The sequence below is a fragment of the Erythrolamprus reginae genome, chromosome 4 (assembly GCF_031021105.1).
Source record: "Erythrolamprus reginae isolate rEryReg1 chromosome 4, rEryReg1.hap1, whole genome shotgun sequence".
NCBI lineage: Eukaryota > Metazoa > Chordata > Lepidosauria > Squamata > Dipsadidae > Erythrolamprus > Erythrolamprus reginae.
Genome location: NC_091953.1, coordinates 62,433,046 through 62,667,112, shown reverse-complemented (window position 1 = coordinate 62,667,112; position 234,067 = coordinate 62,433,046). Strand labels below are relative to the sequence as shown.

General features: G+C 41.1%; 6 protein-coding genes and 1 long non-coding RNA gene across 10 annotated transcripts; 1 reads left to right on the top strand and 6 right to left on the bottom strand.

The window, feature by feature from the left end:
- Positions 1 to 19,160: 19,160 nt before the first annotated feature.
- LOC139167138 (tigger transposable element-derived protein 1-like) lies at positions 19,161 to 19,592 on the bottom strand. The gene has a single exon (XM_070751560.1). The coding sequence runs from the start codon at positions 19,590 to 19,592 to the stop codon at positions 19,161 to 19,163; it is 432 nt and encodes a 143-aa protein (XP_070607661.1).
- Positions 19,593 to 21,599: 2,007 nt separating this feature from the next.
- Positions 21,600 to 26,159, bottom strand: HMGN1 (high mobility group nucleosome binding domain 1). 2 transcript variants are annotated; one of them, XM_070750438.1, is made up of 6 exons: positions 25,737 to 25,942; positions 25,209 to 25,229; positions 25,071 to 25,100; positions 24,939 to 24,989; positions 24,107 to 24,238; positions 21,600 to 22,692 (listed from the first exon to the last, which is right to left on the bottom strand). In XM_070750438.1, exons 1-6 carry the CDS (start codon positions 25,749 to 25,751, stop codon positions 22,645 to 22,647), a joined length of 297 nt encoding a protein of 98 aa, XP_070606539.1. In that variant the 5' UTR covers positions 25,752 to 25,942; the 3' UTR covers positions 21,600 to 22,644. The 2 variants fall into 2 exon arrangements, with proteins under 2 accessions (XP_070606539.1, XP_070606540.1); XM_070750439.1 differs by lacking the exon at positions 25,209 to 25,229 and having other exon boundaries at positions 25,071 to 25,121; positions 25,737 to 26,159.
- A 140-nt stretch (positions 26,160 to 26,299) lies between these two features.
- Positions 26,300 to 33,270, top strand: GET1 (guided entry of tail-anchored proteins factor 1). 2 transcript variants are annotated; one of them, XM_070750436.1, is made up of 5 exons: positions 26,300 to 26,532; positions 28,145 to 28,310; positions 30,199 to 30,266; positions 30,906 to 31,020; positions 31,992 to 33,270. In XM_070750436.1, exons 1-5 carry the CDS (start codon positions 26,410 to 26,412, stop codon positions 32,063 to 32,065), a joined length of 546 nt encoding a protein of 181 aa, XP_070606537.1. In that variant the 5' UTR covers positions 26,300 to 26,409; the 3' UTR covers positions 32,066 to 33,270. The 2 variants fall into 2 exon arrangements, with proteins under 2 accessions (XP_070606537.1, XP_070606538.1); XM_070750437.1 differs by lacking the exon at positions 30,906 to 31,020 and having other exon boundaries at positions 26,319 to 26,532; positions 31,992 to 32,319.
- A 15,988-nt stretch (positions 33,271 to 49,258) lies between these two features.
- LOC139167137 (lebercilin-like protein) lies at positions 49,259 to 99,049 on the bottom strand. Its single transcript, XM_070751558.1, is given in 8 exon segments — positions 49,259 to 49,289; positions 50,089 to 50,182; positions 50,592 to 50,729; positions 51,643 to 51,707; positions 51,710 to 52,147; positions 89,914 to 89,981; positions 94,466 to 94,509; positions 98,981 to 99,049. Coding segments are annotated over 8 exon segments (936 nt in total). The 3' UTR covers positions 49,259 to 49,269.
- An 849-nt stretch (positions 99,050 to 99,898) lies between these two features.
- On the bottom strand, positions 99,899 to 124,427 carry LOC139166628 (uncharacterized). 2 transcript variants are annotated; one of them, XR_011558999.1, is made up of 5 exons: positions 124,326 to 124,427; positions 124,104 to 124,176; positions 119,065 to 119,133; positions 118,725 to 118,946; positions 99,899 to 100,093 (listed from the first exon to the last, which is right to left on the bottom strand). It is a non-coding gene; the product is annotated as an uncharacterized lncRNA (long non-coding RNA). The 2 variants fall into 2 exon arrangements; XR_011559000.1 differs by having other exon boundaries at positions 124,335 to 124,427.
- A 4,808-nt stretch (positions 124,428 to 129,235) lies between these two features.
- On the bottom strand, positions 129,236 to 141,611 carry LOC139167136 (lebercilin-like protein). The gene is made up of 5 exons (XM_070751557.1): positions 141,215 to 141,611; positions 139,211 to 139,719; positions 138,214 to 138,351; positions 137,720 to 137,813; positions 129,236 to 129,456 (listed from the first exon to the last, which is right to left on the bottom strand). The coding sequence occupies exons 1-5, from the start codon at positions 141,609 to 141,611 to the stop codon at positions 129,236 to 129,238; spliced, it is 1,359 nt and encodes a 452-aa protein (XP_070607658.1).
- Positions 141,612 to 197,560: 55,949 nt separating this feature from the next.
- LOC139167135 (lebercilin-like protein) lies at positions 197,561 to 201,094 on the bottom strand. The gene is made up of 3 exons (XM_070751556.1): positions 200,695 to 201,094; positions 198,662 to 199,170; positions 197,561 to 197,761 (listed from the first exon to the last, which is right to left on the bottom strand). Exons 1-3 carry the CDS (start codon positions 201,092 to 201,094, stop codon positions 197,561 to 197,563), a joined length of 1,110 nt encoding a protein of 369 aa, XP_070607657.1.
- Between the last annotated feature and the right edge of the window lie 32,973 nt (positions 201,095 to 234,067).

Here is a 234,067-nt window from a genome sequence, read left to right as displayed (position 1 = left end):
GGGCCATATATACCGTGTTTCCCCGATAGTAAGACCCCCCCCGATTGTAAGACATATGGGGGGTTTCAGGGGGGTCGGCTAATATAAGCCATACCCCGAAAGTAAGACATATGTCTTACTTTCGGGGAAACACGGTACTAAAAGCGAGGGAGGAGTTGGAGCAGTTCGCGGCGCCCTGGCGGCGGTTCCCTCCGCTTTGACGGCGCTGGTCCGCTCGCTCGTCCCCGCAACCGACCCGTTTCCCCGACACGCGTCTGGAGGGGAGGAGCCGCTCTGCGCAGTTGGGCAGCCCTGCCTGCCGGAAAGGAGGTGGGCGAAGGAGGGCGCAGCTCCGGCCGCCCGCTCGGCTCGCTTCTACAACTTCGGACCAGCGCCATCCTTCGCCTCGCATTTCCGGGTTGGCGAGCCTGGATTGTTTTTCCTGCGAGCGCTGGTCCCCGCTAAGCCTGCGCCTGACTCGGCGAGGCGAGAGGGAAGAAAGAGAAGCGCAAGTGGATGTGGAGCGAAGGACGGATAAATGCCTCCCGGGCGCTCCGCATCCACTTGCGCTTCTCCTTCTTCCCTCTCGCCTCGCCGAGTCAGGTGCAGAAGGCTTAGTGGGGACCAGCGCTCGCAGGAAAAACAATCCAGGCTCGCCAACCCGGAAATGCGAGGCGAAGGACGGCGCTGGTCCGAAGTTGTAGAAGCGAGCCGAGTGGGCGGCCGGAGCTGCGCCCTCCTTCGCCCGCGTCCTTTCCGGCAGGCAGGGCTGCCCAACTGCGCAGAGCGGCTCCTCCCCTCCAGACGCGTGTCGGGGAAGCGGGTCGGTTGCGGGGACAAGCGAGCGGACCAGCGCCGTCAAAGCGGAGGGACCCGCCGCCAGGGCTGCTGCCGCGCTGCCGAGCAGATCAGCTGCTGGGCGGCTGAAGAAATCTTCCCTGGGTCTTCCCGACTTCACCCTGTCAATTTGGTGAGTGGAGGCGGGAAACGGTGGGGGGGAGGTATGTAAGACATACCCCGAAAGTAAGACCTAGTGGGGCTTTTGGGGGTAAAAAGAAAGTAAGACACTGTCTTACTATCAGGGAAACACGGTATATATATATGTTAAATGTTTTTTTAGCTGGAATTTTAAAATTAAGGGAGACTAGGATGGTCCCATACATACATACATACATACATACACACACATATATATATACATATATATATACCTACACATATATATACATATACACATATATATACAGTGATCCCTCGAGTATCGCGAGGGTTACGTTCCAAGACCCCTTGCGATACTCGATTTTTCGCAATGTAGTGGTGCGGAAGTAAAAACATCATCTGCGCATGCGCGCCCCTTTTTCCATGGCTGCGCATGCGCAGATGGTGTTTTTACTTCCGCACCTGGGAAGACCCAGGGAAGGTTCCTTCTGCCGCCCAGCAGCTGAGGAGCCGCCTGCCTGCCCGCCGCTTTTCCGCCCGCCGCTTTTCCGCCCGCCGCTTGTCCGCCCGCCGCTTGTCCGCCCGCCGCTTGTCCGCCCGCCGCTTGTCCGCCCGCCGCTTGTCCGCCCGCCGCTTGTCCGCTGCCCGCCCGGCCGCCCAGCAGCTGATCTGCTCAGCAGCGCAGTAGTAGCGAGGAGCCGAAGATGGGGTTTCCCCGTTGCCCACGCAAAGGGGAAACCCCATCTTCGGCTCCTCGCTGCTACTGCGCTGCCGAGCAGATCAGCTGCTGGGCGGCCGAAGGAACCTTCCCTGGGTGCCGCCCGCTGCTCGAGAGCAAGAGGGGGAGAGATAGAGAAAGAGAGAGAAGGAAAGAAAGAGATGAGAGAGGGAGGAAGAGAGTGTGAGAGAGGAAGAAGCAAGAGAGAGAAAGAGAGAGAAGGAAAGAGATAAGAGAGGGAGGAAGAGAGTGTGAGAGAGGAAGAAGCAAGATAGAGAAAGAGAGAGAGAAAGAAAGATGAGAAAGGGAGTGACGTCATCGGGTGGAAAAATCGCGATATAGCGTTTCACAAAGATCGAGATCGCGAAACTCGAGGGATCACTGTATACATATATATACATATACACTGCAGCCTATAGTTACGCGAAAGTGTGAGAGCTTGTTTAGAGGATTTTTTTTTTTCAAAAATGCAAATCTATCTACTGGGTGCAACTTGTTTCTATTACAATCATCCCTTTACCGTTGATAAGAAAATGGCCATTTAATGGTCACTTTAAACTCTCATAGAAATATACTGCTCACAAAAATAAGGGGAACACTTAAACAACACAATATAACTCCTAGTAAATCAAACTTCTGTGAAAGTGTCCACTTAGGAAGCAACACTGATCGACAATCAGCTTAACATGTTGTCAGCACATTCAACTTTGTACAGAACAAAGTATTAAATGAGAATATTTCATTCATTCAAATCTTGTATGTGTTCTTTGAGTGTTCCCTTTATTTTTTTGAGCAGTGTATTTTTTTCAGGTTGAAAATAGTGCTTGAAAATCAGGGCATCCTCTCAAACAGAATAGTTTCATTGGCATCCTTGGAAATACTATGGTATCATGCTCTAGAAAGGTTTCCTAAAATGCCTTATGCAAAGCTGGAGTAACCTCTCCAGAGCAGGAAGCCTGGATAGGTTAGTATGGAGGATAGACTATTACCCAAGCCGTAGATCCCCCCACTTCCCCACATCTCTGAAATAATCCAATGAAATGGCAAAGCCAATAGGATTGGTTGAAGCTATGTTGCAGGAGTTATCAGAAGATGGCTGTACATAGTCATGAACTGCTTCCAGGACTCCAGCTCTGGATTTTGGATATTTTGGATATTTATTTTATTTTGTCAAGTACATGTTGGTGGTATACAAAGATATAACAATATATACCTGCAGCGGTGGGCTACTAGCTGGAGCGCTAAATTGTGCTTGTGGCCGCGGCTCATAAGAGCTTGCGGGGTCAGCACAATTTTGCTTCTGCACCTGTGGAGGTAGCAAAATGACGCATGGAGCCACAAGTGTGCCCATGTTTTGGCATGCGTAGAAGCAAAGAAACCTCACCAAAACACGGGTGCACCTGCTGCTCCATGCGTGATTTTGCTACCTCCACAGGTACAGAAGCAAAATCGCGCTGACCCTGCAAGCACTTATGAGCCGCAGTGCAAGGGCAATTTAGCATTCTGGCTAGTAGCCCACTGCTGTATATCTGATACTAGTAAAATAGAAACATTAGGACAGGGAACGGAAGGCACGGTGGTGCACTTATGCACGCCCCTTACTGACCTCTTGGGAATCGGGAGAGGTCAACAGTGGAAATTCTAAGGGTAAAGTTTTGCGGGGTTAGGTGACGAAACTAAAGTAAGATAGTAAGTTCCATGCATCAACTACTTGGTTACTAAAGTCATATTTCCTGCAGTCGGTTTTAGAGCTGTTTACTTTAAATTTGTATCTGTTGTGTGCCCATGTGTTGCTGTGGTTGAAGTATAAGTAGTCATTGACAGGAAGGACATTGTAATATGATTTTATGGGCTAGGCTTAAGTCGTGTTTCAGGCGACATAGTTCTAAGCTTTCTATTCCTAGGATTGTAAATCTAGTTGTGTAGGTTATTCTGTTGTGAGCAGAGGAGTGGAGGGCTGTTCTAGTAAAGTATTTTCTAGAGTGTTTATGTCTAAAATGCAGTGTGGGTTCCAGACAGATGAGCTGTATTCAATGATTGGTCTGGCGAAAGATTTGTATGCTCTGGTTAGTAGCGTGAGATTACCACAGCAGAAGGTACATAGGATTATGTTAACAATTCTTGAAGCTATTTTGGCGATGTTGCAGTTGGCTTTCAAACCTGGCAAGTTTAATGTTTGTGGGCTTAAATTCCCATTTCTGAGCTAGCATGACTGGTGGAGGAATTCTGGGAGTTGAAGTCCACAAATCTTGAAGCTGTCAAGTTTGAAGTTTGTAAAAAGTGTACATGGTTTTTAAAAGTATACATGGTTGTAAAAAGTATTCTGCTACACTGGTATTTTATTAAACAACATAATACTACACCATATGGTTCAGAATACTTTTTTCCTTGTTTTCCTCCTCTAAAATCTAGGTGCATCTAATACACCAGTGCGTCTTATACACTGAAAAATACAGTAAGTCATTTGATGTGAGTATTCCAAGGTCTTTCATGGAGTGAGGGTTGTCTGTAAGGTCTTGTTTGTTCAGCTTGTATTTGGTGTTCTGATTCTTTTTGCCAACGTGTAGGACAGAGCATTTCTTGATTGAGATTTGGAGTTGCCAAATGTTTGACCATTCAGACACAAAGTCAAGGTATTTTTGGAGAGTAGTGTGTTATCGGTTGTTTGAAAAGTTTTAAATCATTGGTGAAGAGAACGCAGTTGCTTGTAATGTGATCGGAAAGATCACATTACAAGTATGAAGTATGTTGGTCCAAGAACACAGCCTGGGGTACACTGCTCTTAACCGGAATAGGATTAGATATGGCACTCCCTATTTTGCCAACTTGTTTTATTTTTTTTCAATAAATTTTATTAGTTTTCATAAAATAGACAAACAGACATACCGGTCTGGCTCGGGACCGCAGCGGAGTTTCTCGGGCAGGGCTCTGCCCCGAGACTCCTTTCACCCCTCCAGAGGTCGCCGATTGCGATCGGGTCGAGTCCGGATGGCTCGATCCTAGAACAGGGGGCTTCCCTCTGTCCGAGGAGCTCTCGCCGAAGCTTCGGAGACAGCGGTCTGCCCTACAGCTCTGGATCAGGGAGAACCGATCCTCTGCTTCTAAGAGGATACGGCCATTGCGATCCCCCAAACCAACGGGAAGCAAGAAAAGAGCAGCAAAAGTAAAGATTTTCAAATCGTTATAGTGTGAAAGAAGAATACAAAGAAAAAGAAAAAATCAAGGTAAAAAACTTTTCCTATTTGTTCCATGCTAAAATAGAAGATCGGAGTAAAAAGAAAGTTGAAAGTAAAAGTATTTCTAACAAGGCGAAGGAGAAAGTTATTTGAAAACTTGTATCCAAGCACGAATTGGCAGCCGGATCTAATTTTTTTCCACTTTCACTTCCCATATTAAATTTGAACTTGAACTTTTGAACGTTTAAAATCAGAGAAAATCAACCATAAAACATTCGATATGAGATTATGAATGATCTAACTTGCAAAGTGAAATAAAACCTAATAAATTTTGGAATTCCTGAACCCTTGGCAAACTTCAAACATCGAATCCCGGGCTCTACTTTTAACAGCGGGGGGATTAAGAATGTTTCTGCTCTAATTCTTAATTTGTAAGAACGAAATGAAATAAATCAGCAATTTTAAAACAAATGAAAAGTGAATTGAACTGACAGATCACAGCTAAGAAGAACCCTTTTTTTCCTGGACTGTTTGTGTTTGGATCGTTATATTTGGATTACTTGCTGTTTCGTCGGATTTGCAGTGGAGAGACAGTTTGCATCGTCTTGGGCTGTGAAATAAGATCTACTCCAATTTAAAACTACAATTTAGACTGGACTTTGATGGAATAAACTGTGACGGTACAAATTATAACAAGACTTAAATTTTACTGGTACTGTTGGATTAACGAGACTTTGTCAAACCCTTAACAAAATTACTTTGAAAACCGATTAGACCTTCAATCAACAAGGACTGTTTTTCTTGAAAGACCAATATAAGTATATTACATTTGTATTTTGTTCTCTAATTTCCACTGTATTAAATCTTTTTTGTAAAAGAAAAATAGTTTATAACAAATGCATTGCTAATAATCCTTGGTTCCCTGCTCTCCTCTAGTGACACTCCTTCTTTTCCGTTTGAGATTGCTTTCTATACTTTCTTCCTCCTTCCCTTCTCCTTTTCTTTTATATTGTTACTTCTGCATTCTTTTTTTTCCTTTTTCCCTTTATTTCTTTTTTTCTCTCACTCTGAAAAATAGTTGCAATAGAAATTTTGCTTAAATAATATTGAAACAGTATATTATATATTGAATTTAGAGTATTAGGACAAATTGTATCATGATATTTGGTTCTAAATTTATTGACACTCTTGCCATATTAACAGTGATTTTTTCTTTTTTTTCTTTTTTGAGATATTCTAGTGAAAAATTGGTTAAAATCAATTGAACAGGTTTGGAATTTATAGTTATTCTTTTCTTTTCACTAACACAAAACGTAAATAAATAAAATAAATAATCAGAGAGCCAAGAATGTCGAGCACATCAACTCATACTAAAACGCTAAAAAAACAAACGGCAACTCCTGCTCCATCACCCCAGGGGTCACCTCATCCCTCTCCCGCACAACAAACTCTCACTGTAACTATGTTCACTAAGGAGAAGGAGAAAGAGAAACCACAGCAGCCTACCCTTGTAACAATACAAGAGACTTTAAATGCAATGAAAGACTTTATGCTTAAATCACAATCAGATTCAAATCAACAAAGAGAAGCTATAAAATCAGAAGTGGCTGAATTAAAAGTAGACACAGGAGAGATGAAGGATCAGATGAAGGAAATCCAGCAAACTTTGAAAGAAAGTGAAGACAGAGTGAAAGCAGTAGAGGAAAAGACTGACAAAATGGAGAAGAGAATGGATTACTTTGACTCACAATACAGAAGATATGATGAATCAATCACACATCTCGAAATGCAACGTGCTTCGTATGGGCTAAGATTTCAAAACATAATAGAAGAAAAAGATGAAGATTTACAGACAACTATGGCTGAAACTATTGGAGGAATCCTTCAGGCGGATCCCATAGAAATAAAGAAAGAAATCGATGAAGTTTTCAGAATTTCAAATAGCTACATACGTCGCCACAATCTTCCGAGAGAAATTCATATCAAATTTGTGAGAAAAACTCTGAGAGATGATATACTACACTGGGCAAGAACTGGAAAATTACAACATAAAGGAAAAGAAGTAAAAATACTAAAACAAGTTCCAAGAAGTGTCAGAGAAACTAGAAGAGATTATCATTTCCTGACCAGAATCTTGACTAAAGAAAACATAACTTTCCGTTGGCTAATTCCACAAGGACTATCATTAACTTGGCAATCTCAAAGATACAAATTAGAAAACTTGGATCAAGCAAGAGACTTTTTGGAAAACAGTGGAATACGCCAACCAGAACAACCAACAAAGGAACTGATAGAAACACAGGAAGAAGCCATGGGAGCTGTCGCCCAAGGAGAAGAGCGGGACCAAGGTGCTAGAAGAAAACAACCTCAGCGCGAAACTAAAGAGACCAGAAAATACTACAAATGACAACGTGGAAAGATCTGAAAATCTTTTCAGTAAACGTAAATGGTTTAAATGAACCGAAAAAAAGAAAACAAATGTTCTCTAAAATCAAAAACCAAAAGGCTCAAATTGTAATATTACAAGAAGTACATATAAAAAAGAATAATCGGAAATTATTATCAAATTCTAAAATTGGAAATATGTATGCTGCATTGGCAGACCAAAAAAAAAGAGGAGTAGTGATGTATGTTGAGAATTCTATAAATTCCAAACAATTATTTGCAGATGATGAAGGTAGAATCTTGATAGTACAAGTTAATATTGATTCGAAACCTCGTTATTGTTTCTATTTATGCCCCAAATGACAACCAAATGACATTTTATAAAAAATTACATCAAAAAATAATGGAATTAAATATTGAAAATATGTTGATAATTGGAGATTTTAACGCCATTGCAAATAGACAATTAGATCACTCCGGGGGAAATAAAAATAGTAAAAAGAAAAAGAAAAATTTATTACCTACTACCTTTCAAAAAATGAAAACAGAATTATTATTAAATGACATTTGGAGGGAAAGATACCCTCAAGAGACAGTATACCTTTAAGGGCTTCCGGTTTGGTGGAGATCGCGGCGGGACGTGTCTGGCAGGGCTCTGCCAGGCGAATCCTTTCTACCCCCTCCGAAGGTCGCATTTGCGATCGGATCGGGCCCGGATGGCCCGATCCATGAACAGGGGGCTCTCCTCTGCCCGAGGACCCATCGCCAGGACTCCAGAGGCAGCGGTTCGCCCCGCAGCTTCGGAGACGGGAGAACCGCTCCTCCTCGACTAGGAGGACCGGCCAGCGCTTTCTCCCCTCACTCAGCGGGAAGAACAGAATCAAAGAAGCGAAAGTATAAATATTTACATCTACATTGAAAAAGAATATAGCAGAGAAAGGACCTAAGGTAAAAATCTCCTTGTGTTTCGTGTTTAAAGCCAGAAGATCGCAAAAGTTCCAAGTAAAAGTTTTTTTTTCTCTAGGGCGAAAGTGAAAGTTTTTTCTTGTTTAAACCCATCCGCAAATAATAGCCGGATCTAATTCTTTTTTCACTTTTACTTTTCCATCTTGAACGTGAATTTTGGAACCTATAAAATAATTTTCTGACTTTATGGTTTAACAAAATAGTTTAAATTTGACATGACTATTTAGAAAACTTTAACTGCTAAAGGAAATTTCTAGTGATGACCAGAATCTGTTGCTGATAGATTTTTAAAATCATAATGTTCTGGACTTAATTTCTGAAGCGGAGGAATATAGTCTTGCTGCCTTTTTTTTTTTTTTCCTGCTGCTCTTTTTTACAATATGAAATAACTTAATAACTATGAATTAAATGGAATCTAGAAGAGATTGAAAGCACTTCTTTTTTGGATTACTTATTGTTGGATTAACCTATTTGGAATACTTGCTGAGCCTTTTGGATTATTTGCTGACACCTTTTGGATTATTTGTTGAGAACTCTTTGGTTTAACATCTGCCTGCTGCACTGAAATTAACTTGACTCCATCTTGGGATCTGTTTCTTTGTTCTTTGTTCCTGTCTTGAACTTGGAAAATAAACTGACTTCATTTTGAACACAAGCAAGCTTTGGATTTGTTTTACTCTTTGAATTTTGAATTGACATCAAATATAACTTTATCCTTTGAGATTTGGATTTTCATCTTTACTTCCTAGCAAAACTACAGGATTTATAAGAAGAACTTAAGTATACAACACTGTTATTGTGTCTTTGAATAATTATTTGTTTCTTTTTTTCCCCCCTGATTTCTCTTTGACTTTCTTCCCTATTTTTGGATATTTTTATTACTAGAAGAAGCTTGGTTTGAACTATATGCATTGTTAAAAAACCTTGGGTTCCTGCTCTATTCTAAATAGTTGAATTAAAATACTACCCCCCTTCCTTTTCTTTTTGAACAACTCTTTTTACTTCATTTTTTTCCCTTCCCTTTTTTCTTCCCTCCTCCTAAAGTTTCCTTTCCAATTCTTTTTCTTCTGTTTTTTATATATAGTTGACATTTCTTCCCTTTTTTTTACTTTTTGTCTTCCTTTTACTTGAAAAGGCACCTGTTCTTCTGTTCTGTGGCACTAAATAATAATATTTCTTTTTCCTTCTCTTTCTTCTCCTTTCTTTTTTTTTTTTGAATTCTCTTATTAATTGAATTGTTATTGAATTGGTATAGTCATATTATAAGGGAAACAAAATATATTGAACAGATTTGGAATTTATAGTAATTTCTTTTCCTTTTCACTACATATAAAATTGAAACTAACCTTAAAATTTGAAATAGTGGATTCTAATTTGATAATGTCCCACACCTCAACCCTTGTTAAAACAACCAAAAAACAAACTACACCAACTACTCTATCTCCACAAGTCTCACCGCATTCTTCTCCTTCGCATCAAGTGTTAACCATGTCTACTAAAGACAAAGACAAAGACAAAACAATGCAGTCCAATCTTGCAACTATACATGAGACTTTGAACACTTTGAAGGACTTCATGGTCAAATCACAAGAAGACGCTACTCAACAAAGAGAGGCCATAAAGGAGGAGGCAACACAACAAAGAGAAGCCATAAAGGAGGAGGCAACACAACAAAGAGAAGCTATAAAAGCTGACTTGGCAGAATTTAAAGTGGAGATGGCCCAAATGAAAGCTGATATGGGTGAGATGAAAGACCAGATAAAGCAGATCCAACAAACACTTCAAGAAAGTGACGACCGAGTTAAAAAAGTTGAAGAACAATCTGATAAAAATGAGAAAAGAATGGAATATCTTGAAGGGAGAGCCGATGAGAGATACAGAAGATATGATGAATCTATTATCCAACTGGAGATGCAACGAGCTTCGTACGGACTTCGATTTCAGAATATAAAAGAGGAAAAAGATGAAGACTTAAAAGTGACTATGGCGGAAATTATTGGAGCTATACTTCAAGAGGACCCCATAGCTTTACAGAGAGAAATCGATGAAGTTTACAGAATCTCGAATAGCTATATCCGTCGGCACAACCTTCCAAGAGAGATACATATTAAATTTACAAGAAAGGCGTTGCGAGATGAGATACTTCACTATTCAAGAAACTCCCCGCCCCAACGCCAGGGAGTAGAAATAAAGATACTAAAGCAAGTTCCAAGAAGTGTCAGAGAAAACAGAAGAGATTATCACTTTCTAACAAAATTTTTGATCAAAGAAAACATTACTTACCGTTGGCTTATTCCACAAGGACTTTCTCTGACATGGCGTTCTACAAGGTACAAACTGGAAAATGTAGAACAAGCCATGTACTTTCTTGAACAGAGTGGTTTGGGCCACTCCGACTACGCAAGTAAGCAACAAGTGGTTCAACTACAACTAGTTCAACAGCAACCAGGGGAAAAATTACCAACTCAGCAAGAAGAAAACCTGGGGGCAACTGCCCAAGTAATAGAGCAGGACCAAGGTGCTAGAAGAGTTCAACCTCAGCGAGAAACCAAAAAACCCATTAAATGACAACGAATAAAGACTTAAAAATCTTTTCCGTAAATGTTAATGGACTTAACGAACCAAGAAAAAGGAAGCAAATTTTTTCTAAAATTAGAAACCAAAATGCCCAGATTGCAATACTACAAGAAGTTCATATTAAAAAAGATAACCAAAAATTACTGTTGAATCCCAAAATTGGAAAAATGTATGCTGCATTAGCAGACCAAAAAAAAAGAGGTGTAGTGATGTATGTCAAGAATTCTATAAATTCCAAACAAATATATAAGGATAAAGAGGGTAGGATATTGATTGTACAAGTAGATATTGAACCTAGACCTCTAGTGGTTGTTTCTATTTATGCTCCCAATGAAGACCAAATGACATTTTATAAAAATTTACACCAAACAATAATAGATTTAGCTATTGATAATTTATTGATAATAGGTGATTTCAATGCTATCGCGAATAGACAATTAGACCACTCAGGAGGGGGAGGTAATAAAAAAAGGGGAAAAGGTAAAAAAACAAGAAGAAATTTGTTACCTAGTACTTTTCAAAAAATGAAAGCGGAATTACTACTAAGCGACATTTGGAGGGAAAGACACCCCCACAAAAGGCAATTTACCTTTTACTCCAATCCTCACAAAATTTGGATGAGAATTGACATGTTATGGGCACCAAAAACGGTGGTAGAACAAATAAAAGAGGTTGAGATAGACGTTAATACATGGGCTGATCATAACCCAATAGTGGTCTATATGACGATGAATAACAAACAGAACAACTGGCGGATGAATAGGTATATATTAAATGATAAGAAATATAAGGATTGGATTGAAAAGGAATTAAAAATATTTTTTGAAATTAATAAAACATCAGACACTACTCCACAGAACTTATGGGATACAGTTAAAGCGTATATAAGAGGTTTAACAATATCTTACACAGCAAAACACAATAAGGAAAAGAAATTAGAGTACTTACAATTAACAAATGAACTAAAACAATTAGAATCCTTATCGCAGCAACATATTAAGAACAGAGATTTAAAGACAGAAATAAATGTAATTAAACATAAAATTAGAGTTATAGAACAAAACCAACTAACTGAAAAGATCAAAAGAGCAAAGCAACATTATTTTGAACATGCAAATAAACCTGGCAGATGGCTAGCGTATAAACTTAGAAAACAGAGTCAATCAAAATTAATCCAAAAATTAGAAGATAAAGATGGTAAAATAAAATATGACACAGAAGGTAAGGCAGACATTGTGTATAATTTTTATAAAGAATTATATGCTAAAGATCATGTTATCGAAGATGAAGTTTTTAACTATTTAGAGGCTTCAAATTTACCACAAATAACAGAAGATCAACAGGCCACCATGGACGGACCAATAACAATGGAGGAACTCTTAATAACAATTAAAAAACAGAAAAGCAACAAGGCTACAGGTCCAGATGCCATACCTGCAGAATGGTACAAGATAGACAACGAAACAATAAGAAACCATATGTTAGAAACTTTTAATTTATGTAGACTTGAGGGAAAAATTCCCAAATCTTGGTCAGAATCACTGACAACCTTAATACATAAACAGGGTACAGAACCAGAAAAGATTAAAAACTATAGGCCTATATCACTATTAAATGTAGATTATAAGATCTTTATTGCCATTTATGCAGAGAGACTTAAAAGAGTTATAAATGGAATAATACACCAAGACCAAAATGGATTTCTTCCAGGGAGACAAATTAAAAACAATATTAGAACTGTAATAAATATACTAGAGTACTATGAACAACACCCAGACAAGACGGCATCTTTAATGTTTTTGGACGCTCAAAAAGCCTTCGACAACGTTAATTGGATATTTATAAAAATGCAATTAAATAAAATGAGATTTGGCCCAAAATTTGTTAACCTAATAGATACCATATATTCAAAACAAACAACGAATATAATATTGAATAACAGTCAATTACCAATACTTGACATAAATAAGGGAGTTCGCCAAGGATGTCCTATATCACCATTGCTATTTATTATGACCCTTGAAACCTTATTAATCAAAATAAGAGCGGACCCCAAAATAAAAGGTTTAACCGTAGGAGATGAAACCTATAAACTCCAGGCCTTTGCAGACGATCTAATGTTTATAATTGAAGAGCCGATTACAACAGTTCCTACCTTACTACAAACCATTGAACAATATGGAAACGTAGCAGGTTTAAAGATAAACAAAAGCAAAACACATTACGTGACTAAAAATATGAATAAAACACTAGAAACGAAATTAGAAAGTATTTCTGGAATAAAGATTGTAAAAAAGGTAAAATATTTAGGAATAAATTTAACAGCGAAAACAATAACATTAAAAAATGATAATTATATGAAATTACTAGCAGAAATTAAAAATGACTTAGCAATGTGGAATAATTTGAAAATATCTTTCTTAGGAAGAATTGCAACAATCAAAATGAACATTTTACCCAAGGTCTTATTTCTTTTTCAGACAATACCAATAAACCCAGGGGGTATCTTTTTAAAAACTTTAACAAACTTAGTTAAAAAATTTATATGGCAAGGTAAAAAAGCAAGGATAAAAATGAATTGTTTAGAAGATATTAAAGAAAGAGGCGGATTTGGCCTTCCAAATTGGAAACTATATTATCAGGCCGCTGCATTAACATGGCTTAGAGATTGGATAATTTTAGATAACAAAAGAATACTTGACCTAGAAGGACATGATTTAATGCTTGGATGGCACGCATTTTTATGGTATGATAAGGACAAAAACCATTCATATTTTAAAAGACATACGTTGAGGAAATACTTATTAGAAGTATGGAAAGACATAAAGAAAAACCATTTTTTAAGTATCCCAGACTGGCTAGCTCCTTTAGAAGCAATAATACATCCAAAGTCTATAAAGGATAAGAAAATAACTTATAGATATAAAGAACTATTAAATGATCAGATGAAGCTTAAATCTAGAATTGAATTACAAGAAGAAGGGATAATAATAGATTGGTGGCACTACGCCCAGATCCGATCTAGATATCAGAAGGATAAAACTCTTTACATTTTTAATAAAAGTAAGAATCCTTTAACTACCTTAATTACCACTAATTCAACAAAAATGATAGGGAAAATATATAAACTACTTATCGCTCATAAAAACATAGAGTTGACTTTAAAAGATACTATGATAAGATGGTGTAGAAATATTGGCAAGGAAATAGATATAGACACTTGGGAGAAAGTATGGATTAACAATTGGAAAATGACTAAATCAGTTTCTCTAAAAGAAAATCAAATCAAAATGTTTTATAGATGGCATCTCCCACCAAATAGGATAGCAAAAATGTTTCCCAAAACATCCCCAATATGCTGGAAATGTAAGAAGGATATAGGAACCTACTATCATCAATGGTGGACATGTGGTAAAGCAAAAATATATTGGAAAATGATTGAAAAAATATTAAAAGAAATAATAAAGCAAGATATAGATAATACCCCGGAATTTTATTTACTAGGTGTTACAAATCAGACCTATAAGAAAGAAATCTTTTATTTAATTATACACATATTAACTGCGGCTAGAATAATATATGCGCAAAATTGGAAAATGGGAGGAAACCCCCAAGGAAGAAGAGGTCATAGCTAAAATATTAGATTGCGCTGAAATGGATATGATGACAAGAAGATTAAACGATCAAGAGGATACTAAATTTTATGAAACATGGAACAATGTCTATAAATGGATAGATAAGAAAAAATAAGATATATCTTTAGTTGTTTTTCTTTGTATTAGTTTTTACCTAGGTGATAACAATATTAATATTAGTTTAAAAGGACTTTTTGACGATTATGATATAGTAGTGTATGTATGTATAAGTATAAGTAATATACCAAGATGCATAATAGTTGAATTTATCTTTATTGTTTGAACTGAAGGTTTGACACTATTTTACTATAGTAATTAAGATTATATTAAAGGTATTTTTTGGTAATTATGTTATATTAACCCTACCTAACACTCACATCAAGATCTGTAAAACTTTAACCCAAATTTATTAACTTTTTTTACTATAATAGTTAATATATATTTAACTATGTATTCTTTTTCTATATTTGAATGTATACTTTCATAAGAAGCGGGGGAAATATACCCCCACTTTATGTTTATTGTTTGTATGTATTTGTCTGTTTTTATGAAAAAAATAATAAAAAAATTGGAAAAAAAAAAAGAGACAGTATACCTTTGGCGGGGCCCAGGGGAAGAGCCTTCTCTGTGGCGGCCCCGACCCTTTGGAACCAACTCCCCCCAGATATCAGAGTTGCCCCCACCCTCCTAGCCTTTCGTAAGCTCCTTAAAACCCACCTCTGTTGTCAGGCATGGGGGAATTGACATGTTCCTTCTCCCTAGGCTTATAAAATTTATGTATGGTACGCTAGTGTGTATGATTGGTTTTAACTTGTGGGGTTTTTTAAATTAATTTAAATATTGGATTTGTTTTACATTGTATTGCTATTGCTGTGAGCCGCCCCGAGTCTGCGGAGAGGGGCGGCATACAAATCTGATTAAACTTAAACTTAAACTTAAACTTATTCTAACCCCCATAAAATCTGGACAAGAATAGACATGGTATGGGCTCCAAAAATAACTGCAGAACAAATAAAAGAAGTAGAAATCGATGTAAACACATGGGCAGACCACAACCCTGTAGTAGTTTATATGAGAAATTAAAAAAAATTAAATTGGCAGATGAATAGAAATATTTTGAAAGAAAAAAAATACAAGGATTGGATCGAGAAAGAATTAAAGATATTTTTTGAAATTAATAAAAATTCAGACACTACCCCACAAAATTTGTGGGATACAACCAAAGCATACATAAGAGGACTAACGATTTCTTACACTGCAAAACAAAATAAGGAGAAAAAAATTAAATATGAACAATTAATAAATGAATTAAAACAATTAGAAATCTTATCACAACAAAATACAAAGAATAGAGAATTAAAAAGGAAAATTGATGTAGTTAAACATAAAATCAGATTAATAGAACAGAATCAAATAGTGGAGAAAATAAAAAGAGCCAAACAAAATTATTTTGAACATGCTAATAAGCCAGGAAATGGCTCTCATATAAACTTAGGAAACAGCGACAATCAAAAATAATTAAAAAACTAGAAGATAAAGATGGAAAAATAAAACATGATACAGAAAGAAAAGCAGATATAGTACAAAATTTATTTAAAGAATTATATAAAGAAAATATTAGTGAGGACGAAGTCTTTAAATATTTAGAACATACTGAATTACCACAACTAACGGAAGAGCAACAGGCAAGTATGGAAGGACCAATAACAGCTATTTTGACAACTTCTTGTGTGTTTGATAGGAACACAGTTATCCAGCTATGGAGGAATCCTGAGATGCGGTAGGATTTGAGTTTTAGAAGTAGTTTGTCATGAAACACTGAGTTGAAGGCTTTACAGAAGTCAATGTAAATTGCATTTATTGATTTGCCCTGATTGAGGTGTGGAGTCCACGTTTTTGTAGTGGAGGAGTTGCAGGTTACAAGGTAATTTTTTTCTGAAACCAAATTGTTTGTTAGAGAGTAGATTGTTAGTTTCTAGGTGGAGGATAATTGATTGGTTACTGATTGATTCCATGACTTTGCATGTGACGCAGCAGAGATTGGGCTATAGCTTTCTACTAGACTAGGATCTCCTTTTTTGAAGATGGGGATAACCGTTGCTTGCTACCATAGCTTTGGTAGTGAGCTGGTCCTGAATGATTTTTTAAAGATTATGCTTAGTGGTTTGGCTATGGCTGTTGAGAGTTTTTTATGAAGTATGCACATAGACCACCAGGTTTGCAGTCAGTTTTCCTTCTCCTAGAAGATGGTTTTGCCGCTTTATCTACCATTGGGACGTAATGTAGACAGTTTCTGTGGATTTACCAATCATGTCAACAAACTTCCAGCAAACATGGTTTGTAAATCCACAGTAACTGAATTTAAACATGCCTGGGATAAACATATATCCATGCTAAGATAATATACAGGAAACAGTATAAGGGCAGACTAGATGGACCATGAGGTCTTTTTCTGCCGTCAATCTTCTGTTTCTATAACAAGCAAACTCAGAGAGCACCCAGGACACCATAAAATTGCTGCATTATTGCACCCATATATACAGTGGTACCTCGACATACGAGTTTAATTTGTTCCGGACCTGAGCTCGTAAGTCGATCAACTCGTATCTCGAACGACTTTTCCCCATAGGAATTAATGTAAATAATTCTAATTGGTTTGAGCCCTCAAAAAAGTCCCAAAATTAGTCTAAATTATGAAAAAAGACATGTTTTTAATTAAGAAATGTACATGTACATATAAATGAACAATAAAGTTTCTTACACTTAACTTGTAAAGTTTCTTAAACTTTAAACTTTACATATGTACACACAGTAGCCTAATAATCTGTTTTTGCCCTTTTGGCTGCACTTTCACTTGGAGCAGCTCTTTTCATAAGAAATTTATCCAATGACATCTGCTTTTGCCTGCTTTTCAAAATGTTGCGAAAGTGAGCCAACGAGGTGTCATTGAAAAGTGCTGCTGAACAACTCGTAGCTACTTTCTCCGGATTATTCTTTTCGATGAAACGAACAACGTTCTCCCACTGCGCTAGCATCGCTTTTATTTCACTGAGAGGAATGACTTCCTGCGGCTCCTGTACTTCTTCCTCACTACCGTTCATCTCTTGGCTCATCTCCGTCTGTTGCATCTCATGGAGCGCCTTCAGGTCCTCTGTAGAGAGGGGTTCTTCATGCTCCTCGACAAGCTCATTGATGTCACCCTCGTCTACCTCCAGACCCATACACTTACCGAGTGACACAATCTCCTCCAACGGGACGTCAGTCTCGGTGACATCCTCGGTCTCGCCCTCGGTCTCAGCAAAGTCCCTTGGTGCAACAGCAGCAGGCCACAACTTCTTCCACGCTGAGTTCAAGTTTCGCCTTGACACTTCTTGCCAAGCAAGGTCAATGATGCTAAGGCAAGAAACGATATTAAAACGATCCTTCCAAAACTCGTGCAGTGTCAATTTGGTGTTCTCTGTTATGTCGAAACATCGGCGGAACAGATGCTTCGTGTACAGCCTCTTGAAGTTAGCTATGACCTGCTGATCCATTGGTTGCAGGATTGAAGTCGTGTTGGGTGGGAGGAAGAAAACCTTTACAAACTGAAGTTCTTGAAGGATGTACTCTTGAAGAGCGGGCGGGTGGCCTGGAGCATTGTCGAGGAGCAGTAAGGCATGAAGGGGGAATTTATTACTCAAAAGATATTTCTTCACCATAGGACCAAAAGCCAGATTTACCCAGTCCACGAAGAACTGCCTCGTTACCCATGCCCTTGCATTGGAGCGCCACATGACATGGAGTTTTTCCTTTAGGATTTTGTGCATCTTGAACGCGCGAGGATTTTCAGAATGGTACATGAGAAGTGGCTTTACAGTCACCCGACGCGTTTGCAATGCAAGGGTTAGACCAGGGGTCCCCAAACTTTTTACACAGGGGGCCAGTTCACTGTCCCTCAGACTGTTGGAGGGCCGGACTATAAAAACTATGAACAAATTCCTATGCACACTGCACATACCTTGTTTTAAAGTAAAAAACAAAATGGGAACGTACTATTTAGAGGGGTGAGAAGGTCTGAAATTCATATACTGTATGTTTATGTTTCGTTTTTAATTTTCTTTTGTTGACATCTGATTGGCTATACAAGGTTTTCTTGGCTTATGAAAAATGTATAAAGAAAGAAGGAAGCACTTTGGCATAATGGTTAATAAGTTAGAAATATAATTGGTGTTGTACTTTTTGAAGGAACATTAAGGAGGAAATTTAATTAAAAGAAAGTGAATGTAACTGGATGACAAAATTAGAAAAAAACCCTTTTGCAACGTTTTTGATGATTGATATTAGTTACTAACAAAATACTGCATTTTAATTCATGGAAATTAGATGGTACACTGTGTTGTTTGAATGTATGTTGAGAGAAAAAATTAAAACAATTACACCCCCTCCCCAAAACAGTCCTTCCTTCCTCTGTCCCTCCATTCATTTCATTCTTCCTTCCTTCCTTTTCTTCCTTGTTCCCTACATTTCACTTCCTTCCTTCCTTCCCTCCTTCATTCCTCTCCACTTCTCCTTCCCTCCCTCTCTTTCCATTTTCTTTCTTTCTCTCTCTTTTCCCTGTGCTCTTGTAACTCACCAGTGGGCCGGATAAATGGCCTCAGTGGGCCGCATGTGGCCCACGGGCCGTAGTTTGGGGACCACTGGGTTAGACGGTCCTTCATGGGCTTATGTCCTGGCATGTGCTTTTCCTCGGCAGTAATGAAAGTCCTACGGGGCATTTTATTCCAGAACAGGCCAGTCTCATCGCAGTTAAATATCTGCTGCGAGACATAGCCCTTTTTCAACCAGGCTAGCGAAACGCGTAATAAACTCGTCCGCTGCCTTGATGTCTGCACTCGCTGCCTCCCCATGCCTAACTACCAAGTGAATGCCACTTTTTCTGAACTTGTCAAACCACCCATGACTTGCCTTGAACTCGTCTGGATCTCCCAACAAGGATGCTTCATTTTTCTTTAGGTCAGAGAATATCGCACGAGCCTTCTCGCTGATTATCGACTTTGTTATTGTATCTCCTGCCAGCTCCTTTTCTTTTATCCAAATTAACAATAACCTCTCCATATCTTCATGAACAGACGTCCTAAGTTGGGAAAATATTGTCGCACCTTTTGCTGCTTTAACACCTTTAAGGATGTCCGTCTGCTTAAGGATCGTACAAATGGTGGACGTACTGCGTTTGAACATCCTCGCAAGTTCAATAACACAAGTTCCTTTATCATGTAAATTAATTATCTCCTGCTTTGTTTCTATGGATATCATCCTCTTCTTCTTCTCAGCGGCCTTTCCACTAGCGGACACTTTTGGGACCCATGATGCACACAAATATACACTCGCTCTAAACACTGACACCACCGAGACGAGACTTTTTTTTTCACGCCGAGATAACCGGAAGCCAACTAGCGGAAGTTCGGCTCGTATCCCGAATTTGAGCTTGGGTGTCGAACAGAAATTTTGCTCTCATCGCGGCTCGTATCTTGGAATACTTGCATGTGGGGCAGCTCGTATCTAGAGGTACTACTGTATTCTGTTTTCAATTCGAAATGCTTAGAAATCTAAATTCTGCAGATGATTTAACAACTACCAAAAGGAAAAGAATGCAGAACAATTGAACAGGATTTTGCTAGCTGCTAAAGCCCATCACTACTGCAGCCCTTCACCTGATGCAATTGGGAAACACAATCTCCAACCAATCAATATTGAATGAACATTAGCAAATATTATCAGGGAATATATATATACCTTCATTTCTTTTCAATTTTAATTTTTATCAATAAAATCAATACATTAAATTGAAAAATAACAATGCATTTTATAAGTTTGGCCTAGTGGGTCCTGCCTTAACCATTAAAGCCAGTTGGGTGACTTTGGGCCAGTCACTTTCTCAACCTAACTCACCTCACAGGGTTGTTATGGGGAAAACAGAAGGAAAAATGTATATTTGATATGTTCTCCACTTTGAATTATTTGTAAATAAAGGCACCATACAAATAAATGTGCTAAAAGTAAAAAAAATACTGATACAGTAGTATCTTAAGATCAATGTATTTATCCAAGAAATCCCACTATTTTGTATAGATTTCTCATCAGACTTTTTTAAGAGAACCGTGACTGTATCAATTATTCAGGAATAACCAATGAGGTCAATTGTAAAAAAAAAAAAAACCATTTTAAGTGATTTTGACAAACTAATCACAATCAGAGAATACTTCTGCAGCTTTGTAAAGGCAATGATTGTGAGGAGAAAAAAAATGGAATACCAATACTACTTGTCAGGTCTGGAAGTTATTTCTGTCGTTGGGCCTTTAGGCCCGCTAAAATTTCCTAGCGTGGAAAACTGGGAGGGAGGGTTGTATGGAGCTTGAGTGACATGTATTCATAACATTCCTTTCTCAGAAAGTCAAGGCCATCCTGCTCTGTATGTGGGAGGCTGGAACTGGTGAAGCCTGTCCAGTTGGAACTGTGGTGTAATTACACCATATGAGGGACTTGGGTGTTGGATGGGGAAATCCTGGAAGCTTTCAAATTTAGGTTTCCCCAGATGTGCCAAAATGACATTTATAATAAAATGTACTCTGAGGAAATCCAAGCCTCAGAGTTTTCTTTCTTGGAGATATTACTTAGAACCCTGACATTAACCCAAATCTGCCTTAAAAACAATTATCCAGCTCCCGGATGCTCTCCAGGGTCCTGAGCCCTGGACAACTCAGGGAAGACAGAAGGCAGGAGAGAACAGAGCAAGGGAGATGGGGCGTGCCTGACAAAATGGCAAACCCCCAAAATGTTTGGCAACCGGGTGAATTGGGAGTAGGGAGAGCCTGGCTGAGACACGTTCAGAAATGTGTTACTTGGAACCCTGATGTTTGGTTTTCTAATTGTTAATTCAAAACTGAGAACTGGTGAGTTCTCTTCCAAGGACAGAGGATGAGATCTTTGCCCTGGTCTTTCTCTTAGAACAGGGCTGTGAAACTCCCATGCCCGGTTTAGCAAAGGGTGAAAGTCTCAATACATCATGTGATACCACTGTGACATCAGTTTGACACCCCTGCCTAGAAGTTAAAGCTTTTCTGATGACTCTATTTCTTGGGAACAGAGGTTTTACTACCATTCCTCTTGCTAGATTGCAGATGTCAAAATAATTGGTATAATTCACTAGAAAGAATACTAAAAGTAGTAACAACAAGTAATGTGATCTCGCATTAACAGAAATAAACTTTAATAGTAGCAATTTACAGACTTTGGGGGAAAACAATTACTATTTAATTTTCCAATTATTGAATAAAAACAAGACAATTTAATTTTGTAAACTATTAAATAAAAGCTGATTTATAGTCAAGTTGAAACTAAAATTATTGTCAATATTTTATTAGATCATAGGATGTATCACATAAAGTATTCAATTTTTTTTGCAATAATTGAATGTAAAACTCCATCTTATCACAATTTCTTTAATAACCTATTCAAATTAAAAAAGTACCAGTGTCTCAAATACTGCCATGCCGTTGTATCGTAAAACAGAAAATTTATACAGCACACACACTACACACCCAGATCCCCAATCTTTCACGTGTTAGAAAACTTGAAAAAATAAACTACAGCTGTACTACAAAAAATAATTCTGTCATAGATTAACTTGGAAGTGAAATCAACCATCAAGGAATCAAAAATGAGAGCTGTAAATCCCCCACACTTTTTTCCTTGAGGCAATGCTTCTCTTAATAGTTTATTGAACTATCTTTCAATCTAGAGAAGAAATAAGCAACTTATTTTCTACTAGCATATACTTAAACATTTTTTTCAATTAAGAGCTAGAAATTTAAAGAAGCAATCCTGTATTCATTAAAACTAAAGTCCTACATAGAAGATATATTGTTAAGTTGCCCATCCTGGGCTTCTGGAATGTTAAACCTACAATCCTATGTATGTTTATTGAATTGAGTGCCTCTAAATGAACATCCAAGAGATTGCACTGTAAAGTAGTAGAAATTTGAAAATATTCCTTCATCTAACATTCCATTTAATTACTGGTTGTACAGAGAACATATAACCAGTAGTACATGATTTTAATTTCATTAAAACAAGGCATATACATTCAATGACATTAAGAGATATGGGGAAAGATCCTATTTTGAAAATGTATTTGCTAAAATCACTAAAAAAACTTGCATTTAAAAATAGTTGATAAAAATATTCCTCTGGATTGTACAAGGCAGCGGTGAGAACCACTGATTAAAGACTGTTACTCAGATTTTTCTTCTTTTTCCCCTGGTGTATCAGAAACTGGGTCCTGAAAAGAGAAAACTTAGCAGTAATAATACTGTATTTCCAATTCAAACTTAAAAGTACTTGAAACATGTCAAATTTGATATATAGGCCAAATAATATTTTATATCATGAGCCAAGATGTATTAAATCATTTCAATCAGTTTAAAATTTCTGTTTCAATGTAGCCATCATAGATTAATATGTTCAATTGACAAGAGGAAAATATTTGGAACAAACTATGAAACATAATGAACTAAACAATTAGCATGCATTCTGAATTTAGATTTAAGGGATACAATACTGTTCCAAAACTAAGAGCTACAGTGAGTGTTATACACATCTGCATTTTCTGCAATTCTATTCTACGAAGGAAACCTAGCAATTACTGAATAATTAAGCTACAGAATGTTACTTCATTATAGTAAAACATTACATAAAAATGATACATGGTTGAAATTTAATGATGATTTTATATGCTCTGTATATTCTGCACTAGTTGCCAATTAGTTTCCGGACACAATTCAAAGTGTTAGTAATGACCTGCAAAGCCCTACATGGCATCGGACCAGATTATTTATGGGATTGCCTTCTGCCGCATAAATCGCAGCGGCCGGTTAGGTCCCACAGAGTTGGCCTTCTCCAGGTCCCTTCAACCAGACAATGTAGTTTGTTGGGGCCTAGGGGAAGAGCCTTCTCTGTGGGGGGGAGGGGAGGGGAGGCTATGGAATCAGCTCCCCCCAGAGATTCGTACTGCCCCCACCCTCCTCACCTTCTACAAGAGTCTTAAGACTCCCCTATGTCGACAGATCTGGGGCAATTAGATCTTGCCCCCCAACCAATAAATGTGATGCATGGTGTGATTGGGTTGTCTGATTGAGTAATATATAGTTTTTAGCTATAATTTTTAATGTATTAGATTTGTTTTGTACGCTTTGTTTCTATATTTATTGTAAGCTGCCCCGGGTTTTTGGAGAAGGGCGGCATACAAATCTAATAAATAATAATAATGATGATTCAGATTGAAAACTGTTTTGTTCTCTATCTTCTCAATGTCCACTCTAAATATTTCTATTTAAGTTAAATCTATTTTTTCCATTAGATATTTTATGGAAAGGAAACAGCAAATAGAGGACTTAACTTACGAATCTGGGAACAAGACTCCACTTTTCAAATCCAAAATGAAAGTTGAACTCCAGTGTAATTTTCAACCCTTGAATCCTGTTCTATCTCTCTACTACTGCCCTTTCACCCCATAAATAAGTATTATGATGCTAAATTTTTAAAGTGTCACGTAAATCCAAACAGGAAGCTGCAAGGGTAAGGTAGGAGGCATTTACATTCAGTTCCCTACTGGGGTAAAATGAAATGTATCTTTTCAAACAGACAAATTAACTTAAAACAAACTCCAGATATATATGAATGTTTGATAGAATTACCTCCTCACTTTTTGCTTCTCCATTTTCTGCCGGCAAGCTATCCTTTATTTCTTTTTTGTTATTATCTTCAGTTTGTTTATCTTTCAATCCTTTTTTCCCTTTTGTTGAAGCTCTCTTTTCCTCATACTTAACCTATAGTAATTCAGAATCGGTAATTCATAAAGGCAATTGCCAACCATTGATTGGTAACTTTATTTCTAAACCACTGGCCTAAGCTTAAAATAAGTTATCCCTATAAAGCTATTCTTATAAGTAATTTACAAACAAATAATCCTTGATTCAGGATAAGAATTGAGCCCCAAATTTCCATTGCTAAGTAAGGCAGTTTTTAGTGAGTTTTGCCAGTTTACATTTTTTTTGCTAGTTATTAAGTGAATCACTCTAGATGTTAAGTGAATCACACGGTCATTAAGCAAATCTGGTTTCCCCCATTGATTTTGCTTGTCAGAAGCCCTCTGGGAAGATTACAAATGATGATATTACCCAAGGGCAGTGCAACAGACAAAAATACATTCCAAGTAGCCAAATTTTGATTATGTGACTATGGAGTTACTCTTATATGTGTGAATATGTGTCATGTCACTTTTTTCAGTTCCACTGTAAGAATGGAACTGAATGATTGTAAGTCAAAGACAATCTGTATCCTACAGTATTACATTTCTGTTGAAAATAGTTTTGCAACTTGAAAAGCTTTATAAAGCTAAGTCATGGGGTTATTGAATTATAACAGAGAGACCATGGTAGTTAAAGTGCCTATTTTTAAATCATCAGCCAGCTTCCAAAGCAGAGTTCAAATAAGTGAATACACTTCCTACAAAACATAAATTCTTACCTTCGAAGTGGGCTTTTTTGGTTTTGTCTCGACTTTAGCAATGGCAGGTTTCTGAAAGGAACACAAATGCGTGTTTATTATGCCTCTCTTTCTACAGATCACAGTAATAAGTCAACCGAAACTTCTACTCACAGCCGATAGTCGTGCGGATCGCCTCTTCGGCTGTTTCAAAAGGACAAAATCCTGAAGTTAATAGCCTGTTCAGTATTACCTACATAACTTCTTTCCCTCCGTTTCTGTTACTATTCCAGCCACGCAACAGACACTTACCTCTCCTTCAGCTGGATTCACCTGTAACGAAAGTTTAAGAGTTATTAAAAACCGCGGGAGGTGACACCGCATGCGCAGAACAGGCTGAAATTATACCAGGAGCCGTGACGTCACGGCGCGCACGCCCCCTTTCCCACCGCGGTATCGGGAGCTCTAGGTTGAGGCCGAATTGCGCCAAAGGCCACGCAAAATTGAAAAGCCGGAGTGCGGTCGGAGCTCTCGGAATGATCAGACCTCCGAATGACTTCGACCGGGGGGGGGGGCACTCGCGGCCAGTAATAATCGCCACGTCCCCTCACCCTCTCTTGGCTCGCTCGGTGGGCACCCAATACTGGGCCTCGTGCCGAAGTAGCTACCGATAACCATTGCAATTTTTTTTAAAAAAAAAAACCGCCCTCCCCGGTTCTATATTTTTTTTAAAAAAAATAAACATTTATCAATCATAAAACAGCAAGCTGAGGTAACGATGAGAAAAAGATTGTGCGTCCTTGACACACGTTATAGTGTGCGCGCGCGCCTGTCGCCAACCTTTCTCTTCGGCATGGCTGAGTAAGCTGCCCTCGCCTTTTCTTGTGCTTTGTATTTTATTTTATTTTATTTTTGCCCTTGCGTCAGGCCGCGCGGGCGCCTGTTCTTACAACCGGAGCGGTGACGACTGCTAGTTGTTACTCCAACCTACGGGAGCCGGATTCTCACTGCTGCGCACAAACTCTCTTGCCTACTGATTCTCCCCACCCCCAACCCCCATCCCAGCAGCGCCAGCGGCATTGCAACAAGATCCAGCCGGATTGAAGGAAAGGGAGGGCGTGCGCGCTTTCCTCAGCGCCGCCCTCTCCCGACTGGGCGCGCTCCTTCCTATTGGCCGCCTGAGTTGTGGGACAGCTTAATACACCTCATCGGGCGGCCCCATCTGCAAGGCCGAATTTTTCCCCTTTGAATTTGGTCTGCCTCGGAGATGCGGATGCCTGCTAGGCGGATCTAACCGCGAGGTTCCGACTACTTCGAACACGTCACAGAAGAAGCGTGACAGATGGCCTTCGCGGCTGCGCAGTATTGCTGAAAGGCTTCTGTGAGGCAGTCGTCTCGCCGCAAAGATGCGCGCTTGCGCATTTTTGACAAGGGCGCCCGCCTCAAGTGTTTGTTGAAAGACAACAGCGTTTCTCTTTCTCCCTTATTACTTTGCACATCTCTAACCCAAGACATGGCTGAACTACGTGTTGAGGCGAAACCTTTCACGACGGATGGTGGCGCATGGCTTCTCGTCCTTAGCTCCGTGTTCTTGTGCAACCTCCTCAAAATCCTTCTACCCTCCTCTTCTTCCATTGTAAGTGTCAGCGGTCCATTGGGTTTCCATGGCGACCCCATCTGATGCACTCTTTGACCTTTTATTTCTCAGTAGAAGGGGAACTATTGAATTGGCCCTTGGGGATAAAAGACAAATGTAGGAGATAAAATATTGTAAGGTCGCTTCCTACTCCCATTTTTAATTTCTCCTTATATTTAGTGTGGCAACGCTTCCCAACCTAGTATTCTGCTGCAAATCCAAGATGTGCTAGCTTGCAGGGATATAGGAAGTTTTAGTCCCAACACATGTTTTTATCAGATTTTTCCTGCCAGATTTCTCAATGCCTTCAACAGTGACAATTTCTAATGTATTGTCTTCATTCATCTCTAGAATTCTGGAAGACATTTGGAGGTGTCTCTTGAAAGTAACCTGTTGAACTGTACAATACAGTTAAAAATGGAAATGATTTGTGACACTTTGTATTATATTAAAATAGTTTAGGATCATTTGATGTCATTAAATGCTTTATAACATTTGCCAGATCTCAGTTCCATGGGAATCATGGGTTCCATGTTTTGGACATATATAAGTTAGCTCATTTGAGGTATATTGGTTCAAAAATAGTTGTCCTATGATGCACGGCTTTGCCTAGGTAAAAGATACACACAGTTTTTATTATTTAGATTGAAAAGGAAATATCCCTTGGATCATGGTGTCAAAGCTGAATAATCATTTGAGGTTTTTAAATGTACCTTCAGTAGTTAGAGAAAACTAGTTTTGCTATGAAGTCCATCCTCATGTAAAAATAGCATTAAGGCATTCCTCAAAACTAGCTTGTCTAGCTTTTGCATTTGATAAAAAAAATATTTCCAAAAAAGAATCATGATTCCTAATTAGAGCCACATGTGAATTTCTCTTAGTGTTAGAAAGTTGTCTTTCTAACATTTCATTGGATACTTTCTGTAATTTTTAAAAGCTCCAACCAGCTTATAAAATATTTTACAAAATAGGATTAAAACTGTTAGAAAAGCAACAACTGACTACCTGATGTACCAACATTTGGGATAGTATGTTTTCTGTTCTTCTGGAGTGTTTCCCTGAAGAATCATGGAAACAGCAGCTCTCCAAAAATGAAATGGGTAGAATGTGGTCCCGCAGCAAGCTTTCGTTCCCAGATTTCACCAGAAAAGCTGATTGAGCTTGGAAGAGGAGTCTTACAGTTCAAGCAGGAGTAAAAGGCTCCCCGTTCGCTTGTCCCTGTGGATCGTCAGAGAGCTGGTTGTGAAGGGAGCGCGAGGCTCCACCCACCTGCCCAGCCGCTGCTATGTGGGTTCTTTTACCCTCTGCACATGTGCAAAGTGTTCTGTGCATGCACAGAGGGTAAAAGAACCCAAATGGTGGCAGATGGGCGGAGTCTCACGCTCCCTTCACAATCAGTTCTCCAATGACCAACAGGTACAAGCAAACTGGGAGCATTTCACTCCTGAGTTCAAGTATGATGAAATTCTAATTCTGGAAATAACTATTTTTTCCAAATATTGCAGACAAAGAACAGAATATTTATTATGAATGTTGTGGTTATTTTAGACACTCATTTAAAATTATGAAATAACACCAAATAGACTTTTAGACTTCCTTTTCTCTTTATCAGATATCTAAGTTGCTACAAAAGGATGCTGAGCAGGAATCTGAAATGCGATCTGATATTCAGAGCATGAAGCAAGAACTTTCTACCATTAGTATGATGGATGAATTTGCCAGATATGCTCGATTAGAAAGGAAAATTAATAAAATGACTGATAAACTTAAGACATATGGTACTGATTTATTAACTATATTTGTACAACGTCAGTTTATTTTTGTCAGCTTTTTAAATAATTATTGCTAATCTTATGACTTCATAAGACAAAATGTGGCAATATTGAAATGCATTTTGTTTGGGGAATAAGCTACATGCTAGCTCATCTTATATTCTTATGTAGGTACTTTAGCATTTTTAATTAATTGGAATTGCTTAAAGTGTTTTTATGCGTATATACGTTCACTCAAAGATTCAATCTATTTCGCATGTAATATTCTTCAATACAGGTTATCTAAACTCAGCATAGATTTTTGAAAGAATCTGATTTTGGTATGACATTTCTAGAATTGCTGAATTAATGGAAAAATCTATTTATAACAATATGTATGTATGGCTCTCCTGTATGCATACATACATATATATATGCACACATATACAGACATACAGATATAGATGTTTACATGTGTGTATAAACAGATGAATTATATGTATGTATGTATGTATGTATGTATGTATGTATGTATGTATGTAAAACCAAGCATCTCTTCAATGGGGGTTTTACACTCTGGTGAAGTCAGTAGTGGGCTGACGAAAGCTTAGTAGTTTTTTAGTAGTTTTAAATACATTTTAAACATTCTGGAGATTGTGATGGCTACTGCCTTTTCATTTATAACTATACCTGGAACATTTTTAGCACAATTTTTAATACGTATGTATGTATGTATAACATATTTTTGCTGATAATTAAAGGGAAGGGAGACTACTATAGATCTAGTTCAAGCTATTTTGCTCTCATCAGCTAGCCATACCCTTATTGGGATTTGAATCTGGGGAGTTTGCCTGTAAGGCAGTGGCTTTAACCTCTAGACCACAGGTTCTCCTCTCAGCTGGTACCAGGGAAGAGTCATATGGGTTTTTTTCTGTTGAATCGTCCTGTTATATCCAAATATGGGAGGGAGCACACTACTTCATTTTTTGCCTCTTGGCCCCTCCAGTAGCCATATCCAAGGCAGTTAAATTTTTATAGCTGACAATATATATTCTATACGTGTAACATATTTTTGTTACATGTATTATATAAATATAAATGTATATCTCTCTGTGTGTGTGTGTGTGTGCGTGTGTGTGTGTGCATCTCTCTGTATGTGTATAACTATCTATCTATCTATCTATCTATCTATCTATCTATCTATCTATCTATCTATCTATCTATCTATCTTCAAATATATATCAGCCGTGTGTTGCTCATGGTTTGGCCTGGTTCTGCAAACTGGTAACAGCACAGGAAGCTCTGCCAACCCAGGACACTTCTGCAAATATATATAGTATGTATGTATATAGGTAGTCTTTGACTTACAGCCACCATTTAGTCTAAAATTTATGTTGGTTAGTAAGGTTGTTGGTAGGTGAGTTTTGCCCCATTTCATGGCCTTTCATAGGTCAGTTGTTCAATGAATCACTGCTGCTGTTAGTAACATGGTTGTTAAGTGTATCTGGTTTCCCCATTGACTTTGGTTGTCAGAAGGTTGCTAAAGGTGACTATGTGTCCCAGAACACTGCAACTGTCATAAACGAGTCACTTGCTAAGCATCCAAATTTTGATCATATGATCTTGAGGAGTGCTACAACAGTCGTAAGTGTGAAAAATGGTCATAAGTCACTATTTTCAGTGCTATTGTAACTTCAAACAATCAGTAAACAAATGGTTTTAAGTCAAGGATTACCTATCTGTACACACAATATTCTATGTTCTTTTAGAAATTTCTGTTTTGATTTTAAAAAAGTAAAGTGAAATAAAATGGATATAAATACGTAAAAACAAGTAAATAGGGATGAAGTAAAATTTGGCATAAAAATATAACTTCTGTATATATAAATCACACATTATTGTTTTCTATTGACAGTGAAAACACGAACTGCTCAACTAGCCAAAATAAAGTGGGTAATAAATATTGTGTTCTACATTTTGCAAGTAAGTACATTTGAATTATGTACACTCAAGTTCCACCATGGATATAGATTATAGGTCAAAGTTTTTGAAGAAAACTCACATAGAGTAATTTATTTAAAATCATTAAAAAGACACATGTTGTAAAAATAAATTCTCTATATAGTAGCTTAAAATTATTAATAAAAACTACATAGAAAGTAAGATTAGAACTTATTTACATATTTGTTTCTTTGTTAGTGTTGGCTTTATATATGAATAATACTATTTCACACAAAGAGCCATTCATTTATCTGAAATAATTGCAATTTACAATCAAATCAGACAAATTTGTGATTTAAGCCATATGATTTTTCCTTTTTCTTTTGAGCAATTAATCGTATAATGTTGGGTCCAGTGAAGCGCACTTTGATGTGGCTGGAAAATAACACCTCAGTCCCTTTTCTTGAAATGCAGAGCTAAATTAAGAGTGAGGCAAAATGATTTTTTACATAAAAGCTTCATGTGAAGTAGAGAGACCTGGATTCATGCAAGTGTCATTTTCACAAAATGGTTGTTATATCACAGTAAGCTTCAAAAATATATACTGTAATAAAAATGCAATGGCTTTGTTTGCCCTTTTCACACATATCTGAATATATATATATATATATTTATTTTCAGGGTGCCTTAATGATAACATTAATTTGGAAATATTACTCTGAACCAGTTACTGTGCTTCCAAACAAATGGCTTGCCCCTTTGGAACGTTTAGTAGCTTTTCCAACAGGAGTGGCAGGTAAGACATGCAAAAATACTTCCTTCTCTTTCTTTCTTGATTTTAAATACATTACTCTATGTGGATTTTCTTCAGAAAGTTTGACATATAATCTATATCCATGGTGGAACTTGAATAACTTACCAACCAGTTCTCTGACTGGGTAGGCATGGCCGGTTGGTAATATGACAGGATGGGTGACATCACTGATCACACTCCCGCCGCCCAGCCACTGGCCTCAAAAGCAGAAGTAGGATTCAGCCAGTTGGGGCTAATCCCACCACTTGCTGATACCATCCCTGCCCGTTTCTCTGCCTGTTTGGGGACTGTTTTCAGAGCCGTTTTTCAAGCCAAAAATGGCTCAGATAAAAGGCTGGAAAACAGGCTGAAAAATGAGCAGGGGTGGGGCCAGCCAGTAATGGGATTTGCCAGTTTGCCAAACTGCACAGAATCTTAACTACTGGTTCTCCTGAACTGATGCAAACTGGCAACAGCCCACTCCTGTCTATATCCTAGTATCTGTATTCTATGGATGTATATTTGACAAACAAGCACACAAGTTAACACATTTTTTAGGATTAATTTTTCATAGAATAGAATAGAATAGAATAGAATAGCATATTAATGAGCCATAATTGTGGCTAAACATTTAAGATTAGGAGTGTACCTTCATATTATATTTGATATATTACTTTAATGCATTTGAATAGTTTTCATTGAGGGCTATATTTCTTTAAAATGAAAAATGAATATGCTAAAAGCAGTTTATTGAACAATTCCCATTCATTCTAATGAAAATTACAGTAAAGCAGATAATTCTGGACTATGGCCAAAATGTAAAATCTCCTGATTTTATATATTACTTGTACCATACAATCACCTGAATCAATAATTACTCTTTTTTCCTAAACTCCTATTCATTTTTGTTATGCAAATTTTTATACATATGCATGAGCTACTGACACTACAGCATACCTTTTTATCTTTTTTAGGTGGTGTTGGAATTACATGTTGGTTGGTGGTTTGCAACAAAGTTGTTGCCATTATGCTACACCCATTCAGTTGAGAAAGAAACAAGTCTCAATTTCAACAATTTAGAACTCCTTATCATTTTTTCATTATTCTGCTATGATAGGAGATAAATCACAAGAACATGAAAGACTAGAAGGGTACAATGATTAAAAAATAAAAAAACAAATATTTAAAATTCTCTTCACTCTTATGGAAGTAATAGTATTTGCAAATGTGCATCTCCTTCATTCTTGTTCATTTCGTAGTTGAATATTCAATAATTGAAATATAATTTACTACAAACAATGACTTATTTGTTATATAGTTATTTCTCTTCATTGTTAGATGTGTAGGATATATGCTGAATATGAAATATTACTATGCTTGATGTTATATTTTTATTTCAATTCTCATCTGTTCTTGTACAGATGCAAAAGAAAAAGAAAAATAGTCATAAGCATTTCAGGAAATAAAGAGTACTTCAAAATAATCATAGAATAACAGAGTTGGGATGAATCTTGGAGGTCTTTTAGTCCAACCCCTCCAGGAAATCCTATAGCATATCAAGCCAAATTGCTGTCCAATCTCTTAGAAAACCTTAAGTGATGGAGCACTCATAGTTTCTCCTTAATTCTAGGCTGGATCTCTTTTTAGTAATTTTACATCTGTTACTTCTTGTCCTTCCCTTAGGTGTTTTGGAGATTAGGTAAATCCAATCTTCTTTGTGATGACCCTCAAATATTGGGAAATTGCTATTATGTCACCTCTTTGCTAAACTAGACATGTCTGGTTCCCTCAACATTCATCATATGCTTTACCACCAGTCATCCAATCCTCTCTGCCACTCCTCTGCACTCTTTCTAGAATCTCAACATCTTTTTTGTATTGGGCAAAAGGGCAGTTATATTGTATGAAATAACCCATCATAACTTCTTTAATATCATCCCAGACAGTCATTGAATTTGTCCCTTTACCTTGATTATTATCAAAACATTCATTTTAATTTCTTTTTACAATCCTTTATAATCATCTCCTTTTGTAAAATAGATTCATTTAATATCTCCCCGTACTTCAAATTCTTAAATGGAGCATGTGCCAAATGATAATAAAAATAAATTAAGACTTCAGTGAAATCTTATTTAGAGGCAGAAATTGATAGGCATAAGTCATAAAATATTTTTCAAAATTCCTTTAATATTTACATTTAAACAAAATGTGCAAAAATTAAACAATAAAAGTTTTTGTGATGCTTATAATAATTAGAAACCAATATCTCTTGGTTCTAATACTATCTCCTGTCTCCTAATTCTAATACTATCTAACAGAGTGGGTTTGATAAGGAAGCTATGTCAGAGGCAGATAATGGTTTGCCTAACACCTCTGCTAAAAGAATGTTGGAGGCTGGAGAGGGGTCTACTATGGGAACTGGCAAAGGGGAGCGACTTAAAGCATCAGTGTGAGCAAGAGCTTTGCCTGGGCGATAACAAAGAGTGTATGAATAAGTGGCCAAAAATTCAGTCCACCTTGACATTCGTGGAGAAATGAATGGGGATGGGGGTTGCTTATTACCTGACAATAGGCCCAACAAAGGTTTATTGTCAGTAAACATGGTGAATCTCCTTCCATAAAGATAAGCATGAAAATGTTTCACTGCTGCAACCAAGGCCAGGGCCTCCTTATCTTTTTCACTCTAATTTCTCTCGGTTGATGTTAAAGTGCGAGATAAATATGCAATTGGAACCTCAGTTCCATCTTGCAGTTGATGGCTTAAAACTGCCCCAATGCCATAAGGTGAGGCATCCGCAGCCAATGTTCCCTCTAATTTTTTTTCACGCTGGGCGGAAAAGTATAGTGTCTGAGCGCCATCCCCTTGGGACTGGGCGGCGTAGAAGTACAAATAAATAAATAAATAAATAAATAAAATAAATCCCTTCTTTTTTATTAAAAGAAATTAATAATAAAACAAAACAAACTCTATTACTATTAAAACTAAAACAACCAGAAAATCCAAAAACATAACTATTAATAAAAACAGGTGAGGGCTGGAGTTTTTTTCTCTGTTATTATTTAAGTGCTTTTACCATATGCTTTAAATCAAGAGTCACTTCTCTCTCTCTTTCTCTCTCTTTCCTGTCATTCTCTGCCTCAATCATTTTCTCATTTCCCTTTTTCCCCTTTTTTCTATCATTTCTCTCTCCCTCTCTCTTCCTTCCACTCCTCTCTCTCTCTTGCTTTCTTCCTCTCACTCTCTCTTCCTTCCTATCTTCTCTCTTTCTCTTTCCCTCTCTCTCCCTTTCTTTCCTTCTCTCTTCCTTCCACTTTTTTCTCTTTGTCTCTCTCTTTTCCTTCCTTCCCCTCTTCCCCTCCCTCTCTCTCTCTTTCTCCCTCTCTCCCTTTATATTTATCTCTTCCTTCCTCTCTTCCTCCCTTTCTCTCTCCCTCTCGTTCACTTTTCTCTCCCTTCCTTCCCTCCCTCCCTCCTTCTTTCCTCTCCTCTTTCCCTCCCTCTCTTTCCCTTCTTTCTCTCCACGTCTCCAGTGAGCAGCTGGCTTTGCTGACTGGCACAAGGCTCAAGCCAGCTGCCTGGGAGCGGCAGGAAAGCCCTGTGCCGGCCAGGGCTTTTCAAATGCGTTGCTTTCTTGCAACTCTTTCCTGGGCAGGGGGGAGGGAGGAGGCCACTCCCCCCCCCAGGAAAGAGGTGCAGGAAAGCAGCGTGTTTAAAAGGCGCGCTGCTTTCCTGGAAAGCTGGCTTTCCTGGCCGGCACAGGGCTTTCCTGCCGCTCCCCCCCGAAAACACAATGGAGAATGACAGGCAGGGCAAAACGGGGTAGAGCTACGGGAGGCTCAAGCAGGCAGCCTCCGCGCTTTTCTTTCGGCGGAAGAGGAGGAGAGGGGGCGGATCGGGCGGGCAGGGGGCAGCGCCTTCTACTGTCGGCGCCTCCACGCCCCACCGCGGGCTGGCAGGGGAATGGGGACTGCGCGCCCGTGGCAAAGGGTGCACGGGGGGTATTTTGGGGCGCGCACATGCTCATGCGTGCAGCTTATGGGGAACGGTGTCCGCAGCCAATGTAACTGGCAGAGAGACTATACTGTACGAAAACTGCCTCAGATAAGAGGATATATTTGACCTTCTGGAAAGAGGCCTGGGCCTCTGGACCCCATGACCATGATCTTTGAGCATCTAGAAGGCAATGCAGAGGTTCAGCAATTGTGGCCTTGTGTAGAAGGAAAGAACTGTAAAAACTAAGGAATCCCAGATAAGCCTGTAACTTGGGTTTCAATGTTGGGAATAGGAGCTTTTTTTAACTGCAGAAACCTTAGAAGGCGTTCCATCAATTAAGAATCACAGAAATTTTACCCTAGGGACCCCAATATGACACTTACTGTGCTTGAGTTTGAGCCCAGCGAGACCGAATCTGGAGAGAACTGCTCACAGGCTTTGTATAAGCTCTTGATGTGTTGACGCTGAAATTAACACATCAAAATATGGTGTGACCCCTGGTAACCCGGATAGGACTCTCTCCATTATGTTTTGATGCAGCTGCATCCTCTTCGCCAATAACAAAATTATTTAATACCACTGACAATACTGCAAGTGACCTTGAGTCTGAGTCAGAATGTTTGCACAATTGGCAACTTCAAATTTCAAGTGATAAATGTTCTGTCCTACACATTGGCAATAAAAATCAGAACACAAAATACAAGTTGGTGATCTCACAGGCAACCCTCACTCTGTCAAGGATCTAGGAGTACTCATTTGAAACGATCCCAGAGCTCACTGAAACAGCATTGCGAAAAAGGCATTAAGAATTGTTAACCTAATTTTGCGAAGCTTCTTCTCCAGTAACATGTATTGTTAACTAGTGCATACAAAATTTTTGCCAGACCAGTTCTAGAAAACAGCTCGTCCGCCTGGTACCTATACTGTATATCGAACAGTAACACAATTGTGAACAATAGGGATTAGATGCTCAATAGGGATTAGGTCTGGAGACAAGCTTGGCCAGTCCATCACAACATCCAGAAATAACAGAACAGAGGCTAGCAGATCAACGTTGATTTATAATATGAAATAAAGTATTCACAGAAGCAGAATTAGAAGAACTGCAAAGGCTCACCCAGGGCAAAGAAGTAATTCAGAATGTAGTGGCAAATCAAGGAAAGTTGGTAGTAGAGGAATCCAACAGAGATATACAATTTATTTAGAAACCAGGCACCCATTCCTGTGGCACAGGAAAAACAAAACCCTGTAATGAAAGAAGTGAAAGAACTGAAACAAAGAATAACTGAGCATCTAGAACAATACAAAAACATCAGAATAAGATTCCTTGCATTGAACCTTTTTTCAATCCCAACACCCCCACACCTCTTGGAATTCTTTAAATTGGGGTTTTTTAAGATTATTTTTAATATTAGATTTGTTTTCATTGTCTTTTCATTGTTGTTAGCCGCCCCGAGTCTTCGGAGAGGGGCGGCATACAAATCTAATAGATAGATAGATAGATAGATAGATAGATAGATAGATAGATAGATAGATAGATAGATAGATAGATAGATAGATAGATAGATAGATAGATAAAATAAAATAAAATAAAATAAATAAAAATATGAGTGTGCTTTCTTTCTTTCTGCAAAAAACCCCCAAGTGATATAGTTAAGATTAATTGCTGGACTCTTTAAGGTAGTGCAAATCTCATCTGCCTTTGAAATTGTATTTGAGTAGGAAAGGGATGTCTGGGGGTTTCTTTGTTCCTTTTAACCATTTTTTCCCTGCTTACAACTTCCACCTGAGTAGGGGAGCGTAACTTTTAGCTGTTGAAGCAATCCATAAGATGTTAAATACATTATTGTGTAGCTTTCCATTTTGTAGGATCTTATTTTCTGAATTATGAAGAAATTGGAAAATATTAAATAATTTTGCAGATCAAGTCTTGCCTTAGCTATAAATGGCTGCATCTACTCTTATCACAATATGGGAACTTGCCCTGCAGATATGTTGATGTGCCAATCTCTCCTGATTTGCCTTCCTAAGAGGAGAGACAACCCTCATTCCATAAAGGACCTTGGATTATTTACGGTATATCAAATGACCTAAGTGGCAAAGCCCACTGCAACATCGCCAAAATGGCTTCAAGAGTTGTTAACATAATCCTATGTAGCTTCTGCTCTGGTAATCTCACACTACTAACCAGAGCATACAAAACTTTGATCAGACCAATCCTTGAATACACCTCATCTGTCTGGAACCCACACTGCATTTTGGACATAAACACTCTAGAAAATGTCCAGAGATACTTTACTAGAAGAGCCCTCCTCTCCTCCACTCGCAACAGAATACCCCACACAACTAGACTTACAATCCTATATTTAGAAAGCTTAGAACTATGTCGGCTTAAAAACGACCTAAGCATAATTCATAAAATCATCTGCTACAATGTCCTTCCTGTCAACAACTACTTCATCTTCAACCACAACAATACATGAGCACACAACAGATACAAACTTAAAGTCAACCACTCTAAACTTGATTGCAGGAAATACGACTTTAGTAACCAAGTAGTTGATGCATGGAACTCACTATCAGACTCTGTAGTATCATCATCTAACCCCCCAAATTTTACCCTTAGATTAGTCACTGTTGACCTCTCCCGATTCCTAAGAGGTCAGTAAGGGGCATGCATATTGTGTTCAGTTCTGGAGACCTCACCTACAAAAAGTATCATGTATATAAATATTGTTATATCTTTGTATACCACCAATGTGTACTTGACAAAACAAATGAATAAATAAAAATAAAATAAAATTCTGCTTGGCAGCTTTGTCTTTCATTGCATGACTAAGTCTAACAAGATTCAAGAGCCAGCTATGGCTAGTTAAGTTCAATTAAGTTTGGGATTTTTTTTTCATCCCTGTGAATTAATCTGTTTGGACTTTGACCCATTTACTCTGACATTTTACCAAAAAGGTAAAAGGAATATGTGGAATCATGGCAAAAGGAAGTTGGACACTTCAGGTTCTGGTGAGCTGTGGCTTGAACTCACTGTACCTGGCACTTCTGTAGCCTCTGTGGCAATAGACTGATGACTAGGTGAGTTTCAAGATTAAGAGGCTGGAAAGAGCCCAAGTCAGTTATGGCATTTATTATTTTTTGTAATTTTTTTTAACCTCTGCTTTCTCTTTTGCCTAACCATGGATCATTCAACCAAGGGAAGCCGTGCATCTCGCCTAGTCTATGCAAGGGAAACTCCTAGGGGAGAAGTTTACATATCCCATGTGTGGAAGGAAGAACCTGTTTTCCTGCAGGTGGACATAAAACTGATAGCTACAGCCACAGAACAGAAATTGCCCGATATCATCAATATAGAACCAGAGTGGAAATACCAATAGATGTGTGATGAGTGCTAATAGACCCAACAGCCACTAGTGCCACTTTGGAAGGAGTTCTCCACATTACTGAAAACAATACAAGGTTAGTAACCTATGGGATAATTGTTCTTTCTAGAAAAGAATTTCTTGCTCCATAGCACAGAGGAGTAGTGTGGAATAGGGTCCACTAGACAGCCGATATTACACCAAGGTCATCTATTGACTTTCAAGGTTAATTATTTTTATTCAAATGCCCTCCAACCTCATTTGGCAGATTTCTGAATGTACACTGCTCAAAAATATAAAGGGAACACTCAAATAACACATCCTAGATCTGAATGAATGAAATATTCTCATTGAATACTTTGTTCTGTGCAAAGTTGAATGTGCTAACAACAAAATCACACAAAAATCATCAATGGAAATCAAATTTATTATCCAATGGAAGCCTGGATTTGGAGTCACACACAAAATTAAAGTGGAAAAACACACTACAGACTGATCCAACTTTGATGTAGAAACATAGAAGATTGATGGCAGAAAAAGACCTCATGGTCCATCTAGTCTGCCCTTATACTATTTCCTGTATTTTATCTTAGGATGGCTATATGTTTATCCCAGGCATATTTAAACTCGGTTACTGTGGATTTACCAACCAGGTCTGCTAGAAGTTTGTTCCAAGCATCTACTACTCTTTCAGTAAAATAATATTTTCTCACGTTGCTTCTGATTTTCCCCCCAACCTCAGATTGTGCCCCCTTGTTCTTGTGTTCACTTTCCTATTAAAAACACTTCCCTCCTGAACCTTATTTAACCCTTTAACATATTTAAATGTTTCAATCATGTCCCCCCTTTCCCTTCTGTCCCTCAGACTATACAGATTGAATTCATTAAGTCTTTCCTGATAAGTTTTGTGCTTAAGACCTTCCACCATTCTTGTAGCCCGTCTTTGCATCCATTGAATTTTATCAATATCTTTTTGTTGGTGAGGTCCCCAGAACAACACAGGATTCCAAATGTGATCTCGCTTGTGCTCTATACAGCGGGATCACAATCTCCCTCTTCCTGCTTGTTATACCTCTAGCTATGCAGCCAAGCATTCTACTTGCTTTCCCTACTGCCTGACCGCACTGTTCACCCATTTTGAGACTGTCAGAAATCACTACCCCGAAATGCTTCTCTTCTGAAGTTTTTGTAATGTCCTTAAAACAAATCAAAATGAAGCTCAGGATTGTGTGTGGCCTCCACGTGCCTGTATGACCTCCCTACAATGCTCCTGATGAGGTTGCAGATGGTCTCCTGAGGGATCTCCTCCCAGACCTGGACTAAAGCATCCGCCAACTTCCAGACAGTCTGTGATGCAATGTGACATTGGTGGATGAAGCGAGACATGATATCCCAGATGTGCTCAGTTGGATTCAGGTCTGGGAAATGGATGGGCCAGTCTATAGCTACAATACCTTCATCTTGCAGGAATTGCTCCCACACTCCAGCCACATAAGGTCTGGCATTGTCCTGTATTAGGAGGAACCCAGCATATGGGCTCACAAGGGGTCTGAGGATCTCATCTTGGTACCTAATGGCAGTCAGGCTACCTCTGGTTGAGCACATGGAGGGCTGTGTGGCCCTCCAAAGAAATGCCACCCCACACCATTACTGACCCACCGCCAAACCGGTCATGCTGAAAGATGTTGCAGGCAGCAGATCACTCTCCATGGCATCTCCAGACTCTGTCACATGTGCTCAGTGTGAACCTGCTTTCATCTGTGAAGAGCACAGGGCACCAGTGGCGAATTTGCCAATCCTGGTGTTCTGTGGCAAATGCCAAGCATCCTGCACAGTGTTGGGCTGTGAGCACAACCCCCATCTGTGGACATCGGGCCTTCAGACACAGCAAACCTTCTCACCACAGTTCGCATTGAACTGCACTACCTGAGCCACTTGTATGGGTTGTAGAGTCTGTCTCATGCTAACACGAGTGTGAAAGCTCAACCAACATTCAAAAGTGACCAAAACATCAGTCAGAAATCATTGACCCTGAGATGTGGTCTGTGGTCCCCACCTGCAGAACCACTCCTTTATTGAGTGTGTCTTGATAATTGCCAATAATTTCCATCAGTTGTCTATTCCATTTGCACAACAGCATGTGAAATTGATTGTCAATCAATGTTGCTTCCTAAGTGGACAGTTTGATTTCATAGAAGTTTGATTTACTTAAAGTTATATTCTGTTAAGAGTTCACTTTATTTTTTTGAGTAGTATATATACCACCTATGGAGGGCATCCTTTTTTGTTGGGAGTTCCTTAAGTTTTCATGGTCCCATTTTTTTCTTAGATGCTTCTTATTTCTTAGTCACTGGGATGACTCAGAAAGATGTATACTTCTTGTCCCCACGTAATGATCATTTTTATTGGACGTGCATATTGACATTGGACTTTAACATCTCTGCTGCATTACAGCTGTGAAGGATGGTTAATTTTGGAAGTTTGGGCCTGCTGCTTATATAGTGCTACCTCAATCATAGTATTTGCCTGGTTTGAGGTTGCTAAATTGCCATTGCCCTTCTCCTTATTTTTCCACTGCTTGTATTTTATGCCCATGCAATTCTTAATGTCATTAGGATACTACCAAGTGAAGTCTCCTCTGTGTCTTTAATTGCTATTTGGAATCACATGCCCCTAGATTTTTTATGGGCACCTTTTGGTGGTGTTTCTGCACTGAATAGAACAGAATTATATAGAATAGAATTCTTTATTGGCCAAGTGTGATTGGACACACAAGGAATTTGTCTTTGGTGCATATGCTCTCAGTGTACATAAAAGAAAATATACTTTTGTCAAGAATCATGAGGTACAACGCATAACAATTGTCAGCCTGTACAAACAGGCAATCAGGAAACAATCAATATTAATATAAATTGGAATGATACAAACAACAAGTTACAGTCATACAGTCACAAGTGGGAGGAGATGGGTGAGAGGAATGATGAGAAGACTAACAGTAATAGTAATGTAGTCTTAGTGAATAGTTTAACCGTGATGAGGGAAATATTTGTTAGCAGAGTGATGGCATTTGGGGGAAAAACTGTTATTGTATCTAGTAGTCTTGGTGTGCAGTGCTCTATAGCATCATTTTGAGGGTAGGAATTGAAACAATTTATATCCAGGATGCAAGGATGCAAAATATGTAAATATTTTCATGTCCCTCTTTTTGACCTGTGCAGTATACAGGTTCTGAATGGAAGGCAGGTTGGTAGTAATTGTTTTTTCTGCAGTTCTGATTATCCTCTGAAGTCTGTCTCTGTCTTGTTGGGTTCGAGAACCGAATCACAGTTGTAGAGGTGCAGATGACAGATTCAATAATTAGTAGAACATAAGTGGGTGTAAGGAATCTGGTGGATTTCACTTTTCATGTAGTCATAGAACATGGAGTAAGAATGTGGAGTGCTTGACAAGACCAGGGCAACATGTACCATACACATGGATTCAGAGTAAACAAGCTTATGAACCCACATCCCCAAAGGTCGCGATGACATTTCTGGAGCAGAGGACGCCCAGAATCTGCTTCCTAGCCCACTCTAATGCTGCCTAATCACCTGTATTAAAACTATTGTGTGAATGAGTAGCCTTGCTGGGCATAGTAACATGAATGGCCTTATTGGGCAGAGTGATTTGAATAGTCTTGTTGGACATAGCTTATTGTAGTAAGATAACTTTGAAATTAGACAAGTATGTGTACAAGTATAAAGAAACTAATTAAGGTTAGTTGCACACTTGCTCTGCTTTTTGTTTGAATAATCCAACAATAAAAGAACTATTGGGAAACTGTATTTTGAATGGCCTGAATTCAGTTTTATGACAAGGAGCCAGCCAGGACCACAATGACAAAGCCATTAGGAGTCACAAGATTGCTAATTCCAACCACCACATTGCAGGTGGTGCCCCCTCTATTTGCATCAATGCAACCCACTTTGTCTGCATGAGGTGACTGAAGTTGTGATCAGGCAAGTAGCATGCTATCTAAGCCCATGCTTTGGATGCCTTAGCCCCTGATTGACTCAAGGTTCAGGGGAGGACATGTAGACACATGCTTAAAGGTGATTTACTGGAATGTCCTCCAATCAGGAGAGCCATAATTATTATTTTTATTTCATACAATCATGTCCAATTCTCTGAGATTGCCTGGACAATCCCTGCAGTTTTCTTGGCAAGGATTTTCAGAAATGGTTTGCCATTGCCTCCATTTTAGGACTGAGAGAAATGACTGGCTCAAGCTCACCCAGCTAACTCCATTCCCAAAGCAGAATTGGAAACTATAGTCTTTGGTTTCCTTGTGGATGGTGTTAACCAGTACACTAAACTGGCTGTCCATTAGTTAATTGGGTGCCACCATACGGGGTTTGATTTGTGCTGACAGAATTATGGGCAATGCTTGCTATCCTTACTTTAATAACTAAAGTTATTACTTTTAATCATTACTTGTTAATTGATGTGCCAGTGCCTGGAGGCTTTGGGGTCTGGATGGGTGTCAATAGGCTCAAACCCAACCCTGACAAGATGGAGTGGCTGTGGGTTTTGCCTCCCAAGGTCAATTCCATCTGTCAGTTCATTACCATGGGAGGGGAATTATTGACCCCCTCAGAGAGGGTCCGCAACCTGAGCATCCTCCTCGATCCACAGCTAACATTAGAGCACCATCTTTCAGCTGTGGCGAAGAGGGCGTTTGCCCAGGTTCACATAGTGCACCAGTTGCAGCACTATTTGTATCGGGAATCTTTCCTCACAGTCACTCATGTCTTCATCACCTCGAGGTTCGACTACTACAATGCTCTCTACATGGGGCTACCTTTGAAAAGTGTTCAGAAACTTCAGATCATGCAGAATGCGGCTGGGAGAGCAATCATGGGCCTCCCTAGGTACGCCTATGTTTCCTCAACACTCCGCGGCCTGCACTGGCTGCCGATCAGTTTCAAAGTGTTGGTTATGACCTATAAAGCACTACATGGCACTGGACCAGAATACATCCCGGGACCATCTTCTGCCGCACGAATCCCAGCGGCCAATTAGGTCCCACAGAGAGGGCCTTCTCCAGGTCCTGTCGACTAAGCAATGTCGTCTGGTGGGACCCAGGGGAAGAGCCTTCTCTGTGGTGGCCCCGGCCCTCTGGAACCAACTCCCCCCGGAGATCAGAACCGCCCCCACCCTCCTTGCCTTTCATAAGTAGTTGAAAACTCATCTTTGCCACCAGGCATGGGGAAATTGACACTTCCCCTAACTACTGTTTTATGTATGGTTTGATTGGGTTGTGTGATTATTTTATTAATAAGGGTTTTTAAATTGTGTTTTTAGATTTATGTATTTATTTATTGGATTTGTATGCCGCCCCTCTCCGTAGACTCGGGGCGGCTAACAACAATGATAAAAACAGCATGTAACAATCCAATAATAAAAAAACTAAAAACCCTTATTATAAAACCAAACATACACACAAACATACCATGCATAACTTGTAATGGCCTAGAGGGAAGGAATATCTCAACTCCCCCATGCCTGGCGGTATAGGTGAGTCTTGAGTAGTTTACGAAAGACAGGGAGGGTGGGGGCAGTTCTAATCTCCAGGGGGAGTTGGTTCCAGAGGGCCGGGGCCACCACAGAGAAGGCTCTTCCCACGGGCCCCGCAAAACGACATTGTTTAGTCGACGGGACCCAGAGAAGGCCAACTCTGTGGGATCTTATCGGTTGCTGGGATTCGTGCGGTAGCAGGCGATTCCGGAGGTAATCTGGTCCAATGCCATGTAGGGCTTTAAAGGTCATCACCAAAACTTTGAGTTGTGACTGGAAACTGATCGGCAGCCAATGCAAGCTACGGAGTGTTGAAGAAACGTGGGCGAATCTTGGAAGCCCCGCGATGGCTCTCGCGGCTGCGTTCTGCACGATCTGAAGTTTCCGAACACTTTTCAAAGGTAGCCCTATGTAGAGAGCATTGCAGTAATCGAACCTCGAGGTGATGAGGGCATGAGTGACTGTGAGCAATGACTCCCGGTCCAAATAGGGCCGCAACTGGTGCACCAGGCGAACCTGGGAAAACGCCCTCCTCGCCACAGCCGAAAGATGATGTTCCAATGTCAGCTGTGGATTGAGGAGGACACCCAAGTTGCGAACCCTCTCTGAGGGGGTCAGTAGTTCCCCCCCCCAGGGTAATGGACGGACAGATGGAATTGTCCTTGGGAGGCAAGACCCACAGCCACACCATCTTGTCTGGGTTGAGTTTGAGTTTGTTGACACCCATCCAGGCCCCAACAGCCTCCAGGCACTGGCACATCACTTCCACTGCTTCATTGACTGGACATGGGGCGGAGATGTATAACTGGGTATCATCGGCGTATTGATGATACCTTACCCCATGCCCTTGGATGATCTCGCCCAGCGGTTTCATGTAGATATTGAATAGCAGGGGGGAGAGGACCGACCCCTGAGGCACCCCACAAGGGAGAGACCTAGAGGTCGACCTCTGACCTCCCACTAACACCGACTGTGACCGACCGGAGAGATAGGAGGAGAACCACTAAAGAACAGTGCCTCCCACTCCCAACCCCTCCAGCCGGCCCAGAAGGATACCATGGTCGATGGTATCGAAAGCCGCTGAGAGGTCAAGAAGCACCAGGACAGAGGACAAGCCCCTGTCCGGGGCCCGCCAGAGATCATCCATCAACGCGACCAAAGCAGTTTCCGTGCTGTAGCCGGGCCTGAATCCAGACTGCTGAGGACCTAGTAGTTATTAAACACAGCTGGGTCCAGGGAAGGCTTCTTGAGGAGGAGGCGCACAAGTGACTCCTTATAAAGGGCCGGAAAGGACCCCCTCCCCAAGGAGGTGTTGACAATCTCCTGGATCCAGCTCCGTGTCACATCTCGGCTGGCCAAAACCAACCAAGAGGGACACGGATCCAGTAGACAGGTGGCAGAACTCACAGCTCCAATGGCCTTGTCCACTTCATCAGGTGTCACCAAGTCAAACTCCTCCCAGACTGATGGACAAAGATGTTTAGCCCCAGTCACCTCAGCTGACTCATTGTCCGCCGATACTGCTATGCAATTGGAGTCGAGATCAGCCCGGATCCGAGCAACTTTATCAGTGAAAAACGAATTAAATTCCTTGGCACTACCCTGCAAGTGCTCCCCAATTCCCCCGGCCGGGCGGGATTCCGCTGATGCAATCAAGGCGGCATGGTACGCGCATCTTGCCGCCATGAACGCCACTTTGTAGCCTTAATAAAAGCTCTTACAAGTGTTCGGTCAGATTCAGACTTACTCTTCCTCCATCGCTTCTCTAGACGTCTCTTCTGCCGTTTCAACTCCCGGAGCTCCTCGTTGAACCATGGAGCTCTACGGGGTCTAGTGCCACAGAGAGGTTGCAATGGCGCAATTCGGTCAAGAGCCTCCACTGCAGCCTTGTTCCAGGCCTCAGCAAGAGACTCTGCCGAGCTGTAGACGAGTGAATCTGGTAAAACCCCAAGCGCCCTCTGAAAGCCCTCAGGGTCCATCAGGCGTCTGGGGCAGAACCTCCTAATCAGTTCCGCCTCCCTGCGGGGGAGGATTGGAGCCAGGAAATCAAGCCGCAGTAGAAAATGATCTGACCATGACAAAGGCAATGCTTCTAAGCCCCTTAGTCTCAGACCATTATTCAATTGCTCCGAGAGGAATATCATGTAGGGTGTGTGTCCACCCTCATGAGTTGGACCCTGAACTACTTGAGTCAGGTCCATGGCTGTCATGGTGGCCATGAACTCCTGTGCTAATCCAGAGGAACCGCCGAGTGACAGCAGATTGAAGTCCCCCAGGACAATGAGTCCGGGGAACTCCAACGCCAACCCGGCCACCTCCTCGAGCAGCACAGGCAGGGCTGTTGACATGCAGCTGGGAGGCAGGTACGTGAGTAACAAGCCCACCTGAACTCCTGAATCCAACTTCACAAGGAGTGACTCACAACCCGCAATCTCAGGGGCAACGAGTCTACGCAGGCGAAGGTTCTCCCTGGCTACAATAGCCACTCCCCCATCTTCCCTGGGGTCGAGGCTGATGCCATATCTGAAACCCGGCTGGGCATAATTCCGAGAGAGGAACTATATTGTATTTGTACATTGTTTTATTGGTATGAGCCGCCCCAAGTTCTCAGGGGCTGCATACAAATCTAATTATTATTATTATTATTATTATTATTAATAATAATAATAATAATAATAATTGTCCAACAATTCCTCTTAAGTCTGTGAACTTATTCTCCTTATTCCTTTTCTTCTACCACTTCAATTGAGTCACACAAGGAAAGAATAGTCATTCTCTTTTTTTGGGGTCCCAGAGTGATTGATTATTAATACCACGGACTCTAGGATTCATTATCTGTAGAATTTGAACGTATCTATTTTCCTTACAAACCATTGAGAAGTAAAGGAGAATTTGGAACTGGACTGAAGGCCTTGAAAATCATATTGTCCTTTTATTTTAAAAAAATTATTTCTGGCTATGTAAAACTCATTGTTCAGATCAAAATCTTGGAGAACTTTATTCTGACCTGAAGACTAAGGAGGATCATTCAATGCCCTAACTAAATAAAGGAAACTCCATAAAGACCAGTTTATTCTTATCAACATTTAAAGAAATCAATTTCCCTCCTTCTCCTCTTGGGCACCCTTTCTCCCCACACAATGGGTCAATCTAAACTGACAAGCAGGTGAAGTCCGTCACAACAGATGCTCTCACAAAGCAATGATTTATTGATTCATTTGTTCTGGAAATGCCCGAAAGCCAATGAACTGGGGTGGGAGGAAGTCGAAGGGACTAGTTGAACTTAGACAATTTATTCAGAGGTGCAGAATTTATGGGAAAAAGTGCAAGAGGATATTAATAGGAGGTTAAATATACGATGGATAATTACTAATGAAAATGCAGTATTAGTTAAAAGCAATGTGATGGGAGAATTTAGAAAAATAAAACAAGCAGCGATAGAAAGCGCTCAGGCGGTAAATAATCTTGGGTTGGAAGGATGCGACAAAATGGACAATGCAAATTTGGTACCAGTACATGGTGGACCATATTCAATTTGAGATTATGGATAAAAGGATAAATTCGGTTAATGAAACTGATTTGCGACAACGAATGGGACGATGGGACAGGGTAGGATGATATATGGCGAGTAGAATCCGAGATCAAGCTAAAAGGAATAAATTGGAATCACTCTAGAATATGTAAATAGACACCTTGCTCTTGAGTTAAAATGGTATACAACAAACACCCCCAATTTGGTAGTGGGGTGTGAATGCTTCTCTGGTGGTGGGCACTAATCACAAAGCGCCTGTTTTATTTTGTGTGTGTGTTTATATCCTTAAAAAACCAATAAAAATATGAAATTAAAAAAAGACAACTTACTCAGAGGAGTATCTAACTAAAATTTAAAATTTTAAAGTCTATAAGATTAATTCCATATGGTCTAGTAAATATAACTATTGCAGACAAGTTAAAAGATTAGAGTCTTTGCCTCCCTCCTGTGGTTAAATAAAACCTCTGAATAAATGGCAAGGAAATATTCTCCTTTATTCATTTCAAGTAGGAAAGAAAAAGGCTTCAAGGAAATCTTATTTTGAGGTAGAAATTAATCACAAAACATCTTTTTCAAAATTATTTTTATATTTGTGTTTTATAAAAATGTTCAAAAAGTTCACAAAAGTTTTTTTGTGCAGCTTATTTCAATAGTAACTACAGAAACTACTAATATTGCCTAGTTCTTATACTATCTAAAATCTATTATCTAATATATCCTAGTTCTAATATTACTATCTCCTATCTCCTAGTTCTAATACTACCATACCTAATATCTATGATCTACTGTAATATATCCTAGTTCAAATACTAATATCTAATACTTAGTTCTAATGCTATCTCATATCTACTATACTTATATTGCCTAATAGTCATGTTTACTATCTAACATTGCTTAGTTCTAATCAGTGTTCCCTCTAATTTTTTTTTTGGGGGGGGCGGAAAAGTATAGTGTCTGAGTGGCAGTCCCTTCGGGACTGGGCGGTGCAGAAATAATAAATAAATAAATAAACAAACAAACAAACAAACAAACAAACAACACACCCTGTTTTGCCTCAGAGAATTTCAAAATAAAATACTGTACTGTGTGTCTGTAACAGTGAGCTCATAATAGGGCAAATCTATCAATATCAAAATGCCACTTAAATAGTTGAGCTAGTTTCAAACTAGATTTTGATTTTCTTTCTCTCTTCCTTACTCCCATTCTTTTTCTTTCTCTTTTCCTTCCTCTCTTTTTTCTATCTGTATCTCTCTCTTCCTCTCTTCCTCTCTCTCTCCTTCCCTCTCACTCTTTCCCTCTCGGCTTCTGGGCAGGTTTGGAAAACTCTGAGTTGATGATGATTTTTAAGTGAGCGATTGCTCACTGCTCAGCTTAGAGGGAACTATGGTTCTAATACTATCTAATATCTTAAATCTAATATATCCTATTTCTAATACTAATATCTACTATCTAATATGTCCTAGTTCTAATACGATCTGTTATTTATTAGTTCTATAAGCTTGACTGGAATCACACAATGCACACAATCACTTGGTACTTAAAATGCACTTTGGACTATACAGTTTTGGAAAAAGAAGCTCTTTTCCAACATACAGTATGAGACTGTTTTCTTCATGGGGATTTGAAGAGGTGTCTTTTTGTCTTTCCTTTGGAAATCCGGCATGTGAGGGCTTGTAATTGGTGATGGAATCTCTTATAAAGCTGTCTATTTCTCCCTGTTGCCTGTTCTTTGGTCTTCTGCATGTTATCTTTGGGTTGACTAAGGCAGTGTTTCCCAACCTTTTTTGAGCCGCGGCACATTATTCACATTTACAAAAACCTGGGGAACATTAAGGGGGGGAGCTAAAAAAAGTTTGGACAAAAAAAATCTCTCTCTTCTTCCCTTTCGCTCTATTTCTCTCTCCATACCTCTTTCTTTCTCTCTTCCTTCTTCCCTCTCTTTTTTGCTTTCTTTCTCTCTCCCTCCTTCCCCCCTCTGAGCTTCGCTTCACGGCACACCTGACCATGTCTCGCGGCACACTAGTGTGCCACGGCACACTGGTTGAAAAACACTGGACTAAGGGACCTGTTGAGGAATAACTCTGATGTAATTTTTTTTACATGTTTCTCACATATAGTCTCAGTTGCTTTGCATTCAGAGTTATGATGCTTCTCCCAAAGCATTTACGTTTTGAGTATGACTCAATTCCAGAGTTCTGATGGTGTCCCATCCCTCGCTTTACAAATGAGACATTCATTTAACAAATACCTCAAAAAAGTTTTAAAATAAGGTTGGTCATATGGGTGCCTTGATTTATTACTATCATAACTTAGGGTGAATACATGGGTTTGATTGAATATAATCTATATAGCACACACATACACTAAAATCTTAAGAAAGAGATTTTGAATTTAGTGAGGTTTCTTAGTAAATATCTCCTTATTCTCCCCTTATCTCTCACTTCTAGAGAGAATGACAAGAGTGAATCTGTTTAATCAGGACCCATGAATAATAAATAACGAGATAAATAAAGAGTTCATATAATGCAGTATTTCAAGGAGAAAATATAGCAAGGATTTGAAATAGTTTTGACATGACAAAGAATTATCATATATTTATTTAACAATAAAGTATTTACCTCTTGGGGAAGAACATGAATCGGTTTTCTCCGGCTGACCTTTACGCATCCGGTGGGCATAAATATTTGTTATGCTGAGTTCCCGTTCTTTCTCCTAAAACAATGCATTATTATTACATTAATTACAGTTTTTTAGAGATCATACATTTCACTGTGTAACTCCCCCCGGTATTTCATTTTATTTATCTGTATTTTAAATATTTCCTTAGGCATATTTGTGCCATTTTCCCACTCAATTTTCTATCAGTACAGGACTTGAGTAACAGGTTTAAAAAACATATTATTTTCATTTTGGCAGACACTCTTCAAATAGTACTTTTTCCTAGAAATGTGTGCAAGTGGCTTAATGTGAATTAATACATTTCTTCAGTTTATAGTTTAGATAGTTAAAAGCTGACAGAAAGACCCACAAAACAAGATAGGCTCAGCTCAAATGAGTATTAGTGACTAGCATCTTGGATGCCTTGTGTGGTAAGCAAAATTTTATTTCAGCTTCTAAATACCTTAAGTTTCAGCTTCAGTGACTCCATTTCTATTTGTAAATTGGCAGTGATTGACTGAGCTTCAATTGTCTTTTTTTTCTCAACTGCTAACTGATGTCTAAAAGAGGCAGTTTTCAATGACAGCTGCTTTTCCAAATCCTAAAAAACATTACAAATAAATCATCAATAACGTTATTCAATATTTGCAATCATACAATATTGAATTAGAAATTAGAGGAAGACAACTGAAATTTTATTAAATGTTTCCAAAAAGACGAAAATCCTCAATTTTTGAAATGGGAATCAACCTACATTGTGAAAGAATAATATCCAAACTAACACGTATAACCAAAAATACGGTCATATGATGCTTACAATCCAAAATGCAGATTAAAGAGAAAATAAATAGATAGATTTTGTTCAATTATAATAAAACCATAAAATGCTTTATTTTTTCCTTGGTATGATGCCAAATATGGTGTGTTTAGTCAGTATACAGTTTTAAATGTGTTGGCTAGGCTCATATTATCAGAGATGGACTTTTCCATGTGATTAGTTAAAGCGAGAGTGATTCTTTTCAAAATGTGTATCGTTTGCTGATTGCACAGTGGAAGATAGGATAAGCTACACACCACCTCCATTTGCCTGTCATGCTCCCCCACACACCTGCAATGGCAGAAGCCATGCCGGCTTTGCCATTCCCATGTGCGACCCCCCCCCCAGCCCTCCCGAAGTGGCAGAAGCCATGCCGGTCTTGTCGTCGTCCTCTTTTTTTGGAACTTCTTTGTGAATCCCCTTTGAGTTGCCTGTTGTTCTGGTCCTGGAGCCCCCAACACACTCTTGCCTGTCTGCTCCCCAGTGGCCATGGCACCTGCTACTCACCCTCCCTTGGGTCCTGGTGACATATCTGCAATGGCCAGGGGAGGGTCAGAGGAGGAGAAAAGCTGGCTGTAAATGGGCTGAAGCAGGTGGCTGGGGGCAAAAGAGGTGTGGACAGAGCTTCATGCCTAAGTGTCCCATTCTGCTCACAGAGCCTGCTATGAAGTTCTAAGCAATGTACATTGCATGTTACCTGGGTTCTCTTATCACTAGCTTCCAAGTTTTGGGTAAGTAATTTTAATTTACGCTGAAGTTCTCCTCTCCAAGTTTTTTGTCTTCAGAAACTTTCTTCAATGCCTGCAAGGCGTCCTTTGTTTTTAAGAGTTGAACCTCAACATCTCTCAGCTTCTTGGAAGCTCTGCGCTCTTCTTCTTGAGATTTCTGGAGATGTTTCTTTAGAGCCTGCATTTCTTTAGACTGCGGGGTCAAAAGATCAGGTAGATTAATCTCTGCATTTTCATAATTCCTGATTACTTTCAAATGCTGAGACTGAAGACGCTCCAACATTTTATTTTCTGTAGCATAGGTCTCCAGTTTATTCTGCAGAACAGCCACTTCATTTTTCAGTTTTTTAATTTCATGTTCCCTTGCTGACAATACATGGCAAACCGTGGTATTTTTTTCCTGAGCATTGATGGTATGATCAGTAGTAAATGTGGTTTTCTGCTGAGGTTTCTTTTTAGGCAATGTTTTACCTCCTGCATGGAAAAAAATATCAAGATAGCACATTAGATTGAGCAAAGCACTTAATTTTACATAAGTCTCAGAGTTAAATGCTCAAATATGTATTCAGTGCATAGATTCACTCCCTTTTATGTAATATCTTGAGTCAATCTCTAATGCAACTATTTGTTGATTAACCTATTGTGAAAAATCACACCTGAACTTTCATAATATTAGCTTTTGTAAGACATAACTGCTATACTCACATAAAGTATCTGCCCATACTTTTACCTCTTTTTTATTATTATTTTATATCGACAAACATACAAATAACATTTAACATTTATACTTAACTGTTATACATTATAATTAATATTTAACAATTCTGGTTTTCCCCCCATTATATTTCCTTAATACTAATTCCTTTTCTTGTTTTATTCTTTTTTTCCTCTTATCCATGTATACAGTTTCTTCCACACTCTATAGTAGTTCTTATTTTGTTCATCTTGTAATTCATATGTTAATTTACTTAATTTAGCGCAGTCTAACATTTTGTTGATCACCATCTCTTCATTTGGTATCTTTTCTTGTTTCCAATTTTGTGCGAATGCCAATCTTGCCGATGTTAGTATATGTGTTATTAAATAATAGTCTTCTTTGCTGTGTTGACCTCTGATTATCCCCAATAAATACATTTCTGGTTTTGTTTCTAATTTATATTCCAATATTTCTTCCAACCAGCCCTGAATTCTAATCCAATTTTTTTTTGCTTCTGAGTATAACCACCAAATATGATAATATGTTCCTGTGGCTGTTTTACACTTCCAGCATTTATTACTTATACTCGGGTGTATTTTAGCTAAGCGTGCTGGTGCATAATGCCATCGGTAAAACATTTTATATAAATTTTCTTTATATGGTATAGATAATGTCATTTTATAATTTACTTTCCATAATTTTTCCCAATCATCTATTTGAATTGAATAACCAAAATTTGTCATCCATGCTATCATATTCTGTTTTACTATTTCTTCTATATTTTCATAATTTAATAAATAATTATACATTTTAGTAATAATTTTTTTTATCTGGGCCTGTTAAAATTTTGTCTATTTCATAGGATTTTTTTGCATATTCCATGTTCTATTAAGTCTTTTTTGTATCTACTTTGTATTTGATAGTATGGTAGCCAATCTATTTCTATACCTTCATTTTTGAGTTTTTCTCTTGATTTTATGTTTCCCTTGGAATCTAAAAGATCTTCATATGTTATTATTTGATTTGGGGTTATTATATTTGGATGTATCTGGGCTTCTAGGGTGGATAACCATTTAGGGACTTCTCTGTAATGTTTTTTCCTTACTTTCCGCCAGTGTTCCAGCAAAGTATTCCGAATCTGATGCTGTCTGAAGTGTGAATGTTTTATATGTTCCCTTTCCCACAGATGTGCATGCCAACCTTTGTTAATATTGTGACCCTCTATCGTTAGAATTCTAGTATTTTCTAAATTGATCCATTCTTTGATCCATAATAATTTGGCTGCCTGATAGTATAATTCTAAGTTCGGGAGGCCAAAGCCTCCTCTCACTCTTGAGTCCTGTAATGCTTTAATGTTTATCCTTGCTTTTTTATTATGCCAGATAAATTTTAAAATTATTCTATTTAAATTTGAAAAAAAATTCTTATCTAATTATTGGTGCTGTTTGAAAAAGATAAAGCCATCTTGGGAGTATATTAGATTTTATGGTATTAACCCTTCCCATTTGCGACACCGCAAAGTCGCTGAGGGGATCGAGGTCTTCAGAGGGACTCAGGGTGACCCAGAGGCGTGGGGTCACTCACAAACGCGAATCCTAGAAAGAAAACTTGGACACATTTCTCTCCGGGTGAAATGACACAGTATTGAGCTGTGCACGCCCTTTTATTGGGGGAATATGCAAATTGGGTAAGGTTATATGTATATGTCAAGTGGTATACAAACATCCAATAACATAACTCTAAGATATGACACAACTTCCGAGTCCTTCCTATCTATATATGGCACGTAACTAGTTTCTATTGAACAAATGTCTCTCATGGCCAATTTCCTGGGACCTTTGTTGTTAGAATGGCTCTCTCCTGTTTACCTCAAGGCAAGGTCTTTTATTGCTGCCTTCGTCCTGTTTATCCCAGGAAATGTAAATATGCACCCTTTTATCACACAGCTCTCATCCTGCAGACACATTCTTGTTATTCAAGGGGAGCTGCCATGAACCGCTTTATGGCCAGTCACTTCCTCAAGCAGATTTCACCAGAAATGCAGACTCACTTTGTGACCTACGTGCAGTCCTGTTCCTGGCTAATGGAATCGGAGTGTATAAGGCATTTGTTGTTAGAAGTCCAGATATCAAATCCTATCCTAACATTATGCTATGGCAGCTACAACCATTAATGATAAATTCAATACTTCTACCTCTTACAATACTAGACAACACAGTATGAAGAGTAGAGACCTTGAAATTTCTAGGTTCTGCCATATTTGAAGATCTAAAATGGTCATCTAACATCAAAAACATCATCAAAACAGCATAACAAAGAATGTTCTTTCTATGCCAACTCAGGAAGCTCAAACTGCCCAAGGACCTAACGATATAGTTCTACAGAGGAATTATTGAGTCCATCATCTGCATCTCTATAACTGTCTGGTTTGTTCTGCAACCCAACAAGAGAGACACAGACTTCAGAGCAAATTCACAATTGCAGAAAAAATAATTACTGCCAACTGGTCTTCCATTGAGAACCTGTATACTGCATGAGTAAAAAAGAGAACCGTGAAAATATTTACTGAACCCTTGCATCTTAGACATAAATTGTTTCACCTCCTATGTTCAGAATGATGCTATAGAGCACTGCACACCAAGACAACTAGACACAAGAACAGTTTTCTCCTGAACACCATCACTCTGCTAAACAAATCATTCCCTCACCCCTGTCAAGCTATTCACTAAGGCTGCATTACTTTACTATTAGTCTTCTCATCATTCCTTTCACCCATCTTCTCCCACTTATGACTGTATGACTGTAACTTTGCTTGTATCTCTATGATTATTGATTGTTTCATGGTTGCTTATTTGAACCCTATGACAATCATTAAGTGTTGTACCTCATGATTCATAACAAATGTATCTTTTCTTTTATCTACACTGAGACCATATGCATCAAGACGAATTCCTTCTGTGTTCAATCACACATGACCAATAAGGAATTCTAATCTAGTCTAGTCTAGTCTAGTCTATGCTTGGACTTCAACTCTAGAATTCCTCAGCCAGACATGTCTAAAGCAGGATTGCTAGACCTGGACTCTAAGCTTTATACTAAACTGCCCAGACAGACAGATGAATAGTAGAGTCTTTAAAGTATAGAAGTGTCAAGGTATCTAAGCAAAAGTGCATTTATAGGACAACTGCTTGATTTTCGGAAAAGGCTTCAGTTGAAATCTGCCAACCACAATGAATGCAGCAGTGTTCTGGATAACAAATGGCCTTCTTACCTTTTGTATGGACATCATTTTTCTTTTTCTTCTCTGGTAAGATTCACTCTTCAGTCTCTAGTTGCTGGATCCATGAGATGGTGAAGCTGCCATGCCCTTCCCTTCTGTAGGTTTGAGAGGAATCTGAGTGAAAATGTCCCCAATAGTCTTGAGAAGTTCCACAAATGCTGTCCTTGCTGCCGTTGACAGCTGTTCTTGAAACATCATCAAGCAGTATATCAAACTCAGTGGAATCCGTAAACTGAGCACTTCCAAATTGGCTGGAACATTTGCTAGAGTTACTTTCTTTACTTTTGTTGCTGCTCTTATTAAGTTCAGTTGGGGAATCATTAGAGCTTCCACTTTTTCTGCATTCCTCCTGGACAGTAGGATGAAGAACTGTATCATCAGAAGCCATTATTTTAAGTCTATGTATTATGGCTGAAATTGGAAACAGATATATAATGGTCTGCCCACGATGCCCAGGCAGAGGCTTCTAGCAGAGGTCCATTTATGCACGTTACCCAGTTCTTGCCCTAGAAGTGGCTGTTTAGATCTTTAGTACTATGACAACTAAATAACCTCTTCTCTGAGCATAATTTATTTATTTATTTATTTATTCGATTTTTATGCCGCCCGTCTCCTTAGACTCAGGGCAGCTTACAACATGTTAGCAATAGCACTTTTTAACAGAGCTAGGCTATTGCCCCCACAAACCCCACATGTCCACCAAAATTGAATGGAAGGAAAAGATAAAATAACATATTATGGGGGAGTTTTCATAATTCCATCATCTCCAGTTTTTTCCTCACTGTAGTTGTTCCATAAATTATGTTTTTCTATTGAGCATAATACTCCTTGATCTGGGGCTACGAAAGAGGACAAGCTCTTTATTTCCTATGGGATAAATGTTAATGCTGGGGGCGGCTGCAATCCCGGCAGCTTCAGGGGACTGAGGAGCTCTATAATCGCTCCAAGCTGCAGGAAGGGTGGGGGCGGCTGCAATCCTGGCAGCATCGGGGGGCTCCTTTCCTCAATGCTTCGTCTTATTACCTGTAAGCAGCTGCACCAACTTTCTCCTTCCCGGCGGCGGCAACGGCGACAGCTTCCCTTCGAGTAGCAACAGCGCCGGGAATGTCACGTAATGAAGGGAAGCTGCTGGAGTGGCGGCAACTGCTGAGATGGCTCCGGCGGCTTCCCTTCATCACGTGAACTTCCCGGCGCTGTTGCAGCCGCCCCCTGCAGTAACATTTCAGATAATGAACAAAATTTTCTGTGGCTGTTCGGTATCCGAATTTTTGTTTGGATACCGAAGGAAATTTTTGCCAAAAATTTTGTTTGGTATCCGAAATGTACAACAACCAAGGCATTCGAGAACCGAGGTACCACTGTACTTAAGACCTAATTCCACTGTTTTAGTTCAGTAGCTTCGGCTTAGTCCCACATGTTCATCGCTTAAGCAACAGTTGCTTTATGATGCTCCCCCAAAGTAATGTCCCAGTTCCAGAGTGTGAAATATGACGTATTGGCTCTAACATAAAATAAAATCTAAACATAAAGAGAGTTCATGAACTTCTTGAAAAATTAGTATTGTTCTTATAGTAAACAATATGGCTCAGAAGTTTCCAGAAAAGAGAAGTGAGGGCGGGTGTGTGTGTATGTGCTTTCTGAGCAATAGCTGGGGAGATTTTGCCCTGCAACTAGGGTATGTTTGTTAATAAGCATTTCCAGATAGGCTGTAAGCTTATTAGTATCCAACCAATGGAAAACCCGAACAGTGGTGAGGGCGGAGGGCGTTGGGGGCAGGGGTATAAAAACCAGTTGCATGCTTTGTTTCTGAGTCCAATTCATGTGCACATGTATTTGCAAATATATAGTAAACCATTGCTACTTTTTGGTACTGGATTGCCTTCATTTCTTTATTGCTTATGCTTCCAGGTGCTACTGGCCTTTGTAAGAAGTGCTGAAAGTGGTTGGACTCATTGCATCAGACTAAAGGAACTGGTCAAGGCCTCCACAGGCAAAACCTTGGAAAGCCAACTTTTAAGCAACCCTCTCTGAAAAATAATAAAACAATAAAGTAGATGTTTGCTTTCCGGGTACAGGACATCTGATGAGGATAATCATGTTTGAACTTTGACCCAGAGGTGGGTGATTTTTGGACAATAACATACTGATCCTTTGTAGTGGAATTGAATCTGGGTATTTGTGTAAATATTATATTTCATTCTACCCTGGACAAGACAAGTTAAATTAGGGGAGAGAAATAGGCCTGAACTAAGGGAAACTATTGGACAAAAAGAAATTAAAATGAGTTACTTGTTGGGATGTCTAGTTTTGTCCTATGTGGTTTATGTGGTACTAGGAATAGGGAACAGATCATAAGCTCTTATTAGCTCAAACTTCCCACAAATCTGGCACAAATTTATTATTGGTATTCATAAAACTACCAAGCATCAGTTAATCAAATTCTTTTATAAAATGATTTTTATTTACATATAAACAATTAAACAAATAAACAATACCAACTTACATTACATTAAATACAATACAGACAAAAAATTAAAAGACGCGAATGGGGTAAGTCTTGAATGTAGCTTATCTTTTCACCCTTCCTGAGGCTGGTTCGTTTGACAACCTCCTTGTTTTAATTTTGCGGTATTTTAACCAATGGTTTGATTTACAGTTTGAAAAGCATATATGTCATTAACTAAACTAGGAAGCAGATTGTGTTTAATTCTTTAGCAATTTGTATTCATACCATTTTGTTGTTACGCAGCACTACTAGTGGTTGTTTTTTTGTTCAACCATATGTAAAAGTCATTCCAAATTTTATAGTATTTTGAATTGTCTTGTTCTTTTAGCTCTATTGTGAGCTTATCTGATTCGGCACAGTCCAACATTTTTTTTATTAAGTTTCGTTCATTTGGCATAGCTTCATTTTTCCAGAATTGAGTTATAGTTATTCTTGTTGCAGTCATTAAATGTTGTATTAGATAATACTGTTCCTTTTTCATTTGATTTTCAATGATGCCAAGCAAAAATATTTCTGGTTTCATTTCTAATTGAATCTTAGTTATTTCTTTTATCCATTTTTGAAGTTTTAGCCAAATTCCTTTAACTTGTCTACAAGTCCACCACATGTGGAAGTATGAGCCATATTTCTCTCCACATTTCCAACAATTAGGTTTAAGATTGGTATACATTTTCGCTAGCCTTGCTGGTGGTATATGCCACCTATAAAACATTTTAACTGCGTTTTCTTTGTATGAGGTGGATTTTGTAATTTTGTAATTGGTGTGCCATATTTTTTCCCATTGATCTAATTGAATTGTATGGCCAATGTTTTTAGCCCAAGCTAACATATTTCCTTTAATAATTTCTTCAACATTTTGATATTCTAATAATATTTTGTATATATTAGTGATTGATTTTTTATTTGTTCCTAATAGAATTTTGTCTAGTGGTATATCTTTTTTTTGTATTCCATATTTAGTTATATCTGTTTGTAATCTGGATTTTATTTGGTAGTACGGCCACCAGTCTATTATAATTCCTTCGTCTTTTAGTTGTGTTCGTGATTTTAATTTTGCTTTGCTATCCAGTAGCTGAGAGTATTTTAACATTTTTGGCAAACTTAGGGTATTTGGATAGATTATTGCCTCCATACTCGAAAACCACAGCGGTATTTTAGTATAGTGCTGTTTTCTAATTAGGTTCCACATATCTAATAGTGATTTTCTGATCAGATGGTGTTTAAAATATGAGTGTGTGGCGGCCTTATTATCCCAGATGAAACTGTGTCCGGATTGAATATTGTGTCCTTCCAAGATGAGTAATCTTATATTTTGGAGCTGTATCCATTCTTTAACCCATGTTAGAACAGCGGCTTGGTAATATAATTTAAAGTAGGGTAGACCTAATCCACCTTGTTTTGGGCTGTCCTGCATCCATTTCAGTCTAATTCTTGCTTTTTTGCCTTACCATACGAATTTAGCAATTAGTTTATCTAGGTTTTTGAAAAATGTTCCTTCTAATTTGATTGGTATTGTTTGAAAAAGATATAGAAATTTTGGTAATATGGTCATTTTTATTGTTGCAATCCCATCAATGAGATTGGTAGTTTGGTCCAGGTTTCTAATTGTAGTTTTGTTTTATTTAATAATAGGTCATAATTATCTTTTTTTAGTGTTATACATTTGGATGAGAGGTTAATTCCTAAGTTTTTGGTTCTTTCAATGATTTCCAATCCTAATTTCCTAATTAATATTTGTTTATCTTCCATAGTCATATTCTTAGTCATAATTTTAGTTTTGGATTTATTGATTTTTAGTCCTGCTAGGGGTCTGTATTTATTTATTTCTTCCATTAGTTTTCTACCAGTTTGTAACGGGTTTTCAATGATAAAAGCTATGTCATCGGCAAAGGGTTTGTAATTTAAATTCTTGGCCCCTAGATTTAAGGCCTATTATTTCTTTATTATTACGTATTTGGTTTAATAAAATTTCCATACATAGAATAAAGAGTAGCTGTGATAGGGGGCATCCCTGGTGGACTCCTTTATATATATGAAACGGTTCTGTTATATCCCCATTAATTATAATTTTTGCTGATTGCTTTGAGTACATTGTTTGAATTGTTCTAATAAATTTTTGTCCAAAATTCATTTTTATTAGCATTTGAAATAAGAATTCCCAATTTAAATTGTCAAATGCTTTTTGCGCATCCATAAATATTATTGCCATTGCTTTTTTCAGGTGTGATTCGTAAAATTCTAATGTGTCAAGCATTATTCTAATGTTATTTTAAATGTGTCTGTTGGGTAAAAACCCATTCTGGTCCGAATGTTTCATTTTGTTCAAAATTGATTTAAGTCTATTTGCTACTATTGCTGAAAAGATTTTATAATCTGTATTCAGTAATGCTATAGGTCTATAATTAGCTATTTTTTCTTTTTCTTTTTTCTCTTTGGGAATTAAAGTTATCAAAGACTCTATCCAGGACTTTGGCATTTTACTCAGAGTTATTACTTCGTTAAATACTTCTAACATCAGATCATTTAGGGTGTCTCCTAATTCTTTGTAGCATTCTGCCGGAATTCCGTCTGGACCTGGGGTTTTGTTGTTTTTTTGTTTGTGTATAACAGATTCTAGTTCTTCCTTAGTTATGTTTTTCCCTAATATTTCTCTATCTAATTCTGTTATTTCTTCTAAATTACAATTATCTAAGTAGTTACCTATATCTATTTCATTTGTTTCTTCTTTCTAGTATAATGTTTGATAGAATTCCGTAGCTATCTTTTTTTTTCCTGTTAATGTAAATTTTATTACTCCCCTATTATCCTCTAATTGTTGAATGTGTTTATTTTCTTTTTCTTTTCTTAATTTATATGCCAGCCATTTACCTGTTTTATTAGCTTGTTCGAAGTGATTTTGTTTTACTCTTTTTATCTGTATGGCAATATCTTCTTGTATAATTAAGTTGATTTTGTGCTTAAGTTTATCTTTTTCTTGATTTATATAATTGTTCTGTGAGTCGTTTTGTAGCTGTTTCTAGTTTTGTGATTTGGTCTTGTAGTTCTTTTAACTTTTGGGGTTTTTTTCTGTTACCTCTACTTGAGTAGGCAATTGTTAAACCTCTGATATAGGTCTTGGTGGTATCCCAAATGTTTTGCAGGGTGGTCTCTTTATTCCAGTTGTCTTTCAAAAAAAAAGTTAATTCCCTAGTCATATTTTTTTATATTCTTTTTCTTTTATTATATTTGGGTATATAGCCCATTGCTTATTTCCTTTTTCGACTGTTTTAAGCGTTACTGTTATTGGGTGATGGTCTGCCCAGATATTTGTGCCTATGTTGATTTTTTCTATCATGTTTTCCATCTCATTTGTGGTCCAGAACATGTCTAGTCTGAACCATGATTTGTGGGGGAGTGAGTAGTATGTGAATTGTGTCTTAAATTTATTTATTTCCCTCCAGGTATCTTTTAATCTATATTCTTCTACGATATCAAAGAATGTTGGTGGTAAACGGTTTCTGTTATTTGTTTTATTATTTTTCCTCCCGGATTTGTAGTCAATTGTTGGGTCTACTATTGCGTTAAAATCTCCCAACAGGCATATGTTTGGATTTTGGGTCGTAGCTATTTGTTCATATAATTTTTAATAGAATTCTTTTTGATTGGTATTTGATGCATATATTGCTATTATTAAGATCTTTTTTTGATCTATCAAAATTTCTAGAATCAGGATTCTGCCTTCTTCATCTGACTATACCTGTTTCGGATTAAGCCACTCTTTGGCGTATACTACTATGCCTTTTTTAATTCTCTGCTAGGGTTACAAATGTTTTCCCAAGATTAGGATTTTCTAATAAGTTTTTATCTGATTTTTGAATGTGGGTTTCTTGTAGACAGGTTAGATCTGTATTTTCGTTTGGTAGTTTTTTGTATGTTTGTTTTCTTTTAATTGTTGAGTTTAGTCCATTGATATTGATCAAAAATATTTTTGCTTGTTTTCCATGTTAGTACTTCTTGGCCGTTGCTCTAGTCACTACTCTCTCTCTTTCTTCTCTTATGTCTTGGTTCGCGGTTTTTGTTTCTGTGCTTTTGTTCTTAAGTTCCTGATTCGGGGGTTTGCTTCCCACACTGTTGTTTATGATTCTCTCTAGATTTTCTTCTATGAATCTGTTGGCTTTTTCATAGGTATCTATTTTAATCTTCTTATCTCTCCATGTGATTAACAGGCCTTCTGGAATTAGCCATCGAAACGGGATCCCTTGTCTTATCAATTTGTTAGTGAGAAATTGGAAGTCTCTTCTTCTCTCCCTTATTCTTTTCGGGATTTGTTTTAAGATTATTATTTCTTTCCCTTCATACAGTAGGGGTTCACCTCTTGTGCTTCTATATATTTAGTCTCGGACCGCTTTTTTGGTGAATCTGATATGCACCTCTCTTGATAACTTTAGGCGTTGGGCGTAGTTTGTTTGGACCCTGTACAATTCATCAATGTGGTTCTTGAGGCCTTCTTTGTCTACCTCTAAAAGTGTGGTAAATATTTCAATTATTTTTTTAAAGAGATCTTCATTGTTGGTTTCCGGAACATTTTGGATTCGTAGATAGAAATTAGATTTTTCCATTTCTAATAATGCCACTGCTCCCTCCACCTCACGGTTGGCCGCCCTTAGTCTCTCTTCTGTTCCTTCTATTTTTGTTTCTGTCTTCACAATGTTCTCTTCCAATACTTTAATCTTTTGGTCGTGATTATCAACTACTTCTTGTATGTTTCTTATTTGAGTTTTGCCACTTAATAAATTGTGGGGATTTGAGCAACCAAACACAATATGCAAATAAGGAAGAATATTTGTGTGTAAATGCAGATTCTTCCTGTTGGGGGGATATATAGTAGGCAACATGTGATACTAGGCCGAAGCCACTGAACTAAAAGTTGTTAAGGCAAATACGCAATGTAGAGAAAAGCCAGGAAAAAGAACCAAGTCATAAAGAGGATGAAAGGACAATAGTTGGCCCTGAGCCCGTGGCAAGCCACTCCCCAAATGCAACCAACAAAGGAGTTGGGCCTGCCCCTCCGCACCAACACAGGGGGATGAAAAGGGGTCCTGAAGTCCGCCCAGCCTTTGAAGTCATTTTTGGATCCCAGACATGGTGGCTTCCATTCCTTTGGCTAGGCCAAAATCTCAGAGCCTGAAGGAAGTCCATCTATCTTCCATGAGGTATGGAACAGCATAATGGTTTTATAAAATTATAAAACAATACTTTTATAATTCTTAATTTCTGATCATAGGTAACTTTTCTTTGTACTGATTATTGCCTTCTTATAAGAGGAAGGAGTCAACCTATTCTCCAGAGCACCTGAGGGTAGAACAAAAAGCAATGGGTGGAAACTAAACAAGGACACAAGTAACTTAGAACTAAGGAGAAATTTCCTGACAATCAGAACAGTTAATTAGTGGAACAGCTTGCCTCCAGAAGTTATGAATGCACCAATGTTGGAAGATTTTAAGCGGATGTTTATTTATTTTATTTATTTTATTTATTTATTTTGTCAAACAATTATAGGGTGGTAATTTGTACAAATAAAACATTAGATAAGTAATGATAAAAAGAACAAAAGAAGATAATAGGACACCCCTTACAGACACACCCCTTACAGACCTCTTAGAAAGGGGGAGAGGTCAATTGTAGATAGTCTTAAGGTTAAAGGTTTTGGGGTTAGGAGTAGAAACCACAGAATCAGGTAGTGCATTCCAGGCGTTGATTACTCTGTTGCTGAAGTTGTATTTTTTGCAGTCAAGTTTGGAGCAGTTGACATTTAGTTTAAATCGATTTCATGCTCGTGTGTTGTTGCGGTTCAAGGTGAAGTAGTTGTTAACAGGTAGGACATTTTGGTATATGATTTTATGAACTATAATTAAGTTAGAACGGAGACGACAGAGTTGTAAGTTGTCTAAACCAAGAATTTCAAGTCTTGTGGAGTAAGGTATTTTGTTGTGAGAAGAGGAGTGAAGGACTCTTCTTGTGAAATATTTCTGGACTATCTCAATTGTGTTGATTTCAGATATGCAATGGGGGTTCCATACAGGTGAGCTGTATTCTAAGATTGGTCTGAGAAATGTTTTGTAAGCTCTTGTTAGCAGTTCAAAATTACCAGAGAAGAAGCTGCGAAGGATTAGGTTAACAACTCTTAAAGCCTTTTTGACAATGTTGTTGCAATGGGCTCTTGGACTTAGGTCATTGGATATGAGTACTCCAAGGTCTTTCTTTATATTTAGTATTCTGATTCTTTTTACCAATGTGTAACACAGAGCATTTAGTGGTGGAGATTTGAAGTTGCCAGGTTTTAAACTATTCTGCTACGTGGTCAAGGTCTTTTTGAAGGGTAGCAGCATTGTCGGTGGTATTAAATAGTTTGACATCATCTGCAAAGAGAACGCAATCACTAGTGATGCAATCGCAAAGATTGTTTATGTATAGTATGAATAGTATGGGTCCTAAAACACTACCTTGAGGGACACCCCTGTTAACAGGAGCAGGAAGAGAAGTGGCACTTCCTATTTTGACCACCTGTTGTCTGTTAGATAGGAATGCTGTTAATCAATTGCATAGTAGTCCAGAGATGTCATAGGATTTGAGTTTCAGAAGAAGTTTGTTGTGGACAACTGAGTCTTTGCAAAAGTCGATATAGATTGCATCAATTGGATTACCTTAGTCAAGTTGAGTGATCCAAATGTTTTTATACTGTAAGAGTTGTACATTACAGGATAACTTTTTTTCTGAAACCAAATTATTTATTGGAAAGTAGGTTATTAGCGTCAAGGTGGAATGTAATGAATTGGTTTATGATTGATTCCATAACTTTGCAGTTGACACAACACAAAGAGATAGGTCTGTAATTTTCAACGTTACTTGGATCTCCTTTTTTGAAGATAGGGATGACTGTGGCAAGTGACCATAGTGTAGGTAGGGAGCTAGTACTGAAAGATTTATTAAAAATTATGCTCCGAGGTTCAACCAAGGTTGAGGAGAGCTTTTTTAAGAAGTATGCACATAGTCCATCTGGTCCAATAGATAAAGATGGTTTTAGGTTGTGTAATGCCTTTCTAACATTATCTTCTGTAAAATAAATTTGTGTAAGATCATTAAGGTTATTTGTGGTGCGGTTAGGAAATGTTGGGCATGAGCCATTGTTGTTAACAAAGACTGAGCTGAAGAAGGTGTTAAAGAGGTTGGCTTTGACTGATTCATCATTATCATCTATGTTGTTTGGTCCTTTAAGGGGTGGGGTGGGTCTAGAGTCTTTGAGTTTATTGTTAACAAAGTTGTAGAAGGCACAAGTAGACTTTGTCCAAAGAGGGTTTTCTTCTTGGATGATGTGATAATTGGTACATTCAGTCTTTATTTGGTGACACAAAGTTTTATAATGGCTTTTAAAGTTTGAAACATGGGCTGCTTTATTTTTGCGCCAAATAATTCTTTTTTTGGTTTGGAGCTTTCTTATTTTTATGGGTAATTTGTTTTTCTTAGTTTTGGTGAATATTAGTGGTACGTATAATTTGATGACTCTTTGGATTTCAAGTAAAACATATTGTAGTAGTCTTCAGTAGTGATGCAATCAGAGAAAATTGTATGCCGGTCGAGAGGTGAGTGGTAGGCTTCGATGAGGTCGTAATTGGCCTTTTTGAAGTTATAGTTGGTTGTCCCTTCGTTAAGATGGTGTTTGTGAGGGTGTATGTTTAGGTAAAAGTCAATCATGCTATGATCACTGTTAGAAAAAGGTTCTTTTATTTGTAGTCCATAAATCGAATGTAGACTGTTGCAGAAGATGAGGTCAAGACAACTGTTAAGTCTAGTTTTGTTAGTTACTAGTTGATCTAGTCCTAGGCCAGTAATGGCATTGTAAAGGGTTAAATGTATGGGTTCAGTGGAACATTCCTTTAGGGTCCAGTTTATATGTGGAAGGTTTAAGTCTCCAAGAAATATAAGAGGATGAGGGTGGGAGCTTGCCCACGTTAGTAGTGAGGTTAGTTTGTTCCCGTGTGTGATATCATAATCTGGAGCTCTATAACATAGAAAGAAGCGAAGTGTGGTATCTAAAGTCAGTTCACAGATGATGGTTTCAGGAAGTTAAAGTTCTTGTTTAACTTGCACTTTTTTAAGGTTGAGTGATTTCTTGTAGAAGATTGCAACACCACTTCCTCTACGGGATTCGCAGTCAGAACAGTAAACTTGATAGTCACTTACTGTGATAACGGAGTCTGGGAGGGATTCATTTAACCATGTTTCACAGATAAATATGATGTCGAATTTAGCAGTTTGTAGTAAGAGAAGGAGTTCAGGTATTTTATTAACAATGCTTCTTGAGTTCATCACTTTACATTTGAGACTAGCAGTGGATGTTGTTGAGGAAGTAAGAGGCGTGCATACCTAATCTTGGGTTTATTGAGATTTGTTTTTGAGTAGTGATGGATTGGAAGTTAGGATGGTTGTGGGCGATGGTGGTTTGAAGGTAGTGGTTAATGAGGGGTTGATCTTGGTTGAGGGTAGATTGGAGGTTGGGGTAGTTTTGTTTTATGATGGTTTGTGGGTTGATTGGTGGATTGCGTAACTTGGTTTTGATGCAACCGGCACGATAGTCGCTATAAAGATCAGTTTGGCCTTGGTCTTGACGTGTTTTTAGATCTGCTCGTAATTCATGGGATTGGATACGTTGTAAAATTGATAAGTCTGGTCTACAGCGAAGTTATTTAGGGTTTGAGTCGTCTCTGTTTAATGAGTTTATGGTCTTAATGAATTTGCGTTTGCTAAGTTCATTTGTGAGAACCACTCTGCAGAATTTGGGGGCTACTGAACCATCTCTATATTTGTACAGTGATCCCCCGTTTATTGTGTCCCCAACCATTGCGAACAGGGTACTTCGCGATTTTTCAACCTGGAAGTCAAAATACCATCTACGCATGCGTGCCCGTTTTTTCTATGGGCACGCATGCGTAGATGGCAACCGGGAGATCAGCTGCTGGGCGGCTTCCCCGGGTCTTCCCCCTCTTGCTGACGTCAGCGAGGAGTTTCCCCACCGCCCACGCAAACTCCTCGCTGCCGCCCGCCCTTCGCCCGCCCACGCCGTTCATTCTCGCCGCTTTCGAGCTGAGTCCTGAAGCGAATTCGCTCCCGGACTCAGCTCGAAAGCGCCGAGAGCCAGCGTGGACAAGCCGTTCGTTGGCGCTGGCTATCGGCGCTTTTGAGCTGAGTCCGGAAGCGAATTCGCTCCCGGACTCAGCTCGAAAGCGCCGAGAGCCAGCGCCCCCCGGACCCCCAACCCGGGTTTGGGGGGCTGCTAGGAAGCCCCCCATGCCGGCGGCAAACAGCCGCGCCGCCCCCAATCTTCGGCTCCTCGCTAGCGCTGTGGGAGTAAAAACACCATCTGCACATGCGCAGATGGTGTTTTTACTTCCGCAGCGCTACTTCGCGAAAACCCGCTCGTTGCGGGGGGTCCTGGAACGGAACCCTCGCAACGAGCGGGGGATCACTGTATTCCAGGCCATCTCTGGTCACTTCAATGATTTCATCAGCTGGAAAATTGCATGCGATGATTTTTCAAATTTGGTTTATATCAGGTTTGTTAGTGACTTCGAACCCAAATACAATGGCATTATTCCCTTTTTGTTCACGTTCCAGGGTGTCTCTGATGAATAGGGAAATGTCATTAGGATGGTTTGATGATAGTTGAGGTAGTGGATGTTGTGACTGAACATATGGTGGACGTGGCAGTTGATGGGCATATGGTTGAGCTGGTGATTGTTGTTGTTGAGTTGGAGTATGATTTAGATGAATTGGGTTTCCTTTTGATTGTGCTGTGACTTTGTTATCCAAAGATGTGAAGCATGCTTGCAAGCGTTCTTCAATGTGGGCTTGCAAGCGTTCTTCAATGCGTGATTCGATGGAATCTATAAGGACTTTTGGTGAGGCTGTGATTGTTTCCAGGTTTTGAAATTTTATTGACATGATGATTAGGTCATTCATTTTAGGTAAACATGAGGAAGTTTTTTGCTAATTTCCAGGCAGGTATTGTGGATGTAATTATGGCACATTTGGCATTTAGTGCATTCTTCTTTTTGTTTGGTGGATTTGATGCATTTGTAGCATAAATCATCAGTGTTGGTGAAATCATCGTCCATTTGGGGGGGGGGGGGTTTGTGGCGTTTTTTGATTTTCTGTTTGGCATTCTTGTTAATAAAATAGTGTTTGCCAGTAGATAGGGTTGAAGTAGAATGCTGTTAGATAGTAGGTAGTAAACATTTATTTGTTAAAGTCAGTGAGGATAAGTATCTTGGGGCTTGCTGATGGGTCTATTGTGTTTCTGAAGCTAGGAGCAATCAGGGATGATTAGGCTGGGCTATTGGAGTTTATGGTAGTCTCTGGAGACTGAGATGATTCTGCTGAGCTCCAGTGCCCCTCGCAGCCACTTGATTTATTTATTTAAATTATTTGGTTATTTGGTCTCTTTCACCTATGGGATCACGTGGTCTCTTTGTTAGAAGAGTGGCTTTGTTTGAAGCCACGAGGTTAAAGTTTCTTTAATGGTGGATTTAACTTTCAACAGAAGCTAGATTTGCAGGATGGGTCTTCAGGAATCAGAGCTTTGAGGAGAGATCTCTGGGCTTCTGGAGTTTAGAGGTGGAATCCTCCTGAAGATTACCTGATGGCTCTGTAAAGGTGAGGGGGGAGGAAACAGCTGACCGGCAGGGGCTCAAGCAGGCAGCTTAAGGAGGGGGGGGATACCAAGCTAATGGAGGCTTTGGGGCAGGAAATCAGATGGGTGTCTGTCTCACGAATATTTTTTGAAGGCTCCGTGAGGATGAGGTGGGGGGAATCACCTGGGTGAAAGGGGCTCAGGCTGGTAGCGTTGGCTTTGGGGAGTACCGGAGGAAATCCCAGGTTGGTGGAGTCTATTTCCTGGTTGTTGGTGGCTGCTGGGAGGCATCAGCTGGGCGTAATCACCTGTCTGAAGTAGTGTAGGGTTTCCTGCCTAAGCAGGGGATTTGACTAGAAGACCTCCAAGGTCACTTCCAACTCTGTTGTTGTTGTTGTTGTTATTACTTTATTCACAAAAAATAGTAATGCGCAGCAAATGTGATTTATATGCTGAATTTCGTATCACAATATTACAAGTCAAACACTTCCTAAGTATATCATCATCTTCTTCATCTTCATCACAACCACCACCACCACCACCACCACCACTATTATTGTTGTTGTTGTTGTTATTATTATTATTATTATTATTATTATTATTATTATTATTATTATTATTATTATTATTATAAGCAGCTTAGATGAAACTCAAATCCTTTGGCCATCTAATGGGAAGGAAGAACTGACTGGAGAAGAGCCTAATGCTGGGAAAGATTGAGGGCAACAGAAGAAGGGAAGAACAGAGAAGGAGGTGGGTGGATGGAGTCACTGCAGCAATAGGTGTGAGTTTAATGGACTCTGGGGTATGGTAGAGGATAGGAAGACCTGGAGGAACATTGTCCTTGGGGTCACAATGGGTGGACATGACTTAGCAACTAACAACAAAACAACATGCAACTTACAATAAGATTTTATTTTTTTATTTTTTTTGCAGACCATTTATAACTATGTTATAAACATTACTTAGTTACTGAAATGTTTCTTTCATAAACCTGGACGCTAAAGAATGCAATTTATAATTTTTTTATTGTATTAGTAGGAAATTCCTGGAATATTTTAGAAAATGGTTTAATATGAACTAGTTAAAAAATAGGACAATATATGGATCCTGATAATTTTTTATGCTGATCCATGGTTTAATTACAGCTTGTTGAAAAAGTAATGGCTAGTTCAGCCAACATGCCAAGAGAAGGCCAATCATAAAAAGAAAAAGGAAATTTAATTATCTAAACAAAGCTACTTCTGATCTACTTGCATGCCCAGTGGAGAGGTTTAGGGAGGTTCTGGAATAGATGCCATCTTTTTGTGGTAGTAGGAAGCTGGCAGTTATAACTCTATTACCAAACCTCTAAATTATATTTTTCTCAGTGAGCTAGGTGTTTCTACATAAATAGGGAACTGGAACTTGGTGGAACCAACACTAATGAAGGCATGCATATACTGTATTTACATACCTTTTTTTTTTTGGCTTCCCTCATAGAATTGGTATATACCATAAAATATAATATTTCTAAAATGCTCCAAAATTGTGGGTTTAGTTCTTTGATATTTGATTAGATCAAGTGAAATGAGCTTGTCCTCTTTCCTAGCCGCAGATCAAGGAGTATTATGCTCAATAGAAAAAGATGATTTATGGAAGTGGGGAAGAAACTGGAGAAGATGGAATTATGAAACCTTCCCCATAATATCTGCTATTTTATCTATTCCTTCCATTCAATTTTGCCCTACAAGTCCCATGATGTTCAGAGAAGAGGTTCTCTAGTTGCCATAGAAGTAAAGATTTAAACAGCCACTTTTTAACAGCCACTTCTAGGGCAAGAACTGGGTAACGTGAATAAACGCACCTCTGGTAAAAGCCTCTGCCTGGGCATCGTGGGGAGGACATTATATATCTGTTTCCAATTTAACTATAATATATAGCCTTAAAATGATGGCCTCTGATGATACAGTTTTTCATCCTACTTTCCAGGAGGAATGCATAAAAAGAGGAAGCTCTAATGATTCTCCAACTGAACTTAGTAAGAGCACCAGCAAGAGTAAAGAAAGTAATTCTAGCAAATGTTTCAGCCAATTTGGAAGTGCTCAGTTTACCGATTCCACTGAGTTGGATATACTGCTTGATGATGTTTCAAGAACAGCTGTCAACGGCAGCAAGGACAGCATTTGTGGAACGTCTCAGGATCTTGGGAAGATTTTCATTCAGATTCCTCTCAAACCTACAAAAGGGAAGGGCCTGGCAGCTTCACCATCTCATGGATCCAGCAACTAAAAACTAAAGAGTGGATATTACCAGAGAAGAAAAATAAAAATGATGTCCATACAAAAGGTAAGAAGGCCATTTGTTATCCAGAACACTGCTCCATTCATTGTGGTTGGCAGATTTCAACTGAACAAATGGCAGCTAAGCCTTTGCCGAAAATCAAGCAGTTGTCCTATAACTGCTACCTTGACACTTCTATACTTTAAAGACTCTACTATTCATCTGTCTGTCTAGGCAGTTTTGTATAATGGTTAGAGTGCTGCTCTAGCAATCCTGCTTTAGATATGTCTGGCTGAGGAATTCTAGAGTTGAAGTCCAAGCATAGACTAGACTAGACTGGACTAGAATTCTTTATTGGTCATGTGTGATTGGACACACCAGGAATTTGTCTTGATGAATGTGGTTTCAGTGTACATAAAAGAAAAGATACATTTGTCAAAAATCATGAGGTACAACACGTAATGGTTGTCATAGGGTTCAAATAAGCAACCAGGAAACAATCAATATTAATATAAATCATAGAGATACAAGCAAAGTTACAGTCATACAGTCATAAATGGGAGGAGATGGGTGAAAGGAACAATGAGAAGACTAATAGTAATAGTAATGCAGTCTTAGTGAATAGTTTGACAGAGGTGAGGGAATGATTGTTTAGTAGAGTGATGGTGTTCAGGAGAAAACTGAACACAGGTCCTTAGTTATGTTGAATTTAAATATTTAAATTTACGTAGTTAAAGTTACATTATTTAAATTTATGCTAATTTAATAAAATGACCCTTATTTAATCCACAATATGTCTCAGCGTCTTTACTCCGCTTCCGGGGCAAATGCACAACCGGCGGCTTAAACGGCTGGCCGAAATTGCCCCCAGAGCAGGGGGACGCTGTGGGTGGCTCTTCTGAACCCCGAACTTCCGGGTTCTGAAAACCCCGGAAGTTCGGCTTTTGGCAGCGCGCCAGGGCAGCGCGCTGCCTCCTGGGAGTCAGAGGAGGTCCTGGATCATCCTATTTAAGGGCGATCCGAGCAGGACTTCCTCCTTGCCTGCTGTTGTTTTGGAGTGAACACTCGCCCACCCTCCGCTATTAACAGTGTGTCCTAAAGAGGTCGCCTCGGGGCTGAATAGGAATTTTTTGCGGCCTCCCCTTTAGAGGCGGCCATTTTTTCGCCTATTCCACACTGACGGTGCGGACTGGATTGGTTAGGGGGTGCGGCGCACTTAGATGTCAGTATAGCCCTCCCTCTGGTCATTGGGGTTTGGCAGGTTAGGGGCAGAAATGGGCAATTAGAAGCGACTGCGCATGCTCCTTTGGGCATCCTTGAAAGGGTGATGGACCGCCTCTCTCCAGGAACTAGAGATTGGAACAACGTCGGGGATTGGAGACAGGATGTCCATGGGAATCACCGGATCCAATTTCCCACGGGGACTGGAGGGTGAACTCCTCTCACACGACTAAGGGGCGTGGCTTGGATCCAGGTGAAGGTGGATACCTTCAACTGGTTCAGCAGGAGTTTTTGCCCAATGTTGCCAAGGAAGTTTCTGGTAGGAATTTCTGCCCTGTTAGTTTTGGCCTCTGCAGGTCCTTAGTTATGTTGAATTTAAATATTTACGTATTTAAAGTTACGTTATTTACATTTATGCTAATTTAATAAAATGACCCTTATTTAATCCACAATATGTCTCAGCGTCTTTACTCCGCTTCCAGGGCAAAATATTTATTCCCACCGGATGCGTCAAAGTCAGCCAGAGAAAACCGATTCATGTTCTTCCCCAAAAGATAGCACATAGTGTTTCATACTTTATTTTTAAATAAAGATATGATAATTCTTTGACACATCAAAAATATTTCAAATTCTTGCTGTATTTTCTCCTTGAAATACTGCATTATATGAACTCTTTATTTATCTCGTTATCTATTATTCATGGGTCCTGATTAAACAGATTCACTCTCGTCATTCTCTCTAGAAGTGAGAGATAAGGGGAGAATAACGAGATATTTACTAAGAAAGCTCACTAAATTCAAAATCCCTTTCTTAAGATTTTAGTGTATGTGTGTGCTATATAGATCATATTAAATCAAATCCAAGTATAGTCTGACATATTTTGATGACTTCTGGAGCTTTTTAATTTGGGATATAAGCCTGGCTGTGGCACTGAAATTGCTTTATTCCCTCTCACTAAAGATCACATTATTGCTGTTTCTTGCTCCAAATTTAAAGCCACAGACATTCTCCACTGCAGCTGGAAGGAGAGTCCAACATGGGTAGTTAACCAATCTTATTGGTAGAGACTGAGTTAATTATTTACATATTAATTAGGTACCGCCCCCTTGTATCCCCCATGAGCTCAGTTTTAAAAACTCAGTCTAAGAGTAGAGACTTACTGAGTTTGAGCTAAGCTAATTAAAGCTAATAAATTGTTTAAAAAAATATTAAAAAATGTTTTAAAAAATGTTAAAAAATGTTGTAACCTGTTTAATGTTCTGCTTTGTTTTTCAGGCATAGCTGACAGCAGTGGAACAGACAGCAAGGGGTCCCTGCCCTCCGCGGGCAGCACCCCCAACGATTCTCCTCAGGGGTTTTGTATTCCCTCCGAGGGAACACCCCGCAGAGGAGCATCCAGCCTGGAGGTCCCTGGCCCCCGAGGCCACACTAAGGCTGCGAGCCGAAGGTGGGGGGGTCCGCCCCCCCCCACTTGGAGGCTTGGAATCGCTCTCCGAGATCGGCGAGGCGAGCCGAAAGAGCGATCAGCTGTTCGGCGGCTGGGAAATGAGCCGCCGCCGAAGCCGCCGCCGGGGAAGAAAAAAGCCGCGGATAGCGCTGCCGCCGCCGCTGCAACAGCGCGACCGCTGAGACCACCAGGCTGTTCAGGACAGCGGAGGCGAGAGCCAGGGCGACCACCCTGGCGGGGACCGCCATTGGTGGCAGGGCGCGGAGCGGCGAGCCCGAAAAGACCGCGAAAGGCACGGGCGCCGCCATCTTGGCCAATTCGGCGCGGAAACCGGCAATTCTGGCGGCAAAGGCGCGAGAGTGGGCTATGAGACCCCAGTGCGCATGCGCAAGAGGCTAAAGTGCCAGGCGCCATTTTTACTGTGACTTGCAAGAGCGTGGAGCCAAATATTACTTTTCTGAACTACTAACTGTGAGTACAATGGAAGAGAAGGCAGGGACTGACAAAAGCAGTTCCCCAGCTGCCAAGGATAAGGGCAAAGGGAAGGCAAAGGATAAGTCTAAAGCCTCCCAATCTTCCAGTTCCTCATTGAAGGAAGCAGAGAAGCGCATTAAGGCCCTCGAAAAGAAACTGGAAGCGGCCCTGCAGCCCTCTCCTTCCGGACTGCCCCTTACACAGCGGCAGCAAATGACCCCTGAACAGCTGATCTCCCAATCTCCCCTGGGGACCACTGGGGCCATGCTAACAGGGGACTGGTCGCCTGAGAGACAATTTGTACCTATACCTCAGGCCATGCCATCACCTGGCACTTCTTGGAACAGACCGGGGTCTGCAGGACACTCGGTCAGGAGCCTACAGGGGCCTTCAGCTACGTTTACACCCACGGCAGCAGGCTTAAGAGGTCCCTCTGGCTCTTGGCAGCAGATGACACCTGATCTTCAGGAAATCATCGCCAACGTTTACTCACAGGGCATTGCTACGGGGGCGCAACAAAGCGTTAGGCCCCCACAACAGGCTCCAGAAAGAAATCCTTGGACTGTACCGCCCCCTTCTGGCGTGGGGTCGCTAATGGAGGAACCACAATTTGAGGAAAGTGACAGAGAATATGATTGGTAAGAGGACGAGACAGTGCCAGATCCACCACCAACGGTAGGACTATTTAAACCGGCACTATTCAGGACCTTGCTTTGTAAAGCCAAGCAGGTGATGAACCTTGCAGCCGCTCCTAAGACAACTGACCCTACTGACACGACAAAGACTTCTGAGGCACTTCTTAAAGAAGCTCAGCCCGAGACTGAACACTTCCCAGCCTCCCACATATTTGTAGAGGGAGTTAAGCGCCCTTGGCAGCACCCAGCGGCCGCGCAGGGGCCTTCGAACATTGAACGGAAGTTTTATACCTTTGACGAAGAGGTCGAAAAACTCCTAGAGTTTCCGCCAATCGACCAGCCAGTAGTGACTCTGGTTTCCAGTGCGCTGGTGCCCTCAGAAACTGGCGACAGCCTGAGGCCAGAAGATAGGAAGGCGGAGATATTGTTGAGGAAGGCGCATCAGGTGTCGGGCTGGGGATTCAGAGCGGCTGCCGCGGCATCATTCATCAATAGGGCGTCCATCATGTGGTTGCAGGAAATGCAGGCCAGGCTCGGGCCAGAGGACGGACGTCTCCGGCAGGACCTGAGCAAGCTGCGAACGGCAGCGGAATTCTCGGCAGATGCCACCCTCCATGCGGCGAAGTTCTCGGCTAGGAGCATGGCAACCACTATGTCGTCCCGACGACTTCTCTGGCTGAGAAATTGGCCAGCGGACTTAAAATCTAAGTGGCGGCTGGCCTCAAGTCCATTCCAGGGATCCATGCTCTTCAGGGAGAGTTTGGAGAAGGTCCTCATTGAGGACAGGGACAAAAAGAAAGTGCTCCCCAGGGCCAATAGGAGACAGGACCGCAGGTCCGCCCCATACGCAAGGCGCCAGAACCCCAGATGGGAAGCCAATACAGGTACGGGTCAGGCCCAACGACCTTTTGCTCAAGGTCAATACAGCCAATACAACCAACCGGCCTTTCGTTCTGACCGGGGATCTTTCCATGACAGACCCCGAGGTTACCAACAATCGAGACGGCCCTTTCGAGGAGGTAACCAGAGAGGCTTTCGTCGCTCCAAGTGACTCAGCCGGGATGCCGATAGGAGGGAAACTCCAACATTACAGTCTCTCCTGGCAACACACATCATCCGACAAATGGGCCTTAGCCACCGTTTCACATGGACTTCGACTGGAGTTTGTCCAGTCTCCTCCACCTCGTTTCCTTCATTGTCCCGTAATATGGGACTCACAAAAGAGACTACAACTCCGAGAGGAGATAAAGCATTTATTGGACATTCACGCTATCGAGCCGGTACCCCGACAGGAAGAGGGCAAGGGGTTCTATTCCGTGATCTTTATAGTACCCAAGGCCTCAGGAGGATGCCGGCTCATATTAAACTTGAAACAACTGAATGTTTTCATAAAGTACAGGAGGTTTCGAATGCACTCCTTACAGACAATCATATCTTCCATACGCTCCCACGATCTATTAACCTCAATAGACCTCAAGGAGGCGTACCTCCACGTGCCCATACATCCCAGTCATCGCCGGTTCCTTCGCTTCTGCACTGAGGGGAAACATTTTCAGTACAGGGCCATGCCATTCGGCCTCTCTTCGGCCCCTCGAACCTTCACCAAACTGTTGGACATTTTGACGGCAGATCTGCGACAGAGGTCAGTCCGACTGATGGCTTACCTGGACGACATAATCGTTTTGTCCAGGTCGCCATCGGGAGCCAGGAACGACTTGGTCAGGACGATGCAGACACTGGAGTCTCACGGTTTCACGATCAATATGGAGAAAAGTCACCTGTCTCCCACCACCAGGTTGCTTCATCTCGGAGCAGTCATAGATACCTTATCAAACACGGTATCTCTTTCTCCAGAACGGCAACGTACCATTCGGCAACTGATCTCCAGCATTCAGCACGACAGGAGAGTTCCCCTGGCATTGCTATCCAAAATCCTGGGGACATTGGTGTCAGCCATAGGCATCGTTCCATGGGCAAGACATCACATCCGGGATCTACAGTGGTTCTTGCTCCCAGCTCAGAGAACCAGGAGGAGCCATTGCAACACAAAGGTTCGTGTCCCACGGGCAGTCAGAGAGTCCTTGCGCTGGTGGACTTCGCTAGCCTTAAGCAAAGGCTCCCCATTTCGGCTCCAAAGTCCGGTAACACTCACAACAGACGCCAGTCTTTTAGGATGGGGCGCACACATTGGACACCACATGGCCCAAGGCCTCTGGTCAGACAAGGACTTGGAGCCAGTCAACATCAATTTCCTCGAATTGAAGGCGGTGTTTTTGGCCCTCCAAGCGTTTACCCCGCTAGTGCAGGACAGACACGTGCGGGTCCTGACAGACAATGTTGCAACCAGGGCCCATCTCAATCATCAAGGGGGCACGAGGTCACAGCGCCTCATGGAGGAAGCCAATCATCTTTTCGATTGGGCCGAGATCCACTTAGCATCCTTGACGGCCGAGCATATTGCCGGCATCAGCAATACTCAGGCGGACTGGCTGAGCAGGACCATTCTGGATCCATCGGAATGGAGTTTGGATCCCGCCATCTTCCAGCAGATGACCCAAAGATTCGGCACTCCCTCAGTGGATCTGTTTGCCAGTCAGCAGAATACTCAACTGTCCAGGTTTTACACGCGTTTTCCGGATCCAACGGCGGAAGGGACCAATGCCCTTCTTTCTCCTTGGCCACCCGGTCTGATGTATGCTTTTCCCCCCACCAGTCTCATTCCCAGGGTGGTGGAGAAGATCCTAGCAGAGAGAGCGGAGGTGCTATTGGTGGCGCCTCATTGGCCTCGACGCCCATGGTTCTCCGACCTGGTGGCACTATCGGTGTCACCACCGTGGAGGATTCCGGACCGGATCATCGCCCTCAGTCAAGGGAACCTGCAACACCCGGATCCCCAGTGGCTACATCTAACCGTGTGGCACTTGAGAGGAGCAGACTGAGGCAACAAATGTTACCAGAGAAGGTCATTGATACAATGCAGGCAGCACGACATCCGTCGACATCAAGAATTTACCAGGCAACCTGGCAAGCGTTCTGTAAGTTTTGTGAACAACGTCATCTGAATCCGAAGGAGACATCGGTAATTCCGGTGTTGGAATTTCTGCAGAATGGGATAGACCGGGGGTTAGCCCCTAACACCCTAAAAAGGCAGGTGGCAGCCCTTGCCACTATGATACAAGTTCCAGAGGCACGCTCCTTGGCCTTCCACCCGTGGGTGAGGGACTTTCTACGAGGAGCTACAAACAAACACAGCCCGCCAGTCCGGAGGTTTCCGTCATGGGATCTCACACTGGTACTCAAAGCATTGACAAAACCACCGTTTGAACCTTTGAGGTCCATTTCCCTACGACTATTATCTATTAAAACGGCTTTCCTGGTCGCAATCACGTCGGCACGTAGTGTGTCTGAAATAGCGGCCTTATCAGTCAGATCAGACCTCTGTATATTTTATCCAGACAGAGTTGTGCTAAGATTGGATCCCACCTTCATACCAAAGGTGAATTCTGTGTTTCATAGAAAACAAGAGTTGATACTACCTGACTTTTGTACTCATGGAAATCATCCATCTGAATTGCGATGGCAAAAAATTGACGTCAGACGAGCCTTGAAAATCTACATCAGACGTACAGAAACGTTCAGGAAATCTGAACAGTTGTTCATATCATTTTCACCACATAGGATGGGTTTAGGCCTGTCTTCTAAATCCATTAGCCGATGGCTCAAGGACTGTATCTTGGAAGCTTACAAGGCTAGGGACCAGACCCCACCATCAGGACTGACGGGTCATTCAACACGTAGCGCGGCCACATCAGCTGCCTGGGCCACGCAAGCATCCATAGAGGATATCTGTAAGGCCGCAACCTGGGCGGCCCCTTCCACATTTGTTAAACATTATAAGTTGGATTCGTTTGCTTCAGCGGATGCAGCGTTTGGAAGGCGTGTTTTGCAACGAGTTTGTGCCTCCACGACGTCCCTGACAAGACCTTCTCCCTCCCATGGGCCTTAATCTTTGGCATATCCCATGTTGGACTCTCCTTCCAGCTGCAGTGGAGAAGGACCGTTGTACCTACCTGAACGGTCTTCTCGCTGCACTGGAAGGAGAGTCCAAACCCACCCGGCACTGTTTAAGTTCAGGGACGCCGGAGTTGGGAAGACATGGTTTTCGTTGGATAGTTGACAATAAAAATTGGTTATCCTCTTACATTGTCTTCGTTTTTAAAACTGAGCTCATGGGGGATACAAGGGGGTGGTACCTAATTAATATGTAAATAATTAACTCAGTCTCTACCAATAAGATTGGTTAACTACCCATGTTGGACTCTCCTTCCAGTGCAGCGAGAAGACCGTTCAGGTAGGTACAACGGTCCTTTTTTCCCAATCCCACCTCCCTCATATACATTCAACATATATGCTGAATTAATAAGGAGAGTTATTTCTAATCCCTTCATACAATTCTGCATTTTTGAACAGAAGTAATTTATCAGTGCCTTGTCGCATGAAGCATGAAATAATCTCCCTGCATTTGCCAATGAAGGGCTTATCTAACATCTTCCTCTCATGTTGCTACTATCCAATATACACAGTCCACAAATTATGACTGTAATGAAGCTCAGAATTTTGACCATAGGTTATGATGGTAATAAATCAAGGCACCCATATGACCAATCTGATCTTACAACTTTTTTGTGGTATTTATTAAATGAATGTCTCATTTGTAAAGCGGGGGATGGGACACCATCAGAACTCTGGAATTGAGTCATACTCAAAACGTAAATGCTTTGGGAGGAGCATCATAACTCTGAATTCAAAGCAACTGTGAAGTGAGGAATATGTGAGACTATATGTGAGAAACATGTGAAAAAATTTACATCAGAGTTATCCCTCAACAGGTCCCTTCGTCAATCCAAAGATAACATGCAGAAGACCAAAGAACAGGCAACAGGGAGAAATAGCCGACTTTATAGGCGATTCCACCATCACCAATTACGAGCCCTCACATGCCAGATTTCTAAAGGAAAGACAAAAGGACACCTGTTCAACTCCCCGTGAAGAAAACAGTCGCATACTGGCTGGAGGAAAAAAGCTTCTTTTTCCAAAACTGTAGAGTCCAAACTGCATTTTAAGTACCAAGTGATTGTGTGCATTGTGTGATTCCAGTCAAGCTCATAGAATTAACAGATATCAGATCGTATTAGAACTAGGATATATTACATAGTAGATATTAGTATTAGAAATAGGATATATTAGATTTAAGATATTAAATAGTATTAGAAGTAAGCGATGTTAGATAGTAAACATGACTATTAGGTGATATTAGTACTGTAGATATGAGATAGTATTAGAACTAAACAGTATTAGATATTAGATAATAGTATAAGAAATCAGATATATTACAGTAGATCATAGATATTAGGTATGGTAGTATTAGAACTAGGAGATAGTAGATAGTAATATTAGAACTAAGATATATTATATAATAGATTTTAGATAGTATAAGAACTAGGCAATATTAGTAGTTTCTGTAGTTGTTATTGAGAGAAGCAGCAGAAATTTTTTTTGAACTTTTTTATAAAACATAAATATAAAAATAATTTTGAAAAAGTTGTTTTGTGACTTATGCTTATCAATTTCTACTTCTAAATAATATTTCCTTGAAGCCTCTTTCTTTCCTACTTGAAATGAATTACAGTTCTTTGGGAATTACAATCTTATTCTCTGAGAAAATCCAACCCTGTAATACAGACATTTTATGCTGTCTTGCTCTATAAGGGTTATAGATGCTCATGCTGGGATCCCAAAGTTTCACAATCTGTTGGAGATGTGCAGCACTTCTGTGCACTTCTGCAAGCCGTTCAAGCGTTAGGCCAGCCTCTTCTTCTTCCTCAGCTTGTTCAGCTTCCTCTTCTTTCTTTTCTTCACTCGCTGATTTTGTCAGCTCCTCCAGATCTTTGTCTGTCAGTGGTAGGCCATGCTCATCAAGCAAACTATTGACTTCATCGGGCGTCATGTCACTGAAGCTTTCTCCACCCAGTAACTGTGCCAGCTACACAGATTTCTGGACTGCAGCATGTTGAATTTCTTCAGGAGCAAATCCCTTGTAATCGTGTACCACTTCTGGCCACAATTTCTTCCAGCAGGCATTCATTGACTGTGTCTTCATATCCATTAAGGCATTCTGAATGTTCTTCAGACACGATGCGATCATGTACTGACGCCAGTAGCCCTTCAATGGCATCTTCTTCTGGAACAGGCCTATTTCGTCCATGTTGAACACCTGTTCTGGAAGGTAGGCCCATTCTTCAGTTATCTCCTTAAACGTGCCATGGATGTATTCCTCGGCTGCACCTGTATCTGCTGAGGCAGCTTCTCCGTGCAATGACATGCTGCTCAGGCCATAGAGCCGTTGAAATTTATCAAACCAGCCTTTACTTGCTGTGAATGTGGATGGTATTGGAGAAGCAGTTGTTGTTGATGGCTGGGGATCTTCCATGTCATCAGCACCTTCATCAACATCTTCTACTCCCTCAGCTGCATCGCCTCCTTCTTTGTTCACCAGACAGCTGTAGAGTTGTTGTGCCTTTGTCCGTATCGTGTTGGTATCTAATGCAATGCTCTTCTTACGGCAGTCTTGTACCCACACGGACAAAGCAGCTTCCATTTTCATAAGCCGTTTATTTCTAGGCGTCACCATCTGTTGTGGTTCAGCCTGAGGCTGCTCAGGGACCGGCTGTGTCTCTGCTGGCTCCATGCCGGGATGGAAGATGACAGCGAAGAGGAGGGGGCTGAACAGTCGGATGGGGGAGAGGAAAATCAGGAATGTGATGAAGGAGAACAGCATGAGAGCCCCGGGGGGGGGGGGGGACTCTCCCCAGCCAGTACCTTAGAGTCATTAAGTGATGAAGCACAAGCCATCATTGACATGGAGGAGACGTTCAGATCAAAGAAAGGAGCAATTAAAGAGGTATTATCAGCACTGAATCAGGAACAGCTGGGCTTGGGTGTGGTCCTCCTTAGCAGGGGTTAAAAGGCAGGCAAGCCCTTGAAGCCATGTGGAATGTTATCAGTGTGGAGTTGCGTTATCCTGTCTTGTTTATCGGCGTCTCTGTTCCTGGCTTGTGCCCAGCAGCTTTGGAAGACCCGTGGGAGGTGTAGGTCTGCTATCTACTGCCTCGGCTTGGCAGCAAGAATTCTGTATTGCTGCATGGACTTTTGCCTTCGTGGATATATATATGAAGATACAGCATTTTCCTGTTTGTAAGGACGTTTTCTGTTACCTGTGTTTTTCTTGACGTTTATAAAACTGCCTTTGCCTTTACCAGTGTGTCTGGCTTCTCTTTTTGGGTTGGTATTGGCTTCTGGAGTGACCCAGACAGAACACCATCCTTTTTGCTTCCTTGTTGAATGTGATCACAGCTGTTTGTCTTATCTTCTTTTCATCTTTTCAAACATATCTCACACTCGAATCGTTTATTCCATAATGCCGCCCAACTTCTGCATACGACCAACCACCTTTTAGCATATCTGACAGTTCAATCTTCTCTTTAATCGTCAGCACCTTCGTACACTTTTTACTGTTGCTGCCTCCACTCTGCGTGGAACTTTTAGGAGTCATCTTGGGTATGTCTTCTAATAAGTTTTAATAGTTGTAAAAGTACTAATGCACACCTGGATAACACCGCTGATTTGCCGAGATTTTGAGCCATCAGCAATGACGTGCAAAATTTTTGCGATAACACCACTGATTGGCCGAGATTTCGGGCCATCAGCAATGAGAAATTTTTGCGATAACAATGCTGATTGGGCAAGATTTTGGCCAATCAGCAATGGCAGACGAAAGATTGGCGATGACGTATGACGTCATCGGGTGGGAAAAACCGGGGTGTAGATGCAGTTTTTAATTAATATTTTTTTAAAAAACGTGGTATAGGCCATTCATGAGGTTTGCACCCGCAAAAATCGAGGGAACACTGTACTACCAATCTGCCTTCCATTGAGAACCTGTATACTGCACTAGACAAAAAGGGGGCCATGAAAATATTTACATATTTGGCATCCTTGCATCCTGGACATAAATTGGTTCTATTTACTTATTTATTTATTTATTTATTTATTTATTTTTTTATTTATTTTATTTATTTTATTTATTTTATTTATTTTATTTATTTATTTATTTATTTATTTATTTATTTATTTATTTATTTATTTATTTATTTATTTATTTATTTATTTATTTATTTATTTATTTATTTATTTATTTATTTATTATTTATTTATTTATTTATTTATTTATTTATTTATTTTTTATTTATTTTTTATTTATTTTTTATTTATTTTTTATTTATTTATTTATTTATTTATATTTGAATGCCGCCCCTCTCCGCAGACTCCGCAGACCCTCAAAATGATGCCACACAGCACTGCACACCAAGACAATTAGATTCAAGAACAGTTTTTTTCCCTGAATGCTATCACTCTGCTAACAAATATTCCACTGTCAAACTATTCACTAAGACTACATTACTATTAATGTTAGTCTTCTCATCATTCCTTTCACCCATCTCCTCACACTTGTGACTGTATGAGTGTAAATTGTTCCTTGTATCATTCCAATTTATATTAATATTGATTGTTTCCTGATTGCCTGTTTGTACCCTCTGACAATTATTATGTGTTGTACCTCATGATTCTTGACAAAAGTTTATTTTCTTTTATGTACACTGAGAGCATATGCACCAAAGACAAATTCCTTGTGTGTCCAATCACACTTGGCCAATAAAGAATTCTATTCTATATTATTCTGTACTATTCAGTTCAGAAACACCACCAAAAGGTGCCCATAAAAAATCTAGGGTCATGTGATTCCAAATAGCAATTAAAGACACAGAGGAGACTTCACTTGGTAGTATCCTAATGACATTAAGAATTGTATGGGCATAAAATACAAGCAGTGCAAAGAGGGCAATGGCAATTTAGCAACCTCAAACCAGGCAAATACTATGCTTGAGGTAGCACTCTATAAGCAGCAGGCCCAAACTTCCAAAATTAACCATCCTTTGGAGCTGTAATGCAGCAGAGATGTTGAATTCTAATGTCAATATGCATGTCCAATATGTAGGGACTTGCGATATACAGTATACATCTTTCCGTGTCATCCTAATGACTAAGAAATAAGCATCTAAGGAAAAAAAATGGGACCATGAAAACTTAAGGAACTCCCAACAAAAAAGGATGCCCTCCATAGGTGGTACATATATTGCTCAAAAATAATAAAGTGAACTCTTAAACAACAGAATATAACTCCAAGAAAATCAAACTTCTGTGAAATCAAACTGTCCACTTAGGAAGCAACACTGATTGACAATCAACTTCACATGCTGTTGTGCAAATGGAATAGACAACTGATGGAAATTATTGGCAATTATCAAGACACACTCAATAAAGGAGTGGTTCTGCAGGTGGGGACCACAGACCACATCTCAGGGTCAATGATTTCTGACTGATGTTTTGGTCACTTTTGAATGTTGGTTGAGCTTTCACACTCGTGTTAGCATGAGACAGACTCTACAACCCATACAAGTGGCTCAGGTAGTGCAGTTCAATGCGAGCTGGGGTGAGAAGGTTTGCTGTGTCTGTCAGCGTAGTGTCCAGAGGCTGGAGGCGCTACCAGGAGACAGACAAGTATACCAGGAGACATGGAGGGGGTCGTAGGAGGGCAACAAGCAAGCACCAGGACCGCTACCTATGCCTGTGTGCAAGGAGAAACAGGAGGAGGACAGCCAGAGCCCTGCAAATGTGCATGTGTCTGCACAAACGGTTAGAAACCAACTCCATGAGGATGGTATGATGACCCGATGTCCACAGATGGGGGTTGTGCTCACAGCCCAACACTGTGCAGGACGCTTGGCATTTGCCACAGAACACCAGGATTGGCAAATTCGCCACTGGTGCCCTGTGCTCTTCACAGATGAAAGCAGGTTCACACTGAGCACATGTGACAGTCTGGAGATGCCATGGAGAGTGATCTGCTGCCTGCAATATCTTTCAGCATGACCGGTTTGGCGGTGGGTCAGTAATGGTGTGGGGTGGCATTTCTTTGGAGGGCCACACAGCCCTCCATGTGCTCACCAGAGGTAGCCTGACTGCCATTAGGTACCGAGATGAGATCCTCAGACCCCTTGTGAGCCCATATGCTGGTGCGGGTGGCCCTGGGTTCCTCCTAATACAGGACAATGCCAGATCTTATGTGGCTGGAGTGTGCGAGCAATTCCTGCAAGATGAAGGTATTGTAGCTATAGACTGGCCAGGCCGTTCCCCAGACCTGAATACGATTGAACACATCTGGGACATCATGTCTTGTTCCATCCACCAATGTCACATTGCACCACAGACTGTCTGGTAGTTGGCGGATGCTTTAGTCCAGGTCTGGGAGGAGATCCCTCAGGAGACCATCCACAACCTCATCAGGAGCATGCCCAGGCGTTGTAGGGAGGTCATGCAGGCATGTGGAGGCCACACACAATACTGAGCCTCCTTTTGACTTGTTTTAAGGACATTAAATAAAAGTTGAATCAGCCTGTAGTGTGTTTTTCCACTTTAATTTTGCATGTGGCTACAAATCCAGGCCTCCATTGGTTAATAAATTTGATTTCCACTGATGACTTTTTTGTGACTTTGTTGTCAGCACATTCAACTTTGTACAGAACAAAGAATTCAATTATAATGTTTCATTCATTGAGATCTGGGATGTGTTATTTGAGTGTTCCCTTTATTTTTTTGAGCAGTGTATATTTTCTTTTATGAGAGCATATGCCACAAAGACAAAATCCTTGTGTGTCCAATCACACTTGGCCAATAAGGAATTGTATTCTATATTATTCTATTCAGTGCAGAAACACCACCTAAATGTACCCATAAAAATTTAAGGTCATGTGAATCCAAATAGCAATTAAAGACACCGAGGAGAGTTCACTTGGTAATATCCTAATGATATTAACAATTGTACGGGCATAGAATACAAGCATTGGGAAAATAAGGAGAAGGGCAATGGCAATTGAACAACCTCAAACCAGGCAAATACCATGATAACACTATATAAGCAGCAGACCCAAACATCCAAAATTAACTATTCTTCAGAGTAGAAATACAGCAGAGATGTTAAAGTCCAATGTCAATATGAACGTCCAATAAAAATAATCATTATGTGGAGACTTGCGATATACACAAGAAGTATAAATCGTATTGAATCATCCTAATGACTAAGAAATAAGAAGAATCTAGAAAAAAATGGGACCATGAAAACCTAAGGAACCCCCAACAAAAAAGAATGCCCTCCATAGGTGGTATATACATTCAGAAATGTGCCAAACAAAATTGGGGGGCATTTGAATAAAAATAATTAACCTTGAAAGTCAATAGGTGACCTTGGTCCAATATTGGCTGTCTAGTTGATCCTATTCCATGCTATTCCTCTGTGCTATGGAGCAAGAAATTATTTTATAGAAACAACTAAATACAAGGTCAATTATCCCATGGGTTACTACACTTATATTGTTTTCAGTAATGTGGAGAACTCTTTCCAAAGTGGCTCTAGTGGCTATTGAGGTCTATTAGCACTCATCACACATCTATTGGTATTTCCACTGTAGTTCTACATTGATGATATCAGGCATTTTCTGTTCTGTGGCTGTAGCTATCAGTTTTGTGTCCACCAGCAGGAAAACAGGTTCTTCCTTCCACACATGGGATATGTAAACTTCTCCCCTAGGAGTTTCCCTTGCATAGACTAGGTGAGATGCACGGCTTCCCTTGGTTGAATGATCCATGGTTAGGCAAAAGACAAAGCAGAGGTTAAAAAAAATTACCAAAAATAATAAATGACATAACTGACTTGGGCTCTTTCCAGCCTCTTAATCTTGTAACTCACCTAGTCATCAGCCTATTGCCACGGAGGCTACAGAAGTGCCAGGTACAGTGAGTTCAAGCCACAGCTCACCAGAACTTGAAGTGTCCAACTTCCTTTTGCCATGATTCCACATATTCCTTTTACCTTTTTGGTAAAATATCAGTAAATGGTTCAAAGTCCAAAAAGATTAATTCACAGTGTTAAGGATGAAAAAACCGCCAAACTTAATGGAACTTAATTGAATGGAGCACCTCCCTTATGAAACCAGGTTGCAACGCCTTGGTCTCTTCAGCCTTGAAAGAGGGCATTTAAGCGATGACTTGATCGAAGTGTGTGAAATCATGCATGGGATAGAAAAGGTGGATAGAGAAAAATTCTTTTCTCTATCACACAGTATTAGGATGAGAGAACACTCCCTGAAGCTCATAGGTAAGAAAGCGAGAACAAATAAAGGGAAATATTTCTTCACCCAGAAGGTCGTTGGTTTATGGAATTCACTTCCAGAAGTGGTCGTGACAGCTGTCAGCCTTGATAACGTCAAGGCAGGATTACTTTAACAACGTTTTGAAGACTTTTTGGTGATGTTGTTGCATTGGGCTTTGGCACTTAGGTCTGCTTGACCGTTTCCAGAAGGATGCCAGAGGGCGATTAATCCATGTTTAATGACCTTAGAAGCAAGGAAATGATGGAAAGCCGCCAAGGTGAACTGAGGCCCATTATCTGAAATCATGGGGCCAGGGAAACTATAAATTGCTATTAGATTAGAAAGGGCATGAATAATAGCTTCAGATGTAGTAAATGTCATGGTACAAACCTCTAACCACTTTGAAAAAGCATCCACTACAATCAGAAAAATTTGGCCACGGATAGGGCTGACTAAATCTATATGAAGCTTTCACCATGGGGCAGATAGATGCTCCCAAATCCGAGGCTCTCCTCGGGGTGGGAACTCCCATGACTCTTGTCCTTGTCAATGCCTGGCCATATAACTGCATGCCAATAACTTAATGCGAACTACACCAGGGCATGCCTGATGTAGTAAGTCTAATATAGAGCTACGCAATGACTGAGGAATCACCACACACTCAGTCCACAGTAGACTAATAATTCATTTTGTCTTGTTTGGAATGAAAGGAAGTCATCAGGGGCCCTGCCTTCTGGCCACCCTCTAGGGACACATGACAGGACTCTAATTAATTTAAGGTCTCTCGCTGGGGCCATGGCTATATCTGATTCAGTTATGGGCAGATTTAATTCAGAGATAGCCAATATAATAGCCACTGGGTCTCGGTCTTTGAGGCTGGCGGATAGCGGACAGCAGCTTAATGTATGTGCATGTGCTATGTTTCATCTTAGCCAGTATCCTAAATCATATTTGTAATTGGCTAGGAAAACTGACAATCACATCATGTGCAAAGACTGCTTGTTCTTAGCGAATACGCCCAATAACGGCTGATGATCAGTTGCCAACTTAAATTGGCGCCCATAGAGGCATTGGCGGAAATGGCATACCCCGGCTAGTAGAGCCAACACCTCTTTATCTACCTGTCTGTAATTCCTAGAGTTCTTCAATAAAATGCAATTGGTGCTTCCTTGCCATTAGATAACCAATGGCTTAATACCGCACCTATCCTGTACTCAGAGGCATCATGCGCCAAGACTAGGGGAAGATGTTCACAATATTGTGGAAGTAGCGAGTTTGATACCAGAAGTTGTTTGACAGCTGAGAAGGCCAGACTTTTTGTGGGGCCCCAGTGCCATCTGGCTCCCGAGTCTACAGGTCTGTGTAGTGGCTCTACAACAGACGCCATATGGGGCAGGAAAACAGAAGAGAAGTTGAGAAGCCTTCCCTGTAGCTCCTCCTCATTTGCTGCCACTATGATAATTTCATTGATATATGGAAGGGCCCCTTCCACCCCCCCGAGGAGCCATCCCATTAGACCCTGAAAGATCCTGGGGGCAGTGCTTACACTGAACTGGAGTCTTTTGCAGCAAAACGCCCCCCTGCGTGTGTTAATTGTCTGCGTGTTTGCAGCCTCCTCTAGTAAGCCTATATGAGGTTGAGGTGAGCAAAGACCTTCCCTACCCCCAGCGAGTGTAACAAATGCTGCAACACAGGTATCAGATACATTTTTGGGGCTAGGGCAAGGGTCGGCCTTGGAATTGAAGTGGAGATTTAAGTTACCTGGTATATGTCCCTTGGGCTGAAAATCCGGCTTTGTTTGATAAAATTGACTTGAGCAGCATTGAGAGTCCTTGCCTGTTTCCCTCTCTCCCTTTCCCCCTCTTCTCCACTCTTTTTTCCCCTGGGATCTAAGCATAAATTTGCTTAGTAAACAAAGAGTTTAATTTGGCAGAATCTACTGGGAATGTTGCTGCCTGGGTTCATGCTTGTAGTGATGGAATAATACAGCTAAAAGGTGAGGGAGAATGTTGACATTGGGAATGAAAACTTTGGTGAGTGGGGCAGCAAAATCAAGCAATGAATCTCACCTTTCTCATATACATTCAACATATAGGTTGAACTAATGACAGTATCTCACTGTCAGTGTAATTACTTTGACAGTGTAATCTCACCCTTTTGTGTACCTCTGTGTTTTTGAGTGGAACACAGGAGTGGTTTATCATTGCCTTGTCCCATGAAGTATGAAATAATCCCCCTGCCATTGCCAATGAAGGGATTATCTAACATCTTCCTATCACTCTGCTCAGGGATGGGCTACTGCCTGGACGGAGGGCAACACAGTGGGGTAGCGAAACTGGAGCTCCACCCCAGAGCACCCAATTTGCACTGAAAGATGTTGAAAGGAAATGCAGGGCATCCTGCATAAGCCACGCCCACAATGTGGTAGTAAAAATTTTGGTAGCCCTTCACTGACTCTGCTCCTATCCAATATACACAGTGCTCAAATTATGACTGTAATGGAGGTCGGAATTTCCATCATAAGTTATGATGGATGTAAATCAAGGCATTTATGTGACCACCCTGATTTTACAACTTTTTTTCTGGTGATCAGTCTTAACTGAACATTTTATTTTTAAAGCAAATCCTGTGATCATTAAACAAACACTGGGCTGTTAAAGAAGTCTGTTATGTAGGGAAGATCAGTTGTCAAGCAGATTGTATGTATACTTGTGAAAGTTGTTTACCTTGTTTCAATTGGCTCCCGGGTTTTGGCGCCAGAATTGTATCGCTGTTAGAAGCTCCTGTTGCCGGGCTGAAATGTATAAATAGGGAAAGCCACTGTATTATGCGCTCTCTCTCTATCTCGCGTATGAGCTGTCACATTAGCCGCGTATAGCTAGCGTTCTGTCAAACGAATAAAGAGTACAAAATAGCAACCTAGTGAGAGTCTTATTACTGGCGACAAGGGTCTGGAAACCCAGAATTACCATGGCGACCCCGTCTATTATACAACCACCTGAGTTTTTTGATCCGGAGCGGACAACTTGGACAGCCTATATGGCTAAATTCGAAATCTTCCTAGAGGCGGCTGGCATGAAGGACGCGGACAGCGGTCGCAAACGAGCACTCTTTTTGAATTATTGTGGATCTCAGATTGTATCGCTATCAGAAGCTGCTGTTGCCGGGCTGAAATGTATAAATAGGGAAAGCCACTGTATTACGCACTCTCTATCTATCTCACGTATGAGCTGTCACAGTAGCCGCATATAGCTAGCGTTCTGTCAAACGAATAAAGAGTACAAAATAGCAACCTAGTGAGAGTCTTATTACTGGCGACAAGGGTCTGGAAACCCAGAATTACCATGGCGACCCCGTCTATTATACAGCCACCTGAGTTTTTTGATCTGGAGCGGACAACTTGGACAGCCTACATGGCTAAATTCGAAATCTTCCTAGAGGCGGCTGGCATGAAGGACGCGGACAGCGGCCGCAAACGAGCACTCTTTTTGAATTATTGTGGATCTCAGATTTTTGATCTGGCGGAAACATTGATAGACCCGGAGCCGGCAAATTCAGTTACGTGGGAAACTCTCACTACAAAGTTGGCTTCCCATTTTAAGCCAACAAAGCCGGCTAGGTTTTCCGCCACCAGTTCTCCCGAATGGCTCAAGCCGAGGGAGAATCAATTAACCAATTTGCTACCCGTTTGCGCACGATCCTGTCAAAATGCCAATTTGACAACCCGGAGGCTCGTTTGACAGATGCCATTATTTTCGGCATGCGGAACGTTTCCATCAGGAACAAGCTCCCTTCGGCAGATGACTCCTCTCTCCAAGATGTTATCAAAGCCGCGGAGGTGGCTGAAGCGGCAGCAGCGGACTTGAAGACCAACGACAAATTGTCTACGGTTTTTAAGGTGACCGACTCTGCACCCGCCATCTCCCACCCGCAAGAATACAACTCTCTGGAGTATGAAGCCTACGAGGACCATTGCTGCCAGCTGAGAGCCCCACCACTTCGAAACCCACGACCATCATTCCCTGCAACGCCTGTGCCGGATGCCGAGGACAGCATGCCCATTCGCGTTGCCCTTTCAGAGAAACCTTCTGCCGCCGTTGTGATAAGAGAGGCCACATCGCTGAAGTGTGCCGCACAATCCTACCAGATGATGTGCCGCTTGCCCAAGGGTCCCAGCGCCCGTACCAACCGAAGCAGCAACAACGTGTCTACCGGCCATTCCGGCCACAATACAGAGGGAACCGCCGTCAGTGAAATAATCCTTCTCGTGAAGGAAACCGAGGTAACCAGTCAACAAGAAACACTGACTCCTGCCTCTTAGCCCCTAATAAGTTGGTCGTTCCTTTGCTCCTAAACCAGCGACCATGCCAGATGGAACTTGATACAGGGTCAAAGTTTACCCTAATGCCCTGGCATAAGCTGAAGCTTTATTTGCCTGCCCTATCTTTGAGTTAACTTAAACCTATTGACACTGCTATTAAGGACTTTCAAGGGCACCCTATTCAGGTTTTGGGTAGAACATTGGTTCCTGTCACCTTTAAGAACATTAGCTGTTCTCTACCAATGTTGGTAATTAAGGGGGCTAATCATTCCCTCTTGGGGTTGGACTGGATGGCACCTTTGGTTACAGGTTTAAATAAGGTGTCACATGAGGGAAAACCCAACTTTGTGAAAGAGTTTCCAGCGGTGTTTGATTCTAAGTTGGGCACTTATAAGGGGCCACCCATCTCATTTTCACTAGACCATGTGGGTCCCCCATTGCGTTTGAAGCCTCGCAGAGTACCATTGCCCATTCTCAATAAATTAGATGAGCAGCTGGACAAGCTGTTGGCACAGGGCATACTGGTGCCGGTGGATCATGCCCCCTGGGAGACCCCAATTGTTACACCACTCAAACCTGATGGTTCCCTTAGGGTATGTGCTGATTATAAATCCACTTTAAATAAGGCCCTGCAGCACAACTCATACCCAATACCAGTGGTACAACAGTTACTGCACACACTGGGTTCTGGTACTATGTTTGCAAAGTTGGATCTCGTACAAGCATACCAGCAGCTGCCAGTGGATGAGGCCACTGCCCTTGCGCAAACCATTGTGACCCATAGGGGAGCTTTCAAATGTACTCAGCTCCAGTTTGGAGTCAGCGTGGCCCCAGGGATTTTCCAACGCCTGATGGAACGCCTGTTACTGGGAATTAAGGGGGTGGTCCCCTACTTCGATAATATACTTATATCATGGGACACACCGGTGCAACTACATGCTAGGATACGGGAGGTGTTAACCAGGTTACAGGCCAAGGGCCTGAAATTAAGGCCTGATAAATGTGTATGGGGCACTCCCTCAGTAGATTTCTTAGGGTTCAGAATTGATAGGGAAGGAATACACCCTACATTGGAGAAAGTCAAGGCCATAAAGGAAGCCCCCAGCCCCCACATCTAAAACTGAGCTGCAAGCATTTCTGGGCCTGTTAAACTTTTATTCTGTTTTTCTGAAACAGAAGGCCTCCGCAGCTGAACCGCTACATCGTCTTCTCCACAAGGGAGCGACGTGGAGATGGGGAGACATTGAACAAGCTGCATTTCTCCAAATAAAAAACCTGCTTACTTCACAAAGTGTGGTGGTGCAATACAATACCATGTTGCCAATAAGGCTAACCTGTGATGCCTCCCCTTATGGGGTAGGCGCGGTCCTGGCCCATATCCTACCTAATGGGCAGGAAGCCCCAGTTGCTTATTTTTCAAGGACCCTCTCCACCACAGAGAGAAACTATGCACAAATTGACAAGGAGGCCTTAGCCCTGGTAGCAGGGGTTAAAAAGTTCCACCACTACCTATTTGGAAGGCATTTTGAACTTGTCACGGACCACAAGCCCCTACTGGGTCTGTTAGCAGAAGGGAAGCCAACACCACCTTTTGTATCCCCTAGGATTACTAGATGGGCAATTTTCCTAGCTGGCTACAACTACTCACTTACACATAAAGGGGGACCACTGATTAATCACGCAGATGGCCTGAGTCATTGCCCGTTGGCCCAGAAGGTGGAGGACCCTGCTCCTGTAAGTGAGGTCCTTTTAATTGACCTAGCAGGCCCTGCCATCGTTACTGCAGTGGAATTTGCTGAGGAAACAAAGAAAGATTTAATCCTACGCAGGGTGGTTCAATGTATATTAAAGGGCTGGCCCATCAAGGGGGAGGACCAGCTGGTCATGGAGTATAAAAGTAGGAGAATGGAACTGTCAGTGGTAAAGGATTGCATCCTTTGGGGGGATAGGGTGGTCATTCCCAAGACGTTGCGGCCTAAGGTCATGCAAATGTTGCACCAAGGGCACCCAGGAATAGTCTGGATGAAGGCCCTGGCTAGGGGTCACTTGTGGTGGCCAGGGTTGGATGCTGAGATAGAACAGTGGGTGGCCACATGTGCCCCCTGTCAGGACTCAAGGCCTAGTCCTCCCAAAACCACCCCTATGGTTTGGGAAACACCTCAAGACCCATGGTCTCGTATACATATTGATCTGGCAGGGCCAGTGGGCCCACACACGTTCCTGGTCATCGTGGACGCCTATTCCAAATGGCTAGATATTATACTTTTGGGATCTACTACCTCCTGTGCAATAATACAGGTCTTACACATGTTGTTTGCCACACATTGATGCCCAGATGTGCTGGTTTCTGACAATGGCCCTCAGTTTACATCCAGGTAGATTGAATTATTCCTGGCACAATTGGGCATCAGGCATGCTCTGGTCTCTCCTCATGCAGCTTGGGCTAACGGGATGGCGGAGAGATTTGTTCGTGTCGCCAAAGAGGCCCTAAAAAGGTCTCAGCCTGGTAACATCCAGGAACGCCTGGACACCTTCCTTTTGTCCCAACATATAACGCCAAGCACAGCAACCAATGGGAAGGAAGCTAAGGTCACCTTTAAACAGACTACATCCATCATACATTAATGTCAGACACGACTACTCTGAATCCCCTGAAAGGTCATTCAGTGTGGGGCAAGCGGTTTATGTAAAGAATTTTGACAGGGGAAACCAGTGGGAGAAAGGGATTGTCACAGAAAAAACTGGTCCTAAAACTTACCATGTCAGGTTGGGAGATGGCCCCCTGTGGAAAAGACATATTGACCATATAAGGAGGCGGCTGGAAACAGCCAGCCTCCGGCACGGGCTGACCAATCAGTCTAACGGAGCCTCTGAACCTTCACTCCCCACAGGGAGTTCTAACCGACACAGCCACGGCCAAATGCAAACCAGACAAGGGGACATTGACTGGGACTTACCGTGCCACCAAGACCACTCCAGCGCTGAAGGTGCTGACCGAGGTCTGCCGGATTCATTGCAGGGAAGGACATCACAAGCGGGGCCGGTAGCTCCCAACACGGATTGTGAGGAACCCTCCTCCTCCTTTGACGTTCAAGTATTAAATGAACTGCGCAGGTCCTAGAGAACAGCCAGAAGACCTCCTAGATTGCAGAATTTCATCACTTGCCTCTTCGAGTGATCTGTAAAGTAATCTGAAAGGGGAGGGGTGTTAAGTAGGGAAGATCAGTTGTCAAGCAGATTGCATGTATACTTGTAAAAGTTGTTTACCTTGTTTCAATTGGCTCCCGGGTTTTGGTGCCAGAATTGTATCGCTGTCAGAAGCTGCTGTTGTCGGGCTGAAATGTATAAATAGGGAAAGCCACTGTATTACACGCTCTCTCTCTATCTCGCGTATGAGCTGTCACAGTAGCCGCGTATAGCTAGCGTTCTGTCAAACGAATAAAGAGTACAAAATAACAACCTAGTGAGAGTCTTATTAAAGTCAATGCATTGTTTTGGACATTTTTTGCAGAACCTGGCCCAAGTACCACTGCAATTTGCCAGAGTCATGTGATGGGGGCGAGGAACGGCTTCAGAACCCTGTGTTAGAAATAGGTAACCAATAAAGCAATGAAGGCAATCCAGTACTTATTTGCAAATACAGTGATCCCTCGAGTTTCGCGAGGGTTCCGTTCCAAGACCCCTCGCGAAACTCGATTTTTCGCGATATAGCGGTGCGGAAGTAAAAACACCATCTGCGCATGTGCGGCCATTTTTTCATGGCCGCACATGCGCAGATGGTGAAGTTTGCGTGTGGGCGGTGGGGAAGACCAAGGGAAGGTTCCTTCAGCCGCCCAACAGCTGATCTGCTCGGTAGCACGGCAGCAGCGAGGAGCCGAAGATGGGGTTTCCCCTTTGCCTGGGCAACGGGGAAACCTCATCTTCGGCACCTCGCTGCTGCCGCGCTACCGAGCAGATCAGCTGTTGGGCGGCTGAAGGAACGTTCCCTGGGTCTTCCCCGCCGCCTCGGATCCTCGCTGATGCCCGCCCGCCGTTTGCCGCTCGTCCCGTTCGCCCACCGCTCGCCCCGTTCGCCCGCCGCTATCGAACTTGCTATCGAGCCTGCTAATGAAATCCAACCCGCAGCGGCCCTTTCCCTCTCCAGGCTGCGGGAGGGGTCCGGAGAACAATGCCTGGCGCCGCGCTCCCGGCTGGGCTTTTTTCCCCCATTTCCCCTCGGGTGGAATTTCAGACCCTCCGCCGGTTGGATTTCATTAGCAGGCTCGATAGCAAGTTCTTCCTCCCTTTAGAAAGCCCCGCAGCCTCCTCCGCCCGGCGAGGCCGCCAGCGAGGACCCGCAAAGCCGCCGCCGCCGCAGCGAGGCCAAGCCGCCCGCTCCCACGGCACGGGCTCCCAACACAGCGCCGCACAGCCCGCCCTCGGCGATGCCTCCGCGGATCTGCAAGCCCAGCCGAGCGACGCCTCTGGTCTGGGCGAAGGCAGTGGGCAGGCCCCGCCGCAGCAGTCCCCGCGGGCACTGCGCGCCAAGGGCCGGCCAGGCCGCCGGCCAACAAAGGGGCTCCCTCGCCTCCCTCGGGCAGGTTTACAAAGGCAGCGCGGCAACTTGGAGCCCAGCACGCCCCGCAGCCCTCGCCTCGCCCGCCCCCACCTGGCCGGCGCTCCGGCTACCCCCGGCTGAGGAAGAACCGAGTAGCCCCCGCCCTCCCCCGCCCGGCTCCCTTCAGCCCCCCGGGGCCAAGCGGGCGGGGGGCGGGCGGGACTTCGCCTGTCTCCGCCGCCCGCATCGCCCTTCCGGCGGGCCGGCCTCCCCCGCCCGCCTCTGCTGCAGCCGCCGCCGCCTCCCCGACTGGCACAAAAGGGCCCCGCCCGCCCCGCCCCGAAGCTTACCTTGCGAGTTTTTGGCTGCGGGGGGAGAAGTAGGACTTTCCTAACTCCCTCCCCCCGGTCGCCGTTTGCTGCTCGCCCGTTCACCTGCCCGCCATCAGGACCGCCGCGCACTAACTTGATGACGGCCAAGCCGTCCCAGATCGTGGGGAGGGGAGCTCTTCTCCAGCCAGGGGACGGCGAGGCCCTCCCAATGCCCCGCGCTTGGAGCCGGAGTGAGGCCACTTCCGCCTCCGGATGAAGGAATCTCCTCAAACTCAAAGCCTGTATCCTGCCGCCCGGTTTACCCAGGACACGAGCGGCGAAGTGACTTGGAGGAATGGAAAGTCCAAACCGCCCGGTTTCAGTGGGGTTTCCCCGTTGCCCAGGGATTCCTGAACCCACCACAGCCACCTCCGTTCGGGCGAAGGAATCCCTGGGCAACGGGGAAACCCCACTGAAACCGGGCGGTTTGGACTTTCCATTCCTCCAAGTCACTTCGCCGCTCGTGTCCTGGGTAAACCGGGCGGCAGGATACAGGCTTTGAGTTTGAGGAGATTCCTTCATCCGGAGGCGGAAGTGGCCTCACTCCGGCTCCAAGCGCGGGGCATTGGGAGGGCCTCGCCGTCCCCTGGCTGGAGAAGAGCTCCCCTCCCCACGATCTGGGACGGCTTGGCCGTCATCAAGTTAGTGCGCGGCGGTCCTGATGGCGGGCAGGTGAACGGGCGAGCAGCAAACGGCGACCGGGGGGAGGGAGTTAGGAAAGTCCTACTTCTCCCCCCGCAGCCAAAAACTCGCAAGGTAAGCTTCGGGGCGGGGCGGGCGGGGCCCTTTTGTGCCAGTCGGGGAGGCGGCGGCGGCTGCAGCAGAGGCGGGCGGGGGAGGCCGGCCCGCCGGAGGGGCGATGCGGGCGGCGGAGACAGGCGAAGTCCCGCCCGCCCCCCGCCCGCTTGGCCCCGGGGGGCTGAAGGGAGCCGGGCGGGGGAGGGCGGGGGCTACTCGGTTCTTCCTCAGCCGGGGGTAGCCGGAGCGCCAGCCAGGGGGGGGCGGGCGAGGCGAGGGCTGCGGGGCGTGCCGTGCTCCAAGTTGCCGCGCTGCCTTTGTAAATCTGCCCGAGGGAGGCGAGGGAGCCCCTTTGTTGGCCGGCGGCCTGGCCGGCCCTTGGCGCGCGGTGCCCGCGGGGACTGCTGCGGCGGGGCCTGCCCACTGCCTTCGCCCAGACCAGAGGCGTCGCTCGGCTGGGCTTGCAGATCCGCGGAGGCATCGCCGAGGGCGGGCTGAGCGGCGCTGTGTTGGGAGCCCGTGCCGTGGGAGCGGGCGGCTTGGCCTCGCTGCGGCGGCGGCGGCTTTGCGGGTCCTCGCTGGCGGCCTCGCCGGTCGGAGGAGGCTGCGGGGCTTTCTAAAGGGAGGAAGAACTTGCTATCGAGCCTGCTAATGAAATCCAACCGGCGGAGGGTCTGAAATTCCACCCGAGGGGAAATGGGGGAAAAAAGCCCAGCCGGGAGCGCGGCGCCAGGCATTGTTCTCCGGACCCCTCCCGCAGCCTGGAGAGGGAAAGGGCTGCTGCGGGTTGGATTTCATTAGCAGGCTCGATAGCAAGTTCGATAGCGGCGGGCGAACGAGGCGAGCGGCGGGCGAACGAGGGGAGTGGGGGGCGAACGAGGGGAGTGGGGGGCGAACGAGGGGAGCGGCGGGCGAATGAGGCGAGCGGCGGGCGAACGGGACGTGCGGCCGCCGAACGGGGCGAGCGGCAAACGGCGGGCGGGCATCAGCGAGGATCCGAGGCGGCGGGGAAGACCCAGGGAACGTTCCTTCGGCCGCCTAGCAGCTGATCTGCTCGGCAGCGCAGCACCAGCGAGGAGCCGAAGATCTTCGGCTCCTCGCTGCTGCTGCGCTGCCGAGCAGATCAGCTGCTAGGCGGCCGCTCGAGAGCAAGAGGGGGAGAGAAAGAGAGAGAAGGAAAGAAAGAGATGAGAGAGGGAGGAAGAGAGTGTGAGATAGGAAGAAGCAACATAGAGAAAGAGAAAGAAAGATGAGAAAGGAAGGAAGAGAGTGACCTGATCGGGTGGGGAAAATCGCGATATAGTGTTCGCGAAGATCGAGATGGTAACAATTGCTGAAAAATCGCGATATAGCGTTTTCGCGAAGATCGAGATCGCGAAACTCGAGGGATCACTGTACAGGTGTAAATGGCTGGATCCAGAGCATGCAACACGTATTTATACCACCCCCACCTGCAACACTGTTTTGGTTTCCCATTGGCTGGATACTAACAAGAACCTAACAAGCACAAGATACTAACACTTGTCTCTAATTACTGTTCAGAAAACACCCCCTTCTTGACTTTCCTAAACCATATTGTTAACTGTAATAACAATATTAATTTTTCAACGTTCCTTAACTCTCTTTTATAATTAAACTTTATTTTAGAGGCAATACTTCATATTTCCTAATTTCTAATTTCCAACTTTTCTCGTGGTTCCCGTGCGGCCAGTTGGACAATTGCACAAGTACCTATTCAATTTGGGGGAAGAACATGTCTTAATACTAGTATTTAACCCCCACAATACCACCATAAGACAGTTCTAGGAATGGCCATTTTGGATTACCATAATTTCTTTTTGGGTTTCTGTGGCTACATCTACTGTTTCTACATATGCTTCTAGTTCTCTTACCATTTGGACAGAACCCACACTTTACCTTTTGAGGCATGCAGTGTGTCACCAAAGGCTTCAAAGAATGTAGGTGGTTTCTTAGCATCTAGATGTTTTACTGGTGGACAAAGGAGAGAAAGGGATTTATAACTTTAATTTCCTGAACCTGTTCTATGTTGAAAAAGAGCCAATATAATTCTCATGCTACCTGTGGGCTAATCATCATTTTCGAATACTGTACCCATTTTACCCAGGCATTTGTACTTCTATATCTAGTCTCAATTTCAAAAATTTGTCTCAAATTGTCTATTTCCACTATAATGATTAATTTGGTACCATTGGGTGGAGCAAAAGGTTTAATCTGAGGCATTTTACTTCTATGTTTTTGCTAATTCCTTTTGCTTTAACCATCATAATCCTGAAACAACATCCTGGTATATTGATCCTCATACTATACAGTTATTATTCATTTGCTTCATACTTTTTATGGTTATGCTAATTATATTTCATACTTTCTCCCCCCCTCCCCCACTCTGATGCAATTCCTGAGTTAGGATTAAAAGTCTCTGTTGTCTACTATATATCCTCCCAACAGGAAGAATCTGCATTTACACACAAATATTTCTCCTCATTTGCATATTGCATATGGTTGTTGAAATCCCCACAATTTATTAAATGGCATACATTGAATTTGATTGCGTGAGGCTTGGTAGTTTTATGAATACGCAGAATAAATTTGTGCCCTATTTGTAGAAAGTTGGAGCTAGTAAGAGTTTATGATCATCTCTCTTCCCTATTCCTAGTACCACATAAACCACATAGGACACAACTGGACATCCCGCCAAGTAACTCATTTTAACTCAAATGTCCTGTACCCAGAAAGCAAACATCTACTTTATTGTTTTATTATTTTCTACTTTATTGTTTTATTATTTTCAGAGAGGGTTGCTTAAAGGTTGCACTTTCCACTGTTTTGCCTGTGGAGGCCTTGATCAATTCCTTCAGTCTGGTGCAATGAGTCCAGCCACTCTCAGCAGTTCTTACAGCTGTTTCAATGGCCAATAGCACCTGGAAGCATAAGCAATAAAGAAATGAAGGCAATCCAGTACCAAAAATTAGCAAAGGTTTACTATTTATTTGCCAATACGTGTGCACATGAATTGGACTCAGAACGAAGCATGCAACTGGTTTTTAGAACCCTGCACACACACACACCCCGCCCTCACCATTGTTCGGGTTTTCCGTTGGTTGGATACTAATAAGCTTACAGCCTATCTGGAATGCTTATTAACAAAGATACCCTAGTTGCAGGGCAAAATCTCCCCAGCTACTGCTCAAAAAGCACCCCTCTCCCCGTCCTCGTTTCTGGACCATAGTGTTTACTATAAGAACAATATTAATTTTTCAAGAAGAATTCTCTTTATATTAAGATTTTATTTTATGTTAAAGGCAATACTTCATATTTCACACCCTAGAACTGGGACATTATTTTGGGGGAGCATCATAAAGCAACTGTGGGTTAAGCGAGGAACATGTGGGACTAGGCCGAAGCCACTGAACTAAACCAGTGGAATTGGGTCATAAGTACTTTAGGAGAAGCACCATAACTCTGAAGGCAAAGCAACTGTTGGTTAAGTGAGGAACATGTGATACTAGGCCGAAGCCACTGAACTAAAAGTTGTTAAGGCAAATAACCACTGTAGAGAAAAGCCAGAAAAAAGAACCAAGTCATTAAGAAGAAAAAAGGACAATAATTGGCCCTGAGCCCATGGCAAACCCCTCCCCAAATGCAACCAACAAAGGAGTTGGGCCTGCCCCTCCACACCAACACTGGGGGATGAAAAGGGGTCCTGAAGCCCACCCAGCCTTTCAAGCCATTTTTGGATCCCAGACATGGTGGCTTCCAATCCTTTGACTAGGCCAAAATCTCACATTTTGTATATCTGGTTACTATGTAGATTATACTGTAGTTCAATCACATCTAGCTTGAATCTGATTTGTATTTTGGTGGTTTTTAAAGCTTTTTAACTGGGAATATAAGCCTGGGTATGGAACTGAAATTGCTTTATTTCTTCATGCTATGTTGCAAATAAGGCAAATAGTGTGCTAAATCATTTATTTTGCAGCAAAAAGTGTTAATAAGAGACAGGTTTATTTATATATTTGTCAAATTTATATAGCGTAGTGTCCATGTCACTAGAGCTAAATACAAATCAAGATCTATATTTGCTGTTTTAAAGCCACATTTTCCCCAAACCCATCTCCCTCATATACATTCAACATATAGGTTGAAATAATGAGTGTGTTTCTTACCCTTTTGTGTTCCTCTGTATTTGACAATAGACAGAGTGACTAGCCAAAAATTCACCAGTTTAATTCTGTGCCCAAGTCTCATGCCTCATTCACCAACTCAAACTGTTTGCATTAGTAACCAATAAAAGGCAAAATAGTGATATGTCAACATATGAATTCAATCACTCAAAACTTGTTATCACACTGCCTATCACTAATGTCCGTCATGAATGTGTCATGTTTATTTATTTTTTGGCTTTTCATAGCTGTTAACAGATTAACAGAGGTGGAAGGGATCTTGTAGGTCATCTAGTCTAACCCCCTGCCCAAGCAGGAGACCCCAAATCTGCCCCCACCTAGGATCAGACTCACAACCTCCTGATTCCAATGCAAGAGCTCCACCTCTAGGCCACAGCAGCTGGGATTTTAAAAGCTGTTAAAAGCACTAGAAGTAAACATCAGTCTAAAAATCATAATTCTTTGGAAGCGTGAACCTGAAGGAAGTCCATCTATCTTCCATGAGGTATGGAACAGCTGGACAATACTTTTATAAATCTTAATTTCTGATCATGGGTAACTTTTATTTCTACTGATTATCGCCTTCTTAGAACAAGAAGGAGTCAACCTATTCTCCAAAACACCTGAGGATAGAAAAAGAAGCAATGGGTGCAAACTAAAAAGGGAGACTTAGTTTAACTTAGAACTAAGGAGAAATTTCCTGACAGAACAGTTAATCAGTGGGACAGTTTGCCTCCAGAAGTTGTGAATGCCCCAACACTTGAAGATTTTAAGCAGATGTTGGATAATCACCTGTCTGAAGTAGCCTTGGGTTCCCTGACTAAGCAGGGGATTTGACGTGAAGACCTTCAAGGTCCCTTCCAACTCTGATGTTGTTGTTGTTATTGTTAATGTTGTTGTTATTTTATTCACAAAAAATAGTAATACTGTACACAGCAAACGTGATTTATATGCTGGATTTCGTATCACAATATTACAAGTCAAACCCTTCCCAAGCATATCATCATCGTCACCATCATCATCATGATCATGATCATTATCATTATTATTATTATTATTATTATTATTATCATCAGCTTAGATGAAATTCAAATACTGTACTTTGGCCATCTAATGGGAAGGAAGAACTCACTGGAGAAGATCCTAATGCTGGGAAAGATTGAGGGCAATAGAAGAAGGGAAGAACAGGGAAGGAGGTGGCTGGATGGAGTCACTGCAGCAATAGGTGTGAGTTTAATGGACTCTGGGGGATGGTAGAGGACAGGAAGGCCTGGAGGAACATTGTCCTTGGGGTCACAATGGGTGGACATGACTTCGCAAATTACAATAAGATTTTTTGTCTTTTTTGGTTTTTTTGTTTTGTTGCAGACAATCTATAACTATGTTATAAACAACATTTAGTTACTGAAAAGGTTTCTTTCATAAACTTGGAAACTAAAGAATGCAGTTTAATTTTTTTTATTGTATTAGTAGGAAATCCTTGGGATATTTTAGAAAGTGGTTTAATATGAACTAGTAAAAACATAAGACAATGTAAGGATCCTGATAATTTTTTATGCTGATCCATGGTTAATTACAGCTTGCTGAAAAAATAATGGCTAGTTCAGCCAACATGCCAAGACAAGGACAACCATAAAAAGAAAAACATAATTTAATTATCTAAACAAAGATATTTATGATCTACTTCTATTACTAAACCTCTAAATTATGGTTTTCTCAGTGAGCTAGGTGTTTTTACATAAATAGGGAACTAGAACTTGGTGGAACCCACACTAAGGTAGGCATGCATATATTTACATACTTTTTTTTGGCTTCCCTCATAGAATTGGTATATACCCTGCATAAAATATAATATTTCTAAAATGCTCCAAAATTGTGGGTTTAGTTCTTTGATATTTGATTAGATCAGGGAAAACGAGCTTGTCCTCTTTCGTAGCCCCAGATCAAGGAATATTATGCTCAGTAGAAAAAGATAATTTATGGAATAACTAGAGTGAGGAAGAAACTGGTGATGATGGAATTATGAAAATTCCTCCATCATATCTGCTACTTTATCTTTTCCTTCCATTCAATTTTGCCCGACAAGTCCCATGATGCTCAGAGAAGTTCTCTAGTTGCCATAGTAGTAAAGATCTAAACAGCCACTTCTAGGGCAAGAACCGGGTAACGTGCATAAACGGACCTCTGGTAGAAGCCTCTGCCTTGGCATCGTGGGGAGGACATTATATATCTGTTTCCAATTTCAGCCCAAATATATATCATTAAAATGAGGGCTTCTGATGATACAGTTCTTCATCATACACTGCAGGAGGGATGCAGAAAAAGTGGAAGCTCTAATGATTCTCCAACTGAACTTAATAAAAGCACCAACAAGAGTCAAGAAAGTAACTGTAGCAAATGTTCCAGCCAATCTGGAAGTGCTCAGTTTACCGATTCCACTGCCTTTCATATATCTCTTGATAACGCTTCAAGAACAGCTGTCAAAGGCAGCAAGGACAGCATTTGTGGAACTTCTCAGGACTATTGTGAAGATTTCCATTTAGATTCCTTTGAAACCTACACAAGGGAAGGGCCTGGCAGCTTTACCATCTCATGGGTCCAGCAACTAGAAACTAAAGAGTGGACCTTACCAAAGAACAAAAAGAAGAATGATGTCCATACAAAAGGTAAGAATGCCATTCGTTACCCAGAACACTGCTGCATTCATTGTGGTTGGCAGATTCCAACCGAGCTAATGGCAGCTAAGCCTTTGCTGAAAATCAAACAGATGTCCTATAACTGCACTTTTGCTTAGCTACCTTCCTTCTTTACTTTAAAGACTCTACTATTCATCTGTCTGTCTAGGCAATTTTGTATAATGGTTAGAGTGCTGCTCTAGCAATCCTGGTTTAGGCATGTCTGGCTGAGGAATTCTAGAGTTGAAGTCCAAGTATAGACTAGACTAGACTGGACTAGAATTCTTTATTGGTCATGTGTGATTGGACACACAAGGAATTTGTCTTGATGCATATGGTTTCAGTGTACATAAAAGAAAAGATACATTTGTCAAGAATCATGAGGTACAACACGTAATGATTGTCATAGGGTTCAAATAAGCAATCAGGAAATAATCAATATTAATATAAAACACAGGGATACAAGCAAAGTTACAATCATAAAGTCATAAGTGGAAGGAGATGGGTGAAAGGAATGATGAGAACACTAATAGTAATAGTAATGCAGCCTTAGTGAATAGTTTGACAACAGTGAGGGAATGATTTGTTTAGCAGAGTGATGGTGTTCAGGGGAAAACTGTTCTTGTGTCTAGTTGTCTTGGTGTGCAGTGCTCTATAGCATCATTCTTAAAGTAGGAGGTGAAACAATTTATGTCTAAGATGCAAGGGTTCAGTAAATATTTTCACCACTCTCTTTTTTTCTCATGCAGTATACAGGTTCTCATGCAGTATACAGGTTCTCAATGGAAGACCACTTGGCAGTAATTATTTTTTTTGGAGTTCTGATTATCCTCTGAGGCCTGTGTCTGTTTTGTTGGGTTGCAGAACAAACTAGACAGTTATAGAGATGCAGATGACAGACTTAATAATTCCTCTGTAGAACTATATCATTAGGTCCTTGGGCAGTTTGGCACAGAAAGACCATTCTTTGTTATGGTATTTTGATGATGTTTTTGAAGTTAGACGACCATTTTAGGTCTTCAAATATGGCAGAACCTAGGAATTTGACAATCTCTAGTCTTCATACTGTGCTGTCTAGTATTGTAAGTGGTAAAAATATGGGCAGATTTCTCCTAAAGTCTACCAACATTTCTACACTTTTGAGTGTGTTCAATTCCAGATTATTTCAGTTGTACCACAAGTCTAGTTGTTCAATCTCCCATCTGTATGAATGAGACCAATCACTCAAATTTAAAGCTATCAAAATACTGTCTTAGCATATGATGTGAGTATAGCAGTTATGTCTTACAACAGCTAATATTATGAAAGTTAATCTAACAAATAGTTGCATTAGAGATTGACTCAAGATATAACATAAAAGGAAGTGAATCTATGCACTGAATACATATTTGAGCATTTACCTCTGTAAAATTAAGTGACTCATAATTTGCTCAATCTAATATGATATCTTGATATTTCTTTCCATGCAGGAGGTAAAACATTGCCTAAAAAGAAACCTCAGCAGAAGACGATATTTACTACTGACCATACCACCAATGTTCAGGGGAAAAATAACATAGCTTGCCGTCTATTATCAGCAAAGGATCATGAAATTAAAGAACTGAAAAACGAAGTGGCTGTTCTGCAGAATAAATTGGAGACCTTTGCTATGGAAAATAAAACGTTGAAGCATCTTCAGTCTCAGCATTTGAAAGTGATCAAGAATTATGAAAATGCAGAGATTAATCTGCCCGAACTTTTGACCATGCAGTCAAAAGAAATGCAGGCTCTAAAAGAACATTTCCGGAAATCTCAAGAAGAAGAACGCAGAGCTTCTAAAAAGCTGAGAGATGTTGAGGTTCAACTTTTCAAAACAAAAGACGCTTTGCAGGCATTGAAGAAAATTTGTGAAGACAAAAAACTTGAAGAGAGAGGAGAACTTCAACGTAAATTAAAATTACTTACCCAAAAACTGGAAGCTAGTGATAAGAGGACACAGGTAACATGCAATGTACATTGCTTAGAACTTCATAGCAGGCTCTGTGAGCAGAATGGGACACTTAGGCATGAACCTTTGGCCGCACCTCTTTTGCCCCCAGTCACCTCCTTCAGCCCATTTACAGACAGCTTTTCTCCTCCTCTGACCCTCCCCTGGCCATTGCAGATATGTTGCCAAAACCCGAGGGAGGGTGAGTAGCAGGCGCCATGGCCACTGGGGAGCAGACAGGCAAGAGTGTGTTGGGGGCTCCAGGACCAGGACAACGGGCACCTCAAAGGGGATTCACAAAGAAGTTCCAACAAAAGAACATGACGACAAGGCTGGCATGGCTTCTGCCACTGTGGGAGGGCTAGGGGGATCGCACAGGGGAATGGCAAAGCCGGCATGGCTTCTGCCATTGCAGGTGTGTGGGGGAGCATGACAGGCAAATGGAGGTGGCGTGTGGCTTATCCTATCTTCCACTGTGCAATCAGCAAACGATACACATTTTGAAAAGAATCACTCTTGCTTTAACCAATCACATGGAAAAGTCCATCTCTGATAATATGAGCCTAGCCAGCACATTTAAAAACTGAATACTGACTAAATCTACCATATTTGGCTTCATACCAATGGAAAAATAAAGTATATTATGGTTGTATTAAAATTGAACAAAATCTATCTATTTATTTTCTCTTTAATCTGCATAACAGATGGTAAGCATCATATGACCATATTTTTGGATATTTATGGCTGTTATTTTGGATATTTTTCCTTCACAATGTAGGTCGATTCCAATTTCAAAAATTGAGGATTTTTCTCTTTTTTGGAAACATTTGATAAAATTTCAGTTGCCTTCCTCTAATTTCTAATTCAATATTGTAGGATTGCAAATATTGAATAATAATATTATTTATTTCTAATGTTTTTTAGGATTTGGAAAAGCAGATGTCATTGAAAACTGCTTCTTTTAGACACCAGTTAGCAGTTGAGAAAAAAAAGACAAATGAAGCTCAATCAATCACTGCAAATTTACAAGTAGAAATCGAGAAACTGAAGCTGAAACTTAAGGTATTCAGAAGCTTAAATAAAAATTTGCGTACCAAACAAGGCATCCAAGGTGCTAGTCACTAATGCTCATTTGAACTTAGCCTATCTTGTCCTGTGGGTATTTCTGTCAGCTTTTAACTATCTAAACTGTAGATTGGAGAAGTGTATTAATTCACATTAAGCCACCTGCACACATTTCTAGGAAAAAGTACTTCTTGAAAAGTGTCTGCCAACATGAAAATAATATATTTTTTAAACCTGTGACACAATGCCTATATTGATAGAAAATTGAGTGGGAAGACTGGTCAAAACTTTCACGGCACAAATATGCCTAAGGAAATATTTAAAATACAGATAAATAAAATGAAATACTGGGTCGGAGTTGTGCAGTGAAAAATGAATGATCTCTAAAGAAGTGACATTAATGTAAACTATATTATCAACAAAAAATTAATAATACATTTCTTTAGGAAAAAGAACGGGAACTCGGCATAACAAATATTTATGCCCACCGGATGCGTAAAGGTCTCCCGGAGAAAGCTGATTCATGTTCTTCCCCAAGAGGTAGCACAGACTGTTTCATACTTTATTGTGAAACAAAGATATGATAATTCTTTGACATGTCAAAAATATTTCAAATCCTTGCTGTATTTTCTCTTTGAAATATTGCTTTTTATGAACTTTTTATTTATCTCGTTATCTATTGTTCGTGGGTCCTGATTAAACAGGGTCACTCTCGTCATTCTCTCTAGAAGTGAGAGATAAGGGGAGAAGAGTTTTACGGATATTTACTAAGAAAATCCACTAAATTCAAAATTCCTTCCTTACAAGATTTTATTCTATTTGATTGATCATATTCAATCAAACCCATGTATAGTGTGACATATTTTGATGACTTCTGGAGCCTTTAATTTGGGCTATAAGCTTGGCTGTGGCACTGAAATTTCTTTATTCCCTCTCACTAAAGATCACATTATTGCTGTTTCTTCCTCCAAATTTAAAGCCCCAATCCTGCATCCCTCATTTACATTAAACATATATGCTGAATTAGTAAGGAGAGTTATTTCTAATCCCTTCGCACAACTCTAAATGTTTGAACAGGAGTAATTTATCACTGCTTTGTCCCATGAAGCATGAAATAATCCCCTTGCATTTGCCCCTGAAGAGATTATCTAACATCTTCCTCTCATGTGGCTCCTATCCCATATACACAGTCCTCAAATTATGACTGTAATGAAGCTCAGAATTTTCAGAATAAGTTACGATGGTAATAAATCAAGTCAAGCAAACTGATTTTAAAACTTTTTTGTGGTATTTGTTAAGTGAATGTCTCAATTGTAAAGCAAATTATTATTAAGATTAAAAACATGATTAAGGAGACATTGTGGTTGTTAAGAAAGGGCAATATTTTATGGCCATTTTTGCCAGAAACGGACTCAAAAATGCTAGTTACAAGCAACAAAACACAGCAATTCACATAAAGAGAATCATGGCAGGGGAGGGGGACAGAACATCATCAGAACTCTGGAATTTGGTCATACTCAAAATGTAAATGTTTTGGAAGGAGCATCATAACTCTGAATGCAAAGCACCCATGAAGTGAGGAATATGTCAGACTATATGCGAGAAACGTGAAAAAAATTACATCAGAGTTATATCTCAACAGGTCCCTTAGTCAACCCAAAGCTAACATGCAGAAGACCAAGGAACAGGCAACAGAGTGAAAAAGACGACTTTATAGGAGATTCTGTCACCAATTACGAGCCTTCGCATGCCAGATTTCCAAAGGAAAGACAAAAAGACACCTCTTCAACTCCCCTTGAAGAAAACAGTCGCATACCGCCTGGAGGAAAAAAGCTTCTTTTTCCAAAACTGTTTGGGCCAAATCGCATTTTAAATACCAAGTGATTGTGTGCATTGTGTGATTCTAGTCAAGCTCATAGAACTAATAAATATCAGATCATATTAGAATTAGGATATATTAGATTGTAGATAGTAGTATTAGAAATAGGATATATTAGATTTAAGATATTTGATAGTATTAGAACTAAGCAATGTTAGATAGTAAACATGATTATTAGGCGATATTAGTACAGTAGATATGAGATAGCATTAGAACTAAGTATTAGATATTAATGTTCCAACTAGGATATATTACAGTAGATCATAGATATTAGGCATGGTAGTATTAGAACTAGGAGATAGTAGATAGTAATATTAGGACTAGAATATATTAGATAACAGATTTTAGATAATGTGAGAACTTGGTAATATTAGTAGTTTCTGTAGTTACTATTGAAATAAAAACATTTGCAAAAAAAATTGGAAAAATTTACAGCACAAAAAAATTGTGAACTTTTTAATAAAATATAAATATAAAAATAATTTTGAAAAAGATGTGTCGTGACTTATGCTTATCAATTTCTACCTCTAAATAAGATTTCCTTGAAGCCTCTTTCTTTCCTACTTTTAATATGAATAAAGGAGAATATTTCCTTGCAACTTATTTTGAGGTTTTGTTTAACCACAGGAGGGAGGGAAAGACTGTAATCTTTTAACTTGTCTGCAATAGTTATATTTACTAGACTATATGGAATTAATCTTATAGACTTTTAATTTTTAAATTTTAATTATGTTTTGGCCAATGGACACAAGTCAGAGAACTGATACAACTGAAAGAAGATTATCAGGTAAAGCTGAATTTTCAAGACATTTTTTGGATAAATATATAAAAAATACATGAAATAATTCTATTCCTGGAGATGGAGCCAAGATGGAAGACAGGCAGCACTGGCTCTAAAGAGCTCCTCCAAAAGTAAATAGGCTTTCTTTTTAACACATTTATATTTATATATTTAATTTATTTTTAACTTTTTAACTTTTTAATTTTTAATTCTAAATTTAATTCTATTTTTACATTTTACATTTTAACATCTAATTTTACATTTTAAAATTTAACAAAATATTTATACTTTTTATACTTTTAACTCATTTTTTAACTTTTTAAAATTTGTACTGGATGAAGTGTGTTTGCAGCAGTTCCTCTTGGTTTTATGATAAATTATACTACATTTTTTAACACAATCTTTTAAACAATTTTTAGTACCCTCACTGGATATTTTTATTTAAATAATACTTTGTCAAGTCAGACAAAGCTTTCATTTATGTGGACTAATAAGGCATGGGATAAAGAAAGAAGCGCCATGGAACCAGCCCAGGATCTCTCCCACTAGAGAAAAATGCAAAACAACCTAAAATTGAGGAGCACTTTGGTGGCAAGAGACTTGTAAGCGAGGTGGCTACTGCCCAGACGGGGGGGGGACGACGACGGGGGGACGGGGACGCAGTGGGGTAGTGAAAATTAAGCTCCACCCGAGAGCACCCAATATGCCGCCCCGAGTCTACGGAGAGGGGAGGCATACAAATCTAATAAATTATTATTATTATTATTATTATTATTATTAATTTGCACTGAAAGATGTTGAAAGAAAATGCAAAAGCCATACCCACAGTGTGGTAGTAAACATTTTGATAGCCCTTCACAAGCCCATAGCTTGTAAGTAAAACGATCCCCCCTCCTCTTCCAACAATCTTTAGAAGTCAGAACAGGTCCTGCAAAATAGCCAGCAGTTTTCACAACCAACGAGTTCAGTTACAGCTACAGCTGATATGGAGGCTGAGAAAAAGACTAAAAAAAGAGAAGGAACAAACTAATTCAGAATGTGGAGAGGTTACCGTGGGAGAACGCAACAGAGTTTATAGCAAAACAATGCCTCCTCACAGCACAAACAGTTATTTCAATATTTGAACAATAGTTAAAAAGCCTGCAAAAAAGCGGCAGCCCACCCAGAAAATAAGGCCTTCCCCAGCTAAGGCTACAAGAGGAGGAGGCACTAACAGAAAAGATTTATTAGAAGACAGAAAATATCTCCCCTACTACAAACACACCAGGTTGCTCTTAGAATTCATTTGATTAGAATTAATTATGGACATTGGAATACGAAGAGTGCTATACTAAGTTCCCTAAGCCAGCTTCTCCATTGTCAGAGGGGGCAGATTGATCTCCGTGCTGTGGAGTGGTTTCCAGAGCCCCCAAATTGGATGAGATTACATCTGTCTTTTAAACAGCCCACCATTCCACTAATGTTATTTAAGATGAAGGCACATCTAGCCTCCTTCCAAATTTTTCCAATCAGAGTTTTCTGTGAGTAAAGGGTTAAACCCTTAATTGTCAACATGGGAGCCTCCAAAGATGCTGTCTCTTCCACATTCTCAACCTTGGGAAAGAGAGATGAAGAAAGTGGGAGTAAGCCAGCACATTGCACGATGAAGATGCACTTAACTGCTCTTTCCTTCGATTTCTGAGACCTTTCGGGGCACAGTTCCTTTGGAGGGCGACGTGGGTAATGAGGGACCATCCAGGCATCGATTGGTAAAGGCATTTCACAATCGGTGTGAAGGACACCCTCTCTATCGGAGATCAAAGGCGTCTGTCAAGCTGTCACCAGCATGGCGGACCTGAAACCCCAATGAGCCACCGCAGAGGGAAGCAAGTGAGATAAATAGATTTTCTAAATCTTCAGATTATATTTGTACTGTTGCTGACAATTTCAAGAAGAACAAACTTGGCACAAGAAAAACAGACTTACTTTTTGTTTTGAAAAAGAGCCCCCCCCAAATCAGAGATTTTTAAAAAAACCCTCATATAAATCAGTAAAAGCGGTGACGGCGATAGGAGAGAAGTGATCAGTAATCAACCAGCTTTGGAACTAAAATACTCGAAGTGCAGATCTCAGTAGGGGGGAGGAGAATTTTCCCAAGGATATTAACTTTGTGATTTCTTTATTTTTGCTTTGAAAAAAGCAACGCGGATACTTAATTGACAATTACTTTCGCTGGGGACTCGTAAACCGTAAACCGGAAATTGGCCGGGTGAACTGGAGTTCAACGTGAGAACTTTCTCTGTCTTTTGCAGCGATTAGAGGCATTGATGATTTAAACGGCGGATATTTATTCTACAATTGGAGAGACAGTGAGATCTGGGGGGCAGCCGGTAAAAGAAAAGGAAAAACAGAGAGCGGAGAAAGTTGAGAAAGTGGAACGACAGAAGAAGAGAGATCGGATAGAGACAGAGACTGCTTTTGGATTTTTGGTTTTTGAGAGACTTTGCCAGACTTTGCAGCAGAAAGATTGCCACTGGGGAATAAAAAGAATTCAGAGTAGTCAGCAAGATCCACGAGACGAAGAGAATAGTTAAAGAACTGACATTCTAGCCGGTTATTTATCTGCAGAAGATTTGAAACTTGATTATCAGTGGAGTAGGAAACGTCAAGCAGTAAACAAAGTGTTATTATATTTTATAAAGCTATATTTTTTTCTTTCTTTCCTCTCTTTCCTCAATTATATTTTATGTTTCATTGTATTAGTCTTTTCTTTATTTAAATTAGTCTTTTCTTTATTTAAATCAATATCTATAGCATTTTTGAAGATATTAAGTGTTTAGATAAAAATAGAAAATAGAAGTTTATATATTTTATTAGTTTACTACCGGATTAACTGTTTAGGTATTACATAGTTATAGATTTAGACATATTCTTATAGATATACTGTTATAGAATTAAGTCCATTACATAATTTTCCTTTTACTTCTTATATATAATAAATTTTATAGTATATTAAATTTTATAGTATATTAAAAGTATTAACGGTTTATAATTTACATGTTATTTAGATATACTTAATACATATTTATAAATTTACATACTCAACAAAGTAGTTATTAAGTGCTATAGAATTTAGTTATTAAGTGCTATAGAATTATTAATCATTATAGAAACTTGTATTTAACCAAATTTATATCTCTGTAAAAACTTTAATACTTGTAAGAACTGTAAGAACAACTTTTAAAGTACATAAATATTTCTTATGGTTATATGGAATAGAATATACAACATCCTAGAAAAGCAAAACCAGATTATAAAAGAAATGGCCAATTTCCAACCCAGAGGCGGTAAAAAACCAACTCCAGTAACACCTGCAAATACAACCTCTCTAGCATAACAAAGACAAATAGATGATATGTTAAATCTAGAGAAAGAAAAAGAGAAAGAGAGTTCCTCACTAATGCAAAATATGAATAAAACACTGACAGTTATGCAAGAGGCAATGCTGAAATTACAAGAACTCATTACAAATAACCACCTAGAGTTAAAAACGGATATTCTTAGGTTAGAAAACAGACTGGAAACAGCTCAACTGGCAACACAAAAAAATGAACAAAAAATAATACAGGTGGAAGAGAAAATAGAACAGAGTGATAAAAAAATCAAACAGGTAGACCAAAAACTCAAAGACTCACATAAGGAACTCGAAAACTCGCTGATTCAACTGGAATTAAAACGATCTTCATATTTTTTAAGATTTCAAAATGTGATAGAGACAGAAAATGAAAATTTAGGGGAGATCATGATAACCATAATTTCAGGAATATTAGAAATTAGCCGGGAAGAGGTAGTAAATGAACTGGATGAAATTTATAGAATTAACACTAATTACGCCCGAAGACATCGACTTCCGAGGGAAATTCACCTAAGATTTGCCAGAAGAATTACGAGAGACATGGTATATGCAATATCTAGAGGAAGGAAAATGACATACAAGGGTAAAGAATTAAATATATTAAAACAAATTCCTAGAAAGGTAAGAGAGCGAAGGAGAGAGTATAAGACATTAGCCTCTGTCTTAAATAAAAAGGAAATTACATTTAGATGGATAAATCCCGAAGGGATGATGATAAATATCGATGGTAGAAGAGTCAAAGTTGATTCTCTTGAAAAAGCACAAGAAATTTATGAACAAATTGTCACCACAGAGATAGAATTAGAGAGTGGGGAGAGATTAGAATCTAGTAAAGAAGAAGAAACAGAAAATGATAAACAAACAGGGGGAAAGATTGAGGAGAAAGAGGGAAAGAAGAAGGAGCTAAGACTAGATCTTAAACAGCAGCGGCAGCAGACAAACAGAATTAAACAAACAAAGAAACCAAACAGAACTAAGAAGGAAAAACCCTTGCTCTTTCATTTTTGTTGATATATTCTCTTTTTACCCATACATAGCTAAATGCTATCAGAAACTAAACTAATTTCAATAAATATAAACGGTCTTAACAATAACCAGAAAAGAAAAAAGGTCTTCTCCAAGCTCCTGAAGCAGAAAGCACAGATAATGTCTATAAGAAGTACACATTAAATTGGCACATAAAAAATATTTAGAATATACTAAACTGGGAGAGCTATATACATCATTAGATGAAAAAGAAAAGAAAAGAAAAGAGGAGTGGCCACATATGTGAAAAAACAACTAAAGCCAAGAGAGATAAAAACAGACCCAAAAGGAAGATATATTATGGTAGAAGTAGAAATTAAAGGAGAGAAAATACTATTAGTGAACATATATGCACCAAACCAAGAATTGAAACAATTTTATAAAAAAATACATTACTTCAAACTAACCAAACAAATATATGCATGATAGGAGACTATAATGGAATAGTGAACCACAAATTAGATCATAAAATAGAAACTAAAAGTAAAATAAAAAGAGCCACACTACCAACCACATTTGAAAAAATGACAGATGAACTAGACTTGGTAGATATGTGGAGATTAATACATCCAAATGAAAGACAATTTACATACTATTCAGCTCCACACAACTCCTTTTCTAGGATAGATATGGTTTGGCTAAGTAAAAGTATGCATAAAAAAAATAAAAACAGTTGACATAGAACCAAATACGTGGGCTGACCATAACCCGATAACAATTACCTGGCAGGGGGGAAAGAAAGAATATAGAAGATGGTCATTAAATACACATTTACTCCAAGATGAAAAATATACAGAAATATTAAACAAAGAAATAAAATTATTCTTGGAGGAAAATAAGAAATACCCCACCTCAACTCAAATACTTTGGGACACATTGAAAGCATATACTAGGGGGGGTGTCACAATATCATATACAGCTAGAAAACAAAAAGAAGAGAAGGCAGAGTATAATCACTATATAAATAAAATAGCTAATTTGGAAAAGACACTCCAACAAAATCCAACCAACAAACAGATACAAATATCATTGAGGGAAGCCAAATACAAAACAAACATAATAGAACAGCAAGAATTCATTAGAAACCTAAAACAAATGAAACAGAAATACTTCAAAACAGCAAATAAACCAGGTAGATGGCTTTCACAGAAAATTAAAAAGACAAGAAGCGAAAAATTAATCTATCAATTAGAGGATAAAGATGGGATAATACAACACATGGAACACCAGAAAAAAGAAATAATACAAGACTATTACAATAACCTATATAAAGAAGAACCAATTGACACAGCAAAAATTATTAAATATATACAAGAAAATAATTCCTTACGAATTGAAGAACTTGATAAACAAATCCTAAATGAAAAAATTACCTTACAAGAAATACAATCAGCATTGAAAAAACAAAAAAACAATAAAACCCCAGGGCCGAATGGACTCCCGGGGGAATTTTATAAAGGAAATAAAGATTTATTTGAACCCATATTATTGGAGACATATAATGAAATATTAGAACAAGCCAAAATTCCGGAATCCTGGAGAGAATCATATATAACAATGATACCAAAAGAGGGGTTAGACAAACAGAAAATAAAAAATTATAGACCAATTTCTCTGCTTAATGCAGACTATAAGATTTTTATGCTAATTTTAGCAGATAGAACAAAAGGAATTTTAAACAAAATTATCAATACAGATCAAAATGGTTTTCTACCCTTCAGACAAATCTCTAATTGCACCAGGATAGTTCTAGATATTTTAGAATATGGAGATGCGCATCCAGGAAGGCAAATAGCTCTTGTCTTCCTGGACGCTCAGAAGGCATTTGACAATGTAATTGGCAATATTTAAATGAGCTAATCAAAGAATTAAAATTAGGTAACAGATTTGAAAATATTATTAAAAATATATACACTACTCAAAAGGCCAGGGCAATAATTAACGGAGACACCACTAAACCAATTCTTATAGAAAAAGGAGTACGCCAAGGGTGTCCAATGTCACCCTTATTATTTATACTGACACACGAATTATTATTAAACAAAATAAGAAGTAATAAAAACATAAAAGGAATTAAAATCAAGGAAGAAGAATATAAACTACAAGCATATGCGGATGACATGGTTTTCTTTTTAGAAGAACCAACAAGTTCGGGCCCAGAGTTAATTAAAGAAATTGAAAACTTTGGTGAATTTCCAGGTTTAAAAATAAATAAACAAAAAACAATGTTGATGACAAAAAATATGAGCACACAACAAATTAGGAAATTAGAAGAAACTACGAAACTACAAACTACAAAAAAAATGAAATACTTAGGATTAATACTAACTAACAAAACAACAACCCTTAAAAAAGATAACTATGATAAATTATTGCAAGAAACTAAAAAAAAATTAGAAAAATGGAAAGACCTACAAATATCAATGTTAGGCAGAATTGCCATAATAAAAATGGATATTCTTCCTAAATTTTTATACCTTTTTCAGACATCCCCGATCAACTTGGAACAATTTTTTTTTAAAGAAATTAACAAAATTATCTCCAAATTTATTTGGCAAAATAAAAAGCCAAGAATAAAATATGTCTATCTCCAAGATAATAAAAGCAGAGGAGGCCTGGGGCTCCCAGATCTAAAATTATACTATAAAGCGAGCCTAATTTATTTTATTTATTTATTTATTACTTAGATTTGTAATTTGGATAAAAGATTGGATAAACTTAAAAAAATCAGAGAATACTTGAATTAGAAGGTCACGATTTACAAATAGATTGGCATGCGCATTTATGGAAGGATAAATCACAAAAGCAAACTATATTTAACAGGCACCTGATCTGTAAATCATTACTAAAAACCTGGTACGAAAGGGAAACACTTTGATAAAATCCCAAGATGGCTGTCCACTATGGAAGCCATCATCTACCCAAATTTGATTGACCTAACTAAAACCATCAAATACACAGATATTTTACACCCAAGCGGAGAACTCAAATCTAGACAAGAACTAGAAATATTAAACCATAAAATGGACTGGTGGACATATGCTCAAATAGAATCGAGATTCAAGAAAGACAATCAAACACCCGGTATTCAAAAATCTATGAATTCACTAGATAAGATTTTAATAGGGAATGAAAATAAACAAATAACTAGAATATATCAAATACTTTTGGAACAGGAAAGAATAAAAGAGACAACTAAAACACCTATGACAGCATGGGAAAGAAACCTCCAACATGAGATACACATAGCAGACTGGATACGAGTATGTGCTTATGTATAAGGGGGGACCCCTAATGAACCATGCGGATGGCCTAAGCCGTTGCCCATTGGCCCAGGGGGTGGAAGACCCTGCCCCTATGGGTAATGTTCTTCTCATTGATTTGGCTAACCCTGCTATCATTACTGCAATAGAGGTTGCTGAAGAAACCAAGAAAGATGTGACCTTAAAAAAAGTGGTTCAATGTATATTAAAGGGATGGCCACCGAAGGGGGAAGACCACTCAGTTCTGGAATACAAAAGTAGGAGATTGGAGCTTTCGGTGGTGAAAGATTGCATCTTGTGGGGAGATAGAGTGGTCATTCCCAAGACACTACGGCCTAAGGTAATGCAGATGTTACACCAGGGGCACCCGGGGGTTGTCCGGATGAAGGCCCTGGCTAGGGGTCATTTGTGGTGGCCAGGTTTGGATAATGAAATAGAAGAATGGGTAGCAACCTGTGCTTCCTGTCAGGAATCAAGGCCCAACCCTCCAAAGACATCCCCTGTGGCTTGGGAAACCCCACAAGGACCTTGGTCAAGATTACATATAGACTTGGCAGGGCCTGTAGGCACACACATGTTCCTGATCATTATGGATGCCTATTCCAAATGGCTGGACATCATTCTATTGGGGTCTACTACATCATGTGCCATCATACAGGCCCTAAGGAGGTTATTCACCACCCATGGGTGTCCAGATGTCCTGGTTTCGGACAACGGGCTCCAGTTCACACCCAGACAGCTGGAATTGTTCCTAGCACAGCTGGGCATAAGGCATGCATTGGTCTCTCCTCATGCAGCTTGGGCTAACGGGATGGCGGAGAGATTTGTTCGTGTGGCCAAAGAGGCTATTAAGAGGTCTGAACCTGGAAACATCCAGGAACGCTTGGACACCTTCCTGCTGTCCCAACATATCACCCCTAGTACAGCCACCAACAAAAGCCCAGCTGAACTTCTGATGGGTAGGAGTTTAAGGTCACCTCTGAATAGGCTACATCCTTCTTATATTAATGTTAAACCCATTTGTTCCACATCCCCCGAACGATCAGTCACTGTGGGGCAAGCTGTCTATGTGAAAAATTTTGATAAAGGGAACCAGTGGGAGACAGGGTTGGTTACTGATAAAACCGGTCCTAAGACATATTTGGTCAAGCTGAGTGATGGCCGCCTCTGGAAGAGGCATATTGACCACATAAGAAGAAGGCTGGAAACAGCCAGCCTCCGAGAAAAAATGGCCAAACAGAATAACGGAGTTTCTGATCCTTCACTCCCCACAGGGAGTTATAACCGACCCAGCCATGGCCAAACGCAGTCCAGACAAGGGGACATTGATTGGGACTTACCGGGCTTCACAGACCACTCCAGCGCTGAAGGAACTGTCCAAATTCTGCCAGGTCCATCACATGGAAGATCATCACAAGCGCTACCGGTAAATCCCAGCTCGGATCTGGAGGAACCCTCTTCCTCCGTGGATGTCCAGGTGCTGAATGAACCGCGCAGGTCTGAAAGGACTCCTAGGAAGCCTGCCCGGTTGGAAGACTTTATTACTTGCCTCTCCGAGTAACCTAAAAAATAATCCAGAAAAGGGAGGAGTGTTATGTCTGGAATGTTCTGTTGTCTGGCAAATGTAAAAGAAATGCAGTTGTTAAGCAGAATGCATTGTATTCAATTGAAGTTGTTTACCTGGTTACTATTGGTTTCCGCGGCTTGGCACCAAAATTGTATCGCTATCAAGCGGCTCCTGTTGCCGGGCTGAAAAGTATAAATAGAGAAAGCTACCGTGTTATGTGCTCTTCTCTAACTCGCGTATGATCTGTCACTGTATCTGTGTCTAGATAGATTCCTACTGAGAATAAAGATTACAAAATAGCTACCGCGTACAAGTCGTTTTAAAAAGTATGAAATATAATGTATATAATGGAATGTAACAGGTAAAAATTTATTATAAGAATTTTAAAAGAGATGGTTTATAATCTGTAAAACAGAATAATGTGGGATTTGAACTATATGTGAAAACTCAATAAAGACATTTATAAACAAGAAGATGCACTTAACATCACAGAAACTGGACTTATTAACACTTTTGGTGGTCTCCCAAGGAAAGAACAAGATAACATATTATTTAAGATGGAAAACTTAAAGAAATCCCTGCTGACCATAGTGGACACAGCCAAACTGTTTATAGACTTGGTTTCCCCAATGATTGTGCCTCTTGCCTGTCCTCTAGGACAGTGATTTTCAACATTTTTTGAGCCGCGGCACATTTTTACATTTACAAAACCATGGGGCACATTGAGTGTGTGTGTGTGGTGGGGGGGGGGGCGGCTAAAAAAAGTTTGGACAAAAAATATCTCTCTCTTCCTCCCTTTCACTCTATTTCTCCCTCCCTCCCTCCCTCTCTCCCTTCCTCTTTTTTCTCTCTCTCCATCCCTCTTTCTTTCTCTCTTCCTTCTTTCCTCTTTTTTGCTCTCTTTCTCTCTCCCTCCCTACCTCCCTCTATGTCTTTCTCTCTCCCACCTTCCCTCCCTTTCTCTCTCTCTCTCTTGCTTTCTTTCTTTCTCTCTTGCTCTCTCTCTTGCTTTCTTTCTCTCTTGTTCTCTCTCTCTCTCTCTTGCTTTCTTTCTCTCTCTCTCTCTCTTGCTTTCTTTCTCTCTCTTTCTTTCTCTTTCTCTTGCTTGCTTTCTCTCTCTCTTTCTCTTTCTTTCTCTCTTTCTCTCTTTCTCTCTCTCTCTCTTTTCCCTCTCTTGTTTTCTTTCTCTCTCTGAGCTTCGCGGCACACCTGACCGTGTCTCGCGGCACACTAGTGTGCCACGGCACACTGGTTGAAAAACACTGCTCTAGGAGGGAGGGGTTTGTACATATATGAGATCGTGAAGGGTGGAGGGCCACTAGAGGACCCAGCAGAGGAGGACATACCAGCATCCTTATGTAATTATGCAATGATGCCCTCAGTATTACAAGAGAGTGAGAGACGCCCCATATCAGTGTCATCATCTCAAAGCAGAATGGTGCATGATCTAACAACCCCCTCTCCTACATCTAGTGAAGAGGTATCTGAATGGCAAGCCCTGATAGCTGGTTTTTAAAACTCTTGCCCTGAACAATTTGCCCAGGAGTCTATACAGAATTTAGATGGGACCTCGAGTGTGATGACAGTGATCAAGGTTGACTCAGACTTCCAAAGTTATATTTTTGTACAAAATAGACTTAGAGCAACAATAACTGCAGAGGAATGTTGGTTTACGATCCCAAAGGTCAGGGTTAACGGCTCAAGCCAGCAACAAATATCTCTTGAGCGAGCTTCTGCCAATTACTCACTTGACAGGGTTTCAGAGTTCTAATGTTCTCTAAATCAAATGCTAAACCACGAGGCTTGAATGTCTCCAGATTCCAAGTCAGTTGAGGAACTCCTGTATCTTTGTTCCTAGTAGCTGCCGAACAATAACTCCCACACAGCCTTTTGCAAACCCTTTCCTTTTGAAGCCTGCTACAGTTTTCCTAATTGTTGCCAGCTGTGCTTTCTCTCTTGATTTTCTCTTTTGTCTAACACCTCTTAAGGTGAAGGAGAATTGAGTGGTTTTCTGGAGGAAAAGGAAAATATTTTGATTTCTGGTCTCTTTTCAACATTGCTTATAGTTATGACTTATAAAGCCCTTCATGGCACCGGACCAGAATATCTTTGGGACCGCCTTCTGTCGCACGAATCCCAGCGACCGGTTCGGTCCCACAGAGTGGGCCTTCTCCGGGTCCCGTCGACTAAACAATGTCGTCTGGCGGGACCCAGGGGAAGAGCCTTCTCTGTGGCGGCTCCGACCCTCTGGAACCAGCTCCCCCCTGAGATTAGGATTGCCCCCACCCTCCTTGCCTTTCGCAAACTCCTTAAAACCCACCTCTGCCATCAGGCATGGGGGAACTGAAACATCTCCCCCTTGCCCATGTTGTTTTGGTGTTAGATTGATTGTGTGCTTGTTTTTTAATATTCTGCGGTTGTTTTTTATGAATTTTTTAGTTTAACATTGTAATTGGATTGGTGGGTATTGGATTTGTTATTATGTATTGTTTTTACTTTGTTGTGAGCCGCCCCGAGTTTGCGGAGAGGGGCGGCATATAAATCCAATAAATCTAATCTAATCTAATCTAATCTAATCTTGTTATTTACAGTTGTCCCGAGTGCTCTTGTTGCCATCTGCTTTGTCTACACAAATGAAATTCAAGCTTTCTCTAAACTCTTCAACAGTATGTGAACTTCCTTGTGTGTGCAAAAAGAGATGATTTATGCTTAAAGTAACATCCACAGACTGGACATTTCAAAGATTTCTCCACGGTGTGAATCCTCCGGTATATATAGGTAGGAATTCTGACTGAAACGCTTCCCACAGTCAGGACATTCAAAAGGTTTCTCTCCTGTGTGAGTCCTCTGGGATAGCACCAGCGTAGAATTGTGACTAAAACTTTTCCCAGAAATAGACATTTGAAGGGTTTCTCTCCTGTGTGAGTCCTCTGGTGCATTACCAGGTAGGAATTCTGACTGAAACTTTTCCCACAGTCAGGACATTCAAAGGGTTTCTCTCCTGTGAGTCCTCTGGTGTTTCACCAGGCTGGAATTATCACTAAAAGTTTTCCCACAGTCAGGACAGGTTTCTCTGCTGTGTGAATCCTCTGATGTATGTATGTATGTATGTATGTATGTATGTATGTATGTATGTATGCATGCGTTTGTTTGTTTGTAATTTTTATATGCTGCCCAACTCCCGAAGGATCTCCGTCTACATCTTTCGAATCTCCGTCTACGTCTGTGCAGCTGCTCTTGGCGTCCCACCATTCTACTCACCCTAACATTGGGGATGGGGTCATCCGTCACCCCCTCCTCATCTGACCCAGATGAGGCTCTGACTGGGGATTCTACAGGCTGTGCAGGAGCCTCTACCTCTCCTGCACCTTCCACTTCCCCCTCTCCTTCTCCCTCACTGTCTGACTCCTCTGGAAGCCAAACAGGTCTTCCAGAATCTAAAAAATCTGGCCATAAGTTATGATGGTTGTAAATCAAGGCATTCATGTGACCAACCTGATTTTACAACTTTTTTTCTGGTGATGAGTCGTAAGTGAACACTTCATTTTTAAAGAAAATGCTGCTATCATTAAACAAACAGTGTGCTGTTAACCAAGTCAATGTACTGTTATGGACATTTTTTGCAGAACCCGGCCCAAATACCACTGCAATTTGCCAGAGTCATGTGACAAGGGGGCAGGAACGGCTTCAGAACCCTGTGTTAGAAATAGGTAAGCAATAAAGCAATGAGGGCAATTTGGTACCAAAAATTAGTTTATTAATTATAAGTTTATTAATTAAAAGTTAATTACTTATTTGCAAATACAGGTGCACATGGTTAGATCCAGAGCATCCAACAGGTTTTTATACCACCCCCACCTGCAATACTGTTTTGGTTTCCCATTGGCTGGATACTAACAAGCTTACAACCTGTCTGGAGTGCTTATTAACACACATACCCTAGTTACAGGGCAAAGTCATCCTAACTACTGTTCAGAAAACTCCCCCTTCTTGATTTTCCTAAAACATATTGTTAACTGTAATAACAATATTAATTTTTCAATGTTCCTTAACTCTCTTTTATAATTAAACTTTATTTTAGAGGCAATACTTCATATATTTCCTAATTTTCCACTTTTCTCCTTTTTATTGCCTTCTAAGCCCTAATAAATGTCATAACTTTATTCACATTGTTGTGATCACTTTTCACTACTTTGGTCATTTTCTTCTCTCATATACATTAAATCTGTTTCCCTATAGAGAGGAGGTTTTCCTGGGGACATTCTCTTAGTTATGGTTGTTACTATAAATCTTTGAGTTAATCCTCAGACATAGGTATTATACAGCAACCAAAAGTTGTCAGAATATTTTTTAAAAAAACTGCTGTTACTGAAGTCAGTAATGATAGAACCAACCCCCTTCCATTTTCCAAACCAGGAACTGAGCCATCCAGTAAGGAAGGTATCTGTTCCAGAATTATCAGCCAATTCCTCTGTTAATGTAGTGGGACCTTGTAAGGCCTTAGTGATTGTTCCATCCGATGCTGTGTTATTTGAAATAAAAGTACAGTACCTACCTCCTAACTTTATACACACTCCTCCTTTCTCTGCCAATATCATATCTAGTGCCATTGTATTTTTCCCAAATCATCTATTGGTGGCATCTAGCTGTACAGCTATACAGTTGACAGCATTTCTGGTGTAATTAATGAATCTCTGTTGATTATAATAAATATAATTGATTCAATCTACATTTTCCTTTACAGCCACCCACCAGTGATTCAAACTATCTGATAATCATGCTATCGGATTTCTGGCCTTATATTCATCAGGAACCCCTCTGGGAATCCCAATAGCATACAAATAGACTTTGTCATCAAAGGACATAACTAATACATTTCTTTTTATTCTAGGATGTTCTTTTATTACCATATGGTTTTCAAATGCCAACGTAAAAAGGATAGCCAATTCGACAAATGCACACGTACCTATCTAATTTGGGAGAAGAACATGTCTTAATACTGGTATTTAACACCCACAATACCACCATAAGACAGTTCTAGGAATGGCCATTTTGGATTACCATAATTTCTTTTTTGGTTGCTGTGGTTACATCTACTGTTTCCACATATGCTTCCAGTTCTCTTACCATTTGGTCAGAATCCACACCTTACCTTTTGAGGCATGCAGAGTGGTTACCATAATTTGCAAACAACGTGGGTGGCTTCTTAGTATCTGGACTTTTTACTGGTAGACAAAGGAGAGAGAAAGGGATTTATAACTTTCTATATTGAAAAAGAACCAATATGCATCTCATGCTATCTGTGGGCTAATGATTTCCCCTAAGCACAAGAATAACATTTTCTTTTTTTCGAATTCTGTACAGTGTATTTTACCCATTTTACCCAGGCATTTGAGCGACCGGGCACTTTTCAGCACCGGGGCGACATTTGTGTCAGCGGCTATAGCAGGGCACCAACTTCCTGTTTTGCTGGGAGGTCTCGTGCTCCCGGGAATCCAGATGGGCGGGGCGAGCGGGCTTTTTAAAGGCTCCCTGCTGCTCTTCCCCTTTTCCTGCTGGCTGCAAAGGAGAGCAGACCGGACCTGATCGGAGCGACTGAAGAAGCACCAGTGGCTGAGGAGTTTCAACTTAAACGGCCAGTATCTTTCTATTTCTTTTGCTGGGTTTTGGCAAGAAGAAAAGGGCTTGTTTTGTTAGGACAGAGGAGGTTTAGGCAAGAAGGAGGGGGATTTTCCTCCCTGGGTGCCTTTAAAGCTTTGGCTTTTTCTTGTTACAGTACTAGCCTTTTCTTGTGATTAATGTCAGCATGAATCGTATCTACCTTTGAGTAGCTGTGGTTTTTTCTTTTACCGTGGTGTTCCGGTGAGGAGGAGAAGGGCTGAGTTTTGTTTGTGTGTTGTTGTTTTTCTTCTGAGACGGAGGGCCAGGAGGATCAGACCAGGAGGCTTTTTGGTATTATTTATTCCTGAGTGCCGTTTTAGCTACCTCCTTCTTTCCCCGGCCATTCTATTGCCAATTTACCAGCAATAATTGTTTGCTTTTACATCTTGCTTTTCCTAGATTTAGTGCTTATCTGTGTGCTAATATTGTTCTAGCTGCTTTTTTCTGTCCAGTTCTGTTAAAATAATAACAACAACAACAATAATAATAAAATTGAAATTAGACAAGAGTGATTGGATTAATCTCTTATAACAATTGTTACTGCCTTTTTCCCTTGCCATTTATTTTGCAAATGTATTTTTTTTGGGGGGGGGGAGCCAGGTTTAATGAGTTCAGGGTGCTGCTCCTGGAATTATTACTAAATTAACCCTTGCTTTTACATTGTGTGACAATTGCTTTGCAAAATTAAAGTTGTACAAAGAAGGGGGGATTTGTTTCTTTAAATAACTCTGCCCAATATTACTGAAGATTACCGTAGGTAGAAAGGCCTACTGGTAAATGCTGCTTTTCAAAGCATCCAATTTTACTCAGGACCAGAACACTGGGCTACAGGCCGCTTGTTTGTTTTTGTTTTTTAATTTAGATACCATTTTTTTTGCATTCACCAGAGTTTGAGTTTATTTAACAGTGTGCTGCTTGCTTATTTAATTGCCTTTGAGCTCTGTGTTGGGATTGTTTGATTACATCCTCATTTAGCATGTGTGAATTAAGATTGGCCTCCTCTCCTACACTTAACAGAAAATTTGTGTTTTAAAGCTACATGCTGAATATTGAAGTTTTAATAATTTGTACTGAAGTTATCACCTGTTTTCTATATTCATTTTCCTTTTAATTGTCATAGTCACGTCCAGTTTGTTAGTTTTAACCTCCTTAGTTAAAACTAAGGAAGTTTTATTAAAGGGATTTTGGACCTAATCTATGCTCGGGGCCTTTTAAAGCTTAAATTTCTCTTTTAGAACATAAGTATCATGGCCCCCAGGAACAACAAACGGAAGAACATGCAACATACTTAGAACTAAGACGCCTTAAACAAGATCTAAGTATTGCCCACAAAATTCTATGTTGCAACATCCTTCCTGTCGGCAACTACTTCAGTTTCAACCACAACAACACAAGAGCTCACAACAGATTTAAACTTAATATTAACCACTCCAAACTTGACTGTAAAAAATACGACTTCGGTAACCGAGTTGTCGAAGCGTGGAACTCATTGCCGGACTCTGTAGTGTCATCCTCAAACCCTCAACACTTTACCCTTAGACTATCCACGGTTGAACTCTCCAGATTCCTAAGAGGTCAGTAAGGAGTGTGCATAAGTGCACTAGAGTGCCTTCTGTCCCCTGTCCTATTGCTGTTCTATATCTCCTATATCATTCTTCTTTCCTATATTTATTCTATTCTTTCACTGATATATTTTATTCCTATTTCTTCTCTTCTCTTCTTTCTTAGATATATTTTACTATGAGTATATCCTCTATAACCTTCATTATATATTTACTATATGTATACCCAATATAACTCTCATTGTGCAATGGACAAAATCAATCAATAAATCAACAAATAAAACCTGAGGCCTCCTCTCACCCAAAACAGAGAGCTGTGCCTTCTTATAAGGCTAGACAAGAGGCAGTGGCTAATAAGGGCAAGGAAAAAAAGCGGGAGAAAGGAGAATGAGTTAGATCTACACTCACAAATTCTCCAATATTGTAGACAGGATGGATTCATTTGAAGAATGGATGAGATCTGGAGGCAACAGAGTGCCTGAGGCTACAGATGCCACCTCTACAGGATCAACAGGCGAGACTACAGGCACAATGGGTCTACCTGCGGAAGCAAGTGGGCAATCAAGTGGCCATGTGGACAACCAGCAAGGATTGCAGAGTGGGCAGGTGCAAACCAGGTGTGAGTCCAACCAAAGCATGGGCAACATGGTAGGCACACAGGATGGAGTATACCCATTAATACAGTTAGTGCACAAGTATGGGCCTGCTCCTCTGCCACAGATGGACTGACAACAAACACACATAGTGTTACACAGAGTGTACTTAATACACAGGAAGGCAATCTGCAGATCCCAACACAAACGCCACAGAATGGAGCCTCTTAGGGAGGCAACACTGCACCTTCTTCCGACGCAGCTGCTGTATCGTGGGGATATTCCCCCACCATGTTAGGGTTTCATTTGCATCAGTCAGTGAAGGAAAAAATATGGTGGGGCGAGTACGTAGACCTATTCTCTCGTTTAATCAGAGTGGTACCTAAGAAAGAAAAGGATGAGGAGGGAGGTACTGAAAAACAAAAGAAAACAAAAATAGATAGGAGCCTAAGCTCTTGGTTATATGATTATATGGCATACTTCTACGTCATGATAGAGAAAGATACCAGTCAGGCAAAAGCAATGATGAAGTACATGGATACTATAATAAAAACTCACTTTGAATATGACGGCCCCGCATGGTTGCAGTATGACAAAATGTTTTGGATGTGGGCTGCAATTGACAAAAGATTGTCCTGGGATGTACTGGTGAATGACATATGGATGCATGTAACTCATTCCTGCCCCTCCCGAAAAGGGGAGCGCACAGAAAGCGTCCATCTGATATTGACAAGCGATAACACGCCAGCCGCATCCCGCACTTGGGCAGGGCAGGGGGTTCACTCTCCCCTGCTTTGCCACGAATTTAACTCCAAGGGTTCATGTAGCAGACACCAGTGTAAGTACCGACATGGTTGCGCTAATTGTGGGGGCTGGCATATAACATATGCATGCTCTAACATAGAAACGGCAGGAATGGCCAAAATAAAAACAATGGACACAGATTTAAGCAGCAGAGTCAGGGAAAAGGGCCCGAGTCCAATTAGATTGGACAGGCTCGCCTACTGGCTCCGGGGATATTCGGCTAAAGATCAGGCTAGAGAGCTATGGGAAGGCTTTATGGATGGCTTCAGGATTCCATACCAAGGACCCAGGAAAGTTTTCCTAACACATAGTTTGAGGTCCATAAAGGATTTGGAGGATGTGGTGCGACAAAAAATAAAAAGGCCGTTTTGTTTCACGCAGTCGCGACTACACTGTTTTTTGGTACATTTCGGATCAGTGAGGTTTTCGCATCATCTCGCTATGATAAGTCATTCATTGCTTTCTGTAACAATGATCTTTTCATTAGCATCGAAAGGGTACAGCTGCGTCTTAGGCAGTCCAAGACTGACCAGATGTGCAAGGGGAATTTGGTTGACCTTTTGGGCACATCCTGTAAAGTGTTGGCACTGACACAGTTTAAAGTATACAGGGGTAGTAGTGAAGGGTACATGTTTTGCCACCAGGACGGTTTGCCATTGACAAAATGTCAATTCTGGGCAGTCACAAAAAAGGCCCTGTACAAAGTCGGGGGGAACCCCCAACACTTTGGGGCACACTATTTCAGGATAGGGGCAACTTCCTTTGCAGATTCACCAGGTTGCCCACCTGAACAGATAAAGGCCATAGGCAGATGGAAATCCACAACATACAAAGGCTACATCAGGGCACCGGAATAGATGCCACGGTTGACTCAGGATATTAACTCTGTATTGTTTCTCTTATTGTTACAGGTCCTGGCCCTGCCCTGCGACGCTGCGTGCAAATGTCCACAGAATTGCCCGCTGTGCTACCCACCGTTTTGATGTGCGCCCATAGCACATGGTCTTTTGGTCCGGAAGACGAGCTGCAAATTCTCACTGGGGAACACAGCTGTCACTAAGTCGATGGGCCAAAGTTGATTGGTTTGGGCGCCGAGGTCTCCAGTGGGATGGGCTGTTACCTGTACTGAGAGGTTGGAGCCGCAGAAGGGCCGGACCCAGATGGTTGGCACTGGTGTGTCAAGTCAAGGAAGACCTGCAGGTGTTGCGGAGCCTATAGCCCGACACACAGTTAGTGTGGTCTAATATTCTGCCGCGGAAGGTATGGAGAGGGCAGTGGACAACACCAGAATGTGGGTAAACAATGCAGTAGGCAAATTGTTTACAGCTTCTGGTGGTGTAGTGACAAGGCACCCGGGTAGTCGTTTGCCTGTGCCTAACCTGTACAGGGACGATGGGGTTCATTTGTCGGATGTCGGGAAAGACATCTTCCTATCAGACCTGCAGAGGTGCCTGCAGGAGCTGGTGCAGGCTTAGGGGAGAGTCAGGTGGGCCATGGCAGTAGTGGGGCAGAAAAGGGTATCAGTAGCAACTGAGTGTGCTCCTTTCGGCAACTTTTGCAAGATGGTTGGCTCCCCTTTTTCCACAACTCAAGCTGCCATATACGACCAGAGCGGTGGAGAGGGAGTACCCATGGGGCTCACTCACATCATTTCCGGTTCCGGGTTATGGAGGTGAGCCCTCCCACACACTGGGCGTGGCTTTCAGGGCTGGACGTAGGCTTTGGATAGCCTCACACTGCCCAGGCAAGGAATTACACCCATTTAGTTGCCCAAGTATGTTATTCATAGGGTTTTCCGCCCCATCTAGCCACTTCTGCAGGTCTTTATTACCCAGCTCATGTGTCCGTGTGTCATTCAGTGTGCAGTGCAATTGTACTTCCATATCTAGTCTCAATTTCAAAAATACGTCTCAAATTGTCTATTTCCACTATAATGTCTAATTTGGTACCACTGGAAGGTGCGAAAGGTTTAATCTTAGGCATTTTACTTCTATGTTTTTGCAAGTTCCTTTTGCTTTAACCATCCTAATCCTGAAACAACATCCTAAAGGATCTCTTCCTGCTGTATTTATCCCCATACTATACAGTTATTATTTATTTGCTTCACACTTTTTATGATTATGCTAATTACATTTCATGCTTTCTCCCCACACTGTGATGCAATTCCTGAGTAAGGATAAAAAGTCTCTGTAGACCGCAGCCATTATAGATGCCATAGCCCCCACGTCAAATGCTGAGCTACAGGCTTTCATGTGGCTTCTCAACTTCTATTCTGTTTTCCTGCCCCATAAGGTGTCTGTTGCAGAGCCACTGCACAGACCTCTAGACTCGGGAGCCAGATGGCACTGAGGCCCCGCAGAAAATCTGGCCTTCTCAGCTGTCAAACAACTTCTGGTATCAAACTCGCTACTTCCACAATATTCTGAGCAGCTTCCTCTAGTTTGGCACGTGATGCCTCTGAGTACAAAACGAGTGTGGTATTAAGCCATCAGTTGCCTAATGGCAAGGAAGCACCCAATGCATTTTATTCAAGAACTCTAGCTAACCCAGAAGGGAATTACAGACAGGTAGATAAAGAGGTGTTGGCTCTACTAGCCGGGGTATGCCGTTTCCACCATTACTTCTATGGCCGCCAATTTATGTTGGCAACTGATCATCAGCCGCTATTGGGCGTACAGGCTAAGAACAAGCAGTCACGTCAGGTGATGTCTTTGCACATGATGCGATTGTCAGCTTTCCTAGCCAATTACGAATATGATTTAGCATACTGGCCAGGATGAAACATAGTGCATGCATATGCATTAAGCTGCTGTCCGCTATCCGCCAGCCTCAAAGACCCAGACCCAGCTGCGAGACCGCCTTCTGCCGCATGAATCCCAGCGGCTGGTTAGGTCCCACAGAGTTGGTCTTCTCCGGGTCCCGTCGAGTAAACAATGTCGTCTGGTGGGACGCAGGGGAAGAGCCTTCTCTGTGGTGGCTCCGACCCTCTGGAATCAACTCCCCCCAGAAATTAGGACTGCCCTCACCCCACCCACCTCTGTCGTAAGGCTTGGGGGAAATGAGACATCCCCCCCCCCCTTGCCTATGTAATTTTGTGCATGATATGACTGCGTGTATGTATTTTATCTATTGGTTTTTTTTTTTCCTTTTTAGACTTTTTAATGTAAAACTGTTATTTTAGATTTTAATTATTAGAGTTGTTGCCATGTATTGTTTTTATCACTGTTGTGTGCCGCCCTGAGTCTACGGAGAGGGGCGGCATACAAATCTGATTAATAATATTATTATTATTATTATTATTATTATTATTATTATTATTATTATTATTATTGGCTATCTCTGAATTAAACCTGCCCATAACTGCATCCGATATAGACATGGTCTCAGCAAGAGACCTTAAATTAATTAGGCTCCTGTCATGGGGCCCTAGAGGGTGGCCACAAGGCAGGGGCCCTCATGACTTCCTTCCGTTCCAAACTAGACAAAATGAATTATCAGTCTACTGTGGACTGAGTGCGTGGTGATTCCTCAGTCATTGCGTAGCCCTATATTAGACTTACTACATAAGGAATACCCTGAGGTAGTTTGTATGAAGTCATTGGCATGTAGTTATATGGCCAGGCATTGAGATCAAAGGGGCTATATGTCACCCATGCCAAGAGCCTCAGATTTGGGAGACTCTACCTGCCCCATGGTCGAAGCTTCATATAGATTTAGCCAGCCCTATCCGTGACCAATTTTTTCTGACTGTAGTGGATGCTTTTTCAAAGTGGTTAGAGGTTTGTACCATAACATTTACTACATCTGAAGCTATTATTCATGCACTTTCTAATCTAATAGTGATTTGTAGGTTCCCTGACCCCATAATTTCAGATAATGTGCCTCAGTTCACCTTGGTGGCTTTCCATCATTTCCTTGATTCTAAGGATATAAAACATGGATTAATCGCCCCTGACATCCTTCTGGAAACGGTCAAGCAGACCTAATTTGCAAAGCCCGCTGCAACAACATAGCCAAAAAGTCTTCAAGAGGTTGTTAATCCTATGTAGCCTCTGCTCTGGTAATCTCACACTAATAACCAGAGTACAGTGGTCCCTCGATCATCGCGAGGGTTCCGTTCCAGGACCCCAAGCGATGATCGATTTTTCGCGAAGTAGCGGTGCGGAAGTAAAAACACCATCTGTGCATGCGCAGATGGTGTTTTTACTTCCACCGCCGCCCGCCCACCCCGTTGCTCGCGCCTGGGGTTTCCACGCGCGCGTGCCGCCCGCCCGCCCACGCTGTTGCTGGGGCCACTTCCCAGCTGGGGAGCGGAGCTGGGGTTTCCCCAAGCGCGCGCGCGTTGCTGGGGCCGCTTCCCAGCTGGGGAGCGGAGCTGGGGTGTCCCCAAGCGCGCGTGCACCGCCCGCCCGCCCACGCTGTTGCTGGGGCCGCTTCCCAGCTGGGGAGCGGAGCTGGGGTTTCCCCAAGCGTGCGCGCGTTGCTGGGGCCGCTTCCCAGCTGGGGAGCGGAGCTGGGGTTTCCCCAAGCGCGCGCGCACCGCCCGCCCACGCTGTTGCTGGGGCCGCTTCCCAGCTGGGGAGCGGAGCTGGGGTGTCCCCGCGCTTCCCAGCTGGGGAACTCCACCATCTATGCATGCGTGGCTATAGAAAAAAGGCACGCATGCGCAGATGGTGGAGTTTACTTCCGGGTTGAAAACTTGCGAAATAGCCCTTTCGCGATGCTCGAGGACGCGAAACTCGAGGGTTCACTGTATACAAAACTTTCACCAGACCAATCCTTGAATACAGCTCATCTGTCTGGAACCCATACCACATTTTGTACATAAGTAGTCTAGAAAATGTCCAGGATACTTTACTAGAAGAGCCCTCCATGCAACTAAACTTACAATACTAGGTTTAGAAAGCTTAGAACTATGTGGCCTTAAACACGACCTAAGCACAGTCTATAAAATCATCTGCTACAATGTGCTTCCTGTCAATGACTACTACTTCAGCTTCAACCACAACAATACACAAGCACACAACAAATGCAAACTTAAAGTAAAGCACTCTAAACTCGACTGCAGGAAATATGAGTTACCAACTCACTACCAGACTCTGTAGTATCATCACCTAACCCCCCAAACCTTACCCTTAGACTATCTACCGTTGACCTCTCCCGAAGAATCGTGTATGTAAATATTGTTATAACGTTGTATACCACCAATATGTACTTGACAAAACGAATAAATAAATAAAAATAAAATAAAGTCTGCTTGGTAGCTTTGTCTTACATTACATGATTAGGTCTTACAAGATTCAAGAGCCAGTTGTGGCTAGTTAAGTTCATAACAACATAAGAACATAAGAAGAGCCATGCTAAATCAAGACAAAGCCCATCGGATGAAGAAATATTTCCCTTTATTTGTCCTTGTTTTCTTACCTGTGAGCTTTAGGGAGTGGCCCCTTGTCCTAGTATTGTGTGATAGAGAAAATAATTTTTCTCTATCCACCTTTTCTACCCCAAGCATGATTTTATACACTTTGATCAAGTCACCCCTTCAACGCCGTCTTTCAAGGCTGAAGAGATCAAGGCGTTGCAACCTGGTTTCATAAGGGAGGTGCTCCATTCAATTAAGTTCAATTAAGTTTGGGATCCTTAATATTGTGAATTAATCTGTTTGGATTTTGACTTTGAACCATTTATTGATATTTTACCAAAAAGGTAAAAGGAATATGTGGAATCATGGCAAAAGGAAGTTGAACACTTTAGGTTCTGGTGAGCTGTGGCTTGAACTCACTGTACCTGGCACTTCTGTAGCCTCTGTGGCAATAGGCTGATGACTAGGTGAGTTACAAGATTAAGAGGCTGGAAAGAGCCCAAGTCAGTTATGGCATTTATTATTTTTGGTAAGTTTTTTAAACCTCTGATTTGTATTTTGCCTGACTATGGACCATTCAATCAAGAAATGGTTTGCCATTGCCTCCATCTTAGGACGGAGAGAAATGACTGGCTCAAGGTCACCCAGCTAACTCCATTCGCAAAGCAGAATTGGAAACTATACTCTTTGGTTTCCTTGTGGATGGTGTTAACCAGTACACTAAACTGGCTGTCCATTAGTTAATTGGGTGCCACCATATGTGCTTTGATTTGTGCTGACAGAATTATGGGCAATGCTTGCTATCCTTACTTTAATCACTAAAGTCATTACTTTTAATCATGACATATTAATTGATGTGCCGGTGCCTGGAGGCTATTGGGGTCTGGATGGGTGTCAACAGACTCAAACTCCACCCTGACAAGATGGATTGGCTGTGGGTTTTATCTCCCAAGGACAATTCCATCTGTCCGTCCATTACCGTGGAAGGGGTCTGCAACTTGGGCATCCTCCTCAATTCAGAGCTAACATTAGAGCACCAGCTTTCGGCTATGGAGAGGAGGGTGTTTGCCCAGGTTCGCCTGGTGCACCAGTTGCGACCTTATTTGGACCGGGAGTCTCTCCTTACAGTCAGTCATGTCTTCATCACCTCGAGGTTTGACTACTGCAACGCTCTCTACATGGGACTACCTTTGAAAAGTGTTTGGAAACTTCAGATCGTGCAGAATGTGGCCGCGAGAGCAATAATGGGCCTCCCTGGGTACATCCATATTTCCTCAACCCTCCACGGCCTGCACTGGCTGCCAATAAGTTTCCGGTCACAATTCAAAGTGTTGGTTATGACCTATAAAGCCCTACATGGCATCGGACCAGAATACCTACGGGACTGTCTTCTGCCGCACGAATCTCAGCAGCCAATTAGGTCCCACAGAGTGGGCCTTCTCTGGGTCCCATCGACTAAGCGATCTCGTCTGGTGGGGCTCAGGGGAAGAGCCTTCTCTGTGGTGGCCTCGGCCCTCTGGAACCAACTCCCCCCGGAGATCAGGACCGCCCCCACCATCTTTGCCTTTCATAAGTTGTTGAAAACTCATCTTTGCCACCAGGCATGGGGAAATTGACACCTCCCCTAACTACTGTTTTATGTATGGTTTGATTGGGTTGTGTGATTATTTTATTAATAAGGGTTTTTAAATTATGTTTTTAGATATTGGATTTGTACATTGTTTTATTGGTATGAGCCGCCCCGAGTTGTCAGAGAACAATAACATCTACTATTGAATAACTCTAACTGTAATGCGAACTTTCAATGCCCTGTGAAATGTTTTTCTGGCTACCTACCATTACAAGTTAGAGCATCGTCCTCGCAAAATGATGGGAAAACATAAAAGTCTGGGATGCCGATTCACACAATTTCCAGCTAAATGTGTTGTATGTCCGCATGGAGTTCCTTTGAAAGTATCTCATGTTTTAGCAATAGCACTTAGACTTCTATATTGCTTCAGAATAGTGGGTTCTGGATTAGTTTGCTACTGGTTTGCGCACCTGCTTCTGCACATGCGCAGAATGGTCCTGTTGGGTGGGCGGAGCCTCCCGCCACTGCCGCTACCAGTTCTAGGGACTGGTCCAAACTGGGAGCAACCTACTGCTGCTTCATAGTGCTTTACAACCTTCTCTAAGCAGTTTACAGAATCACCATGTTGCCCCTCAACCATTTGGGTTCTCATTTTATTGATCTCAGAAGGATGAAAGGCTGAGTCAACCTTGATGTCTGTCAAGATTCAACTTCTGGCTTTCAGCAGAGTTATCCTGCAATACAGCGTTTAACCACTGCACTGCCATAGCTCAATGTTTAGAATGCAGTTGAAATGTTCTCCTCATTGGTTGAGAGTTGCTGCCTGTCTAGATGGCTCTGTTGCACCCATTTCATCTATAAAAGTCTGGGATGCAAATCCTCATAATTCTTAATTTTCTAAACTTTCACTTGTTCCATTCTATCCTTTATCTGTTTAATATCTCCAGTTAAGTGTTTTATTTCCTCATGGAGTTCCTTTGAAAGTCTGTCAGGTTTTAGCAATAACATTTATATACTGCTTCATAATCCTTTTAAACCCTCTAAGGATTAAGCTCTAAGCCGTTTACAGAGTCAGCATGTTGTGCCCAACAATCTGGATCATCATTTTACTGACCTCGAAAGGATGGAAGTTCGAGTCAACCTTGATCCCTGTCAGGATTGAACTTTTGGCTATGAGCAGAGTCAGCCTGCAATACTACATTCTAACCACTGCACCACCATGGCACAGTAGTTACAATTCAGTTCAAGCTTCATTCCCATTGCCTGAAGTACTTCATTTGTTTTTATATATATATATATCTCTAAAAAAGTTCTTGAACTTTTTCTGATAATCTTCTTTCAGTTATATCAGTACTCTGACTTGTATCCATTATCCAAAAACATAACTAAAATTTAAAAATTAAAAGTCTATAAGATTAATTCCATATAGTCTAGCAAATATAACTATTGCAGACAAGTTACAAGATTACAGTCATTGCCTCCCTCCGGTGGTTAAATAAAACGTCTGAATAAATTGCAAGGAAATATTATTTATTCATAGGAAAGAAACAGGCTTCAAGGAAATCTTATTCTGAGATAGAAATTGATAAATATAAGTCACAAAACATATTTTTCAAAATTAGTTTTATATTTTTTTTCTATAAAAATGTTCAAAAAGTTAACAAAGGTTTTTTTCAATGGTAACTACGGAAACTACTAATATTGCCTAGTTCTTATACTATGTAAAATCTATTATCTAATATATCCTAGTTCTAATGTTACTATCTGCTATCTCCTAGTTCTAATGCTACCATACCTAATATCTATGATCTACCGTAATATATCCTAGTCCTAATACTAATATCTAATACTTAGTTCTAATGCTATCTCATATCTACTGTACTAATATTGCCTAATAGTCATGTTTACTATCTAACATTGCTTAGTTCTAATACTATCTAATATCTTAAATCTAATATATCCTAATTCTAATATGATCTGATATTTATTAGTTCTATGAGTTTGACTAGAATTACACAATGCACACAATCACTTGGTACTTAAAATGCACTTTGGACTATACAGTTTTGGAAAAAGCAGCTTCTTTTCTCCAGGCAGGATGTGACTGTTTTCTCCATGGGGAGTTGAAGAGGTGTGTTTTTGTCTCTCCTTTGGAAATCTGGCATGTGAGGGCTCGTAATTGGTAATGGTGGAATCTCCTACAAAGCTGACTATTTCTCCCTGTTGCCTGTTCCTTGGTCTTCTGCATGTTATGGGACCTGTTGAGGGATAACTCTGATGTAAATTTTTTCACATGTTTCTCACATATAGTCTCACATATTCCTCACTTCACAGTTGCTTTGCATTCAGAGTTATGATGCTCCTCCTAAAGCATTTACGTTTTGAGTATGACTCAATTTCAGAGTTCTGATTTTACAAACAAGACATTCATTTAACAAATACCTCAAAAAAGTTTTTAAATCAGATTGGTCATATGGGTGTCTTGATTTATTACCATCATAACTTATGGTGAAAATTCTGAGCTTCATTATAGTCATAATTTGAGGACTGTGTATATGGGATAGGAGCCACATGAGAGGAAGATGTGAGATAATCTCTTCAGGGGCAAATGCAAGGGGATTGTTTCATGCTTCATGGGACAAGGCAGTGATAAATTACTCGTGTTGAAAAGTTCAGAGTTGTGCGAAGGGATTAGAAATAACTCTCCTTACTAATTCAGCATATGTTGAATGTATATGAGGGAGGTGGAATTGGGGGAAAATGTGTGTGGCTTTAGATTTGGAGCAAGAAACAGCAATACAGTAATGTGATCTTTAGTGAGAGTGAATAAACAATTTCAGTGCCACAGCCAGGTTTATATCCCAAATTAAAAGGCTCCAGAAGTCATCAAAATATGTCAGACTATACATGGATTTGATTGAATATAATCTATATAGCACACACATACACTAAAATCTTAAGAAAGAGATTTTGAATTTAGTGAGCTTCCTTAGTAAATATCCCCTTATTCTCCCCTTATCTCTCACTTCTAGAGAGAATGACAAGAGTGAATCTGTTTAATCAGGACCCATGAATAACAGATAACAAGATAAAGAAAGAGTTCATATAATGCAGTATTTCAAGGAGAAAATACAGCAAGCATTTGAAATAGTTTTGACATGACAAAGAATTATCATATCTTTATTTAACAATAAAGTATGAAACACTCTGTGCTACCTTTTGGGGAAGAACATGAATCGGTTTTCTCCGGCTGACCTTTACGCATCCGGTGGGCATAAATATTTGTTATACCGAGTTCCCGTTCTTTCTCCTAAAGAAATGCATTATTAAATTTAAGTTGATAATATAGTTTATTACATTAATGACAGTTCTTTAGGGTTCATACATTTCACTGTGTAACTCCCCCCAGTATTTCATTTTATTTATCTGTATTTTAAATATTTCCTTAGGCATATTTGTACTGTTTCCCCACTCAATTCTCCATCAGTACAGGCCTTGAGTAACAGGTTTAAAAAACACATTATTTTCATATTGGCAGACACGTTTCAAATAGCACTTTTTCCTAGAAATGTGTGCAAGTGGCTTAACGTGAATTAATACATTACATTTCTCCAATCTACAGTTTAGAGGTTCAGTTCAAATGTGTATTAGTGACTAGCATCTTGGATGCCTTGTGTGGTAAGCCAAATTTTATTTAAGCTTCTAAATACCTTAAGTTTCAACTTCAGTGACTCCATTTCTCTTTCTAAATTGGCAGTCATTGACTGAGCTTCAGTTGTCTTTGTTTTCTCAACTGCTAACTGGTGTTTAAAAGAGGTAGTTGTCAATGAGAGCTGCTTTTCCAAATCCTAAAAAAAATTACAAATAAATAATCAATAATGTTATTCAATATTTGCAATCATATTGAATTAGAAATTAGAACAAAACAACTGAAATTTTATTAACTGTTTCCAAAAAGATGAAAATCCTCAATTTTTGAAATGGGAATCGACCTACATTGTGGAAGAATAATATCCAAAATAACATGTATAACCAATAATAAGGTCATATGAGGCTTACAATTTGTTCAATTATAATAAAACCAAAATGCTTTATTTTTCCCTTGGTATGATGCCAAATATGGTAGGTTTAGTCAGTATACAGTTGTAAATGTGCTGGCTAGGCTCATATTATCAGAGATGGACTTTTTCATGTGATTAGTGATTCTTTTCAAAATGTGTATGGTTTGCTGATTGCACAGTGGAAGATAGGATAAGCTACACGCCACCTCCATTTGCCTGTCATGCTCCAACACACACCTGCAATGGCAGAAGCCATGCCGGCCTTGCCATTCCCATTTGCGACACTCCCCCCCCCAGCCCTCCCGCAGTGGCAGAAGCCATGCCGGTCTTGTCGTCGTCCTCTTTTATGGGAACTTCTTTGTGAATCCCCTTTGAGGTGCCCGTTGTTCTGGTCCTGGAACCCCCAACACACTCTTTCCTGTCTGCTCCACAGTGGCCATGGCGCCTGCTACTCATCCTCCCTTGGGTCCTGGTGATATATCTGCTATGGCCAGGGGAGGGTCAGAGGAGGAGAAAAGCTGGCTGTAAATGGGCTGAAGCAGGTGGCTGGGGGCAAAAGAGGTGTGGACAAAGCTTCATGCCTAAGTGTCCTGTTCTGCTCACAGAGCCTGCTGTGAAATTCTAAGCAATGTACATTGCATGTTACCTGGGTTCTCTTATCACTAGCTTCCAATTTTTGGGTAAGTAATTTTAATTTACGCTGAAGTTCTCCTCTCTCTTCAAGTTTTTTGTCTTCAGAAACTTTCTTCAATGCCTGCAAGGCGTCCTTTGTTTTTAAGAGTTGAACCTCAACATCTTTCAGCTTCTTGGAAGCTCTGCGCTCTTCTTCTTGAGACTTCTGGAGATGTTCTTTTAGAGCCTGCATTTCTTTGGAGTGTGTGGTCAAAAGATCGGGCAGATTAATCTCTGCATTTTCGTAATTCCTGATTACTTTCAAATGTTGAGATTGAAGACGCTTCAACGTATTATTTTCCATAGCAACGGTCTCCAATTTATTCTGTAGAACAGCCACTTCGTTTTTCAGTTGTTTAATTTCATGATCCCTTGCTGACAATAGACGACAAGCCATGTTATTTTTGTCTTGAACATTGATGTTATGGTCAATACTAGATGTGGTCTTCTGCTGAGGTTTCTTTTTTAGCAATGTTTTACCTCCTGCATGGAAAAAATATCAAGATAGCATATTAGATTAAGCAAAGCACTTAATTTTACATAAGTCTCAGAGTTAAATGCTGAAATATGTATTCAGTGCATAGATTCACTCCCTTTTATGTATTATCTTGAGTCAATCTCTAATGCAACTGTTTGTTGATTAACCTATTGTGAAAAATCATACCTGAACTGACATAATATTAGCTGTTGTAAGACATAAATGCTATACTCACATAATATGCTAAAACAGTATTTTGATAGCTTTAAAATGCAGTGATTGGTCTCATTCATATAGATGGGAGGTTAAACAACTAGCCCCGTGGTACAACCGAAATAATCTGGAATTGAACACACTCAAAACTATAAAATTATTGGTAGACCTTAGGAGAAATCTGCCCATACTTTTACCTCTTACAATACTAGACAACACAGTACGAAGATTAGAGACCTTCAAATTTCTAGGTTCTGCCATATTTGAAGACCTAAAATGGTCATCTAACATCAAAACATCATCAAGATAGCATAACAAAGAATGGTCTTTCTGTGCCAACTCAGGAAGCTCAAACTGCCCAAGGAGCTAATGATACAATTCTACAGAGGAATTATTAAGTCTGTCATCTGCACCTCTATAACTGTCTGATTCGTTCTGCAAGCCAACAAGACAAACAGACCGCAGAGGATAATCAGAACTGCAGAAAAAAATAATTACTGCCAACTGGTCTTTCATTGAGAACCTGTATACTGCATGAGTAAAAAAGAGAGCCGTGAATATATTTACTGAACCCTTGCATCTTAGATATAAATTGTTTCACCTCCTACTTTCAGAATGATGCTACAGAGCACTGCACACCAAGACGACTAGACACAAGAACAGTTTTCTCCTGAACACCATCACTCTGCTAAACAAATCATTCCCTCACCGATGTCAAATCATTCACTAAGACTGCATTGCTAGTACTATTAGTCTTCTCATGGTTCCTTTCACCCATCTCCTCCCACTTATGACTGTATGACTGTAACTTTGCTTGTATCTCTATGATTTATATAATAATATTGATTGTTTCCTGATTGCATATTTGAACCCTATGACAATCATTAAGTGTTGTACCTCATCATTCATGACAAATGTATCCTTTCTTTTATTACACTGAGACCATATGCATCAAGACAAATTCCTTCTGTGTCCAATCATACATGACCAATAAAGAATTCTAGTCCAGTCTAGTCTATGCTTGGACTTCAACTCTAGAATTCCTCAGCCAGACATGTCTAAAGCAGGATTGCTAGACCTGGACTCTAAGCTTTATACTAAACTGCCCAGACAGACAGATGAATAGTAGAGTCCTTAAAGAATAGAAGTGTCAAGGTAGCTAAGCAAAAGTGCAGTTATAGGACAATTGCTTGATTTTCAGCAAAGGCTTAGCTGCCATTAGTTCAGTTGGAATCTGCCAACCACCATGAATGCAGCAGTGTTCTGGATAACAAATGGCCTTCTTACCTTTTGTATGGACATCAGTTTTCTTTTTCTTATCTGGTAAGATCCACTCTTTAGTTTGGAGTTGCTGGATCCATGAGATGGTGAAGCTGTCAGGCCCTTCCCTTGGATAGGATCGAGAGCAATTTGAATGAAAATCTCCCCAATTGTCCGAAGAAGTTCCACAAATGCTTTCCTTGCTGCCATTGATAGCTGTTATTGAAATGTCATCAACCAGTATATCAAACTCAGTGGAATCGGTAAACTGAGCACTTCCAAATTGGCTGGAACATTTGCTAGAGTTACTGTCTTTACTGTTGCTGCTGCTCTTAATAAACTCAGTTGGAGAATCGTTAGAGCTTCCACTTATTCTGCATTCCTCCTGGAAAGTAGGATGAGGAACTGCATCACTGGAAGCCATCATTTTAATATTATCTATTATGGCTGAAATTATATATAATATATAATATATATAATGTCCTCCCCACGATGCCCAGGTAAGAGGCTTGTACCCGAGGTCCGTTTATGCACGTTACCCGGTTCTTGCCCTAGAAGTGGCTGTTTAGAAGTGGCTGTTTAGATCTTTATTACTATGGCAACTAAAGAACCTCTTCTCTTAGCATCATGGGACTTGTAGGGCAAAATTGAATGGAAGGAAACGATAAAATAACAGATATAATGGAAGAGTTTTCATAATTCCATCATCTCCAGTTTTTTCCTTACTCTCGGTGTCCCATAAATTATGTTTTTCTATTGAGCATAATACTCCTTGATCTGAGGCTATGAAAGAGGACATGCTCATTTTCCCTGATCTAATCAAATAGCAAAGAACTTAACCTACAATGTTGGAGCATTTTAGAAATATTATATTTTATGCAGGGTATATCCCAAATTCTATGAGGGAAGCCAAAAAAAAAAGGATGTAAATATATGCATGCCTACATTAGTGTGGGTTCCACCAAGTTCCAGTTCCCTGTTTATGTAGAAACACCCAGCTCACTGAGAAAACCATAATTTAGGGGTTTGATTAGAACTGCCACCCTCCTACTACCACAAAAAGATGGCATCTACCACAGAACCCTCCTTAAACATCTCCACTGGGCATGCAAGTAGATGAGAAATATCTTTGTTTAGATAATTAAATTTACTTTTTCTTTTTATGGTTGGCCTTATCTTGGCATGTTGGCTGAACTAGCCGTTACTTTTTCAGCAAGCTGTAATTAAACCATGGATCAGCATAAAATATTATCAGGATCGATACTTTATCTTATGTTTTAACTAGTTCGTATTAAACCATTTTCTAAAATATCCCAAGAATTTCCTACTAATACAATATTTTTTTTAAATTGCATTCTTTAGTTTCCAAGTTTATGAAAAAAATCTTTTCAGCAATTAAGTGATGTTTATAATATAGTTATAAATTGTCTGCAAAAAAATAAAACAAAAAACAAAATCTTATTGTAAGTTGCATGCTTTTTTTTGGTTAGTTGCTAAGTCGTATCCACCCATTGTGACCCCATGGACAATGTTCCTCCAGGCCTTCCTGTCCTCTACCATCCCCCAGAGTCCCTTAAACTCACACCTATTGTTTCTCCCTTCTTCTATTGCCCTCAATCTTTCCCAGCACTAGGCTCTTCTCCAGTGAGTTCTTTCTTCTCATTAGATGGCCAAAGTATTTGAGTTTCATCTAAGCTGCATATAATGATGATGATGATGAAGAAGAAGATGATGATGATGATATGCTTGGGAACTGTTCGACTTGTATTATTGTAATATGAAATCCAGCATATAAATCATGTTTGTTGTCTATTACTATTTTTTGTGAATAAAATAACAACAACAAAAACAGAGTTGGAAGGGACCTTGGAGGTCTTCTAGTCAAACCCCCTGCTTAGGCAGGAAACCCTACACTACTTCAGACAGGTGATTATCCAACATCTGCTTAAAATCTTCCGGTGTTGGGGCATTTACAACTTCTGGAGGCAAGATGTACCACTGATTAACTGTTCTGATTGTCAGGAAATTTCTCCTTAGTTCTAAGTTACTTCTCTCCTTGTTTAGTTTCCACCCATTGCTTCTTGTTCTACCCTCAGGTGCTTTGGAGAATAGGTTTACTCCTACTTCTTATAAGAATAATCAGCAGAAACAAAAATGACCTATGATCAGAAATTATGAATGATAAAAGTATTGTTTTATAATTCTATAAAAGTATTATGCTGTTCCATACCTCATGTAAGATAAATGGACTTCCTTCAGGCTCACGCTTTCAAAGAATCATGACTTTTAGACTGATGTTTACTTCTATTGCTTTTAACAGCTTTTAAAATACCAGCTGCTGTGGCCTAGAGGTGGAGGTCTTACATTGGAATCAGGAGGTTGTGAGTTTGATCCTAGGTGGGGGCAGATTTAGGGTCTCCTGCTTAGGCAGGGGGTTAGACTAGATGACCTACAAGATCCCTTTCAAATCTGTTAATCTGTTAACTGCTATGAAAAGCCAAAAAATAAATAAACATGACACATTCATGACGGACATTAGTGATAAGCAGTATGATAACAAGTTTTGAGTAATAGAATTTATACGCTGACATATCTCTTTTATTGCATTTTATTGTTTATTGTTGCAAACAGTTTGAGTTGGTGAATGAGGCATGAGACTTGGGCACAGAATTAAACTGGTGGATTTTTGGCTAGTCACTCTGTCTATTGTCAAATACAGAGGACCACAAAAGGGTGAAAAACACACTCTCATTATTTCAACCTATATGTTGAATGTATATGAGGGAGATGGGTTTGGGAAATATGTGGCTTTAAATTTGGAGGACGAAACAGCAAATATAGATCTTGGTTTGTATTTAGTTCTAGTGACATGGACACTACGCTATATAAATTTGACCTTTTGCTGCAAAATAAATGATTTAACTCACTATTTGCCTTATTTGCAACATAGCATGAAGAAATAAAGCAATTTCATTTCCATACCCAGGCTTATATGCCCAGTTAAAAAGCTTTAGAAACCACCAAAATATAAATCAGATTAAAGTTGATGTGATTGAACTACAGTATAATCTATATAGTACACAGATATACAAAATGTGAGATTTTGGCCTAACCAAAGGAATGGAAGCCAACATGTCTGGGATCCAAAAATGAATTCAAAGGCTGGGTGGGCTTCAGGACCCCTTCTCATCCCCCAATGTTGGTGTGGAGGGGCAGGCCCAACTCCTTTGTTGGTTGCATTTGGGGAGGGGTTTGCCATGGGCTCAGGGCCAAGTATTGTCCTTTCTTCCTCTTAATGACTTGGTTCTTTTTCCTGGCTTTTCTCTACAGTGCTTATTTGCCTTAACACTTTTAGTTCAGTGGCTTCGGCCTAGTATCACATGTTTCTCGCTTAACCAACAGTTGCTTTATGATGCTCCCCCAAAGTAATGTCCCAGTTCTACGGTGTGAAATATGAAGTATTGCCTTTAACAATATGTTTTGTTTTGGTTTCTTTTTTTTCCTTTTTCTTTTTTATGTTTTGTAAATGTGTAGATGTATATAATTTTTTTTTAATCAATAAAAATGTATTATTTAAAAAACCATAAAATTAAATATAAATATAAAGAGAGTTAATGAACTTCTTGAAAAATTAGTATTGTTCTTATAGTAAACAATATGGTTCAAAAGTTTCCAAAAAAGAGAAGTGAGGGCGGGGCTGGTGGTGCTTTCTGAGCAATAGCTGGGGAGATTTTGCCCTGCAACTAGGGTATGTTTGTTAATAAGCATTCCAGATAGGCTGTAAGCTTATTAGTATCCAACCAATGGAAAACCCGAACAGTTGTGAGGGGGGAGGATGGGCCAGGGGAAGGGGTATAAAAACCGGTTGCATGCTTTGTTCTGAGTCCAATTCATGGGCACAGGTATTTGCAAATATATAGTAAACATTTGCTAATTTTTGGTCCTGGATTGCCTTCATTATTGCATATGCTTCCAGATGCTACTGTCCATTGAAACAGCTGTAAGAACTGCTGAAAGTGGCTGGACTCATTGCACCAGACTTAAGGAACTGGTCAAGGCCTCCACAGGCAAAACAGTGGAAAGTGCAACCTTAAAGCAACCCTCTCTGAAAATAATAAAACAATAAAGTAGATGTTTGCTTTCCGGGTATAGGACATCTGAGTTACTCGGTGGGATGTCCAGTTGTGTCCTATTTGGTTTATGTGGTACTAGGAATAGGGAACAGAGATGATCATAAGCTCTTACTAGCTCCAACTTTCCACAAATCTGGCACAAATTTATTATTGGTATTCATAAAACTACCAAGCCTCACGTAATCAAATTCAATGTATGCCACTTAATAAATTGTGGGGATTTCAGCAACCAAATGCAATATGCAAATGAGGATAAATATTTGTGTGTAAATGCAGATTCTTCCTGTTGGGGGGATATATAGTAGACAACAGAGACTTTTTATCCTAATTCAGGAATTGCATCAGAGTGGGGGAGGGGGGTGAAAGTATGAAATATAATTAGCATAACCATGAAAAGTATGAAGCAAATAAATAATAACTGTATAGTATGGGGATCAATATACCAGGGAGAGATACTTTAGAATGTTGTTTCAGGATTAGGATGGTTAAAACAAAAGGAATTAGCAAAAACATAGAAGTAAAATGCCTCAGATTAAACCTTTTGCTCCACTCAATGGTATCAAATTAGTCATTATAGTGGAAATAGACAATTTGAGACAAATTTTTGAAATTGAGACTAGATATAGAAGTACAAATGCCTGGGTAAAATGGGTAAAGTATTCGAAAATGATGATTAGCCCACAGGTAGCATGAGATTCATATTGGCTATTTTTCAACATAGAACAGGCTCAGGAAATGAAAGTTATAAATCCCTTTCTCTCCTTTGTCCACCAGTAAAACATCTAGATACTAAGAAAGCACCTACATTCTTTGAAGCCTTTGGTAACACACTGCATACCTCAAAAGGTAAGGTGTGGGTTCTGTCCAAATGATAAGAGAACTGGAAGCATATGTAGAAACAGTAGATGTAACCACAGAAACCCCAAAAGAAATTATGGTAATGCAGAATGGCCATTCCTAGAACTGTTTTATGGTGGTATTGTGGGGGTTAAATACCAGTATTAAGACATGTTCTTCCCCCAAATTGAATAGGTACTTGTGCAATTGTCCAACTGGCTGCGCGGGAACCAATCACAACAAATTTCTCATTTAAACCATGAACATAACAGTTATGACACTTATTAGGGTATAGAAGGCAATAAAAAGTAGAAAAGTGGGAAATTAGAAATTAGAAATTAGGAAATATGAAGTATTGCCTCTAAAATAAAGTTTAATTATAAAAGAGAGTTAAGGAACGTTGAAAAATTAATATTGTTATTACAGTTAACAATATGGTTTAGGAAAGTCAAGAAGGGGGTGTTTTCTGAACAGTAATTAGAGACAGGTGTTAGTATCTTGTGCTTGTTAGGTTCTTGTTAGTATCCAGCCAATGGGAAACCAAAACAGTGTTGCAGGTGGGGGTGGTATAAATACGTGTTGCATGCTCTGGATCCAGCCATTGGCAACAATATTTGCAAATAAGTACTGGATTGCCTTCATTGCTTTATTGGTTACCTATTTCTAAAACAGGGTTCTGAAGCTGTTCCTCGCCCCCGTCACATGACTCTGGCAAATTGCAGTGGTACTTGGGCCAGGTTCTGCAAAAAAAAGTCCAAAACAATGCATTGACTTGGTTAACAGCACAGTGTTTCTTTAATGATCACAGGATTTGCTTTAAAAATAAAATGTTCAGTTAAGACTGATCACCAGAAAAAAAGTTGTAAAATCAAGATGGTCACATAAATGCCTTGATTTACAACCATCATAACTTATGATGGAAATTCTGACCTCCATTAAAGTCTGTGTATATTGGATAGCAGCAGAGTCAGTGAAGGCATACCAAAATTTTTACTACCACACTGTGGGCGTGGCTTATGCAGGATGTCCTGCATTTCCTTTCAACATCTTTCAGTGCAAATTGGGTGCTCTGGGGTGGAGCTCCAGTTTCCCTACCCCGCTGTGTTGCCCTCCATCCGCGCAATAGCCCATCCCTGAGCAGAGTGATAGAAAGATGTTAGATAATCCCTTCATTGGCGATGGCAGGGGGATTATTTCATACTTCATGGGACAAGGCAATGATAAACCACTCCTGTATTCCACTCAAAAACACAGAGGTACACAAAAGGGTGAGATTACACTGTCAAATTAATTACACTGACAGTGAGATACTGTCATTAGTTCAACCTATATGTTGAATGTATATGAGAAAGGTGAGATAAATTGCTTGATTTTGCTCTCCCACTCACCAAAGTTTTCATTCTCCCTCACCTTTTTAGCTGTATTATTCCATCACTACAAGCATGAACCCAGGCAGCAACATTCCCAGTAGATTCTGCCAAATTAAACTCTTTGTTTACTAAGCAAATTTATGCTTAGATCCCAGGAAAAAAAAGAGTGGAGAAGAGGGGGAAAGGGAGAGAGGGAAACAGGCAAGGAGCCTCAAAGCTGCTTAAGTCAATTTAATCAAACAAAGCCGGATTTTCAGCTCAAGGGACATATACCAGGTAACTTAAATCTGCACTTCAATTCCAAGGCCGACCCTTGCCCTTGCCCCAAAAATGTATCTGATACCTGTGTTGCAGCATTTGTTACACTCGCTGTGGGGAAGGTCTTTGCTCACCTCAATCTCATACAGGCTTACCAGAGGAGGCTGCAAACACGCAGACAATTACCACATACGGGGGGCTTTTTGCTGCAAAAGACTCCAGTTCAGTGTAAGCACTGCCCCCGGGATCTTTCAGGGTCTAATGGGATGGCTCCTCACGGGGGTGGAAGGGGCCCTTCCATATATCAATGAAGTTATCATAGTGGCAGCAAATGAGGAGGAGCTACTGGGAAGGCTTCTCAACTTCTCTTCTGTTTTCCTGCCCCATATGGCGTCTGTTGCAGAGCCACTGCACAGTCCTCTAGACTCGGGAGCCATATGGCACTGGGCCCCCACAAAAAGTCTGGCCTTCTCAGCTGTCAAACAACTTCTGGTATCAAACTCGCTACTTTCACAATATTCTCAACATCTTCCCCTAGTCTTGGTGCATGATGCCTCTGAGTACAAGATAGGTGCGGTATTAAGCCGTCAGTTACCTAATGGCAAGGAAGCACCCATTGCATTTTATTCAAGAACTTCAGCTAACCCAGTAGGGAATTACAGACAGATAGATAAAGAAGCGTTGGCTCTACTAGCCGGGGTATGCCATTTCTGCCATTGCCTCTATGGGCGCCAATTTATCTAATCAACTAATCATCAGCCGCTATTGGGCATACAGGCTAAGAACAAGCAGTCACCTCAGGTGATGTCTTTGCACATGATGCGATTGTCAGTTTTCCTAGCCAATTACGAATATGATTTAGCATACTGGCTAGGATGAAACATAGCGCATACAGATACATTAAGCTGCTATCCGCTATCCACCAGCCTCCAAGACCCAGACCCAGCGGCTATACTATTGGCTATCTCTGAACTAAATCTGCCCATAACTGCATCCAATATAGTCATGGCCCCACAAGATACCTTAAATGAATTAGGGTCCTGTCATGTGTCCCTAGAGGGTGGCCACAAGGCAGGGGCCCTGATGATTTACTTTCATTCCAAATGAGACAAAATGAATTATTAGTCTACTGTGGACTGAGTGTGTGGTGATTCCTCAGTCATTGCGTAGCTCTATATTAGACTTACTACATCAGGCATGCCCTGGGGTAGTTCGCATGAAGTCATTGGCATGCAGTTATATGGCCTGGCATTGACAAGGACATTGAGATCAAAGTGGCTATAGGAGTTCCCACCCCGAGGAGAGCCTCGGATTTGGGAGCATCTCCCCATGGTGGAAGCTTCATATAGATTTAGTCAGCGCTATCCGTGGCCAAATTTTTCTGATTGTAGTGGATGCTTTTTCAAAGTGGTTAGAGGGTTTGTACCATGACATTTACTACATCTGAAACTATTATTCATGCCCTTTCTAATCTAATAGCAATTTATAGTTTCCCTGACCCCATAATTTCAGATAATGGGCCTCAGTTCACCTTGGCGGCTTTCCATCATTTCCTTGCTTCTAAGGTCATTAAACATGGATTAATCGCCCTGTGGCATCCTTCTGGAAACGGTCAAGCAGACCTAAGTGGCAAAGCCCAATGCAACAATATCGCCAAAAAGTCTTCAAAACGTTGTTACAGTAATCCTGCCTTGAAGTTATCAAGGCTGACAGCTGTCACGACTTCTTCTGGAAGTGAATTCCATAAACCAACGACCTTCTGGGTGAAGAAATACTTCCCTTTATTTCTTCTCACTTTCTCACCTATGAGCTTCAGGGAGTGTTCCCTCGTCCTAATATTGTGTGATAGAGAAAAGAATTTTTCTCTATCCATCTTTTCTATCCCATGCATGATTTCACACACTTCGATCAAGTCATCGCTTAAACGCCCTCTTTCAAGGCTGAAGAGACCAAGGCATTGCAACCTGGTTTCTTAAGGGAGGTGCTCCATTCAATTAAGTTCCATTAAGTTTGGCGGTTTTTTCATCCTTAACACTGTGAATTAATCTGTTTGGACTTTGACTTTGAACCATTTACTGATATTTTACCAAAAAGGTAAAAGGAATATGTAGAATCATGGCAAAAGGAAGTTGGACACTTCAGGTTCTGGTGAGCTGTGGCTTGAACTCATTGCACCTGGCACTTCTGTAGCCTCCGTGGCAATAGGCTGATGACTAGGTGAGTTACAAGATTAAGAGGCTGGAAAGAGCCCAAGTCAGTTATGTCATTTATTATTTTTTGTAATTTTTTTTAACCTCTGCTTTGTCTTTTGCCTAACCATGGATCATTCAACCAAGGGAAGCCGTGCATCTCACCTAGTCTATGCAAGGGAAACTCCTAGGGGAGAAGTTTGCATATCCCATGTGTGGAAGGAAGAACCTGTTTTCCTGCAGGTGGACACAAAACTGATAGCTACAGCCACAGAACAGAAAATGCCTGATATCATCAATGTAGAACTACAGTGGAAATACCAATAGATGTGTGATGAGTGCTAATAGACTGCAATAGCCACTAGAGCCACTTTGGAAGGAGTTCTCCACATTACTGAAAACAATACAAGTGTAGTAACCTATGGGATAATTGACCTTGTATTTAGTTCTTTCTATAAAATAATTTCTTGCTCCATAGCACAGAGGAATAGCATGGAATAGGATCAACTAGACAGCCAATATTGGACCAATGTCACCTATCGACTTTCAAGGTTAATTATTTTTATTCAAATGCCCTCCAACTTTGTTTGGCACATTTCTGAATACCACCTATGGAGGGCATTCTTTTTTGTTGGGGGTTCCTTAGGGTTTCATCGTCCCATTTTTTTCTAGATGCTTCTTATTTCTTAGTCACTAGGGTGATTCAATAAGATTTATACTTCTTGTGTATATCGCAAGTCCCCACATAATGAACACTCAAATAACACATCCCAGATCTCAATGAATGAAACATTCTCATTGAATTCTTTGTTCTGTACAAAGTTGAATGTGCTGACAACAAAGTCACACAAAAATCATCAATGGAAATCAAATTTATTAACCAATGGAGGCCTGGATTTGTAGCCACACGCAAAATTAAAATGGAAAAACATACTACAGGCTGATCCAACTTTTATTTAATGTCCTTAAAACAAGTCAAAAGGAGGCTCAGTATTGTGTGTGGCCTCCACATGCCTGCATGACCTACCTACAACTCCTGGACATGCTCCTGATGAGGTTGCGGATGGTTTCCTGAGGGATCTCCTCCCAGACCTGGACTAAAGCATCCGCCAACTCCCAGACAGTCTGTGGTGCAATGTGACATTGGTGGATGGAACAAGACATGACGTTCCAGATGTGCTCAATCGTAATCAGGTCTGGGGAACGGCCTGGCCAGTCTATAGCTACAATACCTTCATCTTGCAGGAATTGCTCGCACACTCCAGCCACATAAGGTCTAGCGTTGTCCTGCATTAGTAGGAACCCAGGGCCACCCGCACCAGCATATGGGCTCACAAGGGGTCTGAGAATCTCATCTCGGTACCTAATGGCAGTCAGGCTACCTCTGGTGAGCACATCGAGGGCTGTGTGGCCCTCCAAAGAAATGCCACCCCACACCGTTACTGACCCACCGCCAAACCGGTCGTGCTGAAAGATGTTGCAGGCAGCAGATCACTCTCCATGGCATCTCCAGACTCTGTCACTTGTGCTCAGTGTGAACCTCCTTTCATCTGTGAAGAGCACAGGGCACCAGTGGTGAATTTGCTATTCCTGGTGTTCTGTGGCAAATGCCAAGCGTCCTGCACAGTGTTGGGCTGTGAGCACAACCCCCATCTGTGGACATCGGGTCATCATACCATCCTCATGGAGTTGGTTTCTAACCGTTTGTGCAGACACATGCGCATTTGCAGGGCTCTGGCAGTGCTCCTCCTGTTTCTCCTTGCACACAGGCATAGGTAGCGGTCCTGCTGCTTGCTTGTTGCCCTCCTACGACCCCCTCCATGTCTCCTGGTATACTTGTCTGTCTCCTGGTAGCGCCTCCAGCCGCTGGACACTACACTGACAGACTCAGCAAACCTTCTTGCCCCAGCTCGCATTGAACTGCACTACCTGAGCCACTTGTATGGGTTGTAGAGTCTGTTTCATGCTAACACGAGTGTGAAAGCTCAACCAACATTCAAAAGTGACCAAAACACCAATCAGAAATCATTGATACTGAGATGTGGTCTGTGGTCCCCACCTGCAGAACCACTCCTTTATTGAGTGTGTCTTGATAATTGCCAATAATTTCCATCAGTTGTCTATTCCATTTGCACAACAGCATGTGAAATTGACTGTCAATCAGTGTTGCTTCCTAAGTGGACAGTTTGATTTCACAGAAGTTTGATTTTCTTGGAGTTATATTCTGTTGTTTAAGAGTTCACTTTATTATTTTTGAGTAGTATATATACCACCTATGGAGGGCATCCTTTTTTGTTGGGAGTTCCTTAAGTTTTCATGGTCCCATTTTTTTTCCTTAGATGCTTCTTATTTCTTAGTCATTAGGATGACACGGAAAGATGTATACTGTATATCGCAAGTCCCCACATATTGGACATGCATATTGGCATTAGAATTTAACATCTCTGCTGCATTACAGCTGCGAAGGATGGTTAATTTTGGAAGTTTGGGCCTGCTGCTTATATAGTGCTACCTCAATCATAGTATTTGCCTGGTTTGAGGTTGCTAAATTGCCATTGCCCTTCTCCTTATTTTTCCACTGCTTGTATTTTATGCCCATGCAATTCTTAATGTCATTAGGATACTACCAAGTGAAGTCTCCTCTGTGTCTTTAATTGCTATTTGGAATCACATGCCCCTAGATTTTTTATGGGCACCTTTTGGTGGTGTTTCTGCACTGAATAGAACAGAATTATATAGAATAGAAGTCTTTATTGGCCAAGTGTGATTGGACACACAAGGAATTTGTCTTTGGTGCATATGCTCTCAGTGTACATAAAAGAAAATATACCTTTGTCAAGAATCGTAAGGTACAACACATGATAATTGTCAGAGGTTAAGGCAATCAGGAAACAATCAATATTAATATAAATTGGAATGATACAAGCAACTATTTACAGTCATACAGTCACAAGTGGGAGGAGATGGGTGATAGGAATGATGAGAAGACTAACATTAATAGTAATGTAGTCTTAGTGGATAATTTGACAGTGGTGATGGAAATATTTGTTAGCAGAGTGATGGCATTCAGGGAAAAAAACTGTTCTTGAATCTAATTGTCTTGGTGTGCAGTGCTGTGTGGCATCATTTTGAGGGTAGGAATTGAAACAATTTATGTCCAGATTGCAAGGATGCAAAATATGTAAATATTTTCACACCCCTCTTTTTGACTAGTGCCGTATACAGGTTCTCAATGGAAGGCAGGTTGGTAGTACAGTGTTCCCTCGATTTTCGCGGGTTCAAACTACACGAATGGCCTATACCACGGTTTTTCAAAAAATATTAATTTAAAAATGCATCGCAGATTTTTTTTTCTACACCACGGTTTTTCCCACCCGATGACGTAATACCTCATCGACAAACTTTCATCTACCATTGCTAATTGGCCAAAATCTTGGCTAATCAGCGTTGTTATCACAAAAATTTATCATCGCTGATGGCCCAAAATCTCGGCCAATCAGTGGTGTTATTCAGGTGTGCATTAGTAATTTTACAACTATTAAAACTTATTAGAAGACATACCCAATATGACTCCTAAACGTTCTATGCAGAGTGGAGGCAGCAACAGTAAAAAGTATAGGAAGATGCTGACGATTAAAGAGAAGATTGAACTGTTAGATATGGTAAAAGGTGATCGGTCGTTTGCGGAAGTTGGGCGGCATTATGGAATAAACAATTCGAGTGTAAGATACATTCGAAAATATGAAAAGAAGATAAGACAAACAGCTGTGATCACATTCAACAAGGAAGCAAAAAGGATGGTGATACTTAGAAATAAACGGCTTATGAAAATGGAAGCTGCTTTGTCCGTGTGGGTACAAGACTGCTGTAAGAAGAGCATTGCATTGGATACCAACACGATACGGACAAAGGCACAACAATTCTACAACCTGTCTGGTGAACACAGAAGGAGGTGATGTAGCTGAGGGAGAAGAAGATGTTGATGAAGGTGCCGATGACATGGAAGATCCCCAGCCATCAACAATAACTGCTTCTCCAATCCCATCCACATTCACAGCAAGTAAAAGCTGGTTTAATAAATTTCAACGGCTCTATGGCCTGAGCAGTGTTCATTGCACGGGGAAGCTGCCTCAGAAGATACAGGTGCAGCCGAGGAGTACATCAATGGCACGTTTAAGGAGATAACTGAAGAACGGGCCTACCTTCCAGAACAGGTGTTCAACCTGGATGAAACAGCCATTGAAGGGCTACTGGTGTCAGTACATGATCGCATCGTGTCTGAAGAACATTCAGAATGCCTTAATGGATATGAAGACACAGACAATGAATGCCTGCTTGAAGAAATCGTGGCCAGAAGTGGTACACGATTACAAGGGATTTGCTCCCAAAGAAATTAAACATGCTGCAGTCCAGAAATCTGTGTAGCTGGCACAGTTACTGGGTGGAGAAAGCTTCAGTGACATGACGCCCGATGAAGTCAATAGTTTGCTTGATGAGCATGGCCTACCACTGACAGACAAAGATCTGGAGGAGCTGACCAGATCAGCGAGTGAAGAAAAGGAAGAAGAGGAAGCTGAACAAGCTGAGGAAGAAGAAGAGGCTGGCCTAACACTTGAACGGCTTGCAGAAGTGCACAGAAGTGCTGCACATCTCCAACAGATTGTGGAACTTTGGGATCCCAATATGACTCGCTCTATACACTTTAAGACCTCCCTTGACAACATCGTTACACCGTACAGAGCCATGTTAGCCCAGAAAAAGAAACTGCGCCAACAACTACCCATAATTATGTCCATTAGTTAATTGGGTGCTACCATGCATGTTATCTTTGGGTTGACTAAGGGACCTGTTGAGGGATAACTGATGTAATTTTTTTCATGTTTCTCGCATATAGTCTCACATATTCCTCATTTCACAGTTGCTTTGAATTCAGAGTTATGATGCTCCTCCCAAAGCATTTACGTTTTGAGTATGACTCAATTCCAGAGTTCTGATGGAGTCCCATCCCCCACTTTACAAATGAGACATTCATTTAATTAATACCACAAAAAAGTTGTAAAATCAGATTGGTCATATGGGTGCCTTGATTTATTACCATCATAACCTATGGTCAAAATTTTGAGCTTCATTACAGTAATAATTTGGGGACTGTGTATATTGGATAGGAGCCACATGACAGGAAGATGTTAGATAATCTCTTCAATGGCAAATGCAGGGAGATTATTTCATGCTTCATGGGACAAGGCAGTGATAAATTGCTTCTGTTCAAAAATGCAGAATTGTGTAAAGGGATTAGAAATAACTCTCCTTATTAATTCAGCATATATGTTGAATGTATATGAGGGAGGTGGGATTGGGGACAAATGTCTGTGGCTTTAAATTTGGAGCAAGAAACAGCAATAATGTGATCTTTAGTGAGAGGGAATAAAGCAATTTCAGTGCCACAGCCAGGCTTATATCCCAAATTAAAAGGCTCCAGAAGTCATCAAAATATGTCAGACTATACTTGGATTTGATTTAATATGATCTATATAGCACACACATACACTAAAATCTTAAGAAAGGGATTTTGAATTTAGTGAGCTTTCTTAGTAAATATCTCCTTATTCTCCCCTTATCTCTCACTTGTGGAGAGAATGAAGAGAGTGAATCTATTTAATCAGGACCCATGAATAATAGATAACGATATAAATAAAGAGTTCATACAATGCAGTATTTCAAGGAGAAAATACAGCAAGGATTTGAAATATTTTTGACGTGTCAAAGAATTATCATATCTTTATTCCGCAATAAAGTATGAAACACACTGTGCTACCTTTTGGGGAAGAACATGAATCGGTTTTCTCCGGCTGACCTTTACGCATCCGGTGGAAATAAATATTTGTTATGCCGAGTTCCCGTTCTTTTTCCTAAAGAAATGCATTATTAAATTTATGTTGATAACATAGTTTATTACATTAATGACAGTCCTTTAGATATCATACATTTCACTGTGCAACTCCCCCCCAGTATTTCATTTTATTCATCTGGATTTTATATATTTCCTTAGGCATATTTGTGCCGTTTTCCCTCTCAATTTTCTATCAATACAGGCCTTGAGTAACATATTATTTTCATATTGGCAGACACTTTTCAAATACAGTGATCCCTCGAGTTTCGCAATCTCGATCTTCGCGAAACGCTATATCGCAATTTTTAAAAAAATATTAATTAAAAAAAACACCACTTTCGGGTTTGACTTCGGGAGTCAGATGGGAAGCGGCGCGGCTGTTTTAAAAGGTCGCAGCCGGCCTGGGGGGCTTCCCAGCACCCCCCCGAACCCCCAACCTGGGTCTTCCCGGCCGTCCACGCAAAGGGGAAACCCCGGCTCCTCGCTGATGCCCACCGCTCGCCCGCCTGCCAGCAAGAGGGGGAAGACCCAGGGAAGGTTCCTTCGGCCTCCCAGCAGCTGATCTGCTCGATAGCGCAGCAGCAGCGAGGAGCCGAATCGGGGTTTCCCCTTTGCGTGGGCAGCGGGGAACGCAAACTCCACCATCTACGCATGCGCGGCCATAGAAAAAAAGGGCGTGCATGTGCAGATGGTGTTTTTACTTCCGCAACCCTACATCGCGAAAAATCGATTATCGCGAGGGGTCTTGGAACGGAACCCTCGCGATAATAGAGGGATCACTGTAGTACTTTTTCCTAGAAATGTGTGCAAGTGGCTTAACGTGAATTAATACATTTTTCCAATCTACAGTTTTGATAGTTAAAAGCTGACAGAAAGACCCACAAAACAAGATAGGCTCAGCTCAAATGAGTATTGGTGACTAGCATCTTGGATGCCTTGTGTGGTAAGCAAAATTTTATTTAAGCTTCTAAATACCTTGAGTTTCAGCTTCAGTTTCTCCCTTTCTATTTGTTAATTGGCAGTGATTGACTGAGCTTCGATTGTCTTTTTTCTCTCAACTGCTAACTGATGTCTAAAAGAGTCAGTTTTCAATGACAGCTGCTTTTCCAAATCCTAAAAGACATTACAAATAAATCATCAGTAATGTTATTCAATATTTGCAATCATACAATATTGAATTAGAAATTAGAGGAAGACAACTGAAATTTTATTAAATGTTTCAAAAAAGACGAAAATCCTCAATTTTTGAAATGGGAATCGACCTACATTGTGAAAAAATACTATCCAAAATAACATGTATAACCAAAAATAAGGTCATATGATGCTTACAATCCGTAATGCAGATTAAAGAGAAAATAAATAGATAGATTTTGTGCAATTATAATAAAACCATAATATGCTTTATTTTTCCCTTGGTATGATGCCAAATATGGTAGGTTTAGTCAGTATACAGTTTTAAATGTGCTGGCTAGGCTCATATTATCAGAGATGGACTTTTTCATGTGATTAGTGATTCTTTTCAAAATGTGTATGGTTTGCTGATTCCACAGTGGAAGATAGGATAAGCTACACGCCACCTCCATTTGCCTGTCATGCTCCAACACACACCTGCAATGGCAGAAGCCATGCCGGCCTTGCCATTCCCATGTGCGACCCCCCCCCCAGCCCTCCCGCAATGGCAGAAGCCATTCCGGTCTTGTCGTCGTCCTCTTTTATGGGAACTTCTTTGTGAATCCCCTTTGAGGTGCCCGTTGTTCTGGTCCTGGAACCCCCAACACACTCTTGCCTGTCTGCTCCCCAGTGGCCATGGCGCCTGCTACTTACCCTCCCTCAGGTCCTGGTGACATATCTGCTATGGCCAGGGGAGGGTCAGAGGAGGAGAAAAGTTGGCTGTAAATGGGCTGAAGCAGGTGGCTGGGGGCAAAAGAGGTATGGACAAAGCTTCATGCCTTAGTCTCCCATTCTGCTCACAGAGCCTGCTATGAAGTTCTAAGCAATGTACATTGCATGTTACCTGGGTTCTCTTATCACTAGCTTCTCTTTAGGTTGTTTGTCTTCACAAATTTTCTTCTGTTTTTAAGAGTTGACCCTTCACATCTCTCAACATCTTGGAAGCTCTGCGCTCTTCTTCTTGAGATTTTTGGAGGTTTGCTTTTAGAGCCTGCGTTTCTTTAGACTGCGTGGTCAAAAGATTGGGTAGGTTGGTTCCGGTTCTGGTGTGAGCAGTGTGGAGATGGTGGGTCCACTGCTCCTCTGAGACTACGGTGAAAAAATCGTCAGGAATGAATCAATCCAGACTTGAAATGGCCCGAAGTCGATCTGCTACCTTTTCCCCGTTGGGGGGGCTAGATACTAAATGCTTTCGCTCTGCTGTAGGGGCGCCAGAGACTGCGACGCCGAGAGAGTTCTTCAGGGTGATCAGCTGGGGCGCGGAAGATCGCGGCCGTGCCTGGATGCAAAATGCAAAACGCCGAAGGGGAGGAAGGGAATTGTGAAAGCAGAGAGCCAGACCGAGACGAGCCTCTTGGCTCGGCATCGGTGAATGAGAATGACCAGTGCCACTGCCAAGGCGGTGGAGGTGAGGGGATGACGGAAAGGAGGGGAGCGGAGCAAAGCAGAGTGGAGCAGAGACCAGCACTGAAACTGAGGTGACCCTGTTTGCCTTTGTGAGGATCCAGGCCGGTGGGAGTGACTGGCTGTCGGTGGTGGAGGACGTCTGCAGAGATATGGTGGGCGAGGAATATCCAGAAACAACGAACCCCCCCCCCCCGGCATGGCACCAGTGGGTGAGAACTGCTGGTGCCAAGGGGGATAAAGTGGGATGAAGGAGAGAGACGCCCAGTATGAGTGCCCATGGAGTAGGTGTTGGTAGATATCAGAACAACTGACTAATATGACCAGAGTGACTAGAGGGAGTGAGAATGATGGAATTAACTGCCTAGAATCATCATGGCCAATTAGATTGGGGATATTGTTTAATGACTAACTTTTGTTTTTGTCATCGTTTGTCATCGTCCGTCCCCCCCAATCTTCCCATCTCCTTCCTAATTACTGCTAAGACCATAGAAGAACTGCGCCCCTAGTGGGAAGATTGTAGAAAACAGCAGACTTTAAGACTCTTAAGACTATATGGAAGACCTATAGAGGACATCATACCTGGATTGACTGATGATTGATAGTGACCAAGATCTGATTTTATATTCTTTATATTACCGTAACTTATTATGAATTTATAATTTTATATCTTATATATTTGTAACATATTTTATTAGTGCATTAATCTATTGCTAATTTAATCTATTTTTAATTAATTGGGGGGGTTTCTTAACTGATGGATAACTGGGGTGGGTGCAATAATGTGTCTGGGATGAATGATTGGTATGAGTGGGATGGTTGGGGTGGGTGGGGTTATGCCAGGGATGAGATGAATGGAAATAGTATGAATGATATATTTGGCCCACCTGACGCTGGAGAGGCAGGAGGGGAGGGGGCACCGATTTCTGGGGTGGCAGAGGGTCGGAATATCACGGTGTTGCTGGGGAGAGGCAGATATGGCGGGAGCCATGGAGTTAGCCGCTCCAAGGGAACGAGGGATCGCTGTCTAATAGCAATTCCTTGTTCTGGCTCCGTGAGCTCAACCCTGGGCACTGGTGACGAGTGTAATTCTGGCCCTGGGCTCAGGTTGCTGCTACTCAATGCCAGGTCGGTGGTAAATAAAGCTTTCCTCATCCGGGATTTAATCCTGGATGAAGAAGCCGACCTTTTATGTGTAACTGAAACCTGGCTGGGCCCAGAGGGAGGAGTTCCTCTCTCTGAAATTTGCCCAGCTGGGTTTCAGATATGGCATCAACCTCAATCCCAGGGAAGGGGGGGAGGAGTGGCTATTATAGCCAGGGAGAGCCTTTGCCTGCGTAGACTTGTTGCTCCGGAGATTGCGGGTTGTGAGTTCCTCCTGGTGAAGTTGGACTTAGGTGTTCAGGTGGGCTTGCTTCTCACGTACCCGCCTCCCACCTGCGTGGCACAAGCCCTGCCTGTGCTACTCGAGGAGGTAGCCGGGCTGGCAGTGGGGTTCCCTAGACTTATTGTCTTGGGGGACCTCAACCTGCCGTCACTCGGCGAATCTTCTGGACTGGCACAGGAGTTCATGGCCACCATGGCCGCCATGGACCTGACCCAAGTAGTACAGGGTCTGACTCATGGGGGGGGCACGCACCCGACATGGTATTCCTCTCTGAGCAACTGAGCAATGGTCTGAGACTAAGGGGCTTAGAAGTGTTGCCTTTGTCATGGTCAGACCATTTTCTACTGCGGCTTGATTTCCTGTCTCCAATCCTCCCCAGCAGGGAGGCAGAACCGATTAGTTGTTCCGCCCCAGGCTTTCAGAAGGCTTTCAGAAGGCACTTGGGGTTCTTCCAGATGCACACGTCCACAGCTCGGCAGAGTCTCTGGCTAAGGCCTGGAACAAGGCTGCAGCGGAGACCCTTGACAGAATTTTGCCACTGCGACCTCTCCGCGGCACAAGACCCCGTAGAGCTCCATGGTTCAACGGGGAGCTCCGGGATTTGAAACGCCAGAAAAGACGTCTAGAGAAGCGATGGAGGAAGAATAAGTCCGAATCTGATCGGACACTTGTAAGAGCTCATATTAAGACTTACAAAGTGGCGCTCAAGGCGTTAAGATGCGCGTATCATGCTGCCTTGATTGCATCAGCGGAATCCCGCCCGGCCGCTCTATTTAGGGTAACCCGCTCCCTTCTTAACCAGGGGGAAGTTGGGGAGCCCTTGCAGAGTAGTGCTGAGGATTTTAGCACGTTTTTCGCTGATAAAATCACTCGGATCCGAGCGGACCTCGACTCCAATTGTAAAACAGAATCGACTGACAACGAGTCAATCAAGGTGATTGGGGCTAAACATCTTTGCCCGTCTGTCTGGGAGGAATTTGACTTGGTGACACCTGATGAAGTGGAGAAGGCCATTGGAGCTGTGAGTTCTGCCACCTGTCTACTGGATCCATGTCCCTCTTGGTTGGTCTCGGCCAGTCGAGAGGTGACACGAAGCTGGGTCCAGGAGATTGTCAACGCTTCCTTGGAGAGGGGGTTCTTTCCGGCTCCTTATAAGGAGGCACTTGTGCATCCCCTCCTCAGGAAGCCTTCCCTGGACCCAGCCATGTTTAATAACTACACTACAGTCTCCAACCTTTGCTTTATGGGGAAGGTTGTTGAGAAGGTGGTGGCGCTCCAACTCCAACGGTCCTTGGAAGAAGCCGATTATCTAGGTCCTCAACACTCTGGATTCAGGCCCGGCTACAGCACAGAAACTGCTTTGGTTGCGCTGATGAGTGATCTCTAGCGGGTCCGGGACAGGGGCTTCTCCTCTGTCCTGGTGCTTCTTGACCTCTCAGTGGCTTTCAGTAACATCGACCTTGGTATCCTTCTGCGCCGGCTGGAGGGGTTGGGAGTGGGAGCCACTGTTCTTCAGTGGTTCTCCTCCTACCTCTCCGGTCGATCCACAGCTCACATTAGAGAAACATCTTTCAGCTGTGGCGAGGGGGGCGTTCGCCCAGGTTTGCCTAGTGCACCAGTTGCGACCCGATTTGGACCGGGAGTCACTGCTCACAGTCACTCGTGCCCTCATCACCTCGAGGCTCGACTACTGTAACGCTCTCTACATGGGGCTACCTTTAAAAAGTGTTCGGAAACTTCAGATCGTGCAGAATGCAGCTGTAAGAACAATCATGGGCTTCCCCAAATATGCCCATGTTACACCAACACTCCGCAGTCTGCATTGGTTGCTGATCAGTTTCCGGTCACAATTCAAAGTGCTGGTTATGACTTATAAAGTCCTTCATGGCATCGGACCAGAATATCTCCAGGACTCCCTTCTGCTGCATGAATCCCAGCGACCAGTTAGGTCCCACAGAGTGGGTCTTCTCCGGGTCCCGTCAACTAAATAATGCTGCTTGGCGGGACCCAGGGGAAGAGCCTTCTCTTTGGCAGCCCCGGCCCTCTGGAACCAACTCCCCCCAAAGATTATATATATATATATATTATAAATCTTTTTATTAATTTTCATAAAAGGACGTACAAACTTACAAACATTAAACATATAGTGTGGGTAGGTATCTTCCCCGCTTATCTCAAAAGTATAAATGCAAATGTAGAAAAAGGAATACATAATTGAATACATAATTGAATACTAGTAAACAAAAAATAGCTAATAAAAAAAGACTAATAGCAAGTAATTTAAACTAAGATAAAATCAAGCATTCTTCTCATCTTACTATTATTGTATATGTAAACTAATTCTAGCACTATTCTTTAGAAAAAAGTAAATCTCAACCATTACATACATATTTGTTTCTTTACATATTTTGACTTTAATTTTTTTTAATTTTTTTCTTATCTATCCATATATAAACTTTGTTCCATGTTTCATAGAATTTTGTTTCTTCTTGATCATTTAAGTGTCTCGTCATCATATCCATTTCCGCGCAGTCTAGTATTTTTGTAATAACTTCTTCCTCTTTGGGGATATTTTCCCCTTTCCAATTTTGCGCGAACATAATTCTTGCCGCAGTTAAAATATGTATAATTAAATATAAAATTTCTTGCTTATAAACCTGGTTAGTAATTCCTAGCAAACAAAACTCCGGGGTGATTTCGATATTTTGCATAACTATTTCTTTTATCATTTTCTCTATCATTTTCCAATACATTTTAGCTTTACCACATGTCCCCCATTGGTGGTAGTAGGTCCCTATTTCTTTCTTGCATTTCCAACATAGCGGAGAAGTCTTGGGAAACATTTTTGCTATTCTATATGGTGGGAAATGCCATCTATAGAACATTTTGATTTGGTTTTCTTTTAAAGACACTGATTTTGTCATTTTCCAATTATGTATCCAAACTTTCTCCCATGTATCTATATCTATATCTTTGCCTATATTTTTGCACCAAGCTATCATGTTATCTTTTAGGGTTAATTCAATGTTCCTATGGGCAATCAAATATTTATATATTTTCCCAATCGTTCTATTTTGGTTAATAGTAATTAAGTTACTCAGTAAATTTTTGTTTTTATTAAAAATATAAAGCGTACTGTCCTTCTGGTATCTAGATATAATCTGTGCATAATGCCACCAATCGATTATTATTCCTTGTTCTTGTAATTTAATTCTAGATTTTAACTTCATTTGGTCATCTAGCAGATCTTTATATCTTATTATTTTTGTATCCTTAATAGAATTTGGATGTATGATTGCTTCTAGAGGGGCCACCCATTCAGGGATGGTTAAAAAATGGTCTTTCCTTATATGTTTCCATACCTCCAATAGGTATTTTCTTAATGTATGTCTTTTAAAGTATGAATGGTTTTTATCTTTGTCATACCATACAAAGGCATGCCAGCCAAGCATAAGGTCATAGCCTTCTAATTTTAATGTTCTTTTATCTTCCAAAGTTATCCAGTCTTTGATCCATGTTAAGGCGGCTGCCTGATAGTATAATTTCCAATTTGGGAGGGCAAAGCCTCCCCTCTCTTTTATGTCCTCTAGCATATTTATTTTTATTCTTGTCTTTTTGCCTTGCCATAAAAATTTTTTAACCATGTTTGTTAAATTTTTGAAAAAATTTCCCCCTGGGTTTATTGGGATTACCTGAAACAAAAACAAGATTTTAGGTAAGATGTTCATCTTGATTGTGGCAATTCTTCCCAGGAAAGATATTTTTAAGTTGTTCCATATTTCTAAATCTTTTTTAATTTCCTTAATTAATTTTATATAGTTATTGTTTTTTAATGTTATTGTTTTGGAAGTTAGCCATATTCCCAAATATGTAACTTTTTTAACTATCTTAATTCCAGAAATGCGTTCCAAATTGTTTTCTTGAGTTTTATTCATATTTTTTGTTAAGAATTGTGTTTTATTTATATTTATTTTTAGACCTGCTACCTTACCATATTGTTCTATTATCTGAATTAAGTTTGGAGCTGTTACAATCGGATCTTCCATAATAAAAGTCAAATCATCTGCAAAAGCTTGAACTTTATATATCTCTTTTCCAACAGTTAAACCTTTTATCCTTGAATCTGCTCTAATCTTTATTAATAGAGTTTCTAAAGACATAATGAACAGTAGAGATGAAATAGGGCATCCTTGTCGAACTCCTTTGTTGATCATTATTTAATATAATTTTGGTTGTTTGCTCTGAGTAAATAGCATCTATTAAATTAGCAAATTTAGGACAAAATCTCATTTTATTTAATTGCATTTTTATAAATATCCAATTGACGTTGTCAAAAGCTTTTTGAGCATCTAAAAACATTAATGCTAATGTTTTTTCTGGATGTTGTTCATAATATTCTAATACATTAATAATTGTTCTAAGATTGTTTCTAATCTGTCTGCCTGGCAAGAAACCATTCTGGTCTTAATGGATTTTACTATTTATAATTGTTTTTAACCTATCTGCATATATTGCGGCAAATATTTTATAATCAACATTTAGTAACGATATTGGTCTATAATTTTTGATTTTTTCCATTGCTGTATCTGGTTTATGGATTAAGGTTATCAAAGATTCAGACCATGATTTAGGGATTTTACCATCTAGCCTACATTCGTTAAAAAATTGTAACATATTCTTTCTTATTGTCTCATTTTCTATTTTATACCACTCTGCTGGGATAGCATCTGGTCCAGTAGCTTTATTATTTTTCTGCCTTTTAATAATTGTAAGGAGTTCTTCCATTGTTATTGGGCTTTCCATCCTCTCCTGTTGCTCTTCTGTTAATTGAGGTAACTCCAAGTTTTCTAGATATTTGAATACTTCATCTTCCTCAATATTGTCATTTTTATACAATTCTTTGAAAAAGTTTTGTACAATATTTGCTTTCCCTTCTGTATCATATTTCATTGTTCCATCTTTATCTTCTAATTTTTTAATTAATTTAGATTGTCTCTGTTTCCTTAATTTGTATGCTAGCCACCTACCTGGCTTATTAGCATGTTCAAAATAGTATTGCTTAGTTCTTTTTATTTTATCTACCATTTGATTCTGTTCTTCCAACCTAATTTTATGTTTAATAATATTTATTTTTTTTCCTAAGTCTTTATCTTTTGTATTTTGTTGTGATATTAATTCTAGCTGCTTTAATTCCTTTATTAATTGTTCATATTTACTTTTCTTTTCCTTGTTATATTTTGCTGTATAAGATATTGTTAATCCTCTTATGTATGCTTTAGTTGCATCCCATAAATTTTGGGGAGTAGTGTCTGTGTTTTTATTAATTTCAAAAAATATTTTTAATTCTTTCTCAATCCAATCTTTATATTCTTTCTCTTTCAGAATATTTCTATTCATTTGCCAATTATAATGCTTTTTACTATTCCTCATATAAACTATGACAGGATTATGGTCCGCCCATGTATTAACGTCTATCTCAACCTCTTTTATATATTCTGCTGTTATTTTCGGGGCCCATACCATATCTATTCTCGTCCAAATTTTATGGGGATTTGAATAAAAAGTATACTGCCTTTTTTGAGGATATCTTTCCCTCCAAATATCATTTAATAATAATTCTGTTTTCATTTTTTGAAAAGTGGAGGGTAGTAAATTCTTTTTTTCCTTTTTATTATTTTTTCCCCTCCCGAGTGGTCTAATTGTCTATTTGAGATGGCATTAAAGTCTCCAATAATTAACATATTTTCTACATTTAGTTCAGTAATTTTCTGATGTAATTTTTTATAAAATGTCATTTGGTCTTCATTTGGAGCATATATAGAAACAATAGTAAGTGGTCTAGGTTCAATACTACCTTGGACAATCAAAATTCTGCCTTCATCATCACTAAATAATTGTTTGGAATTTATAGAGTTCTCGACATACATCACTACTCCTCTTTTTCTTTGGTCTGCTAATGCAGCATACATGTTTCCAATTTTAGTATTTAATAATAAATTCCGGTTACTTTTTTTTATGTGTACTTCTTGTAGTATTACAATTTGAGCCTTTTGATTCTTAATTTTAGAAAACATTTGCTTTCTTTTTTTTTGGTTCATTTAGTCCATTAACATTTACAGAGAAGATTTTTAAATCACTCAATGTGGTCATTTGTTATATTTTTTGGTTTCGCGCTGCAGTTGCTTTCTTCTAGCGCCCTGGTCCTGTTCTTGCTCTTGTGATGCAGCCCCCATGGCTTCCGCCTGCAGTGCTGTCAATTCTTTTGTTATCTGCTCCATTTGGCTTATTCCACTATTTTCGTAGAAGTCTCTTGCTTGATCTAGATTTTCCAATTTATATCTTGTAGATTTCCATGTCAATGACAGTCCTTGTGGAATAAGCCAGCGAAAAGTTATATTCTCTTTAATCAAAATTTTGGTCAAGAAGTGATAGTCTCTTCTATTCTCTCTGACGCTTCTTGGAACCTGTTTCAATATTTTTATATCTTTGCCTTTGAATTGCGGTTGATCAGTTCTTGCGTAGTGTAGAATATCATCTCTCAGAGTTCTTCTTACAAATTTGATATGAATCTCTCTTGGAAGATTATGGCGACGTATGTAGCTATTAGAAATTCTGTAAACTTCATCGATTTCTTTTATTATTTCTGCAGGATCCATTTATAGGATTCCTCCAATAATTTCGGCCATAGTGGCCTTTAAGTCTTCATCTTTCTCTTCTGTAATATTTTGAAATCGTAGCCCATACGAAGCGCGTTGCATTTCCAAGTGTGTAATCGATTCATCATATCTTCTATAACGCAGGTTCGCTCTGTCATCAAGATAATCCATTCTTTTCTCGATTTTCTCAGTTTTTTCTTCAACTGCTTTCATTCGGTCTTCACTCTCCTTCAAAGTTTGTTTAATCTCCTTCATCTGGTCCTTCATCTCTCCCGTATCTGCCTTCATCTCAGCCATCTCTGTTTTTATGGCTTCTCTCTGCTGGGATGCATCGTTTTGTGATTGAAGCATGAAGTCTTTCAGTGCATTCAGTGTATCTTGTATTGTTTTAAGTGTGGATTGTTGTGGCTTTTCTTTCTCCTTTTCCTTGGTAGACATAGTTACAGACAAAACCTGGTGTGCCGGGGAAGAATGAGGTGAACCTTGAGGTGATGATGCAGCAGATGTTTGTTTCTTAATTGTTTTAGTAAAGGTTGAAGTACTCGACATTCTTAAATTTACCGTTAATATTATTTTATGTTAGCGATATGTAAAGAATCTATAAATTCCAAACCTATTCAGTCAATTTCTAAAACAGATTCCCTTAAAAAGAAAACACTTAAATTGCAGGTATAGTCAATATATAGTTGTTAAACAAATATCACCCTATGTTGTCTTATTACTCTAAATTGAATGCTTGTAAATAGAAAAAAGAGAAATAACCGTCAGTACAATTTAACGTAAACTAAGAAATATGGAAGCAGAAAAAATACAATTTGGCACAACAGAAAAAGGAGAATAAAAGTGTGGGAGAAAGGGAGAGAATGAGAGAAATATATATAAAATAAGAAAGAAAGAAAAAGAGAGAGGGATAAAGAAGGAGTAAAGGGAGGAAAGCGATCTAAAAAGAAGAGGGGTTTTTAATTTGGTTAATATGGAGCAAAGGACCAAGGATTATTAACAGTGCATATGTTGATACAAAGGTAGGTGTAAAAAAGAAAAGGAGATTTAAAAATTAAGGATATAGAGAAAACAAGAAGCAAAATTCAACTATTTAATATTCTGAAATGGTTTTGTTGATTGAAGATCTGTTCTATTCAGAAAAAGGTATTTGTAGTGTTAATCTGAAAAAGTTCCAATAATTTCAGCAGTAGTGGGAATAAAGTTTAGTCTTTTCAAAGTTTATAAAGTTACAGTTTTGAAAGTAGTTTTAATATAGTTATCTGGTATTAAAATGGAGTCAGTCCGTCTCTCGCAGCCTGGAATAAAATAGACAGTCTCTCTGCTACGAATCCGACGAAACAGCCAGTAATCCAAACAAAGTAATCCAAATGTAGACGATTAAATAATCCAAAAACTTATAATCCAAAAAGGAAAGGGAGAAAAAGAAAAAAAATCTTTCTTGTATGTTTGTCTCAATTTAATTCAACTTCTTTTATTAAAAATTTGCAATAGGTTTTGTGCAGCCTTAATCCTTCCGCTGCATGGATCAGAGCCCGGGATTCATTTTCTGGTGTTTTACTAACAAATTATCTCAAAGAAGGAAGAGGAAACACATTTAGCCAAATAGTTTCACTTTGTTTCCATTTGATCTTTTAAAGTCTCATTTTAATTCTTTTGCAAGTTTTCTCTGTTTTTTCAAGCGTTTAACAGTCCAAGTTCAAAGTCAAAGCAATAAGTGAAAGTGATGGAAATGAGATCCGGCTGTTAATTCGCGCCTGGATACAATGTTTTAAACAACTTTCTCTTTCGCCTTGCTTCTAAAAATTCTTTAACTTTTCACTTTCTTTTACTCCAATCTTGTTATTTGAACATGAAATGTGGAAAAGAAATTTTTTACCTTAGTTATACTTTCTTTACTGTATTCCTTTTTTGATGAAAAAAGCTGTAAACTGCTTTCACTTTTCCAATTCTTCTTGCTTCCCCGATGGTTTGGTGGGATCGCAATGGCCATGTCCTCCGTGCTGGAGGGCCGGTTCTCCCTGCTCTCGAGCTGCGAGGCGGACCGATGCCTCCGGAGCTTCGGCAGGAGCTCCTCGGACAGGGAAAAGTCCCCTGTTCTAGGATCGAGCCATCCGGACTCGATCCGATCGTGACTGGGCGACCTCGGGGGGGGGGGGTGAAAGGAATCTCTGGGCAGAGCCCTGCCGAGAAACTCCGCTGCAGTCCTCAGCCAGACTGGAAGTCCCTCATCACCTCGAGGCTCGACTACTGTAACGCTCTCTACATGGGGCTACCTTTGAAAAGTGTTCAGAAACTTCAGATCATGCAGAATGCAGCTGCGAAAACAATCATGGGCTTCCCCAAATATGCCCATGTTACACCAACACTCCGCAGTCTGCATTGGTTGCTGGTCAGTTTCCGGTCACAATTCAAAGTGCTGGTTATGACTTATAAAGTCCTTCATGGCATCGCACCAGAATATCTCCAGGACCGCCTTCTGCTGCATGAATCCCAGCGACCAGTTAGGTCCCACAGAGTGGGTCTTCTCCGGGTCCCGTCAACTAAATAATGCTGCTTGACGGGACCCAGGGGAAGAGCCTTCTCTGTGGCAGCCCCGGCCCTCTGGAACCAACTCCCCCCAAAGATTATAATTGCCCCCACCCTCCTTGCCTTTCATAAGCTACTTAAAACCTACCTCTGCTGTCAGGCATGGGGGAATTGAGATACTCTTTCCCCCTAGGCCTTTACAATTTTATGCATGGTATGTCTGTATGTATGTTTGGTTTTTATATTAATGGGTTTTTAATCATTTTTAGTATTGGATTATTATTGTACACTGTCTTATTATTGTTGTTAGCCGCCCCGAGTCTCTGGAGAGGGGTGGCATACAAATCCAATCAATCAATCAATCAATCAATCAAATCAAATAAATAAATAAATAAATAGATTAATCTCAGCATTTTCATAATTCCTGATTACTTTCAAATGCTGAGACTGAAGACGCTTCAACGTTTTGTTTTCCGTAGCAAAGGTCTCCAATTTATTCTGCAGAACAGCCACTTTGTTTTTCAGTTCTTTAATTTCATGGTCCCTTGCTGACAATACATGGCAAACCATGGTATTTTTCTCCTGAGTATTGATGGTATGGTCAGTAGTAAATGTGGTCTTATTTTTTTTAATTATTATTACTTGGATTTGTATGCCGCCCCTCTCCGAAGACTCGGGGCGGCTCACAACATGTAGAAACAAATCATAAGTAATCAAACAGTTTAAAATTTTAAAGATTTAAAAAACCCCATATACTAACAGACACACACACAAGCATACCATATATAAATTAAACGTGCCCAGGGGGAGATGTTTCAATTCCCCCATGCCTGACGGCAAAGGTGGGTTTTAAGAAGTTTACGGAAGGCAGGGAGAGTAGGGGCAGTTCTAATCTCCGGGGGGAGTTGGTTCCAGAGGGCCGGTGCCGCCACAGAGAAGGCTCTTCCCCTGGGGCCCGCCAACCGACATTGCTTAGTTGACGGGACCCAGAGAAGGCCCACTCTGTGGGACCTAATTGGTCACTGGGATTCGTGCGGCAGGAGGCGGTCTCGGAGATATTCTGGTCCAGTGCCATGAAGGGCTTTAAAGGTCATAACCAACACTTTGAATTGTGACCGGAAACTGATCGGCAGCCAATGCAGACTGCGGAGTGATGGAGAAACATGGGCATACCTAGGTAAGCCCATGACTGCTTTCGCAGCTGCATTTTGCACGATCTGAAGTTTCCGAACACTTTTCAAAGGTAGCCCCATGTAGAGAGCATTACAGTAGTCGAGCCTCGAGGTGATGAGGGCATGAGTGACTGTGAGCAATGAGTCCCGGTCCAGATAGGGCCGCAACTGGTGCACCAGGCGAACCTGGGCAAACGCCCCCCTCGCCACAGCTGAGAGATGTTGTTCTAATGTGAGCTGTGGATCGAGGAGGACGCCCAAGTTGCGGACCCTCTCCGAGGGGGTCAATAATTCCCCCCCCCCAGGGTAATGGACGGACAGATGGAGTTGTCCTTGGGAGGCAAAACCCACAGCCACTCCGTCTTATCCGGGTTGAGCTTGAGTCTGTTGACACCCATCCAGGCCCCAACCGCCTCCAGGCACCGGCACATCACTTCCACCGCTTCGTTGACTGGGCATGGGGTGGAGATGTAAAGCCGGGTATCATCCGCATATTGATGATACCTCACCCCATGTCCTTGGATGATCTCGCCCAGCGGTTTCATGTAGATGTTAAATAGCAGGGGGGAGAGCACCGACCCCTGAGGCACCCCACAAGGGAGAGACCTAGGAGTCGACCTCTGTCCCCCCACTAACACCGACTGCGACCGGCCAGAGAGGTAGGAGGAGAACCACTCCCAACCCCTCCAGCCGGTGCAGAAGGATACCATGGTCGATGGTATCGAAAGCCGCTGAGAGGTCAAGGAGCACCAGGACAGAGGATAAACCCCTGTCCCGGGCCCGCCAGAGATCATCCATCAACGCGACCAAAGCAGTTTCCGTGCTGTAACCGGGCCTGAAACCCGACTGCCGGGGACCTAGATAATCGGCTTCTTCCAAGGACCGCTGGAGTTGGAGTGCCACCACCTTCTCAACAACCTTCCCCATAAAGGGAAGATTGGAGACTGGACGGTAGTTGTTAAGCACAGCTGGGTCCAGGGAGGGCTTCTTGAGGAGGGGGCGCACAAGCGCTTCTTTATAGAGTGATGGAAAAACTCCCCTCCCCAAGGAAGCGTTGGTAATCTCCTGGGCCCAGCTCCGTGTCACCTCCCTGCTGGCCGAAACCAACCAGGAGGGACACGGATCCAGTAAACAGGTGGCGGAACTCACAGCTCCAATGGCCTTGTCCACTTCATCAGGTGTCACCAGATCAAACTCTTCCCAGACAGGTGGACAAGTACGTGCCCCAGTCACCTCGACTGACTCGTTGTCAGTCGACTCTGTTTTACAATTGGAGTCGAGGTCGGCCGAATCCGAGCGACTTTATCAGCGAAAAACATGTTAAAGTCCTCGGCACTACTCTTCAAGGGCTCCCCAACTCCCCCCTGATTAAGAAGGGAGCGGGTCACCCTAAACAGAGCGGCCGGGCGGGATTCTGCTGATGCAATCAAGGCGGCATGGTACGCGCATCTTGCCGCCTTGAGCGCCACTTTGTAAGTCTTAATAAAAGCTCTTACAAGTGTTCGATCAGATTCAGACCTACTCTTCCTCCATCGCTTCTCTAGACGTCTCTTCTGGCGTTTCAACTCCCAGAGCTCCTCGTTGAACCATGGAGCTCTACGGGGTCTAGCGCCACGGAGAGGTCGCAAAGGCGCAATCCGGTCAAGAGCCTCTGCTGCAGCCTCGTTCCAGGCTTTCGCAAGAGACTCTGCCGAACTGTGGACAAGTGCCTCTGGAATAACCCCAAGCGCCGTCTGAAAGCCCTCTGGGTCCATCAGGCGTCTGGGGCGGAACATCTTAATTGGTTCCGCCTCCCTGCGGGGAAGGATTGGAGCCAGGAAGTCAAGCCGTAGTAGAAAATGGTCTGACCATGACAAAGGCACTGCTTCTAAGCCCCTTAGTCTCAGACCATTACTCAATTGCTCGGAAAGGAATACCATGTCAGGTGCGTGCCCCCCCTCATGAGTTGGACCCTGTACTACTTGAGTCAGGTCCATGGCTGTCATGGTGGCCATGAACTCCTGTGCCAACCCAGAGGTTTCGCCGAGTGACGGCAGGTTGAAGTCCCCCAAGACAATAAGTCTGGGGAACTCCACCGCCAACCCGGCTACCTCCTCGAGTAGCACAGGCAGGGCTTTTGACATGCAGCTGGGAGGCAGGTACGTGAGAAATAAGCACACCTGAACCCCTAAGTCCAACTTCATCAAGAGTGACTCGTAACCCGCAATTTCCGGAGCAATGAGTCCACGTAGGCAAAGGCTCTCCCTGGCTATAATAGCCACTCCTCCCCCCCTTCCCTGGGGTCGAGGTTGATGCCATATCTGAAACCCAGCTGGATTTCAGAGAGAGGAACACCTCCCTCCGGGCCCAGCCAGGTTTCAGTAATACATGCCAGGTCGGCCTCCTCATCCAGGATCAGATCCCGGATGAGGAGAGCTTTATTTACCACCGACCTGGCATTAAGCAGCAGCAACCTGAGCCCAGGGCCAGAGTTACACTCATCACCAGTACCCAAGATTGGGCTCACGGAGCCAGAACAAGGGATCGTTATTAAGCAACGGTCCCTCGTTCCCCTGGAACGGCTAACTCCGCGGCCCCCGCCATATCTGCCTCTCCCCAGCAACACAGGAATATTCTGACCCTCTGTCACCCCAGAGATTAGTGCCCCCTCCCCTCCCGCCTCTCCGGCGTCAGGTGGGCCAAGTCTATCATTCATACTGCTTCCATTTATCACATTCATACCATAATCCCACCCGCCCCAACCATTGCATTCATACCAATCATTCGTCCCATATTTACCCCAATCATCCATTAATTACAAAACCCCCTAGTGATATTAAAATGAATTAAATTAATAATAATTAAAATACTAATAATATATATCACAATATAAAATAGGAATAAAAAGTTCATAGATTAATAGTTAATAATATAAAATCAGAGCTTAGCTATTAATTAAAGTTGGTAAAGTGCAAAGTTCTAAAGTGCTAAAAATATAGGAAATAATTAAAAATCAACTATCCATCAAGCCAGCAATACTGACACCAGTTCTTAAAGGTGAGTTCTGGGGGAAAAAAGAATTGATCAGGGGAAAAATGTTGTTGAGGGAGAAATCTTGGCATATTGTTGTTAAGTTTTTGGTGCCAGCCACTGCCACTGGCTGGCACTCTCAGGTCTGGGTTCTCAGTCACTTCCTCTCCTCTGCTCTTACAATGCTTCCAGGTCTCCAGACCCTCTGCAGTCTTATGAGGTCTTAATAGAAACTCCATGTGGGCTCAGTGGGGCGAGCTTCAGGCACTGCCTCAGTCTCAGTTCCTCTTTCCTCCTTCCTCTTTCTTTCCTCTTTCTTTCCTCTCCTTCCTCCCACTAGTTCATTCCTCCATAGTCCCTCCGGCGCCGGGTGCTCCTTGGCGTCTCGGGTCTATGCAGTGGGGGGAGGGCAATTTCAGACGTCGCCCCTCTTTCTCCCCTCTCTCCTTTCCTCTCGGTGCACGCTCTCTCCTCCCGTCAGCTGTCCTTCCTTGCACATTCGAGACCCCTCCAGGGGACCATCAGCTTCAGGAGACCTCCTCCAAAAAAGGCTTCCCCCGGAGTCTGGGTCGTCCAAGCCAGTTGTTTCTTGGTTTGCTCCCTCTCCCTCTCCCTGGCCGTCACGGTCCTCCACTCTTCCCTTCTCTGACTCACCCGACTCACTCTCGGCAGCGCGGCTCAGTTGTAAATAGCAGCCGCCATTCCTCCGTGTCTCCGCCAACCCGACTCCAGGCGTGTTCGTGGCCAAACAGCTCGTCACCGCCACGAACACCGCCGAATCTAGGATTTCTGGAAACGGGGACACTTCGCCTCCCCAGAACTTCAAAGCAGTTGCTGACTCAACGGGGGGGTTCCTATATTTTTCTTTGGTCTTCCGCTGAGGTTTCTTTTTAGGCAATGTTTTACCTCCTGCATGGAAAGAAATATCAAGATAGCATATTAGATTGAGCAAAAGCATTTAATTTTACATAAGTCTGAGAGTCAAATGCTCAAATATGTATTCAGTGCTTAGATTCACTTCCTTTTATGTAGGGCAAAATTGAATGGAAGGAAAAGATAAAATAGCAGATATTATGGAGAAGGTTTCATAATTCCATCATCTCCAGTTTCTTCCTCACTTCCATAAATTATCTTTTTCTATTGAGCATAATACTCCTTGATCTGGGGCTAGGAAAGAGGACAAGCTCATTTTCCCTGATCTAATCAAATATCAAAGAACTAAACCCACAATTTTGGAGCATTTTAGAAATATTATATTTTATGGTATATACCAATTTTATGAGGGAAGCAAAAAAAAAGTATGTAAATATATGCATGCCTACATTAGTGTTGGTTCCACCAAGTTCCAGTTCCTGATTTATGTAGAAACACCTAGCTCACTGAGAAAAATATAATTTAGGGGTTTGGTAATAGAGTTAGAACTGCCAGCCTCCTACTACCACAAAAAGATGGCATCTACCCCAGAACCTCCCTAAACCTCTCCACTGGGCATGCAAGTAGATCAGAAGTAGCTTTGTTTAGATCACTGTTTTTCAACCAGTGTGCCGTGGCACACTAGTGTGCCGCGAGACATGGTCAGGTGTGCCGCGAAGCTCAGAGAGAGATAGAAAACAAGAGAGAGAGAAAGAAAGAGACAGAAAGAGAGAAAGAAAGAAAGAAAGAGCAAGAGAGAGAGAAAGCAAGCAAGAGAGAGAGAAAGAAAACAAGAGAGAAAGCAAGCAAGAGAAAGAAAGAGAGAGAAAGAGAACAAGAGAAAGAAAGCAAGAGAGAGAGCAAGAGAGAGAAAGAAAGAGAAGGAGGGAAGGTGGGAGAGAGAAAGACATAGAGGGAAGTAGGGTGGGGGAGAGAAAGAGCAAAAAAGAGGAAAGAAGGAAGAGAGAAAGAAAGAGGGATGGAGAGAGAAAGAAAGAGGGAGAGAGAAATAGAGCGAAAGGGAGGAAGAGAATTTTTTTGTCCAAACATTTTTAGCCGCCCCCCCCCCTCAATGTGCCCCATGGTTTTGTAAGTGTAAAAAATGTGCCGCGGCTCAAAAAAGGTTGAAAATCACTGGTTTAGATAATTAAATTTCCTTTTTCTTTTTATGGTTGGCCTTGTCTTGGCATGTTGACTGAACTAGCCATTACTTTTTCAACAAGCTGTAATTAAACCATGGATCAGCATAAAAAATTATCAGGATCCATACATTGTCCTATTTTTTAACTAGTTCATATTAAACCATTTTCTAAAATATTCCAGGGATTTCCTACTAATACAATAAAAAAATTATAAATTGCATTCTTTAGCGTCCAGGGTTCTGAAAGAAACCTTTCAGTAACTAAGTAATGTTTATAACATAGTTATAAATGATCTGCGAAAAACAAAAAAACCCAAAAATCTTATTGTAAATTGCATGTTGTTTTGTTGTTAGTTGCTAAGTCGTGTCCACCCATTGTGACCCCAAGGACAATGTTCCTCCAGGTCTTCCTGTCCTCTACCATCCCCCAGAGTCCATTAAACTCACACCAATTGCTGCAATGACTCCATCCAGCCACCTCCTTCTCTGTTCTTCCCTTCTTCTGTTGCCCTCAATCTTTCCCAGCATTAGGATCTTCTCCAGTCAGTTCTTCCTTCTCATTAGATGGCCAAAGGATTTGAGTTTCATCTAAGCTGCTTATAATAATAATAATAATAATAATAATAATAATAATAATAATAACAACAACAACAACAACAACAACAACAACAACAATAACTACTACAACAATAATAATAATAATAATAAAGGTGGTGGTGGTAGTTGTGGTGGTGGTGGTGAAGATGAAGAAGATGATGATGATATGCTTAGGAAGTGTTTGACTTGTAATATTGTGATACGAAATTCAGCATATAAATCACATTTGCTGTGCATTACTATTTTTTCTGAATAAAGTAACAACAACAACAACAACAACAGAGTTGGAAGGGACCTTGGAGGTATTCTAGTCAAATCCCCTGCTTAGGCAGGAAACCCTGCACTACTTCAGACAGGTGATTACGCCCAGCTGATGCCTCCCAGCAGCCACCAAAAACCAGGAAATAGCCTCCACCAACCTGGGATTTCCTCCGGTACTCCCCAAAGCCAACGCTACCAGCCTGAGCCCCTTTCACCCAGGTGATTCCCCCCACCCCACCCTCATGGAGCCTTCAAAAAACCTTCGTGAGACAGACACCCTTCTGATTTCCTACCCCGGAGCCTCCATTAGCTTGGTATCTCCCCCCTCGTTACGTTGCCTGCTTGAACCCCTGCCGCCCAGCTGTTTCCTCTCCCCTCACCTTTACAGAGCCATCAGGTAATCTTCAGGAGGATTCCACCTCTAAACTCCAGAAGCCCAGAGATCTCTCCTCAAAGCTCTGATTCCTGAAGACCCATCCTGCAAATCTAGCTTCTGATGAAAGTTAAATCCACCATTAAAGAAACTTTAACCTCGTGGCTTCAAACAAAGCCACTCTTCTAACAAAGAGACCACATGATCCCATAGGTGAAAGAGATCAAATAATTTAAATAAATAAATCAAGTGGCTGCGAGGGGCACTGGAGCTCAGCAGAATCATCTCAGTCTCCAGAGACTACCATAAACTCCAATAGCCCAGCCTAATCATCCCTGATTGCTCCTATCTTCAGAAACACAATAGACCCATCAGCAAGCCCCAAAATACTTATCCTCACTGACTTTAACAAAGAAATGTTTACTACCTACTATCTAACAGCATTCTACTTCAACCCTATCTACTGGCAAACACTATTTTATTAACAAGAATGCCAAACAGAAAATCAAAAAACGCCACAACCCCCCTACCCAAATGGATGATGATTTCACCAACACTGATGATTTATGCTACAAATGCATCAAATCCACCATACAAAAAGAAGAATGCACTAAATGCCAAATGTGCCATAATTACATCCACAATACCTGCCTGAAAATTAGCAAAAATGTCACCAACTTCCTACAAAAAACTTCCTCATGTTTACCTAAAATGAATGACCTAATCACCATGTCAATAAAATTTCAAAACCTGGAAACAACCATAGCCTCACCAAAAGTCCTCATAGATCCCATCGAATCACGCATTGAAGAACACTTGCACATTGAAGAACGCTTGCAAGCATGCTTCACATTTTTGGATAACAAAGTCACAGCACAATCAAAAGGAAACCCAATTCATCTAAATCATACTCCAACTCAACAACAACAATCACCACCTCAACCATATGCCCATCAACTGCCACGTCCACCATATGTTCAGTCACAACATCCACTACCTCAACTATCATCAAACCATCCTAATGACATTTCCCTACTCATCAGAGACACCCTGGAACGTGAACAAAAACGGAATAATGCCGTTGTATTTGGGCTCGAAGTCATTAACGAACATGATATAAACCAAATTTGAAAAATCATCGCATGCAATTTTCCAGATGATGAAATCATTGAAGTGACCAGAGATGGCCTGGAATACAAATATAGAGATGGTTCAGTAGCCCCCAAATTCTGCAGAGTGGTTCTCACAAATGAACTTAGCAACCGTGCCAGTTGCATCAAAACCAAGTTACGCAATCCACCAATCAACCCCCAAACCATCATCAACCAAAACTTCCCCAACCTCCAATCTACCCTCAACCAAGATCAAACCCTCCTTAACCACTACCTTCAAATCACCATCGCCCACAACCATCCTAACTTCCAATCCATCACTACTGAAAACCAACTCTCAATAAAGCAAGATTAGCTATGCACACCCCTTACTTCCTCAACAACATCCACTGCTAATCTCAAATGTAAAGTGATGAACTCAAGAAGCATCGTTAATAAAATACCTGAACTCCTTCTCTTACTACAAACTGCTAAATTCGACATCATATTTATCTGTGAAACATGGTTAAATGAATCCCTCCCAGACTCCGTTATCACAGTAAGTGACTATCAAGTTTACTGTTCTGACTGCGAATCCCACAGAGGAAGTGGTGTTGCAATCTTCTACAAGAAATCACTCAACCTTAAAAAAGTGCAAGTTAAACAAGAACTTTATCTTCCTGAAACCATCATCTGTGAACTGACTTTAGATACCACACTTCGCTTCTTTCTATGTTATAGAGCTCCAGATTATGATATCACACACGCGAACAAACTAACCTCACTACTAATGTGGGCAAGCTCCCACCCTCATCCTCTTATATTTCTTGGAGACTTAAACCTTCCACATATAAACTGGACCCTAAACGAATGTTTCACTGAACCCATACATTTAACCCTTTACAATGCCATTACTGGCCTAGAACTAGATCAACTAGTAACTAACAAAACTTGACTTAACAATTGTCTTGACCTCATCTTCTTCAACAATCTACACTCAATTTACGGACTACAAATAAAAGAACCCTTTTCTAATACTGACCATAGCATGATTGACTTTTACCTAAACATACACCCTCACAAACACCATCTTAACGAAGGGACAACCAACTATAACTTCCAAAAGGCCAATTACGACCTCATCGAAGCCTACCTCTCACCTCTCGACTGGCACATAATTTTCTCTGATTGCATCACTACTGAAGACTACTACAATATGTTTTTACTTGAAATCCAAATAGTCATCAAATTATACGTACCACTAATATTCACCAAAACTAAGAAAAACAAATTACCCATAAAAATAAGAAAGCCCCAAACCAAAAAAATAATTCTTTGGTGCAAAAATAAAGCAGGCCATGTTACAAACTTTAAAAGCCGCTATAAAACTTTGTGTCACCAAATAAAGACTGAATGTACCAATTATCACATCATCCAAGAAGAAAACCTTCTATGGACAAAGTCTACTTGTACCTTCTACAACTTTCTTAACAATAAACTCAAAGACTCAAGACCCATCCCACCCCTTAAAGGAACAAACAACATAGACTATAATGATGAATCAGTCAAAGCCAACCTCTTTAACACCTTCTTCAGCTCAGTCTTTGTTAACAACAATGGCTCATGCCCAACATTTCCTAACCGCACCACAAATAACCTTAATGATCTTACACAAATTTATTTTACAGAAGATAATGTTAGAAAGGCATTACACAACCTAAAACCATCTTTATCTATTGGACAGATGGACTATGTGCATACTTCTTAAAAAAGCTCTCCTCCACCTTGGCTGAACCTCTGAGCATAATTTATAATAAATCTTTCAGTACTAGCTCCCTACCCACACTATGGTCACTTGCCACAGTCATCCCTATCTTCAAAAAAGGAGATCCAAGCAACATTGAAAATTACAGACCTATCTCTTTGTGTTGTGTCAACTGCAAAGTTATGGAATCAATCATAAACCAATTCATTACATTCCACCTTGAAGTTAATAACCTACTTTCCAATAAACAATTTGGTTTCAGAAAAAAAATATCCTGTAATCTACAACTCTTACACTATAAAAACATTTGGACCACTCAACTTGACCAAGGTAATCCAATTGATGCAATCTATATCGACCTTTGCAAAGATTTTGACTCAGTTGTCCACAACAAACTTCTTCTGAAACTTAAATCCTACGGCATCTCTGGACTACTGCACAATTGGTTAACAGCATTCCTATCTAACAGACAACAAGTGGACAAAATAGGAAGTGCCACTTCTCTTCCTGCTCCTGTTAACAGTGGTGTCCTTCAAGGTAGTGTTTTAGGATCCATACTATTCATACTATACATAAACGATCTTTGCAATTGCATCACTAGCGATTGCGTTCTCTTTGCAGATGATGTCAAACTATTTAATACCACCGACAATGCTGTTACCCTTCAAAAAGACCTTGACCACGTAGCAGAATTAAATTTTATTAATTTTCATAAAATGGATAAAACTGACAAACCTACATTTAACATAAAGGTGGGGTTGCAATTTCCCCTCTTATTCTAGAAGATAAATTTCAATACAGAAAAAAGAATACATTATTAATACTTTAAATCTACTTATTACTTTAAATGAAAAGAAGAAATTTGTTTAACCTTATATAGTAAATCTTCATATATAAACTACATCCAACACAAAGTTTAAAACATATTCATACTTCTACTATTCTCCTATTCTTTTTACTTTAACTTCTTCTTCTTATTTATCCATATATACACTTTGTTCCAAATCTCATAAAATTCTGTTTCTTCTTGATCTTTTAACTGTCTTGTCATCATATCCATTTCAGTGCAGTCTAATATTTTCTTAATAACCTCCTCTTCTTTGGGAATATTTTCCCCTTTCCAATTTTGCGCATATACTATCCTGGCCGCTGTCAAAATATTAATAACTAAATGTAGAATTTCTTTCTTATATTTCTGATTAGTTATACCCAGTAAATAGAATTCCGGGGTTTTTTCTATCTCTTGTGTTACTATTTCTTTTATTATTCTTTCCATCATTTTCCAATAAAGCTTAACTTTACTACACATCCACCATTGATGATAATAGGAACCTATTTCTTCTTTACATTTCCAGCATAGTTAACAACTACTTCACCTTGAACCGCAACAACACACGAGCACGAAATCGATTTAAACTAAATGTCAACTGCTCCAAACTTGACTGCAAAAAGTACAACTTCAGCAACAGAGTAATCAACGCCTGGAATGCACTACCTGATTCTGTGGTTTCTACTCCTAACCCCAAAACCTTTAACCTTAACACTATCTACAATTGACTTCTCCCCCTTTCTAAGAAGTCTGTAAGGGGTGTGCATAAGCGCAACACTGTGCCAACTGTCCCTGTCCTATTGTCTTCTTTTGTTCTTTTTATCATTACTTATCTAATGTTTTATTTGTAGAAATTACCACCCTATAATTGTTTGACAAAATAAATAAATAAAATAAATAAAATCTGCTTAAAATCTTGCAATGTTGGGGCATTCACAACTTCTGGAGGCAAGCTGTTCCACTGATTAACTGTTCTGACTGTCAGGAAATTTCTCCTTAGTTCTAAGTTACTTGTCTCCTTGTTTAGTTTCCACTCATTGCGAGGGCAGGGGGTGGGGGTGTGCTTTCTGAGCAATAGTTGGGGAGATTTTGCCCTGCAACTAGGGTATATTTATTAATAAGCATTTCTAGATTGGCCTGTAAACTTATTACTATCCAACCAATGGATAACCCGAACAATGGTGAGTGCGGGGGAGGGGGAGGGCAGGGCTCTAAAAACCAGTTGCATGCTTTGTTCTGAGTCCAATTGATGTCCACATATATTTGAAAATATATAGTAAACCTTTGCTAATTTTTGATACTGGATTACCTTCATTTCTTTATTGCTTATGCTTCCAGGTCCTACTGGCCATTGAAACAGCTGAAAGTGGCTGGATTCATAAAACGACCAAGTCTCAGGTAATCAAATTCAATGTAGGCCACTTAATAAATTGTGGGGATTTGAGCAACCAAACACAATATGCAAATTAGGAAAATATTTCTGTGTAAATGCAGATTCTTCCTGTTGGGGGGATATATAGTAGACAATAGAGACTTTTTTTAATCCTAACTCAGGAATTGCATCACAGTGTGGGGAGAAAGTATGAAACATAATTAGCATAACCATAAATTAACCCAGAAGCAGAGTAAAGATGCTGAGACAGTGTATGGGTTAAATATAGGGTCACTTTATTAAATTAGCATAAATTTAAATAACGTAACTTTAAATACGTAAATTTAAATATTTAAATTCAACTATAAACAAAGGACCTGCAGAGGCCAAAAACTAACAGGGCGGAAATTCCTGCCAGAACCTTCCTGGGTAACATTTGGCAAAAATCCTTGCTGAACCAGGTGAAGGTAGCCACCTTCACCTGGATCCGAGCCACGCCCTTTGGCGTGTGGGAGGAGCTCACCCTCCAATCCCTGAGGGAAATTGGATCCGGTGAGTCCCATGGGCATCCTCTCTCCAATCCCCGAAGTTGAAATAACCTATAGTTCATGGAGAGAGGCGGTCCATCATTCTTCTAAAAGATGCCCAAAGGAGCATGCGCAGTTGCTCCTACTGCCAATTTCCGCCCCTACCCTGCCAACCCCAGTGACCAGAGGGAAGCCTAATTACAATATTAATATAGCGCCGTACCGCCTAACCATTCCATCCATACCATCAGTGTGGAATAGGCGGAAAAATGGCCGCATCTAAAGGGGAAGCTGCAAAAAATTCCTATTCGGCCCCGAAGCAACCTCCTTCAAACACACTGTTGATAGCGGAGGGCGGGCAGGTGTTCGCTTCAGGACTCTGGCAGAGCAAGGAGGAGGTCCAGCTCGGACCGCCCTTAAATAGTGCGATCCAGGACCTCCCCCCTGGCCCTGCATGCAGCGCGCCACCTTGGTGCGCTGCCAAAAGCTGAACTTCCAGTTTCGCCAGAAACCAGAATTTCGGAGCTCTGCAGAGCTCAAGGTAGCGTCCCCCGGCTACGGGGGCAATTTCGGCTGGTGGTTTAAGCCGCCAACCGGATATAAGTGTGAATCAAATAAATAATAACTGTATAGTATGGGGATCAATATAGCAGGAAAAGATTCTTTAGGGTGTTGTTGCAGGATTAGGATGGTTAAAGCAGAAGGAACTAGCAAAAACATAGAAGTAAAATCCCTCAGATTAAACCTTTTGCTCCACCCAATGGTACCAAATTAGTCATTTAGAGTGTAAATAGACAATTTGAGACAAATTTTTGAAATTGAGACTAGATATGGAAGTACAAATGCCTGGGTAAAATGGATAAAATACACTGTACAGAATTGGAAAAAAAGGAAATGTTATGCTTGTGATCACGCGAAATCATTAGCCCACAGGTTGCATGAGATGCATATTGGCTCTTTTTTAACATAAAACAGCCTCAGGAAATGAAAGTTATAAATCCCTTTCTCTCCTTTGTCCACCAGTAAAAGTCTAGATACTAAGAAACCACCTATGTTCTTTGCAACCTATGGTAACCGCACTGCATGTCTGAAAAGGTAAGGTGTGGATTCTGACCAAATGATAAAAGAACTGGAAGCATATGTAGAAACAGTAGATGTCACCACAGCAACCAAAAAAGAAATTATGGTATTCCAAAATGGCCATTCGTAGAACTGTTTTATGGTGTTATTGTGGGGGTTATATACTCCAATTTGGGGGAAGAAGACATGTTCTTCCCCCAAATTGGATAGGTACTTGTGCAATTGTCCAACTGGCTTTCCCTTTTACGTTGGCATTTGAAAACCATATGGTAATAAAATAACATCATAGAATAAAAAGAAATGTATTAGGAATGTCTGTCAATTATAAAGTCTATTTGGATGCTATTGAGATTCCCAAAGGGCTTCCTGATGAATATGAGGTCAGAAATCCGATAGCTTGATTATCAGATAGTTTGAATCACTGCTCTGGTGAGTGACTGTAAAGAAAAATGTAGATTGAATCATTTATATTTTATTTATTTATTTATTGGATTTCTATGCCTGTCTCTTCTATGCCTATTTCTGTTGCTTATATCTATTATAATAAAGAGAGATTCATTAATTATGCTAGACATGCTGTCAACTGTAGAGTGATGCCACTAGTAGAATGACTTGGGAAAAATACAATGGCACTAGATATGATATTGGCAGAAAAAGGAGGAGTGTGTATAAAGTTAGGAGGTAGGTACTGTACTTTTATTTCAAATAACACAGCATCGGATGGAACAATCGCTAGGGCCTTACAAGGTCCCACTACATTAACAGAGTAATTGGCTGATAATTTTGGAACAGATACCTCCCTTACTGGATGGCTCAATTCCTGGTTTGGAAAATGGAAGGGGGTTGGTTCTATCATTACTGACTTCAGTAATAGCAGTTTAAAAAAAATATTCTGACAGCTTTTGTTTGCTGTATAATACCTGCGTCTGAGGATTAACTCAAAGATTTATAGTAACAACCATAACTAAGAGAATGTCCCCAGGAAAACCTCCTCTCTAAAGGGAAACAGATGTAATGTATATGAGAGGAGAAAATGACCAAAGTAGTGAAAAGTGATCACAAAAATGTGAATAAAGTTATGACATTTATTAGGGTTTAGATGGCAATAAAAAGGAGCAAAGTAGTGAAATTTGGAAATATGAAATATGAAATATTGCCTCTAAAATAAAGTTTAATTATAAAAGAGAGTTAAGGAACATTGAAAAATTAATATTGTTATTATAGTTAACAATATGTTTTAGGAAAATCAAGAAGGGGGAGTTTTCTGAACAGTAATTAGAGACAGGTGTTAGTATCAGGTTGTAAGCTTGTTAGTATCCAGCCAATGGGAAACCAAAACAGTATTGCAGGTGGGGGTGGTATAAAAACCTGTTGCATGCTCTGGCTCCAACCATGTGCACCTGTATTTGCAAATAAGTAATTAACTTTTAATTAATAAACTTATAAATTAATAAACTAATTTTTGGTACTGGATTGCCTACATTTCTTTTTTTTTTTTAAATAAATTTTATTTATTGATTTTTAACCATTTAAAATCACACAACATAAAACAGTGCGTAGTGAAATGTGAATTGTGCCCACCACCCCGACATACACACATTCCCCACCACCAAATTGGGGGTATTTCTTTTATAATCCACTTAACCCAAGAGCAATATATCTGTCTACATATTATAGAGTGATTCTAGTTTATTTCTTGTAGCTTGGTCTCGGATTCTGCTCGTCATATATCGTCTTACCTTGTCCCACCGTCCCATCAGCCGTCCCAAATCAGTTTCATTATCCAAATTTATCCTTTTTTCCATAATTTCAAATTGAATATGATCCACCATGTACCTATACCAATTTTGCATTGTCCATTTTGTCGCATCCTTCCAACCCAAAACTATTACTGCCTGAGCACTTTCTATTGCTGCTTTTTTTATTTCTCTAAATTCTCCCATCGCATTGCTTTTTACTAGTACTGCCATTTCCTTAGTGATTGTCCATTGTATATTTAACATTCCATTGATATCCTCTTTCACTTTTTGCCAAAATTCCTGCACTATCGGGCATTCCCAAAACATATGCATAAACACTCCTTTATCTTGACAACCATGCCAACAATTCCCCCTGACATTCTGCTGAAAATGTGCAAATTGAACGGGAGTAAAATACCACTTATGTAATATTTTCCTTCTCATTTCCCTAATTCTTGTATTTTTAATTTTCCTTATATCTTCTACTATATTTTCCATTTCTTGTACCTCTACTAATATCTCATTTTGCCACCATTTAGTCAATCCATCAATCGTGTCCCCATCTGACTGCACTAGCAGTTTGTATATATTAGTTGCTTGCGCCTTTATCCCCTCACTTTTTTCTCTTATTATTTTCTCTAACCCTGTCTCCTCCCGCCATAATACTTCTTTATTCTCCCTTTCATTTAGATATTTACATATTGCATTTATTTGTAGCCACCTTCCCTTACCTAACCACCATTCTATACGATTTCTACTTGGCCTGCCATCCTTCTCGTATAACTGTTCTATCTTAGTTATCCCTCTTCCCTTCAACTCTCCTATAACCCTATTTAAGTTAATTTCGTTTTCTCTATTTATTACATAAAGCGATGACAGTTTAGATTTATATAATCCTATTTTCCCTTGCCATTTTTTCCAAATTTCCATAGTCCCTTTCATTGGGCCTATTAATTTACCTATATCTCTCCTATTCCACTTCCTAAAAATTAATTCTCTATTGTTCATCCCGTTTATCTGTTTTTCCAATTTCGCCCATTTATTTTCACTTAATTGCAACTCCATTAACCTTTCCATTTGAAAAGCTTCCCTATACAGCTCCAAACATGGAACACCCCATCCCCCCTCTTTTTCATTCGCAATTAACCACTTTTTTCTTATTCTTGGTCTCTTATCTTCTTCAATCCAATAATTTAATTTTTTGTCCCACTCTTTAACCTTACATACCGATAACCCCCCCGACAGCACCTGAAATAGGTACATCATCTTGGGAGCTATCATCATTTTTAAAGCTCTTATTTTAGAGAGTCTCCTTAGCTTTTTATCTTTCCAGCTCCTCATCTGTTTCAACATTTTCCTCCATGTTATTCTATAATTAATCTCTTCCATTTTCACTGGGTTTTTTAATAACCAAATTCCCAAATATTTTATTTTTTTAAGTCCTAATTTCAACCCTGATTCTTTCCTAATTTCTATCTGTTCTCTCGGATCTATATTTAAACACATAATCTCTGATTTTTCCATATTAACCGACAGTCCCGATTCCTGCTTAAACTCTTGTAAAATATTTATTATACCTTTAATCATCTCCATCGGGGTCTGGGTCAATATAATTGCATCATCTGCAAATAAATTTATTTTCATTTCTAATTCCCCTATTCTATATCCTGCCCAAGTGTTATCTTGTCTTATCTTATTAGCTAAGATCTCTATTGCTATTACGAATAATTTTGGAGACAGAGGGCATCCCTGCTTGGTGCCGTTTAATATTTTAATACTCTGCGTTCTTTGTCCATTCACTCTTATATATGCTTCATTTCGTTTATAAATCTCTTTTATAGTTTCACAAAATTTCCCCCCCATATTTAATTTGTTACATAATTTATATAAGTAACTATGGTTAACTTTATCGAACGCTTTATAAACATCTAATTTCAAAATTCCCAATTTCCTTTTAGTAGCGGTAGCATGGTGCATCACATTCATTACATTTCTAATTGGTTCACTTATTTTCCTTCCCTTCACGAATCCATATTGATCCTCTTCAATTATTTTTGGTAAAATATTTTCTAATCTATTTGCCAGTATTTTCATAAATATTTTATAATCCTGATTTGCCAAACTAATCGGACGGTAAGACCCAGGCTCTCTTAAATCTCGACCCATCTTCGGAATGGTAACAATTTCTGAAAGCTTCCATGTCTGCGGGATATCACGATTTGACAATATATTATTAAACAATTTCCCCAAATGCGGCAGCAAAACATTCACATAAGTTTTATAGAATTCCCCTGTAAACCCATCTGGGCCCGGTGCTTTGGCTTGTTTTAACCCTTTAATTACTCTAGCAATTTCATCTTGTGTAATTTCTGCATTCAAAATTTGTTTGTCTTCTTCACTTACTATTTTCCCAACCTTGAGGACTTCTATCTTCACTTGCTCCTCTTTATACAAATCTTCATAATATTTCCTCATTATCTCCTCTAACTGGTCATTACCATATCTAACCACTCCACTGGTGTCCCTCAATGCTAAAATACATGATTTTTCTTTCCTCTTCTTCAGATATCTCGCCATTTGCTGCATTGATCTTGTCCCCCAACTCTGTATTTTTTGTCGCATCGCCATTCTCATCTTATTCCATTTAATCTCATCATACACCATCAACTGTTTCTTTTTCAATTTCAATAAACTATTCCAATCTCTACTTTTCGTTATTCTTAACTGCTCTTGTATCAAATCTATTTCCCTTATTTTCCTTTCCCTCTCTCTACCCCACCTCTTCCTAATATCTGCTTCCATACATATACATTGTCCCCTCATGAAGGCCTTACATGCATCCCATACAATTGATTGTTTAATACCACCCACATCATTAATTCTAAAATATTCTGATAACTCTGTTTGCAATTTCTCTTTATCTTGTTCCCTAGCAGTTACAACTGCATTATATCTCCAAATTTTTTGATTTCGTTCCTGACCTATTTCCAATTCTGCCAATAGTGGGGCATGATCTGATATCCATATACTTTAATGTCTACTTTTTTAACTTGTATATTACCTCCCCTATTCATTAATATGTAGTCTATGCAGCTAAATGTGTGATATCTTGCTGAATAATATGTAGCTCTGTTTAAAATATCTGCATGTAGATCCACCATATTAAGTCTATTTAAATGTAACATCCTGCTATTTGCATTCCCATTTGTTAATTGCATATTAAAATCTCCTGCCAAAAAAGTTGAGCCCTCCTTAAAATTGTCTAACTTCTTCTTAGTATTTATTATAAATTGTTTTGTTTTCCCATTTGGGGCATAAATTGCTGCTAATGTCAACTTCTTTTGATTTATTTTCCCTTTAACAAATATCCACCTTCCTTCTCTGACTTTCTGAATTCCGACCTCTTCAAAATTAACCCTCTGATGAATCAGAATCGCTGTGCCTCGACTATTTTGTGTTCCTCTTGACTCAAACACCCATTTCCAATTTCTATCATTAATCAAGTTATCCCTTCCTCCCCTTCTTTTATGTGTTTCTGTCAAAATCATAATATCCACCTTATATTGCTTAGCCATCCTTAATATCCTAAAACGTTTCAAATCCGATCCCAAACCATTCACATTTAAAACCATTATCTTACACTCCGTCATAATATACCAAAAACACCCTTTCCCCCTCTTGTTTTGCCCTTGGTTTATATTTTTCCCTTTTCTTTACCCCTATTACCCCCCCCCCCAACGTGCCTCCCCCTGTGCTCCCCCCACTGAGAGGGGAGAAGACAAGAAAAAACCTTGCCCATACCTGAGGCACATTATCCGGATTGCGTTCCCACTCAAACTAGCTCCTCTTTCAACCCTTTTTAATTTTATAAAAGAGAAAATTTCTCCCCCCCTCCTTTCTCCTTTACTATTATTGTTGTTATTATTATTATTTTTCTTGGAGATGCCTTGGGATTCCTGTATATCTGTCATTCAGTGGGGGAAGTCTAAGGGGGAGAAAAAGGTGGTTTAAGAATTTAAAATTAAAGATTGCCTACATTTCTTTATTGCTTACCTACCTTACCTTACACAGGGTTCTGAAGCCGTTCCCTGCCCCCGTCACATGACTCTGGCAAATTGCAGTGGTATTTGGGCCGGGTTCTGCAAAAAATATCCATAACAATGCATTGACTTGGTTAATAGCACAGTGTTTGTTTAATGATCGCAGGATTTGCTTTAAAAATAAAATGTTCACTTAAGACTCATCACCAGAAAAAAAGTTGTAAAATCAGAGTGATCACATAAATGCCTTGATTTACAACCATAATAACTTATGGTGGAAATTCCGACGTCCATTAAAGTCATAATTTGAGCACTGTGTATATTGGATAGCAGCAGAGTCAGTGAAGGGCTACCAAAATTTTTACTACCACACTGTGGGCGTGGCTTATGCAGGATGTCCTGCATTTCCTTTCAACATCTTTCAGTGCAAATTGGGTGCTCTGGGGTGGAGCTCCAGTTTCGCTACCCCACTGTGTTGCCCTCCATCCGCGCAGTAGCCCATCCCTGAGCAGAGTGATAGGAAGATGTTAAATTGGCAATGGCAGGGGGATTATTTCATACTTCAAGGGACAAGGCAATGATAAACCACTCCTGTATTCCACTCAAAAACACAGAGGTACACAAGAGGGTGAGATTACACTGTCAATGTAATTACACTGACAGTGAGATACACTGTCAATATTTCAACCTATATGTTGAATGTATTTGAGGAAGGTAAGATAAATTGCTTGATTTTGCTCCCCCACTCACCAAAGTTTTCATTCCCAATATCAACATTGTCTCTCACCTTTTTAGCAGTATTATTCCATCACTGCAAGCATGAACCCAGGCACTAACATTCCCAGTAGATTCTGCCAAATTAAACTCTTTCTTTACTAAGCAAATTTATGCTTAGATCCCAGGGAAAAAAAGAGTGGAGAAGAGGGGGAAAGGGAAAGAGGGAAACAGGCAAGGAGTCTCAATGCTGCTCAAGTCAATTTAATCAAATAAAGCCGGATTTTCAGCCCAAGGGACATATACCAGGTAACTTAAATCTCCACTTCAATTCCAAGGCCGACCCTTGCCCTAGTCTCAAAAATGTATCTGATACCGGTGGTGTAGCATTTTTTACACTCGCTGTGGGGTAAGGTAGGTCTTTGCTCACCTCAGCCTGATACAGGATTACCAGAAGCTGCCTGTTCACGAGGAGGCTGCAAAGACGCAGACAATTACCATACACAGGGGGGCTTTTTGTTACAAAAGGCTTCAGTTCAATGTAAGAACTGTCCCCGGGATCTTTCAGGGTCTAATGGAATGGCTCCTCAGGGGGGTGGAAGGGGCCCTTCCATATTTGGATGAAGTTATCATAGCGGCAGCAAATGAGGAGGAGCTACTGGGAAAGTTGAGAGTGGTCCTTAGGAAATTCGAGGAAGTGGGCACATGGGTCAAGGCTTCCAAATACGTATTCTCAGCCCCTTCAGTTGAATTCTTAGCATTTACTGTGAATGCTAGAGGTATCCAGCCCATCCCCACAAAGACCGCAGCCATTATAGATGCCATATCCCCCACATCAAATGCCGAGCTACAGGCTTTCTTGGGGCTTCTCAACTTCTATTTTGTTTTCCTGCCCCATAAGACGTCTGTTGCAGAGCCACTGCACAGACCTCTAGACTCTGGGCCCCCACAGAAAATCTGGCCTTCTCAGCTGTCAAACAACGTCTGGTATCAAACTTGCTACTTCCACAATATTCTGAGCAGCTTCCCCTAGTTTCGGCGAGTGATGCCTCTGAGTACAAAACAAGTGTGGTATTAAGCCATTAGTTGCCTAATGGCAAGGAAGCACCCAATGCATTTTATTCAAGAACTCTAGCTAACCCAGAAGGGAATTACAGACAGATAGATAAAGAAGCGTTGGCTCTACTAGCCGGGGTATGCCGTTTCCACCATTACTTCTATGGCCGCCAATTTATGTTGGCAACTGATCATCAACCGCTATTGGGCGTACAGGCTAAGAACAAGCAGTCACGTCAGGTGATGTCTTTGCACATGATGCGATTGTCAGTTTTCCTAGCCAATTACGAATATGATTTAGCATACTGGCTGGGATGAAACATAGCGCATGCAGATGCATTAAGTAGCTGTCCGCTATCCACCAGCCGCCAAGACCCAGACCCAGTGGCTATAATATTGGCTATCTCTGAATTAAACCTGCCCATAACTGCATCCGATATAGCCATGGTCCCAGTGAGAGACCTTAAATTAATTAGGGTCCTGTCATGGGTCCCTAGAGGGTGGCCACAAGGCAGGGGCCCTCATGACTTCCTTCCGTTCCAAACTAGACAAAATGAATTATCAGTCTACTGTGGGCTGAGTGTGTGGTGATTCCTCAGTCACTGTGTAGCCCTATATTAGACTTACTACATGAGGCATACCCTGGGGTAGTTTGTATGAAGTCATTTCCATGTAGTTATATGGCCAGGCATTGACAAGGACATTGAGATCAAAGTGGCTATATGTCACCCATGCCAAGAGCCTCAGATTTGGACGACTCTACCTGCCCCATGGTCGAAGCTTGATATAGATTTAGCCAGCCCTATCCATGACCATTTTTTTCTGATTGTAGTGGATGCTTTTTCAAAGTGGTTAGAGGTTTATACCATAACATTTACTACATCTGAAGCTATTCTTCATGCACTTTCTAATCTAATAGCAATTTGTAGATTCCCTGACCCCATAATTTCAGATAATGTGCCTCAGTTCACCTTGGCGGCTTTCCATCATTTCCTTGATTCTAAGGATATAAAACATGGATTAATGGCCCCCTGACATCCTTCTGGAAACGGTCAAGCAGACCTAAGTTGCAAAGCCCGCTGCAACAACATAGCCAAAAAGTCTTCAAGAGGTTGTTACCCTAATCCTATGTAGCCTCTGCTCTTGTAATCTCACACTAATAACCAGAGTATACAAAACTTTCACCACACCAATCCTTGAATACAGCTCATCTGTCTGGAACCCACACCACATTTCGGACATAAATAGTCTAGAAAATGTCCAGGATACTTTACTAGAAGAGCCCTCCACGCAACTAAACTTACAATCCTAGGTTTAGAAAGCTTAGAACTATGTCGCCTTAAACACGACCTAAGCACAGTCTATAAAATCATCTGCTACAATGTGCTTCCTGTCAATGACTACTTCAGCTTCAACCACAACAATACACAAGCACACAACAAATACAAACTTAAAGTAAAGCACTCTAAACTTGACTGCAGGAAATATGAGTTTAGTAACCAACTCACTACCAGACTCTGTAGTATCATCACCTAACCCCGCAAACCTTACCCTTAGACTATCTACCGTTGACCTCTCCCGAAGTATCGTGTATCTAAATACTGTTATAACGTTGTATACCACCAATACGTACTTGACAAAATAAATAAATTAATTAAAATAAAATAAAATAAAGTCTGTTTGGTAGCTTTGTCTTACATTACATGATTAAGTCTAACAAGATTCAAGAGCCAGTTCTGGCTAGTTAAGTTCATAATAACATAAGAACATAAGAAGACCCATGCTGAATCAAGCCAAAGCCCATCGGATGAAGAAATAGTTCCCTTTATTTGTCCTTGTTTTCTTACTTGTGAGCTTTCGGGAGTGGCCCCGTGTCCTAGTATTGTGTGATAGAGAAAATAATTTTACTCAATTCACCTTTTCTACCTCAAGCATGATTTTATACACTTTGATCAAGTCATCCCTTAAACACCGTCTTTCAAGGCTGAAGAGATCAAAGCTTTGCAACCTGGTTTCATAAGGGAGGTGCTCCATTCAATTAAGTTCAATTAAGTTTGGGATCCTTAATATAGTGAATTAATCTGTTTGGACTTTGACTTTGAACCATTTACTGATATTTTACCAAAAAGATAAAAAGAATATGTGGAATCATGGCAAAGGAAGTTGAACACTTCAGGTTCTGGTGAGCTGTGGCTTGAACTCACTGTACCTGGCACTTCTGTAGTCTCTATGGCAATAGGTTGATGATTAGGTGAGTTACAAGATTAAGAGGCTGGAAAGAGCCCAAGTCAGTTATGGCATTTATTATTTTTGTTAAGTTTTTTAAACCTCTGATTTGTATTTTGCCTGACTATGGACCATTCAATCAAAAAATGGTTTGCCATTGCCTGCATCTTAGGACGGAGGGAAATGACTGGCTCAAGGTCACCCAGCTAGCTCCATTACCAAAGCAGAATTGGAAACTATAGTCTTTGGTTTCCTTGTGGATGGTGTTAACCAGTACACTAAACTGGCTGTCCATTAGTTAATTGGGTGCCACCATATGTGCTTTGATTTGTGCTGACAGAATTATGGGCAATGCTTGCTATCCTTACTTTAATCACTAAAGTCATTACTTTTAATCATTACTTGTTAATTGATGTGCCGGTGCCTGGAGGCTGTTGGGGTCTGGATGGGTGTCAACAGGCTCAAACTCCACCCTGACAAGATGGAGTGGCTGTGGCTTTTACCTCTCAAGGACAATTCCACCTCTCCATCTATTACCGTGGGGGGGGGGGTCTGCAACTTGGGCATCCTCCTCAATTCAGAGCTAACATTAGAGCAACAGCTTTCGGCTATGGAGAGGAGGGTGTTTGCCCAGGTTCGCCTGGTGCACCAGTTGCTGCCCTATTTGGACCGGGAGTCTCTCTTCACAGTCATTCATGTGTTCATCACCTCGAGGTTCGACTACTGCAATGCTCTCTATGTGGGACTACCTTTGAAAAGTTTCCGGAAACTTCACATCGTGCAGAATGTGGGCGTGAGAGCAATCATGGGCCTCCCTGGGTACACCCTCCGCGGCCTACACTGGCTGCCAATAAGTTTCCGGTCAGAATTCAAAGTGTTGGTTATGACCTATAAAGCTCCACATGGCATCGGACCAGAATACCTCCGGGACCATCTTCTGCCACACGAATCTCAGCAGCCAATTAGGTCCCACAGAGTGGGCCTTCTCCGGGTCCCGTTGACTAAGCAATGTCATCTGGTGGGGCTCAGGGGAAGAGCCTTCTCTGTGGCAGCTCCAGCCCTCTGGAATCAACTCCCCCCGGAGATCAGAACCGTCCCCACCATCCTTGCCTTTCATAAGTTGTTGAAAACTCAGCTTTGCCACCAGGCATGGGGAAATTGACATCTCCCCTAACTACTGTTTTATGTATGGTTTGATTGGGTTGTGTGATTATTTTATTAATAACGGTTTTTAAATTATGTTTTTAGATATTGGATTTGTACATTGTTTTTTTGTTATGAGCCGCCCGAGTTCTCAGAGAACAATAACCTCTACTATTGAATAACTCTAACTCTAATGCGAACTTTCAATGCCCTGTGAAATGTTTTTCTTGCTACCCACCATTACAACTTAGAGTATTGTCCTGGCAAAACGATGGGAAAACATAAAAGTCTGGTCTGCCGATTCACACAATTTCCAGCTAAATGTGTTGTATGTCCTCATGTAGTTCATTTGAAAGTATCTCATGTTTTAGCAATAGCACTTAGACTTCAATATTGCTTCAAAGTAGTGGGTTCTGAATTAGTTTGCTACTGATTTGCGCACCTGCTTCTGTACATGCACAGAAGGGTCCTACCAGTTCTAGGGACTGGTCCAAAGTGGGAGCAACCTACTGTTGCTTCATAGTGCTTTACAACCCTCTCTAAGCAGTTTACAGAATCACCATGTTGTCCCTCAACCATTTGGGTTCTCATTTTACTGATCTCAGAAGGATGAAAGGCTGAGTCAACCTTGATGTCTGTCAAGATTGAACTTCTGGCTTTCAGCAGAGTTAGCCTGCAATACAGCATTTAACCACTGCACTGCCATAGCTCAGTGGTTAGAATGCAGTGGAAACGTTCTCCTCATTGGCTGAGAGTTGCTGCCTGTCTAGATGGCTCTGTTGCACCCATTTCATCTATAAAAGTCTGGGCTGCAAATCCACATAATTCTTAATTTTCTAAACTTTCACTTGTTCCACTCTATCCTTTATCTGTTTAATATCTCCAGTTGTGCCCAACAATCTGGATCATCATTTTACTGACCTCGGAAGGATGGAAGTCCGAGTCAACCTTGATCCCTGTCAGGATTGAACTTTTGGCTATGAGCAGAGTCAGCCTGCAATACTACATTCTAACCACTGCACTACCATGGCACAGTAGTTACAATTCAGTTCAAGCTTCATTCCCATTGGCTGAAGTTCTTCATCTGTTTTTATATATATATATATCTAAAAAAGTTCTTGAAAGTTCAACTTTATCTGATAATCTTCTTTCAGTTATATCAGTACTCTGACTTGTATCCATTATCCAAAAACATAACTAAAATTTAAAAATTAAAAGTCTATAAGATTAATTCCATATAGTCTAGTAAATATAACTATTGCAGACAAGTTACAAGATTACAGTCTTTGCCTCCCTCCGGTGGTTAAATAAAACCTCTGAATAAATTGCAAGGAAATATTCTTTATTCATAGGAAAGAAACAGGCTTCAAGGAAATCTTATTCTGAGATAGAAATTGATAAATATAAGTCACAAAACATCTTTTCCAAAATAATTTTTATATTTATGTTTTATAAAAATGTTCAAAAAGTTAACACAGGTTTTTTTCAATGGTAACTACGGAAACTACTAATATTGCCTAGTTCTTATACTATGTAAAATCTATTATCTAATATATCCTAGTTCTAATATTACTATCTACTATCTCCTAGTTCTAATACTACCATACCTAATATCTATGATCTACCGTAATATATCCCAGTCCTTATATAAATATCTAATACTTAGTTCTAATGCTATCTCATATCTACTGTACTAATATTGCCTAATAGTAATGTTTACTATCTAACATTGCTTAGTTCTAATACTATCTAATATCTTAAATCTAATACTGTATATCCTATTTCTAATACTAATATCTACAATCTAATCTATCCTAATTCTAATATGATCTGATATTTATCAGTTCTATGAGCTTGACTAGAATCACACAATGCGCACAATCACTTGGTACTTAAAATGCACTTTGGACTATACAGTTTTGGAAAAAGCAGCTTTTTTTCTCCAGGCAGTATGGGACTGTTTTCTCCATGGGGAGTTGAAGAGGTGTGTTTTTGTCTCTCCTTTGGAAATCTGGCATGTGAGGGCTCGTAATTGGTGATGGTGGAATCTCCTACAAAGTTGACTATTTCTCCCTGTTGCCTGTTCCTTGGTCTTCTGCATGTTATGGGACCTGTTGAGGGATAACTCTGATGTAAATTTTTTCACCTGTTTCTCACATATAGTCTCACATATTCCTCACTTCACAGTTGCTTTGAATTCAGAGTTATGATGCTTCTTCCAAAGCATTTACGTTTTGAGTATGACTCAATTCCAGAGTTCTGATGGTGTCCCATCCCCCACTTTACAAACAAGACATTCATTTAACAAATACCTCAAAAAAGTTTGAAAATCAGGTTGGTCATATGGGTGTCTTGATTTATTACCATCATAACTTATGGTGAAAATTCTGAGCTTCATTATAGTCATAATTTGAGGACTGTGTATATGGGATAGGAGCCACATGAGAGGAAGATGTTAGATAATCTCTTCAGGGGCAAATGCAAGGGGATTGTTTCATGCTTCATGGGACAAGGCAGTGATAAATTACTCGTGTTGAAAAGTTCAGAGTTGTGTGAAGAGATTAGAAATAACTGTCCTTACAAATTCAGCATATGTTGAAAGTATATGAGGGAGGTGGAATTGGGGGAAAATGTGTGTGGCTTTAAATTTGGAGCAAGAAACAGCAATAATACGATCTTTAGTGAGAGTGAATAAACAATTTCAGTGCCACAGCCAAGCGTATATCCCAAATTAAAAAGCTCCAGAAGTCATCAAAATTTGTCAGTCTATACTTGGATTTGATTGAATATGATCTATATAGCACACACATACACTAAAATCTTAAGAAAGGGATTTTGAATTTAGTGAGCTTTCTTAGTAAATATCTCCTTATTCTCCCCTTATCTCTCACTTCTAGAGAGAATGACGAGAGTGAATCTGTTTAATCAGGACCCATGAATAATAGATAACGAGATAAAGAGTTCATATAATGCAGTATTTCAAGGAGAAAATACAGCAAGCATTTGAAATAGTTTTGACATGACAAAGAATTATCATATCTTTATTTAACAATAAAGTATGAAACACTCTGTGCTACCTTTTGGGGAAGAACATGAATCGTTTTTCTCCGCCTGACCTTTACGCATCCGGTGGGCATAAATATTTGTTATGCCGAGTTCCCGTTCTTTCTCCTAAAGAAATGCATTATTAAATTTAAGTTGATAATATAGTTTATTATATTAATGACAGTTCTTTATAGTTCATACATTTCACTGTGTAACTCCCACCAGTATTTCATTTTATTTATCTGTATTTTAAATATTTCCTTACGCATATTTGTACCGTTTTCCCACTCAATTTTCTATCAGTACAGGCCTTGAGTAACAGGTTTAAAAAACACATTATTTTCATATTGGTAGACACATTTCAAATAGTACCTTTTACTAGAAATGTGTGCAAGTGGCTTAACCTGAATTAATACACTTCTCCAATCTACAGTTTAGAGGCTCAGTTCAAATGAGTATTAGTGACTAGCATCTTGGATGCCTTGTGTAGTAAGGCAAATTTTATTTAAGCTTCTAAATACCTTAAGTTTCAGCTTCAGTGACTCCATTTCTCTTTCTAAATTGGCAGTGATTGACTGAGCTTCAGTTGTCTTTGTTTTCTCAACTGCTAACTGGTGTTTAAAAGAGGTAGTTTTCAATGAGAGCTGCTTTTCCAAATCCTAAAAAACATTACAAATAGATCATCGATAATGTTATTCAATATTTGCAATCATATTGAATTAGAAATTAGAGGAAGACAACTGAAATTTTATTAACTGTTTCCAAAACGACGAAAATCCTCAATTATTGAAATGGGAATCGACCTACATTGTGAAATAATAATATCCAAAATAACATGTATAACCAATAATAAGGTCATATGATGCTTACAATTTGTTATGCCGATTAAAGAGAAAAGAAATAGATAGATTTTGTTCAATTATATAATAAAACCAAAATGCTTTATTTTTCCCTTGGTATGATGCCAAATATGGTAGGTTTAGTCAGTATACAGTTTTAAATGTGCTGGCTAGGCTCATATTATCAGAGATGGACTTTTTCATGTGATTAGTGATTCTTTTCAAAATGTGTATGGTTTGCTGATTCCACAGTGGAAGATAGGATAAGCTACACGCCACCTCCATTTGCCTGTCATGCTCCCCCACACACCTGCAATGGCAGAAACCATGTCGGCCTTGCCATTTCCATGTGCGACCCCCCCCCCCCCAGCCCTCCCGCAGTGGCAGAACCCATGCCGGTCTTGTTGTCGTCCTCTTTTATGGGAACTTCTTTGTGAATCCCCTTTGAGGTGCCCATTGTTCTGGTCCTGGAGCCCCCAACACACTCTTGCCTGTCTGCTTTCCAGTCGCCATGGCGCCTGCTACTCACCCTCCCTCGCGTCCTGGTGACATATCTGCTATGGCCAGGGGAGGGTCAGAGGAGGAGAAAAGTTGGCTGTAAATGGGCTGAAGCAGGTGGCTGGGGGCAAAAGAGGTGTGGACAAAGCTTCATGCCTAAGTGTCCTGTTCTGCTCACAGAGCCCTGCTATGAAGTTCTAAGTAATGTACATTGCATGTTACCTGGGTTCTCTTGTCACTAGCTTCCAATTTTTGTGTAAGTAATTTTAATTTACGCTGAAGTTCTCCTCTCTCTTCAAGTTTTTTGTCTTCAGAAACTTTCTTCAAAACCTGCAAGGCATCTTTTGTTTTTAAGAGTTGAACCTCAACATCTCTCAGCTTCTTGGAAGCTCTGCGCTCTTCTTCTTGAGACTTCTGGAGATGTTCTTTTAGAGCCTGCATTTCGTTAGACTGGGTGGTCAAAAGATCGGGCAGATTAATTTCTGCATTTTCGTAATTCCTGATTATTTTCAAATGCTGAGACTGAAGACGCTTAAATGTTTTATTTTCCGTAGCAACGGTCTCCAATTTATTCTGCAGAACAGCTACTTCATTTTTCAGTTGTTTAATTTCATGAGCCTTTGCTGACAATAGACGGCAAGCCGTGTTATTTTTCTCCTGAACATTGATGTTATGGTCAGTACTAGATGTGGTCTTCTGCTGAGGTTTCTTTTTAGGAATTGTTTTACCTCCTGCATGGAAAAAAAATATCAACATAGCATATTAGATTGAGCAAAGCACTTAATTTTACATAATTCTCAGAGTTAAATGCTCAAATATGTATTCAGTGCATACATTCACTCCCTTTTATGTAATATCTTGAGTCAATCTCTAATGCAACTGTTTGTTGATTAACCTATTGTGAAAAATCATACCTGAATTTTCATAATATTAGCTGTTGTAAGACATAACTGCTATACTCACATAATATGCCAAAACAGTATTTTGATAGCTTTAAAATGCAGTGATTGGTCTCATTCATATAGATGGGAGGTTGAACAACTAGCCCCGTGGTACAACTGAAATAATCTGGAATTGAACACACTCAAAACTATAGAAATATTGGTAGACCTTAGGAGAAGTCTGCCCATACTTTTTCCTCTTACAATACTAGACAACACAGTATAAAGATTAGAGACCTTCAAATTTGTAGGTTCTGCCATATTTGAAGACCTAAAATGGTCATCTAACATCAAAACATCATCCAGATAGCATAACAAAGAATGGTCTTTCTGTGCCAACTCAGGAAGCCCAAACTGCCGAAGGAGCTAATGATATAGTTCTACAGAGGAATTATTAAGTCTGTCATCTGCACCTCTATAACTGTCTGATTCGTTCTGCAATCCAACAAGACAGAAACAGACTGCAGAGGATAATCAGAACTGCAGAAAAAAATAATTACTGCCAACTGGTCTTCCATTGAGAACCTGTATACTGCATGAGAACCTGTATACTGCATGAGTAAAAAAGAGAGCTGTGAATATATTTACTGAACCCTTGCATCTTAGACATAAATTGTTTCACCTCCTACTTTAAGAATGATGCTATAGAGCACTGCACACCAAGACAACTAGACACAAGAACAGTTTTCCCCTGAACACCATCACTCTGCTAAACAAATCATTCCCTCACTGTTGTCAAACTATTCACTAAGGCTGCATTACTATTACTATTAGTCTTCTCATGGTTCCTTTCACACATCTCCTCCCACTTATGAATGTATGACTGTAACTTTGCTTGTATATCTATGATTTATATAATAATATTGATTGTTTCCTGATTGCTTATTTGAACCCTATGACAATCATTAAGTGTTGTACCTCGTCATTCATGACAAATGTATCTTTTCTTTTATTTACACTGAGACCATATGCATCAAGACAAATTCCTTCTGTGTCCAATCATACATGACCAATAAAGAATTCTAGTCCAGTCTAGTCTAGTCTATGCTTGGACTTCAACTCTAGAATTCCTCAGCCAGACATGTCTAAAGCAGGATTGCTAGACCTGGACTCTAAGCTTTATATTAAACTGCCCAGACAGACAGATGAACAGTAGAGTCTTTAAAGTATAGAAGTGTCAAGGTAGCTAAGCAAAAGTGCAGTTATAGGACAACTGCTTGATTTTCAGCAAAGGCTTAGCTGTCATTAGTTCAGTTGAAGTCTGCCAATCACCATGAATGCAGCAGTGTTCTGGATAACAAATGGCCTTCTTACCTTTTGTATGGACATCATTTTTCTTTTTCTTATCTGGTAAGATCCACTCCTTAGTTTGTAGTTGCTGGATCCATGAGAGGGTGAAGCTGCCAGGCCCTTCCCTTGGGTAGGTTTGAGGGGAATCTGAGTGAAAACCTTCCCAATTGTCCCAAGAAGTTCCACAAATGCTTTCCTTGCTGCCATTGATAGCTGTTCTTGAAATGTCATCAACCAGTATATCAAACTCAGTTGAATCAGTAAACTGAGCACTTCCAAATTGGCTGGAACATTTGCTAGAGTTACTTTCTTTACTGTTGTTGCTGCTGCTCTTAATAAACTCAGTTGGAGAATCGTTAGAGCTTCCACTTTTTCTGCATTCCTCCTGGAAAGTAGGGTGAAGAACTGCATCACCGGAAGCCATAATTTTAACGCTATATATTATGGCTGAAATTGGAAACAGGTGCCACTATGCCCAGGCAGAGGCTTATGCCAGAGGTCCGTTTATGCACGTTACCCTGTTCTTGCCCTAGAAGTGGCTGTTTAGATCTTTATTACTATGGCAACTAAGGAACCTCTTCTCTTAGCATCATGGGACTTGTAGGGCAAAATTGAATGGAAGGAAAAGATAAAATAACAGATATCATGAAGGAGTTTTCATAATTCCATCATCTCCAGTTTTTTCCTCACTCTAGGTGTTCCATAAATTATCTTTTTCTATTGAGCATAATACTCCTTGATCTGGGGCTATGAAAAAGGACAAGCTTGTTTTCCCTGATCTAATCAAATAGCAAAGAACTTAACCCACAATGTTGGAGCATTTTAGAAATATTATATTTCATGCAGGGCATATACAAAATTCTATGAGGGAAGCCAAAACAAAAAGTATGTAAATATATGCATGCCTACATTAGTGTGGGTTCCACCAAGTTCCAGTTCCCTGTTTATGTGGAAACACCCAGCTCACTGAGAAAAACATAATTTAGGGGTTTGGTTAGAACTGCCACCCTCCTACTACCACAAAAAGATGGCATATACCACAGAACCCTCCTTAAACATCTCCACTGGGCATGCAAGTAGATGAGAAATACCTTTGTTTAGATAATTAAATTTACTTTTTCTTTTTATGGTTGGCCTTATCTTGGCATGTTGGCTGAACTAGCCGTTACTTTTTCAGCAAGCTGTAATTAAACCATGGATCAGAATAAAATATTATCAGGATTGATACTTTGTCTTATGTTTTAACTAGCTTGTATTAAACCATTTTCTAAAATATTCCAAGACTTTCCTACTAATACAATAATTTTTTTAAAAATTGCATTCTTTAGCTTCGAAGTTTATGAAAGAAATATTTTCAGTAATTAAGTGATGTTTATAAGATAGTTATAAATTGTCTGCAAAAAATTAAAAAACAAAACAAAATCTTATTGTAAGTTGCATGTTTTTTTTTTGTTAGTTGCTAAGTCGTTTCCACCCATTGTGACCCGATGGACAATGTTCCTCCAGGCCTTCCTGTCCTCTACCATCCCCCAGAGTCCCTTAAACTCACACCTATTGTTTCTCCCTTCTTCTATTGCCCTCAATCTTTCCCAGCATTAGTCTCTTCTCCAGGGAGTTCTTCCTTCTCATTACATGGCCAAAGTATTTGAGTTTCATCTAAGCTGCATATAATGATGATGATAATGATGATGATGATGATGATGATGATGATGATGATATTATGCTTGGGAACTGCTCGACTTGTATTATTGTAATACGAAATCCAGCATATAAATCATGTTTCTTGTGTATTACTATTTTTTGGGAATAAAATAACAACAACAAAAACAGAGTTGGAAGGGAACTTGGAAGTCTTCTAGTCAAACCCCCTGCTTAGGCAGGAAACCCTACACTACTTCAGACAGGTGATTATTCAAAATCTGCTTAAAATCTTCCGGTGTTGGGGCATTTACAACTTCTGGAGGCAAGCTGTACCACTGATTAACTGTTCTGACTGTCAGGAAATTTCTCCTTAGTTCTAAGACACTTTTCTCCTTGTTTAATTTCCACCCATTGCTTCTTGTTCTACCTTCAGGTGCTTTGGAGAATAGGTTGACTCCTTCCTCTTATAAGAATAATCAGCAGAAACAAAAATGACATGATCAGAAATTAAGAATTGTAAAAGTATTGTTTTATAACTCTATAAAAGTATTATGCTGTTCCATACCTCATGTAATGGACTTCCTTCATGCTCACACTTTCAAAGAATCATGACTTTTAGCCTATTGTTTACTTCTATTGCTTTTAACAGCTTTTACAATTCCAGCTGCTGTGGCCTAGAGGTGGAGCTCTTACATTAGAATCAGGAGGTTGTGAGCCTGATCCTAGGTGGGGGCAGATTTAGGGTCTCCTGCTTAGGCAGGGGGTTAGACTAGATGACCTACAAGATCCCTTTCAAATCTGTTAATCTGTTAACTGCTATGAAAAGATAAAAAAATAAACATGACACATTCATGACGGACATAGCCCGTTGGTGACTCACCCAGCCGGCGGTCGTTGTGGCATGGCCGGGTGAAGGAGGCCGCCATTTTGGGGCGGAGCCTGCGGCCCCACGTCATCACCGGGGGCCGCAGTGACATTTTTGGGGTGTGCTGCGCACCGATTGGCCACCGAGCGAGAGGGAGGCAGCCCTATATAAGGGGCTGCCTCGTGGCGCAGCTCCTCTTCGCCCGGCGTTGTGGGACAAAGCAGCAGCACCCAGAGACGGCGACGCGACGAGGGACAGGAATCTAAAGGCCGAAGAGGACAGCGGACGGCGCAGCCGGAATTCGGCTTCAGAGTTCAGGCTCGTAGTGGGCGGAGGGCTAGTGGTTGGTGCGGAGGCTTCTAGGTGGCCTATTTTTTAAGGGTGGCTGCTGTAATGGCTCGGGGGAATAAAGGAAAGGCGGGAGCCCAGCGGAGGGCAGCGGGGGAGGAGGATGTCGAGCAGGGCACCCCCCCATCGATCCCTGCCGTACGGGGAGGAAGAGGGCCCCCAAGAGGGCTTGGATAGAGGCCCCTGTGTCCAAGCAGGCGAGGAGGCCTAAGGGGGAGGGAAGCTCCAGGGTGGAAGGAGGCCACAGGGGACGGGCGGCAAGCCACAGGGGGCCAACTGCGAGGGCGAAAGGCCGTCGCCAGGGGCACGCCCCATCACGGGGGCCACGTGGAAGGGTTGCTGAGGCCTCGGGACCCGAGAAAGGGGAACCCAGCGGCTCAGAGCTCAGCATATCCGACGAGGAGGCCCCTACCGTGAGGACAGCCAGGAAGGAGGGTGCAGGTGATGACTCACTCTTGGTTTCCACACAATTGTTATCTGCTTTACTCGAGAAACTGGATAAGAGGCCGAGGAAGAGGAGCGGGCCCCAGCAGGAGGGTGCCACGGGCACCACAAGCGCGGAGGAGATGCGGAGCTCCTCAGAATCGGTGGAGCGGCCACAGAAGGAGCGATCGGAGCGTCATGCTAAGAAGAAGCGCAAGAGACAGCGGGTAAGCAGGACAGCTTCCTGCTCTGAGGATGCCGATGACGACTCTTCGCATTGGGGTGAGTGCCCTGTGCCTAAGCATCGGTGGTCCCGTCCAAGGTGGCCACAAGGCAGGCAGCAGGCCGTTAAACGCAAAACACGTAGGGCACACAGGACATGGCGCTCACGCACGGTGGCACAGATGTGGGGGAGAGGACGCAGACGGGAGTTGGCAAAACGGGGCAGAAGGAGGAGGGACACGTCAAGGGATAGCTTTGAGTCGACCGCAACGGAGTCCACTGACCCTTACGAGGGTGATAGTGATAATCCTTTCGCCCCTGGCCTCCCAGACACCCCACTGAGCATGCATATGTCCCAGGCCCTTAAGCGAAAAATATGGCATGGGGCATATGTGGACATCTTTAGTATATTACTACCTGAGAAGTCAAAAAAGGACAAGGAGAAAGATGATAAGAAGGGGTCTGAGGAACCAAAAGACACTAAGATGGATAAGGGGATATTAGCGTGGTCATATGCTTTTTTGGCTTACCATTCAGTGGTAGTAGAGGATCACGTGCACAAGACCCACAAGCTCATACTGTATATGAATTTGATTTTGAAGGTGTACCAGGAGTTTGGGGGTGAGGCCTGGAAACAGTATGACGAGACATTCCGTAGGTTCACCGCACATAATAGGCATTGGCCTTGGGACATGAAGCACAACGATCTATGGCTTCAAGCTACACAGCAAGCGGCTACCCCGGCTAGTGGGCGGACACCCACTGGTCACTTGCTGCTGACACAAGGGAAGGAGGCTACCCTTCCCCGCCCCGCGGTGGGTTCAGGAACCCAGGGCCATACACAACGTAGTGGGTCGGGTTCGTCCTTTCGGAGCACGGCGTACTGTTATGAGTACGGAGCAAGGGGGGCCTGCTCAAGGCCGGTTTGTCACTTTCGCCACGCCTGCGCACTGTGTAACGGTAGGCACCCAACCTCAGCATGTTACAAAGGCAGGGGGGGAGGTGGCAACAAGGAAGCAGGGGGCACCCCCAAAGCCCAGTCAGGAGGAGCTCAGGGTAAGGGGCCCAACCCCCGTTAGGTTGGACAGGTTAATGGACAGACTTACCGGCTATCGACCGAGGAAAGGTGCTGAGTTTTTGATTAAGGGTTTTTCTGAGGGCTTTAGGATACCATATGAGGAGCCTAGGAATGCCTGCCTATCGGATAATTTGAAGTCAGTGGCTGGCATGGGGCATGTGGTACGCGAAAAGATTATAAAGGAGGTGCGGGAGGGCCGGGTGGTGGGCCCCTTTACGGAGTCACCTCTGTCCTCCTTGCGAGTATCCCCCTTGGGGGTGGTGCCCAAGAGAGCGGCCGGGGAGTTCCGGCTCATTCACCATTTGTCCTTCCCCCCAGGTGACTCGGTAAATGACCACATCCCAGAGGAACTGTGCTTAGTGCGCTACACACCCTTTGAGGCGGCAATATCGATGGTTCGAGGGCGTGGAGTGGGGGCCCTGATGGGCAAATGTGATATTAAGTCGGCCTTTCGACTATTACCAATTCACCCCGATGATTTTGACCTCCTGGGTTTCCAGTTTGAGGGGGGCTTCTTCGTAGACAGGGCCCTACCGATGGGTTGTTCGGTGTTGTGTTCTTTATTTGAGAAGTTTAGTTCGTTTCTCGAGTGGGCCCACGTGAGGGGCACAGGGAATAGGTCAGTAGTACATTATCTTGATGACTTCCTCTTCGCAGGGCCCGCTGGCTCTGGTGAATGTAGGCGGGGGATGTCAGGATTTCAGGACTTATGTACAGATCTAGGCGTGCCTCTCGCCCATGAGAAAACCGAGGGGCCCACCACCAGGCTTACCTTTCTAGGCATTGAGGTAGATTCGGTGGCGCAAACGTGCAGGCTACCTGAGGACAAGTTGGCCAGACTTAAGGATTCAGTGAAGGTTGTTCGAGCAGCCAGGAGGGTGACCCTCAGGCAGGTTCAGGAGCTAGCTGGACTGTTGAATTTCGCATGCCGCGTGATAGCGCCGGGGAGGGCGTTCATGTATAGACTTTATCAGGCGACGGTCGGCCTGAGCAAGCCACACCACAGGATTCGCTTGGCAGCCAGCGTTAGGAGGGATCTAGGGGTTTGGCAGCAATTTCTGGATACATACAATGGGGTATCTTTTTGGAGACAAGACATGCTGCTGAAAGGGGACTTGCAGGTGAAGTCTGACGCAGCCGGGACGGCTGGTTCCGGCGTTATATGGAAGAATAGATTGTTTCGGGCTGACTGGCCGCATGAGTGGCGGGGTACAGTGGTTTGCAGAGATTTGACATTTCTAGAATTATTCCCAATTGTAGTTGCCGGGGGACAGCTGCGAGTGGGAGCTCCAGGTCGAGGCACTGGCAGCGCCCCGCCCAGCTGGAGTTCCCTAGGAGCTTGGCGGCACACCTGGCTGTGTCTCGCGGCACACTAGTGTGCCGCGGCACACCAGTTGGGAAACGCTGCACTATGGGACCTGTTGAGGGATAACTCTGATGTAATTTTTTTCACAGGTTTCTCACATATAGTCTCACATATTCCTCACTTCACAGTTGCTTTGCATTCAAAGTTATGATGCTCCTCCCAAAGCATTTACGTTTGGAGTATGACTCAATTCCAGAGTTCTGATGGTGTCCCATCCCCCACTTTACAAATGAGACATTCATTTAATAAATAGCACAAAAAAGTTGTAAAATCAGATTGGTCATATGGGTGCCTTGATTTATTACCATCATAACCTATGGTCAAAATTCTGAGCTTCATTACAGTCATAATTTGTGGACTGTGTATATTGGATAGGAGCAACATGAGAGGAAGATGTTAGATAATCCCTTCATTGGCAAATGTAGGGAGATTATTTCATGCTTCATGGGACAACTCAGTGATAAATTACTTCTGTTCAAAAATGCAGAATTGTATGAAGGGATTAGAAATAACTCTCCTTATTAATTCAGCATATATGTTGAATGTATATGAGGGAGGTGGGATTGGGAAAAAATGTCTGTGGCTTTAAATTTGGAGCAAGAAATAGCAATAATGTGATCTTTAGTGAGAGGGAATAAAGCAATTTCAGTGCCACAGCCAGGCTTATATCCCAAATTAAAAAGCTCCAGAAGTCATCAAAATTTGTCAGTCTATACTTGGATTTGATTGAATATGATCTATATAGCACACACATACACTAAAATCTTAAGAAAGGGATTTTGAATTTAGTGAGCTTTCTTAGTAAATATCTCCTTATTCTCCCCTTATCTCTCACTTCTAGAGAGAATGACGAGAGTGAATCTGTTTAATCAGGACCCATGAATAATAGATAACGAGATAAATAAAGAGTTCATATAATGCAGTATTTCAAGGAGAAAATACAGCAAGAATTTGAAATATTTTTGATGTGTCAAAGAATTATCATATCTTTATTTAAAAATAAAGTATGAAACACTATGTGCTACCTTTTGGAGAAGAACATGAATCGGTTTTCTCCGCCTGACTTTGACGCATCCGGTGGGAATAAATATTTTGCCCTGGAAGCGGAGTAAAGACGCTGAGACATATTGTGGATTAAATAAGGGTCATTTTATTAAATTAACATAAATTTAAATAACGTAACTTTAAATATGTAAATTTAAATATTTAAATTCAACATAACTAAGGACCTGCAGAGGCCAAAACTAACGGGGCAGAAATTCCTACCAGAAACTTCCTTGGCAACATTGGGCAAAAACTCCTTGCTGAACCAGGTGAAGGCAGCCACCTTCACCTGGATCCAAGCCACGCCCCTTCGTCGTGTGGGAGGAGTTCACCCTCCAATCCTGGTGGGAAATTGGATCCGGTGATTCCCATGGACATCCTCTCTCCAATCCCCGACGTTCCAATCTCTAGTTCCTGGAGAGAGGCGGTCCATCACCCTTTAAAGGATGCCCAAAGAGCATGCACAGTCACTTCTAATTGCCCATTTCTGCCCCTAACCTGCCATGGAGGGGGGTCAGATCTCAATCTTGGCCCCCCGACCCCCACCCAGCCTCCTAAACCAATTCCTGGAGGCAGTTCTGCAGGTCCAACAGGAGAATGGCATACCCCTCATCTGAGAGGTGAATGCCATCGGCCCAGTAGAGCCGGGGCTTTCCAAATTTAATCAGGGGATGTTTCACTATGTATCCCCCCAGCTCCCTAACAACCTTCCTAATGGTTTGGTTGACCCTCATCCTGGCCATGTTAACAGCTTTGGGGATACAGAGTTCCGCCAGCCACTCTGGGGAGAAACAGACCACACGACACTTGTGTCTGAAAAACACAGCAGCGATGGCCCGGGGGTCATCGCGGGCTTGGGTGCTCACCGCCAAGCCACTCAAAAAACACCAAGCTCATTGCTTCCGAGGTGGATCACAACAACTCGGGGGCACTCTCCGAACGGCCAGGGGGAGAAGCCCTTCCCAACGCAGCACCTGCGGCCCAACCAACGACATCCGTCCTCAGGCCCAGGGACAGCTGCGATCCAACGGGAGACTTCGCAGCAAACCTTCCGGCCCAAAACGAAACTGTGGTCACAGAGCCAAACACGGGTCAGGAACCAGAAACGGCTGAAAAAACAAGCAACAATTAAAAACCAACTGATAACGGGGACCCTATTGAGGGGGCCTAGATACAAAAGAATGCTGCGGACCTCCAGCGGCCAATGGCCATGATGTGGTGGTCCGCCAACCAGCTGCTGCAGCTGCAGAGGCGGTGCTTACACGGGATGGACGTGTGCCGAACCTAGGGATCTGAATGTATCTGCTTGTAGACCCTGGATGTACCGTCCATGTTTCCCTGGCCTTCACCGCGACTGCGTGGAAGGCAACAACGCTGCCACCGGGCACATCGGCTTGTTTGTCGTTGGCGCTAATGCAATCTCCGTTCTGCGACCATCTGGTCCCTTTGGACTAGCGCAGGCGGATGGAGACCTATCTCCTGGTAATGCACGCGAACTAACATCCCTATTAGAGGTGGCCGGAACCTCACCTATCCTGAATGTTCCATTGCTACTACAGGGGAAAGAATTCTCGGATGTAAGATCCCTGTAAATACTTATGGCAGCTGGCCATAAAGAGTGGCACCTATCTCCCAGTATCACTCCGAAGCCAAGGGGCCCATCGGAGTGCAAAAGCAAGTCTGCTTGGAAAAGCAAATCTTGCCGCTTTAAGGGGACCCTGTTAAAGTGGGCCAGTAATGCTGTCAAACTTGCAATTCTTCCCTGGTCTCTGCATTGAGCCTCACAGATGGTGTGGCGAGCTCAAGCCCTGCATGAAAGAGTACAGTCAGCGTAAAACGCCCTACCGGGTGCGATCACCCAACATGCGAAATTAAGCATCCTGTGAGCTCCTGGAGTTGCTTGAGGGTTACCTTCTCCAGGCAGGACACCTCCTCCAGCTCGAGCCATATCATCACTAATTACTCTACCGGCAGTCTGAAGACTGCTTGGAAGAGTTTAATTCTATGCCTTAGAAGGAAATCTGGAGAATGGCCCTTCCGTCTTTCTGGAGCTAGGGGAACCCCAAGGTAAAACTTAATGCCGCCATTAAGGCTTGGAATATTCACCTCGCGCTTTCTTGGGTACTACTCCCAGGGGGGGGGATACCCTCAAGTTAGGTATGGGGGGAAGAAGGAAAGGGGCCTAGGCCCCTTCCTTCATCAACCTCTTAATTTAGCCCCAACTAGGTCCTTGTCCCCAGGTACTGACCTAAGTCCGTGAAAGAAAAGCCCTGCTTGGACCCTGGTAAGGAATCCTAAAACCCTCCAAATGCCCTGAAGGATAGCGGCCACGCACTCGGGCAGGCGATATCCCCGCAGGAGGCTGGCCAAGCGGTCAAGCTTGACCGGGTTGGGGCCCTTCAGTCGCAGGAACGGCTTGCTTATTCCTCTCCCCGTTGCTCCTGTTCCTATTGGGGCGTGTACATGTATGTGTGGCGTGGGAGCCCCCACATTTGCCACAAACATGCCGGAATTTGCACAAGAGCCCTTGGCGCTAAACTGAAAACAAATTTGGGTGGGTTGAACACCCTGCCCCGCACCTGTGCGGGGGGCGGCCAGCTCCTCCTCCTCCATCAAATGACCGCTGTCGGTCCTTTGTCCAGTACCACTTTTCTGAGCATGAAACCAGAGGTCGGGAACCTCCCGGTCCCAAGGCAGGGTGTTATCAAAAGCCACCCTCATCCCGAACGACTCGTCGTACTTCTGCCAGGCATCTCCCTTAACCTCAAAATGCGCCATAGCAATGAGGTCAATGTACTTGAGCAATGCCGTGGCCCTGCCTGTTTCCTTCTGAATAATTATGGTGGCATAAGTTAAGAAGCCAGGACCTGAAGCATCGTGACACCTTAACTTTCTTGGCGCGATCAGTTTGGGTCTCCTCGTCCCTTTCCTTTTTGGGGACCTCCCTATTAAGCAGGGTATACAGATCAATGTATTCCCGTCGCCAGATTTTCTCCCTAATGGAGGGGTGCAAATGATATCCCAAGGGAGTAGAAGGGAGGCCACAGAGGATCGCCCCCACCACCGCCGCTAGGGGGTCAGCTGAGGTAGCTACGCTGGTGTGAGCCACCCCCACCGCAGTGAAAGTGGCAGCAAGGATGGCCTTTCCCTGTATGGTTAGAGACCCACCTGCCACTGCGGGAACTGCCTGGGTCCCCGCACTACCTGTTGTGCTCGCTAATGGTACAGCTTGCACTGAAGTTCCGGGCATCGGCTGAAGCCACTGAGTGGGGAAACCAATACCCCTACTCCCCCCTACCGTTGTCACCATGTTCACCTGTGACGCCCCGGCCGGGACCAGCGACGGTTGGGCGGTGGTTCCCCAAACTTTTGGCCCCACCGTGGGGGTTAGGGTGGCTAATCCCTGTAAACCCGGTGTGGGTGCGTTGGTAATTGACTCACCCCTGCCATCCAGTGGGGACCCAAGGGCCATGGCGGTCGAACTGGGATCCTGTGCTGCTGGGCCACTCTGGTCTGGAGCCAGGTCTTGGGATCCTTCGGGGCCCAGAGGGGCTCCCAGAGAAGCCGAGGGTCTTGATCCGCTGCGTGCTCCAAAGGCGGCTTCCCAGCGCAGGTCCATTCGATCTAGACGATCCAACAAAGCAGAAAATGACTGGGCAGATATGCTTGGGTCAGGGCCTACCGTGGCCCGGTGTTCAGGAGGGGTCTGCGGCCGGGGGGTAGGAGCTGCCTCTCTGGCCTCCCTAACCCGCACTGAAGGAGCCTGTGCCCTGCTAGGGCGAGAACCCAGGGGTCCCTGGGTGGAAGCCTGCCTCTTGGGGGCCATGCTGGAGCAGGTCCCTAAAAGAAGAAAAACCTCCAAAATTTGTACTTCAAAATGGAGCTAATAGGCCTGAAAAAGCAGGCCCAAATCACCCCAGCCTCCCGGATGGGGGGTCCCGAAGGCCCCAAAAGAAGGGTAAAATGAGCTGAATTCAGTGAAAAAGCTCACTAAATAAAAAACTCCACAGTAAAAACCCTGAAAGCTGCTTGCAGCCTGTCCTTTAACCACTATACCACCGAAGCCATATCCCCTTAAGGGGAATAGCTTTAGGTGGCCCACCACCCTTACTGCCCTTCCTAAAAAAAACCCTCCCAAAGTGGGAGGGCGGGTAATGGAGGGGAGGTATAAAGGCCTCTCACCCTCGGTGGTTGTCCCTACTAGCCCACCCTGTCCCAGTCCTAAAGTTGGGGGTGGGTGGGGGGGATTGCGGGGTGTGTGTTGTGTGGGGGGCTTAAGGCTCCCTCCCCACTACAATGGGGAGTAAGCCAAGCCTACTCCCCACAGTGCTTAATTAAATAAATAAATAAATTAAATAATTGAATCAATTAAATTAAACTAATTAAACTAAATTAATTAAATTAATTAAAAAATGAAATGTCGCGGGTGCTTACAATTAATTAAATTAATTAAACTAAAGTAATTAAATTAATTAAAAAATGAATCAGAGGCCAGCCGGCCTCTGATTCAGCAAAATCGAACCTGAGTGAGGCCTCGATAGGCCTCGCCACGTGTCCCAGTCTTCGAAGCGAACAGAAAAAGCCTCTGTTCGCTTCCCAAGTGAAGAAAGCAAGGGGGAGGTCCTGTTCAGATCGCCTTTAAATAGGGCGATCCAGGACCTCCCCCAGCGACCAGCAGGCAGCGCGCTGACCTGGCGCGCTGCCAAAAGCCAAACTTCCAGGTTTTCAGGAACCCAGAAGTTCGGGGCTCTATAGAGCTGCCCGCAGCGTCCCCCTGCTCCGGGGGCAATTTTGGCCAGCGGTTTAAGCCGCTGGTCGTGCATTTTTATGCCTAGTTCCCGTTCTTTTTCCTAAAGAAATGCATTATTAAATTTATGTTGATAACATAGTTTATTACATTAATGACAGTTCTTTAGAGATCGTACATTTCACTGTGTAACTCCCCCCAGTATTTCATTTTATTTATCTGTATTTAAAATATTTCCTTAGGCATATTTGTGCCGTTTTCCCTCTCAATTTTCTATCAATACAGGCCTTGAGTAACAGGTTTAAAAAAACATATTATTTTCATATTGGCAGACACTTTTCAAATAGTACTTTTTCCTAGAAATGTGTGCAAGTGGTTTAACGTGAATTAATACATTTTTCTAATCTACAGTTTTGATAGTTAAAAGCTTACAGAAAGACCCACAAAACAAGATAGGCTCAGCTCAAATGAGTATTGGTGACTAGCATCTTGGATGCCTTGTGTGGTAAGCAAAATTTTATTTAAGCTTCTAAATACCTTAAGTTTCAGCTTCTGTGACTCCATTTCTATTTGTAAATTGGCAGTGATTGACTGAGCTTCGGTTGTCTTTTTTCTCTCAACTGCTAACTGATGTCTAAAAGAGGCAGTTTTCAATGACAGCTGCTTTTCCAAATCCTAAAAGACATTACAAATAAATCATCAGTAATGTTATTCAATATTTGCAATCATACAATATTGAATTAGAAATTAGAGGAAGACAACTGAAATTTTATTAAATGTTTCCAAAAAGACAAAAATCCTCAATTTTTGAAATGGGAATCGACCTACATTGTGAAAGAATAATATCCAAAATAACATGTATAACCAAAAATAAGGTCATATGATGCTTACAATCCATAATGCAAAGAGAAAATAAATGGTTAGATTTTGTTCAATTATAATAAAACCATAATATGCTTTATTTTTCCCTTGGTATGATGCCAAATATGGTAAGTTTAGTCAGTATACAGTTTTAAATGTGCTGGCTAGGCTCATATTATCAGAGATGGAGTTTTCCATGTGATTAGTTAAAGTAAGAGTGATTCTTTTCAAAATGTGTATGGTTTGCTGATTGCACAGTGGAAGATAGGATAAGCTACACGCCACCTCCATTTGCCTGTTATACTCCCCCACACACCTGCAATGGTAGAAGCTATGCCGGCTTTGCCATTCCCCTTTGCGACCCCCCCCAGCCCTCCCAAAGTGGCAGAACCCATGCCAGCCTTGTCATCGTCCTCTTTTGTTGGAACTTCTTTATGAATCCCCTTTGAGTTGCCTGTTGTTCTACTCCTGGAGCTCCCAACACACTCTTGCCTGTCTGCTCCCCAAGGGCCATGGCGTCTGCTACTCACCCTCCCTCGGATCCTGGTGACATATCTGCAATGTCCAAGTGAGTGTCATAGGAGGAGAAAGGCTGGCTGTAAATGGGCTGTAGCAAGTGTCTGGGGGCAAAAGAGGTGTGGCCAAAGCTTCATGCTTAAGTGTCCTGTTCTGCTCACAGAGCCTTGCTATGAAGTTCTAAGCAATGCACATTGCGTGTTACCCGGGTTCTCTTATCACTAGCTTCCAATTTTGGGGTAAGTAATTTTAATTTATGCTGAAGTTCTACTCTCTCTTCAGGTTGTTTGTCTTCACAAATTTTCTTCAATGCCTGCAAGGCGTCTTCTGTTTTTAAGAGTTGAGCCTCAACATCTCTCAACTTCTTGGAAGCTCTGCGCTCTTCTTCTTGAGATTTCTGGAGGTTTGCTTTTAGAGCCTGCATTTCTTTAGACTGCATGGTCAAAAGATTGGGTAGGTTGGTTCCAGTTCCGGTGTGAGCGGTGTGGAGATGGTGGGTCCGCCGCTTCTCTGAGACTACGGTGAAAAAATCATCAGGAATGAATCAATCCAGACTTGAAATGGCCCGAAGTCGATCTGCTACCTTGTTCCCCGTTGGGGGAGCTAGAAACTAAATGCTTTCGCTCTGCTGTAGGGGCGCCAGAGACTGCGACGCCGATGCAAAATGCAAAATGCCGAAGGGGAGGAAGTGAATTGTGAAAGCAGAGAGCCAGACCGAGCCGAGCCTCCTGGTGAATGAGAGTGACCAGTGCCAGTTCCGAGGCGGTGGAGGTGAGGGGACGATGGAAAGGAGGGGAGCGGAGCAGAGCAGAGGGGAGCAGAGACCAGCGCTGAAACTGAGGTGACCCTGTTTGCTTGTGAGACCAAAGATGCTGAGGATCCAGGCCGGTGGGAGCGACCTGCTGTCGGTGGTGGAGGACGTCTGCGGAGATATGGTGGGTGAGGAATATCCAGGAACAGTGGGTGAGAGGGGGATAAAGTGGGATCAAGGAGACAGACGGCCAGTATGAGTGCCTATGGAATAGGTGTTGGTAGATATCAGAACAACTGACTAATGTGACCAGAGTGACTAGAGGGAGTGAGAATGATGGAATTAACTGCCTAGAATCATCATGGCCAATTAGATTGGGGATATTGTTTAATGACTAACTTTTGTTTTTGTCATCGTTTGTCATCTCCCCCCCCCCATCTTCCCATCTCCTTCCTAATTACTGCTAAGACCATAGAACTGCGCCCCTAGTGGGAAGATTGTAGAAAACAGCAGACTTTATGACTCTAAGACTATATGGAAGACCTATAGAGGACATCATACTGGATTGATTGATTGACTGATGATTGATAGCGACCAAGATCTGATTTTATATTCTTTATATTAACTTATTACAAATTTATAATTTTATATCTTATATATTTGTAACATATTTTATTAGTGCATTAATCTATTGCTAATTTAATCTATTTTTAATTAATTGGGGGGTTTCTTAACTGATGGATAACTGGGCTGGGTGCAATAATGTTTATGGGATGAATGATTGGTATGAGTGGGATGGTTGGGGTGGGTGGGGTTATGCCAGGGATGAGATGAATGGAAATAGTATGAATGATATATTTGGCCCACCTGACGCTGGAGAGGCAGGAGGGGAGGCGGCACCGATCTCTGGGGTGGCAGAGGGTCGGAATATCCCGGTGTTGCTAGGTAGATGCTGATACGGCAGGAGCCACGGAGTTAGCCGCTCCAAAGGAACGAGGGATCGCTGTCTAATAACGATTCCTTGTTCTGGCTCCGTGAGCTCAACCCTGGGCACTGGTGACGAGTGTATTTCTGGCCCTGGGCTCAGGTTGCTGCTACTCAATGGCAGGTCGGTGGTAAATAAAGCTCTCCTCATCCGGGATTTAATCCTGGATGAGGAAGCCGACCTGGCATGTGTAACTGAAACCTGGCTGGGCCCGGAGGGAGGAGTTCCTCTCTCTGAAATTTGCCCAGCTGGGTTTCAGATATGGCATCAACCTCGACCCCAGGGAAGGGGGGGAGGAGTGGCTATTATAGCCAGGGAGAGCCTTTGCCTGCGTAGACTCATTGCTCCGGAGATTGCGGGTTCCGAGTCCCTCCTGGTGAAGTTGGACTTAGGGGTTCAGGTGGGCTTGCTTCTCACGTACCTGCCTCCCACCTGCGTGGCACAAGCCCTGCTTGTACTACTCGAGGAGGTAGCCGGGCTGGTGGTGGGGTTCCCTAGACTTATTGTCTTGGGGGACCTCAACCTGCCGTCGCTCGGTGAATCCTCTGGACTGGCACAGGAGTTCATGGCCACCATGGCAGCCATGGACCTGACCCAAGTAGTACAGGGTCCGACTCATGAGGGGGGGGGCACGCACCCGACATGGTATTCCTCTCTGAGCAACTGAGCAATGGCCTGAGACTAAGGGGCTTAGAAGTGTTGCCTTTGTCATGGTCAGACCATTTTCTACTGTGGCTTGACTTCCTGGCTCCAATCCTCCCCCGCAGGGAGGCAGAACTGATTAAATTGTTCCGCCCCAGGCGCCTGATGGATCCAGAAGGCTTTCAGAAGGCGCTTGGGGTTCTTCCAGATGCACTTGTCCACAGCTCGGCAGAGTCTCTGGCTGAGGCCTGGAACAAGGCTGCAGCGGAAGCCCTTGACCGAATTGTGCCGCTGCGACCTCTCCGCAGCACTAGACCCCATAGAGCTCCATGGTTCAACAAGGAGCTCCGGGAGTTGAAACACCAGAAGAGACATCTAGAGAAGCGATGGAGGAAGAGTAAGTCTGAATCCGATCAAACACTTGGAAGAGCTCATATTAAGACTTACAAAATGGCGCTCAAGGCAGCAAGATGCGCGTATCATGCCGCCTCGATTGCATCAGCGGAATCCCGCCCGGCCGCTCTATTTAGGGTAACCCGCTCCCTTCTTAACCAGGGGGAAGTTGGGGAGCCCTTGAAGAGTAGTGCCGAGGATTTTAACACATTTTTCGCTGATAAAATCGCTCGGATCCGAGCGGACCTCGACTTCAATTTTAAAACCGAGTCGACTGACAACGAGTCAGTCGAGGTGACTGAGGCTAAACGTCTTTGTCCATCTGTCTGGGAAGAGTTTGACTTGGTGACACCTGATGAAGTGGACAAGGCCATTGGAGCTGTGAGTTCCGCCACCTGTCTACTGGATCCGTGTCCCTCTTGGATAGTGTCGGCCAGTCAAGAGGTGACACGGAGCTGGGTCCAGGAGATTGTCAACTCCTTGGGGAGGGGGTCCTTTCTGGCTCCTTATAAGGAGGCACTTTTGCGCCCCCTCCTCAAGAAGCCTTCCCTGGACCCAGCCATGTTTAATAACTATCGTCCAGTCTCCAACCTTCCCTTTATGGGGAAGGTTGTTGAGAAGGTGGTGGCGCTCCAACTCCAGCGGTCCTTGGAAGAAGCCGATTATCTAGGTCCTCAACAGTCTGGATTCAGGTTCGGCTACAGCACGGAAACTGGTTTGGTCGCGCTGATGGATGATCTCTGGTGGGCCTGGGACAGGGGCTTGTCCCCTCTCCTGGTGCTTCTTGACCTCTCAGCGGCTTTCAATAACATCGACCATGGTATCCTTCTAAGCCAGCTGGAGGGGTTGGGAGTGGGAGGCAATGTTCTTCAGTGGTTCTCCTCCTACCTCTCTGGTCGGTCGCAGTCGGTGTTAGTGGGGGGTCAGAGGTCGACCTCTAGGTCTCTCCCTTGTGGGGTGCCTCAGGAGTCGGTCCTCTCCCCCCTGCTATTTAATATCTACATGAAACCGCTGGGTGAGATCATCCAAGGGCACGGGGTGAGGTATCATCAATATGCCGATGATACCCAGTTATACATCTCCACCCCATGTCCAGTCAACGAAGCAGTGGAAGTGATGAGCCGGTGCCTGGAGGCTGTTGGGGCCTGGATGGGTGTCAACAAACTCAAACTCAACCCAGACAAGACGGAGTGGCTGTGAGTCTTGCCTCCCAAGGACAATTCCATCTGTCCATCCATTACCCTGGGGGGAGAATCATTGACCCCCTCATAGAGGGTTCGCAACTTGGGCATCCTCCTCGATCCACAGCACACATTAGAGAAACATCTTTCACCTGTGGCGAGGAGGGCGTTCGCCCAGGTTCGCCTGGTGCACCAGTTGCGACCCGATTTGGACCGGGAGTCACTGCTCACAGTCACTCATGCCCTCATCACCTTGAGGCTCGACTACTGTAACGCTCTCTATATGAGGCTACCTTTGAAAAGTGTTCGGAAACTTCAGATCGTGCAGAATGCAGCTGCGAGAGCAATCATGGGCTTTCCCAAATATGCCCATGTTACACCAACACTCCGCAGTCTGCATTGGTTGCCGATCAGTTTCCGGTCACAATTCAAAGTGCTGTTTATGACTTATAAAGTCCTTCATGGCATCGCACCAGAATATCTCCAGGAACAGCTTCTGCTGCACGAATCCCAGCGACCAGTTAGGTCCTGTCAACTAAATAATGCCACTTGGCGGGACCCAGGGGAAGAGCCTTCTCTGTGGCAGCCCTGGCCCTCTGGAACCAACACCCCCCAGAGATTAGAATTGCCCCCACCATCCTTGCCTTTCGTAAGCTACTTAAAACCCACCTCTGCCGTGAGGCATGGGGGAATTGAGATACTCTTTCCCCCAGGCCTTTACACTTTTATGCACGGTATGTCTGTATGTATGCTTGGTTTTTATATTAATGGTTTTTTAATCATTTTTAGTATTGCATTATTATTGTACACTGTCTTATTATTGTTGTTAGCCGCCCCGAGTCTCCGGAGAGGGGCGGCATACAAATCCAATAAATAAATAAATAAATAAAATAAATAAAATAAATAGATTAATCTCAGCATTTTCATAATTCCTGATTACTTTCAAATGCTGAGACTGAAGACGCTTCAACGTTTTGTTTTCCGTAGCAAAGGTCTCCAATTTATTCTGCAGAACAGCCACTTCGTTTTTCAGTTCTTTAATTTCATGGTCCCTTTCTGACAATACACGGCAAACCATGGTATTTTTCTCCTGAGCATTGATGGTATGGTCAGTAGTAAATGTGGTATTCCGCTGAGGTTTCTTTTTAGGCAATGTTTTACCTCCTGCATGGAAAGAAATATCAAGATAGCATATTAGATTGAGCAAAAGCACTTAATTTTACATAAGTCTGAGAGTCAAATGCTCAAATATGTATTCAGTGCATAGATTCACTTCCTTTTATGTAGGGCAAAATTGAATGGAAGGAAAAGATACAATAGCAGATATTATGGAGAAGGTTTCATAATTCCATCATCTCCAGTTTCTTCCTCACTTCCATAAATTATCTTTTTCTATTGAGCATAATACTCCTTGATCTGGGGCTAGGAAAGAGGACAAGCTCATTTTCCCTGATCTAATCAAATATCAAATAACTAAACTCACAATTTTGGAGCATTTTAAAAATATTATATTTTATGGTATACAGTGAACCCTCGATCATCGCGAGGGTTCCGTTCCAGGACCCCAAGCGATGATCGATTTTTCGCGAAGTAGCGGTGCGGAAGTAAAAACACCATCTGCGCATGTGCAGATGGTGTTTTTACTTCCACCGCCGCCCGCAGCGCGTTGCTGGGGAGCGCGCGCGCGTTGCTGGGGAGCGCGCGTGCGTTGCTGGGGCCGCTCCCCAGCTGGGGAGCGGATCTGGGGTTTCCCCAAGCGCGCGCGCGTTGCCGGCTCCGCTTCCCAGCTGGGAAGCGGAGCTAGGCTGCCCCAAGCTCGCGCGCGCCGCCCGCCCGCCCACGCTGTTGCCGGCTCCGCTTCCCAGCTGGGAAGCGGAGCTAGGCTGCCCCAAGCTCGCGCGCCCACGCTGTTGCCGGCTCCGCTTCCCAGCTGGGAAGCGGAGCTAGGCTGCCCCAAGCTCGCGCTCCAGCCCACCGCCGCTGGGGTCTTACCGGGGCAAGAGGGGGAAGACCCAGGGAAGCCTCTGCCCGGCGGGGAAACTCCACCATCTACGCATGCGTGGAAGGGCACGCATGCGCAGATGGTGGAGTTTACTTCCGGGTTGAAAACTAGCGAAATAGCCCTTTCGCGATCCTTGAGGACGTGAAACTCGAGGGTTCACTGTATACCAATTCTATGAGGGAAGCAAAAAAAAAAAAGTATGTAAATATATGCATGCCTACATTAGTGTTGGTTCCACCAAGTTCCAGTTCCCTATGTAGAAACACCTAGCTCACTGAGAAAAATATAATTTAGGGGTTTGGTAATAGAATTAGAACTGCCAGCCTCCTACTACCACAAAAAGATGGCATCTACCCCAGAACCTCTCTAAACCTCTCCACTGGGCATGCAAGTAGATCAGAAGTAGCTTTGTTTAGATAATTAAATTTACTTTTTCTTTTTATGGTTGGCCTTGTCTTGGCCAGTGTTCCCTCTAATTTTTTTGGGGGGTGGGTGGAAAAGTATAGTGTCTGAGCGGCAGTCCCTTTGGGACTGGGCGGCACAGAAATAATAAATAAATAAATAAATAAATAAACAAACAAACAAACAAATAAAAAACCCACCCTGTTTTGCCTCAGAGAATTTCAAAATAAAATACTGTACTGTGTGTCTATAACAGTGAGCTCATAATAGGGCAACTCTATCAATATCAAAATGCCACTTAAATAGTTGAGCTAGTTTCAAACTAGATTTTGATTTAATTTCTCTCTTCCTTACTCCCATTCTTTTTCTTTCTCTTTTCCTTCCTCTCTTTTTTCTATCTGTTTCTCTCTCTTCCTCTCTTCCTCTCTCTCTCCTTCCCTCTCACTCTTTCCCTCTCGGCTTCTGGGCAGGTTTGAAAAACTCTGAGTTGATTATGATTTTTAAGTGAGCGATTGCTCACTGCTCAGCTTAGAGGGAACTATGGTCTTGGCATGTTGGCTGAACTAGCCATTACTTTTTCAACAAGCTGTAATTAAAGCATGGATCAGCATAAAAAATTATCAGGATCCATACATTGTCCTATTTTTTAACTAGTTCATATTAAACCATTTTCTAAAATATTCCAAGGATTTCCTACTAATACAATAAAAAAAGTATAAATTGTATTCTTTAGCTTCCAGGTTTATGAAAGAAACCTTTCAGTAACTAAGTAATGTTTATAACATAGTTATAAATGGTCTGCAAAAAACCAAAAAAACCCCAAAAATCTTATTGTAAGATGCATGTTGTTTTGTTGTTAGTTGCTAAGTCATGTCCACCCATTGTGACCCCAAGGACAATGTTCCTCCATGTCTTCCTGTCCTCTACCATACCCCAGAGTCCATTAAACTCACACCAATTGCTGCAATGACTCCATCCAGCCACCTCCTTCTCTGTTCTTCCCTTCGTCTGTTGCCCTCAATCTTTCCCAGCATTAGGCTCTTCTCCAGTGAGTTCTTCCTTCTCATTAGATGGCCAATGGATTAGAGTTTCATCTAAGCTGCTTATAATAATAATTATTATTATTATTAATAATAATAATAATAATTATTATAAGCAGCTTTTTATTATTATTATTATAATTATTATTATAAGCATTGTTGTTGTTGTTATAATAATAATAATAATAATAATAATAATTATTATTATTATTATTATAACAAAAACAACAATAAACAACAAAAACAAGAACAATAATAATGATGGTGGTTGTGGTGGTGATGGTGGTGGTGAAGATGAAGAAGAAGAAGATAATGATGATATGTTTAGGAAGTGTTTGACTTGTAATATTGTGATCTGAAATTCAGCATACAAATCACATTTGCTGCGCATTACTATTTTTTGTGAATAAAGTAACAACAACAACAACAGAATTGGAAGGGACCTTGGAGGTCTTCTAGTCAAATCCCCTGCTTAGGCAGGAAACCCTGCACTACTTCAGACAGGTGATTACGCCCAGCTGATGCCTCCCAGCAGCCACCAACAACCAGGAAATAGCCTCCACCAACCTGGGATTTCCTCCGGTACTCCCCAAAGCCAACGCTACCAGCCTGAGCCCCTTTCACCCAGGTGATTCCCCCCACCCCACCCTCACGGAGCCTTCAAAAAACCTTCGTGAGACAGACACCCATCTGATTTCCTACCCTGGAGCCTCCGTTAGCTTGGTATGCCCCCCCTCCTTAAGCTGCCTGCTTGAGCCCCTGCCGCCCAGCTGTTTCCTCCCCCCTCACCTTTACAGAGCCATCAGGTAATCTTCAGGAGGATTCCACCTCTAAACTCCAGAAGCCCAGAGATCTCTCCTCAAAGCTCTGATTCCTGAAGACCCATCCTGCAAATCTAGCTTCTGTTGAAAGTTAAATCCACCATTAAAGAAACTTTAACCTCGTGGCTTCAAACAAAGCCACTCTTCTAACAAAGAGACCATGTGATCCCATAGGTGAAAGAGACCAAATAACCAAATAATTTAAATAAATAAATCAAGTGGCTGCGAGGGGCACTGGAGCTCAGCAGAATCATCTCAGTCTCCAGAGACTACCATAAACTCCAAAAGCCCAGCCTAATCATCCCTGATTGCTCCTAGCTTCAGATACACAATAGATCCATCAGCAAGCCCCAAGATACTTAAACTCACTGACTTTAACCAAGAAATATTTACTACCTACTATCTAACAGCATTCTACTTCATCCCACTATTTTATTAACAAGAATGCCAAACAGAAAATCAAAAAACGCCACAACCCCCCCCCCCCAATGGATGATGATTTTACCAACACAAATGCATCAAATCCACCATACAAAAAGAAGAATGCACTAAATGCCAAATGTGCCATAATTACATCCACAATAACTGCCTGGAAATTAGCAAAAATGTCATCAACTTCCTACAAAAAACTTCCTCATGTTTACCTAAAATGAATGACCTAATCACCATGTCAATAAAATTTCAAAACCTGGAAACAACCATAGCCTCACCAAAAGTCCTCATAGATTCCATCGAATCACGCATTGAAGAACGATTGCAAGCCCACATTGAAGAACGCTTGCAAGCATGCTTCACATCTTTGGTTAATAAAGTCACAGCACAATCTAAAGGAAACCCAATTCATCTAAATCATACTCCAACTCAACAACAACAATCACCACCTCAACCATATGCCCATCAACTGCCACGTCCACCATATGTTCAGTCACAACATCCACTACCTCAACTATCATCAAACCATCCTAATGACATTTCCGTACTCATCAGAGACACCTTGGAACGTGAACAAAAAGGGAATAATGCCATTGTATTTGGGCTCGAAGTCACTAATGAACCTGATATAAACCAAATTTGAAAAATCATCGCATGCAATTTCCCAGATGATGAAATCATTGAAGTGACCAGAGATGGCCTGGAATACAAATATAGAGATGGTTCAGTAGCCCCCAAATTCTGCAAAGTGGTTCTCACAAATGAACTTAGCAACCATGCCGGTTGCATCAAAACCAAGTTACGCAATCCACCAACCAACCCCCAAACCATCATCAACCAAAACTACCCCAACCTCCAATCTACCCTCAACCAAGATCAACCCCTCATTAACCACTACCTTCAAACCACCATCGGCCACACATCCTAACTTCCAATCCATCACTACTCAACATCAACTCTCAATAAACCAAGATTAGGTATGCACGCCTCTTACTTCCTCAACAACATCCACTGCTAATCTCAAATGTAAAGAAATGAATTCAAGAAGCATCGTTAATAAAATACTTGAACTCCTTCTCTTACTACAAACTGCTAAATTCGACATCATATTTATCTGTGAAACATGGTTAAATGAATCCCTCCCAGACTTCGTTATCACAGTAAGTGACTATCAAGTTAACTGTTCTGACTGCGAATCCCGCAGAGGAAGTGGTGTTGCAATCTTCTACAAGAAATCACTCAACTTTAAAAAGTGCAAGTTAAACAAGAACTTTATCTTCCTGAAACCATCATCTGTGAACTGAATTTAGATACCACACTTCGCTTCTTTCTATGTTATAGAGCTCCAGATTATGATATCACACACGTGAACAAACTAACCTCACTACTAACGGGGGCAAGCTCCCACCCTCATCCTCTTATATTTCTTGGAGACTTAAACCTTCCACATATAAACTGGACCCTAAATGAATGTTCCACTGAACCCATACATTTAACCCTTTACAGTGCCATTACTGGCCTAGGACTAGATCAACTAGTAACTAACAAAACTAGACTTAACAATTGTCTTGACCTCATCTTCTGCAACAGTCTACATTCGATTTATGGACTACAAAAAAAAGAACCTTTTTCTAACAGTGACCATAGCATGATTAACTTTTACCTAAACATACACCATCACAAACACCATCTTAATGAAGGGACAACCAACTATAACTTCAAAAAGGCCAATTATGACCTCATCGAAGCCTACCTCTCACCTCTCGACTGGCACATAATTTTCTCTGCATCACTACTGAAGACTAGTACAATATGTTTTTACTTGAAATCCAAAGAGTCATCAAATTATATGTACCACTAATATTCACCAAAACTAAGAAAAACAAATTACCCATAAAAATAAGAAAGCCCCAAACCAAAAAAGAATTCTTTGGCGCAAAAATAAAGCAGGCCATGTTTCAAACTTTAAAATCCGCTATAAAACTTTGTGTCACCAAATAAAGACTGAATGTACCAATTATCACATCATCCAAGAAGAAAGCCTTCTATGGACAAAGTCTACTTGTGCCTTCTACAACTTTGTTAACAATAAACTCAAAGACTCTAGACCCATCCCACCCCTTAAAGGACCAAACATAGACCATAATGATGAATCAGTCAAAGCCAGCATCTTTAACATCTTCTTCAGCTCAGTCTTTGTTAACAACAATGGCTCATGCCCAACATTTCCTAACCACACCACAAATAACCCTAATGATCTTACACAAATTTATTTTACAGAAGATAATGTTAGAAAGGCATTACACAACCTGAAACCATCTTTATCTATTGGACCAGATGGACTATGTGCATACTTCTTAAAAAAGCTCTCCTCCACCTTGGCTGAACCTCTGAGCATAATTTTTGATAAATCTTTCAGTGCTAACTCCCTACCCACACTATGGTCACTTGCCACAGTCATCCCTATCTTCAAAAAAGGAGATCCAAGCAACATTGAAAATTACAGACCTATCTCTTAGTGTTGTGTCAACTGCAAAGTTATGGAATCAATCATAAACCAATTCATTACATTCCACCTTGAAATTAATAACCTACTTTCCAATAAACAATTTGGTTTCAGAAAAAAAATATCCTGTAATCTACAACTCTTACACTATAAAAACATTTGGACCACTCAACTTGACCAAGGTAATCCAATTGATGCAATCTATATCGACTTTTGCAAAGATTTTGACTCAGTTGTCCACAACAAACTTCTTCTGAAACTCAAATCCTATGGCATCTCTGGACTACTACACAATTGGTTAATAGCATTCCTATCTAACAGAGAAAAAGGGGTCAAAATAGGAAGTGCCACTTCTCTTCCTGCTCCTGTTAACAGTGGTGTCCCTCAAGGTAGTGTTTTAGGATCCATACTATTCATACTATACATAAACGATCTTTGTGATTGCATCACTAGCGATTGCGTTCTCTTTGCAGATGATGTCAAACTATTTAATACCACCGACAATGCTGCTACCCTTCAAAAAGACCTTGACCACGTAGCAGAATGGTTTATTTTTTTTCTCAATAAATTTTATTAATTTTCATAAAATGGACAAAACTGACAAACATACATTTAACATAAAGGTGGGGTTGCAATTTCCCTGCTTAGAAGATAAATTTCAATACAGAAAAAAGAATACATTATTAATACTTTAAATCTACTTATTACTTTAAATGAAAAGAAGAAATTTGTTTAACCTTATATACTAAATCTTCATATATAAACTACATCCAACACAAAGTTTAAAACATATTCATACTTCTACTATTCTCCTATTCTGTTTACTTTAACTTCTTCTTCTTATTTGTCCATATATACACTTTGTTCCAAATCTCATAAAATTTTGTTTCTTCTTGATCTTTTAACCGTCTTGTCATCATATCCATTTCAACGCAGTCTAATATTTTCTTAATAACCTCCTCTTCTTTGGGAATATTTTCCCCTTTCCAATTTTGCGCATATACTATCCTGGCCGCTGTCAAAATATAAATATCTAAATGTAGAATTTCTTTCTTATATTTCTGATTAGTTATACCTAGTAAATAGAATTCCGGGGGGTTTTCTATCTCTTGTGTTACTATTTCTTTTATTATTCTTTCTATCATTTTCCAATAAAGCTTAATTTTACTACACATCCACCATTGATGATAATAGGAACCTATTTCTTTCTTACATTTCCAACATAGTGGAGAAGCCTTAGGGAACATTTTTGCTATCCTATTCGGTGGGAGGTGCCACCTATAGAACATCTTAATTTGGTTTTCTTTTAACGAGACCGATTTTGTCATTTTCCAATTTGTGATCCAAAAGTTTTCCCATGTATCTATATCAATTTCTCTGCCTATATTTTTACACCAACTTATCATGTTATCCTTTAAGGTTAAGTCTATATTTTTGTGGCCAATCATATATTTATATGCTTTCTCTATTATTTTAGTCTGATTAGTAATTAATAGGTTACCTAATTTTTTTTTGCTTTTATTAAAGACATATGTCGTACTGCCTCTTTGAAATCTCGACTTAATCTGAATATATTGCCACCAATCAATTATAATCCTTTCTTCTTGTAATTTAGTTTTTGGTTTTAATTTCATTTGGTCATCTAATAATTCTTTGTATCTTATTATTTTCATTTCCTGTATCAAGTTGGGGTGTGTTATTGCTTCTAAGGGAGAAATCCAATCGGGAATAGTTAAAAAATTATTCTTTTTTATGTCTTTCCAAACTTCCCAAAAATACTTTCTTATTGTATGTCTCTTAAAATATATATGTATTTTATCCTTATTATACCATATGAAGGCTGGTTTAAAACCTGGCAACTTCAAATCTCCACCACTAAATGCTCTGTCTTACACATTGGTAAAAAGAATCAGAATACTAAATATAAACTTGGAGGAATTGAACTTATTGATAACCCTCAATCTGTGAAAGACCTTGGAGTACTCATATCCAATGACCTAAGTCCAAGAGCCCATTGCAACAGCATTGCCAAAAAGGCTTTAAGAGTTGTTAACCTAATCCTTCACAGCTTCTTCTCTGGTAATTTTGAACTGCTAATAAGAGCTTACAAAACATTTATCAGACCAATCCTAGAATACAGCTCATCTGTATGGAACCCCCATTGCATATCTGACATCAACACAATTGAGAGAGTCCAGAAATATTTCACAAGAAGAGTCCTTCCCTCCTCTTCTCACAACAAAATACCTTACTCCGCAAGACTTGAAATTCTAGGTTTAGACAACTTACAACTCTGTCGTGTCCATTCTAACTTAATTATAGTTCATAAAATCATATACCAAAATGTCCTACCTGTTAACAACTACTTCACCTTGAACGCATCAACACACGAGCACGAAATCGATTTAAACTAAATGTCAACTGCTCCAAACTTGACTGCAAAAAATACAACTTCAGCAACAGAGTAATCAACGCCTGGAATGCACTACCTGATTCTGTGGTTTCTACTCCTAACCCCAAAACCTTTAACCTTAACACTATCTACAATTGACCTCTCCCCCTTTCTAAGAGGTCTGTAAGGGGCGTGCATAAGCGCAACACTGTGCCAACCGTCCCTGTCTATTGTCTTCTTTTGTTCTTTTTATCATTACTTACCTAATGTTTTATTTGTACAAATTACCACACTATATTTGTTTGACAAAATAAATAAATAAAATAAATAAAATCTGCTTAAAATCTTCCAATGTTGGGGCATTCACAACTTCTGGAGGCAAGCTGTTCCACTGATTAACTGTTCTGACTGTCAGGAAATTTCTCCTTAGTTCTAAGTTACTTGTCTCCTTGTTTAGTTTCAACCCATTGCTCTTTGTTCTATCCTCAGGTGCTTTGGAGAATAGGTTGACTCCTTCCTCTTATAAGAAGGCAATAATCAGCAGAAAGAAAAGTTACCTATGATCAGAAATTAAGAATTATAAAAGTATTGTTTTATAATTTTATAAAACCATTATGCTGTTCCATACCTCATGGAAGATAGATGGACTTCCTTCAGGCTGTGAGATTTTGGCCTAAGCAAAGGAATGGAAGCCACCATGTCTGGTGTGGAGGGGCAGGCCCAACTCCTTTGTTGGTTGCATTTGGGGAGGGGCTTGCCATGGGCTCAGGGCCAATTATTGTCCTTTCTTCCTCTTAATGACTTGGTTCTTTTTCCTGGCTTTTCTCTACAATGCTTATTTTCCTTAACAACTTTTAGTGCAGTGGCTTCGGCCTAGTATCACATGTTCCTCGCTTAACCAACAATTGCTTTGCCTTCAGAGTTATGGTGCTTCTCCTAAAGTACTTATGACCCAATTCCACTGTTTTAGTTCAGTGGCTTCGGCCTAGTCCCACATGTTCATCGCTTAAGCAACAGTTGCTTTATAATACTCCCCCAAAGTAATGTCCCAGTTCCAGAGTGTGAAATATGAAGTATTCCCTCTAGCATAAAATAAAATCTTAATATAAAGGGAGTTCTTCTTGAAAAATTAGTATTGTTCTTATAGTAAACAATATGGTTCAGATGTTTCCAGAAAAGAGAAGCGAGGGCAGGGGGTGGGGTGCTTTCTGAGCAGTAGTTGGGGAGATTTTGCCATGCAACTAGGGGTATATTTGTTAATAAGCATTCCAGATTGGCCTGTAAACTTATTAGTATCCAACGAAAACACGAACAATGGTGAATGCGGTGTGTGTGTGTGTGTCTAAAAACCAGTTGCATGCTTTGTTCTGAGTCCAATTCATGTGCACACATATTTGGAAATATGGTAAACCTTTGCTAACTTTTGATACTGGATTACCTTAATTTTTTCATTGCTTATGCTTCCAGATGCTACTGGCCATTGAAACAGCTGTAAGAACTGCTGAAAGTGGCTGGATTCATAAAACTACCAAGCCTCAGGTAATCAAATTCAATGTAGGCCACTTAATAAATTGTTGGGATTTGAGCAACCAAACACAATATGCAAATGAGGAAAAATATTTGTGTGTAAATGCAGATTCTTCCTGTTGGGGGGATATACAGTAGACAACAGAGACTTTTTTTATCCTAACTCAGGAATTGCATCACAGTGTGGGGAGAAAGAATGAAAATAATTAGCATAACCATAAATTGCCCCGGAAGCGGAGTAAAGACGCTGAGACAGTGTAAGGGTTAAATATAAGGTCACTTTATTAAATTAGCATAAATTTAAATAACATAACTTTAAATACGTAAATTTAAATATTTAAATTCAAGTATAAACAAAGGACCTGCAAAGGCCAAAAACTAACGGGGCGGAAATTCCTGCCAGAACCTTCATGGGCAACATTGGGCAAAACTCCTTGCTGAACCAGGTGAAGGTAGCCACCTTCACCTGGATCCAAGCCACACCCTTCGGCGTGTGGGAGGAGCTCACCCTCCAATCCCCGAGGGAAATTGGATCCGGTGAGTCCCATGGGCATCCTCTCTCCAATCCCTGAAGTTGTAATAACCTATAGTTCATAGAGAGAGGCGGTCCATCATCCTTTTAAAAGATGCCCAAAGGAGCATGCGCAGTCGTTTCTACTGCCCATTTCCGCCCCTAACCTGCCAACCCCAGTGACCAGAGGGAAGCCTAATTACAATATCTATATAGCGCCGCACCCCCGAACCATTCCATCCGTACCGTCAGTGTGGAATAGGCGAAAAAACAGCCGCCTCTAAAGGGGAAGCCGCAAAAAATTCCTATTCGGCCCCGAAACAACCTCCTTCGGACACACTGTTGATAGTGGAGAGCGGGCGGGTGTTCGCTTCAGGACCTCCGCCCTGGCCCTGCATGCAACGCGCCACCTTAGCGAGCTGCCAAAAGCCGAACTTCTGGTTTCACGAGAAACTGGAATTTCGGAGCTCCGCAGAGCTCAAGGTAGCATCCCCTGGCTAGGGGGGCAATTTCGGCTGGCGGTTTAAGCCGCCGACCGGGCATAAGTGTGAATCAAATAAATAATAACTGTATAGTATGGGGACCAATATAGCAGGAAAAGATACTTTAGGATGTTGTTGCAGGATTAGGATGGTTAAAGCAAAAGGAAGTAGCAAAAACATAGAAGTAAAATCCCTCAGATTAAACCTTTTACTCCACCCAATGGTACCAAATTAGTCATTAGAGTGTAAATAGACAATTAAAGACAAATTTTTGAAATTGACACTAGATATGGAAGTACAAATGCCTGGGTAAAATGGATAAAATACACTGTACAGAATTGAAAAAAAAGGAAATGTTATGCTTGTGGTCAGGCGAAATCATTAGCCCACAGGTAGCATAAGATGCATATTGGCTCTTTTTCAAGATAGAACAGCCTCAGGAAATGAAAGTTATAAATCCCTTTCTCTCCTTTGTCCACCAGTAAAAGTCTAGATACTAAGAAACCACCTATGTTCTTTGCAACCTGCATGTCTGAAAAGGTAAGGTGTGGATTCTGACCAAATGATAAAAGAACTGGAAGCATATATGGAAACAGTAAATGTAACCACAGCAACCAAAAAATAAATTATGGTATTCCAAAATGTCCATTCGTAGAACTGTCTTATGGTGGTATTGTGGGGGTTATATACTGGTATTAAGACATGTTCTTCCCCCAAATTGGATAGGTACTTGTGCAATTGTCCAACTGGCTATCCCTTTTACGTTGGCATTTGAAAGCCATATGGTAATAAAAGAACATCATAGAATGAAAAGAAATGTATTAGGAATGTCTGTCAATGGCAAAGTCTATTTGGATGCTACTGAGATTCCCAAAGGGCTTCCTGATGAATATGAGGCCAGAAATCCGATAGCTTGATTATCAGATAGTTTGAATCACTGCTCTAGTGAGCGACTGTAAAGAAAAATGTAGATTGAATCATTTTTATTTTATTTATTTATTTCTTGGATTTCTATGCCTATCTCTTCTATGCCTATTTCTGTTGCTTGTATCTATTATAATAAACAGAGATTCATTAATTACGCTAGACATGCTGCCAACTGTAGAGTGATGCCACTAGTAGAATGACTTGGGAAAAATACAATGGCACTAGATAGAATATCGGCAGAAAAAGGAGGAGTGTGTATAAAGTCAGGAGGTAGGTACTGTACTTTTATTTCAAATAACACAGCATCGGATGGAACAATCGCTAGGGCCTTACAAGGTCCCACTACATTAACAGAGTAATTGGCTGATAATTTTGGAACAAATACCTCCCTTACTGGATGGCTCAATTCCTGGTTTGGAAAATGGAAGGGGTTGGTTCTATCATTACTGACTTCAGTAATAGCAGTTTTTTTAAAAATATTCTGACAGCTTTCGTTTGCTGTATAATACTTGCGTCTGAGGATTAACTCAAAGATTTATAGTAATAACCAAAACTAAGAGAATGTCCCCAGGAAAACCTCCTCTCTATAGGGAAACAGATTTAATATATATGAGAGGAGAAAGTGACCAAAGTAGTGAAAAGTGATCACAAAAATGTGAATAAAGTTATGACATTTATTAGGGTAACTAGGGTATGTGTGTTAATAAGCACTCTAGACAGGTTGTAAGCTTGTTAGTATCCAGCCAATGGTAAACCAAAACAGTATTGCAGGTGGGGGTGGTATAAAAACCTGTTGCATGCTCTGGATCTAACCATGTGCACCTGTATTTGCAAATAAGTAATTAACTTTTAATTAATAAACTTATTTGGAGCTTTTTTGGACAGGCATTTAAACTAGGTAAAGGGGACAGAGATGTACCAGATGTGGAGGATTTCTGTCCCCGACCAATGAGGATACATCAGTTTCTGGAAGCTTATGAAAAGGGAGCTGAAAATAAAATAGATGTAGTTGTTGATGATAAGGGGCAAACTAATAATGAAAATAATGTTCTTCGGGTAATGTGCACGAATGCTCGAAGCTTGAGCAACAAGCTCTGTGAGTTAATGGCCATAATATCTAGAGATAATTTGGATCTGGTTGCCATAACTGAGACATGGTTTAAGGATTCCAATGAATGGGAAATATCCATACCAGGATATACACTGTATAGGAAGGATAGAATAGAGAGAAGGGGAGGTGGAGTAGCCATTTATGTTAAAGAAAGTCTAAAAACAATACTAATTCAAAATACATGTAAAGATCTGGAGACCCTCTGGATTTGCATGCAAAATAAAGACGGTTCTGTCATTAGAATTGGGGTGATCTATAGGCCTCCAGGGCAATCTGAGGAACATGACAACAAGATGGTGGATGAGATTACCCTAATGGCAGTAAAGGGAGATATTGTGGTTATGGGTGATTTCAACATGCCTGATGTTGACTGGAATATCCCCAGTGCCCTTACATGCAAAAGTAAGAATATAGTAGAGGCCTTTACAGGAGCAGCTATGGCACAGCTAGTTAAGACACCAACTAGAGGGGAGAATATTCTAGATTTAGTTTTTACAAATGGGAATCGGGTTTCAGAGGTCAGGGTGGGAGAAAATTTAGGTTGCAGCGACCATCTATGTTTGTGGTTTGATGTAAAAACTGATTGTGAGCAATCCTATACTGCAACCAAAGTATTGGATTTCAGAAAAACAAATTTTAATGCAATGGGGGAATATTTAAATAATGAATTAAAGGGGAGGGATAAAATGGCAGGAGCGAGCACCCAGTGGACTGTATTAAAAAAGGCCATCTTAAAAGCCACAAGACTTTATGTAAAGCAAGTAACTAAAGGTAAAAGGAAGAAGAAACCGCTATGGTTTAGCAATGATGTAAGGGCTATAGTCAATGAAAAAAAGGCTGCCTATAGGAGGTATAAAGAGTCTGGAAGTATAGCTGATAGAGAGGTTTATAAAATGAGACAGAAGGAGGCGAAACAGATAATATATGCTGCTAAAGCCTCAAAAGAGGAAGAAATAGCAAAATCTGTAAAGAAGGGGGATAAAACCTTCTTCAGATATATTAGTGATAGGAAGAAGAAAAACTGCAGCATCACAAAGCTTAGTACCGGGAATAATACATGCATTAATGGGAATAAGGAGATCGCTGACCATTTCAATAGCTACTTCTGTTCAGTTTTCTCAAAGGACACCTTACAAAATAATACTATAGAGGGATATAGCATTGCTTCCAGCTGTACGGATTCAGCTCCAGTGATCTTAGAAGCCAATGTCTTAGAAGAACTTGAAAGATTAAAGATAAATAAGGCAATGGGTCCAGATGGCATCCATCCCAGAGTTCTTAAAGAACTCAGATCTGTCATTGCTACCCCCCTGACTGATTTGTTTAACCAATCCCTGTTAACAGGAGATGTTCCTGAGGATTGGAGAATGGCCAGTGTTGTGCCTATCCACAAGAAGGGCAGTAGAGAAGAAGCTGGAAACTACAGGCCAGTTAGCTTGACATCAGTTGTAGTTAAAATGATGGAGACTCTACTCAAAAAGAGGATAAATCAGCATCTAAAAAACAATAACTTATTGGACCCAAATCAGCATGGCTTTACTGAAGGCAAATCGTGTCAGACTAATCTCATTGAGTTCTTTGACTATGTCACAAAGGTGTTGGATCAAGGTGGTGCCGTGGATATTGCCTATCTGGACTTCAGCAAAGCCTTTGATACGGTTCCACATAAAGAGCTGATAGATAAATTAGTGAAGATTGGAATTAATCCCTGGATAGTTCAGTGGATTTCAAGCTGGCTGAAGCATAGACATCAGAGAGTTATTGTTAATGGCGAGTATTCTGAGCAGAGACAGGTTACAAGCGGTGTGCCACAAGGGTCTGTTCTGGGTCCTATTCTTTTTAATATGTTTGTGAGTAACATAGGGGAAGGTTTGGTAGGGAAGGTTTGCCTATTTGCCGATGACTCTAAAGTGTGCAATAGGGTTGATATTCCTGGAGGGGTCTGTAATATGGTAAATGATTTAGCGTTACTAGATAAATGGTCAAAGCAATGGAAACTGCAGTTTAATGTTTCCAAATGTAAAATAATGCACTTGGGGAAAAGGAATCCTAAATCTGAGTATTGCATTGGCAATTCTGTGTTAGCAAAAACTTCAGAAGAGAAGGATTTAGGGGTAGTGATTTCTGACAGTCTCAAAATGGGTGAGCAGTGTGGTCGGGCGGTAGGAAAGGCAGGTAGGA

What these genes read in the sequence shown, in the direction of transcription:
- LOC139167138 (XM_070751560.1), bottom strand. Translation starts at nt 19,592, where the DNA reads ATGTTCAAACGCAGTACGTCCACCATTTGTACGATCCTTAAGCAGACG.
- HMGN1 (XM_070750439.1), bottom strand. An exon ending in GATCCGCACGACTATCGGCT is followed by an intron (nt 24,990 to 25,070) that starts GTGAGTAGAAGT and finishes TGTTCCTTTCAG; the next exon opens with AAACCTGCCATTGCTAAAGT. An exon ending in CAAAAAAGCCCACTTCGAAG is followed by an intron (nt 24,239 to 24,938) that starts GTAAGAATTTAT and finishes GAATTACTATAG; the next exon opens with GTTAAGTATGAGGAAAAGAG.
- GET1 (XM_070750436.1), top strand. Translation starts at nt 26,410, where the DNA reads ATGGCTGAACTACGTGTTGAGGCGAAACCTTTCACGACGGATGGTGGC. An exon ending in TTGTGTTCTACATTTTGCAA is followed by an intron (nt 30,267 to 30,905) that starts GTAAGTACATTT and finishes ATTTATTTTCAG; the next exon opens with GGTGCCTTAATGATAACATT. An exon ending in TTTTCCAACAGGAGTGGCAG is followed by an intron (nt 31,021 to 31,991) that starts GTAAGACATGCA and finishes TATCTTTTTTAG; the next exon opens with GTGGTGTTGGAATTACATGT.
- LOC139167136 (XM_070751557.1), bottom strand. Translation starts at nt 141,611, where the DNA reads ATGGCTTCCAGTGATGCAGTTCCTCATCCTACTTTCCAGGAGGAATGC. An exon ending in AACTGATGTCCATACAAAAG is followed by an intron (nt 139,720 to 141,214) that starts GTAAGAAGGCCA and finishes TTTTCCATGCAG; the next exon opens with GAGGTAAAACATTGCTAAAA. An exon ending in CACTGAAGTTGAAACTTAAG is followed by an intron (nt 137,814 to 138,213) that starts GTATTTAGAAGC and finishes GCATTTCTTTAG; the next exon opens with GAGAAAGAACGGGAACTCGG.
- LOC139167135 (XM_070751556.1), bottom strand. Translation starts at nt 201,094, where the DNA reads ATGGCTTCCGGTGATGCAGTTCTTCACCCTACTTTCCAGGAGGAATGC. An exon ending in AAATGATGTCCATACAAAAG is followed by an intron (nt 199,171 to 200,694) that starts GTAAGAAGGCCA and finishes TTTTCCATGCAG; the next exon opens with GAGGTAAAACAATTCCTAAA. An exon ending in CTAGTGACAAGAGAACCCAG is followed by an intron (nt 197,762 to 198,661) that starts GTAACATGCAAT and finishes AATGTTTTTTAG; the next exon opens with GATTTGGAAAAGCAGCTCTC.